The sequence below is a fragment of the Thamnophis sirtalis genome, unplaced genomic scaffold (assembly GCF_051295495.1).
Source record: "Thamnophis sirtalis isolate CommonGarterSnake01/CBP01778 unplaced genomic scaffold, rThaSir2_p1.2 scaffold_6, whole genome shotgun sequence".
NCBI lineage: Eukaryota > Metazoa > Chordata > Lepidosauria > Squamata > Natricidae > Thamnophis > Thamnophis sirtalis.
The window spans coordinates 115,457,306-115,712,267 of NW_028261386.1; the positions used below are offsets into that span (position 1 = coordinate 115,457,306).

At 39.9% G+C, this 254,962-nt stretch overlaps 4 protein-coding genes across 13 annotated transcripts; 3 read left to right on the forward strand and 1 right to left on the reverse strand.

Annotated features, from left to right (window-relative positions):
- The first annotated feature begins 4,493 nt into the window (after nt 1-4,493).
- MDN1 (midasin AAA ATPase 1) lies at nt 4,494-121,491 on the forward strand. The gene is made up of 102 exons (XM_087718747.1): nt 4,494-4,734; nt 8,812-9,038; nt 9,767-9,991; nt 11,215-11,322; nt 11,437-11,629; nt 12,258-12,473; nt 13,034-13,165; nt 14,316-14,419; nt 15,234-15,348; nt 15,546-15,733; nt 16,550-16,631; nt 17,016-17,111; nt 17,776-17,888; nt 18,701-18,849; nt 18,941-19,001; nt 19,916-20,127; nt 20,992-21,095; nt 21,757-21,901; nt 23,197-23,293; nt 25,307-25,420; nt 25,702-25,849; nt 26,000-26,107; nt 26,903-27,054; nt 27,335-27,513; nt 29,640-29,848; nt 31,736-31,882; nt 32,751-32,892; nt 33,302-33,436; nt 33,776-33,905; nt 34,324-34,462; nt 34,694-34,824; nt 35,133-35,268; nt 35,962-36,091; nt 36,350-36,583; nt 37,716-37,913; nt 39,063-39,271; nt 40,798-40,920; nt 41,761-41,958; nt 42,195-42,302; nt 42,703-42,891; nt 44,179-44,268; nt 44,373-44,633; nt 46,381-46,648; nt 47,023-47,182; nt 47,799-47,915; nt 48,444-48,652; nt 49,607-49,752; nt 51,189-51,391; nt 53,980-54,200; nt 54,457-54,570; nt 54,955-55,081; nt 55,807-55,916; nt 57,539-57,672; nt 59,647-59,807; nt 60,620-60,740; nt 61,840-62,050; nt 62,450-62,672; nt 65,052-65,178; nt 66,548-66,715; nt 68,540-68,754; nt 69,436-69,823; nt 70,434-70,543; nt 71,183-71,873; nt 72,574-72,735; nt 72,938-73,211; nt 76,092-76,327; nt 77,695-77,790; nt 79,511-79,605; nt 81,278-81,402; nt 81,915-82,052; nt 83,604-83,713; nt 84,085-84,158; nt 84,696-84,891; nt 86,289-86,445; nt 88,506-88,652; nt 90,184-90,310; nt 91,692-91,797; nt 92,913-93,028; nt 94,576-95,037; nt 95,430-95,659; nt 97,736-97,873; nt 98,051-98,223; nt 98,441-98,602; nt 98,985-99,119; nt 100,197-100,338; nt 101,331-101,512; nt 102,746-102,886; nt 104,441-104,576; nt 105,685-105,974; nt 106,260-106,424; nt 107,350-107,451; nt 108,432-108,633; nt 109,782-109,955; nt 110,171-110,325; nt 112,303-112,383; nt 112,915-113,033; nt 114,536-114,710; nt 115,395-115,468; nt 115,571-115,685; nt 117,316-117,379; nt 117,986-118,128; nt 119,441-121,491. Exons 1-102 carry the CDS (start codon nt 4,636-4,638, stop codon nt 119,627-119,629), a joined length of 16,608 nt encoding a protein of 5,535 aa, XP_087574873.1. The 5' UTR covers nt 4,494-4,635; the 3' UTR covers nt 119,630-121,491.
- Nucleotides 121,492-126,665: 5,174 nt separating this feature from the next.
- LYRM2 (LYR motif containing 2) lies at nt 126,666-131,432 on the forward strand. Its single transcript, XM_014057002.2, has 3 exons — nt 126,666-127,235; nt 129,858-129,998; nt 130,605-131,432. Exons 1-3 carry the CDS (start codon nt 127,191-127,193, stop codon nt 130,683-130,685), a joined length of 267 nt encoding a protein of 88 aa, XP_013912477.1. The 5' UTR covers nt 126,666-127,190; the 3' UTR covers nt 130,686-131,432.
- Nucleotides 131,433-132,836: 1,404 nt separating this feature from the next.
- ANKRD6 (ankyrin repeat domain 6) lies at nt 132,837-227,331 on the reverse strand. Of its 9 annotated transcripts, none has more exons than XM_087718756.1 (17): nt 227,092-227,331; nt 180,658-180,930; nt 165,590-165,688; nt 163,491-163,742; nt 155,483-155,581; nt 153,690-153,788; nt 151,983-152,081; nt 150,594-150,692; nt 147,750-147,848; nt 146,445-146,522; nt 145,060-145,164; nt 144,082-144,216; nt 142,355-142,531; nt 139,485-139,637; nt 137,346-137,456; nt 134,784-135,102; nt 132,837-133,636 (listed from the first exon to the last, which is right to left on the reverse strand). In XM_087718756.1, the coding sequence occupies exons 2-17, from the start codon at nt 180,775-180,777 to the stop codon at nt 133,077-133,079; spliced, it is 2,604 nt and encodes an 867-aa protein (XP_087574882.1). In that variant the 5' UTR covers nt 180,778-180,930; nt 227,092-227,331; the 3' UTR covers nt 132,837-133,076. The 9 variants fall into 9 exon arrangements, with proteins under 9 accessions (XP_087574882.1, XP_087574875.1, XP_087574876.1 ...); XM_087718749.1 differs by having other exon boundaries at nt 163,491-163,668; nt 227,092-227,330; XM_087718750.1 differs by having other exon boundaries at nt 163,491-163,668; nt 227,032-227,330.
- Nucleotides 227,332-232,246: 4,915 nt separating this feature from the next.
- Nucleotides 232,247-250,354, forward strand: RRAGD (Ras related GTP binding D). 2 transcript variants are annotated; one of them, XM_087718758.1, is made up of 7 exons: nt 232,247-232,584; nt 236,498-236,787; nt 238,508-238,707; nt 241,495-241,609; nt 243,702-243,844; nt 247,238-247,386; nt 249,582-250,354. In XM_087718758.1, the coding sequence occupies exons 1-7, from the start codon at nt 232,428-232,430 to the stop codon at nt 249,731-249,733; spliced, it is 1,206 nt and encodes a 401-aa protein (XP_087574884.1). In that variant the 5' UTR covers nt 232,247-232,427; the 3' UTR covers nt 249,734-250,354. The 2 variants fall into 2 exon arrangements, with proteins under 2 accessions (XP_087574884.1, XP_087574883.1); XM_087718757.1 differs by having other exon boundaries at nt 232,248-232,632.
- Nucleotides 250,355-254,962: the final 4,608 nt, after the last annotated feature.

Below are 254,962 nucleotides of genomic sequence, written 5' to 3' on the forward strand. Positions count from 1 at the left end.
TTCTTTTAAATTCTGCAAACATCGGTTAGACTAAAAAATGAAGGGGGGAAAAAATCCCAGATGAAGACAAGAATCACATATATGTGACCACCAAACCCACTGAATCATAACAAAATTTCAAAAGCACCAGTTACTAATATATATAATTGTAGGAAGGAAACGCCATCTGGTTCAGTTCCAAACTGGGAGAAAAATTCTGCAAATAACATGGAGGCCAATTGAAAAGAAAGATTGTTTATTGGTTAACAGAACACACACACACAGACACACACACACACACAACAGAGAGACAGTGCAGTTCTGGAACAGCTGACAAAATGGAGTTAAGAGTAGAGTGGGTTTTTATAACTTTTTTCTTTCTATGGGGTCACAGCTGGCTCTTTAGGTAAAAGGGAAAATACAAATACTAGGTGTTTGAGTTAATCTTGTCTTGCCTAATAGTTTATCTGGAATTTCTGTCTGACCCAGTCTTTCTGAATGAATTACCAAATTGCATTTCTAAAAGCTGGTCTCAGTTTCTGCTTGGGGCAGGCAGACTGGTCTGGTTTCTGCCTCCCTTAAGATTCCCCCCCCCATTTCTCCTTTAGGGGAAATATTCTATCCTGCCTTTTTAATATTCCCCAAAATATTTTATTCTCTAGGAGGATGGGTGCTGACTTTCTACATATTGTTGCTGCTGAGTATTGCTTGTATTGTATAGAATAATATAACTAATTCGGGAATCAATCCATTGTATACTCTGGACTGTTATAACAGAATAATAGTTGGAAGGGCCTTGGAGGTCTTCGTGTCCAACCTACTGCTCAAGCAGGAAACTCAATACCATTTCAAACAAATGGTTATAGTAGATTGTTTATTTGTAGGGTGCCAATATAATATTAGATGTAATAATAATTTTGTATAAATTATAACCAGTATTTAGTTACCTGACATCCTGAGGTTTTTTTACTTTTCCAATCAAAAATAAAATAGAATCTTCTCCATTGCAGTCAGGGAATATGTTTTGTGTGATTTTTAGAAATGAAGCTAATAATAATAATAATAATAACAACAACAACAACAACAGATAGCAGAGTCGCTGAGAAGAAACATGAAAAAATTGCAAAATACCAGGACTTAAAAATTGAAATTCAACGACTATGGCACAAACCAGCAATGGTAATTCCAGTGGTAATTGGCACACTGGGTGCTATTCCAAAAGCACTGGAATTACATTTAAAAATTGACAAAATAACCATCAGTCAAATGCAAAAAGCCGCACTGCTTGGATCTGCGTGCATATTACGAAAATACGTTACAACGTCCTAGGCCCCTAGGTGGGGCCCGACTAGTAACCAATGCCAAATCCGGCGAAACAACTGGCCGCTGTGATACAATTGTATAATAATAATAATAATAAATCAGCAATTTCGATCAGACCAACGGCGTTTTTATCAAAGTCTTAATGTGAATGGTGACACCAAAAGTGAAAAACCAGAAAAGCAGGCCACAGTTGAATTCTGGAAAGAATTGTGGGAAAATGCAAAGGACTACAATAAGGAAGCAAAGTAGATACATGACTTTGAGAAAAGCATTGGCAACAAACAAATGCAAGTATTAGAAATAACAACTGAGATGGTCAAAAATCGAGTAAAAAAGGTAAAGAATTGGACATCACCTGGAAAGGACCAATTACATGGTTTCTGGCTCAAATATCTGACCAGTTTACATGCAATATTGGCCAGGCAACTGAATGAAATTTTACAAAAGGGCCAAATTGATGAATGGTTGACAACTGTAAAAACATACTTGATTCAGAAAGATGCAATTAAAGGAACAACACCTGAAAACTACAGACCAATAAAATGCTTGCCAACAACCTTCAAATTACTCACAGGCATTATTGCAGATAACATGATGGATTATTTGGAAACAAACAACATCTTGCCAGTAGAGCAAAAAGGCAACAAAAGAAGGAGCAGGGGCACAAAAGATCAGCTCCTAATTGATAAAATGATATTAGAAAATTGTAAGACAAACTTGAATATGGTCTGGATTGATTACAAAAAGGCATTTGACTCACTGCCACATAGTTGGATCATAAAATACTTAGAAACAACTGGCATTAGCAAAAATATTACATCCTTTACTGAAAAGGCGATGAAACAATGGAGAACTGAGTTGGCAGTAGGGAATGAGATCTAGGGAATGGTTAATATCAAGCGAGGAATTTTCCAGGGTGATTCACTTTCACCTCTTCTCTTCATCATCGCAATGATCCCACTATCAGTAATCTTAAAAAAAAAATGAAATTAGGCTACCAAACAGCCAAAGAAGCTGAAAAAATTTCATATTTACTATATATGGATGATTTGAAACTCTATGGAAAGTCAGAAATAGAAATCCAATCATTGACAAATACAGTCCGAGTATTCAGTACCGATATTTCAATGCAGTTTGGCATGGAAAAATGTGCCACTGTATCCATAAAAAGAGACAAAATCACTGCATGTGAGGGAATTGAAATGCCCAATGGCCAACTAATTAAATGCAAAGAAAATGAAGCCTACAAATACTTAGGCATTCTGCAGTTGGATAACATCAAGCATGGAGAAGTAAAAACTATTGTCAGGCGAGAGTACACCAACAGAGTTAGGAAAATTTTGAAATCTAAATTGAATGGTGGAAATACAATCAAAGCCATAAATACCTGGGCAATACCAGTTATAAGATACACAGCTGGTATAGTTAACTGGACACAAGCTGATTTGGACATTTTGGACCGAAAAACCAGGAAACTAATGACAATGCACTACAGTTTACATCCACGTGGTGATACTGATAGACTATATCTGCCCCGAAAATCAGGTGGCAGAGGATTATTACAAGTGAAGCAAACAGTTGAAGAAGAAAAACATGCACTGGCTCATTTAAAAGAAAGTCAAGAACATCTATTAATCGAAGTAAAGAACAAAAATCTACTGAAGGCCCAACAGACGAAAAAAGAATACAGAAAAGATGTGATAAAATCAAGAATGGAGAGTTGGCAGAACAAGACATTGCATGGCCAATTTCTGGAAAAAATAAAAGATAAAGTGGACAGTGAAAAAACTTGGTTATGGTTAACAGCAAGTACATTAAAGAAAGAAACAGAGTCACTAATCCTGGCTGCGCAAGAACAAGCTATCTGCACAAATGCCATTAAGGCCAAAATCGAAAAATCCTCTGATGATGCCAAATGCAGACTTTGCAAAGAAGCTGATGAAACTGTTGATCACATACTCAGCTGCTGTAAAAAAATCACGCAGACCGATTATAAATTGTTGTTCAAGTTCATGTACTGTTATAACTGTTATTTGTATTACTGGATGCTAATTTTCAGAGTAAGTTTATTCAGAAGCTTTTACAAGTATTAGTGAATAAGATCTAAAGTGTATCAAGAGTACAGTTGAACAGAACTATACAGAACTATTTTAATAATGTTCTTAAAGATTACCATATCTTTATTTGGTATTTATTAAATTTACATGACTGCCCAACTCACTACTAGGTGACTAGTAGTGCAGTCCAAGGGATGCAAGTGCTTGTTGAGAGAGGAAGCTAGAATAGTAAATAGTAAAGTAACAGGCAAATAAAATGTAGTACATTCATATACAATAATGGGCATTCAAAAGCTGCTGGATGTGTCTATATCATGTTCATTGTGAGTTCAACTTATGCCACATTGAAACGCCAAATTGCAATAGCTATTTTATGGATCATTGTGCTCTGGCAGTATAAAAAACTGCTTAATCTCTGTGAAATCTTAAGCCTTTATCTAAAATTATTAGTATAGGCAACTTTCTGGCAACCTTTCAACTCCTCTAAGTAAGAAAATGCTGACAGAAAACCAAGTTTCCTATTTGTAGAAGGCAAATGTATCAAAGTGCAGTTCTAGAAATCTTCAGTTAATTAAATGACAGTTGTTCCTAAATAAAAGATTATAGCATTTAAAAATCTGTTGGAATTCTGTGCAGGTGAATTCGAAAGCATTCATTTGAATTGTTCAGAGAAAATATTGTAGATCTGAAGTGAAAACAGGAGCATTCTTACTGAACATCGTAATTTAATATTTCCTCAGAATTTCCCATTGATTTCAACGGAATTACTTTCATATGACACTTTCATGTTCCTTTGGAAAACCTATCAAGGTCAATTTTTGAGAAATAGTTATGAAGAAGCAATAACGAAAATGCATCTTCCAGTGCATTCGGGGTGCAGAACTCAGGGTGGAAAACAAACCCCAACAACCCAAGTACCCAGATATGATCGTTGTACCGTCAGAATACTAATTTAACTTTTTGCGTTTGTACAAAGAGGTCGCAAAGCATAACCGGACCGCGCAAGAATGGGTTTTTGTTTTGGAGTTGGCCAAGGGGAGGAGCGGCCAGAAGGGACCATTGAGAAAGCTTTCAGTGGGGGCTTGTGTCGCTGGAAGATGACGTAGAATTCCGGGGGAAAACGAAACTCACTCTCTTCCCACGTGTCGCGCTTTTAACAGCGGGCGGAGAGAGCGGGTGGCTGGCCAGGTTGGCGTGCAACACCCTCCCCCCCTCTCCCTTCCCCGGGAAAAGGAGCCCTCCAGGCGAAGGGATTTCTTCCCGCGGGTGCCTAAAGATGGAGCATCTGCAGTTCAGTCTAGCGGGCCCGTTGCAACTAATAGCGCAAAGGAACGAGAGGAGCAGCGGCGAGCTCAGCCGGTTCCTCGCCAAACAGGTGGGAGAGAGCCACAATGGCAGCGGCGCCCTCTCCGTCCTCGCCACTGGGTGGGCGGCGGGTGGGGAAAGAAGGGTGGACCTGAACATAGCGCGGAAGTCTTGATCGTCCGTCTTCTCCGCAAAAGATCGGCCTGGCTTGGAAGCTAAGGAGGAGGAGAGGGCGAGCTGGGGGTCTCTCACCTTCTTTGTCTGAAAAGGAAGGAGGTCGGGGAGGGAGAAGCGAGGGTGCAGGAGAATCCCTTTCCACTAGTCTCGCAACGGCCACACACAAACATTGGCCAGCCTCCTCCGTTTGCCCCCTTGATCGCCTTCCAAGAGAAATGCGGTGCAAGTGGAAACTTTCTCACCTCCGGCAATAGATTAATAGATGGTGTTTTGGTGGTCAAAAGCGAAACGCCATACATTTCGATGGTGTTACCTGGTCTGGTAAACGAAACGTTCTTAGATTGAAGATTAAATTGAAACAAGTCAGGGCCAAAATCTAAAACCCGAGCTTACATGTATTTTCTATTATTATTTCCTATACACTTTCACCCGCTTTCCCTTTCAGAAAGTTTTCTCATCTACTGGGTCAGACAGAACTAGGCTGGTATTCTTCTCGTTGTCCATAAGTCACACATGGTTTCTACTACCATTGATTTAAGACAAGAGAAGAATGGGAAATTTTCCTGTGTGAATTTTGAGCAAGTCTTGAAAATAACTTTTCCTTATCAGGGTAGGAGAGCATCTTCCAAAATACTGCTCTTTTGTTACATGCCTTTCATTTTCAATGTAGTTTCCAGGAGAGATTAGGCTCACTAGCATGGCTATTGTAGTACATCTAAAATGAGGGCATTACATTCTATAGTCTAAGGCAGGGGTGGGCAACTATGGCCCCTTTATGACCTGTGGATCTCAACTCCCAGAATTTCTGGGCCATTGTGCTTGGCTTAGGAATTCTGGAAGTTGGATTGCACAGGTTATGAAGGGGCCATAATTGCCCTACTCCTAAACTATAGTGTGCTAGCTCTACAGTATGTATTCAGCAGTAGAGTTTAATACAAATCAGTGTGAAGAATAATGGATTAAATTAACATCAATAATAACCCTAGGCTATGTGTCTCTCCCTTAAACTTGCTGATATTCTGAGAACTTACAGGACACCAATTTACATCTCTGGTATCTTTGAGACTTGGGTGTGGGGGATGGGAGAAGGCATTTACATGCAAGGATGGATTTCCCTCCCTCTCCACATTCCTCAGAAGGAAAGAACTAACATTTTCTATAAACTGTAAGACATGGGTGTCAAACGTCATGTGACATTTTTGGCCTTTCTGGAGCCAGGGTGGGTGTGGCCGTGGCCTGCGGGCCGCCAGTTTGACAGCAATAGCAATAGCAGTTAGACTTATATACCGCTACATAGGGCTTTCAGCCCTCTCTAAGCGGTTTACAGAGTCAGCATATCGCCCCCACAGTCTGGGTCCTCATTTCACCCACCTCGGAAGGATGGAAGGCTGAGTCAACCTTGAGCCGGTGAGGTTAGAACCGCTGAACTGCAGATAACAGTCAGCTGAAGTGGCCTGCAGTACTGCACCCTAACCACTGCGCCACCTCGGCTCTAGGGGATTCTCTCAGGCCTGCTCTAGGGGATTCTCTCAGAAACTGCAAGATTATTTATGAGGGATTTAAGGAAAAATATTCAGTTCTTTGGCATCAGCCATGGTACATTTTTGAACAGCAGTGATATTCTGTTATTGCTAAAAAAAACAACCTCCAATGTTGTGGATTTGATTTTGCTTATCCTCATTCACATCTTGTTCTGATCCATAGTTTTGCTACATAAATCATGATTAATATTATACTTCATATCTTGTTCGTTTGGTTTTGAGTTAGTTTTAGTAAAAACATGGGATGGAAGACAGTTAATGATTAAAGTAATACATAAATTCAGGCAATAATAATTTTATTTCCTAATCAAATCAAATACTAACTATAGTCTTTTACCAACTTGGGATATGAACCGAGAAATTAAAAACAGTATTTTTTTCCAGTGCTCACTTGTGTAAAGATTTTCAGAGATTGCCTAAACCCTACAGTTTCTGGGGCAAGGTTTTTCAGAAATGGTTTGCCATTCTTTATTCCTAGGGATGAGAAAAAAAAATCACAGTTTTGGCCCTAGACTAGAACTAATGGTATCATAGTTTCTAGCCTGATTCCTTAACTACTACACTTCTGTCTCAAGAACACTCTCAAGAAACAATAATGCTAAAATCTAAATTAAGAGCTATGACTAAAATTAAGTATTAAGATCATACACAGGATAATGTATTAATCTACTTCTAAAATAAATTTCAGATTAGCTTTTAGATTGCCTTGGGTGAAAATCCCAAATACTGGAGTACAACAACTGTTCAAAAAAGAGATAGAAATCTGGCTCTTTGCCAAGTTGTTTGGTAAGTTAGAGTAAGACCCTTCTCTTCATTCCATCTAGACAGCTGTGTTTGTCAACTTCTATTGTTTTATTGTTTCCCAACATGGCTTGGGACCAGGTTATCTGAGGGACTATCTCTTGCCCGTCACATCTACCCGACACATCAGAGTGGGGGGAATGTTGCAAGTCCATCCCCAAAGGAGATAACCTGGTGAGACCCAGAAAAAGGGCCTTCTCCGTGGTCACTCCCTCTCTCTGGAACATCATTCCCCCAGGGATTAGTATGGTCCCCACTCTAATACTCTTCCCGAAGGTGCTGAAGACCTGGTTCTGCCAGCGGGTCTGGATAACCCAGAACGGGATTAGCCCATTAAGTGGCTCGTGTTATCTGTTGCGGGGGTGGGGGTGATTTTGTTATACTACACTATATTAATTTATTTAATTCTTTTTGTTAGTGTTTATTGTTTTAAATGTGATTTTATATTCTGAGTTGCCATGGGCGAATAGGCAACAACATAAATTCAATAAACAAACTTGAACTGGCATTGACAACATCACCATCAGTCAATTGCAAAAGACAGTTTTACTTGGAACAGCTTACATTCTGTGATGATATCTTCAAACAGCATCTGCCTATCCCAGGTCAGGGTAGACTTGATAGGTGGATAAAAATACCAAATCTAGTCTAAACATCTGATTGACATTTGTATGTTGCTGAGTCCCAGTGATTCTGGATGGTTCATAACAATCAAACAAATTATAATAAAACAATAGAAGTTGGCAAACATAACCATCCAGATGGAATGAAGAGAAGGGTCTTACTCTCCCTTACCAAACACCTGGGCAAGAGCCAGATTTCTACCTCTTTTCTGAACAGCAATAGAGAGAGCCTTCTGGAGCTCATTGGGAATCTTCTTTGAGAAGACAGGTGCTGCTACAGGGAAAATATGCTTCCAGTATCCCAACATATGACATGTAATTGAGGAACTTGAAGAGTGTCAACTGAATGGAGAACTGTGGGAGACAGGCAGTTCCTCAATTAATCAGGCCATATGATGCCTAGGGCTTTATAAGTAACAACCACTTTAATTTGCACCTGATAACAAAGATCTCAGAAACAATGTATGGAATGAATGAATGAATAAATAAATGTGTGTGTCTGTGTGTAAGTTGATTGTAGAACTAACATCGGCTATTAATTTTATAGTCTTTTCCTTGATTTGCCTGATCCTTTCTTTGAAATCATCCTTATTGGTAACCATTACTACAGTAAAATGTATGATAGGAATAGTGAATTTGAAATATACTTAACTTAGAAATGTCAGTTCTAAGGTAACACTTTATATGAGCTGTCCATGTACAATATTTATCTTCTATATTTACTTTAACCAATTATTAATCTGTGGGAAGAATACTTGTTAACTGCTAATTTTGCTCAGTTGTTTTTGATAAAGGACTCTTTCAAAAATCTTGGCAGATAGAAATGCAATATCTCTGTAAGGGTCTCTGTATTTTTTTGACAGTTTTTTGTCTTAGTTTATATATTTATGTTTGTAGCTCGTTTAGGCAACTGGCACTGTATTTGTCCTCTCTAGTGATGATGATTCAACGTAATTAGGGATAGGTGGGAATCCTGGTTTTAATTTGACATTTCTTCCTTTTCAGATTTGGAGTCATCAGGACCGTCAGTCCATTCTCACTGCCCTATCACAGTTATTACTAGATAAAGAATGCACACTTCTGATTGGCCGGCAGCTTCGTCCAATCTTATTGGATTTATTGGAGAGAAATGCAGAAACAATTAAATCTTGTGGCCAGATCAACCATGATCTTCATGAGAGACTCTGTGTTGCAATGAGCAAACTTATTGGTGATCATCCAGATGTGATGCCGTAAGTGATGATATAAGTCTACATGTCTTTTAATAGCAGATAGTTGGATGGAGACTAACAATGGGTTCACATGATTATCCAGGTTAAAAATTGTATGTGTGTGTTGGATTCTGATTTGGCTTAGGAATTGTCGTAATGAGTAATTAGATTCCCTTGAACTTGTTTGAGTATCTGCTTAGCATTGTACATTTTTTTCAGTTTTATCAAGCACATATGGATTGTTATTATATTACGTTAAAAACCAAGATGCTTTTTAAGGTTCCATTTTTTATTTTTATTTGAACATATTTATATACTGCTCCAGTCTTAACAGTCTCAGGACAACAAACTCAAGATAATAGAAAGAAAAAATAAATAATAAATTGCCACAGTCAAGCATCTAGAACATGGGTGTCAAACTCGCTGCTTCATGTTGCCGTCATGTGATATACTGTGATTTTCTTCCCTTCACGGAGCTGGGGTGGGCATGGTTTTTCTTCTAGGATATGTAAGTTGACTTTAATTTCTGAACAAGCAAGATTTTGGCAATTAATGGTGCTTGTTTCTTCTGTTTAAGATAAAGTCTGCTGAAATGGCCATTATGAATGTTTACTTAAAATTATTTTCCAAATTCATCAAATATTAGAATGTTATATGTGTTCTAGCAAAAGCTTTAGTGAGTACTGAATGAGTTGATCTTTGTGCACTGTTTTTGCTGTGGCTGTATATTATTCTATTGTTTTGTGCAGATTTGCTTTGAAATACTTTAAGGACACTTCACCTGTGTTTCACCGACTTTTCCTGGAAAGTTTGGATACAAATGTGGTTCGATATGGACGGCGCAGAATGAAGTTGAGGGATCTCATGGAGGCAGCCTACAAATTTCTCCAAAAAGATCAGTCTGTATTCAGAGAATTATGGGATTGGAGTGTTTGTTTCCCTTTACTAAGGAGCCATGATACTTTGGTTCGATGGTAACTTTCATTTTCTTACATTTATATGGTTCATTTAATGAATTGGGAAGGCCTTACGGGCATTTTTACCTTTATTACATAATTCATAAGTTAGATTATTAAGCAGACAAGATTCCCTGAGCATATAAGAACTTCTAAATTGGCAGGTAAAGGAACATTCAGTAAAACTATTCAATTTTATGTAGCCTAAATGTAAGCAAAATGGACTGTCAGACAATGTTTTTGTTAGACTCCCAAAAATGAGAATTACTCATGAAATATATAAATTAGTTCTTGCATTTCTCATTTAGAATACTATGTGTGATAACTTGATTACCATGTGTTCATGGACAAGTTTGTTTTATGGAAATTTCTCCTATATGCATTTTGTGCTTATTGACACATGAAAGTGCTCTGATAGAAATCTTTTCAGACTTATAAAATCTCCAAGGTAGAGTTTTTGCTTAAAAGAATTTTAGTAGTGGGTGATGTTTTCCATTTACTTCTATTAGAAAGTGGATTTAACATTTATCTTTTGATTACCTTGACTTTAATCTTTCTAGAAAATCTGATCAATGTCAAGGTAATTATGAAAAGTGGCCAGGCAAACTAATTTGATGTTTTTATAGCATTTCTTCCCCCCCCCTGTATAGTTCATCCTTCCTTAGGCTATTGAGTTTAAAACTGATGAAGCAATCGGGTTTGTTAGAAATCTCATTAGGATAATATTGTAGATTTCCACAGCTAAACTCCAGACTCCTTCATTAGTCTCACTCTAAAATATGAAGCTTGCTTCCTTGGTTTGTTCTTCTCGTTACATTAATTTTATGTCATCAGAATTTATTCTCTCTTTTTTCTCTTCTGATAAATGTCATTTAAATGTCATTACCATCATTTAAAAATGATGGTAATAAAACTGATATGGCCCATTTTTATGGGCAACTTGTAACTAATTTCATGAAACTAGTGATATACTGTATATTAGAGAAACTATTAAACTAAATGATTGTATGGAGTGGGACAGAAGTGTCAAACTCACGTCATCACAACATCATCACGTGATGTATCGCGACTTCACCCCCCTTTGTTAAAAGGTGTGGGCGTGGCCAGCATGTGACACATGTGGCCCGCGGGCCAGGAGTTTGACAGCCCTGGAGTAGGATAACCATTTTTCATCTCTCTCTAAAATAAAATAAGTTTAGAATTCACATTATAATGTTACCTGAACAATTGTTCCTACATAGGTATACTGCCAGCTGTCTTGCTTTGGTTACATGCATGAATGATGAGCACCGATTATCTTTCCTGAAGAAAACTTTTAATCCAGAAGAGTTAATACATTTTAGACTTAAGTAAGTTTTCACCCTTCTCTTCTATTTGCTCCCTTTTGATGAGCAAAAATATTTTCTAAAATATCCGTTTAGTAGATCAGTCTGCTGTATTAACCATAATTTCAATTTTGATAGGCTTGTGGAAGAGTCTCGGGTGCAGAACATTGAACAGGCCTTAGTTCTGGCCAATGCAGACCAAAACTTCTGGAACAAAGGGGAGAAGCTACGGTACACTCAGGGAGAGCTGGTTGCTGCTGACCTTTGTGCAAAGGTGGTAGCAGTGTGTGGCATTGTCTTACCTAGACAACAGTCGGAGCCTAGAGAAAATGTAAGTAAAACTGATACGTATTATGACTTGCATGAGAGTATTTAAAGACTTGTGTTTTTTCAGTTATTTACAATCTACAGGTTATTGTCCATACAGGACCACAATTGGGTTCTGGCATCTCGGTCATTGTGCAAAGTCGTCATTAAGCAAGCTGCCAAATGGCCACTTTGCTCAATGACCATAATCCCAGCTCTTCCAATTGAAATTATTATGTGGACTGCCAGGGAGAGGGCCTGGGCAGGGAGAAGGTTAGCATTCTGAGATAGCGTTTTCCCCTCCCAGAGACTTTCTGAGCCTTCCAGAAGGCAGTGGAAAACATTAGGGAGGGGAAATATGGCTACTCTTTCTCCTGTAGGTTTCTTTATAGAGAATGATATTTGAGAAAGGCAAATAGCAGATTCAGGAGAAGCTTCATATGACAAAACAGAAGTGTTCTTTTCCATATACAGGCAGCTTGATTTGGAATTCTCTGAATCAACAGGTTCCAGTTTTATGTTCCGCTCAGTTCATCCCTAAGATACTTAAGAAATTATTACTAATTTCTTAGTTATTACAAGTTCTGTGTTATTTTATGTTTTGTTCCTCTTAAATCTAATATTAGCTGAAAACATTGTCTTCTCTATTACAGCAGGAAAACACCTTGAACCATTTTGTGTTGGTGGATTCTGTCTGTGCGCATCTCCAGAATCTGGCCATGGCTGTGTCTTCACAAAAGGCAGTGCTCCTCGAAGGGCCAGTAGGATGTGGCAAAACATCCCTGGTAGAGTTCTTGGCAGCACTTACAGGAAGAACAAAGCCGCCTCATATTCTGAAAGTCCAGCTAGGAGATCAAACAGATAGTAAGGTAAACTGAAACCTGTTTTAGGAAAGTATCACCTTAATATTTAGATGTTTAAAAAGAGTTAAAAAGCCAATTGGATCATACGCTTTCTTGGCGGATTTTTTTTGTTGTAGAAACCATATTGATCTGTAATGAGTAAATGTACTGCTGAACTTCTGGATTTGTTTGAGAGAAATGAAGCATCAAAATATAAATACATTTCACATCTTGGAAAGCATGGTCATCCTGGAGAACAAGAGAGGACAAACGACATGTTTCTGATGACATCATCATGCATATGCATTTTGGATACTTATGTCAGGAACTGGCACAATCCATAATAGGGCTTTTAATTATTGAAATCATTCAGTGCATTTTATTTTAGTGATCCTTTGGTTTGTTGTGATTGCTGCTGTTAGGAAGCTTAAAAAAACTTTTTATCTAATTGTTTGCAAGTGATACCTTTACTATCTTCGTAAGAAAAAAGACCAGAAATTTGTTGTCATTCAGAAGCTCTCACCATTTGAAAAGAAAGCGAATGATGCAAACATTTTGTTTCTGTTTTTATTTTTATTTTTATATAGACTTTGCTGGGCATGTATCGTTGCACAGATATACCAGGACAGTTTGTGTGGCAACCAGGGACCTTGACTCAAGCAGTTCGCAGAGGGCACTGGATACTTTTAGAAGATATTGATTATGCTGCCCTTGATGTGGTATGTTTTTGTACTTTATAGAAGCGCTTTGTGAATGCTTGGAATGAGAATCATGCTTACTTTCTCTTAAGGTTTTATTTCGTGGAAACTAGTGATTCATTTCTCCAGACAACTACTCTAGATTATTTCTTTTTAATTACCGGTAACTCTTTCAGACAGAAGGCCCCCTGTACTTTTTACTTTGGATTGGATTGGATTTATTACATTTATATGCCGCCCTTTTCCCTGAAGGGGACTCAGGGCAGCTCACAATTCAGTCAGGGAAGGGGGTACAGACAGGGGATAAAAGGACGAACATAACAATACACAATTTAAAAACACACAACAACCATACCATTCGAGGAGGGGGGCAAAAGCTTTTTAGCCCCAGGCCTGTCAGAACAGCCAGGTTTTAAGGGCTTTGCGGAAGGCCTGGAGGGTGGTGAGGGTTCGAATCCCCACGGGGAGCTCGTTCCAGAGGGTCGGAGCAGCCACAGAGAAGGCTCTCCTCCGGGTAGTCGCCAGTCGACATTGGCCGGCGGATGGAATTCGGAGGAGGCCTAATCTGTGAGATCTGATCGGTCTATTGGAGGTAATTGGCAGATGAGTTGTAGATCTTGATTACAACTGAGTGCTGAATGTGCCACAGAACTATGGTGGTCAAACTAGAATGGAATATCTTCCCCTTCATCCCCATTCCCCACTACTCCTAAGTATGTAAATAGAATGTCTCACCTGTGCTCTTTTATACAGGGCCATGGAAGTTGTTATATCTACAATAAGTTAAAGCATTTGTTACTGCCTATCTGAGAAGCGTCTGTCTAAAAAATGTAACTTAGAGAATTAGTTGCATATGTTTCAAGATGGGAAAGCATGGAGACCACATGCTGTTACTATCCCAACTCTTGACTCACGTAGCACATCAGACAATCCACTGTGTTTGCAGCAAAATAGGATCAATGTAGCTGCTTGAACTAGTGAACAGATGGGTGGAATCGGGCTTTCTCAATGGCTGGGATGTACTGAGGTTGGATTCTGGAGGATCTGATTTTTTAAGAAACTTCTTTGGGAAAAGAGAAGAAAACCCTGTAACATGAATAAACCTTGTCATTTAGGTATTGCCCAGTGCAATTTTGTTCTATTTTTAGTTTTTTTCTCTTCTCTTCCTTAGATCTCTGTATTGATTCCTCTTCTGGAAAATGGAGAGTTATTGATTCCTGGACGTAATGACTGCATAAAAGTAGCCCCTGGTTTCCATCTTTTTGCTACCAGAAGGTAGAATGTGTAGCCTGCTAGGAAGGGTTTGATAATGACTTTAAAATAGTTTATAGATCAGTGGGAGGCATTCTTATAATTCTGTGTATACCTAAAAACATAATCCTTGAATCTAAGATGCTGTTTAGAAAAATATTATAAAATTATATACAAAAATTCAGGAGGAGTCGCTGAATTGATACAGTAGTGGTCTGTAGTGTTGTAGCAATCCAACCAGATTCTTACCAGATCATCATATCCTTTTATTAATATCTGATTAATATTAATCTCATTTGCCATTATTTAGAGAATCAATATAATGAGCAAATTCATACCTAGAAATTTGTAATGGGGCATTTTTGACATTTTGTCGTTATCATTTGAGATTTTAATTCCTTTAGTTTTGGTGTTGCAGTTAAGGAATATTATTATTAAATTTATTATTAAATTTATTTGTTGCCCATCTTGTAATTTGAGATGACTGAGCAGAAAGACTTTTGGAAGTTTTAAGGCGAATAGATTGCATCCAAGAGAACACATTTATATTATACAATTATACTTGGACAAATAAGAGTTACCTTCCCCTTGTCTGTTCAACTAAAGGTACGAATATAGTACTAATGACAGGTGGTTACAACACCGTGTAATATTTTTGGCAGCGATGCCTTTGCCGCTTCAGATGTTGCTAAATTACAACTCCCAGCAGCCTGTTGAACATGACCAATGGAAAAGTAGTTCATGACATATTTAAGTAACGTCAGGCTGCCAGTTCTCCACATCTGGAATGGAATGCTCTAAAGAATCTAAAAACTAATTTGTGGTTTCATTAATGTAGAGTCTTCAGTTATGGCGGTGGTTGGTATAGGCAGCAGAACAGCCATGCTGCTCTTTTGGACAAGTACTGGACAAAAATTATGCTTAACAACTTGCCTAAGGCTGAACTCAAAGAGGTAAGTGAGGAGAGGGAATAAGCCCCATGAACTGACAGAAAAATTGTTTCAGGATTTCATTTCAAATTTGCTGTTTAATTTCAGGAAAAAAAGTATTCCATTATGTTAATTCCTACTAAAACGTGTAGAATAGAATTATAACTTTATCCGATGTTCAGGATGAAACCATAATATATCAGCTTTTATTCTTCCTTCAGATTCTTCAGAGACGTTATCCTAAACTTGCCACTGTAACAGATTGTCTGCTGGATATCTACATTGAGCTTACTGGTGATAAACATTTATCTGAAAACCAAATTGTGGGCAATGAGAATACAATGGATGATGCATCAGGCTTGACTACAAATAAAAAGCCATGTTTGGAGGGCAGAGAGTTATCTCTAAGGTATTTAAATGTGCAGTTAAGCTATGAATATTTAGTTTGGAGGAGGCAAATTATCCTTAGACAATAGTGTTTTTCAACCTTGGGACCTTTACTTCAACTCCCAGAATTCCCCAGCCAGTATGGCTAGTTGGGTAATTCTGAGAGTTGAAGTCCACATGTCTTAAAAGTTCCCAAGGTTGAGAAACACTGATCTAGAGTTTTAAAGATCATCTGCGTGCATGTTTTAATTGAAGTTCCCACTGAGAAGGCATTAATTGAATGAAAATGTGACTAGTGGGTGTTTTTCGAAAACCAGCACCAAGTACCATATTTTTCAGAGTATAAGATTCACCTTTCCCCCTCCAAAAGAGAGAGAAAATATGGGTGCGTCTTATACACTGAATATAGCATTTTTTTGCCTACTGAAGTCCCACCCCCCTTATAAAAATGGACGTGCAGAGGGTTTGGGAGGCTTGCAAAATGTTCATGGGGGTTGGGGAGGGCAAAAACAAGCCAAAAATGGGCCGTTTTTGCCCCCGCCCCCAGGAGCACTCTCCAAGCCTCCAAAGCTCTGCATAGCCTTTTTTTTTCTTTTTCTTTTTTGCAAAAAATGAGGCGTGCAAGGGGTTTGGGAGGCCTGCAGAATGCAAAAACTTTTTTAAAAATTACCTCTTCAAAATCATGGTGCATCTTATACTCTGGTGTGTCTTATAGTCCGAAAAATACGGTATGTACCTAGTGAAGCGAGAAAGAAGCTATAGAAAGAAGCTATAGTTGTCGGAAGATAAGGAGAGCATTACTCTGAAACTACATTCACATCATCTTTTCTTTTTTCAGGGACTTACTCAATTGGTGCAACAGAATCGTGTTCAACTTTAACAGTTCTACTTCATCTACTGCACTGAACATATTTCGTGAGGTCTGAAATAAACGGTTCTTGTTTTAGGATGGGGGTATTTTTTTTAAAAAAAACTTACTTTCTATAACATAAATTCAAGTTGTTTTTTAGATAATGGATGGAGTATTAAGATAATTTTAGATAATGGCTGGAGCATGTAGTTTATACCGTACAGTATAGTACAGATTGGATGTTGGGTTTAAATGGCCTCTTTCAATAGTATGACTCTGAGATATTCCAGTTTTTAAAAAAGAAGAATGAAAATAAATGAATAAGACATTTCTTTCCATCACAAGAGTATACGAGTTATTCATTGCTAGAAAGTTAACTACTCTTTGACTACAGTTGGTTTATTTGGAGACAATAGTTTCTTAACTATTAACTCGTAACTTTTTCTGTTGATAGGCATTAGACTGTTTCACAGCTATGCTGTCAAAACAATCCAATCGACTAAAAATGGCTACAATCATTGGAAGCAAATTGAACATTTCCAAGCATAAGGTACATTTACAAATTGCCTATTTCTGTATAAGTGCTTCTCTCAATGGGAAATGACTCAAAATTGGCTGCAGCTAGTTGTGAACTTTGAAGGAAGTTTCTTCCATTGGGCTTCCAAGAGCCAAGGTGGCGCAGTGGTTAAATGCAGCACTGCAGGCTACTGCTAGATCAGCAGGTCAGCGGTTCAAATCTCACCGGCTCAGGGTTGACTCAGCCTTCCATCCTTCCGAGGTGGGTAAAATGAGGACCCAGATTGTTGGGGGCAATATGCTGACTCTCTGTAAACCGCTTAGAGAGGCCTGAAAGGCCTATGAAGCGGTATATAAGTCTACTGCTATTGCTATTGCTATTTTCCATGCTAAATCATAATATATACAATTGTTCCAAGTAACTCCCCAACAGTGACAACTCGATTCATACATCACTTTTAAGCTCAAATCAAATGAACTCAGGATGGCTCAGTCCACTAAGTGAATCCACCTTGCAATTAATTGGAAAAGCGGTTGATAATCTGAAGCTTTGGGGAAATTGAAAAATGCATTCGTTAGATGCTTCCCGAGCAGCAAAGTCACTTCGGTGGGCTGAAACAGCTCACTACTCACGAAAGTACTATATATGAATTGGTGTGCAATAAATAAAGGTAGATCTGAATGTTCCTTTTCCATAGGTGGAATACTACTGTCAACTTCATAAACCAGAAATTGTAATAGGAGAACAAGAAGTCTCTGTGGGAAGAACTCAGCTCATTAAGAAGCAGTCACACACACTACTTACGCAACGGTATTGATTGTTTTGGAGAGGTTCCTCTAAAAACTCTTGTCGGATTGCATGTTACATTAATTGTGTAGCCTATAGCTTCCCTTCTTAAAAAACTCCTGTGTGGGTCTGAAGTCAAGCTTGACTCCCAGCGATGTGACTCATCCGTGTTGCTTTCTTGGCAGCCATAACAAAGTGACTTGCTGTTATATTTTCTGGGATTTTTCTTTGTAACTTTCCAATTTAGCTTAAGTGAGAGGATCTCATCCAGGTACTACCCATGGCAGCTTTTTCATATCTTCTGAACCCAGATAAGGAGAGCCATATGCTTGCATTGCAGAACTTTTTGATCTTTTCCATTAGAGCTACTTTCCTCTTGAATACCTTCCTCATAGGCAAGAATAGGGTTTTCTCTTTATTCAATTTCTCTTGAAGTTTCCAGGGAAGAGTTCAAAAGAAGCCAATAAACCCTCAGGCATAATTCTATCCCTCTTGCATTACATCACAAGGAGCCAAATGAAATTTTAAAAAGCATCGCTCTGGACCCTGTCCCAGAAATTACTCATCCTTCCTTTCTAATAAAGAAATACAAAAAAGAGAAATTAGTGATAAATTTATAACATAGCAATGCATACACATAGCGATCCTCTTTTTTTTCCTCCTGTGTATTTGTAGTGTAAGGCAGAGTGCTTAATTGCAAAATCCATGGCAGCATTTGTGGTTTTTATTATTGTGTGGTTGCTTCTGTGATGTGAGAGAGAAGTATGTTTAGGGACTTGATGAATAGAAGACTTGGTGGTGCAAAGATGTAATATTCTGCCTTTTCATCTCGGCAGGAAAAAGCAAAGCTTTGCACCCACACGCCCATCTTCAGTGTTGATTGAGCAGCTTGCAGTATGTGTGGACAAAGGAGAGCCTCTATTACTTGTGGGTGAAACGGGAACAGGAAAAACTTCTGCTGTTCAGTACTTGGCCCAAATTACAGGTAAAGTACAGTACTGAGACCGTAGCCAAGATACTATAGAAGTGTTTACTCAGGAACCAATTCATCATTTTCTGTACCTTTTTGTTCTAAGGGCACCGTTTGAAAGTTATCAACATGAACCAGCAGAGTGATACTGCAGATCTTTTAGGAGGGTGAGTGTATAAGTCAATTTAAAAAAATACCCTCTACAATCTCCTTCCTAGACAAACAGTATTGGCAATATAGAAATATGCATTTTATTCCTTGGAATACAATATATTTTGAAAGGTCCAAATCAATAGGGAATTAGGCCTTCCCAACAAGAGTTGGAAGAAAGAAAACATATTTGGTTGGGTGTCAGCGTTCCAAGTATCATGTAGAATTAAATCAGAGTCCAAGGCAAAATGATCCTTAAAGTTCCAATTTAATAAATCAGACATCTTAGCACATCTGTGTAATCCCAATTCTAAAGAGCTTCCTGGGATTCCACCCATTTAAAAGTTCATGATCTTGTCCCCATACCCACAAATCCATCACACGGTCCAATCTTCTTCTTCCACGCTGTCATCTCCACCCAGCTGCTTCCGGTCAGCTGTAAAAGTGTGGAGACAAAAGATGACTTTGGTCTTCTAGAAAAGAATGACAACAACACATTCCACAATCCTACTCCTTTCTATTCCCCCCTCCCATCAACTATACTAATGAAACAGCATAATGAAATAAGAGAAAGTGGCAGGCCAAAATTCTAAAAGGAATATAATTGCAGGCCTGACATTGGGTAAGTGTAGCTCATAAGCACTTAAAACTTTTAGCATAATATGGTTTCCTGTTCAATTGTCAGATTAGAAAAGATATTACAAAAGAGAAGGAAAGGGATGTTCCACCCAAAGGGCTGATGGGAGAGGGAGGCGAGGCAAAAGTACAGGAAAAATGTGAGAAGGTTTCTTATAGAAGGAAAACTTTGACAGAAACATACCTTGTTCTATGTTGTAGCTCACTTTTGCTTATCCTTGACTGATCAAATTTAGGCACTACCGCTCTAATGCCATCAGTTTCATGTGGCTGTTTTGTTTTAAATTCTTTACAGATACAAGCCAGTGGATAACAAGCTGATATGGCTACCCTTGAGAGAGTCTTTTGAGGAACTTTTTGCACAGACATTTTCAAGAAAACAAAACCAGACCTTTTTAGGACATATCCAAACATGTTACCGCCAGAAGCATTGGCATAACCTTCTCAAACTGATGCAGCATGTTTACAAATCTGCTATTAATAAGGAGGCAAAAGAAAACGCATCTGGTAAGACATCTGTGAGTTACGGGGTATTCCAGACATGCCTTTCAACATATTTCCTTTTTAGACTGAGTGGGGAAAAATTAGCCCTTCATATATTTCTGGAACAATTTGACAAACTTTTTCCTTTTTTTTAATCTTGGTGCGAAAAAAGTTTTAAAAGATGGAAGGCACAACAGAGAGAAGGAATGAAGCAAGGGGTCTCTTTCTCTCTCCTTCATCGAAATCCTAGGTGAAAAGTCAGATCTTCACAAATTCAGATATGTCATGAACTATACTGAATTATAGTGATGGTTTATAAGTATTTGTATTATACTCTTGGTTTCAAACAAACATCAGAGGATGTTGCTGGATATTGGGTTGCGGATTGTGGGGACCTCTTTCAAGAAGGTGTGTGCTGTTACAGAGAAAGATCCTGAAGTGTGCTAACCCTCAGAATCAAATCAACTGGGTGGATACAAAGCAATATATTATGGCCATACTTTTTTTTTCCTTATTAAAGGAAGATCAGAAAAGTTGGAAAGATATACAAATTATTGCAGGATTTTGCTTTTTTTACCAGTGTCTTAAGTAAGTGCTGCAATAAAATAATGCAACAAGGCTCACATCTTATTAACATATTCAATGCAGTTATCTAATATCCTGCCAGTGGATTTTACAATATAAGATATATTGATAAATAGCTTCATGGCCAATAAAATGTTTTAACTCTTGTTTGATGCGTTCCATATTTCCATTCAGTGCCTTATTTGTAAAACTTCCTTCTATAAGGTTAAATTCAGATATGTCTTGAACTATACTAATTATAGTGATGGTTTATAAGTATTTGTATTATACTCCTGGTTTTAACGAAGAAATCTGTCATTGTAGGTTTGCCCCTGAAGGAAAAATGGGAAGAATTTGGTATCCGATTGGATCATGCTCAGCAGCAGATGAAGATGACAGAAAATGCACTGGTTTTTGCATTTGTAGAGGTAATATTTTTATTACTGTTACCATGTTTTGAAAAACAAGGGCTGCAGGATATTTTATTCTGGATATTGATGCATCTTCTGAAATTTTATTCACATGGAGAGAAGGGGTGGGAGAGAGACATAGAGAGATACAGAGAGGGAGAAAGAGGGAAGGAGATAGAGACAGAGATACAGAGTGGGGGAGAGAGACAGTTACAGAGAAGGGGGAGAGAGACAGATAGAGAGGGGAGAGAGACATAGAGAGATACAGAGAGAGGGAGAAAGAGGGAAGGAGATAGAGACAGAGATACAGAGTGGGGGAGAGAGACAGAGTTACAGAGAGTGGGGAGAGAGACAGATAGAGAGGGGAGAGAGACATAGAGAGATAAAGAGGGAGAAAAAGAGAGGCAGATAGAGAGAGCGGGGGAGAGAGACAGAAAGAAAGAGAGAGACAGAGGAAGAGATAGAGAGGGAGATGCATACAGAGATACGGAGAGATACAGAGAGGGAGAGAGAGACAGTGATACGGAGAGAGGGGGGAGAGATACAGAGGGAGAAAAAGGGGGAGACAGAGAGACATAGAGAGATACAAGAAAGAGAGAGAGATTTCTCTTTGCTTTCCTTCCTTCATTTTGTCTGCTTAAGTGAGCTATGGTAACTTTTTTCTCTGTTTTGTTTTCAGGGCACCCTAGCACAGGCAGTGAAGAAAGGAGAATGGATTCTACTGGATGAGATTAATTTAGCTACAGCGGAGACATTAGAATGTTTAAGTGGCTTACTTGAAGGGTTGTCTGGTTCATTAGTTTTACTAGACAGAGGAGACACAGGTATTTTTTTATAGCATTACATTGTTTACAATGGTTTTTAAGGGTCTGGGGTTATAGTAATATTTTAACCTCTAATGTGGGTGAGATTGTGTTGGAATCTTTGTGTTGCAGTTCACAATTTGAGATACCAGGTCTGTAGGTTTGGATAAAATTTTTGTGAAGAAACCCACTTGTGGTGATGAGTAACTCTAAAGGGGAAGAAAACTACCTGTAGTTAATATGACAACCTTACATTGTTCCATCCAGTACAGAAGTCAATATTTTAATGCTGGTAGGGATAAGGACAACAAGTTGTATTATTTAGTCCTTGTTTATGTACTTCCTTTTCATAACTACTTGGCTGCTGTGGCTTGAGAATGCTGGACTATCTATCTACCCATTTCCCCGTGATTTATCCAAATAAACTCTGTAGTGTTCTCATTCTCAAAATATTGCTTTGAGGTCTCAAAGCAAAATTTTTATAACCGACCAAAAAGTGGCAGCAGATTGATTGGGCAAGCAGGACTGAGATACATGGATAACTCTGTTTGCAGTAGCTGGAGAGAATAAACCTTTTCTTCAGCTAAACTATTTTTATCTTGATTGCTGTAAAGGTCTGGCAAGTTTTTGGATCATCAGATGTTAATGTTTGTATATAAGTGGATGTGTTCATGTGAAGTATTTTCAGCAGAAGGTTGAAGGAAGGCATTAAAATGTAATGCCATCGACCTGCCAATAATTGTCCTAGGAGAGATGTTTTAATTTTTTCAGACAGGTTTATAGAAAGCTTAACTGGAAGAATGATTCATTTTTTTCTCCCATAATTATAGTTTGAATCGATACTGAATTATGAATTTTAGGATAAATTCATTTTTCTCTCAGAAGTTGTCTTAAGAGAATTTAACTTGGCTCCAATCCTCACTTGTGGAAACTTGTTTCTTGGAAAATTATATTTTTCTGTATGTTTCAGATTCAGCTTAGAGTTGCCATCACTATTTTTTCATTTATAAATTGGAAATGAAACTGACTAAATAGTTAGAGACTTGAAATGTGAATGTTTGGCCGCAGTTCTTCGGAAAAATAGTTCATGAGATCAGGAGGCTGGTGTTGTTTTATAGAACGTTGATAGATATTACAGAAACATAAACTTGGGTTATGCAGAATATGAGTAATATGAGGGATGAAGCAACAAAACCAACTATTACCAACTTTTAAGTATACAACACCTGCCCAAGGCTTGCTTGTTAATATGTTTTTCTTTGTTTTCCTGAGGAAAACTGGAATTGAAATTGGATATCTCTGCTTTTTCTTTTTAGAGCCATTGGTACGTGATCCCAATTTTCATTTATTTGCCTGTATGAATCCAGCTACAGATGTTGGAAAAAGAAATCTACCTCCAGGAATACGAAACAGGTAAAAACAGAATAACCAGTTGTACAAAATTAAGTAATTATTCTGAAGCTGATGGTAGTAGAAACTACTATTATTTTCTCTTTATACAGTGTTCTGAAATCCACCTTTGTTCATGAAGCAAAATACAAATATTTTTGAATATCTGAAATATATATTGCATCATACTATAACTGGACCATACTGTTAGCTAATGCACAGGCAAAAAGCGTAACCAGTGTGTGTCTGAAATGCGTAGATGATGCTATTGTACAAACTTTGGGAACTGTAGTTCGGTTTGTTTTGAGTCATCACATTCAGAGCAAGGCTAGAATTGTATAGCGATCCCTTGGGAAATATAAAGGAAAAAACCACTGTTGGGTATCTTCTGATACGTCAGCATTACTAGTAAGCTGCATAGCAGATGGGTGGCTATATATGAGTGAATTTTATGCTTATTTGATCTATCGTAGGCCATATTTTCTGATTTAGCATGGCAAGTAGGAGAACTCTGAGAATTATGTCATTAATGGTGGCTTGCCAAGTGCTTGTTAAGCATTATATTCTATACTTACACTTTGATTTCCCGACTGAGTACTTAGCAGGCTGCACTTGACAGTAGAATTAAATTTAAGCTTATGGAACTGTCTCTGCAGAATTAAAAATTATTTAGCAGCAAAAGACCTGCAAGTTGCTTAGCGAGCTTCACTAATGAAATTCCAGTGCATTATGTTCTATATGTAACCCCACTTGGACTGAATTGCTTGTGGGGCTCAGTGGGTCCTCAGCTTTTTTTCTGTGCCCCCCCAAAAGTACAACACCCATATTCAGCAGCAAAAAAATGTGCGATTTCCTGTCTTTGTTCAATGAAAAATAAATATTTTAAAGCCTTGTAAGCTCAACATAAATCTTTCAGTAAAAATTTTCAATCAACATTTCTGCCAAAATTGAAAGAAAAAAAATCCAAATGATTCCCTCCCAAATGATACCGTTCCACTTCTGTATTTTAAAATGGCTTTTAGCTGTAAGAACATTAAATTTAAATTTTGTTGAGGCAGAAAGTCAAACGCTTTGACTTTTTGCAGCCCATACGACTTCCTGAACAATATAATTGAGGTGAATTGTTTTTATCCAACTTTTGACATTTGATTGAAGTTAGTTTGGGATCTTTTTCTCCACAAAAACAGATACACATATAAGTGAATGCTGTCATTTTATAAAAGCATATTGTGGTATTCAGGGCTTCTCAAATGTTGGCTTGACTTCCTAGATAGCTGTAATCTGGGAACACCAATGATTCTTCCTCTCTTGCCAATCTTCACACCCTATGGTGTACCCTCCCCAGTCTTCATTGCGCCACCGTTGCATGCTCTCTTTGACCCTAGCCATGCCTGCCTCAAACCTACACTCACCCTCTCCAAATCCTTGTCACGTCTCTCTTGCACCATTGGAATCTCAATTGCCATTGTAATTTAAATACTATTTGTATATATGGAGTCGTGTAACGGAGGTTTTGGTTATTTCTCTGTTTTGCAAAGGATTATTTCTGAATGAAAGTCATGTTATACAGTGTCAGGCATTTTAAACTGCCATTGAATTTGAGGTATATACAAGCAAATTATGCAATCCAGGAATGGGCCCTACCTGAGTGCTCATGCTGTGTTTAGGAGCCCTGGTGGCTCAGTGGTTAGAATGCAGTATTGCAAACTAACTCTGCCCATAGTCTGGAGTTCGATCCTGATGGGTTTAAGTTGACTCAGCCTTTCATCCTTTTGAGGTTGGTAAAATGAGGATCTAGATTGTTGGGGGCAATATCCTGACATTTGAAAACCACTTAGAGAGTGCTGTAAAGCAGTATGGAGCAGTATAAAAGTCTTAAGTGCTATTGCTATGTTCCTCTGTGACATGTTAGATCTTGTATTACCATGTAACACTTTTATATTGTGAATGGCAGATTGGTGTTTAGTCTTTAGTTTTAGATTAGTATGACTTGGCATGATGGTACCTTGAACTTTCAAATGTATTGTCACCTTACAGATTTACTGAAATCTACATAGAAGAATTACAGAATGAAGATGATTTATATATTCTTATAATGGATTATCTGAAAGGGCTAAATGTGAGCAAAACCATAGTTCATGGGATCATCAAGTAAGTCAAATGCTGTATATTGGTTTACTCTTTGTACCTATTTCAACAATTATAACAATTCAGAAACCTTGTATTGTAATTTTTGGATCTGTTTTTATTTAGGACTGTTGTGTTAAGGTTTTGTTGGGTGGCTAAGGGTTATGTTACTTTATCCTGGATGCTTTTTGGTGTTCTATGTTGTTTCTGTGAGTCTGAAACATTTGGCAACTTCAAATTTCATGAGGATGTTGATGTCAAGGCCAGAGAAACCAAGTTATTTATCCTTTTCTTTTCATTTGTAGCTTCTATCTGACAGTGAGAAAAGAGTGTGAATCAAAACTGGTGGATGGGACAGGCCGTAAGCCTCATTATAGCCTTCGCACCTTGTGCAGAGCTTTAAAGTTTGCATCATCCAATCCGTGCATCAATATCCAGCGCTCGCTTTATGAGGTGATTATTCTTGTTTTCTTTGGTCCTGAACATTGAGAACTGTAATCGGAAAGCATTCAATATTTTTTCACCTTAACACTTAAAATTATATGAGCATCCCCCTCTCACACCTAACAATAATGCATTTCAATTTTTTGCTTCTTCTTATAGGGCTTTTGCTTGGGTTTTCTTACTCAGCTTGATAGAAACTCTTACCCAGTTGTTCAGCATTTCATATGTCATCATATTTTGTTTGGAAACACAAAATGTCTAAAGCAGGCAAGTATTCCTCGACTAATTGGAATTAATATTTTGCTGTTGTAATGAAGAATATCCTCTCATAGTAAATGCACTGAGCTCTGAAAGCCCGTTTTGAGAATAAAGCACCATTGTTTCAGTGTTTTATCGCAGCTCAAGATAAATGGAGGCATTTTGTTTATATTGTTTCCAAGTGTTCTATTACAGAAAGTGAAAGAAGCTCATTATACTCTTACTTTTCAACCTTCAACCACAAATGTAGGCAAGATTCAATCCATACTGGGTGTTGTGCTCCATCCAAACTATGGAAAAAATGTCCAAAGAGATTATTTTTAAATGTATGTATTGATAGCAAACAAAAATTAGGATGTGGATAACATTTGCTGCTATAGCTAGAGTGTAGATAGCATTCATAAGAGACTACTACCCCAAAAACGTTTATACTGCTAGGATGAACCATTATGCTGAAAGAGTTTTTGAATATCTCTTTTAATTCCAAAGGGAGCCATTTTGTTCTGAGATAAGAATGCAGTGGGTTTTATGCTTTGTTCATAGCCTTACAGTGGAGCTTTAATCTTGTAATTATACTGATTACATCTTGCTTTATTCTATTTACTTGGATTTTCTTGCAATATTTCCTTCCTGTTACATAGGCTCATGAAGAATAGATGTGATTTGAGATTATTATTCATATTATATCTAGGTGGCTAGAATAAAAGTTACGTAGTTCTCATAAGGGGGAAATGCAACACTATGATGTTTTAAGAAGGTCTGTCGATAGCTTAAATTAGTTATATTTTTATGGCCCCATTTTAGTCTTTACCAGAGCCTAAAGGAGGCAAAATGATAAAAGTAGAAGGATACTGGATTTCAGCTGGCGATAACGAACCTACTATTGATGAGACTTATATTCTCACACCTTCAGTCAAACTTAACCTCAAAGATATTGTCCGAGTTGTATCAGCTGGGTACGTTGGATTTAATTCTTCCCTTTTCTGTTCTGTGAAAATAGCTTTCATTTAATTTGACACCTAAAAGTAGCACTGACTTTGTTTAATGCAACATGTTTCTCGATATCAACTTTAGATCTTGTTGGTAGCAATAATATGAAATCATTGTTTGAAAGCTATTTTAAGCAACATATGTAGTAAGACTGTGAAAACAATTAAACATAGAGGAATTTTTCTATAAAGTTCTTGGCGACTGTAAAATCTTATCTCTAACTTTATGATCTGCTAATTCTTCAAGGACATACCCTGTTCTGATTCAGGGAGATACTTCCGTTGGTAAAACCAGCTTAATCAGATGGTTGGCTGCTGCAAGTGGAAATCACTGTGTTCGGATTAATAACCATGAGCATACTGACATTCAGGAGTATATAGGCTGTTACACATCAGATATATCTGGAAAGCTGATATTTAAGGAAGGTAGGACTTTGGCTGCTCTGCAAATTTCTTAGCCATTCTTTTTTTTTTCCAGCAAGGGTTATATTGAATGTTATCTCAAAGATTGCAAAACTCTTATTATTTGTACTATTATTATTTATACCCCTGTTGTACTCCGTGGCACGACAAAACCGCGCTTGTCAAAATAGCGGTGATAAAACTGCGTCACTAAAGCCACGACGTCATCACCGCGCGACAACAGTGCGGTGACAACAGCGCGGCGACTGAAGGGCGCTTTAAAACAGCGCGGCGGCAGAAAGCCGATTTAAATTAAGGTAAGGGTTAGGATTAGGTTTAGGGGTTTGCTTTAGGGTTAGGTTTAGGGTTAGGTTTAGGGTGCTGAGTGCTTCGGAAGGCGCGGATTTGCCCTCCGCGGTTATGTCATCGCGGTAGGGTCGCGTTTTTCCTTAGCACTTCGGATGGCGCGGATTTGCCCTCCACACTTATGTCGGCGCGGATAAGGGCTTCGCGGTTTTGTGGTGGAACCGTTGTACTCTACAGGATTAATGAAGTTGTTTTTGCTTTACCATTACTTTTAGAGCATGGATGCTAGCTCATGCTTAGTGAAAACTGTTCTGTTCTATGAAAAGTGATCTGTTCCTGAAAATAAATGCATTCTGCTGGCAGATAGGCTTGCAAATTGGCTGTTAGACTGGAAAGAAAAAATGGGAACAGGAAGGATTTTGCAGATACGCATTTCAAATATTCAGTTCAAAAGTGATTCAGTAAAATTATCCCTTTGAAATGAATCTTCAAGTGCGTGGTCAATATATCAGACTGGGTGCTTACAAATTGGCATGCACAACTATTTCTTTCAAATTAAACTTGACACATCAATCTAGTTTAGTAATTCAGATAACCTTTGTATATAGTTGTTAATTCATTAAATCAAATCGGTGATTTATACTGATTATTTGGGTGTTGCACAACCAACTAATAGTAAGTTGCTTCCAGTGAGCTTCTGCAGATCTGAGCTGTGTTACTGCAACAGCTTTTTGCTCATTTCTCCTTGTTTGTACTCTTGCAACGATTAAGGTAGCCAGTAATAGTGTGATACTTTTCAGCAGGCAGCAGATGTTAGAATCCAGAGAATGGCAATAATATGATAGGTGAGTTCGAAAGGGTATAAAGTGCATTTCTACTTAAAAATAAGCCACTACAGATTCATGGGATGCTACTTTTAGGTTGCAATTTCTGGGGTTACAGTTTTTTTCTTTCTTTCTTTCTTGACATTATTAGAAAATCAATTGAGTTCCATTAAAATTACTCTCATGAGGCTGTGGAGTGGTTTAGTTGGTACTAATAAATTGTTGAAGTGGATTGTTCTATTTTTACAGAGTAACTGATATTTGGATTTGTATGCAAAGTAACTGCAAGAGGAAATGAACTTACTCTCTGTGATCTTAGAAGGCAGGGCCAGAATCAGGAGATTAAAATTTATAAGGAAATAGTTTTAGACTATACATCAGGAAGAATTTCTTAATTACAAGCTGTCCCCATTAGAGCAAACTCTACACAAAGTGATGAATTCTCTTGTATTGGAGAGCTTGAAACGGGTGAATAGTCAATCTGTCATAGGATTGATGGACTGATTAATATCAGGTTTATATGCTACTCTAGGCATGTCTGACTCTGAGTGTATAACAGGTCTGCATTAGTGATAAGATAAAAACAACAACCAAGGACAAAAAGGTACAGTAGTAATTATTCAATCCACCTTAACACTTATACCTATTCACTCTTCAGAAAAACAACCTTCAAACTCTAAAGGCTACTGAAAGAACCATCATGTATTATGGAGGCAAAGTGTTCCAGTGGATACTCCATCTAAGCAACTTTTAAGATGGATGGACTTCAAATTCCAGAATTTTCCAGCCAGCATGAATGGGGAATTCTGGGAGTTCAAGTTCACCTATCATAAAGTTGTTGAGGTTAAGAAACACTGCTCTAGTGAATACTGCACTGGATAGGGTGTTGAACTTGATGTCTTCTAAAGTCCCTTCCCACTCTGATTCTTTGATTCCCCCCCAAAAAAGATTTTTTCACTGCTTCTCATTGCAGAGTGTAAATAAAATACACACACATACTGTTTGGTAATTGCTTTAAAGGTGTCCTCATTGATGCCATGCGAAAGGGATACTGGGTTATCTTAGATGAACTGAACTTGGCACCTACCGACGTTTTAGAGGCACTGAACAGATTGTTAGATGACAACAGAGAGCTGTTCATTACGGAGACTCAAGAAACCATCAAAGCTCATCCACGATTCATGCTGTTTGCAACCCAGAATCCTCCAGGCCTCTATGGAGGCAGGAAGGTTTGTTGACTGTCCTGAGATCATTAATTCTTCATGTTTCTGTACTTACTATGATATATAGCATATAAATACCAAGCATGTGACAATAGCTGTCCCCTTTTTGTGACCAAATTAGCATTTTATACCCTGAAAATTTATATGTGTATACACATACACACACACTTACATATATGTATATATGCATGCATGTAATATATACATATTAAAATACCTTCCAAGTGAGGTCTGGGTATTTTTGTGACCACAGGTTGCTGAGGAATGAGAGTGATAAGACAGTATATTGAAATATGTTAACAAAGGGAACAGACCATATAAAAAGCACTGCTGCCAATCCTGTTTCTATTTTACTGCTTGTAAATCTTTAATAAGACCAGACTTGATGTTGAGAATAGCTGGAAAGTATCTGAGAAAAGATTTTTTTACTGGTATTTGTGTAACCATTTTAACACGTACTGACCAATGAGAGTTATTCCAATAGCTAGTTGAAGAATGCCAATGTAAAAGTCCCATGAATTGAGTTGCTTATCATGACACATTTTCATGTGGAAGCTACTGTGAAGTTAGAACACATGGCTGAGATTTCTTAAGGTGCAAGATTCTAACAAATACAGTATTTCTTTTGTTTTTTAATCTGATGCATGTGGTTTTCATTCCAATTATATATTGGGGTATTCCATGATTGCTTAGAGAAGCCTGTAATCATTAATAACTTTGCAAATACACTTCTCTAATTAAACACTGAAATCACTACCAGTATGATAAAGACAATACAGACAGAAAACCTTAAATTGATTTTCTAAATTAAGCGTGACAAGAGCATGTTCCTGATCTGAGAGAACTGCCCGATCTATAAGTATTTGTTTGTTTGTTTTATTGGTCTTGTTTCAAAGGTTCAAAGGTTTCAAAGGTTTATTTCACTTGTATGCTGCCCTATTCCCGAAGGGACTCAGGGCGGCTAACAAACCGGGGGGGGGGGGGGGGATAGTACAAAACAAAAAAACAGAGGACAAGCAACAAAATACAAAAAACAATTTAAAAACAATCAACAGCCACACAATTCGAGCGGGGATGGGAACTCATCAGCCCCAGGCCTGCCGGAACAGCCAGGTTTTAACGGCTTTGCGGAAAGCCTGAAGGGTGGTGAGGGTCCAGATCTCCACGGGGAGCTCGTTCCAGAGGGCCGGAGCAGCCACAGAGAAGGCCCTCCTCCAAGTGGTTGCCAATCGACATTGGCCGGCGGATGGAATTAGGAGGAGGCCTAGTCTGTGGGATCTAATAGGTCTTTGGGAGGTAATTGGCAGCAGGTGGTCTCTCAAGTACCCAGGTCCAATACCATGAAGGGCTTTATAAGTTGCGACTAGCACCTTGAAGCGTATCCGGAGGCCGATAGGTAGCCAGTGCAGCTCGCGGAGGATAGGTGTAACGTGGGTGTACCGGGGCGCACCCACGATCGCTCGCGCGGCTGCATTCTGGACAAGCTGAAGCCTCCGAATGCTCTTCAGGGGCTGCCCCATGTAGAGCGAGGTCTTGTATGCCGCCCACTCCCGAAGGACTCCGGGCAACATTTGTAACATAGGTTTATATTTCTGGACAGCTCCTTTCCATGTTTATTAACAGTTTGCTGAATACATTCATATGCTTTAATCTCAGTATATTTATTGCACTTTTGCTATAACATAAAAGAAGCACATATATAAGGTATGCATTGTCTTAACTTCCATAGAATGGATATTTCACCATGAATTCGAAATCTTTCATAGACAAAAAAATAACTGCTGATCTTCTTTGAACGATTGTTGATAGACATAAAGAACAAACGCTTTATTTTATTTTTTACTGATAGGAGTTCCAGGGGCACTGTTTCAATTAAAATCTTTTTTTTTATAGATTTTATCTAGAGCCTTCAGAAATAGATTTGTGGAGCTGCATTTTGATGAGTTACCCAGTACAGAATTGGAAAACATTTTGCACAAAAGATGCCAGCTTCCACCTTCTTACTGTAGCAAACTGATCAAAGTCATGCTGGAACTACAGGTATTGCTAATTATTATTATTGCTAATTACTGTTCTGTCTTCTTAAGCTAACAGAGTAGGCTGAATTGAATTTCAAGTACATCTTTTCCAAGGAGGAAAACTGTCTGATGGACAGTTATATAAATGTGAGAAATAAATTTGGTTAGACAGGGAAGAGAAGAGAATGCACTCTTCTCCCCTCTCATCCATTTCACATTTGTTTGGTATGCTTCAGCTTGTGGTAGGCCCAGTTTGTGGGGGATTTATTTTCTTGTCATTTTCCCTGTTCAATGACACCCTTAAACTATATTAGATTTTTGGGCTCAGCCACTAAATGAAACCAAAGGAAACAACTGCTTGTGCTACTATCTAGATCACATGATCTCTGCCTTTCCTGAGTAGTAGGAGATAAAGTAACACTCTCTTGTAAGCTTCTAGGACAACATTTTTGGGCACCAGGGCCAGTTCCATAGAGATATTTTTCCCGTGGACTGGAGGGGTTGTGGTTTTGCTTGTTGCCTGCATCCCTCAGATGGGGCTTTGCTTGTTTGCGCGGCCCAGTTTCTGACATTCCCCAGACCCTTGCTCTTGGATATCTATTAAAAAGAACCTTTAGCAGATGGTCCAAAATCCCATTTGAGCAGCTGTTTCTCACAGATCTCATACAGGGTATCTGCATCTTACTTAGGAGTTCCTCGTTGCCCATAATGAGAATTCCAGTGAATAGCTGCTAAGACACACTGGGCAAAAGAGGCCTTTAAATTGAGCCAATAGGCCAATCTGGGGAATGTGGCGGGAAGGATAAGGTACTCCAAGGCATCTGAAGAAATGATTGTGGGCACATAATACAATATTGGATAGAGAGCTCTTGCTTTGTTGGTTTCTTTAGTCTTATCGCAGAGGTTCGTCAGTGTTTGCAGGCAAGCATGGCTTCATTACTCTCCGTGACCTGTTTCGCTGGGCAGAAAGGTACCGATTAGCAGAACAGACAGTGAAAGACTATGACTGGCTTCAACATTTAGCTAATGATGGTGAGACTTCCCTCCTCTTTACAGTTCTCTGTCTGTCTGTCTCTCTCTCTCTCACTCACTCCCTCTCTCTCCCTCTCTCTCTTATTTGGTAAACAAAATATCAAAAGCCACTATGTATTTATTTATTACATTTTTCTCCCACCTTTCTTATTTTATAAAAACTTCAGGCAGCAAACGTACATAATTCTCTTTCCTTCCAATTTTCCCCACAGTAACAACTCTTGCGAGATGGGTTGGGTTTGAAAAAAAGTGGCTGGCCCAAAGTCACCCAACTGATTTTCATGGCCAAGGCAGGACTAGAACTCAGCCTTCCGATTTCTGGGCCAGCACCTTAACCACTACTCCAAACAGCCTGTCTCTCTCTCTTTTTTAAAAAAAGTAATCATTATCCTTATGTCTTTATTCTTAGGATTTATGCTTTTGGCAGGAAGAGTCAGAAAGCAAGAAGAAGTGGACATTATTCAAACTGTCATTGAAAAATATTTTAAAAGAAAATTGGATCCCCAGTATCTCTTCTCAGAAGAAAGTGTGAAAAAACAGCTAGGTCAGCTTGCAGAATTGATTCTTGGTTATTCAATAATTTACATACTGAAATATATAGGCTAATGTTGCAGATAGCAATTTTGCCCTTCCTTTGATGCAATTAATAATCGGTCACAAAGAAATGCAGTGATCTTGTCACAAGGGAAATTCAAGTTTGTAATAATGGATTTTAATTACCATTGTGATTACAGTGGACATTTTAATATAAATTTCCTAAATGGGAATTAGTATTTTATTTTCAGACTCAGGATTTATTAGAATAATTTAATGCTTGGTTGGTGTTCCTTCATTTCTAGTTTCTTGCTCTGTTTATTTCTATTTAAAATCTCCTTTGCATCAGCTGCTGGGCTACCTAGAATGGATGAGGAATTCAATCACATTGTATGGACTCAAGGAATGAGGAGACTTGCAGTCTTGGCAGGCCGAGCTTTGGAGTTTGGCGAACCCGTACTATTGGTTGGAGATACAGGGTAAATTATTCTCTTTGCTAATCTCAGTTTTGAACTGAGCCACAGAGCATAAGACCGCATGTGGGAAACAGAAGGCTACCTAGTTGTCGGTGGCTCTTGATTTATTTTATTTCTATTTTTATTGGCTTTTAAATGTTAAAAAAATGGCAGCATGGCTTTGTGCTTTGAAGGTGGAAGAACATGAAATAGCTTGTAAAATAAGATTTAAGATAGGAGTAAAAAAAAAAAATCTTTGAAGAACCTGCAACTCAAAACCTGATGTGCCTTCTCCCATTGCATTCTTGCCCTGTTCTTCCCTGTGAAGTGGCGCTATTCACTTTGACGTTCAGTCTCCACCCTAATGGCCACTAGCCATCATATCAACCACTAAGATGACAAGAAGCCTAATGAAATTGTCTTTACCAACTTTCCTATGCAGGTGTGGCAAAACAACTATTTGTCAGATCTTTGCAGCTGTAGCAAATCAGAAGTTGTATTCTGTGAACTGCCATTTGCACATGGAGACATCAGACTTCCTGGGAGGACTACGGCCAGTTAGACAGCATTCAAAGGATAAGGTCAGTTGGTTACAACAGGGGTCTCCGTCCTTGACAATTTTAAGACTTGTGGACTTCAACTCCCAGAGTTCCTCAGCTAGATTTGCTGGCTGAGGAATTCTGGGAATTGAAGTGCACAAGTCTTAAACTTGCCAAGGTTGGAGACTGCTGGGCTATAAGACGCTGAGTACAACTAAGAACTTAACTCCAATGTTTGTGTTAAATCTCCTTTCTCCTTTTTTTTCCTAATAGGATGAAGTTGACAGTTCTAGGCTCTTCGAATGGCATGATGGAGCTCTTGTTCTAGCAATGAGAGAGGACGGCTTTTTTCTCATGGATGAGATTTCATTAGCAGACGATTCTGTGCTAGAAAGACTTAATAGGTACGTGCCTGAAAACGGGACATTTCAATCTTGCTTTTCTTGATATGTTCATCACTAATGCAGATTTAATACTGCAATGTCGTATTCCAGCTTCTTCTGATTGATAAGATTATCAAATCTTGCTTATTTATTAGGCTTGTGCTTCTGTTTTGTTCTGTTTTGCTTTATTGGCAAGGGGCTAGGATTTATAGTTTCTTGGAAAAATATTGAATGTATACCATAATTAGCTGGTTAACTTTAAGGTGCCACAAATTTCCCCACTGTGTCTAGTGCAGTACAGTAATTCAGCCATCCTTCTTTTCTTCTAGCGTCCTGGAAACTGAAAAAACACTGGTGATCGCAGAGAAGGCTAGCGAGGACAGCGAAATTGAGCTGCTGACCGCTGGAAAGAAATTTCGTATTTTAGCTACAATGAATCCTGGGGGCGACTTTGGGAAGAAAGAGGTAATGAGGGCTAGTTTAGCTCTGTGTTACGATTGCCATCATGCCAATTGCATGTTGTGATGTTACAATTTAAAGAATTGCTTATGCTTTATTGCATGTGTGATATCGACATGGTTGTCAGAACCAACAAAGTATGGGTTCCACCACAAATCCGTGAAGCCCTTATCCGCGGAGACATAAGCGTGAAGACTAATTCGCGCCGTTCTAAGCGCTAAGGAAAAACGCGACCCTACCGCAATGACATAATCGCGGAGGGCAAATCCGCGCATTCCCAAGCACTCAGTACCCTAAACCTAACCCTAAACCTAACCCTAAACCTAACCGTAACCCTCAACCTAACCCTAAAACAAACCCTAAAACAAACCCCTAAACCTAATCCTAACTTTTACCTTAATTGAAATCGGCTTTCTGCCACGGCGCCGTTTTAAAGCGCCCTTCTGTTGCCGCGCTGTTGTCGCGGCAGTGATGATGTGCGGTGATGACGTCGCGGCTTTAGCGACGCGCTTATGTCTCCGCGGATAAGGGCTTCGCAGTTTTGTCGTGCCACGCAAAGTATGTTGATCCCTTCTCTCTCTCTCTCTGTCTTTTTTTTTTAAAAAAAAATCAGTCATTTCTTTTAAGAGTCTTTCTGACAATAAGCTAATGAACTATAGCTGTAATATGCTAACTTCAGCTACATTTTCTTGCCTACAGCTATCGCCTGCCCTGCGTAATCGGTTTACTGAAATATGGTGTCCGCAAAGTAATAGCCGTGAGGATTTAATGCAAATCGTTAAGCACAATCTTTATCCAGGCCTCTGCCTATCCACAAAAAATGAAGAAGGTAAATCTCACCAAAAAAATGCTTAATCCCCAATCTTAAGGGAGCTAGTTTTCAACAAACGACTAGACCCTTGCGTTTTTGCTAAGAAATGTTTTGACTGTATTTTATAGGCATTTAAACTTTTCAGCCCTTTATCTTTGTCTTTCCATATTAGTTTTCTGGTTATTGGCTTGTGTTTTTTTTAAGTACCCTTTTTCCTGTATGTATTTACGGTATATCATTCTTGTATTTTCATCTTTCCCTTCCTGGTTGTCATAGGAATGGATATAGCGAAACTCATGATGGATTTCATAGATTGGCTGAGTAATCAAGAGTTTGGGCATAATTGTATTCTCAGCATCCGGAATATTTTGTCCTGGGTCAATTTCATGAATGTTATGGCACAAGACAGACTGCTTGGTGGTCCAGAGGAACACCAGTTCTTCTGCGTTTCTCCAGTGCTGACCTTCGTCCATGCTGCATGTCTCGTATATATTGATGGTATTGGCTCAGGTAAACCTCCTGGCTTTTCCTTCATGGCATAATGGAGTGGAGACAGCTTGCCTTAGTTGAACACTTTCTTGACTTGAAACTAGTAAATTGGGACAACTGTACAGGTAGTCCTTGACTTACAATAGTTTAGTGACCAAAGTTACACTGGCACTGACGTTATCCACACTTAGACTGTTGCAACAACCCCATGGTCATGCGATTTACATTTGAATGCTTGACAACTGACTCAGATTTATGACGGTTGCAGTGTCCCCCCGAGTCATGTGATTCTCTTTTGTGACCACCTGACAAGCAAAGTCAACGGGGAAGCCAGATTTACCTAACAACCGTGTTACTAATTTAAAAACTGCAGCGACTCACTTAACAAATGTGCCAAAAATTGTAAAAATGGGATAAAACTCACTTAACAAAGTTCTCACTTAGCAACATAAATTCTGGGCTCAGTTGTGGTCATAAGTCGAGGACTACCTGTATATGTACTAATAGGGCTGACACGTCTAAACAAATTATTATGCATGGGATATGTTTGTGGAAGTGTGAATACTGCATAGAGTCAGAATCATTGTATGTGTCTAGGTGCACAAATTATTATGCATGGGATATGTTTGTGGAAGTGTGAATACTGCATAGAGTCAGAATCATTGTATGTGTCTAGGTGCAGAATACAAAGGAAGGAGTTGGGTGGCTCTGTAACATGCAGTCATAAGTAGATCAGTGAGGTGGTTGGAAGGTCGGGTGCTGGGGAAGAATCCTTTGCAGTAGACATTATCTGGATGATCTAAACTGAAATACCATAACTTATTAGTAGAGTAGAGGTGGGCGTCATTAGTATTGCCTGCCCACTTTATGGAACAAACTTCCATTGGAGCTTAGGTGAGTTTCTATATTGAAATGCTTTTGCCTGACCGAGGACATATTTGTCCACATGTTTCCTTGTCCTTAAGATTCTATGAATGATACATCATTATAATTTTAAATTGCTGAGTGTTTTGGTTTTTACAAGTTTACTATGAATCTATTTTAGTTGTAGGCATAGGACTGGTTTTAAAAAGCATTCATATTTTTCAGTAACGCTCAGTTTAAAATGTTGTATAAACTCTCTCTCACTGATTCCATTTTTTTTAAAATGTAGGCACAATGTCCTGTTCTTCTGGTTCGACCGCTCTGGCTCGTGAAAAATGTCTGAATTATTTACGTAGAAAAATTTCTCAAATTGTGCGACTCAGCGATGATCAGAGGATTGAACTGAGAATGTACGATCTGGAAAGAGAAAGGGAAATGGCTTGGATGGAGAGTTATGTTGGGATCCATCCATTTTATATACCAAGAGGCAAGAATCTGTTTTTACAAATTTACTGACTTGACAGCGGACTGTATGAAATGACAAGCTCTTGTTTAGACATAGAGAAAAAATGTTGTGGAAAGGTCCTCTCAGTTGTCTAGGTTGTTGTTGTGGGAAAAATAGGGGGAAGAAGGAATATAATGTACATTCACCATCCTGAATTACCTATAAAGTAATGAAGACAAGATGAAGGAAGGAAGGAAGGAAGGAAGGAAGGAAGGAAGGAAGGAAGGAAGGAAGGAAGGAAGGAAGGAACATTTGCACGATTCTCTATGTAAAAATATACCTCCTCTGCAAATTAGAAGATAAAATGTCAAGAAGAATGCTTTTAGCTTTCTCTTTGGGGTGCTGGTTTTCAATATGCATGGCATTATGGGTGAATTAATGAGAGAATGTTCAAACATTTGATTCTCCTATCTGTAATAATAAATGTTCTTTGATTTTCAGGAATTTCATTGTTGCTTTATGTAGTTAATGACTACTAGTTTAGTTTAGTTTAGTTTTATTGATTTTGTATGCCGCCCACTCCCGAAGGACTCCGGGCGGCTTACAATAAAACAAGGGAGGGGGATGATACACAAAACAACATATTAAAATATACAACAGTCACAATTTCCGAGGGACTGGATATTTCGAGAGCCCCTCGGCCTGCTGGAGCAGCCAGGACTTAACAGCTTTGCGGAAGGCCAGGAGGCTAGTAAGGGTCCGGATCTCTACGGGGAGATCGTTCCAGAGGGCTGGAGCTGCGACAGAGAAGGCTCTCCCCCGGGGAGTCGCCAGCCGACATTGGCTGGCAGATGGGATCCGGAGGAGACCTAACCTGTGTGATCTAATCGGTCTATGGGAGGTGATCAGCAGGAGGCAGTCGATATATACTAGTCACATATAAGGTGAGGGAATCTTAAGTAGAGGAAATAGATCTTGAAGTCTCAGGAAACTCCAAAATTCCCCCCCTGAGAACGGAGCTTTCTCAATGGATACAGCTAAAAGGTCAAATGGAATAAAAATCAGGGATGGTGGGAAATAGAACAGAATATCCTAGAGAAGGGCATGATTGATTATTTGAAATGTTGAACAGGAGTTTTCCATCTGTCGCTTTGTCATTATTTTGGTCTGTCATCTTTGTTTTTACCGCAGGCCCACTTTACCAGAAGAACAATCTGGAGGACTATGCTCTAAACGCAGGGACCACTTCAATGAACGCCCAGCGGTTGTTGCGAGCCTTGCAGCTAAGCAAACCTGTTCTCTTGGAAGGCTCTCCAGGGGTTGGGAAGACGAGCTTAGTGGCTGCCCTGGCCAAGGCTTCAGGAAATTGCCTCAGTCGGATCAATCTCTCTGAACAAACAGTAGGTAGACAGCTGTGGTGTAGCTTGGCATTTCTGACCATGAAAAAAAAAACCTTTTACTAATGTCAAGAGTTCTCTTAAGACTTGAAATGCTGCTCACTGAAGAAGGAAACTTAGAAACATGTTAAGTAAATGAATGATATTCCTGCTTTAGAGCAATAGCAATAGCAGTTAGACTTATATACCGCTTCATAGGGCTTTCAGCCCTCTCTAAGCGGTTTACAGAGCCAGCATATTGCTCCCAACAACAATCCGGGTCCTCATTTTACCCACCTCAGAAGGATGGAAGGATGAGTCAACCTTGAGCCGGTGAGATTTGAACAGCCGAACTGCAGAACTGCAGTCAGCTGAAGTAGCCTGCAGTGCTGCATTTAACCACTGCGCCACCTCGGCTTTTATCTAGCATTTTGGATCTTTTGGCTCCTGGGGAAAAATAATCTCATCTTCACAATTTCCCCAGAGTTTTCTGTTTTCTTTTCACATGCACAATAGACTCTGCTCTGCTCTGCTCAGCTTTTCGGAAACAATTATTTGAAATATTCTATATTATAATGATACAATTATTAATCTCACTGAGGCCAGGGTGCTTTTTTTCATATCTTAGCCTAAATATCCTGCTATGCCATAACAATAACAACAAAAATAGACTTACAATAAAGAGTGAGACAGGAGCTTTGAATGGAAAGCCAGATATATCAAGTATTGTAAGCTGCAGATATCCTTACTTACCATTATGGCTATTTATCAGTGCTTCTTATATTCTTTACCAGAAGTTGTAGGAACTGTGGATGTTCAGCAAAGTTGTCCAACTTTTTTTTTCCATCTCAAAACTGTTCCTAGCATTTGAGTGGCATGCTAAGGATCACATTCCCAAAGTAGAGGATTAAATCAGGACATAATTTAAATTTTTTTATTTGATCTAGTGTCTTAAGGTGCTGGCCTAGAAACCAGAAGACTGGATTTCTAATCCTGCTTTAAGCATGAAAGCCAGCTGTGTGACTTAGGGCCAATTACTGTCTCTCTTAGCCTAAGCTATCTCACATTGTTCTGAAGAAAATAAGAGGAAGGAGTATTAAATAGTAGAGTAGAGTTACTTAAAATGTAACAAAGGGATAAAAATCAAATCATTGAGTTTTTAAAAAAATAATTGGACTTGGCACAATTTCTCTCCAATGTTTAATTATCACAGTCTTAAAAATTACAAGTGGGTAACAACATTTTGAAGTTTCTGGACATTGCAGCCAAGGTACATGGAGTCTCCCAAAGTGTTAGTTGCAATGTCCAGAAACTTTAAAATGTTGTGAAAACATATGCAAAGTCAGCTAGACTGGAATACTGGTGCGTTTATGTGTGCATGGTATTCACCGATTGAAAAAAATCCCTAGATTAATTTTTTTTTTGCTCCAATACAGAATTACTGATTACTTTTTGTTTGTCTCAAAATGTTGCATGCCTGGATGGATTTTTAAAAAAATTGCCACCATTTCATATTTGTAAAGCTTGCCATCTCTCTTCTTGTTAATCAGGATATAACAGATTTGTTTGGCACAGACCTGCCTGTTGAAGGAGGCAAAGGTGGGGAATTTGCCTGGCGTGATGGACCATTGCTTGCAGCACTGAAAGCAGGACACTGGATTGTATTAGATGAAGTGAGTACAGCTTCCGTTTATATAGAGAGTGTAGAGTGATGGTCTTTCCCCATATATTGTTAAGGCTCTCTAATGGAGAGTGGGAGATCGTCCTATCACGTGACACTGCTACATGGAAGGAACTTGGAGTATTAGCAATAGCAATAGCAGACTTATATACCGCTTCATAGGGCTTTCAGCCCTCTCTAAGCGGTTTACAGAGTCAGCATATCGCCCCCACAGTCTGGGTCCTCATTTCACCCACCTCGGAAGGATGGAAGGCTGAGTCAACCTTGAGCAGGTGAGATTAGAACCGCTGAACTGCAGATAACAGTCAGCTGAAGTGGCCTGCAGTACTGCACCCTAACCACTGCGCCACCTCGGCTCTTATTACATGCACACCCACACCCCAGATGTAATAGGACATACAGAAACCATTGGAAATGAATGTCCTGCAAATTACCGCATTCCATGCCATGTATGGCTTTAAAAGTGATAACCAGCATTTTTCATTGCACCTGGAAATCTACAGGGAGCCAGTTAGCTATGCAGTGGTGGTGTTCCTGCTGCATCCAGGGGCATCCACATCACATCATTGTCAGTGAATTGGACAGATCCAAGCGAAAGTTTTGGATGAAGTCAAAATGTTGGAAGATTTTATTTGTCTTTATTTTAAGCCCACGTTTATTACCGTATAAGTAACTCAAGGTGGTAAACATACTCCTTCCTCTTTCTGTTTTCCCCCCAACAACAACCCTGTAAGGTGGGTTGCGCTGGTCCAAAGTAAATTCATATTGTATGATTTTTTTAAAAAAAAAAGAAGGCAAATGTAACCTTTTTATGTTGATATGTCTTAAATAGCTGAACTTGGCTTCTCAGTCAGTGTTAGAAGGCCTGAATGCCTGTTTTGACCACCGGGCGGAGATTTATGTACCTGAATTGGGGATGACTTTTCATGTTCAACACAAGATGACAAAGATCTTCGGATGCCAGAATCCCTACAAGCAAGGAGGTGGCAGAAAAGGATTACCTAAGTCATTTTTGAACAGATTCACACAGGCAAGTTCGTAATTTCTTCCACCGTCCCTTTTGTTTTAACATTTCTTTTAAAACGAATACACCATCTAGATAAACTTGAATGCTAAATTTTTGCTGTCTTTGTGGTAAGGTGTTTTTATTTAAATATATTGACGGAAGTCTTTGTTAAATTCAGCATTGCCAAAGCAATTATATCTTTAGAATACATGTGTCTTCTGTATATAATAATACTTCCCCCCCCCTTAAAAATGGCACAGGTTTATATAGACCCACTTTCTGCATCAGATATGGAATACATCGGGAATACTCTTTTTCCAGCCATTGACAACGAAATAATTGAGAAGATGGTTGAATTCAACAACAAGGTAAATATAATGCCTCCAACTGTGATAAGATAAATAGCAATAGCACATAGACTTATATACTGCTTTGTAGTGCTTTAGAGCCCTCCCTAAGCGAATTACAGAATCTGCATATGGCCCCCAACAATTTGGATCTTCATTTTACTGATCTCAGAGGGATGGAAATCTGAGTCAACTTTAAGCTGGACAGGATTGAACTCCTGAGTATGGGCAGAGTTAGCCGGCAATACTGCATTCTAATCACTGCACCCGCATGGCTCCTTGATTGAGGGATAAATAACAAGATTTTAAATTGAGATTCTTTATGTGTTAAGTGTAATGCTGGGGTATGGCTTTCTAATATAGTTTGAAGTACTAAATCATATTGGTATTCATAATCTTTTGCATTGGTACTTTTATTTAGATTGATCAAGAAATTACAATCGAGAAGAAATGGGGACATAAAGGTGCACCTTGGGAATTTAACTTGCGTGATCTTTTCCGATGGTGTCAGCTAATGCTTAAAGACCAGTCACCTGAGACTTATGACCCTGGCAAACACATGTTTTTGATCTACGGAGAAAGAATGAGAACAAAAACAGACAGAGAAAGGGTAAAGAGCAGAGAGAGTTTATTTGCTTACTTTAGGATTTTGCTTTAATGTCTTGTATATCTGAATTTGCCGTACTGTGTTCAATTGTAGAATTTAAAATGATTTTTGTTTAGACATCCTTTTTTTTCTCCCAAGCATGAATTTAATTATATGTATTGGTGCATTGGGTACACCATAGAAAGAACGTACAGCATCTATTTCTCAAGCTGGTGCTATTGGAGCAATTCCAGGATTCCTAGGTAGAATGGCTAATACTGACTTGAAACTGAGATCTGAATCTTCCTAAGAAATCTATGGCTGTTTGGTGGTTTTTATGGTTCTGTCTTATGAGAAATGCTGTTCAATACCTATATGAAATCTGTTGGGGAAAGTCATCTAGAGCTTTAGAACTAGATGCCATCAATACATTGGTGATAATTAATTTTAGCGCCCCTTTGCCATTCAAGTCCACAGAAATGGATAATCGTTAGCCTTCTGTCATCATTGCCTAAATTTAATCTGGGGAGAATGAGTTGAAATTAAATCTAGGTAAGATAGAAATAGTATTGGTAAAAAGGAAACTGGACTTGGAGACTGAGGTTCAGCCTCTTGCAGTTTATACCAAAAGTTTCTGTAATGAGTATATAATATGGCCTTGAAGAACAGGGAAGATCTTTATATTCCAGCTTTGCTTTTGTTTTTTCAAATAATTACTTTAACAAATTGGTGGGATATAACATCAATAAAGAAGTAAAACATTTGGAGGGCTCCAAGCTGCCTACTCCTAGTGAAAAGAAAAATTGCATATGTACTCAGATGTGTTTCTTTGTATATGTTCACTTGGATCGTGGAATTTCCAAAACTTCATCTGATGATAGCGTGATTGAGGTCTGTCTTCTTCCCAAGCACTGGCAATTTATCTGAGTTATGACTTGAAGGAATAATTTACAGATTATTCAACTCCTTAGATCCTTAAAAACCAGCCTTTAAAATTATTCACAATTCTGTGCCAGTTACACTTCATACACTAATCTCAGATGAGCATAGTCAAATTTTACTCTCTGAGTTGTAGAATTTCTGCCAATAAACAACTTCAAGTATTAAAAATGAGACAGATTACCTTGAATCAGGTGATTTTAAATGTCTGCAACAGGATTACATGTCCTTTTGGGAAAGAAAAGTTTTGGATAAAGACATTCTGTAATAGTTCATAGGAAGATTGCAAGGGGGGGCGGGAGAATGAACATTATTCATTAATGCATTATTCAATATGAATGTTATTTGGTTGTTTCTTTTTTATCTATTTAGGTAGTGTCTCTCTTCAAGGACATTTTTGGGGAGAATTATAACCCCTATACAGGAAGTAGGCAATTTTACATCACACCTTATGACATTCAGGTAAAAGGAAGTAAAAACTATTACTATTGTATTATTACTTTGTTGACCTTTCTGTTTCTCCCTATTTACATATGAAAGTAATGCTGTAATTATTTTCCCCAAAGGTTGGCTACTCAATCCTCTCTCGCGCCAATTATGTCCCGCCTCCAGGCAGAAATCTGTCACTTCTCCACCATTCACTACAGCCCCTGGAAGCCATCATGAAATGTGTACATATGAGCTGGATGGTAATCTTGGTGGGCCCAGCTGCTGCTGGCAAGACCAGCCTGCTTCAGTTACTGGCATATCTAACAGGCCATGAGTTAAAAATTATGCCAATGAACAGTTCTATGGATACTACAGAGCTATTAGGTGGATTTGAGCAAGTAAGTGTTTACTCTATATTTTTTGCAGTTCTTATACATTTTTAAATAAAATAGGATTAATACAACTAGAGGTTCCATAATATGTGAATAGAGAAGGAACAGGTAATTTTTTAAAAATTGTGGGCTGTAGACATCCTGCTAGATGATGCTGGGCCTTGGCTAGTATGCACTGTGCCAAAAATTGGGGGAGGGAGCAGAGAATAGTAATAGACTTATATACCACTTCACAGTGTTTTTCAGCCCTCTCTAAGCAGTTTACAGAGTCAGCATACAGCCCCCAAAAATCTGGGTCTTCATTTTACCGAACTCAGAAGGATGGAAGGCTGAGCCTGGTGAGACTCAAATTGGCAAATTGCTGGCAGCCAGCAGAATTAGCCTGCAGTTCTGCATTCTAACCACTGTGCCACCACGGCTCAATAGTCTTCTGCAAGTTTTAAAAGCTTCCATGGCGCCAAAAACTTACTTTTGCAGTAGGAGGGTAGAACTGTCATCTTTATGCTGACTCTGCCTGAAGGATTGGGTGACTTAAATCAAATCAAATTTCCTTCTTTCTTTATTGGCTGGGACCATGATAATGGGGAGCAATTCTTGAAATTATTTTTCTCGATCAATAGCAGTTTCCTAATGGCAAAAAACATTTGTTGAAGTTTCATGTTACCACCCAAGGGAATCTTATATTCATTTCCCAAGTCTCTTTTTTCACAAAGAAATCTGGATTCATGTCTTTGGTAGCTTGGGTGGTTGCGTAACAAAAATGAATAGCCTCCCACATTCTAATAATCGGGTTACAATAAACAAGAATACCGTTGAATGGTGGAGTCCTTGGTGCTCCCTGAATTTGGTTGTTTTCTTGCAAAGTTTCATTATCCAACTAAGTAGCATTATCAGGGCTAAACATCAGCCCACTGGTGATATTACCTAGTTGGATAATGAAACATCTGTAAGGAAACAACCAAAGCTGAAAGAGCTCCAAGGATCCCACAAGCATTTTACATTAGTCTGTAAGGAAGATGGGAAAGTTGGCTACAAGAGAAACACTGATCAGAAGCTGTTCTACCTTTTTCTTTAACCTTGTCCATGCTAACAAGGCTAACTACTTCCTTAACTATCGTATTTTTCGGAGTATAAAACGCACCTTTTCCCTCAAAAAAGAGGCTGAAAATCTGGGTGCATCTTATACACTGAATACAGTATTTTTTGCCTCCCGAAACCAAGCCCCTTCACCAAAATGGCAGTGCAGAGCCTGTAGAAGGCTTTCAGAGAGCTCCTGAGGGCTAGGGAAGGCAGAAATGAATGAAAGACGGGCCGTTTTTTGCTCAATTTTTTTGTGGGGGAGCCCCCAGGAGTACTCTATAAGCCTCCTAAAGGCTATGCATGCAATTTTTGTGACAAAAAATGGGCCAATTTTTGCTTGTTTTGGGAAACCATACCCCCCCAGGAGCACTCTGCAAGCCCCCTAAAGGCTATTCATGCCTTTTTGTGGGGGGGAGAACGGGCCTGTTTTCACGAATAACAGGGCAGTTTCGGAAGGTTTGCAGAGTGCAAAACCTTTTTTAAAAAATTTGCCTCTTCAAAACCTTGGTGTGTCTTATACTCTGGTGCGTCTTATACTCCAAAAAAATACGGTACATATTGTCAGGTTAGTTCTGTTTGAAGACAGAGCGTTCATTCAGAATAAGTAGTTGAACTCCAGTTGTAATATGGCAGTCAGATGCAATTGTGACTGATGTGTTAATATCTTCTGTAGGTTGACATCATTCGGCCGTGGAAATTCTTACTGGAAAAGGTAGAGAATGTGGTCAGCACCCTTCTAAGAGATAGTCTCCTCCATACCATGTGCCAGGAGGATGCTGAAGGTCTCTTGCGCTCCTGGAGTAATTTCATTCTTAATTTCAAACCCAAATCTCTTGGGGAAGGGAATCAAAATATAACCATTGAATTGGTGAATAAATTGGAAGGGGTGCTTGTGCTAGTCCAGAAACTCATTACCAAGATCAACTCATTTTCAAAGTCAGGTATGCAGGAAAGGCAAAGCCTTTTTTAATATTATAATATTAATATATAATTTATAATTGTGTGCGTGCGCATGTGTTAGCATTTTGTTTCCTTGTTTTGAGCATTTATTCATTTGAGGAGCCAAATTTGCTGCTTTATTGCAACTATTGCTCTTTTAAAGGACAATATATATTCCTGAAGTCATTACTCTTATGTTTTCAATTTGGCTTCATAGCAATTACAAATTCTAATGAAAATAAGGATGGTTAACCAAAATGCATATATTGTTTTTTCTGTGATCAACAGTTTTTAGGGCTAATGTTTGAAAACGTTGAAGGCCAGCTTCTTGATGCACAGAAATATTGAAACCTTTTTTTGGCTACTCTCATTCTAGAATTTTCAACACTTGTGGAAGAGTTTCGTCACTTCAAGTTGCAAGTAGTTCAATTTATGAATAGCCACAACCATGGGACTTTTGAATGGGTTGATGGGATGTTAGTTCAGGCTTTAGAGGCTGGAGACTGGCTTTTAATGGACAATGTAAACTTCTGCAGGTAAAATTACTATAGGAATTAGAATTTTGTTTTTACCTACTATCGTTAAAAAAAAAAGCAGAAAATGGTTCTACTAAACATCTGGAGTATCATAAAGACTTTCCTAATATTATTGTATAACATTCAGTTCTTAACAAGATTTTCTCTCCATTTCTACTGCAGCTTAGATAATGATTCATATGGGTTTAATCTGTTTTGCCTCAAAAAAGATCCTTGAGGATACCAAATTATTCAGCACATTTGATCTCACACCTGTCTTGCATTTTATAGGAAAAAAAACCTGAAACTATATTTTGTATTTTCTCACATCCCTATTATTCTTGTATAATGCAAGCTGGCACATATGTACAAATTGTTGAAGTAAGATGGTCATTCCCAGCATCCCAGATGTCTTGTTGATAGATGGGATCTTATTCTTCCAAGGCACATGTCATTATTTTATATATGCATATAGAGTAATAAAATTCACCAGTGAATAAGCTGATAAATGATTAAAAAATACGATTGATTTCTGTTTCTTAAAAATGAAATATCTGTATTGTTTCCCCCTGAATTTCTTTTGAATTCATTTCATAACTTAACTGAGGTTGCTGTGGTTTCCCTTTTTAACTTGCAGCCCTTCTGTGTTAGACCGCTTGAATGCTCTGCTTGAACCCGAAGGAGTCCTGACCTTGAGTGAAAGAGGAGTGACAGATGGAGTAACTCCCAGTGTTGTTCCTCACCCGAATTTCAGGTACTGTTCCTAAGCAGGTACTGAGCGTTTGTAGAAATGTCTTTTGAATTAATAATTCCCATCTTTTATAAATATCCCTTTGAAATTAGATATAGAGTTGGGTTTCATTCATCTTGGAAGTGCACAGACGTTCATTTTCATTAAAGATCGTTTACCATACCAAGCACAGAAACAGAACAGAAAGGTCAATTTGGTCTATTAGTTAAGGCACTAGAAGAAGGAAGCTATTAAAATTGGAGCAGAAAACAGCTGTCAAATCATAAAATCTTAAATAATGACCCAAATGGGGGGAAAAATTGCCTGTTTTACATTAAGCAACGATGGGAGTATAGTCTAACCTATAGTATCAAATTCATCATATGTACAAGCATTTTATATTAGGTGGGTGGAGCGATTTAGGAAACTACTTAGTAAAGGCTTCATGGGCACGTGTCTTACAAAGTCCTTGAGTTGTCTCTTTTTCTACTGCGTCTCCCACTCTATTTTAGCAGCAAAATAAGATGCTGGATGTTCTGCTCTTGTTAATAGACTTTTTCTTTCGATGGATCCCTCACACGGGGAAATATCGCGAGCCATGCGGAATCGTGGCGTTGAAGTCTATATTCCAGGGGATACTCATGAAAATCCATTGGATCCTCATGATGTGAAGCTGCTGTTGCATGGCCTGGGGCTGTTGGGAAATGGTATATGTGAAACGCTCATAGCTGTGCACACAGAAGCCAAGGAAACTCTAGCAGGTGAGATGCGCATATCGTAACTTGACTGACGATGGATAAATTTCTTAGCTTTAGATATACTAGAGCACGGATGTCAAACTTGTGGCATATCGTTGCTGTCACGTGATGTTTCACGTAATTTTTCCTATTTGCATAGCTGGGTGGGCGTGTCCTGTGCATGATGCATCTGGGCTGCCAGTTTGACACCCCTGTGTTTGAGGGTTCTTTAAAAAGACCAGCTATGTGAAGCACATTTTATAAGTTATTAATCAACACAGAGTTCTCACTTTAGTGTAAATAACCAGGCTCAAAGTTTTGTTTATAATGCTGGAAAAGATGGAAGGAAAGAGAAGAAAAGGACAACCGGCAGAGGCAATGGGTACAACATTGGAAGAATCACCCTGTTTCCCTGAAAATAAGACCTCCCCGGATAATAAGACCTCCCCAAAAATATTGCAACACAACAGCAGCCATGAGGTGACCATGCTCGCTGCCTCTGCACCTCCAAAATAATAAGACCTCTCTGAAAATAAGGCCAAGTGCTTATTTCGGGGGGGCAAAAGAAAATAAGAGCCTGTCTTATTTTTGGGGAAACACGGTAACCAGTTTGGAGGACCGATACTTCTGGAAAAAATCTAGCTATGTGGTGGTTGTTGAAGGAATCGAAACCAACTTTATAGCACACAATTAAGTTACTTATTTTGCTGTTCAGAAATAAAACACCAATTTGTTTATGTTGCTTTTAAAACAGTAACAAAAAAAAGACAACAAAACACAATAATTATGACAGAAATACATCCACATGAAAAGTGCATTAAGAGAAAAGGTTTTTAAAAATTATAACAAAGACAAAGGGGAAAACCATGTAATTTACCATTTCAATAGTAAATAGTTACCATTCTCTATTATTCAATGCAAATATTCCTCAAATGCATAGTGAACAGGCTCACCGGATGGTGACATTTTGCATTTTAGGTTCCACATATACTCTTTCAACTCTGATCCACGCTGCCACACTGATTGTGCAGCGGTTGCACCGAGGACTTGGCCTAGCAAAGAGTTTCTATAACGCATGTTGGGAGGTTTATGCATCTGCACAGCAGTCCCCAAAGGACAAAAAGGTAATCTGCTTTCAGATATAATCTGGTTTGTAGAAGAAAAACAAAGAATTTGCTTGTTTACAAATGTATCCCCATGTTTTCACAAACATTAATTCTCATACACCTGACAAAAATGGATCCAATAACAAAGCGAATACATTAGCCAAGGAAGTAGAATGTGTTTTTTATTCAAGATTAATCCCAAAGTTTCTTAAAATAACTTGAATCTATCTTAAAATGTATTAGACTTTTAAGACTGGGGCAGTTAGAATTGGGTCAGCTGCGTATTTTAAAATGCATGTCATGAATTTATCCCTATTTCTTCTTAGAATCTAAGAAATTGACCTACTCTGTCTAGCTCTTCTAAAATATTAAATTATAATGCATTATTGGGATCTCAAACTGAATAATAATAGGAGTAATTCTTGAGTTACAACCACTATTGAGGCTGGGATCTCAATAGTTGAAGTGAAGCAGAGGTCACATGACTGGTTTACTCAACTACTGCAATCTCAGCACTTCTGGTTGTAGTTGTTAAGTGATCTTAAGATTGTTAAGTGGACAAAGTCCTAGGTAATGAGTGTGGGCAGCTTTAGGGGAGGTAGAGGTGACCCAGGGGGATCTAATGCAGGCTGTGTTTCTCCACTCAGGAGCTGTAAATCCTCCCTGCCAAAATCTAAGCAGGATTTCCAGCCGAGTGGAGAAACACTCTTATGTGGCCTACATCTTCCCCATGCCATCCTCCCACCAAGCACCTGCCCTTCTTATCTTACTGTGGTCTCTTTGCTCAAAAGCTGAAATCCTGCTTGGATTTCAGTTCTTCATCTCTTGGTGGTGGCTGAAAGAGTTCCCAGCGAAGGGATTTTAGCTTCATGCAAGCAGACATGAAGGATTTGAGCTCCATGCCTGCTTTTATGGAGCCGAAAATCTTTGACATGGAATTCTTTCATTTAACACCCCCTCCCACTTCACCCCACCCCAAAATGAATGTTTTTGGCAGCAGGTTGTAACCTTCCCCGTTAGCTTACCCATCGACTTTCTGGGGAATCCAGCAGAGAACAAATAGTAAGATTGAAAATACTGATCATATATTTTCAACCAGTAATAAGTGTGACCAGATTGCCAAGCGCTCAGAATGGGATAACATGACTTGAAAGGGGAGGTGGGGAGAGATTTTGCAAGTTTGATTGTCTTCTTGCAGATGTTTCATTACCAAGCCAGGTAACATCATCAGTGATAGTAGGGAGTGAGGTTTGCTAGAGCATCTGCAAGAAACAACCAAGCTTAGAGAGCACCAGGGACTCTGCAGAGGAATTGTGTGTTTGTTGAAGTAATGTTATCTAACTCTTGATTTTCACACCATTCAATAAAAGCACTTTCATTTTGCATACTTTACAATAGCGGAAGTCTGGTATAACCTCCTCTTTTGCAATCTTTTGTATGTCCTTATATGTTAGCTTGTGCTTGATTTGATAATGAAGCATGTTTCCACATTGGAGTCAGATGAAACAAAGGACACTTCTCTCCTTGCCTTGGGATTATGGCCAGATTCTGCCTGCAGTGCTGTGTTTGCAGCTGAAGATTCTCTGCTGTCTACAGTTCATAGTGATGTGCAAGTCCTAGCCTATTGCCTGAACAGACTGAATCTAAAAAGCAACAGGTGGGCAAGAAATGTTTCATTTGGCAATTGTTGGGTTAACATTCCTAGGTGAATTATCATATTTTTCGGAGTATAAGATGCACCTTCCCCCCCCAAAAAGAGGGCAAAAATTTGGGTGCATCTTATACACTGAGGCTTATAGCCCCACCCAACCCCACCAGAGGCCAAAAATGTGAGGCATGGAGGCAGCGATGGTCTGTGGCAATTCCTGCAGTCTGGAACAGCTGGTTAAGGGTACTCCTGCAGTCTGATTCAGCCGCCAATCAGCAGTGCTGAATCAGGCTGCAATAAGTGCTGAAGTGTTTGCAGCAGCAATCGCATTCAGAAAGCACAGTAATTGATTCAGCAGAATTCAAAATAATAATAATATACAATACATTACCAAAAGCAGGTTTTCCAAGGTAGCAGTAAATACAAGCAAAACACAAGCGGTTTCACTTTCAGTTCTCAACTAAGCCAGACTCCTTCCTGTCTCCTTGTTGCTCACACAGCAAATTTCAGAGTCCAAATAGCCCTCACTGGCGGACTTAGTTGCTGTGTCTGTTCATTAGCTGATTTTGTTACCATGTGTCAGCTGAATACCAGCTGGTGGGCAGAGGCAGAATTTTTTTTATTCTTATTTTCCTACCCAAACACTAAGGTGTGTCTTATACTCCAGAGCATCTTATACTCTGAAAAATACGGTAATTCTGGCTGATGATCATTTTCTGGCTCCGGAGAAAGAACCCATCCCTAATAACTCTACAGCAGGGGTGTCCAACTTTGCCAACTTTAAGATTTGAGGACTTCAACACCCAGAATTCCAAACCAACTAAGTTGCTAAAGTTTGGACGCTCCTGCTCTACAGAAACCAGCTGGAATTTTCCTCAAAAAGAAGTTCACCAGAACTTCTAAGTCCTGTACATAATTCAACCAAAACGATATATTTAAAAATCCTAAAAATACCACTGAACAAGTAGCAAATAGAAAGAAAAGAAAAGTGGAAAGAAAAGCAAGCTGAAACAAAGATAAGAAATAGCACAAAGATGAGGGTTTTTTTTATCATAGGGAATTACGAGTTACATCTTAATGGAAAATACCACAGCTCAGTTTTTAAAACAACATTAAATTTGTACCAAGTGGAATCATATAGTTTTATTTTCCTCTCTGTCGAAATAAAGCCAAAGGCTGAGGGTTAATAATTTACCTGTTCCCCTGAAAATAAGACCTCCCCGGACAATAAGCTCAAATCGGCCTTTTGAGCACATGTGCTAAAATAAGCCCTCCCCTGAAAATAAGCCCTCCCTGAAAATATTGCAACACATCAGCAGCCATGAGGTGACCATGCTCGCTGTCTCCTGCACCTCAAAAATAATAAGGCCTTCCCGAAAATGAGGCCAAGCGCTTATTTCAGGGGTCAAAAGAAAATGAGATCCTTTCTTATTTTTGAGGAAACATGGTAGTACACAGGCATCTTGCAAGTAATCACATAATTAAACGTTTATTCAAGGCTTCTCATTTGGGAGATATATTTCAACAAAGCTGTCAACAACTAAACTTAAGGCTGTCAGGGCTGCATTGTCTCTAGCATTTGTAGATTTCCCTGACATTGTATGCCATACATTAAATAAGTAAGTATGTAAGTGACTATAGCATTTGAAACATAGGCTAATTGGTTCTCCAAAAAAGTGTGTGGTAAGATACAGGGAAGGCTGATATCATTGGTCCTCTTCTGCCTGAAATGATAGCCTTCCTTTGTACCAGCCGTGGAGTATATTTAAATGGCATTTTAATTCTGTTAAATGTATATGTGACAATGAAATACATGTTTCAGGCCCTGCTTTGGGGGAATCACCATATAATTATGGAGGTATGAATTGGAATGGGGGGTGGTGTGTCTGTGTGAATGTCCTGAAAAGAGGGGAGGGGCGACTTTTATATGTTCAGTTTCAACTGCAGAGTCTTCTTCAACTAATTTAGCTCAGTTGAAAGCCTCTGTATGGTTAACTATAGGCATGACAGAGCCTTCTCCCTGGATAGTTGCATGTAGAGATGCTATCAAGGGAAAGGGGAAATTGGCATCGTTCAGGCTCTCCCCACATATCATGGTTGTCATCTATAAGGTGTGAAGGTGTGCTTTCAAAGCAAAATCATAACAAAATACAGATAATATTAAGATTTGTGGCTACTTTTAGCCCTGTGTACACATTATTTCTCATTAGGGTTTCTCTTTCTTAATTGTAACTAAGAATGCAAAATATAGTTAAGGATTAGGTCTCAAATCTTGATGTAGTGGGGTTGAAAGCCCTATTTGCATCTAAGCATTTAATATCAAGTAATACCTAATTTGGCTATATGCAGTAATTCCTGCCCATTGGACATTATTCCTTCATTACTGACTAAAAATGATTTCTCCTCCTGGGGATTCTCCCAATTGGTTCTGAAGGTTTGGGTAGCATCTTCTCCATCAAATTGGGAGAAATTGCAATAGGAAAGTGTGCCATTGGAGGAACTTACTCTTAAGGAGATCTTTGGCATTTATATAGAGATGGTAATGTGTCCTTTCTATTGCATTGTTTTTTAAAAAATAAATAAAACTTCTGTTTCAGGAAATTTCCTCTAAATATACGTGACTTTGAGAAAATTCTGTGGTCTGCCAATTCAGATTGTCTCAAATTTGCTGCAGTAGAGATGAATGAGTCGTGGGCGGATGACTTAGAAGTTCTTTCTGCAGCTGTTAAGTTATTCATAGAGAAAGCCACCAATCAGGACTGGACACTGAGAGTTGGATGGCTTAATCAGATAAAAACGAATTTAGCCGAAGTACCTGGTAAGTATCAGCTCTTACCTTCTAGTGATTGTAATGTTTGTAATGCTGAAAGGCAACCTGGATGGATGGATGCATGGAAGGGTGGATGCATGGATGGATATTATCCTAGTTTGTTGCCTAGAACAAAAAGGTAAAATAGTTATCTAATGGAATAAATTGGTATATTCTGGCAAACACAGTCAGGTATATTGGCTAAAAGTTTGTGGACTTGATCTCAGCCTAAGCTTTCAATTCTATTACTACTACTACTCTGCAGATTCTGTGTACACTCAGCTGGAAGCAGGTGCTGCCTCTCTGAATAACTTCTACTTCAGCCCCCTCTCAAGTGGAATTGGCAATGTAATAAAGATGCTGCAGCCAAAAATGACCGGTAAGACTATTTCTTTTCCCCTGCGCATATTTTGTGTGTTCTCCTCTTGAAGCTTTCAGATGATGAACACTAAGAAACAGGAATGCGATTTTTAAAGCTTTTATAATCACTTTCTGAATATTCTGGTTAAAAAGGAGGTGAAGAATAAATTGAGCTAAATAAACAAGAATATTTTTGGAAAACCCTTTTTCTTTTGACACTAGGCATAGGAAGTAATTGAATGTCGGGTAAAATACATTTGTTTTCTGATTTGTTTTTTTTAAATTTTTAACCTCTATATAATTGCAGGCATATATCACATTCAATAGAGTGTGTCTACCTCATGGTATCAGAGAGATCATAAAATAGCATACCAGTCTTCTCATTGGCCATTTATCTTTTTAGATGAGCATGTGATTCCTATGGATCCAAGATGGAACATGCAGTGCTTGGATACGATTAGCAAGTCCGGCGGTTGTGATACAGAACACTCAAACCAGCTGCTTATCCTTCTAAACTCACTTTCAAATCGGTGAGTTTAATTATGAGTAACTTTTTTTTAATTAGAAGAGTTAAAAGCTTGCCATTACCAGGCATGTATATGAGAGAAAGAAACATGTCCAAAAAAACCCCCTATAATCAATTTTCCATATTCTCATCAGTGGTGGGATTCAAAAATTTTACTACCGGTTCTGTGGGCATGGCTTGGTTGGCGTGACTTGGTGGGTGAGGCAGGGGAAGGATACTGCAAAATCCCCATTTCCTCCCAATAAGCTGGGACTCAGGAGGCAGAGAATAGATGGGGGTGGGGTTAGTAAGAGGTGGTATTTGCTGGTTCGCCAAACTACTCAAAATTTCCGCTACTGATTTTCCAGAACTGGTCAGAACCTGCTGAATACCACCTCTGATTCTCATACTTTTAATAAAACAGGGTTCTATTGCTTTTTTCTGAACCCCTCACATGATTTATGAGTGAATGCATGTTCCTGTTCTAAAATAAATCCTCCAAAATACATAAATTGCTTTTCATTATTGTTGATTATCACATAAAGAATAATATACTCCCATTTCTACTCTCCTGTTGCCTTATAAAAATTATAAATTGGTTGGCATGGTCTATTTTATTGTAGTGATATCCTAGAACATTTGGCATTATATTAGTGCAACATTGATATAATGAAATTTATTTTGTGAGTTGTGTGTTTCCTACTCCAAGAATTTCAGTGACATTTGTTGTGTATTGTGTTGTAATTACAGGGCAATCCTGTTTCTGAACCGGGAGAGAAAGAGTTATGTTGAAAGAAGTTTGATTAATATCAAAAAAACCAGAACTAGCGCTTTGAGGATATCTGTAGAGTTGTATAAAGGTATGTGTTATGCTTCTGCTTTTAATACGTGAAAATTCAGCAACCTAATATGTCTTCTAATCATAATGGCTGAAATGAATAAAGAAGCTATAGTTGAAAGTAGATTTAACTTTATAAAATTCCATATCTAAGGAGGTGTTTTTTTTTTGAATGAACATTTGATAGAATGTGGCATAGTTCTTGATCCTGTCAAGGAAAAAAAACATGCAGGTTGCTACTTTTCAGATGTTTGAAGCACAATTTTCTTAATACCTAATCTTGGCAGAGACTTGTATGTGTTGTCCAAAATTTACAAAGCATCAAGTTGGCATATTCTCATTTTAGTCCATTGGGAATTCAGGAGTTCATGATTTTTTTTTAAATAGAAAAACTTTTATTGTTAAAAGAAAAAAAAAAACTTTGGACATGGTGAAATCATCTTGGTGATCTCTCTGCCATTCAGAGTACAACACACATCTCTTGTGTATTCAATACCCGCTACTACTTACTAATTATATAACCTCTTCTACATGATTACGCTTAAAATTACAATTACATAATATATTACCTATATTGCCTCTTATTTCAATCTATGCATTCTTGTGCTTATTTGTTCCGGCTTCCCTTCCTTAAATCCAACCACTGATAAAATCTATCCCAAATCTCATAGTACTCTGTCTCTCCTGTATTCTTCAGTTCTAGTGTCAATCTATCATAATACTTGCACAATCAAGTATTTTCTTTGTTATTTCACTTTTTTAAGGTATGTTTCCACTCATCCATTGCTGAGTATAAACTATTCTTGCAACTGTTAAAATATGTAGCGTTAAATATGTTAACCCTTTGCTTAAATCCTCTTTGATAATTCCTAATAGGAAAATTTCTGGTTTGAGTTCCAATCTCTGTCTAGTCATTTCTTCCATCCACCTTCGAATCCTTTGCCAATATCCTTCTGCTTTGCTAAAGGATGTAGTAGGTGCCTGGAGTTTTATCACATTTCCAGCATTTAGGTGATAATTTTTAATATATTTTGGCTAGTCTGGCTGGAGGTCGGTGCCACCTATAGAACATTTTATATAGGTTCTCTTTGTACGATGTGGCCAAAGTTAGTTTCCTGTCCTTATCCCACAATTTTTCCCATTTTTCTAATTTGATATTGTACCCAAAGTTCTTACCCTACCCCTACCACCACACGGAGGACTGGTGGGCTTAATAGATAGGTCCAGAAAAAAAAATTGGCGTAATTTAAACTGAAATAATTAAATGCAGTTAATAAGATTTCTCTTTGTCTATCCATTAATTTTCCTCTCTTACCAGATTTGAAATTATAGTTTGGTGGTAACTTTTAAAGATCTCTGGGGAATGCACCCAAGCTGTGGTGGGGAGGAGTGGATGGTTGCATTTGCTGCCTCTGATTGTACAATTCAAGCTTTGTGCGCCTTACATTTAGTAATTTTCTGAGAAAAAGAATAGCACATTTATAAACCATGTTAACTTTCCACAAATCAGAAGAACAGATTGCAGACACCTTCTGTGTTTCGTTAACGACTACTCATGGATTGAATAATGTACTGTTAATGCAACCTGCACTAGATATCGGTACATATTTTCTTTGGTTTAATTTTATCTTTTGAACTTAAAAGATCCTGGCAACCACAACTCACTTCCACATGCTATTGTGGCCCACCTTGCTGCCTTTTTTGAACTTTGGGATGTTTTCGTCCTGCACTGGGTGAAATCTACACATGTTGCTGTGTCTGATGAGAAATTATATGAAGTAAGTAGGCAATATAGATATTTTTAACCCATGAGCTATAAGTACTATTTTGGTTTTCATTCTGGTCCCCATATTCCCCACTTCAGTTGAATTACCCATAGTATTTTTTTAGATACCGTATTTTTCGGAGTATAAGACTCCGAAGTTTTACTCTAAAAAAGAGAGTGAAAATCTGGGTGCGTCTTATACTCTTAATGTAGCCACTTGGGTCATCTGAAAAAGGGGCAGGCGAAGCGGACGCTACAGAGATCGTGATGGCTGGAAAGGAGAGAGGTTTGGCTTTCAGGGGTCCCACTTGGCTGGGCTCCCGGGAGGGCTTAGGCGGCGGTGGCGGTGGCAGGGGCTCCTCACATTGCTGGGGAGTGAAGTCATTGTGGCCATTGTCTCCCCTGAGCTGCCCGACGAATCTCTGAGGCACCTTTCGCTTGCAGGAGGAGGAGGAGGACGAGGGGGGAGTATACCAAAGCCTCTGAGTAACTGGGAAAGAAAGCCGCGCTTGGAACCTACTGTTCCCCAGGAGTTGGACTTTTTGCAGGATAGGCTGGACCAGAGTCTGGCACCTAACACCCTAAGGCGACAGGTGGCTGCCTTGTCCACGATTCTTGCTCTGGACAGTGTCTTGTCCCTTGGCCATCACCCCACCATCTGCAGCTTCCTGCGGGGTACCATCAACCTGAGCCCTCCAGTCATTCATCAATTCCCATCATGGGAGCTCGACGTTGTGTTACAGGCTCTGATAGGCACGCCATTTGAGCCAATACAGTCCGCCAGTCTGAAACATCTAAAATTTAAGACCGTCTTCCTGATTGCCATCACATCGGTGCGACATATCTCAGAGTAGGCAGCCCTGTTGGTGCGGGAGGACTTGTGTCTGATACATCCTGACAGGGTAGTCCTCCGGCTGGACCCAGCTTTTATTCCCAAAATCAACTTATGGTTTCACTGGGCCCAGGAGGTTATCCTCCCGGATTTTTGTCCGCATCCCAGGCATCCGAGGGAGAGAAGATGGCACATGCTCGATGTTCGTCAATCCCTGCATAGGTACTTCAAGCGCACGGCGGCTTTCAGGCGTTCTGAGTCACTCTTTGTGTCCTTTCAGCCTGCATCCCAAGGTTGCAAAGTTTCCTCCTCTACCATTGGACGTTGGCCGCGTGCCTGCATTGCCTTCACTTACGTACTGCAATCCAGACCGGTACCTCAACAGATTACCGCACATTTTACCAGGAGCGCTGCCACCACCGCGGCTTGGGTGCCCCAGGCTCCGATAGAGGAGATTTGCAGAGTGGCCACTTGGACTTCCTTATCTCCCTTTGTCAGAAACTATAAACTGGTTATGTTTGCCTCTGAGGAGGGAGCATTTGGGAGGCGAGTCCTACAGGGCATTCATAGCAGCGGAGAGACCCTGGACTCCTCAGCTTCCTGCCCTAGTGACATTTAGCTTGGGTATATCCCATTCTTGGACTCTCCAAGCAGTGTACAGGAAAATGACCATTGGCTTACCTGAAGGATCGTTTTCTGTATGCTGCGAGGAGAGTCCAACCCCGTCCTGGGGTCTTTCTCTGCTGTCAAGGCATACTCTTGGACAGTTTCACCAATTTATTTGGACAACCTTTCAACGCGTACAGTTCCACGCCTTCATTGAAAAAAACTGGCAGTCAAAGCAACCAAGAGGTGTGGCTAAAGTTTCAATTCAGTCCTGAGCAGATTGGCTGAGTTTAACCCATTCTTGGACTCTCCTCGCAGCATACAGAAAACGACCCTTCAGATAAGCCAATGGTCATTCTCTCTCCTTCATAACTGGAAATGTTCTTCCTGAGCGTAGCATAGAATGCGAGGGGAGCAGATATGAAAGGCTGCTTTCTCCTCTTGTCATCCTCAAAACAAGATATTGATATTTCCTAATATGAAAATGGTAATTCTTCATCTGAGCCCCTACTATGTTTAAAGAACATAATCTCCCTGGCTTGCTTCTAGATTCTACATAGCTTATTGTGGCGTGACAGGTTTTGGGCAACATCTGAAACGGTGGCTTTGGATTCTCCTGGCTTGATGCTCTTGTCTCTCCACTGGCACTGGGTTGTGAAACATTTAATCAGCAGAATACCTCAGCTTCTGAGTGGATATGAACAGCAAAAGTACGTCTCCTTTGTAATTTTCCACAGTACTATTTAGCTTTTTCAAGAATCTTCCTTTCCACTAGGCCAGTGTTTCTCAACCCTGGCAATTGAAGTCCAGACATCTTCAAGTTGCCAAGGTTGAGAAACACTGCACTAGACTGTGTTCCAGTGGTGGGATTCAATTTTTTTTACTACCAGTTCTGTGAGGGTGGCTTGGTGGGGGTGGCAGGGGAAGGATACTGTAAAGTCTCCATTCCCTCCCCACTCCAGGGCAAAGTTACTGCAAAATCCCCATTCCCTACCGATCAGCTGGGGCTTGGGAGGCAAAGAATAGATGGGGGTGGGGCCAGTCAGAGGTGGTATTTACTGGTTCTCTGAACTACTCAAAATTTCCGCTACCGGTTCTCCAGAACCGGTCAGAACCTCTGCTGTGTTCAGATGAAGCCTTATACCCTTGGTTAATGTGGGTTTATGTAATTATCCATTTGTTGGAGTCCATTTGGTGGATTCACATAACAAATTAAGACATAAAGTAACTGAATGAATTGGATTTGCACAACATGCTAGGCAAAAGTATGGCTGTCTAGTTTGTGGCTTAGGTGCTTTTAAATGTAAATTTGCCTGTCCATGTGCTTTCTTCCAGTGTCCTATTCATAAACTCATTATAGGCCATTGCATAAATATATTAGCCTTTCCCAACTTGTTAGACATGCATTTTTATGATTCTCAACCAAGTTGGTGAAGGTTGGCACAGAACAGCCATGGGTGATTTAACGATCAGTCTTCCCCTCTGAAATGTTTATATAAATATTTATTTGTTCCATTTTAAGGTTGTCCAAGGAAATTCAGTCTGTATCACAGCAAATGCAGACTTCTCTTGCTAATCCAGAGGGTATTTCTACCAGCATTAAAAAGTTACAGAAGGCTTTGGGAAAACCTCTTCCCTTCAAGGTATGTATTTGTACGTATTTTCAACTAACCATAGATATTTTTAAAAGCAACTTTTAAAATCTATGTTACGTTGCTATAGAAACATAAATAAAATTTTCCAGCCCATATTGCAGGCATTTCATTACTCAATTATCTAGGATTAGAACTTGATAATATTACCTAGTTTGAGTAATGAAATGTCTGCAAGAAAATAACCAAGCTCAGACAGCACCAAGGACCCTCAATTAAATCAAGCGGAGCTGAAAGATTTGAGGAGGCACCAGACAGGAAAATGCCAGGGCTCAGATGTCTGGGATTGGAAGAACGACATCTCCTTTGGCTTGCTGCGCATGCACGCACACACACAAACACACCATTCCCAGCTTGGAGACTTATCCACATCTGAACTGGCAAGCTGCCAATCATATCTGGGCTTAGGAAGGAGGCCCTCTCCTTCCTCTGTGGATAAAAATCCCCAAACATGGAATGCAGGGGTGGTGGTGCATGCGCACACACACTGCTTGGCTGCCAGCAATTTGGGGAGGCGAGGCACTTATGGGGCACTGAGTTTTCTCACCTCGAGTTAGCTACTGAGAGTTGCTTTGTGTCGACCCGGCCATGCCCTCCCGGTTGTACCGAGTCAGCCGTGCCAAGTGAGTAGTGTCGAGTCAGCCTTGCCCACCCAGTTGTGGCAAGCCAGCTGCAACCAGATAGCTACGCCTACCCAGCCACACCCACCTGGCTACTGTGAGTTGTCATGGACCCACAAGTTGGTGGCAGTTAAGTATACCTTCTAGAAGATCATGGATTCCCCATCCCTAGCGCAGACCTTGTTTTCTTCTGCAGTTCCAGTGACACCAGCAGAAACTTCCCTGTATACTTTGTTAAAATCGTTTAAATACAGCAATTTTTTATTATGGGGTGTTGACTGGTGGGAGCTTCCATCATTTATAATCCATGTGTACAGAATCCCTCTCTTTTCTTCGCTATTAATGCACAAATACAGCCTAAATAACATAGGATATTTTTTTAAATTGAAAAATGGGTGGGGGGATTCTAATTGTTGGGCTAGAGTTGCCACTCTTTTACATTATTTTTAATTATCGCTCAACTTGTTCAGGAAAAAGGAATCTTGGAAACTGCTGTCCAGCTCAGGAGGCTCTCCAAAGCCCTTCATGTTCCAGGGCTGAAGCCTCCCTTTGGAGACGATCAGTGGCAGAAAGAGATCTGTATATTGAGAACAGTCACTACAGAATGGAAGATAAAAGCAGAGTTACTTCAAGCTCAAGGCCTAGTCTTCCGCGCCAGTTATTTGAAAGAGTTTTGTTCAGGTAAATTAGTCCTGAAATCTATATCTCTTGCAAGAAAAGTGTCGTAATAATGTAACTACTGTGTTTTCCCGAAATTAAGACAAGGTCTTATTTTCTTTTGACCCCCCCCCCAAAAAAAAGTAAGTGCTTGGCCTTATTTTCCGGGAGGAGGTACAGGAGGCAGCGGTCACCTCATGGCTGCTGCTGTGTTGCAATATTTTCAGAGAAGGCTTATTTTGGGGGGAGGGCTTATTTTAGCGCATGCGCTGAAAAGTCCGATTGGGCTTATTATCCAGGAAGGTCTTATTTTCGGGGAAACAGTATTTTTATACAAAATAATTCCTTTCTGTTTAGGTTTTTTTTTAAAGAAAAAGTCTTGGTTGCACCATTTTTAATTATTCTTTTCTTCTTTCCTTACAGATGAATTTCAGACATTGGTGAATCTCCAGCAGTCAAAGCTAAAAGAAGGAGGAGTTTTCATTAGCCTACATGAAAAGAAGCCTGCTGAAAGCCAGCAACTGAACCCTGCTTTGTTAACTCAGCTGTGTAACAAGGTACAATTGTGGCCTGCAATGGAGTACCTGGCTGTGTTGTGGCAGTACAAGCTGATCTGTGATTGCATTGCTGAGGTTTATTTTAAAAGGTGAGGGTCAGTTTTATTATCTGGAATGTAAATGTTTACCACTTCTGGGGTACTGTGAGAATAGGCAGGGATTGGTTTTGCTGTTTCCATTTTTTTTAAAAATGATTGCAAAACTTTTATGATACAATGGAAGGGAAAGCACTTCTGCCTGAATTTGCTCTCAGCATTTTATCTCATGTGTTCACAGCTTATCTCTACCCAAATTACATAGGTGTCATAGAAAGCCGTGACAAGTAAGTAGCAGAAAATCTCACAGGCATTCTGTTCTTTCTCTAATTCAGAGACCAACTACTGTATTTTTCAGAGTATAAGATGCACCAAGGTTTTGAAAAGGCTTTAAAAAAAAAAAGTAGGTTGGTAGATAGAGAGGGAGAGAAAGAGAGAGAAATATAGTAGGTAGGTAGGTAGGGAGAGAGAGTGTGTGTAGGGAGGGAGGATGGGAGGCAGAGGGATATATATAGAGAGAAATAGAAAGAGAGAGAGAGAGAGAAATACAGTAGATAGGGAGAGAGAAAGAGTAGGTAGGTTGGGAGAGAGAGAGAGAGAGAGAGAAAGAGAGAAATCAGTAGGTAGGGAGGGAGAGAGAGAGTAGGTAGGTAGGTAGATGTTTCCAGGTGTATCCATGTGCTGGAGAAGGAAATCGCTGACAATCTGCAGCACCTAAGACTTTGTTTCTGCTGTCACAGAACTTCATCAATGTAATTCTCATCAATCAGTTAAAGAGCTTTCCAAAAGGGAAAAAAAAAGTTTTTGCACTTTACAAACCTCCCAAAAACGGGCCTGTTTTTCCTCCCAAAAAAGGCATGAATAGACATGGGGGGGGGGCTTGCAGAGTGCTCCGGGGAGGCCAAAAACGAGCAAAAAGTGGCCCGTTTTTCGTGAAAACAGGCCCGGATTTTGTCAAAAAAAATGCATGCATAGCCTTATGGAGGCTTATAGAGTGCTGCTGGGGGCATGGGGGGGAGCAAAAAACGGGCTGTTTTTTGCTCATTTCTGTTCTCTCCCTCTCCCTTCCCCTCTGAAAGCCTCCATAAGGGTATGCACGGCCATTTTGGTGAAGGGGCAGGGCTTCGGGGGCAAAAAATGCTGTATTCGATGTATAAGACGCACTCAGATTTTCAGTCTCTTTTGAGGGGAAAAGGTGCATCTTATACTCTGAAAAATACAGTAGTTAAGGAAGTAGCTAGCCTTGTTAGCATGGAGTCAATGGGGGATCCAGCAGGATGTTGCTAGTCCCAGTCACAACATGCCTTTCTTAGGCAGCTCACAAGTATGGTGGCAGGTGAGTGAGTGTTACAGAGTGCAGGTGTGTGTGCTACAGCTAAGTTTGAGAATGGCTGCATGATGGGACTATGCTACATGGTGACACCATTTGTATAGTAGTGTGCTATGGGGTGGCACAAGGACAGGCAGGATAGATGAGTGTGTGTTGTGATGCAAGGGTTGGCAGATGTGGAGATGGGCGCTGCAGAGCAAATGTGGGCAGGTGTGTGGATGGGTACTGCAGTGCACAATGTGCATAGGCATGTGGGTGGGTACTATGGTGTGAGGTGTTGTTGTTGTTGTACAAATGCCAGTGAATGTTGCAACGTGGTGGTCAGACCCACCTGGCCATACCTAATCTGACCTAGGCTCCCTGATACAGTAAAAAGCAATAAAAAACCAATACTGAGGGGCGCAGGGAGGCAAAGGTATGGCCTGTCAGAGTGACCAGCAGGCAATCCCCTACCTGCCCAGAGCCTAAACTCGCCCTGCCACCTGGGGCCTCTTTTTTTGGGGGGGGGGGAGCAGCAGGGAGACTTACCATTGCAATTTGCAATCTCCCACTGGTTTCTCCATTGACTTTGCTTGTGGGAAGCTGGCAAGGAATATTAGAAATGGCAATCACATAACCAGGAGATATTTCATAAGTGTTGGCTCCAAATAACAAAATTGTGATCATATGATTCTAGGGACAGCCACAACTTGGAAGACCGGTTGTAAACTCCCCTCGTGCAGCCCCATTGTTGCTTAATGGGTGGTTGCAACCCAAGGGGTTGCAAAATAATATAACCAATACTTACAAGCTTTTATAGGCCACTGTTGTTAGAAAAAAGTTTGGTTTATAAATAGAAAAAGAGGGGTTTTTTAAAGCTTAAATTCTGTTATCTGAAATGTAAGGAACTGTATGGTATAGAATTGATTTCATGGCCAAATTTCCTGAAATTTATTCAGTTTGAACTACTTTGAACGTACAGATTGCCTTGGATATATACTTATATCCTGTATTATGGTAATTTTTATCTTGGCTTTTAGCTTTTTCATTATTGCTGTATTTTAGTATGAGTGTGTTCAAACAAACAGCTAAGATTCAGTAGCTGCTTTTCTCGTTATTTTCAGGAATAACAACAGTGATCAGTTAAGCACCTTTTCAGAAATAAGGCCCTTTATTGCTTTTTGCCTTAAGTTGACACCAGCTACCTCTCAACAACTTCAAGGACTTTATTACCTACTAGACTGTTATAAGGTAAAATAATAATAATAACACTTTAAAGCTGAATAAATTCTTCCCTCCTTTTTAATGATTGATTGCATGATATTCAAACACAAAACTAATTTATTTCATCTTCTTTAACTGTGTAGAAAAATTGCTTTTCTTTTATAGGAGCTAAAGGGAAACTTGAAATATGTAAATCAGACTCATGGTAGAGTTAAAAAAAAAAAAGCAAACTGAATATTCACCACATTTTGGGCAACCACTTCACATTTATGGCCATCTGCTTACTGCAATGTACGATGTTTTTACTAGAAACCATCATTTACTTCTGGTTTCCAGCACAAAATGCCCTATAACAAATAATGGGATTGCTTAATGACTATGATGTTTGTTTAACAATTACCATGTTCGCTAAAAAGATTGTAAAATCAGGCATGGCCATAGGCCAATTTGACAAAACGTTTTGGCACTGAGTGCTAAAATGGGAACATGCATGCATGCACGAACACCAACTGGCCAGTGCTCATGCGTGTGCCCGAAACTGGAAGAGCAGCCACCCAGTGCACATGTGAGCGCAAGGAAAATGATCTCCCGGTTTCCAGCTCGCGCATGCGCACGGGCCAGCTGGTCTTTGCATGCACATGCATTCTTCCATTTTGGTACTTGGTGATCCCGTTTCAGTTTCCGGCGCTCCTGCGTATGTAACGGTGCACCGGAATCGGGAAGAGCAATGGGAGATGGCTTGCGTGCCCGGAGAGATGGCTCTGTGTGCCACTTCTGACACATGTGCCATAGGTTTGCCATCACCATAAGCCATGGTTTATTCCTATCCTAATTTATGACTGAAATTGTGGTCACAGGTAGCCCCCACTTGCTCCAAAAAATAACATTTTCAAACACTTTCCACCATTGATTGGAATATTAATTTTTAAAACTCCCATCAGATTTGAGAAGTCTTTAATAGGTCGAGGACTACTTGTACATAAACAGCCCATCTGATTATTTTTCCCTGTCTGTATTTGTTCTTTAAGTGAGATAGATTTATTTTCCTAGTTGTAAAGGACCATAGTTTCAAACCTTAAGTTGAATCGTTGTGCGCAACAATTGCCTTAAATGTCACCACCACCAGACTAGATTCTGTTTAGGCCTGAGATGGAGGCAACAAATCACTTTCCGGATGTTTGTGAAATTCTACGCTATTAGATCTGCCTAATACAGCCAGTGTTGAAAGATGATGAAATATAAGAAGATATACATGGTGGTCCACAGGTAGCCCCCACTTGCTCCAAAAAATAACATTTTCAAACACTTTCCACCATTGATTGGAATATTAATTTTTAAAACTCCCATCGGATTTGAGAAGTCTTTAATACCTTTGCCTTTTTATCTTTCATTTTAGGTCTCTGCTGATGAAATTTCACTTCTGTGGTCAGAACTTGCTGTTGCTGCTTTTCAGGCTTTCTGGAGTAGCACAGTAACTACAAGTCCTGAGCGTTGGCTATCCTGGCAGCCATTCTCTATGGAAGAGAAGATGGTATCCAGCTCATTCATGAATTCTTCTATCCAGGTTTGTGTGGGAAACTATAACGTTCTCAAAAAGGGTGGTTAAATCACAGCAGTTTATTCTTTCAAAAGGATACGTGCAATAATTTGCTAATCTTAATAGTAGCTTAGACAACCTTTGTTATCATAACAAGAGTTTAGTTAAAGAATTGTTTAGTTTGCTTAGTCTCTTTTTAACATTTGCAGAATATTGTACGTATTTTTTACTGTCACTGCCCCTTCATTTAATAACCAAGAAAGAAACCACTCAACTCCATGTTCCAGAATTAAGTGTACTTTTACTGGTTATAAACGATGAGAAGCAAAGCAAAGCTGAATCTGAGTAAAAGGCGCGAAAGCAATAGATATCAATACATGATTCATTCCCCTTCCCTTGGTACCCCAATCCATAGTCCAATCATAATTCACCAACTGTCAGGTGGGAGACATCTTCATAATCATCATCAGGTTGGAATGCTGGACAGTTGGCCTCGGCAGGAAACTCCCCTCCTTCCACATGCGCAAAGAGATAGTGAGAACAACCCCCAATAAGCAGTCCTCCAGTACAGAATGATTCCCTCCCCAAATACCATGCCCTCCCTTCCCATTTCAATGGCAGCTGAAAAGCAGCAGCAAAGCAGAGGCTGACATTTACCTTGGGTTACCCATGCCTTTTTTGGTAGATGACTCCATCTTCCCTCCCATTCCACCCAATATTCTATTTCACAATTTTCCTTGTATGTCATTCTATCCCGAGATGCAATGGCTCAGCAGTTAGAGACACTGAGTTTGTCAGCTGGAGAGCTGACAGCCGGGGTTCCAGACTCGAGCTCCATGCAAAGGATGAGCTCCCGTTCCCTGCCCCAGCTCCTGCCCACCTAGCAGTTCGAAAGCATGCAAATGCAAGTACATAAATAGGTAGCACAGCAGTGGGAGGGTAACAGCATTCATTCCATGCACCTTTGCATATAGTCATGCTGGCCACCTGGCCACGGAAATTGTCTTTGGAGAAACCTGGCTCCCTCAGCCAAGAAACGGAGATGAGCATCACCCCCTAGAGGCAGATATGGCTGACAGAGAAGGCTTTACCTTTTTTCATTCTGTCCCTATTGAGCATGCTCCCTGGACTGATTTTTGTGGTTCCTTTACTTTAATTAGTTTTCTACAGATAGACATTTTACTAAAATTTTATTGTGTATAATTGCTACTTTAATGCTGGAAGATTCAAATTAGAAATGTGCTTACTAGTAGTTCACAGGAATTAAAAGAGTTCTCATTTTCTTGCATTAGATGCTGCAGTATTTGTTAGACTTCAATCACTTAATTTTTTTTAAAAAAAATATTTGCAGCTGGGTCATTTTTAAAACCTGTTATGCCCAGGACTCTTATTTTTCTATTTTGTGCTCCTAATTAATTAATGCACCATTTATCACTTAATCATCGAGTGCAAAAGTCATTTCTAACAATAATCTTTACTACAATTTGCTGTTCCTTTTTCTTATATCCAGTGATTTTTTCAGTGTAGTTGGACCGTGAAAACCACTGATGGGTGAAATTGGGGAAGCAGTGAACTAACTCTCTCTCCTCTTTCCAATTTATATACAGTATTGAAGATCAGGATATCGGGAAGAGCCTCCCTCCCTCCATTGTAACAGTTTCCTTGACCACAGTTTTATTACTTCCATAGGAAATAATTATTGTATGAGACAAAGAATTTGGAATTTGGAATATTGGCCATACATGTTAGCTCTCCTTGATTACAATTAGTTTAAAGGTTGTGGGCTTAACCTCTTAATTTTATATGATTATCAGTGTTTTAAATGTGCATTTTGATTTGTATTAATTTTAGGGTGTGGGTATTTTGAATCGAGCAGTTTTCTCCAAGTGCCTCTCTGAAATTCTAACTAGCAGCAACAAGTGGAGCCAATGGGATACAACAGGTCTTCCTATTCTGTCAGCCTCCAGGGTGACCTTGGGAGAGTGTCTAGAAAAAGCAGAGCAGCTTCAGGAGATCAGTAAAGTTTTGTGGACCAATGCAGCTTTTTCTTCGGTGGCTGAATTTAGGTATTTAAAAAGACTTCCTTAATTTTGTTCCTTAAATCCTTCATCCCTTAGAGCAGGGGTGTCGAGCTGGATTTCTTTGAGGGCCAAATCCGCATTGTAGTTCTCTGTATGTGGGGGAGACAGAACGGGCACCTCCTGCATTACCCTGCTGGGCCGTGGGGGGCCTCACATGGCCAGTGTTCAGCCTCTACAGCCTCCTGCATTACCCTGCCTGCCAAAACTTTTTGAAGCCCCCCCCCCCCCCCGCCCACCTGGCCCGCATCCCGTTTTAGCCTGGATGGCCTCTGCTGGCCAAAAGCCTTTAGCCTGCAGCACTCTGCCAGCCAAAAACGGGGCGGGCGGGGGGGGCCTTCAAAAAGTTTTGGCGGGCAGGGTAATGCAGGAGGCCGTAGAGGCTCAACACTGGGCATGTGAGGCCCCCCACGGCCCATTTTGGCTGGCAGAGGCACTGCCTTTGATATTTCCAGGCCGGCTCCGCGGGCCAGATCTAAGCACCCCTGCCTTAGAGCAATCATTAATCTTAAAAATGAAGCTTCTCTAGATATGTCTTAGGGGATTAACATTTTGATGGTGCCCATTGCCTCTGTTGTTAGCAGGAGATAAGTTGATTCTTCTCTTGGATTTATCTCTTGGATCTCTCCTGTTGTTCACTGTTTCATAACTCTGTCTTCCTTATCTCAGGCATACAGATTCAAGGTTTCAGTATGTAATGTTACACAAGCAACTCCTGGCCCTTCAAAATTTGATTCCAGTAGAGATGCAAGAGGAATACCTCAGAAACTGTAATAAGGTGTTCTCAAAGGATTTGGTGGCCCTTCAGTATATTTGCAAAGTACTCAGGGATGTTGGTGCTCAGGAGATGATGCCCGAACAGATCCTTTGTCTGTGGCTGACTTGTGTTCAGCAGTTCTGTGGACAGGACATAGGGCTCCATAACTTGCCTGAAACAGTTCAACGAGGCAGCCTCTGGGTAAATTTAGGTCTTCTGCAAATCTACCTTTGGCTTCCACAGACGATCTTTGATCCTGCGGTGAAAAGAAAATATAAACTCAAATATGCAGTAGAAGAGGTGAGTCCTTGGAGCTGATGCACATTTTCTTGCCTTGAGCGAGTGTGGATGTATTAAATGACAGCGATATTTCAAAATTTTAAGAGGCTAATCTAGCAATAGATAACATAAATAAATGGATTTTAAGGCAAGAGGAGGAATTTGCTATCATAAGAAGAAAAAAGCAGCATAGCATATAATATGCAAAGTACATTAATCTTATCAGAAATAAGGATAACGAACATGCTAATTAAAAAAAATACTTGAATAATTTACAAGTGCAGAATTATCCATATAGGATGAATAAAATTGTGCATAAATATGCAAAACTTGAAATATTGCCCTCACTCATAAAATGTGGGAATAGATGTACAATTTGATGCAAACTAGCAGGATTTGAAGCCAGTAGCTCCTCTTCTTCTTCATCATCATCATCAGATACTATATTTAGAAGCATAATGTTTTCAGATACAATTTTAATTATCTGGTGTGTCTTAAAGTCTTGTTAAATTGACTTGCAAATGTCTATCTCACCTGTACAGTCTTGATGCATTGTAATGGTTTTTGTTTCAATTAAAGCAACAGTAAAGTAGTATTTGAATCAAGTCAGGTTTTTCTCTACTGCTTTCAGCTGCATCATCTGGAATGTGAAAGGAAAACTCACAGACTGTCCACTCAGTTACATACAGGGAAAGATCTTGAAGACGAGCCCATCAACAGTCATGACCATCCTCATATTAGGTACAGTTGAGATTCAGTACGACTGATGCAACTCTGAAACATTGTGGGTTCACCTTATTTCTAGCTTCAAAAGAATTATTGTAAATGGCTGAAGTAGTCCGTTTGGCCTTTGGTTTTTATATTGCTGGGATTTTTAAGTTGTCATTTGGCTGGTGAATAAAAGAGAAGAATATTTTTGTGAGAAAAAGCCACTTAGTATGATTATCTTCTATCTGATGTATTGGTTTTTTTAAAACATTTTTTTTAAATTAGAACAATTGTAGAAATTGCCTGTGTTCTTCATATTTAAAAAAGAACAGTCAATATTACCATGTTTCCCTGAAAATAAGACAGGGTCTTATTTTCTTTTGACCCCCTAACTCTTTGGCCTTATTTTTCAGGGAGGTCTTACTATTGTTGAGGTGCAGGAGATGGCAAGTGTGGTCACCTCATGGCTGCTGCTGTGTTGCAATATTTTCGGGGAGGGCTTATTTTAGCGCATGCGCTGAAAAGCCAGATTGGTCTTATTATCTGGGGAGGTCTTATTTTTGGGAAAACAGGGTAGAAATCAGAGATTAAGCACTTAATTTTATCCAAGTAGCTTGAATAGTATTATTTGGAAATAGGGTTTAAATCTTTATGCATCTCCTCCTTCCACAGGTTGTTACGCCAAAGAATCCAAAAGCTGAAGGATCAGATTGCCAGACTTGACCAGAAGCAAGCCTTTCGACCCCAGACTCCTTTGTTTGAGTCCTTATATCAAGAAGTCCATCAATACGTTGGCAGCATCGCCCAGGTTTCAAAAGTCCAGGACCTCCTGACTCGCCTTCTGAAGCTTCTCCGGGCAGACAAGTCTCAGGCGGTGCAGAACGTGCTAAATGAAGAGGCAGCCTGGCAGCAGTCACACCATCAGTTCAGGAGACATTTGGCAGAGAACTATGCTGCCTTCCCCGATGTGGTTGTTCCCCTGCAAGCTGCCATTTTGCAGATGCAGCATGGCTTGAGGCTGGTAGCTTCTGAAGTCCATAAGGCCACCTTTGACAGTTTCGTCAGTCCAGCCAAACTGGGAAGCCTTGTTGCCTCTCTGCTTTCATTCCCTTCCATTGGTAGTACTTTCCCCACATACCTTTCCCATGCAGATACACTCTGTTCTGTGAGTTCTCTGGAAGTCCTTCATGGCTTGAAGAGGTTATCTCTCAAATACATTGCCGAAGAGTCTGAGAAAGCACAAAAAATGTGCCTTACCCAGGAGCAGCTGTTGGTGAATGCTTTATTATATCTCCAGTGCCATGCATTGTCCAAGGGAGGAGTGGACCATAAGTCTCTGCTATTATTCAGGCATTTGTTTCAGGTATAATGTCTGTCTGTCTGTACAGTCTGTCTATGTATCCATTCATCCATCTAAACAATTTATATGGCCAGCTATCTCAAAGAAATGACTTGGCAGCACAGCACATATTAAATATTATTTGGTTTTAGAACCCTAGGAGGGAAATAATCTTAATTTTAGGGATTTATTCCAAGTTATAGTGGAGATTGAGGGCATTTGGTAAACAAAAGACAACAAGTTTAAGCTGATTTTTTTTAAAGTACATTAAAATGTATTTTACAAATTAGGGGGGGTTAAAATTTAAAAGATTTAAAAATTGGAATGAAGGTTTGCATGCATTCTCTCTGTCTGTCTGTCTGTGTCTGTATCTCTCTCTCTCTCTCTCTCTCTCACACACACACACACACACACACCACCACCACCACCACCACCACCACCACCACACCACATAGAGAAACATTATTTGAAAAGGCAGTATCTATGCAGAGAAAGAGCAGTACACACATGGGCAATTGCTGGCCTTTAGAGGCATATATTGCTAGTCCTTCCCTTTTTTACCATTCCATCTATGCAGGAAGGGAATACCCATAAAAATAGGGAGGTGGGGTGTTCTTGTTTTCTTGCAATGTATTTGTCCCACACTGCTGTATGAAAAGGTCTTGTACAACCATGTGCTGACACGTGTATACTTTGTATTTATTTGTTTGTTCTTCCATCATAGGTAATTATAAATGAATGGGATGAGCAAGAGCGCCAGGCCCAAGAGGAAGAGGAACAAAAGAACAGTCTTTATCGCTATAAGACCAAGAGCCACGGGAGTGGCCTGAGTGAGGAGGAGGAAGAAGAGAGAGAATTCAGGAGGAAATTCCCCCTTCATGAAAAGGTAGGCAGGCAGCTAATGAAAAGTCTGTCTGAGAGTTATTCCATTGTGGTGCTTCTGTTTTGCATGGGAAATAAAACAATGTCCCATTTTGTATCTCTACCTAATTGTATAGACGTATGCAGTATGCACGGTGAATTTCTGATCTTAAGGCATGACGTGATAAATTTGCATTCAATATATGTTTTAATAAAACTCTTAACAGGACTTTGAAGATATTACAGCTCAGGAAACTCTTGAGGGGAAAATGGAAACAGAAGTTGTTTTGGAAGAAGCAGCTCCCCCTGAAAAAACTCTTCTTTCTCATCACTCAATGAAAACAGTAATGAGAGTTCATCAGCAACTTTGTCTTTCCTTTGCCCAAACTTTGTGGTATCAACAAAACATACCACCCAATCAAAGCAAACTCCAATTGAGCCTGTTCCTTTCCTGCTACCAGACTGGTGCTTCCCTGATCGCCCACTTTTATCCCTTGATTGGTAAGGCTTCTCTGATTTTTTTTTCCAGGTACAAGATTCCAATAGGTTTTCTTTTCAGATGGCACTTTGGTTTGTCCATTATTTAAGAATCCCAATTTGCATATTTGAGGGAGGGGGAGGGGGGAGAAAGAATAATAGAAGATTCTAGGACATGAACTATTTGTATACAGCATGCTGGTCACGAATACAAACTGAGTGTCATGTGAACTGCTGGCCAGGAATTGGAACTTTCAGATTTAAGCACCAACCTGGTCTTAGAATACACTGAGTGGCATTGGGGAGCCATTATCACAATTTTTTTCCCCAGGATTATTGTTGGGATAAAATGAGAAGAAACTTACTATGTAAGTTGTTCTGACCCCCACCTTGTTCGTTCAGAAACGACAGCCACACACAGCTTGCAAAGGAATGTTTTTATCAGTCCCGGCTCGGGCTGGCTGCGAGCCCAAAATAAACACAGATAAAAGGCTCTGGCAAAAGTAAACTACTGCAAAACAAGATTATATAAATCAAATCACTTATCCAAGTACTTCTTCTCGATGATTGCAAACAAACAGAGACTTGACTAGGACAGGAACGGAACGGAATGGAACGAACGAACGTTGACTTCTGCCACTAGGGCGTGGCACCATCAGTCTTTTATCCACAGGAGGAGAGATCCTAACGAGCCACAGCTGCTCGTTAACACCTCCTGTGAGCATCCCGAAACAACTTACAGGAGGTTTCTGCTGAGTCACAACAGTAAGTTATGTGGTGCTCTCAGAGAAATGGAGGAGTGCTACATGCGACAAACAAACAGTACATTAAACCAGTGGTCCCCAACCTTTTTATCGCCGCGGACCAGTCAGCCTTTGATAATTTTACCGTGGCCCGCTGAGCGCGCGCAGGGGTGGGGGGGCATCTCTTCCCTGGAGCCTTTGCGCACGGCCCAGGAGCTACCATTATAATTTTCAGGCAGGCCTTCCATAAAAATAACATAGAGGTTAGTCTTTCTTCATCTTTTTTATGTCTATTAAATTTTAATAATTAAAACACTATCAGGATCTAAAGCAGGGGTGTCAAACTCGATATCATTGAGGACCATATCAGGATTGTTTGACCCTGTGGGGCTGGGTTGGGCGTGGTCAATTTGACATCACTCGTGTTGTGGCCCGAGTGCTCTGGTTCTCCAGGAAGAGGACGGACACCCCGAACGCCATCACCGCCAAGAGCTGCAATTTAGGCGGCAACATAATCCGGAGCAGCCCCATCGGCGGCTGCAGCAGCAGCAGCAGCAGCAGCAGCAGCCGCCGTCACCACCACCTCCCTGGTCTCACACGTCCGCCTGGAGATCACGACATGACGCGGGGCGCTGACAGGGGAGGCCGGGTTGGTGGTGGTGGTGATGGTTCGGGGAACAGCCTCTGCGGGAGACAAAAACGGCGGCCGCAGATGAGCGAGGGGAAAGCCCTGCGCCGGCGAGAGCTCGCGGGGAAGAGTGGGGGAGGAAACAACCACCTGGGCTTCTCACATTCCTCGCGGCGAAACCTCGCGACGGCACACACCCACCAACCGCCTCTGAGAGAGGCTCAGTCCGGTGGCCCTGCTCCGCACACCGTCCCAGGCACGCGCCCGGCCACCCCAGCCACCAATTTGCGTGCGCTGCTCAGCAACTGAACGCCCGGCCTTAATTCACGCCCCTTTAGCTTACCTCCCCTACCTCGCCGACCAGCCAGAATACTGATTGGACGACGTTGTCCCGTAGGCCTAGCGACTTTCCCTTAGGCCCCCGGCCGCTGCGCGGCCCGGTGCCAGGTACTCCACGGCCCGGCACCGGTCCGCGGACCGGGGGTTGGGGACCACTGCATTAAACAATAACTTGTGAGGGACGCAGTGGCTAAGACGCTGAGCTTGTCAATCAAAAGGTTGGCAGTTTGGCAGTTCGAATTGCTAGCGCCACGTAACAGAGTGAGCTCCCGTTATTTGTCCCAGCTTTTGCCAACCTAGCTGTTCGAAAGCATGTAAAAATGCAAATAGAAAAAATAGGAACCATCTTTAATGAGAAGGTAACTGCGTTCCATGCACCTTCAGCGTTTGGTCATGCCTGCCACATGACCCCAGAGACGTCTTCGGACAGCGCTGGCTCTTTGGCTTTGAAACAGAGATGAGTTGGGAACGACTAGCACATATGTGCGAGGGGAACCTTTACCTTTTTAAACAATAACTTGTTTCTATTGTATACAATAATTGGTGCTGCATTATTTTTAACCATATTTTAGCAAAGCTATTCTGCCAATGTAGTGATGGCAAAAAAAAATAGAAATAGTCCTTACAACTATTTATTTAGTGAACATTTGAGGTCATGATGAAGAAACTTAAGCGCTATTACTGAGGTTACAGCTGTTGCAGTGCTGCCACAATCATGTGATTGTCATCTGGGTGCTTGGCAGCCTGTTCACACTTACAAACAGTTGTCAAGTCCCTGCAATCAGTGATCATTTGTAATCTTCCCTGCTGACTTCCCCAGGAAATCAAGGGAGAAGCTGATAAAAAGGTTCCATGCTAAAATCCAAGCAGGATTTTTGACTCCAGAATGGAATGGATTTTGAAGTTTCTCTGTTCTGGGGCTAAAACCCCTGCTTGGATTTTGGCACAGACCTTTTTAAGTCCACTTCATTCAGTGACCAAGATTCCCATTCCAATTGTTGTCATAAGCTGAGGAGTACCTGTAATTTTGTTTTCCACCTAATATGGAAAAAAAAGTTGCATCTTCTTAAAGTGTGCATGCTCTGGTAGTGCAGATCCCCATCCGGCACTCTTGTATTATCTCCCTCATTGCTCATTACTGGAAATTTTCTTTCATTCCGCCCCCCCCCCTCCCCCCGGTCTCTGCAACCTTAGGTTCAGAAATAAATGACAATCTTCATGGCAGCCAACTTCTAGCCAGCACAATATTGCAGAATACGCTTTTTGAAAAAGGAACTTCAGAGCTTGCCTTGAAAAGCGAAGGGGCCTATGACTTTTATCACCATCCTAATATTCAGCAAGTGCAACAGTGCCAAGTTCTGCTCAAAAACTTTCATAAAGAAGTGAAGGCACTATTGCAAGCTTGGCCAGAACATCCTGCACTTGTCCAGGTAAGCACATTTAGAATTTTTTTTTCTTTAAAAAAAACTAGGAATTATGCAATCATTAATACTTACTGAATGCTGACAGTGCATTTACATTTTCCTTTGATGTATCCTATATTAAAAAGTATGGGTAACAAAACGGAAAGGCTAAATTAAACATGGTGTCCAGCCATACATGGTAGTTGCAAAATAGTTTTATGTTTCTATGAAATCACTTACAAATGTTTTATCATTTCTAGAGATATAAGTACCATATTTTTTGGAATATAAGACACTCCAAAGTATAAGACACACCTAGCTTTTTGGGAGGAAAACAAGGGGGAAAAAATCTACTTCTGCTTCCCAGCAATTTGCCTTGTGGAGCAAACAGCAAGTTTCACTTTCAATTTAAGCAGATCATCAGCTGTTTCAGGCGGCAGGATTTCTATAGGCCAGCGATGGCGAACCTTTTTTGGCTCGCGTGCCAAAAGTGTGGTGAATGCAGGGGGGTCGTGCATTGCATTATGGGTGCAGCACGACCCCCACCGTGCATGCGCGCATGACAGGTGCAACCCCCCCATTTTTTGCATGCTTTTTTTACCCTCTCCAGGCTCCAGAGGCTTTATAGGAGCCTGGGAAGGACGAAAACAGCCTCTCCCCCACACCCGGAGGCTTCAGGAGCTTCCCTGAAGCCTCCGGAGCACAAAAAAAAGGCCCTATGGCAAATCGGAAATTCGGGAAAGGACTTCCGGTTTGCTCTTCGGGCCAGTTTAAGCCCTCAGGGGCCTTCTGGAGGCTTCCCTGAAGACTCCGGAGGATGAAAAATGACCCTAAGAGCAAACCGGAAGATCAGAAGTCCAGTTTGTCCGTTGGGCCGTTTTTAGTCCTCCGGAGGCTTCAGGGAAGCTCCTGAAGCCTCTGTCAGAGCGGGGGAGGCTGTTTTCGCCTTCCCCAGGCTCCTATAAAGCCTCTGGAGCTTAGGGAGGGCGAAAAATGGCCTCAAGAAAAGGCTAAAGTCAGCTGGCCAGCGCACGCATGCACGCTGGCCAGCTGACGGGGCAACGCCTTGCATGCCCTGACAAATGGCTCCGCAATCCACCTGTGGCACGCGTGTCATTGGTTCGCCATCCTGGCTATAGGCTATTGCAGCCTCCACAAGCCCCATGTTCCCTGTTTGCTGCAAGGAGGTAAGTTGCTGAGAGGCAGAAGCCAAAGGGTGGGAGACGGTGGGTGGGGCTACATTCAGTGTATAAGACGCACCCAAATTTTCACCCTCTTTTAGGGGAGAAAAAGGTGCATCTTATATTCCAAAAAATATGGTAAGTTATTTTATAATATTATTTTCAAACTTCGGAAAGACTGAGCCAGAAACATCTTTATTTTTCAATTTGCAGCTCTTGGTGGTGATGGACAGAATTTGTAGATTTCCGCTCTCCAGCCCTCTTTCAAAGATTCTAAACGGCTTGGAAATTCTGCTAGCCAAGTCTCAGGTCAGATCTTCTATGTATAAGTGAATATGTAACAAAACTAGCAAGAAGTAAGAAGCTGTTCTAATAGTATAGGTAGCCTTTGCTTAACAACTGCCAAAGTTATTGACTGTTTACAAATACAACAGTAATAAAACAAAAGCCTTCATCATGAAACTAATTAAGGTCTTGTAAAAGCCTTCATCTTGAGACTGATTAAGGTCTTGTCAGTTTCAGGCAGGAAAAGTAATGTCCCTGCCCTACAAGGGGGGAAGAATGGGAGGGGGTGGGGGGAAACAGGTCAGGCACAGGTCACTGTTTGAGAAAACTTTACTGAAATCAGTGATCTTCATGCTTGCATTCTCTCTCGTTTACTTAGTAAACATTTTGCCGTCACTAATGAAGGACTATCTTTAGTAGAATTTCTAACAAAGTGAATGATAGTAACATTGAAAAGGAGCTCTGTGCCACATTATGAAATAGACCCGCAGGCTCAGAATTAAGTATTAGGGTAGAGTTGTCTCTTCTATTACCTTAGCACAAAGAGTTGCTGAAATAATTCCACTCACTTTGCCTTTGACAGAGCTAACTGAATAACAACCCAAAAAGAGCAGACTCCTGGGAGGAGGAGTTCTAAAAAATGTAAAGAAGCCCGTCCTTATCCCTCACCTTGAAATTCATGAGTAAAGTTTGACAGGATTGCAAGGGTGTGCGTAAACCAGTCCTGTCAAACTGGCGGCCCGCGGGCTGGATGCGTCAAAGGCAGGCCATGCCTACCCCCAGCTCTGCAAAGGCAAAAAAACGCCATGATACGTCACGTGACGTGATCGAGTTTGACATCCATGGTGTAGGCTGTGCCTTGAAGGCAGACAGCCAAACAACTCTATCACCTCTAATTCAAATAGCATTTTATTAACAAGGTACACTAGTTAAAGCTCACGGGGTCACACTGCTTATAAAAAGGATGGATCAAACAAATGTGATTGTATTTAAATAAGGTAAACTTCATTTAGCAACTACAGTTGATACTGGCAACTTAGTCATTGAGCAAAATAATTGTTAAGCAAAACAACAACTGTATTTACAATATTATTTCAGTTTTCTTTGCTCCTGCCATTCACCTCCCAACGACCAATAATATCACACAGGTTGGGCCGTCGACCGGTCAATGCCAGCTGGCAGCCCCCCAAGGGAGGGCCTTCTCTGTAGCTGCACCGGCCCTGTGGAACGATCTACCCGTTGAGATCCGGACCCTTACCACTCTCCCGGCCTTCTGTAAAGTGACCAAGACCTGGCTGTTCCGGCAGGCCTGGGGCTGTTGATTAATATCCAGCCCCACTTAGACTGAATGGGTGGTGTATCAATTTTAATAATTGTATCTTTTCTTAACTTTTTAAAATGCTTTTATCTTGCTTGTGAGCCACCCAGAATCCCAATGGGAGTGGGCGGCATACAAATTTTATTAAACTAAACTAAACTACAGACCTGGGAAGGTCAGAAGTGCAGGCATTGATCACAAAGTTATCGTTTTCAGCACTTAGTGAACAGTCACTAAATGAAAGCAAAGTGCTAAACGAGGACCTCCTGTATAAAGTGTTCCCCTCTCTCATGCATTTCTGACACTGTTAGAATCCCAAACAACTGGGAAGCAACTGATCGAGAAAGGCTAGTACAGATAGCGTGCAAAGAATGGTTTTTTATCGTCTTCCGAAATTTAGTTGAAAGGTATCCCTTTGTTTTGTAGGATTGGGAAGAAAATGCTAGCCGGGCTGTGTCTCTGAGGAAACATCTTGATCTCATCACTCAGATGATCATTCAGTGGCGAAAGCTAGAATTGAAGTACGTACCATTAATTTCCTTTTTAATATCTTTATTTAAATAGGAATAGTTGACCCCCATCTTATAAAGATCCTAGGACGAGTTACAGGAAAAAAACAGGTAGTCCTGGGTGAACCATAGTAATTATAGTATATAACTATAGTAATTGGGAACATAATTTCTGTTAGTAAGCAGTGCATTCACAAATGAACAATCAGACGTAATGTGGCTACATCGCTTAGCGACAGTGATCTTGGCAGCCTTCGTTGTTGTCATTAAGTGAGATTTATGGGTTGTTAAGCCTGGCTGTGAATTCAGCCAGACCAAGAGTGGCTGCCAACAGCCAAGTAGCCACTACTTGAGGCACCCTATGCTCTGCTACTCCTGCTGCTTCTCACTTACCATTGCCATCTTATGCCTCTCGCTGCTTGACAAGGCATGCCGAACCTCTCCCTGCCCCAGCCGAGCATCATGGTGAAAAGCTGCAACTGTCCTAGCCCAACATCAAGACACAGAACCGCAGCTGCCTCAGCCTGTCCACAACCTAGAGAAGAAGAAGGCCTTGGCGTAGCCAACAGTTGCCTCGTGAAGGCCAGACTGGTTACACCTTATTGGCAGTTGGAGCAAGAAGAGGGCGAAGTTCATCAGGGTAGTGGACAATAAAGTGTTCTGGGCAGCTGCAGATGGAGCAGCAGGCTCTTTGCCGCATGAAGTGGGGCAGGGCGGGGCTGAAACAATTGGTGCTTTCAGTGCAGAGGCTGGAGTGAGTTGGGATGGCAGTGGCTTCATATCTTGTTGCTAAGGACTGTGGAGCTCAGGGCCTGCGTAGCGTGTGCATAGTACAATATGTGCACATCCTGAAGTCATAAAAGATCATGTGACTGCAGGGGCACATCAGTAGCCATAACTTCAAGAGCTGAGTGTAAATACTATTTGTTTAGTGCTATCATAATTTTGAACAGTTTCTAAATGAATGATTAAGTAAGGCCTACCATAAAGCAAATTAAGCAATATAGTAAAAGAACAATAACCATAGTGAAGTAATGTAGAGGCCTAGATTTGTTTAACAGACAATAGAGCTCTGCCAAATTGTGATTAACCTGAAGGCTGGATTTTTTTTTAAAAAAAAAAGATCTTCATTTAGTGTTGGATAAACAAATGACTGTTATTGAGGATAAACTGAGGAGAAGGCATGGCAGAACCTGGAAGCAGAGTGAAAACAAGGATTTGCTTAGAATACCGATAAGGCCACAAGAGAATAGCAATAGCAGTAGCAATAGCAGTTAGACTTATATACCGCTTCATAGGGCTTTCAGCCCTCTCTAAGCGGTTTACAGAGTCAGCCTATTGCCCCCAACAACAATCCGGGTCCTCATTTTACCCACCTCGGAAGGATGGAAGGCTGAGTCAACCCTGAGCCGGTGAGATTTGAACAGCCGAACTGCAGAACTGCAGTCAGCTGAAGTAGCCTGCAGTGCTGCATTTAACCACTGCGCCACCTCGGCTCTAAGAACTAAGTCCAACCCCCCTCCCCTCCCCTTAAATCCCTTTGACCCTTCAATTAAGCATTGTTGAAAAGTTTCCTGTGCATAGTCTTTTGGCATAAATACATGTGTTTGAACTTTCATGTGTGGACCTGGTCTTTCATATAAAGCATTAAACTTTCCTTTTTTTTCTCCTCTCATGTTTTCAGTGGCTGGTCTGCGAGTTTGGACAATGTAATGAAACAGTACACAGAAAAATCAATGAAGCACTGGTTTTCGCTCTATCAAATGGTTGAAAAATACCAACAAGAACAATCAGAGAAGAAAATTGAAGGTAACAAAATATTCATGTAGTGAAATGAGCTGCTAATCGAAGGCTTTCCTGTAGAGTTAACTTTACCCAGTGAAGAAGATGCATCTCGATGAATGAGATAAATTAATATAACACAAGAATTCCATAGTTTGTGTTTGTATATTTATAACTACAACGGTAGACGGAATATAACTCATTCAAATCATGTCGAAGTGAATAATGTGATTTAATTGTATCGTTGTTCCTCCCCCCCCCCCCAATCCATCCAAGCCTCTTTTGAATTGAATAAGAATTTGTATTCTCTTACCCACTCTTGACATTACAGGGAGAGGGGTTGTAGGGGAAACAATCATAGTTTTGAAGTTGAATATAAATATAAGTTATATTTGCACTCAAAAAATATAGGAGGCAGTAGTGTTTGTTGGTATGTCTTTATTGGAAATTATAGACATTAAACAGCTTCCATAATTTGTTTTTCTTATTTTTCCGCTGCTCATTTATCTCTCACAATTCCAACTTCTTGAAACTGATAGAAGTTAATATAGCATCTGTGGTCGATACACTGAAACGTTTCATAGAAGGATCCACATTGGGGGAATTTCATACAAGACTTCAAATGCTCTTAGAATTCCACTGCCATGTCTTGTTGATGACACAAAAGGAAGAAAATAGTAAGTATTGTTTTTTGTTTCCTGGATCAGGATTATTTGTTTGTTCACAAATTGACAACTATTAGTGGCAGTATTACTTGAAGAATATAATAAAATTATTCATTGCATTTCTTTTCTCTTAGCTTATCCTACCCTTTATTCAATGCTGCTAATATTTTATATGCCTAGACCTGTGATGGCTAACCTTTTTGGTGCTGAGTGCCCAAAGCACGCACACGAAACCCCAAAATGCATTGCGAGCGCCCCGCGCGCATGCGCCCCATTCTCACCTATTTTTGGCTTCCAGGTTGGTGCAGGCGGCTTTCCAGGCCCAAAACCGGGTGCGGGGGGGGGCACAAAATGCAATGCAAGTGCTCCCTGCACATGCGCCCTCCCACATGCACAGCAGAGAACCAAATAACAGTTGACTGGCGGGAGGCACACACGTGTGTGGTGTAGCTGGGCTGGGGCGACAGTGTGGCATAGGTTTGCCATTATGGGCCTAGGGTAAACATAATTTACATAATTTGACCACCACCTGACGGCTGTGACCAGGGGGGCATTTGCCCAGGTTCGCCTGGTGCGCCAGTTGCGACCCTACCTGAATCGGGAGGCTCTCACAACAGTCACTCGGGCCCTTGTGACCTCTAGGCTGGAATACTGCAATGTGCTCTACATGGGGCTGCCCTTGAAGAGCATCTGGCGACTTCAGCTAGTACAGAACGCGGCCGCGCGAGCGATTGTGGGTGCACCTCGGTTCACCCACATAACACCTATCCTCCGCAAGCTGTGCTGGCTACCTGTCGATCTCCGGATGCGCTTCAAGGTGCTATTAGTCACCCATAAAGCCCTGCATGGTAGTGGATCTGGGTACTTGAGAGACCGCCTTCTGCCAATTACCTCCCTGCGACCAATTCGATCTCATAGATTGGGCCTCCTCCGTATTCCATCGGCCAGCCAGTGCCGGCTGGCAACTACAAGGAGGAGGGCCTTCTCAGTAGTAGCCCCGACCCTTTGGAACGAGCTCCCCGTGGAGATTCGTACCCTCTCCACCGTCCAGGCCTTCCGCACAGCCCTTAAGAACTGGCTAGCCCATCAGGCCTGGGGATAAGGATAGCCGCCCCTCCCGAATGATGAATGTATGTTGCTTATTACTTTTATTATATGTGTCTATGTCATTGTTTGTGTTCCCCCTCCCTGATTTTATGTGAGCCGCCCTGAGTCCCCTCAGGGAAAAGGGCGGCCTACAAATGTTAATAAAATCAAAATCAAAATCAAATCAAATAATTAAAAGTAATTGCTGCAGTGCAAGATGACTTTTTATAGACAACTTTTAAAATCGTTCCATGGTAGTCCTTCAGAGTAAGATTATTTTCACCCATTGAGCACTATCTTTTTAAAAGCTTGTTATGTAAATGAGATCCCCCCCGCAACTTTTTGGTAATTGGATGCCAAACTGATTTGTGAAAGCGGGGTTCTTTCTAGTTTGGGACTAAATCTAAATAATGCTGTGGTATTCTTATGCCTTTATTATAGAAGCAGGAAACTAAATGATATTTTTTCTCTTTTTAGATATGCTGGGCAATGTATTATGGAATCTATATAATTATTATAAGCAATTTTCAGAATCTGTCCATGCCAAGCTGATTGAACAGCGACATCCCATAGAAAAAGAACTGAAGGTGAGGATGAGATACTTAAGTATGATGACAGTTGTCTAATTCCTGAATATCAGATATCAATAAAAGGATCATATTTTTCTTTGAAATGAAAACATGAAATCAACATTACAGATAGTTTTCACATAGTGAACTTCCATGATGAAAAAGCAACTTTGTGACCAATCCTCACATTTATGACTTTTGGAGTTCTGTGAGGCAAAGGATAACTGAAGTATGATAATCAACACAGTTGTGGTTTCACTTAGTGACTGCTATGCTTAATGATTGAGCTGCTGGGCCAAATTTTGGTTGCTAAGTGAGGATTACTTGCAGTACTTTGCAGTGCGTATATTAAGACATAATAATAAATGAAGCTTTGTTTTCCACTGTAGGAGTTTGTGAAAATCTCAAGATGGAATGATGTCAGTTTTTGGGCTGTAAAACAATCTGTAGAAAAAACACACAGGTAAATGAAATTCTGGTAAAAGGTCCATTTTGGACATTCATTTGAGATCTCCTTTTTTTTCCCCAACCTATTTCTTTGTTCTTTAAAACCAACTCCGCAAAGTATTAAGAAAAGACAGACAGACAAATTCAGCAATTGCCTCATAGACCATTGTGCCCAATGTTACAATGCATAACAAATCATCAAAATTACAGTAGGATAAAATCAGTCTGCCTGTCTCATTGTTGCAGGCCAATAATAGAAACTTCCATTTCAAGTTGAATTATATTGGATTCTTTAATGTGTGCAATATTGGCTGCATTCACACAATTCTGTCAGAATCTTTATTTTTTTGTTCAAAAAGCCATTCATAACAGTAAGCCATGTTTAGTTGGGTTCATATATTGTGCTAAGCTGAGAATAAACAAACCATGTTCTTGCTTAGTGTTCTGGGCAAACATTACATACCAATTTCAAACAATGCCTTTCACTTTGAAAGATACTGAAAAGATAAGTGCTCTTCTCCTAGTTCTCAACTTTGGTTTTCATGGGCTCTAGGACGCTGTTTAAATTTATGAAGAAATTTGAAGCTGCTCTTGGTGAACCTTGTCAATCAGCCTTGGTGGAACTGCCTAAAGAAGAACAACTCATTTCCCTGCAGGATCAAAAAACACCAGAGAATGTTGAAACTAATATTCAGAACCTAAACAATATATTGAGGAAACGCCTAACTGTAAAATTAGATGCTACTCAGGTACCTGAATCTATATATTATAGAGTATTAAACATTTTATATAGTGCATTGGATTCTTTTCAGAACGTACTATTTCCAGTTAATTATTTATGTGGCAGGTATAAGATGAGATTTTCCTAGAGCATTTATAGCACATACCGTATTTTCACGACCATAAGGCGCACTGAAAATCCTAAAATTTGATCAAAAACCGGCAGTGCGGCTTATAACCCGGTGCGCTTTATATATGGAACAGTTTCCCTCCCCAGCGCCCAGGCTTTTTCCTCCGTTCCTGCCTCCCGTCCCTTCCACCATCTGAGCAGTTTCCCTCCCCAGCGCCCAGGCTTTCTCCTCCGTTCCTGCCTCCCGTCCCTTCCACCATCTGAGCAGTTTCCCTCCCCAGCGCCCAGGCTTTCTCCTCCGTTCCTGCCTCCCGTCCCTTCCACCATCTGAGCAGTTTCCCTCCCCAGCGCCCAGGCTTTCTCCTCCGTTCCTGCCTCCTGTCCCTTCCACCATCTGAGCAGTTTCCCTCCCCAGCTCGCCCAGGCTTTCTCCTCCGATTGGTTTTAATGGGGAGGTCCGATGGAATAGCGCTTAATGGGAGAAGGATTAATAGTTTCTCAGGTTCAAGCTGCGGATTCTAACTTTCACAAAGGGAACTAAAGCTGAGCAGGTAATTGCTTTATTAAAGCCGATTCAGTTCGCGGGAGATATTTGGTGCGCTTCTTTGAAAATCTCCCTCCCAATTCTGCCCAACGCCTCCCCGACCTTACTGGACGAACGGTGCGGGGGGGGTGTATCATGTAGTGCGGAGTCCGAGGAGTGGCAGATGTTGCGATTTCGTTAGTAATTTGTTTGTTTGCGAAAGTTGCGCGCGGATGAATGTTGCAAAAAAAACGTGCGGCTTATAACCTGGTGCGCTTTATATATGAAAAAAGTTTGAAAAATTAACGTTAACTGATACTGCGGCTTATAATCCGGTGCGCCTTATGGTCATGAAAATACGGTAATTATGTTGACCTTCCCATGTTCAAAACAAGTTAAAACTGTTACAGGGAAATCTCCTTTTTTGATTACTTGAGATGGTGGAGATCTCTTTGGAAAAGGTTTGTTTCATTAGTAAGCAATCAAACTGTTCAGGGTATTGCCCCAGTCCTTTATAAAGGAGTAGATTCCAGGAACCGACAGCTGGCAGTTTGGAGTAGATGTCTCATTTTACCCAGTAATATCTTTTGTTTTTTTATATAAGTATAAATGAATCCATTGGCTTTCTAATCAGGATAGATATCTTAGTGTAATGTTTTGATCTTGGTAAACACCTTTCATCTTGAAGCTAGTAACTGTTGAAAGGCCCATATATGTGCTAGTACCACAAAAGTTTCAATTGTGCTGACTTTCCTACTGTGAACATTTCCCAGGGTCTTCATTTAGAAGACTTCCAGGGGTGGCCATTTCATCCAGAATCACTTCAGGGACGCTTACCTAAACTCACCAAACGAATGAAGAAAATATGTGCAACTCTAGTGAAGCATAATTCTATCTTGGACTTGGTGGAGAATCTTGACAATTTCACTGGTAAGCATTCCAAATGTTGTCTGTATTATGATTTGTTTTGGAAAATTATTTTTGCATTGTTGACTGTGGTTCTAGCTTTTACAGTAAATTTGCTATAACTTATTAACTATTTAAAAATATATTTTAGATATATATTTAGTAGGCACAAAATGTAACCCTTAATTGTTTATCTGATGTCAAGGGACCACTCAATCTAATTACAGGTTGTCCTGGAGTTATAAGAAATTAGTGTGTGAATTTGCAAAATAAACTTCAGCCCTTAAAAAATGAGTCAGAAATAGTTTTTGAAATGGATTGAATGTTGGATTTAAACTATTGTAAAAGAAAGTATGTAGTGTCTCAGTGGCTAAGACGCTGAGCTTGTCAATCAGAAAGCTCAGCGGTTTGAATCCCTAGCGCCACGTAATAAAGCTCCTGTCACTTGTCCCAGCTTCTGCCAAACTAGCAGTTCGAAAGCATGTAAAAATGCAAGTAGAAAAATAGGAACCACCTTTGGTTGGAAGGTAACAGTGTTCCATGCACCTTCAGCATTTAGTCATGCCGGCCACATGACCACAGAGACATCTTCAAACAGCGCTGGCTCTTCGGCTTTGAAACGGCGATGAGTACCGGCCCCTAGAGTCGGGAACGACTAGCACATATGTACAAGGGAAACCTTTACCTTTAAAAGAAAGTATGTAATTGATTGGACAAAACAGTAGTACTTCATAGGAAAACAGTGTTTGAATCAAGGTATCTCAAATTGTCTAGTTACAGAATGCATCCAAAAACTGGAACCCATGACTCCAGTTGGCTGGAACTAGGGCAAATTTATGATTGCTTTAGTGTTGCCGTGCTAGCATACTGCTGTCTGGAGGTTCAGGAAAATGGTTTCACCCTAGCCTTGTGGAGGCCAGGTGGACTGGTCCCAGCATTGGCTGCTGAAAGTTAGTTAGCTACAGTCAAGCTGTCATGAAGGTGGAAATCACTCCTATTCCTCTTGCGTGTTTGTCTTTGGTTATGTTTCTTTCTTTAGGTAAGGAAATACCTCTAAAACAATGACCCCACAGGTCACAAGTAGTGTGGTTTTAATATCAGTCCATATTAAAATAAAATATTTGTATACTGCTTTTTCTCCTAAAGAAAACCTGTCTAGCATACAAGAAAAAAAGAAAAAATATATACCGTATTTTTCGGAGTATAAGATGCACCTTAGTTTTGGGGAGGAAAATAGGAAAAAAAATCTGCCTACCTGGTATTCATTTTTATTCCCATAGCACCAGAAAAGCAAGCAAACACAATAGTATAATAAAATGACACTTTTTTTCTTTCCCCAGGCAGGGGGGGGATGGGGAAGCCTAATAAGCTTAATTAGCTGTCTGGGCATTCAGCCAAAAGCAATTCACATCCCTTAAAATGTAACAAAGCTGAATCAACAAACCAGCCCAGAGCTTGCCTGAAGGAAACCATTGAGAAAACCCAGCCAATAGGAACGATTCCTGCCTTGCCCTTAAAGGGATTATCCCCAAAATAATAGAAACTGGACAAAAGAAGTACCTCTTAAGGCAGTTTTCAAATTTTTCCTCCTTGGCTTCTCCCAGCTGGAAGTAATCAGGAAAGTTTTCCAACAGTATTCTGCTATAAAAATATTCCAATGTAGTTGAAATTTTTCCAACGTAGTTACAGGAACTCTCTGCCTTGTCCTTGAGACGATTATCTCTCCAAAATAGAAACTGGACAAAAGAAGTACCTCTTAAGGCAGTTTTCAAATCATTCCTCTTTGGCTTCTCCCAGCTGGAACTAACCAGGAAATTTTTCCAACAGTATGCTGTAGTAAAAATATTCGAAGCTTTTTTTCAGCCCTAATGAGGTGCTAAGAGTGAAGCCATGGTGCTTCACTCCTCAGCCCTCGTTAGCACTTCATTAGGGCTGAAAAAAAGCTTCCAAAAAAGCTACATTCTGAATATAAGATGCACCCAAATTTCTACCCTCTTTTGCGAGGGAGTTGCGTCTTATACTCTGAAAAATATGGTAATTTGAGAGATTGCTGCTGCTATTGATTCTTCTCCTCCTCCTTGCAGGTGATGTAATTTCTTCTGCCCACAAATTGCAGAACATGTCTGTGAATTTGACTTCAGAAAAGGAAAAACAGAAATCCGAAGCGAAACATTTACTTCTGCAAAAACAAAGGGCTCTAGCAGGGCTCTTTAAACACCTTGCAAATACAGGTCAGTTAAACGAAAGTTCTTCCAAAGTATTATGTAAATCAAAATATGCCTTTGTTTTTTAGGGCTCAGTCACAGAATGAATTTCATGCATTGGCAAGCAGTTAGTTTTGCTTCACAGAAACAACAGTATAAGTAACATAGGAAAAGAATTGATATGAAACAGTTGCATGTGGATACAAATAGTATTGATTATGGTTTATGCAAGTCCTACAGTTCTACGGAACTCCTCTGAATATATCTTGGTACTTCATATTGATTGTTTTGCATCAGTCATGAAGCCTGCGTATAATGAGGAATTACCTTAATTTTCATTAAAAAAGAAAAAATCAGGGACAATACAAAACCATTTAATCTGTCTCTAGCTAAGTTTGCTCAAGTAGAGAAACTCCAGCACTTATCTTTCTAGACTTTCAGTCCAACATTGCTCTCAAAAGAAATCCATCACCTGCAATCTCATTCTCTTAATCAGATATGCTAGTGATTGTGCCTGTGTCTCGTGACCCGACAAATGCGCGCCCGACAAATGTGCGCCGACAAAACCGCCATGACAAAACGGCCATGTTGAAAGCATGCCCACTAAAACGCGCCGACAAAACCGCAACCACAAAAGCGCTATTAGGGTTTTTAGGGTTAGGGTTGTTAACGTTGTTACTGTTGTTTTCACGTTGTTTTCGATGGCGCGCTTTTGTCAGCACACATTTGTCAGCGCGCTTTCAACCGCCGTTTTGTCGGGCGCGCATTTGTCGGTGAACCCCTGTGTCTTCTCAATGATAAAAGCATGTTCTAAATTCCTTGTTTCAGAGAATTTGGATCGTCTTCACGTAGTTCTCCTTATTGGAATATAGCTATTTTTAGGCAATAGTGTAGTTTAAATCAGATCTAAGTGAATTGAAATGAGAAGAAATAATGGAGAGGGAAGGCATATGAGCCTATATTTTAATATCCAATCATAATTTGGCCCATACATAAACTGTGAGAACGCATTCATAAATCATGCCAGATCAATATTTTAGTTTACAATTGGTTGAACAAGCCATACTATTACAGCTTAGCAATGCTAAACCATAGTTGATGTTTTGTGTCACATTAATTTACAAATAAAAAAATTCAGTGAATTGAAGGAAAATCTATCCAGTATATATGTCCAACGACGATCGTTCCTATTATTTGATTGGAATTCTGATTCCAAACAAGCACTAGATTTGGATTCTTAAGCTGCATGAGTAGATTTGCAAAAATATTTAATATTACAGATCTGAGAAAGATAAAAGTATTAGTGTGATGTAGTGATTATGAGGCTAACCTAGAAATCAAGAGACTGTGAGTTCTAGTCATGCCTTAGACACGAAAACCAAAGGCATGACTACGGTGATTTTGGACCATTCGTTCTCCCTTAGACCAATCCATCTCACAGGGTTGTTGTTGTGGGGAAAATAGGAAGAGGAAGGAGTACTGGTGTATTCACAGCTTTAAGTTATTTATAAAAATAATAAAGGTGGAATAAAAACCTAATAAATAAATATCTTTCTAGGATTATCCTATCGCAAAGGCCTCACTTGGACTCGTTCCCAAAGTTCGCAAAATATGCTCTTCCTTCATCCATTGGATTTAAACAGAGCATTGGCTTCAGTGACCTGCATGCATAAATTGGATGCAACGTATGTGTTACTTCAGTTCTGTACTATAATAGAATTTTGATGTCAGAGAGGGTGGCAAAAATGTTTTCTTGGATTTTTGAAACCTAATCTGTGGAGATAATCGATTCGGTTATTTTAAAATCAGATTAAGCCTGATGAATATCCCATTGTTTTCTCCTTATGGGATTCTTTTTACTTTAGTCAACAACAATTTGAAAAGATCTTTGGCCTTTGTTTCTACTTCTGATCAGATATCTTCTCCATGCTATTTGCAGTGGAAACAAACACTTTGTGGAAACTAATAAGATTTACTGGATGTAATACCTAGTTGGGAAAGCCAATAAAGATCAGTTATCCAATTTAAATATACAATCGAATGCTGATCAAGAATTTGCAAGCTGTAATTTTTTTGTTATTGTAATGTATGCTATCATATGAAGACTTCAAAGTGTTCTGCCTTTTTCTGTTAGGACAGGGATTTGTTATAATCTCGCAGACTGCTCAGAAGATAAATGAGCTTGTGTGGCTCCTTTTATGAATAAATATTTCTATGATTGGAAGATGATTTTGGCAGCAGACTAGGCCCATAGATCTGTTCTTCGATTAAAACTCACTGGGTTTGCTTATTAGTTTGCCTTCTCAAGCCTCTAGGCTTAAAAAAGGGTTCCACCACAAAACCGCGGTAGACAAAAGCGCGCTCGACGAAAGCGCGTACGTGACGTCATCACAGCATGACGAAAATATCGCACTGTGATCGATAAATGTAAAACTAAAGCGAAAACCTTACCCTAACCCCCCCAAACCTAACCCTAAACCTAACCCTTAACCTAAGCCTAAATCTAACCCTAAACCTAACCCTTAACCTAACGCTAAACCTAACGCTAACCTTTAACCCAGTGTTTTTCAACCTTTTTTGTGCAAAGGCACACTTTTTTCATGAAAAAAAATCACGAGGCACACCACCATTAGAAAATGTTTTAAAAAATTAACTCTGTGCCTATATTGACTATATATAAAGTGTTTTTCCCACGGCACACCTTACACTATGTCACGGCACACTAGTGTGCTGCGGCACAGTGGTTGAAAAACACTGCTTTAACCTAACGCTAAACGTAACCCTAACGCTCTAAACCTAACCCTAACCCTTAACCTAACCCTAACCCTTACCTTTATGTGAATCGGCTTGCTTTAATTTTATTTTTATTTGAATTTTTAATTTTTTTCGTCGTGCTGTGATGACGTCAAATGTGCGCTTTCGTCGAGCGCGCTTTTGTGGACCGCGGTTTTGACGGGTCACTTAAAAAAGTTGTGACTCTACGTAAGTTTTCTACAACCCCATGTGGGCTTCAACTAAACTTTGGATACCTCTGTCTTAAGGGATTCAAACTGTTTTGCTTTTCAGGTTACTCTCTCAAATCTCTTTGTCCTGGGATGGATGCCAGAAGTACTTCTATCGGTCTCTTGCACATCACTGTAGGCTTCAGACAGCATTATTAACACCTTCAAAGGTAAATCTCCAGAACCAATGTAATATACTTGTTTTGGTGTTAGGCTTGGGCCATGGAGATAGGAGGTTTCTTTGTTGAAACCTATCTTATCCATAAAGTGGATAAGGGGCAGTCACTTTCCTGTCAGTGCAACCTACCTTACAGACTAATTGCTTTGGATAAAATGAGAGATATTTCCCATGTGCCTTGAACCAGGGGTGAAATCCAACAGGTTCTGACAGGTTCTGGAGAACCGCTAGTGGAAATTTTGTGTAGTTCGGAGAACCTGCAAATGCCATCTCGGGAAGGGAGATTTTGCAATGTCCTTCTCCCAGGAGTGGGGAGGGAATGGAGATTTTGCAATGTCCTTTCCCCCAGGAGTGGGGAGGGAATGAAGATTTTGCAGTATCCTTCCCCTGCCATGCCACCAAACCACACCATACTCACGAAGCCACACCCACAGAACCGATAGTAAAAAAAAATTGAATTTCACCACTGCCTTGAACTCAGCAAGGAAAACGGAGAGGTAAAAAGTAATAAATAAAGCAAGCAAAACCAGAAGTTTTACTTCTTTTTAATTCTTCAATAGGTGAGATAGCACCACTCATTCTAAGACTTGATGTTCCCTTATACAGATGGACACTTTTTTAGAGTGTGTCCTTTAGTTGTAGACTATTCTTCCCCTATATGGCAAAATCTTGGTGGTTTGGCTATGACTGCCATCATCCCCAGCCTTTGACTGCTATTGATTGAGGACATTGAATGTTACAATTTAACATACTGGGCTGCACCATAGAGACAAAACTATTGTGAAATTATGTGGCAATTAAGTGAAGAAATGAAAGTTGGATAACTATATACCATTTCATTACTTATCTTTAGCGCTTGGCTGCCTTTAATAATACATCCTATGTATTCAGAATGATTAATTAGTCACTCTAATTTAGGTATGGAATAAATTTGCAGTGTAATTTTATGCATATCTCAAAAGTACCTGAAGGGAAATTAAAAACAATGTGCAAAATCTTATCTAAATAATTGACTGTGTAGCCTATAACTCCAAGCATCTTACAGCTATCATTAGAGGAGTCTGTTTTGATACACAGAAGGATGAGAGTTGCTCTCTTTTTCTATAGGAGATTGGAGTAAGTACGGTTGAGCGATGTAAAGGATTCACTGCACACCTCATGAAGATGCTTGTCAAGCAGAGGAAGTCTCTCACTGCTTTAACAGAACAGTGGGTTTTCCTGAGGTATTGTATTTCCTCTCTCTATATCTATCTATCTATCTATCTATCTATCTATCTATCTATCTATCTATCTATCTATCTATCTATCTATGTTCCAAATTTATTCATTCAAACTAAGAAGATCCTTTTGTAGAATTGTATACAGGTAATCTTCACTTAGCAACTGCGGTTGAGACCAAAACTATCGCTAAGTTACATGGCCATAAAATGCAACATCACTTGATCGTGTCAACTTACAGTGTCAGAAGCTGGCTGTCGAGGTTACAAATGTTAAATCATGTGACATGGGTGGGGGTTGTAACTATTACAAATGGTATTGGTTGCCAAGAGCCTGAATGATCCGCGTGATTTTTTAAAAAAAAATCAGGTTTGCTGAGGTCATTGGGGAAGTTGTTTAAAACTCATCCTGGGCTTTGCTTGCCATTTTGCCCATGCTGTAGCTCGGCCCAGACAAAGTGGGAACAACATTTGACAGTATTTTCACTCTACCTGAGGAAACCTCACTGGGTGATGGAAGTCTTGAGAGACCACCTGCTGCCAATTACCTCCCACAGACCCATTAGATCTCACAGGGTTGGCCTCCTCCGGGTGCCATCTACCAGCCAATGCCACCTGGCTATTACCCGGGGGAGGGCCTTCTCTGTGGCAGCTCCGGCCCTTTGGAATGAACTCCCCACAGGGATTCGGCCCCTCACCTCTCTCCAGGCCTTCCAAAAAGCCGTCAAAACCTGGCTCTGCCGGCAGGCCTGGGGGTGATGAGTTCCCTCCCCTCTCAACATGTATGGTTGTGCGACTGTTGTTTACTTTTATTATTTGTATTTTGTTTTTTATGTTCCCCTTTTTCCCCCTTGAATTGTTCGCCGCCCTGAGTCCTCCCGGAGAAGGGCAGCATACAAATAATACAATACAATACAATACAATATAATACATACAATACAATACAGTACAGTACAATACCACAGAGTTTGAGAGCCCTGTGATACAAAAAATAAAATGTAATTGCTTAATTGGTAAATCATATAGTTATGCATGCCCCATCTCTAAGCCCAATTAAATCATTAATTTTATGGAGCTTTTGCATGGGGCACACAAATACTTCTTTCAGTTTTTGAAAGATTTGATTTTCTCATACTTTGGAGTTACTTAAAATAATTGCTGAATTGGTCTAATTTCAGGTAATTTTTTTTCATAGCAGGATTTTCTTTTTCCCACTGTAAGCCTGTCTAAAGAAAATTGAACAGAAATGAGGTTGTCATTCTTTGGGGACAGTATTGCTCACCCGAGGTTGCCATTATTATCCCTCTCATTAATCAGGCCTTCCTCAGTCTATAATGAGGAAGAATATGACAATTCCCTGCTCTCTCTGGTTGAAGGTACCAGTTGAGGAAAGCTTGAATTCACAAATCCGCAGGCTTCCTGGGTGTGTTGGAAAACAAATTCAGAAGAAAAATAGCTCTGTTACAGGATGGTGAAATATCAAGTAGAATTGTAATAATTGCATTTTAATTACCAATAAATCTGTTTATTACTTATGTGAATCTTTTGAACAGGAATCAGCTAAGCTGTATACAAGAGATTGATGCCAGGCTGTCTCCTGGAAATGAATACGAAGTGGTTTTCCCTCCCCAAGAAGGTGTTCAGCAGTGGATTGACAGATTGCAGTATCTTTCCATGCAGTGTGTAGTGCTTCTAGAACAGCTGTCTTGGTTTATAGAATGCTGTCCAGAAGACCAGACTTTGAATACCCCTAGGACAGAAATAAAATCTGAAGGGGTAGAATTGAATTCTTCCACTATTCTAAAGTCACTTCCAGAACTGGATCCGTCAGAGCTACAGTATCTCACTCCAGTGAGTCCAGAACAGCTGCCTGCCGCATGCAGGATGCGAAAACAGGATACGATATATCAGCAGCTGGCTTCCAAGGTGAAAGAGATGCTAGTAGAGGTGAAGGCAGTAAAATCAGACGTGGACAGAATAAAACAGGTGTCTTCTGAGACTCTTTTCCATTCTTGGTAAGTGAGATGCATCCTATCAAACTGGGACAAAAAAGGAGGGTTGCATTTGTTTGCAAGCTGCATGTAATTGCCTCAGTAGGATTATACCTTTTCTAGAGGTTGTGCCTACAGGAAAGCTAACTTACTCCTACATTCAGAGTCCATCATATTTCAAAGAAGTATTCAGTGCTAGGCTGGTAGCCTAGCTCAGGGGTGTGGAACTCAAGGCCCACGGGCCAGATCTGACCCGCGAGGTACTTAAATCTGGCCTGTTTTGCTACTGTAAATGTGTATATGTGTATTGTATTTCTAATGTCAAGTCACTCATAAGTGCAACAGGAACCACTCCATGTTTATTCATGTAGTTTTTATTTAGTTTCAAATGTCCCTTTCAATGTTTTTTTTCTCAGGAAAAGCTTTGAAGTGTGCTCTTCAGGAGTAGATTATTTGCTGAAGGTTTCAACCCAACTGCAAGATATTGAGCTATTGTTTACACCACCCGAGTCTCAGGTCAATCAAATTGGATCACAGATGGCATTAATCAGAAGTCTCATATATATCCAAGGAGAAATTAATAGCAGTGTGGATGATTTTGCTATCTGGAAGACACAGCTCTTCAGTTCAATTTCACACTGTGAAGGTAAACATGATTCTCTTTCCTTCTTCTGTTCAATAATGCAGGGGCTTTATTGATTTAATATCGTTCTCTGTTTGCCTGTAGGATTAACTACATCATTACTTTTTATGTTCCTAAGCGTTGCTTTATGCTTGATATCCAGTGGTCACAATGTTAAACTGTTCTTCTTTCTAGAAATGGGCTTTTTGTATGTGAAAATATAAAGGACTGGAATCTAGGACATTTACTGTTCCCTTAAGCCAGTGGTTCCCAAACTTGGCAACTTTAAGCCAGCTGGAGAATTCTGGGAGTTGAAGTCCACAAGTCTTAAAGTTGCCAAGTTTGGGAACCACTGGCTTAAGCCATTGTTGTACTTCAGCAGTACTGGTAGTCCTCCACTTACAACAGTTCATTTAGTGACTCTTCAAAGTTACAGCGGCACGGAACAAGTGACTTATGACCGTTTTTCACAGTTATGACTTTCACAACATCCCCGTTATCATGTGATCAAAATTCAGACTATTGGCAACCGGTTGATAATTTATGACCTTTGCAGTGTCCTGAGATCATGTGATCCCCTTTTGCGACCTTCTGACAAGCAAAATCAATAGGGAAGCCAGATTCCCTTAACAACCGAGTTCCTAACTGCAGTGATTCACTTAGCAAATGTGACAAGAAAGGTCATAAAAAGGGGCAAAACTCACTTAACAATTGGGCTCAATTGTGGTCATAAGTCAAGGACTACCTCTATTTGGAAGCAGATTGTCTGAGTAGTGGACCTTCTGGAAAGCAAAAATAAAGAAGGAATCAACCTAAAAAGCAAAGACAAGCTTACTTGAGTTACTGCTGTATTGATTATCTCTTGGCTCTTCTAGACTTAACCTTTGAGGTCACAAATGTATCACTGGGGCAGGGGTGGGTTTCAACCGGTTTGCGGCGGTCCCTGTGAACCGGTTGGTCGGCGAACCCGGAAGTAAGTAACTTCCGGGAACGGCGAATGGCCCACCCGCGCTCCTTACCCGGTTTTGACAAGTTCTGCGCTTCCACGCATGCGCAGGACACATACAGCACCTGCGCGATCCTCCAGGAGCAGCTGGAGCATCGCACAGACGCTAGTACGCATGCGTGCGCCGCGCGCATGCACGAGGACGTCGCCGGCCCTGTTCCAACCGAACTGGTTGGAACGGGGCAAGAAACCCACCCCTGCACTGGGGCTAAATGGATTTTACCATCCTGGGAGAGGTTATACTAGAATTGTTTGAATAAGATTTAGGGCTTATGGAAAGTGCCTCACTGTTTGCCCCCCTCTGGCTACTTTTAACTTACTGTGAGACTGAAGAGAAGGCTATGTAGTTTGTAAGTGATTAAACTTTCAACTACAGGTGATCCCCAACTTACAACAGTTCATTTAGTGACTGTTTAAAGTTACAACAGCACTGGGGGGGGGAGGGACTTATGACAGTTATTTACTGTTGTGACCTTTGCCACATTCCCATGATCATGTGAGATGCTTGGCAACTGGTTCATATTTATGACGCTGCTGCTGTGTCCCAAGGCCATGTGATCTCCTTTTGCGACCTTCCAACAAACCAAGTCAATGGGGAAGCCAGATTCACTTAGGACCTAAGTTACTAACTTATCAACTACAATGATTCCCTTAACAACTGAGGCAGAAAAGGTCGTAAAATGGGGCAAAGCTCACTTAACAAATGTCTCGCGTAACAGTAGAAATTTTGGGCTGAAGTAAGTTGAGGATTACCTGTATGTGCAGAAATTTTATTTGAAATAATGAAATTGTTGACTTTGCTACCAGTCATTCCTGTATTACATCCCTGAAAGGGAATCTCTGATTTAATTCTGAAGAACGAACAACAACTTTCTCTATAATGTACAATAGTATCGATCCCAATTTTAATGGAGGGGGAATTTTGATACTTCAGATCCTCAAATAAGGAGAAAATTAGGGCAGTAGCATTTATTTAAGTAAGTAGATAGCTAGACACTATGGAATCAAGCATCGTGCACACATTTATCCATCCATCTCTTCGTTGTAAAACTAAAAAATCTTCCCCATTTAATTTTTCAATGACATTTCTATAGACGACGAAACATCCAATGATGGATTTGTAGAACACTTCTCGGAAGAGATAGAACTTGCAATCCACGTTGTCTTGAGTTCTGTCCAGTGTTTGGTTGAAAGAAGAAAAGACAACGAGGAGATATTCCCAAAGGAAGATGGTAAGACTGAACATTCTTTCACTTGTTTTGTTTTGAAAGCAACTGTTATGTCAAATGCATTTTTCTTGCTGTATACACAATAATTTTAAAAAATGAGAACCGACAATATATAGGACATATTCATGAGCTCAGTTGGAATGCGTTTTTGATAATTGCTTTTTATATTTGTTATTCCAGGGGAAGAATCTTCAGTTGATGGACTACAGACAGGGCATTTAACTAAACTCTTAGATGAAGAAATTTGTTCCGATGTGAATTCTCTGCATATACAAAAAATAATTTCAGTCATTTCTGAACTCTTGGTGGAATTGAAAACTTATGGCGAGGATTACACTGCATACAAATGCAAGGTGATATTTTTCGGCTGAAATATATCTTGTGGGAAAGATGTTAAACATAATGTTAAACTAGTTTCTTCATCTTGCCTCAAATAGTAGCATGTAAGAATAAAAAATATTTTTCTGAAATTGCTAAAAAATATTACAGACAGTGAAACTAACTAATATGTAAATGCTTAATATAATTATTCCATAATTAATTGACATTATTTTTCTTTTATTTCTTCAGCTTTTTAATCAGGCCTGCCATTTGCTGGTACGGCTAATGCCAATTCTTTGCAAATATTCGAATATTGTCCTTTTCTATCTCACGGTTTCCTTGGCCACACATAGGAGCACTGCAAAATTGCTTTTTGTCTTGACAAACATATTTACGGAAATTGCACAGAAGGTAAGAAGTAGAAAGTAAATGTCATTGTGAGAACTTGCCTGTATTACTTGCCTTTTATTCCCCACCACCCAAAAAAAGATTTTTACTTTGTAATATTTTTTTTCTGGAATATTAAGTCAACTGCCTACTTTTGGGGGAAAAAATGATATCATTTTGGCTTTCTTTTGGCAATCTGATTCTGATATGAATAAAAAAGACTATTTACATGTTAATAAGTAACTGACCCTTAGTGGATTTTTGCTGAAGTAGATTTCCCTGTCCTTGGGAGAAAGCTTACAAAAACTTTGCCCCCAAACAAAAGAAAACTTAAAATGGTGGGACTCGGTGTTCATTTTAATGACTGCTATCCTTGGTTCAGCTGAGTGTTTTTTTTTATTATTAGGGTTTCTGTTTACCAAAAGAAATCATTGAGGATGGGGGACAAGGAGGAACAGAATTCCATGATTATGAAGATGGGGGCATTGGAGAAGGGGAAGGCAAAAAAGATGTTAGTGACAAGATTGAAAATGAAGACCAGGTAAGGTTTGATGTGTCTGTTTATAATCTAGACAAAGCAAATGAATGCTAGGGTTTTAGTATTTATGGGAAAGATGAAAAAGTGCTTATACTTTTTGATGGTGAACAAACAGCATTGCATAAGGATGTCCACAAAATGGAAAACATGTCAAAAGTTCAGCAGAAACACAATTTGGAAGCTCTGAGTTGGTCCCAAATTTTTGGTATTACAACATCCAAAACAACAACAGAGCAATTTTCTGAGGTAATTAAGGCAAGGCCACTAACTTCAGAGGTATCCCAGCATACCATATCTCAAATAGCACACACTTCCCCAATCCTCCAAGCACTTCCCTCAGCCCTTCCTTTTCCTCAATCACTTCTGCAATTGCTGCCCCAGCCTGGCATCTCATACAGCTTACTGCCCCCTTAATCTTCCCAGTGCCATCCCTTTCCTCAGCCCCTGCTACTACCGATATCCTGGCCTAGGCATTTATTCTTTATGATAATGGCCTTGGCAGGACCAGTCTTCCAGTATGGTATACGCCAACATCTGACCTGCTTCTCCTTAGTCACTGCAATTGACCTCCTTGGCTTTTTGCCATACCAACCACCATCAAACCGCTTCTGCCAGGAATGATTGGTCTAGTTTGGAATAAATCAACAAATGTGTATAGCCACAAAGGCCATACCCAAGGTCGTGTTGTATTTGTAAAGCAGTGGTTCCCAAACTTGGCAACTTTAAGACTTGTGGACTTCAACTCCCAGAATTCTCCAGTCCACAAGTCTTAAAGTTGCCAAGTTTGGGAACCACTGTTGTAAAGGAAAGGTTAATGCATGGAATGTTAAGGAACAGTTAATGCATGGAATAATGCAGGAATCCCTGCATTATTTTTGTACATGTATGGGTTTCAAAGTTACTTCATTCCCTTTAATACTCTACTTCAGTTTTTAAGGAAATTTACCATAAAAATAAATTAGGCATTCTTGAGGGGAGAGGGAGTGCTAAAATTATCTTGCTGAAAGTTGAGGAAGGAGCAAGAGGAATTCATGCTACTTCAAAGAGGACACCCTGTTAAAGCTTGATTAAATATTCCAGGTGGAAGATACTTACCAAAAAGGTCAGGAAAAGGAAAAGGAAGATCCAGATTCGAAACCGGATATTGAAGGAGAGGATAATGCAATTGAAATGTCTGAAGATTTTGAAGGGAAAACATATGATGGGGATCAAGAAAAAGAAGGTATGTGTTCTGCACTATATTTTTCATCTTTCTGACCTGATATAAAGTAACTCTGGAATTTAGCGCACAACTGGGAAGTGATACTAAAGTTTAATAACTTTTTCTTTGAATTTAATAGAACATGCTGATGGCAGGCTTCCCATTCCTGTGTAATATTATTAGGAAAATCTTTTGGTAACACTGAAACACTTTTGAGATTTTTTTTGTTACTGAAGTTGGAATTTGATAGAACTAAATGTACCAATACGGAATTAACTTAAATTTGACCCTCAGTAGTTTCCTGTGACAAAATTAAGCAAATCCAAGCTCTAAACAAAACCTTCCTTCCCTTCTTGTTGATCTCTTTGTATACTTGGAATAAAGATTTTCAGACCAAGAGGACCAGGAATACAACAGGATTTTGAAGTCCACAGATTGTGGTTTTTACACAACAGTGGCAATTTTGTTGGTCTTTTCCAAGTATTTAAGAAAGAAAATATGGTGTATTTAGTAGCTGTTCTAATTAAAAAGCAAAAGTTTTCATTGGAAGATCAAATTAAGTGCAGTGTTTATCATTCCTACTCAGCAATATATTACAATAATGAATGAGTGAACTTTAGCACACTTAGGTAGCATGACAAAGCCACAAATTAAAAAAAATAAGGTTTTTAATATTCTGTCAATACTTTAAAGGACTATACATTTAAGATTTTTTAAAATCTTAAATCTCATTCACGTAGACTAACTAAAAAGCGTAAATATTCCCATTGCTGTAGAAATTAATTTTGCCCATGGGATGAGAACTTTCATATATCCCAGTGTAAGTGTACTTTATATACAAGAAATTGCCTATACATCAAGTTAAACCATTAGTCCATTTATTCAGTTGAAAACTATATGATCTCCTATTGAACTTCAGTCTGTCTCCAGACCCATAATGCTTCATCTTTATAATTATGGTAGTTCCTTCTTTGAAGGTTAACATTGAGCTTTATTTATGTTACCTTGTATAGAAGAGGATGACAAGTCTGATGAAGATGAAGACTTGGATAAGCAGATGGGAAATCTTGGAGATGGAGATGCTGACAAATTGGACGAGAGGCTTTGGGGAGATGATGATGAGGAAGAAGAAGAAGAGGAGGAGGAGGAGGAAGAAGAAGATGGGAAAACAGAAACTGGACCAGGGATGGATGAGGTAAAATTTTAAATGAACATAATGTTTGAAGGAGTTAAGAGTTGCACCATTGATTAATTATATAAAATGCATGATAGTACATAGAAAAGGGGGTGTGATGAATCAGCAGTTAAAGATGCTAAACTTCTTAGCTGGAGAGCTGACAGCCCAGTTTCGAGACCAAACAGGGTGAGCTACGCAACAGGGTGAGCTCTCATTATTTGACCCATATCCTGCACATCTAGCAGTTCAAAAGCATGCAAATGCAAGGAGATAAATAGGTACCACTTCCAACGGGAAGGTAACAGTCTTTCAGGTGCCTCAGCGTATAGTCATGCTGGTCACATGAACACAGAAATATCTTCAGACAACGCTGGCTTCCTTGACTAAGAAACGGAAGTGAGTAATGCCCCCTAGAGTCAGACATGACTAAACGGAGGAAACCTTTAACTCTACATAGAATTCAATTCCTTTCAAACTATTTTTTTAAATTCAGGCCACATAAAAGGAAGTGCTTTTTCATACAGTGAATTAAACTTTGCAAAATAATAGCAATGGATGCCAAAACTTCATTTCAAATGGAGATTAGACAATGAAAGGAATGGCAGCTTTCATTATCAGAATATTTGATGTTAATACCTGATCATTCCCAAGAACGTCTGCTAGAAGAAGCTGTTCCATTTACCCTAATGGTGAATGTCTTCAGCACATGATTGACTTCTCTCAGTATGTGGGATTTATCCAAAGAGCTATTCTTCACTGTAATTACTTTGCACAGAATGTAATACACTAAGCAAAGTAAACTCCAATTAGTCTATTTCTTATATTGGAACTTTTGAAGGGCTTTTTATTTCCTCAGAAAAGATTTTGAGGCTTTTTCAATTTGGATTTTTTTTTAAAAAAAAATCTTACTCGGTTTATTATATAGCTTTTACCTTATTTTGTAATGGAGTATGCATTAATATTTTAAGAAATTATTTTGAGCTTTCTTTTTAAAACGGCCTGAGTGTGATGTAATAAATCTACTTTTATTTAGCTCAAAAGTTCAGATGGTTCTATGATAGCATATTTTATTAGTTTAGCTCTGTTTGCTGTTGAGAAAGCAGAACAAATGCATTCTGTTAAAATAGGGAATTGTTTTTAATTAAATAGCCATATTCATAAAAGAGGTAACCATGTTTCTCAAAACAAGTTAAATAATGAGAATTATGTGTAAATTGGTGGTAACATGGATATTTTTCTTGAATTATTTAGGGAGATTCCGAATTAGTGGCAAAAGATGACAATATAGGAGTTGACAATCAAAAGGAGAAGAAATCACCCAATGATGAAGAAAAAGAGAAGCAAGCAGATGATAGCGAAACCAAAGAGAAAATCCATGAACAAATAGATGAGGTAATAGAGATGCATAGTAGCCTCTTGTTTCTTCACTAAAGAAGGAATAAGAGGCTACTATAAATTAATGGTAAATTAATTTGTCTCCAAAACATGCAATGCATGTCCAGAATTCCTAGAAGATGAGTTTTAACAACCAGTGCTTAGCCAGTAAATATCTTCTCTTTTGCATGATTATTTACTTATTTTGTGCATTGGGTGGGAAATTAAAAGAGGAAATGTAGAGAATAGTAGTTAAGAAGCTGAATGTTTATGCACTCATATGTGAGAGATTCAATAAAATACTGGGAGTTTGCATTGCTAATTTAATAGTGCTTTGGACCTTTTGTGCATCAGTTCTCTTGTTAAAGCAGCCATCTTTTTTTCAGGTTTCTGCAAAGAATGTGAATACTTTATTGAACTGATTCATTTCTAAATCTCTAAATGTACTCTTTTCCGGCTTTCTATTTCTCTCCCCCCTGCTTTTCTTTGCTTTCATTTTTAACTATCTGTGCAAACTCAGTTTTTGCAAATAATTCTTAAAGTTATTGCACATTTCAACCTGGCACAAAAATCTGGAAAAAAAGACACTGCTGCTTTAATTAGAAGCAGAGTAGGGCTGTTCTCATCAGTGGTGAGATTCAAATTTTTTTACTACCTGTTCTGTGGGCGTTTCTTGGTGGGCGTGGCGTGGCTTGGTGGGCGTGGCAGGGGAAGGATACAGTAAAATCTCCATTCCCTCCTCACTCCTGGGGAAGTTGCTACAAAATCCCCATTTCCTTCCGATCGGGGAGGCAGATAATAGATGGGGGCAGGGCCAGTCAGAGGTGGTATTTACCAGTTCTTCAAACTACTCAAAATTTCTGTTACCGTTTCTCCAGAACTGGTTAGAACCTGCTGAATACCACCTCTGATGCTCATACAACATCCAGAAAATGTTTTCAAATCATTTTCAAACCATGTGTCTTGATATGTATTTAGAGGATTCTCATCTTTCTTGTTTTTAATTGTAAATATTTGAAGTGTGTCACTTGATGAAAGGACTGGTGTCCATTTTAGAATTTTCCCTCCACTATTAATGTTTGTATAATATTCTTAAATATTATATTCTTAAATATTCTTAAACTTCTTAGTTAAAAATATATAGTAAAAATCAATATTCCTAACTAAGTGGGGAAAGCAGCTCAGGCAAGATATCTCGCTGATGACTAGACAGTGTTTATTATTACCATTATTGTTATTCTTTTTTACCAAAATATATTACAAATATAGTAATCATAAAGGATTAAATATAGTGATCATAAAGTTCCATCCAATAACAAGGATTCATTCACAGTTCACAATCAAACCAACTAGCAGATATTGATAAGGCAACATCAATATGTATTTAGAATTGTACCCTGTGATATGAAAGGATATATTTTACAATGGGTGATACACTTCCTTAAAGCATTCAGATATTTTTCTGCTTGAGCAGGTTAAATAGAATTTCAAGCCTCAGAAATTTTGCCTCCCTAAAGAATGACATCTCTGCTTTCCACCTTCGTTCTTCTTATAGTGTCTTCTGCTTCACAGGGTGAATATGATGAAAATGAAGTAGATCCTTATCATGGAAGGCAAGAAACACAACCTGAACCTGAAGCCCTGGAACTTGATCATGAGCTGAACCTAGGAAATGAAGATATGGATGAGGAAGACAAAGAAGAAGAAGGTAGAAGTGAACATGGCTAAATGATGCTTAGGATCAGAAAGATTGTTATCTCCAGGGGGGTGAAGGAGGAGCACTTGACAAAACTTGTGTCCTGGTACAAAAGCTGCAACTTACAAACTTGGCATCAGAGTTTAAAGTCTGGCTTTCTTGCCAAATTATTGAAAATTAGGATTTTGTTGCTATCAGCAAGTATGTTTGCATCTACAACAATTTTCATCAGCTTGATGAAGTAAAAAATAAGTAATGTTAGTAATTTGAAGAGTTGATTCAAAAGATGCTATTTATAGTTTAAAGTAGATAGAACAAAGAACATTTGGGGAATTAGGTAAGCTAAGAATGTGCTCTTTTTCAAATTTGAAGCCGAAAAGGTGCTTCATATTTGAGCTACGGTGGCACAGTGGTTAGAGTGCAGTACTGCAGGCTACTTCTGCTGACTGGAATTTGGCAGTTCAAAGCTCACCAGGATCAAGGTTGACTCAGCTTTCCATCCTTCCGAGGTGGGTAAAATGAGGACCCAAACCGTTGGGGGAAATATACTGACTCTGTAAACCGCTAAGAGGGCTGTAAAGCACTATGAAGTGGTATGTAAGTCTAAGTGCTATTGCTATTCAGTGGGCTTATAGGCATTCATGCTATATCTGCCAATGGCTCCTTGAAGAAACTGTGTTTTTCCCCCAGCTCCATGTGGTAACTGTGTGATCTCAGGAAAAATATGTGTTTGGGTTAAAGAAGTGTCCACATTGTGTCTAATTTTTGGCCCAATTGATGCTCCCTGAACACATGGGAGGTATCCATTCAATACCCACTGTGCAGTTATTATGCGATTCAAGAAAAAGAAATAACTTATTTATGGAAGAAATTGAGAGGAGAAATTGATGGTTTCATGGATACGCCCAATCCCAGTCCAGAGTTTTGTATCCAAAGCACATCCTTGGTTTGCACTTTTTTCAGTTCCCTGGGCCTTGATCACTTATGTCTGGTGTCCTTTGTCCTTTCAGGTATTCAGTTCCAGAAATAATAGTGCATGTATGGAATTTAGCAGGCTTGGGGCATTCTATCCAGTTGTATGTGTGTGGGTTTTTAAAAACTATATCTCTTTTTCTATCAGGAGAAAATCCTTTTGAGATTGAAGAGAAGGCGATAGATGTAGATGAAAAGGAAGCAGAAGATAAGAATACTGGAGATATGGATGAAGATGGACAGGATTCTGAGCAAGTCGAAAAAGATCCTTCTGAAGATAAAATTGAACAAGATAAAAATGAAGAAGATAAAAATGAAGAAGGAACAGAGAATTCTGATGCAAATACAGGCGAAGAGGAGGACTCTACTGTAGAAGAGCAAAAAGCTGAAGAGAAAGAACAGAACGTTTCCACTGCTGATCAAGGCCTTTGTCCTCAGGTTTCACAAATTGTTATTAATAGAAGTTTGTGTGTGTGTGTGTGTGTGTGTGTGTGTGTGTGTGAGAGAGAGAGAGAGAGAGAGAGAGAGAGAGAGAGAGAGAGAGAGAGAGAGAGAGAGAGAGAGAGAGGAGTGAATTTCAATAAATACATTTTCTCTTAATTTGTCATGAAAGAAACTAAGCTTGTTTATAGTCTAAAATGTATTTTGTTATGTATGGTATGTCAGCTACTAATATTTTGCCAAACTAATGCTAATACTGACTCATTTTTTTAATTGCTTCAGAAAATTGATGAAGCTGGTAATGATACCGAAAACGAAGAACAGTTACCTGAAGCTTTGGAAAGAATGGAACATGAGGCATATGGAGAGGCAGGAGAAGAGAACCTGCAGAGCGATACAGCTGTTGAGATGGTTGGAACTGCATCTGAGAAGGATCAGGCAAAAGAGGTGGAATTGAATAACCTTATAAGTATTTGTACTGGTACTGGAGGAGTTGCAGCTTCAAACGTATCTCAGCCATGGGAGCTCACTGGTGCCTTTAGATCACCATCTCTCACCTCAGCACATCTCATCATAACCTTAACCCTAATTGCAGTAGAGGGAGAATTTTGTAACTTCTGTAGCAGCTACTTCATGTCTCTCATATATTTCTATCCTATCAACTTATTGAGTAATTGCTTTAAAAACTAGTGTCTGGCTCATATCCAGAATATTTTTTTTTGTTCACTTTGACTTAAGAGTTTGGTAGATCTATAGAACGCAAAATAACAGAGTTAGAGAGGATCTTAGAGGTCTTCTAGTCCAACCCTCCGCTCAAGCAGGAAATCCGTTGCAATTTCAGATAAATGGCTGTCCAATCTCTTCTTTTAAAAACTTTTAAAAGCTACAACTTCTGGAGGCAAGTTGTATCACTGATTAATTGTTCTCACTATCAGGAAATTTCTCCTTAAGTTTTAGACTGAATGTCTCTTGTTAAGCTTCCATCCATTACTTCTTGTATTGCCCTCAAGTATTTTGGAGAATATTGGATCTGTTCATATTCTTCAGTAGGTCTCAAAACACTGAAAATAAGGTAGATGATAATACCAGCATCCATTTTCCAGTAAAGAGGAAAGCATATTTCCATTTTTAAGGGGAAAAAACATTTATAAAAGGGACAATGTATTACAGGTGTTCTTTGTATATATAGTGCTTTTTAAACTTTATTGACTATTCCCTTCGGTTACATCCTCAAATTGCTAAATTAATCTATTTCTCCAGTAAGACTAACAGATTTCTCTATTCCAAAGATGATGTAGTTGTCGGCTTTAAGCTTAATATGCCTGTGATGTGTTTTTGCAAACAAGATCTTACTTTGCATGTCTTATTTCAGGAACACGGGAGTGGAACTTCGGATGCCAATCAGCCAGAAGGACATGAATCTGAATTAATGGCACATCTGGCTTCACAGAAACAAAGCAGAAAAAATACCCAGGTGTCTTATTCTTTTAAAAATGTGTAAATTACTCTTTTGCAAATTGGAGGCTCCTATACTAATGATCTTTGAAGACTGTTTAATGGAAAGCCAAGGAAAAACTAAGCATATGGGACCGCTAATTATTCCTTGGCTCTCGTGCTGCTTGGATGTTTTAAGATAGTTTTGAGCTGAAAAAAAATCAGAATCTGTTGATATGTATTCGAAGAGAAACTGCATCTAGAAGTAATACAGAATCAAACACAAACTTTGTACAGTTTTTATTAGGAAAAGAAGCAAAAGCAAAGCAGAATTGAATAGCAATAGCAGTTAGACTTATATACCGCTTCATAGGGCTTTCAGCCCTCTCTAAGTAGTTTACAGAGTCAGCATAATGTGTGAAAATGATATAGGCCGGCAGACCTCCCAGATCACTCTCTTACTGGCTTCATTGTGGCTCCAACTTTTCCTCTTATAGCCATTTAGAATTAGAATTCTAAATGGCATTTGGTTTTGGATCATAAATAAAATTTTGATTTGAATTCTATGTTGTATGAGCCTTCATATACAGAAAGCTCTCAGCCTAAAAATACTTTGGGCAAGGGGAAAAGAGAAGCTTCTACTTGAACTTGAGAGCCAGTAATAGAGTAAACCAGAATTTCTGGGGCACCTGACTTTGGTCTAGTTGCCCATTTGCAGAGAATTGCAGGTATCCCAGTTGGAGCCTGGAAGACAAGATTAAGCTGCAAGACAGATTTTCCTACTGTGCAAATAAATAAATAATCAAATAGAATTAATATTTTAAGGCAGGAGTGGATAACGTGAAGCTGCAGAGGCAGGACAACCAGCCTATCTTTTCAAGCAGTTCCCAAAGTCAATTTCATGCACCTCTAGAATCCTTTTCTCTTTTTTTAAAGGAACAGGACCTTTTTTATTCTCTTTTCCTGAATAGAATTTGGATTTGCTTCATCCCCTTGGAAATGTGCTTTCCTGTGTTTCAGAGTTATAAAAGAAAGCCAGGACAAGCTGACAACGAACGCGCACCAGGAGATCAGAGCCAACCTGTTCACAAGCGACTGAGAACTATTGAGTCTAGCCAGGAAGCAGACGAAAGACCAGTTCAGCCAGGACAACGTCAGGTGGAGGCTGACACCTTTGAGCATATTAAACAAGGCAGTGAATCCTATGATGCTCAGACCTATGGTATGGCAGCATTCACAAGACACCTCAGGGAATAATAATGATAATCTCTTTATGGCATCATAGTTTAAAAAACATATATATTTCTTCATGAACAGATACCCTGTTTCCCTGAAAATAAGACCTCCACGGTTAATAAGCCCAATCAGGCTTTTCAGCGCATGCACTAAAATAAGCCCCCCCCCCAAATAAGCCCTCCCCCCAAAAAATATTGCAACACAGCAGCAGCCATGAGGTGACCATGCTTGCTATCTCCTATACCTCAAAAATAATAAAACCTCCCCAAAAATAAGGCCAATCGCTTATTTCAGGGGTCAAAAGAAAATAGGACCATGTCTTATTTCCGGGGAAAGACGGTATGTGATGACTGGGTGTTGTATTCCTTTTACATTCATTTACACTTTAGGTTCATTTTGAGAAATATATTTTTCATTCTGTCTTAGCTAATGCTCTACAGTTTAGTCTACAATGCTCTATATCCTAAGACTGTGGGGTTGCACGAAACCTTCCTAAGCCTTGAGTGTGACCCCCCAAATCCTCAAGTATTGTTATCAAATGGTAATTGCTAATGTAGCCAGAATGGGAAAAGCATTAAATTTGTTACTAGAGAAAATTTTTTAATTCTAGTTTTAGATAAATAAACCATTTTAGAGAATGATATACTTTTTTGTAAATAAAACCGCAATGATAACTAAGTTAATCTTTTGTTTAGCTTGAAATGTAAATTAAATGAAAACCTTTGGGGGGGGGGTGGACAATGTCTTCTCCTCCACAACCTTTTCAAATATATTCCCTCCTGTTGCCTCCTACAAGTCAAGTGCAGTCCTCAGCCTAGAAAAAGTTTGCATCCAAGTATCACATCTGTGCAAATTTAAATCTTACTGAGTTTAAGAAACTTAATATTGATTTAACAAATGTATAGAGCTGTGTTGTGTTTCATGCTCAACTGCTAACCATATTTTATTTTTGCTACATTGGGCTGGTTCAAGGAGAAAAGTCAATTTGCTTGACAAATGCCATGCTTGTTTCTAGACTGTTAATAGATCAACTCCGAATTTTATGATGGCTCATATGCTGATGCTGGAGAACCTCTTGTGATTTTTTTAAATATGATCTGAAAACAGTATTTTACTGGTTTATGTTCCCACCAGATGTAGCAAGTGAAGAACAACAAAAACCAATTTTGCCTGTTAATGAAGACAATGAAGAAACAATTTCTGACGATCTGGCTATGGAAACAGAAGATCACGCTGCTGAGGAACTCAAAACCTCAGAGGTAGAAAAATTGAATCCAGAAGCAAAAATGTCTGGGACTTCCAAATCTGGTAAGTCGTCAACTTCTTGCCTTGAGAATTCATTTTTTAAGAAATAGCTTCCTACATGTTTGTGGAAATAGCACAATAATACTGCTAATGAAATAAGTTAATACTAGTGAATAATAATTTGTTGATTTTATCTAAGACATTGCTACGTATTGAGCCAAAGTAGGGTACCAGAACGGATATGCAGTAATTAGCGAGTATGTATAATTCAATCCTAGGACCTGAGCAGATAGAGGCAGACAGCCAAGTTCCTAATTCTGAAGATGCTGAAGAAAGGGAATCAAACTCTTTACTGCCAGAAGTAAAGCAGGACCGAAACAAGCACTCGACTATTCATACCGCTCATCAGTTTTTGAAGGATCCCAATGCACAGGTAGAAGACAGCTCACATTTTTAAAACAAAACGATGGGCTAACTGGTTTAAGCAGATATATTTTAATGTGATCATAATGTTGCAGTAGTTGCAGGCTGTTGCAGATTACAATCTCAGGTGATGTAGAACATAGGTTCCCAACCAGTGCACGGCCGGTATTGGTCCGCATCCTGTTGGGAGCCAGACTGCACAAGCGGCAGGCAAACACACTAAGCTCCATTTACACAAGCGGCGGGCAGCATGCAAACCCCTCCCCCTCCACCACTCCCCGGCTGTGGCTGCTGCTGATCCACAGAGCTAGAAGGGTTGGGGACCACTGATGTAGAATCAATAGATAGGTTTCAAATTTGGGGAGGACTTTCAACTGCTGATGATAGCAATAGCAGTTAGACTTATATACCGCTTCATAGGGCTTTCAGCCCTCTCTAAGCGGTTTAGAGAGTCAGCATATCGCCCCCACAATCTGGATCCTCATTTCACCCACCTCGGAAGGATGGAAGGCTGAGTCAACCTTGAGCCGGTGAGATTTGAACCGCTGAACTGCAGATAACAGTCAGCTGAAGTGGCCTGCAGTACTGCACCCTAACCACTGCACCATCTCGGCTCTTGGATGGGGAGATAAAATTATGACAATAGGTAAAGACATTAATGCTACCACTTTACCTTGTAGACTCAGTATATAAGGAGAGTCAGATATCTACATTAAAATAGCATGAAGTTGCTTTGCTTTCATTGCAATTACACCCCTGTAAAAATTATAATTACAAATTGGCTCCTTGGAAGTTTACAAATACAGTTAAAGTTAACAATGCCTGAAAATAAGGAATATGGAAATAGAGATATATAGAGCTGCAAAATTTCAGCATTCTGATCAATACTCATTTTCACTTTCATCAGATTCATCCAGCCTGTAGCTCAGGGATGTCAAACTCATGGCATCACATTGTTGTCATGACTTTTTTCCTCTTCGCTAAACCAGGAGTGGGCGTGGCCAGCGCATGACTCATCTGGCCTGTGGGCTGCGAGTTTGAAGGCTTCTGGAACTGCCTTAAATACTGGTGCAGTCCTCTGAATTATATCACCAGATTCAAATGGATACTAGGGAGAGAAAGCTAAATATAATCAGTGGTGACAGTACTTTTTCCAAATCTGTAAATGATTTTCTCAATTGACTTCTTGTACGTGTTAAAAAGCATGGGGACCTGTTAGAGGTTTAAGCCATTTTTCTGCAGAAGGGAACTGAACTGGCAGATCACTGTGAAATGTATTTATTCTACTGTGCTTCTATTTATTCTAGAAGGATAGATGGTAACAAAAAAAATCAGAGCAAGTCAGTAAAACAGGGTGGCAGACTTGCTGAAATGTTTCCTACAAGTGTAGATGTGATAAAGGACAATAGATAATCTGGGGGGAAATCCATGTAATTCTGGAATGTTGTATTACTAGGGATGATCTAGCACTTTTCCAGAAGATAAACTAGCTGTTCTAGCTTGGACTACTGGTTTCCAAGGGAACCTGTTTTCCAGTTCAGAAGATTAATTTTCAGAATACTACTGGAGTATCTTCATAATTGGGCAAATGGCATAGTCTGGAGAAGAATCACATTCTGTATTTCTCTAGAGCAGTGGTTCCCTACCTTTTTTTGGCCATGCCCCACCTAAGCATCTCTAAAACCCCGATGCTCCCCGGTGACATATAATTCTTACTCTACTTAAAAAGTGAACTCTACTCACGGGGAGGAAGCTTAAAAGGCTTAACTTTGTTTAAACAAAGTTCAAATTGCCCCCATTAAAAATCAAATTGCCCTCCTGGTGGGAACCATTGCTCTAGTCCAGAGCATCCCATTCTAAAGGTTTTGCCCAACCTCTATAGACTAAGATAAAATGTAGGTTACTCTTTGAAGGAGTATTTTTACCTCACACTAAAACTAATATGTTCATATTACTGGATTCTTATTCCAATTTGTTATATTTTAAGCACATTTTTAAAAACCCTGAAGAACTAAGGCAAGAACTAGAGAAGCAGCTTGAAGCCTGGAAGATTAGAAATCCTTTAGAGGTTAGTAACATATTTAAGTAAGGATATCATTTTGTATTATTTTTTATGAGAAAGGTAATTAAATCTTGTTTTGAAGTCATGTTAAATACTACTCCTTAATCGTTTCAAATTTGTGTCCTGATAATGTTCTGCAGTATCTAACTAGTGTTTTTATAATCATAAAATTGTACAACAAATTATTTACTTTATATTAAATAAGTATAAAATATTACCTTTGAAAGCCTGTGGGAGAATTAATTGACCTCAAGGTATTAAGAAATGATGTACTCTTAACTTTGTGTTTTATTAAAGATATTTCTGGATTTTTTAAAAATAAATATTGGAAGCCTGAAGTCCATCTAGTATTTCTAGTACATCAACACTGGGAACACATACGAATTTTCATAGACACCCTGGATGTGTATTCTGCATTACTGCTAACACACTGCACAGACAACAAAAACAGTTATTTTCTAAACAAACTGGATCCGATCACCACTTGTTAACTAATGGATTTTATGTGGGTTTTATTTTGTACCTTGAATGCTGTAGGGGGATGTAGTAGCCGAAGAGATGTGGCAGAGATACCTTTTGCTCACTGAACCTCTTTCGCAGCAGCTCTGTGAGCAGCTCCGACTCCTCCTGGAGCCAACTCAGGCAGCCAAGTTGAAGTAAGTAGAGCAAAAAGCAGGAACCAGCTAAACAGTTTGATTAGCAGAACAGAGTTTCATAGTAGAATGCATAGCGCAATGAAATCAATGGCATTTAATGCTTGTTTAATCTCTGTTTAGCAACTGCCTAAGCTATTCACATACATATGAGCAAGCAAATAGGTCAAAAAACATAAATAATTTTAAAAAGATCATTTTTCAACAAATGTGGACATTTATGACAATAAAGGTCATTGTGAAAATGATTTAGGCCTAGTCAATTTCAACCAGCAGTGCTCTGCAGTGGGAGAGTTCTAATTTAAATCTTAATTAGTTAGATCCCAGAGGTGAGCTTGAGGATAACCCTTTTTAAGGAAGAACTTCACTGCAGAGAAAAGCATCTCAGAAAAATGGTTTAAGCAATCTCTTCATCCTGCAGGAAGAGAAAAAAGAGGGAGGAACAGTCGGGCACATGACACTCCACTAGAGAACTTTATCTGAATGAGATGGCAGCAATTAATGATCTTTGCAGCATCTCTCTTACATAGTTCATTTAGCGACCATTTCTCCAGAACCAGTTGTAATCGCTAAACAAGGACAACCAGTATTCATTAAATGGGTGCATTAAAATGTTAATTGAATTAACATTCTGAGTTCAACAGCCATATATCTTGATTAAATGCTATCACTTTTCCAAGTGTATTAATTATTTATTGCATTTATGTATTGTCATGTTCCATATTTTAGGATGATACAAGAGTCTTTGATTCCTTCAAAAGGTTAACTATTGTAGTATAAGCATTTGCAGACTGAAGTCTATGTGGGCTTGGAGTTTGTGCACATGCAACAAGACTGTACAGTTTGACAGCATAATCTGCATATTCCTAAATCATATTTTATTTTGATAGATAAAGTTTTAACTCTTATGTCAATAAAGATACATTTTCAAGTCTGAATTGTGCTTCAGAGAGATGACTGATTATATACTTTTGGAGCATAAGAGCAGAGAGGCAATATCTTTCACACATTCTATAATAATAAAACCAGAATTACGTATGCATAACAAACATTGTCCTGTTGGCACAGCTGGCAAATTTTATTCAGATCGCAGAATTCATTGAGATTGCCAGAAATAAAATTCTGTTTATTTGGAAAGGAACAATAACAGCTTTTGCAATTTCTATCTAATATTTTGGATTTTCCTTCTAGGTTTTTATTTTTAGAAAAGCTGTGAAAAATATTTAAAATTATTTCCAACCCTTTGTCTCAGCCAACATCATCTTTTCCAATTGTCAGACTATATATGCAATAATTTCTACATTTGTAGAAATCTAGCAATTTCTTCTAGCAATCTTAAACTAATATTTCTGATAATTAAATCTCTGGTGAGTTGTGCAAAACTCATATTCTGCTTAATTATTTTTATAAATCTCATGTTTACAATAAATGTTATATGTCATATTGTTATGATATTTATAACCCTGTGTTATAGTGTTCATGTTTTGAATGTTCCCAATTACCAGAGGTGATTATAGAACAGGAAAAAGGTTGAACATGCGCAAAGTAATTCCATACATTGCAAGCCAGTTCAGAAAAGATAAAATATGGTTACGACGGACCAAACCCAGCAAGCGGCAATACCAGATTTGTTTGGCTCTTGATGACTCTGCCAGCATGGTAGACAATCACTCTAAACAGGTAAAAGAAATTACAAATATTACATCACATTCTGATCTTACAGGTTTGCATTTATTCATATTTCTTCTGTGTTTCATATTTCTTCTGTGTTTCAGTGATGGCGAGCCTTTTTATTACGGCGTGCCAAAATTGTACATATGCCCTTGTCCACACCAATTCAATCCTTCCCACCCATCTGTGCATGCACGCGTAACCCCTTCACAGGCTCCGGAGGCTTTCCTGAGGCCTGGGGAGGGTTGGAAACGCTCCCTGGACGCTCTCCAGAAACGGATCATTTCCAAACTTTCGGTTGGCCCATTGGGGCTGTTTATCGTCCTTCCCAGGCTTCAGGAAAGCCTCCAGAGGTTGGGGAGGATGAAAAACGCCCCCAACTGGCCAACCAGAAGTTCATTCCCACTCTCACTGCACTTCAATGGATGTACAGGCAGGACGTTTAGTACTTGAGATACTTGATGTAGTTAAAGAAAAGTGTCATCGCTGCAATTTTCTAATTTCTTGCAGAGTTTGTATGAAAGTATGTGGCATCACAAGCTTTAAGAAAAGGTTTTATCGATGGCAAACATTTTTAGAATTTTGCAGTTTAAATGTTAATTATGTGCCAAATTGTTCATATTAAAATCTACTGATAATACTTTTAACCTTACTTATCAATGAACTCCAACTACGTCAACTTGTTTTTTGTAGCTCGCATATGAATCCTTAGCAGTGATTGGGAATGCTTTAACACTTTTAGAAGTGGGACAAATTGCAGTATGTAGGTAAGAACACCTTAAACCTTTATTGATTTTCAGTAGTGAAAATTAATCTAATTCTTGCAGGGGGACACATTTTTAAAAAAAATATGTTTCACTTTATTTTAGTTTTGGAGAGACAGTTCAGCTGCTACATCCATTCCATGAACAATTCAGTGACCGATCAGGAGCAAGACTACTACAGCTCTGCAAATTTGAACAAAAGAAGACTAAGATAGCTCAGGTAACGCCATTTCTTAAGGTCATGTTGTCCATTGCCTTACATCTGACTGCATTGTAGAGACAAATCTGCTTGTACAAGCTTCAAGCTGTATGGCTGGATCCTTCCCCAAGTTTTAGAATTGCCTTTCAGTTGGTGGTGGAAGTAACCTTTAGATGAGATGAGAAGCACATAAATCAAATGAAATAAATATTCCCTCACTGTTGGTGCCTCGGGATTTCACTCTACCTGTTTAGATGCTGGTTGTGATAAAGCTCAAAAGTTCATGTCTCCCATGACAACCATAGACTTGTTTAAAATACTGGGCCCAAACCATAATGGTGGCAACGCCTTGGATCTTGTCATTTTCTCTTGGCAACTACCATATTTTGTAGGGTATAAGACGTACCAAGGTTTTGAAGAGGCAAATTCTTTTTTTAAAAAGTTTTGCACTCTGCAAACCTCCCCAAAACAGGCCCTTGTCCGTGAAAAGGATCCTGTTTTTTTTCTTCAAAGAAAGCATGAATAGCCTTTAGGGGGCTTGCAGAGTGCTCCTGGAAGGTGCCCCCCCCCCAAAAAAAACAAGCAAAAAACAGCCCGTTTTTTGTCAAATAAAATGTATGCATAGCCTTATGTAGGCTTATAGAATGCTGCGGGGGGGGGGGGCAAATTGAGCAAAAAACAGCCGGTTTTTCACTCGTTTCTGCCCTCCCCAGGCTCTACAGGCTCTCCACAGCCATTTTGGTGAAGGGGGTGGAGTTTCAGGTGGCAAAAAATTCTGTATAAGACGCACCCAGATTTTCAGCCTCTTGTGGGAAAAAGGTGCATCTTATACTCCAAAAAATACGGTAGTTGATAATTCTGAAGAGAGAGAAGGGATTTCCATCATCATGGTCAGATCACCCTGATCTGGTTATGATTAAGAGCAATCTGTGAGCTCTGTAGGATTGGGGGGGCGGGGGGGGCTCATTGTTCTGCCCCAGTTGATTTCCAGTGGGAGCATGGGGAGTTTTCCAGCTCTCTAGCAGGCAGTTTTGCCCTGATTGGTTAAGTACTTGGCATTAGATAGTGTGCTGGGTGCTGAATAGCATTGCCTCTGAGTAGAGTCTTCTTGCTGGTGGCTGATCCCATTTGGTGCCTTGCTTTTCCATGACCCTCTCTAATAGTGAAGCACCAAAAACAGTGTCTGGAGCATAAATTGTAGCAAGGCAAGAAGTCAATATACTACCAAGGACAGATACATGCTTATGTTCCGGCTTCATTATGGCAATAAAGGAGGCTGTGTTTACTTATTGGGACTCTTATCCAGTGGCCTTAATTTGGATTGGACAGGGAGAAGGTGACAGGAATTCTCGGCAATGAAATGGTTCCTTTGCCATTTTATTGTAGTGACTGCTGTAACTCTCAACAAAATGGAACCCAGGGTTTTGCCTAATTTCTGCTGGGGGAAAGAATGGTTTACTTTGTTCTATCAGAAAACCATCTCAAAATGAAACAATGCTTACTGCTATGCTTCAAATAGAATTTGGAAAAGTAGTGTCTTAAAAGTGTATAATTCAAATTGGGCGTTCCTATTCCTTGTCACAGAATTAGAATGACAGTTTTAGGGTGGAGGCTGTTTTTCACAATATTTGTTTCTCATGTTCTTCTACAGTTTTTAGAATCATCAATAAATATGTTTGCTGTAGCACAGCACTTGTCTTCGAACATCAATCCAGGTATGTCTCTGATTCCTTTTTTATAATCATTAAAAATTACCCTAAGTGAAAGCTGTCCGAGTTGTTCTGGAATCAGGCAACTTCTAAACTGAATAAATAAATAACATCAGCACTGATTATAAGAAGTTGTAGTCTGTAGTTGTTGATTGGTTGATAAAGGTGTGCCTACTTTTAAGGTCACAACATGTCAGAGCAGGATGGTCCTTGTTGCACTTTACACAGGAACAATGTTGAAATGGGCAACTCAATTGTTTGAATGTTTGAACTTTAAAACTTAAAAATATTGTGTTGAATAGCACTTCTTAATAAATATTCTAAACAAGAAATATTTGAATTCTTAGTTGCACAATTCATTACTACTAGACAGTTTGGATTCATATTCAGTTATGTACAGAATATTCAGCAATATTAGGTTTTAATTAATGTAAGAAATTAATACTTAGATTCCATTTAACTTATCCTATGTAGGCAATACATTTTTGGAACGTTTTCATTTTTTAAAATACTAAGCAGTACAGAGCTTTCAGAAACTCTTGCAATATTTCTTGTTTTCTGTATACTTGATCCAGGATTTTATTAACAACTGAAATACATGTCTTTTACTAGAAACTGCTCAGTTACTCCTAATAGTATCAGATGGAAGAGGTCTATTCCTTGAGGGCAAAGAACGTGTCAAAGCAGCTGTTCAGTCTGTACAGAATGCAAATATCTTTGTTATTTTTGTAATATTGGACAACCCTAATTCACGGGTAAGTTATCAATGTATCTGTGCAGCTTTTTTAACTGAAAAAAAGCATATTATACATAATTATAAATTTATAATATTGGCTATTCCCTTAGTTCCCCTTCAAATGGTAGTAAAAAGTATTTTTTCTGCTTTTATTATTACTATTATTTTATATTATTAAAAGTAACAATAAGTCTATTTGACTTTTTCAAATGTTTAAATTTTCTCAATCACATAAACATAGATTGCCTTTCCTACAAAACAGTTGCTTATAACCATGCCTAATTTCTCATTTGCTGCAGATATATGAATTATTCATACATCTGAATTGATAAATTAATATATGAATTAATTGATAGTTCTGATTGATTGATTGATTAATTGAGTTCTGGAATCTGCAAAGGTCCATGACCAATTTGTATCTTGGTCCTGCTTATTCCTATCTAATACAAAAACTTAAAAGACAAATTTAATGCAGTGTCTTATAAAGATACACGAGAACCTTTAGGAAAGATTTTTTTTTTAAATGTAACCAAAAGGAACCAAATCATTTATTCATTTATTTAACTTGTTACGAATATCTACTATTTGTTATATTGTCATATAATTCTTTATTTAGAATCTTCTCATTTATAAACCAAAACATTTGGCTTTGGGTGTTAGTAAACTAAATGTTTACTAATTCATTTAGTAACCATGTTTGTTCCAACTACTTGATCATTAAGCAAAATGGTCACTAAGGGTACATGGGTCTGAGAGAGAGGGAGATACTGCAAAGATCATTGTTTGCTGTTGTCTCATTCAGACAAATTTCTATTGTTTTTTTCCCCTTTTTTGACCCCTTGTAGTGCAGAGAGATTGCTTACACAAACTATCTTCCTGAGCTGCTTTTTCCTAGTGTAGCGCTTTCCTAAAAATGCTAAACACAAGTTAACCTCTGTGTCCTTAATTAATTGATTAGAGCCCTACTACCAGTTACCCTGTTGCCTAAAACTGATTAGACCTTATTTAGTTTCACACCGAAGGCTTTTGTTGTCAGGTACATGAAATCTGGTTGTAAATGTATGCATTAGTGGGAAAATAAAAAATTACTGTACTTGCAAATGATTGCTAACTGAGGTTGTTGTTGATCAAGGAGTGGCTGTAAGTTAAAAGGGGTGGGACATACTTATCAGGAAGAGAAAAATCTCGTTTTTTTCTGCTGTCCTCACCATTTTCAATTGATTTAACACAAGCATATGTATACGGAAATGAGTATTACTTGATTATAAGAAAAGTCTAAATCTGTAATTCAGTATTTACTTCTGTTAATTTGCTGCTGTTTTCATTCACAGGATTCAGTCTTGGATATTAAAGTACCTGTATTCACACGGCCTGGAGAATTGCCAGAAATAAGGTCATACATGGAAGAATTCCCCTTTCCTTTCTACATAATTCTCAGAGATGTGAATGCCCTGCCAGAGACTCTCAGTGACGCCCTTAGGCAGTGGTTTGAACTGGTGACTGCTTCAGACAGTTTGTAGAGTGCGTCAAGCCTTCATCGAAGCATATAAGCTGATGTTCAAGGGAGCCAGAAATCTTAAGACCTCAAACTTGCATTTTCCCTTCTCAGTGCAGGAAACTATACAATCCATGATGAACTTAGACATCGTCCCTAGTTTCCTTGCCAGTATTGGGAAACAGTGAAAAACCATTTTTTTTCCTTTTATTGTTGTTGTTTTACTTTGAGTATCGGTAACTTATTCTAGATTTTATTTGATATTCTCATCATTAGGAATTAGGCAGACTTGTTGAGTAGTAAGAAGCAAGCTTTGCCTCCAAAAGAGGAAGTTGAACTCGAACTGTTGAACTATAATAAAAAATAGTTTGCTTTTAAGTCACCTGCATGAGTGGACCCTGTGTTGAGGAGTTGGGGGAGATTAAATTTTACACAGCCAAAAATAATAATAATCTCCTTGAATACTTGAAATTATTCAATATTGCTGAACGGTTGCTGCAAATATTTTGCTGCAAGGATATTTTTGTTACACTAAAGACTGAATTATCATTTTACACTGTGACTTTTGCCTTCTTTCCAAGGCAATTACTAGGACACACTTGCAAGGGACTTTTTCTCCTCAACCCTTTTTCATTGCAAAAACTATGCATTTTTTGTGATTATTAATAAAGCCATCCTTTTGTTTGTAATTATGGTGTCCATTGTTTGAAAGAGTTAATCAGGCCTGAAATAATCTAAATAAGGATTATTCAAACTTGAGAACTAAAGTAAATTCTGACACTTTCTTGAACTTGTCCATTCTTGTATGTAAACCAAACATCAATGTAATGATTATACTGCACTATTTCATGGGGTCCAGATGTGACTGGTACTACTTGATGCAGGGAAAGTTAGCAATTAAACAGGAAGCAATTGTAAATGGAAGTTGGAGGAAATATATCTTGTACAGATACAATAATCATAAATTACAAAGGGGATATATACTTTATATATATATCAGTACTTGGAAAGCAGCCTCTGTCTGGTATCTATGAACATATATCTCCCCAGGCCAATATTGAACTGAAAGCCATGTGACACAGCATGCATTAGAACTTAACATTGCAAAGTATTTACAGTGCAGAATTTAAAGTATTTTGTGAGAGTCAGTTTGGTATAGTGGTTAAGACATCAGGTTAGAAATTGGGAAATCATGAGTAATAGTCCTGCCTTGGACACAAAGCCAACTGAATAACTTTGGGCTAGTCAGTTTCTCTCAACCCTAGAAAGGAGGCAATGGCTAACCACTTCGGAAAAACTTTGCCAAGAAAACTGCAGGGATTTGTCAAGGTAGTCTCTAAAAATCAGACCCAGTTGAACAGAAGGAAGAGAAATCCTTTATAATATCGTGAAACTGCAGGCTTTTAAAATTCCTAAACCAACCCTTTCTTACAATTACTTAATATGAAGTTACTTAAAACAACTTTGCTATAAATAGCCTTATGTAAGGTTAGACATGTTGATAATTGGGATATATAATTAATCAAATCACGAAGATTGGAGTTGATGTTTAACATCGTAACTCTTCTCCATTTTCAAAACTCACAAAGATGTTCTGTTGGGTAAAAGAACTGCATTGTTCTACTGGTTAAATTCCTCTTCATATTTTTCTGCTAAAAATTATATTCTGTAAACCTTGGAAATTTCTTGCTATGGGTGACTCTATTTTGGATCCAAATTTGGAGAATATACAGGATGTGATTTATGTCAGGGTATTGTGATCTTTACCAACAGCGTAAAATGGCTGTCCAAAATAAAGCAGAACTACCTCAAAAGCTTCAGGCATAAAAAGGAAGAATACTGTAGTTTGCTGTAATTTGATAAAATAAAACCTGACAGCTCAAGATAGTTTCTTGTACTGTTTATTTCCTGGTCTCTCAAGTATTCAAATAGAACAAAGGAAAGTAATACTGATGATTTGTAGGCTTTTGTGATAGTGGTGAATGAGGGAAGCCTTTATTTTCTCATGTGGTAAAGCTGCGCATTCGTAGCAAAAAGCCTCCAGATCGGGTATAGTCTTTCATTGTCCAGCATGAACTGCATGATTTACATCTTTCTGAAGCACCTTAGTAATGTTGAGGTCAGGAGACTGAGAACCCCTCTAGAATCATTTTGTTCTGCTGCGGGCACCGAAGGATCAACTTGGTCTTATTTTCAGATGATTGCCATGTTGGTAATGTCAGGTGCATCTTCGTTTAATAATTAAGAAAGAAACCACTCAACTCCATGTTTCAGAATTAAGTGTAATTACAAACGATGAGAAGCAAAGCAAAGCTGAGTCTGAGTAAAAAGGCACGAAAGCAATAGATGGCATGTATGATTCAATCCCCTCCCCTTGCCACCCCAGTTGATAGTCCAATAATAATTCACCCAACCGTCAGGTGGGAGATGTCTTCAAAAATCATCATCAGGTTGGAATGCTGGACAGTTAGCCTTGGCAGGAAACTCCCTTCTTCCACATGCACAGAGAGATGGTCAGAATAACTCCTAATAACAATCCTCCAGTACATAATGATTCCCCTCCCAAATACCATGGCCTCCCTCCCCGTTTCAATGGCAGCCGAAAAGTAGCAGCGAAGCAGAGGCTGACAGGTAAGTAAGCCCTTTGTGCAGCTTCTAGAGCTGTATATAATTTTTTAAAAAGCAAAAGCTACACTAAGTTCAGAAAGGAGCCCTGGTGTGATTAGAATGCAGTATTGCAAGCTAACTCTGCCTACAGCCTGGAGTTTGATCCTGACCGGCTCAAGATTGACTCAGCCTTCCATCCTTCTGAGGTTGGTAAAATGAGGACCCAGATTGTTGGCAGCAATGTGTTGATATTCGTAAACTGCCCACAGAGTGCTGTAAAGCACTGGAGCGATATATAAGTTTTAGTGCTATTGCCATTCAGACTATGAATGCAATTTTTTCCCAACATTTTGTAGCGTTTGGGGGAGAAGCAAATCTACTATGCAGTTTTGTTAGCAAGTACTATATCTTGTTGTATATACTGAAACAGCCACTCCACTTGATTTTAGAAAAGTGTGTGTTTCCTTGTAAATTGTTTGCGGTTTTTTTGTCCCTACAAATTTCCCCAGCAGTTGTATATGCCATTCTTCTTGACTATGACTTGGTATTAATAGAACCCCAAATTTTCCACTTTTTGATCAGAGTTTGAACAGTGTACTTTACTTACAAAATGCTCCACTTCTTACAAATTCCGCAAGGAATATTTTCCACTTTTTGATCAGAGTTTGAACAGTATTGATAAGCATTTTCAAATCTTTGAGCATCTTTTTATAACCTTTACTGGTTTTATAAAATTGAACTACAGTATTTTTTGCTTGCAGATCCTTTGTAAATTCTTTTGCTTTCCCCCTACTTCAGTAACCAGCAAAGCCAATGTATCATTTCTCAAGAGCTAATAAACGCACTATTTATACACAGACATAAATACAACCGAAGAAGACACAGGTGTTTTTAGCTTCATTGCCATCTCAACAAGTATATGATAAATTTCGACTATATTATAAGCCCAAATATGGGGTATTGAAACTTTTGAACCAAATCATTTTATTTATTTTATTGGGTTTACTGAATGATTGTCTTATTCTGCAATACCTAGAAGTTTAATTTGAATCACATAAATTTAAAGTCTTTTGTATGATCACTTGTGTACTTTACTTACAAAATGCTCCACTTCTTACAAATTCTGCAAGGAATATGTAAACTTACGAGCAGAACCATATATGGTTGTGATAAATATTTTTTTAATTAAATATAAAATTATATTTTAATGAAATCAGTCAGGTATAATCTATATATAACTCATAAATGTCAAGTAATATCAGGTCTTCAGTTTATCTCTTCAGCATTAAAGCCCCTAGACTTAGCAATACGAAAAGCCCATGGAATCCATTTCCTTATACAAAATCAAATCGATAAACTTGTATAATGTGCCAACTCTTGGATCTCAGCCACAAGGCAATTGCAGCCAACCCTCCACAAACATTCTCTGTTGTCTAATATATACACAACACATTTTATTTATTATAATAAAAGGTAAAGGTTTCCTTCGCACATATGTGCTAGTCGTTCCTGACTCTAGGGGGCGGTGCTCATCTCCGTTTCAAAGCCGAAGAGCCAGCGCTGTCTGAAGATATCTCCGTAGCTATGTGGCTGGCGGGACTAAATGCTGAAGGCGCACAGAACACTGTTACCTTCCCACCAAAGGTGGTCCCTATTTTTCTACTTGCATTTTTAAATGCTTTCAAACTGCTAGGTTGGCAGAAGCTGGGACAAGTAATGGGAGCTCACTCTGTTATGCAGCGCTAGGGATTTGAACCGCCAAACTGCCGATCTTTCTGATCGACCACCTTAGTGTCTTAGCCACTGAGCCACCGCATCCCTATTTATTATAATAGATTACCTTAAAGTTAAACTAATTAAAGCATACAAACTTGATTAGAGGACCGAAGGCAGAACAGTTGCAGGAATTGGGTATGTCTAGTTTAATGAAAAGAAGGCTCATGGGGTGACGTGATAGCAATATCGCCACAAACGAGGGTGGGGAGTTGAGCCTATTATCCAAAGCACCTGAAGGCAGGACAAAAAACAATGGATGGAAACTAATCAAGGAGAGAAGCAACCTAGAACTAAGAAATTTCCTGACAGAACAATCAGTTGCCTATAGAAGTTTACATGGTCCAACACTGGAGGCTTTTAAGAAGAGATTGGACAACCAAACTCTTTTTGTCAATAATAATAGTTTATCAATGCCTGGAATGCACTACCTGACACTGGTTTTTTCCCCCCAAACCCCCAAAACTTTAACCTTAGAGGGTCAACTTTAACCTTAGAGGGTTCGCAACTTGGGAGTCCTCCTGGATCCACAGCTGTCATTTGACCACCACTTAACGGCTGTGACCAGGGGGGCATTCGCCCAGGTTCGCCTGGTGCGCCAGTTGCGACCCTACCTGAATCGGGAGGCTCTCACAACAGTCACTCGGGCCCTTGTGACCTCTAGGCTGGAATACTGCAATGTGCTCTACATGGGGCTGCCCTTGAGGAGCATCCGGCGACTTCAGCTAGTGCAGAATGCAGCCGCGCGAGTGATTGCGGGTGCACCCCGATTCACCCGCATAACACCTATCCTCCGCGAGCTGCGCTGGCTACCTGTTGATCTCCGGATGCGCTTCAAGGTGCTATTAATCACCCATAAAGCCCTACATGGCAGTGGATCTGGATACTTGAGAGACCGCCTTCTGCCAATTACATCCCTACGACCGATAAGATCTCATAGATTAGGCCTCCTCCGTATTCCATCGGCCAGCCAGTGTCGGCTGGCAACTACAAGGAGGAGGGCCTTCTCAGCAGTAGCCCCGACCCTTTGGAACGAGCTCCCCGTGGAGATTCGTACCCTCTCCACCGTCCAGGCCTTCCGCATAGCCTTGAAGAACTGGCTCGCCCGTCAGGCCTGGGGATAGGATAGTTACCCGCCCGAATGATGAGTGTTTGTTGTTTGCTATTTTATTACATGTTTTGTCCTACTGTCTGTATTCCCCTTTCCCAGTTTTTGTGTGAGCCGCCCTGAGTCCCCTCAGGGAAAAGGGCGGCCTACAAATTCTAATAAAATTCTAAATTCTAAAAAATTCTAAAAAAAATTCTACTGTCGAGCCCACCCCATTCCTGAGGTCTTTAAGGGACATACATAAGCGCACCAGCGTGCCTAACATCCCTATCCTAATATTCCCTTCTATTTATGTTCATTTCTTGTATTCATAATCATGTTCATACTTATATCTGTTATCTAATTCATGCTTGATGAAATAAATAAATAAATAAAAACATTTGTCTGAAATGGGTATTAGATTTTCTGCTTGAGCAGAGGCTTGGACTCTTAAGACCTCCAAAATTCCTCCTGCTATTAAAAGCAACTTTTCCTGGATTAAGAGAACGTTCAGGTTAATTATTCAAAAGATTACATAGCAAATACTATCATTTTTAACAACTTTTTTTAACACATCAAATTTTTATTTTAAACACATCAACAAAAACAAACACAAGTCAAAACAACATAGGAACAAGAAGTTCCATCATATATCATACAGCAGTTCCATATCGGTTTCTTTACAGTTAGTGTTTTCCCTTCTATACATTTCTATTTTGCACCCGTGGTCTCCTTATTCGTTATCCATTTTTATGTAGAGTTCTATATTTATTTATACCTAGCTATTTATAACAAAATATTGTTTTACCTACATTGTGTTTTATATTCTTACTGGTATATAGAGTGTAGAACGAAAGAGAAAAAAGGAAATGATACAAAACCTACATTGTGGGAGCAGGTTTGGGAAGCAACGGACAACCTTAGGCATTTTATATATATTTTACATACATGTGTGTTTGTTTCTGTGTGTGTACGCAAACATAGAAACATAGGTTTGTGGAAATACCATCCCCAAGAAAACATAAACTGAGATTTGAAAGAGACTCCTATAACAATAGAAAAAGAAAGGGAGGGAAGAAGGAAGGAGAGGAGAGGAGGAAGGAAGGAGAGAAGGGAGGGAAGAAGGAAGGAAAAGGAGAAGAGGGAGAGAAAGAGAGATAGTAGGAAAGGAAGAGGAAGAGTACAGGAGAGGTAAGGGAAGAAGAAAGAGGTAAGGAGAGGAGGGTGGAAGGGAGAGAAAGAGAAGGAGAGAGGGCAGGAAGAGGAAGAGAGAGGGTAGGAGTAGGGGAGAGGTAAAGGAAGAAAGAAGGGGAAGGAGAGGAGGAAGGAAGGAAGTAGAGAAGGAAGGGAGGGAGAAAAGAAAGAAAATAAGGTGGTGCTACAACAGGCACTAGGGATGGTAAACAAAACAACTCAAACTGTATATTATAACCTTTTAAATGGAATAACAAAAGTATAAGAATGGCAAAGAAAAAGAATAACTATGTGACATTTTCAACAACTTTTCATAAAAGGATTCTTGGTTTGAAAAAAAACAAAACACCTTTGCGGCTTAGGTTTGTTGAACATTTTTCGTGTAGGAGATTATTAAAAGAACGACCACACCGCTCTGAAAGAAGAATCGGCTCTGCAGCTCTCGATTGCCAATCGGCTGATTCTAACCACAAAATCTAATTGGAATATTGATAAAGACTTGAGTAATATCACCAAACTGCACTTCTGGTTATATTCTTATTTATATTCTTCTTTTTTTAGTTCTGTTTGTCAATTGCTCTTCTATAAATATTGAGTGGGAGTCTTTACACTTCCCTTTGGTTCCTAACTGAAGCGCTCAACCTACTTGAGGAAGAAAGCGCGGCACGCAGCTCCCGACGTGCTCGGATGACACGTTTCCTTAAACACGTGTTTTTCTTTTCACCTTCCACCTGGGAAGCCGCTACTCACGCTTGCTAAAGGAGGAGTTACTCCGAAGTTTCCCCGTCTGCTGCCTCCCTCTTTCTTCCCGCCCGTAGAGCGGCTGCCGGGGCCGAGCGGGAACGGTTCGTCCTCCGCCTCTGGCGCTCAAGAGTCCCCGCCCCAGACCATAAAAGGGGCCGAAGGGAGCGAGCGAGCGTGAGCCATGGCGGCCACCCGGCTACCCCCGACGGCCTTAAGCCTCAAGCAGGTAGGGAAGAGACCGCAGCCTGGGGAGGAAGCAGCTCGGCCTCCTCTCAGTGTTTGCGGCCGCCTCGCTCCCGAAGCGGCAGCTGTGTTTGGGCGCCTCGTAGACGGCGCCGGCAGGAGGCCGGGCGAGCCTGTCCGTACAAAGAGCTCCGCTGCAATGGGAGAGTCTTTGAGAAAGAGACTCCGGGCCTGGAAGCCGCCAGTCGGAAGGAAGCCTAGCAGCGCTGCGGAAGCCTCCTGGCAAGAGCCCTAGTTCCGCCCGGAGACTTCATTCGGGCCAATAGAAATAGAAATAGAATTAATGGAATTATTGGAATAATTTATTGGCCAAGTGTGATTGGACGCACAAAGAATTTGTCTTTGGTGCAGATGCTTTCAGGGTACATAGAAAGACAAGATACATTCCTCAAGAATCATAAGGTGCAACACTTAATGATAGTCATAGGGTACAACTAGCAATCAAACCATCCTAGGAAACAATTCAATATAAATTGTAAGGATACAAGCAGCAAAGTTACAGTCCTGCAGTCATAAGTGGGAGAACATGGGTGATAGGAATTATTACGCACCCCTGAAATTGCAGGCAAGTCATCTGCTGACTCCCCCAATCATGTTTAGTCCCGGTTCTTCTTCGTCTTCGGCGTCTTCCTTTTTGAAAATTCTTTCTTCTATTTACAGAATGGGGGGGGGGACTGCTTCAGTTGGAATGTACGTACAGGCAGTCCTCTGCTTACGACCCCCAATGAGTCCAGAATTTATGATGCTAAGGAAGAAATTTGTTACATGGGTTTTGTCCCATTTTACAACCTTTTCTTGCCACATTTGTTAAGTGGATCACTGCAGTTGTGAAGTTAGTAACGGGGTTGTTAAGCAAATCGGGCTTCCCCATTGACTTTGCTTGTCAGAAGGGAGATTGCGTGACCCCGGGACATTTGCAACCGTCATAAATAGGAACCAGTTGTCAAGGATCCGAATGTAAATCATGTGACAGTGGGGATGATGCAACGGTTGTAAATGTGAAAAGTGGTGGTCAGTTCTTTTTTCAGCACTGTTGTAACTTTGAACGGTCACTAACTGAACTGTTGTAAATTGAGGATTATGTGTATGTTGTAACCTAGGGTTTGCTTTTTTCCTAACAAAAGAGCCTATTGCTGCTTCAGTAACTGGATTCCTGGGGCGCATCTGCATACTGCATGTAGAGAAAGCTTCCAAGGAGAATTTTTGAAAGAATTCTGCAAAAACCAAGATTAAAACATATTTTTGGAAGACAAAATCTGGTCGGGTATGTTTAGCCACATGAGGATAACTTACATACGTCAAGAGTATGTACACGAACACACAAGCGCACCCAGCCCTAGGACTAAGTTATAGCAATATAATAATATATATTATGTATCTTGTTAGTGTTTCATATTTCTGTAGGATTTATATGAACCCAAATTTGGGACGTCTGTGGTCTTTTAGGAACAGTTGCAATTTTGGATGCAACAATTGGCAATTAATGGATATCTCAAAAATTTTCTCTATGATTTAGGGGAGAACCATACAGAAGTTGATGAAGATCATGTTCTTTCATTTTGAGAGGTTGTGAAGTTTTTGAGAGGGTTGGGGACAAAGGGCTTTATTTTCATGACTACATGGTGGAGACAGATCACATTGACATAATGATGTGTCGCTGTGGGTCTTCTCAGCTCCTATTGGGCACTTTAGGCTGGTACAAGCATGCACCTTATTTATTTATTTATTTATTTATTTATTTATTTATTTAGTATATTTATATGCCGCCCAATCCCGAAGGTCTCCGGGTGGCTTACAAAAAATATAAGAAAAAAAAACACATAACGGCATTCTGAACTAACTGGTCTCCGAACGCTTTTCAAGGGTAGCCCCATGTAGCGCGCGTTGCAATAATCCAGCCTTGAGGTGACAAGGGCGTGAGTGACCGTTAAAAGTGCCTCCCGGTCCGAATAGGGCTGCAATTGGTGCACCAGACGAACTTGGGCAAAGCCCCCCCCTGGTCACAGCCGACAGATGGTGTTCCAGTTTCAGCTTCCTTTGTGACCACTGGGCATTACTCTCTATGGTTATTTTGGCTTGGACTGAATTGAGCCTGCACACTGGACCCACAGAATACAGTCAAAAATGTAAAAAATGGTAGTAATTTGTATGCTCAAAGTTCCCTCTAATTAAACTTGTGAAGATTGACAGCTCTGAGTTAAATAAATATTCCATGAAGTGCCTCTCCTGTGGATCTCCAGACAACCTTGACCCATTCATTCAGAGGCACAGAACTTACAAATAAATTGAGATAACATTAAGATAGGAGATAAGATAAAAGTAAAATATGTGGAGTATTCAAGTTTAACTTAATAAATTTAAATTTAAAGAGGGAAGGTAGTTATATGTAAATTCAATAATTGAAAAAAGCAGGCAGGTTCATGATAATAATATCCTTTCAAATCCATGATCCTCAAGGCCACTTTTATGCTGCATCTGAATTTGTACATCTTATTGTAAGTGAATTGTTGGGTTCCAGGTTTTTTTGCCGAAAGCAAATGGCAAAACCTTTGACTTATGACAAAACGTGAGAGGTCCATTCTTTGTTTCCTTTGATGTTCTGCAGTTCCTGAGGAGACAGCAAGTTCTTCAGTTATACAGAAAAATCCTCAAGACCATTCGTCAGATCCCCAATGAAGCAGATCGTTGCTACATGAGAGACTGGGCGAGGGAAGATTTCAAAAGGAATAAAGAGGCTACAGATGAGGCAAGAGAATTCTCAAAATCTCCCAAAATGGACTTGAAGATTACAGCTGGGCCTGAACCTCTGCCTGCTGCCTTCTGAGAGGCTCCCATACAGCTTTGCTTAGAGCATTAGACGGGGATTGGAAAATTCATTATGGGTGCTATGCAATTGCTTGCCTGTCAGTCAAACGTGTATTGGAATATCAATTCCCCTTTAAAAAATAACTTCCAAAGTAGTTATGGTAAAGAAAAAGTGATTTCATATTTACATTCTTTTTCTGGGTTTCCAAGAGCCAGTAACTGGAGCCTGATGAAATGGCATATATTTTGAATTTAAGAATTCTGAGTCCGGGAATTAATTTCAAGTTAGAGAAGTGAACAAAGTAAATTCTGTTTAGGATTCTGTCTATGGATACAGAAAGGAGAATAATTTAAAACCAATTGCCTTGCCGAATACTGCTTCCTAATTTGAGTAGTTGTGCAGATGAAGAAGAAAAACCATATTTTCATGATAGTTTTTATACTTTTTTATGCTGTCACTTCTTGTGAGATGGCTGCTCATATAAATTTGACAAATATACTTTTTAAAATTACTTTGCCTACCAAATATAACACTTTTGTTTTATAGGAGACAATTAAGATGATGATCACTCACGGCAACCTACAGCTTCAGGAGCTTGAGAGAACATTAAAATTGGCAAAATCCTAGACTTAATTCTGCTTACAAGTCAAAGAAATTTTTTCTTGCAACTAACTGCAAAGACATTAAGTGGGAGGAGCCCTGCTGATAATCCGAAGATGCCCTGTGTAAACTTCTCAAAAGTTTAATGGAAGACCTGTTGAATATTCTGTCATGGTATAAATGCCATAATGCCTGAAGGTGCAATGAATAAAAAGACAAGCAATAACAGCAACATCTGGACAATTCATGTGAAAAGTGCAGAAGTAGAGAAAGCGAATTTGATATCTTAGATTTATGAATTACACTTGTAAATACAAGAATACCATCACTCATTGGAACTATTTATCTTTACATGTATTATGTTTACCTAGAGAGTTCCACAAAGTAAAGAACTGAATGTTTAGCAGTACTGCACAAAGCTTTGAAGAGATGATTTAATGAAATAGAAATATGCCTTTGAACTGAATCATTGAATTTAACCTCCAAGGTAATAAAGGTACTCAGAGTGGCTTCAGTTCAGATTTGAAGGGTGTTCTATGGACTTCTGGTACTTTCTGGCTTCGGTGTATTTTTCTTCTTAGAAACCATAGGTTTTAGCAAAATAGTTAGCCAGTCAATTTTATCTCTTTAGAAATATGCCTATAGTTCATGTACTTGGGTGAACAAGTACGGAGTGGATCCAATGTTGTTGTTATATATCTCTGGCTCTTCTGTTAGAATTTGTTTAGGCAAGTTTATTTGTAAAGAGAAAAATAAAGAGATTCAGTTTTGTTATTCTTTTTTTAAATCTTACTCTATTCTCCAAATCCTTAATAATACCTCTAGTGTACTGTCTAGCTGCAGATGTTTAGTCTGAACCAGTATGCTTGCTATTGAGCAGTATGTATGATATTTTTTTTACAGTATGGCAAGATTCTTTTACCTTCCCATCAAAGGTGGTTCCTATTTTTCTACTTGCATTTTTACATGCTTTCGAACTGCTAGGTTGGCAGAAGCTGGGACAAGTAATGGGAGCTCACTCCGTTATGCGGTGCTAGAGTTTCGAACCGCCGACCTGATCGACAATCTCAGCATCTTAGCCACTAAGCCACCACGTCCCTCACAGCATGAGAAGAGTGCAAAGCCTATTTTCATTCCCTTGCTCCACCTTCCAGGTGGTTTCAGCAAGTCTCCCTAGTCAACGCTGCAACTGAACAGTCTGGTCATCATGATCCCCTCCAGAAACTAGCAAATTCCCACACATAAAGTTGTTAGGGCTGAGAGTACTTGCTATTCACAAAGTCCTGTACAATATAGAAGAAAATAGTAGTCTTTCTGATGTTGGCCACTGTTTGCAGTTTTCAAAAATTCAACTGAAATTATGGTTAAGATATTGGGTAAGAAGTGAGGAGACCTAGGTTCTAGTCCACCATCAGCCATGGAAGCTCAGTGAATGGTTTTAAACCAATTGCTCTCAATCCAATCTTCTTTACAGGGTTATGTCTTGTACTACTCTTGTACTGTTTCCATTGAACACATGCCCAGTGTTCAGATAAGCAGTGCCCCCCCCCCCAGTGTTTAGATCAGTGGTAGTCAACCTGGTCCCTACCGCCCACTAGTGGGCATTCTAGCTTTCATGGTGGGCGGTAGGGGTTTGCTGTAACTCTGCTTTATAAATTTTATAAAGTAAAATTACTTCCCTACTTTATAAAATTTATAAAGTAAAATTACTTCCTCCATTACTGTGGAACCGGTGGGCGGTTAGAAAATTTTACTACTAACAGAGATACAAAAGTGGGCGGTAGATATAAAAAGGTTGACTACCCTTGGTTTAGATATTAATTCACACTAAATACAAATAACATAATACTATAAAATGCTCGAACTTAAAAAAAATGTTTAATATGTAATAAAACAGTTTATTATAAAATAATAAAACTTTAAAGAATTCACAAATGGCAAAGGGACTGAAAAACAAGAATAGACATTCAATCACTCCTTCCCAGCAGTGCATCTGAGGGGCACTGGTAGCAGGGATGGGTTTCTCGCCCCATTCCAACCGGCGGCGTCCTCGTGCACACGCGCGGCGCACGCATGCGTACTAGCGTCTGTGCGATGCTCCAGCTGCTCCTTCGGGTTCGCTGACCAACCGGTTTGCAGGGACCGCCGCGAACTGGTTGAAACCCACCCCTGACTGGTAGGTAACAAACACATTCTACCCAGAATTAGTATCACAACTAGCACTATTTAGAGCTAAAACAACATTTTGTCCCTCAACAAAGTGTTGGCTTAGGAAAACTGGTTTCCTCGAATAATTTCATGGATACTTCCTCATCTTTAAAGGCATAAGTTCAATATGAGTGAAATAGTTCTTAAGTGTCCCCTGCCCTAATTTTTTTTTCAGTTGAGTTTGCGTCCTTTTTTTGAGCTATGCAAGGGCTAGTTTTCCTTCTGCGCTTTAGTCCTTAGCTTCTGCAGTTCCTCTTCTAAACTTTTAATGTGTTCTTTAAGGGCCGTTTTATCTTCCTGAGCTTTCTGGTCAGCTTGGCATCGAGCTTCTTCTATCTTTCTCTCGTACCACTTCTCCATCTGACTTGACACAGCCTCAAAGAAGTACTGGGTAATTTCCAAAGCTTGAGATGTGCCCGCCAGCGGAGGACTGCCCTCTTTTCCTTCAGAGGCAGAAGGTGGGGGCTGCCCAGATGGAGCTTCCCCGGGTTGGTGGGTCCTGTGCTTCGGCTGACCGCTTTTACTTGGTTTCTTGGTTTGAGTCCCTTTGTCGATCAAGCAGCCGCTCTGTGATTCTGCCTTGGTACATTCAGGGGAGGCCTGCAAAACAGTTTGTACTTTCGCATGCCTCAGTCTGGAAACTGAGTGCTCCACAGCTGGCAGTTCTTGCTGCAATCTGTTGAAACTTGCTTTATCCTTTGGCCTAACCACTTGGGGAGATGCTGCAGAAGGAGGAAGGACAGCGCCACCCACTAACTGTTGCTCTGTTCCTGTAAATGGAAAGATAACAAATAATTACAAGGGCTTGGTGTTGAGGAAGCTTCAGAAAAGTCCAGGCCAAGCAGGAGAATGGGAATCATAGCCCCAATGTAGGATGGCAATGGATAAGATGGAACTTCCTTAACACAGTTTTGGCCCAAGGTTATTCTAAGTCCCTATGTCTTATTAAAGGTAATTGGAATAATGTTTGAAATCTCTTCCTAGAAGAATGAAGTATTTTGAGAAATATTAAAAAGGCAGAAAATTATATTTCCCTAAAGGAGAAACATGCTCTCGGAAAGCAGCTCCCACCTTTCTTAATAGCCCCAAAAGGACTGGACCAGCCTATCTACAAGACAAAATAACTTCATTTCCAGGGTGATGGGATTAAGATATGGCCCTTCAGGATATAATAGGACCATTTAGCAGAAGACACAGATCTCACTGCATTGCACAATCTCCTAAGGGACATTGCATCACTCAGCAAAACTTCAACCAAACCTGGGAGCTCAGACAAACATGACCCCATAGGAATCTGACAACAGCCAATAGAATACACAGGAACAGGAAGTTCGAGTTCAAAGCCCAAGAAAAGGTATAACTCCCCCCCCCCCAAAAAAAACCTCAACTCCATGTGTTCAGCTGCGCCAGAGAACAATGTGCTTGGTGGTTCTGCTTCATCATTAAACCATCTTTCTAATCAGCCCCCATGTTTCCAGTGTCTGCCTCCCAGCTTGGAACTGAACCAAATGGTTATTTCTTCCAACATGACAAATGAGATCTTAGGAGACTGGTGACATGTTTAATTGCTTGCTTGCTTGAATATTTATGCATGCAATTTATAGCCTGCTTGACACCCAATGACATTGAGCAGCTTATAATTTTTTAAAGAAATTAACACCTGCAGCATTAGAATTGCAGAATAATGGCCAAGGCATGAAATTATTGTGAACTCCTGCTCTTAACAGTAGCACAGTTTGTCTTTTATGGTGGTGAAGAAGGCTTTAATCATACAGGGTGAAAAGAAGCAAGCTGCCTAGTATCAAAAAAAATAAAAATAAATAGAGACTGAAATTTAGATTGACACCACAGATTTCAGTGCAGCAGCTTAGCATAGATATCCAACTGAACATTGCTGAAATAGGAAAACAAAAATACCTGATGTGCTGTCTTGCTGAATCACAAAATACTGTTTTCCAAAGCTCTGCTCTGTGACTGGCATTCTACTCCGTTCTGTTCCTTCTGAGATGCTCACAATGCCAGAATGATGTTGGGACCCATTTGATTGTGGTGGCGATTGGCTGGTTTTACACTCATTTGTAGTGTGAAGGTTTTCTGTATCCAAAGTCTCAGAGAGAGACACAGATGTGGACAGAGTGGATTTTGGCCTCGAAGATCGAGAATCTCCAGAGAGCTTCATTTCTAGATTCTGAATTTTTAGCAGGCACCAAGCTTTCAATTCACCCACCAGAGAAAGCTGTAAAAAGAATCCACACATCTTATCAGGGTGCATCAAATGATACCTCTCAATTCTCAGGCACCCTTATGTTTGTGTACTAATGTATACAATTTTGAATCAAAAATATTTGCTGAAATATTCAACAAAATCAACCATTTCAACCTATAACAATTTAGTTACATCGACTACAAAAGAGTCCACAGAATTCTGCAATCAGTTATGTGGTAAGGAGAAGTCCTCAAAATTCTGGGTTGGGGAAGGAGAGCAGACCCCTCAACCTGCTGCCAAAATGGTGTCTGCTCCCAGGAAGGAGGCATGTAGCCTTTAGGGAGGTAAAGGGGCATATAAGTTTGCTGTCCTTTCCCAGGGGCTCTCCAGAGCTTTCAGGAGAGTTACAGAAGATGAGGGAATGGGACAAGTTGCCACAGCCAACTCACAACACAACCAACTCACGATGGGCAACTTGGCACAGGACAACTTGCTATGGCCAACTCACTGCGAGACAACTCATAACAATTATATTTAATTATTTAAAATAAAACTTATTTTAATTTTTGCCATTCACATTTCATTCTGTCCCTCCTTTTGCATCCTTTCTTTAATAATTCTATTCCATCATTTCTTTGATATTAGTGCAGTGTTTCTCAACCTTGACGACTTTAAGTCCTATGGACTTCAACTCTCAGAATCCCCCAGCCAGCACAGCTGGCTGGGGAATTCTGGGAGTTGAAGTCCATAGGACTTAAAGTCACCAAGGTTGAGAAACACTGTATTAGTGTAACTCTTGTGCTGCAGTGAGTTGGCCATGGCAAGCTGGCCATGTTGAGTTGGCCGTGGTGAATTGTCATAGGGAGGAAGATGGGGGACCTTTTGGGTGGAAAAGCAGGCCAAAGACTTGCAGGGGTCCTAAGAGGCAAGAAGCAGAGCATAGGATGGCTTGGGGTGGGGGACTTTTGAGAGGCCTGAGATCCTCCACTAAGCCTCCTAGGACTTCTCCCATCCCAAAGCATTCCATGCTCTGCTTACAACGGCATTGGGAAGAGCAGGGCTAGGGTCATTAAGCAAGGTGATCTTGTGGGAAACTCGCTTAATGACTATGACGACTTGTGATCATAATAGGCAGGTTTCATTACTTTTTTTAAGTCAAGGACTACCTTTAGAAGACAAGTGTACTCCATCCCTAAGAATCAAGAAGATAATGCATTTTAATAAAATGCCTGATGATAACTATAAATTTTCAACAGCAAGGAGGCAAGACATACTGACAAAAATTATCAAAAATTATGTTGCAATACGTTGATATCAGCAATCTAATTTAACTCTGAATACTTGGAATAAAAACTTTTCCTTTTAAAAATTTGGAATTCCTTTCATTATTTCACATAGGCACTATTAATAAATCACTCGTCATTTCACGTAATTGATGTCACAAATAATTTGCAAAATGGACCCTGCTTCTGGAGCACAAATCTATTGCTGCTACTTGGAGGCTCACAAAATTGTTTCGAAACCCTTGAACGTTTTCCCAGGAAATAATCTTCCGTGTATTACATACCGTATTTTTCGGTGTATAAGATGCACCATGATTTTGAAGAGGTAAGTAAGAAAAGAAAGTTTTTGTCCTCCTCGGCCCCCAGGAGCACTCTGCAGGCTGGGCTGGAGAAAGGCAAAAAACGCCCCCGTTTTTGCAAAAAAACGGGCCATTTTTTGCAAAAACGTTTTTGGGGGCTGGGGGAAGCGGTTTTGGCTTCCCCCAGGCCTACTGAAGCCTGCAAAGTGCTGCTGGGGGCTGGGGGAAAGGCAAAAATGCCTCTGTTTTTGTGAAAAATCACCCATTTTTTGCCCATTTTTTGCAGAAACGCAGGCATTTTTGCCTTCCCCTAGCCCTGCTGAAGCCTGCAGAGTGCTTCTGGTGGAAGGCAAAAAAACCTCAATTTTTGCGAAAAATGGCCTGTTTTTCGCAAAAATGGGATGCGGGGCGGGGCTTCAGGAGGCCAAAAATGGCTGTATTCAGTGTATAAGACACACCAACATTTCCATGCTCTTTGGGGGGGGGGGGTGAAAGGTGCATCATACTCCGAAAAATATGGTATGTTGATACCTAGAAGATTTCTAAGCAGCCATATCAAGCCTCTCAGTGGCTGTACCTAAGTGTGCTTCCTATCACAAAAGGCAGCTTCTATCATTATTTTTGAAGTTCCTTATCCCTAAAGCTGCACAACCTTACTGTGTGTTCATTTCAACAAATGCAAGTAACCTACCTGGCGTTTCTCCCCTTCATTTCTTTCCAACTCTGTGTGCTGAAGACGCTGAAGACACTCCACCCTTTCTGCTGACAGTCTCTCTGCCATTAATTTGTCTAAAACACGGAGCTGGGATGGGACCAAAAGGTTCATTCAGAAATGGTATCACTGCAATCATGTACTACCGCTTATACGTCAAGCAATTAGATCAATAAATCTGAAAAGGGCACTTTCAATAAAGTGATGTGAGTAAAAGGAGTTATTTCAGTAAGAAAATATTTCCAATTTATTTTAGCTACCGATGTGCCGACAATGTTAATAAAAAGAAGAATGCATTTGTTTTCTTTCAATAATTTCAATTCAATAATTGAGGATATCTATTATCTGTCTACTACAGATAGTATGCCTTACATAGGGACATGCATTCTTATATATATCTAGGTTTACACATCATGCTAAGCCAGAATATAATTTCTTTTTTAGCCCATATGTGTGAATCCAGCTAGCTTGGTTTATTCAATAAACTTTGTTTAAAACGTAGCTTATCATAGGTATGAACTGGACCGCTTTACAAGTCTTATACTGGTAGTCTTCATTTAACAACGACAATTGGGATTGACAACTCGGTCACTAAGATTTCTCGCTAAGTGAAGCACTCACTAAGGGAAAAAATGTGATCATAACTATGTTTTCCTTTCTTCGTCCCTCCCTTATCCAGTCTTTGGAATGTTCACCTGGGCACCAGCTCAAAACTGATAAGACAATCTGACCAATTTCACACCTTCGCTTTTGCCTGGCCCTTTGGATTGCAGTGGCCTTCCAGAACTAGAAAAATTTGGTTTCTTCAGAAGGACTTTGGGAGCATAATGTATGTGTACTTGTGTACTTACATGCATTATAAAGGAAGGGATTTCAAGAGAACGAGCCAACACACAATGGAGAATATATATTGAAAGTGATGCACTGGGGTGGCAGCTGCGAGTGCACTTTACAAAGAGCCTGATGCATTCCTCATTGAGTGCCTGCTTATTCCAGAGGTCTTTAAACTTGGCAACTTTAAGACCTGTGGACTTCAACTCCCAGAATGGCTGGCTGGAGAATTCTGGGAATTGAAGTCCAGAAGTCTTAAAGTTCCAGGTTTGGGGACCTCTGGCTTAATCTCTTGCAATCTCCTCCTCTACAATCTCTCCACTCTAAAAGGGAAAGGGGGGAAACCCCCAACAGATCAGCATAACACCGATTATGTGATCAAGGGATACTGCAAAGGATACAAGGGTGGGTATTGGTTTCTGAAGCTCTGTACTGTTGTAACTTCCAATGGTTGTTATATGATGCACTTGGTAAGCAATGGCTACCTGTATTGGTTTGGCTTTCATGTCCAATATCAGTTGGGTAGTATTGGGCTTCAGGGTTTGGTGGCTATGGCTTTAACATCAGGAAATCGGTTGCCTAGACTAGGATCAGCAACCTCTGAAGCCCGTGCTGTGTAATAATGACAGCTTTAAGACAGGGATGTCAAACTGGTGGCCCAGCGGCCGGCTGCGTCATGCGCAGGCCCCACCCACCCCAAGTTCGTAAAGGGGAAAACATCGTGAAATATCACATGACGGCAACGTAACACAGCACATTTGACACCTGTGCTTTAAGATGTAAGATAGGAAGATAAAACATTGGCTGGTCTACAGCTCGTGCTTCCTAAGCGAAGACAGCAGAAAATAATGTCCACATTGTACCTAAAACAGCTTTGCTATCATATCATATAATGTGTTTCACACGGTGATAATAGGCAATCAACCAGTGAATTCTGCTGCATCTATTTTCCTCATAAACCACACTTTTTGAGACACATTGCATCCAAAGGTGATATTCAGCAGGTTCTGACAGTTCTGGAGAACCGGTAGCGGAAATTAGTTCGGAGAACCAGTAAATACCACCTCTGACTGGCCCCATCCCTATCTATTCTCTGCCTCCCGAGTCTCAGCTGATTGGGGGAAAATGGGGATTTTGCCGTATCCTTCTCCTCGAGTAGGTGGGAATGGAGATTTTACATTATCCTTCCCCTGCCACACCCACCAAGCTATACCCCACCCACCAAGCCACGCCCACAGAACCGGTATTGAATCCCACCACTGATTGCATCCCTTAATTCTTCCTTACCTGATGTTGTGTTTTATTTTCCATCTGTCCTAATTTGCTGTTCATCTTATCTTGCACTGCTACTAACTCAGCTTTTATTTCTTCCATAGCAGCTACCAGCTGGTTCTCTACTTTATGTATTAGTGGCTCACAACGACATCCATTTATAGGTGCCTACCGGAAATGACCACATACACATGTATATAAGCATCTTTCCCTGAACAAACATACTTTGCTAATATAGCAAAAACAACCATAGGATTGTCCGGATAGCACCGGATTAGAGCCTCCTGGAAGCCAATTAATGGGAAAAAGGAAACATACCTAATAGGTTTAAAAATAAATTTGCCCTATAATTCCCAGCCAACATGATTTCTAAATTTATATTTTACATTTATGGCATTAATAACACAAGAAATAAAAAAACAACATGGAACAGTGGTACGATTAAGTTTGTGAACCCTTTGGAACTGAGCCATTTCTTCATGTTTCTTCTGTTTTGGATGCTTCTTAGGATAATTTTTTGTTGGATAACCACTCCTAGAAGAAATTACATTTGTTTTGCATGTTCCTCATTTGTACGTTGTCTGCAATGGTTTTGTGTCTTTGTGAATATTGACAGCCCTTTTTGTGAGGTCCGTGACATGAGATGCAGAATCAATTACTGTATTTATTTATTTTTAATATAAAACGCTCCAAAGTATAAAACATACCTAGCTTTTGGGGAGGAAAACGAAGGGGGGAAAATCTGCCTCTGTCTCCCAGCAATTTTCCTCCTTGCAGCAAACAGCAAAGAAGATATACACTGTATGTGGTATTACATCTCAGAGTATATTTGTACAGATGCTGTTAAAATTGATATGGCTTTCTGAAAATATACATCATTCCCTGCTATTTAAAATAAGAGACAATAGCACTGGGCCTCTTCAGATCAAGCATTTATTTTAAAAAGCTTCTTTATTTTGTTAAGTTGTCTAAAACAATAATAAAGCAGTCTTTAAAAACTAAGTCTAATAATTTGAACGTTCTATAGGCATTTATAGTTATTGACTTACTTCCTTGCACCAAACAGCAAAGAGCCTGTTTCAATTTAGCCTGATTAGAAGACGAAAAAATCTGCCTCTGCCTCCCAGCAATTTTCCTCCTTGCAGCAAATATAAACTTTCACTTTCAATTTCAGTTTCAGCACCGGCCTCCCGATGATCAGCTGTTTCAAGCTGCAGGGATTGCCATATAGCCTATTGCCGCCTCCGCATTTTCTCCGGTTCAAGGAGGTAAATTGCTCAGAGACAGAGACCAAAAGTGGGGGCCAGTGGGTGGGTGGGGCTTATACACATTCAGTGTATAAGACGCACCCAAATTTACACCCTTTTTAAGGGGGGGAAGGGTGCATCTTATACTTCGAAAAATACCGTAATCAGTGGAAACAACTTTCCTCCAGAAGTTGTAAATGCTCCAACACTGCAAATTTTTAGGAGGAGATTGGACAACCATTTGTCTGAAATGGTGTAGGGTTTCATGCCTGAGCAGGGGGTTGGACTAGAAGACCTCCAAGATCCCTTCCAACTCTGTTATTCTGTAGTCAACATGCATTAGTTTTTGTAGGGGAAGAACCCTCAGACTCATATTTGATGGTCAGCTCATTGATTGGAACACCTGACTGAATTATTCCCTTAAGTATATGTGTTATTGTGGGGGGATTCATATAACTATTTATAGCAAAGCTACTGAAACATGACACTGAAATACTTTTATGGCATCATCTTTATGAATCTATTTATTTATTAAAAGGACTCAGGTGAACATCAGATGACATCGTAGGCCACAGTTCTGCAAGATTATGAATAGTTCTACAGAGTTCACATCTTTCTCTCACCTCTGGTATTGTTTTGAAGATGCAAAAGGACAGCTAACCATTTAAATAATTCCTTTGATATAAAAGTGTAAAAATGAATTCGTTTTAGAAATACATGATATATATGACACAATATCTATGTACTTCATTGTGATCTATCCCTGATGTTGCTCAACGCTGGCATCTTCTAGACCTAGGAGGTGAAATCCATGCATTTGTAAGTACTGGCCTATGCCGAGGTGGCGCAGTGGGTAGAGTGCAGTACTGCAGGCTACTTCAGCTGACTGCAGTTCTGCAGTTCGGCGGTTCAAATCTCACCGGCTCAAGGTTGACTCAGCCTTCCATCCTTCCAAGGTGGGTAAAATGAGGACCCAGACTGTGGGGGCAATATGCTGACTCTGTAAACCGCTTAGAGAGGGCTGAAAGCCCTATGAAGCGGTATGTAAGTCTAACTACTATTGCTATTGCCTTATTTATAGGGGGCCAACAAAACTGTTCTTTTACCTTCAAAAAACAAGAATCTTAAAAAAAAAGACCTAGAACCAAAAAGTATTAAAGGAATTCTTACTGGGATTACACAGACCTACGTATGTTGCTTACTTACTTAATCATTCAAAAGTTCTGCCTCCAATCAAAATTAAAAAGTAGATTCCAAAATAAGTATCCTCAGTTTCTAATTCTTACGGAAGCATTGTGGGGCTTCAAGGTTGACTCAGCCTTCCATCCTTCTGATGTCATAAAATGAGGACCCAGATTGTTGGAGGCAATATGCTGACTCTGTAAACCGCTTAGAGAGGGCTGTAAAGCCCTGTGAAGCAGTATATAAGTCTAAGTGCTATTGCTATTGTGCTTGCACAATAATTCTGAAATAATTCAGAAAGCTAAATAATTCAATCATGAAGGCACATTCATATTCCCCTGATCAAGCCATCTTCTTAAAGCACAAATTTAATGACTCCTATGAGTTAGAGAACTTCCTTGAAAATCTCGTACTCCTTCACTATCCCAAAGCAATACTCTGCTTCTAGATTTATACCTGCATGATTTTTCCATTCTTTCCACGGTACAGAGTATATAATTGATAAGCCCTGAATTCATGGGGTGGTGGTGGAGATGAACAGCGATGCTTGCTTCTGCGTTTTGTCGGGTTTGGCTGTGGACCAGGAGGTATCTGCTGATCCACTGGGGGCAAAGGATCAGAAAGTGCCAATACCTAATTTTTAAGGAAAGGAAGAAACAGCATTTTTATCAGAAAACAAAGAATTGGTCTCTTTAAAAAAAAAACTTTTTACTTTGTTAGCTAAATTTTGAGACATTCCTTGCTCATCATGATCTCAGTTAGACTCCCAGAAGGAGTCTAACAAAACAGAAAATATATATTTGGTCTGAATCTGGAATTCAGCAGAAACTAAACCCAGAATGTTTTGGTGATCCTGGATTCCAGATGAAGTTATTTTTAAGACAATATATCCTACCACCATCTGATTCCTGAGTTTCTTATGGTTCCTTTCCTTCAATTTCCATTACCAATGTTTCAGCGTGAAATCTCCCATCAACCCACCTGATCCCTTCATCTTCACCAGTATCTTCCCTTCCTTCTTCCTCTCCAGCTTCTCTGTCACTATCACTAATGTTCTTGGCTTTTTCCCATTCCTGCTGTCACAAACACACCTGCCAAGCTATTTCTGCCTAGAATAACCATATTTCATTTTCAGCATGAAACAAAACAGCTCTGCTTTGTTCTTTGAATGGAACAAAATTTCCAAATTATATGTGACTTAATTTGGAGCTGGATCACCTCAAATACCAACTATATTTGCACAACCCTAATTAACAGCCTGCATCCAAATTTATGTATCCTGTGTTTCCAATGAAGCTAAAAGTAACACATAGAATATTATTTATTATTCTTCCTAATATTGTCCATAATAGGTGCAATATTTCCATGATATTGATTTATCGTAATGAAGAGGCAAGGCTGATGTATATCAAGTTCTCCTTCCTTCCTTCCTTCCTTCCTTCCTTCCTTCCTTCCTTCCTTCCTTCCTTCCTTCCCTCCCTCAGCTGCTGAAAAGGTCTCCATTACATTGAGCTATTTTAATTAAATTAATGTATTAAATTTGAACTAAGAACAAAAGCTTTATTTCTATTTGCAATATATTTTCATTGATTGGAAAAATTGGCTTGAAATAATTGTTAGCTGACAAACGTGTGCCAATGCAGCCTACTAAATACTCTTCACATCTTATAGATCTTTTTACATTGATTTGGACTATTATGTATCTTTTTTTAGAAATATAAAACTATGGCTGAATATAGTAGGATTGGATGCTTTTGGCAAAGACTAACAAAAGCATAGGAAAGACGCATACTGTTGATAGAAGGCGAAAAACACACTGCCTACACAGAGGTGGGTTCTGGATCCTGGTGCAAACGGTATGGTGCAACGGGGCCCAGCGTCCACCACATGAATGCACGCAGAGCCTGCATGTGTACTTACCGCCTGCGATGCTCCGTGATACTCCAGCTGCTTGGCAGAGCATCACGCAGGCGCCGTATGCTCCTTGCACATGCGCGGAAGCCCCGAAGAGCTCAAATACCGGTAAGAAGCGCGGGCGGGCCCTCTAGTGCACCATACCGGAACGGTACCCGGTGCTCCCGGCAGGCACCGTTATGCCCCTACCGGGGCGTACCGGTTGTAACCCACCACTGTGCCTACATCAAAGAACCACTGTCTCTCTGTTGCAGTCCATTCCCCAATACCTTTTCTCCTGGTTTCTTCTTTTTACTCTTCTTCTCTCTTTGATCTGACAAAGGCAATTGGCTTTCATTTTTCAAGTCACCTCTTCCTTGAGCAGGATCACTGCTGTGGGTGTCTTCAGCAGCAGAAGCACTATCCTGTTCCAAATATAAGCACATCTGGGCATGAAAAAAATGGATTTCCATCTTTCCTTTCAAATTTTATGGCCTGATACTGGTATTGCACAAATTCCAAGCAGAGGGCCAGCAATGAAAAGCAGCACTCAAGCTTATAATCCTAAGTACTAGTGCCAGTGCAGCTCCTCCGCGAGCTGCACTGGCTACCTATTAGTCTCCGAATCCGCTTCAAGGTGCTGGTCGCTACCTATAAAGCCCTATATGGCATCGGACCTGGGTACCTGAGAGACCGCCTCCTGCCGATTACCTCTCTCAGACCAATTAGATCGCACAGGTTAGGTCTCCTCCGGATTCCATCTGCCAGCCAATGTCGGCTGGCGACTCCCCGGGGGAGAGCCTTCTCTGTTGCAGCTCCGGCCCTCTGGAACGAGCTCCCTGTTGAGATCCGGACCCTTACTACCCTCCCGGCCTTCTGCAAAGCCACCAAGTCCTGGCTGTTCCAGCAGGCTCGGGGGGGGGGAGGGGGCTGAGAAGCATTTATCTCCACGGAAATTGTGAATGTTGGTTTTGTTTTTAATATGTTCTCTTAGTCTCGTTTTCCCCCTTTCCCTTGTCTTTTGTGAGCCGCCCGGAGTCCTCTGGGAGTGGGCAGCATACAATCAATCAATCAATCAATCAATCAATAAATAAATAAATAAATAAATAAATAAATAAATAAATAAATAAATAAATACTAATAGTTGGGTCCAGGTTCTTGTGACACAACAGGCATGCCCATGGCAAATTCATATAGTTTCAACAAATGGAGTCTTTCGGTTCTCGTACTGCTTTCTTTCCCTCCTAAATACACAGAAATGTCTATACCTTGCTTTGCACCACTTCGTCGCGTGGCACAGACTGAGCTCGTCTTTCCTCTTTAAGTCTCTCCCTTTTCTTCCTCAGGCTCCTTCCACGATTAAAGCGTGAGATCTAGATTCAGCAAAGTTTTCATGAATGACAGAACTAGATCCAAAGTTAGTTAAACTTTAAAAAGGCTCACTAAACCTAAACTGACTTAATATGGTTGCAGCCAAGTTAGATCCTACTGAATTTTAATACTTCACCTAATCAATTAAACATCTATCAAGTTTGAATCCAACCCATTATTGCTTAATTACAGGCAGTCCTCAAGACTTTCCATCATGGCTGTAACTCATGACAGTTGTAGATGAGGTCACTCACATAATTGACCCGATTTTACTACCTTTTTTCTTTTGCACTGGTCGTTAAGTTAATTGCCACAGTCATTAAAGCAAATGCAGTGATTGTTAAGCGAACCAATTACCGTATTTTCACGCATATATCCCGCCCACGCAAATAACCCGCCCACGCAAATAACCTGCAGGTTTGCAAGATTTATGTAAAAAAGTTTTTATACACCCCGCCTTCTTATATAACCCGCAGCGGCGGTCTGGCCAGCTAGTGAGGAACGACGACCATCTGCTGGAGGTGAAGCGAAGGGAGCCCGCTCTGACCCGAGCTGCGTCCCTCCCCCTCCTCTAGCTCTGCCATTGCTGCAAACTGCACAGCGGCCCCCGTTTTCTCGCCGCTCCCGCCCGCCCCAGGAAAAGGAGGAGGAGGAGAAGCGGCGCGAAGGGAGCGTTGCTTCGAGATGATCTCAAGTGGAACTCGAGGCGCGCCGGCCGTGCGCAGCCCTTTTACACGGCCGGTGCAGTTCCAGGAAAAACAACACTGCACCGTGGAGAAGAAACCATTTTGCGCCCCCCCCCCACCGATGAGAAAAAGGACCCTGGTGATGAGCGGAATGAGCTCGCCCACACAAGGGAGGAGGAGGGGAAGTTCCATTCATGAAGACGGGTTTCTAAGCGCGCACAACAGTTGGACAACGTTTTATATTGATGTGAAAATATTCGTGTAAAATATTTTCCGTATACCCCGCCCACTTTTGTACCCCGCGGGGGGCATGCGGGGTAGGTAAAAACGCACATTGCCCGCGGGTTATATGAGTGAAAATACGGTAACTTACCATGGGCGCAGTTTTGTTGAAAATCAGAAGTCAATACTGAAATATATCTGAATACTTCTGAAAGTCAGAAGTAAATACTGGGTTTCGGCATTTTAAAACAGGGTCAGGTGACAGTGGGACCCTGCAAACAGCTGTAACCGCAGCTCAGCTGCCAAGTGCTACCATGTGAGTACTCCCGTTAACTTAAATTAAGTTTCCAATTCAGCTATGGTGCATGATGTACCTGAGGAGCTTTAGTAAGTAGAAGAGCAGCTTCAGGATTGTTGTGTTCCTGTGCAACTTCTAGTGGGGTCTGGCCAGCCTGTAATAGAAGAAATTGGTTTATGCTCCTCCAAAACCATTAAGCAATTCAAAAGACTGGACATTTTTAAACAAGTGAAAGTAAGCAGTGTTTTTGATCTGAGCTTCTTAAAGTTAAAGTGGTAGATTGACACCAGTTTTTTAAAAATTCTCAAGTTAGTCTAGTCTTGGGAAAGGCTGGGGATTTTCCATTACCCTCTTCTGACTCTGCTTAGCTTATCAAGATTAGCCAAAGTCAACCAGGAGCTGCCAGCTATGATGATTATATTTATAACACTTCTCCTGTCAGCCTCTGCTTCGCTGCTGCTTTTCGGCTGCCATTGATATGGGGAGGGGGGGCATGGTATTTGGGAGGGGAATCATTATGTACTGGAGGATTGTTATTAGGAGCTGTCCTGACGATCTATCTGGGCATTTGGAAGAAGGTAGTTTCCCGCCAAGGCCAACTGTCCAGCATTCCACCCTGATGATGCTTTTTGAAGTCATCTCCCACCTGACGGTTGGGTGAATGATTATTGGACTATGAAATGGGGTGCCAAAGGGGGGGGGGGATTGAATTATACATGATATCTATTTCTTTCACGCCAATTTACTCAGACTCAGCTTTGCTTTGCTACTCATCATTTGTAATTAGTAAAAGTACACTTAATTCTAAGAATGGAGTTGAGTGGTTTCTTTCTTGATTATTAAACGAAGGAGCACCTGACATCTCCTAATTTATGAGCCTGCAGTACAGGTAGTCCTCCACTTAAAACAACAATTGAGCCCAAAATTTCTGTTGCTAGGCGAGACATTTGTTAAATGAGTTTTGCCCCATTTTACAACTTTTCTTGCCACAGTTGTTAAGTGAATCACTGCAGTTGTTAAGTGAATCTGGCTTCCCTATTGACTTTGCTTGTCAGAAGGTTGCAAAAGATGATAACATGACCACTGGACACTGCATCTGTCATAAGTATGAGTCAGTTCCCAAGCATCCAAATTTTGATCACATGACCATGGGGATGCTGTAATGGTTGTAAGTGTGAAAACCAGTCACAAGTCACTTTTTCCCCCAGTGATGTTGTAACTTCAAACGGTCATTAAAGTCAATGTTTTAAGTCAAGGACTACCTGTACACCCATATGACCTTATTATTAGGTGCCCATGACCTTCCTGTTGCCCATAGCAACATTTTAATTGGTATTTAACATAAAATAGAGCAGTAACACAAAAATACTTCCGCACTTACATTGTTAACTACTGTCCCATCAGCTCCAGCTTCCAAAAGCAATTTTGCCACTTTCTTATGATTCAATGCAGCAGCGACATGAAGTGCGGTATCTCCAACCTAAAAGTTACAAAATCAGAACGTCCTGTTCAGCATGACCTTGATTTTCACATTCAGCCCTGGACAACCCTGTCTGTCTGTCTGTCTGTCTGTCTGTCTGTCTGTCTGTCTGTCCATCTGTCCGTCTGTCCCTCCCTCCCTAATCCCCCTCTCTTTCATCCATCCATCCATCTATCATCATCTATCTATATACTTATATTATCTATCATGTCCGTCCGTCTGTCCATCCATCCATCTACGAGGTATAACAGCAGATTCTTCTCTATGCAAGCTTTTAGGCCAAACACATTTTAACAACCAGTAGTTGACTTCAAAAAGTGGACACTGCACTCAAAACCTATTGGAAAACCTTTCAAACATTGGGTTTGCTCAATATCACCTTGGACTCCAGTCAGGGTTTTTGCTACGTTCGCCAAACAGTTGCCACAGCCATTCAGGTTGATTTCAAAAAATGTATTGCTTGGCAATATCACATGAGCATTCATAAGAGCTGGATAAAGATTTGTTGCTTTCTTTCTCTGCTCATTCATTGCACCTGACAATGTTCCACCAGGGCATTTTTCATAGGAGCAGAAGGGAATGGAATGCACCGTGCAGTGCCCAATGACACAGATATCATCTGTTACAATAATCCTAAAGCCCCAGTGCAACCCTGTAATATACGAGAATATCAAGCCAATGGGATCTCACAGTCAGTGAAATTTTTTACATCCTGGCAGAGCTATTATTTTCATGCCTCAGCTTTTGATTTTATAACATTCTTACAAAAGAAAATATTGTGGCAAGAATGGTACATAACAGCCAGAATTGTACCAAATTACTTGGTACTTTGTAAGCAAAACTGCATGACTGGAAATAATCCAAATTATGGAGTTATTTTCTAATTATTTGAAATCCCTATAGTAAAATTCTGATAGAAACAGATCAGTGGGGAAGAAGGAGTACCTGTTATTACATTCAAATTTATGTAAGTGGTGGATAATATTCATAAACTATACCGCAGCTTATGTAAAACAAATTAAGGTTAGTATGCTTTAAGTAAATTTTCATACATTTATATTATGTAAATTGGGGGAATCTACCAAACCATAGACCTTCCTACATATTATTTGGATATGAGATATGAAATCTAAGTCAGATTTTTTTTCTACTGCAAAGTCTGCAGAACGATAATCCATAGAATTATTACTGTGTTTCCCCGAAAATACGACCTGTCCTGAAACTAAAGCCTTGCCACATTTTTTGCATGGGCAAAAATATAAGCCCACCCCTGAAAATAAACCCCCTGGACAGCACCCCCCTCCAGCCAGGCAGAGCACCACTTACCGACATAGCGTTATCCTGAAGGCGCCAAGCCACAGGAGCCGGGGGGAGAAAGGCGCTAGGTTGGGGAGTGGCGTTCTGCCTGGCTGGAGGGGGGAGTTGCCAGGCGGCTGCTCCCTTGCGAACTGGCTCCCTAAGAGCCAGGCACACCCTCAGGGGCAAAGCAGCCATGAGGTGACCACGCTCATGAGCAACCGCCTGGCAAATCTCTTCTCCAGCCGGGCAGAGGACCATTCACTGACCTAGGGGGTATATCCCTAAGGCACCAAGCCACATGGCGCTCTGCCCTCTCCCCAGCTCCCGCAGCTTGGCGTATTAGGGATACCCCCTAGGTCAGTGCATGGAGCTCTGCCCGGCTGAAGAAGGTGGTTGCACGAGCATCTGTTTGGCCCCAGGCATGCCACCTAGCCTCAACATGTCCAGGCCCAGCTCTCCCTGCAGCAGCAGCAGCAGCCAAGCTCCGAGCATAACGTCTTCTCCGGTTCCAAACTCCAAAACTCGTCTGCCGAGTCTTCCAGCAGCGGCCGCTCTAGGAGTGCTCTCTATGGTTGTGGGCTGGCTGACTCGGCAGCCGAGTTTTGAAGTTTGGAACCAGAGAAGGCATTATGCTTGGAGCATGGCAGCAGCGACTGCAGGGCGAGCTGGGCCTGGACATGTTGAGGCTAGGAGGCATGCCTGCTGGGGACGGAACAGGCGCTCGCGCAACCCCCTTCTCCAGCCGGGCAGAGCTCCATGCACTGACCTAGGGGGTATCCCTAATGTGCCAAGCCGCGAGAGCTGGGGAGCGGGCAGAGCACCACATGGCTTGGCGCCTTAGGGATACCCCCTAGGTCAGTGAATGGTGCTCTGCCCGGCTGGAAAGGGGGTTTGCCGGGCAGTTGCTCATGAGCTTGGTCACCTCATGGCTGCTTCTTCCCTGAGGCTGTGCCCGGCTCTTCGGGAGCCAGTTTGCAAGAGAGCAGCTGCCTGGCAACCCCAAAACAATAAGCCCTCCCCTATAATAAGCCCAAGGCCATATTTTGCAAGTAAAAAGAAAATAAGACCCTGTTGTATTTTCGGGAAAATATGGTACTACACCGTAGTTTGTTTATTTTGTTTTACATGACCAAAAAGTTCATTTTAAAGTATATGTGCCATGACAAACATCCAACCGAGGCCAACAGAAGATGCCCAATTTCTTCAAGGCAATTTTCTTTTCTTTTCTATTCTATTCTACTCCTAATTCTAATTCTATTCATCAAGGCCATTCTGAACACCAAAAGAATACCTTGGACGTAACAATACGTTCCTAATAAATACTTACTTCAACTGCTTTCCATGAGATCCAGATTACTACAACTCTAATCACAGCCCTGAGTAACAAGAATACAGGTGAAAAGCTGACAGCAAATGAAATATGGACATTAAAGTGCATGCACTGACCTGATTCTTTTCATGGACGGAACAGAAAGCAGTGAGGAGCAACCTAATGATGGGTAAGTGATTGTAACGAGCTGCAACATGCAGACAGGTGTCTCCTGCCTAAAAATAAAGGGGAGGAGCTAAGCAAATCCAGTTTAAAAAAAAGAGCTTCAGCTAATGAGATGTCCCATCGTAAAGCAATGTACACATTCCCTAGGAGGCTGTAAACCAACATGCAGGGCCGGATTTTCCTATAAGCTAACTAGGCTTCAGCCTAGGGCCTCAAGATCAAGAGGGGCCTACATTCAAATTGTTAGCAAAATTAAAATTACACTATTCTAAAAACAGTGAACACTAAAACACTGAACCGAAAATAAGGCGAAATTCTACGCATATGACTAATAAACAAACATAAAAATGTATTGATTAAGATCGTTCCAGCGCCGCGGCAGTTGGGGAGCCCGCCCACGTTCCCGGCACCGGCGGTTGGGCGAGAGGTGCGGCCGCTCCCAGTAGCCGCCCCATCGACATGGAGCCCACCAGCAGCCAGGCAGGTGAGGGCGAGGGGGCCGAGCCAGGCAGCTGAGTGCAGCAGGGGAGGCGGCTGGCCTCGCTGCTTTTGCCACAGAGCAGAGTCGCCCTCCGTCGGGAGGCCAGCTATATATATTGATATATATTGATATATATCGCAGTAATGATGTATTTTATTGTCTCTCATGTAATTTACAAACTTAAAAATGGGAGGTGAAAGGGCCTCATAAGTGGAATAGCCTAGGGCCTCTTTTCATCTAAATCCGGCCCTGCCAACATGCACAAAATATTGACCACTACATTATTCAGCTAATGACAATTGAGAGTTCTTATCCTCAGATGTTAATAGCCCATTTACTTGGTAGCTGCACTGTTATGATAGCATACTTTGCTTATATTTTACTAATCACAAACTAGCCACCTGACACCTTTAGTTGCAAGTGCTCCTTTTATAAGGGGTCCCAGGTGTTCTCTGAGCTTGGTTGTTTTCTTATAAATATTTTCCTTTATTGCTGCTTTTATGCTCAGTGTACCGAGCAGGACTTTAAATCTCCACCAAATCCATAATTGAAGAAATATATGTTATTTGTCTCCATTCAATTGATGATTCATTTCTGATGCTCATTCCAAGAGAATAAGCTTATAATTGGTATGTGTTCTTTTGGCATGGATCCACTAAAATCTCAAATGCCTATTTAAATGACTCATGTCTAATACCAACATACTTGCAGCTATACAGATAATGAAACAATGAACGGATCACAACACAGATACTCAATGCGGATTCTGAAACATCTGTATCTGAACATTCAAAGCAGTCGATACATTTGATTTAATAATACTTTTTTTAAATACCACAGAACATTTGGTAATACTCACATTGTTTTTGCTATCAGTCCGAGAGCCTCCAAGCAATAGAACACGGACACTTTCAGAATGATTGTTTTGGCAGGCCAAATGCAGTGGAGTGTTACCTGCCTTAAGAAAGGAAGAGGGGAACACACTAATCATCATTAGAAAAACAAGTATGGATTTTTTAAAGCGGTATTTCTATTGGGGAGGGGGGAAATAATGAATACCAATGCTATTTAATTAGAATTTGCTTTAGGGCAAAAATATGTTTTCCTGGTAAATGTTTCAACAATGACTGAAAGATAAGGTAAGAATGTGATTGTTATTTAATGTATAACTACATACATGTGTATTTGTGTCTTGTGTATGGGTAGCAGTGGTGAGTTCCTACCAGTTCGGCCTTGTTCGGCCAAACCGATAGTGGTTTGGCGGCCTGGGTCGCTGGAACCAGCAGCGACCCAGGCCTGCCACGCCCCCAAACCGGTTCTCCGGGTGACGTCATAGGCACCACCACCTTGTTTTTTCCTTCTGTGCACGTGCAGAACAATGTTTATTGCACTGTGCATGTGTGCGCACAGCGTGCCCATGAGTGAACCAGCAGCAGTGACTGCCAGAACCGATCCCTAATGGGTAGATATGTAGTTTCTTCTGAAAGCAGGCAACAGAATTTCATTTTTAATGTGGGCCAGTGTGCTCACAGTAAAAAATGACAATAAAGTTTTATCTCTTTCTCTTTCTTATAAATAAAGATTACTTGGAATATTAATGACTGTTGAACACATGAATGTGAACATGTGTATATGCAAACAACACTGTGCTGTTGCTATGAAGATTAGATAAATTCTATGATGCAAGGAATCATGATAAAATTGTGATCTTCATTCACCTTATTAGGATCAAATTTGATAAATTAAAAATAATGGAATGTGAATACTTAAATTTCATACTACATAGTATCACTATCTACTAGCAGGTATACATAGATGATTTTCTCTCTCTTTATGACATATGAACATTTTCAAAATTTTATCAACAAAAGCCAATTTCTAATTATATTAATAATAAGATGAGGCATCAATGTACTATAAGACTAACAATAACTCTCTATTTTCCTGAGCTCCAAAAAACACTTGCTTCAAAGGGAGAATAGTTGTGTACTAACTGTAAAGGTTGAGGAAAGGTGAAAGAATAACATTGACAGAGCTGTTGAATTATATACAACTGAGCAAGATGAATATAATCAAAGCTATGGGATTCCTCAAGTAACCACAATCAATGGAACTTCTGCTTTTAATTAAACAACAGGAACACATTCACAAACAGGGATAAGAATGCTCCATCAAGAAGTAAATTATTCAAGTCAATTTTCTTTTGCTTTTCTACTTTTGTGCTTAAATCTCCCAGCTGATAAATTTATTTCTGTTTCTTCACTATTTCCTTGTTACCCCAATTCACATTCCTATTATAATGGATTTTTTTCTGCCTTGAGTGCAACACTGTCTTTTCAGCCAAAATGAAATGTAACTGTGTCAGTGGTCAAGATAATCCCCTTCTAAAAATGTGTTAGTGAGGAACAACTGAGGCACAGCCAATTAAAGCAAAAGAAATGTACTGCCACCACTCAGGAAACGTCATTGCCAAAAGCAACCAATAAGGAAAAATTGATATCTTATTTATTGTGTGTCTTTTCTCAAAGTACAAGAATTGAAAAGCTCCTTTTGGTGTGTAGCTCACCTTGTTCCTGGCAAGGACATTAGCTCCTGCTTTGACAAGCAGCTTAGCTGATTGGCTGAATCCATGCCAAGAAGCTTCATGAAGAGCTGTGTTCCCATCCTGGGGAGCAAAACAGAAAAAGTTATTTTATAGAAAGAATTAAGATTATTTACTTTACATGCATTGGGCATCACTGCCAAAGAAATGCCTCTTGTCAAACCTCGTTATAATGAAGGGAACATTCTAAGCACTCCACCTTGGCACTGGGCAATTGAACCACATTATTCCCTATTTTTATTATTATTATCTGTTCCCAAAAATATGAAATCACAGCTGCCAGTTCTTTTGTTGGTGTTGGCCTCCATGCATATTGAGTTCTTCCCAATAACCTAGGATGTCATAATGTATCAGCGTGGTGTATGTGTGGATCCAAGCAGTGTGGCCTTTTGCAACTGACAGATGGAAATGCTGTCAATGCATTTTCTAAGTGCCATCCAAGATTTTTGGATATGGCACTCAGTATGCCAATAACCATGAGATCACTATGGCAGATTTATGCTATAATCTTTCAAATTCGATTTTAGGTTCTTCATCATCATCGTTATTATTATTTCTTTTATTCATTAAACATAAAACTCAGTCAACTGAACATTTAAAGATGTTACCATTGACTAGTGCTAATGGTTGATACGGTTTGCTGCCAGCATCCTAGGTATCAACCAAGTACCTTCTTAAAATATACGATGTTCCTAGTAGCACAGTTTTTTTGCAGTTCTGCTGGTGTTATTGCAGGAAGCTGCAATTTGTTGATGTATCTTATAAAATTCTTGGACATGGTACCAAGTGCCCCGATGACAATGCGTATCACAGTTACATGTTTCATCCATAATCGGGTAGTTTCAATGGCCAGGTCGCAGTATTTCCTGATTTTTTTCAGTTTTTTTCTTCGATTCTAGCATCTCCTGGTACCGCGATGTCAATAAATTGTATGTTTCAGCCCTCTACAACCGTGATATCTGGCATGTTGTGTTCCAAATGACGATCCATCTGTATTCAAAAGTCCCACAAGATCTTCACCTTCTCATTTTTAGTAACTTTTTCTACTTGTGCTCCCATGACTTTTTGGATACAGGTTGTTGTTGTTATTATTAATCGTACAGTCAGCCAATTGTTCAGACTGTGTTTGGAATTTTTGTCTACCAACTGAGTCCTTACCAAGGACCTGGAATAGGCAAATCTGGATGTTTGATTGTGTTAGATATATCATCGCAGGATGGAAGCAGTTCGAAGTAGATGATGATGATGATGATGATGATGATGATGATGATGATGATGATGATGATGATGAAGAAGAAGAAGAAGAAGAAGAAGAAGAAGAAGGTGGAGGTGGTGATGATGATGATGATGATTATTATTTCTTCTTTTTCTTCTTCTACTACTACTACTATTACTACTACTACTACTACTACTACTACTACTACTACTACTATTTCTCCTCTTAGTAGAAGCTTAGCACATCTATTTTGCTTGTTGCTTGCTTGATATCTATGGTAATTCTCAATCATCCACGTTATGGTTGTCCCAAAGGTGCATTTTTCTTTTTTTCAAGAGGCAACTGGACTTTCTGGTTTTTCTTTGAAGACATTTCACTTCTCATCCCAAAAGCTTCTTCAGCTCTGACTGGATGGTGGGGAATTGTTGCTTGCTTTTTAAAGAAAGCTATACAATTCGATAACCAAATTTGGCAATACGCTACTAACATTCGATGGAACACCAAAAAAATACAAACAGAGGACCTTGGCCGAAATTGTTACCTTATCTTGCCTGTCCAGTGCACATCCTTCATGGATAAGAACTGAGATAACATCTGTGTTCCCTACAACAGTCGCCCGATGCAAAGCTGTTTGATCACTCTGCAAAAAGAAGCAGTGATGTTTCTATTTAATTAAGCTATGTTACACACAGTGATATAGAACTTTTCATGGGGAGAACATACTAAGGGACTGGAAAAGACATTCAGCCCACAGATAGGTAACAAAGATATACTCTAGCTGTAACAGTCACAGGCTTGATTCACACATTCCACTAAGTTATAATGTGATTTAGTTGTTTTTAGTCACAGCAGGTGGCAGCACATGATCAAATTTGGTTGATGGAGAGACTTTTAGGATGAGAAGCTTTCAGAAAATTTTAGAGCAGTACGTGAGAATGGGAAGTGGGAAGTTCTTTAAAAAAAATTAAAGAAAAACAACAAACACGGAGCTAGTTTGGTTTAACGGTTAAGCATAGAAACCAGGAGATGGTGAGTTCTAGTCCCACCTGAGGCATGAAAGTCAGCTGGTGGAGTTGGGCCAGTCACACTCTCTCAGCCTGACCACCTCATCACAGGTGGAGAAAATAGGAGAAAGGGGGTATTAAGTACCTATGTTCACCGCCTTGAGTTATTTATAGAAATAAAAAAAGGGAAGAGAAAAACCACTTCCACGCCTTTTAAAACTAAAATATATGAACAGCTCATTAAGGTCACCAGGAAAGGACTCAACTCAAGGATCTCTTTACTTTAGTGTAAAAACTGAATTCAAAACATTATAGTTTATAGATCATAGTGCAGCAGTCCTCAACCATAGAAGATGGTGACAGAGTGACGGCTCTTTAATAGCACCTGATTTTCCATTCCTTTTAGTTCTTTTTTTACTTTTAATCTAATAATTTGTATTTTTTTTCTTAGTTTTATGCCATTTCTCACCTTCCTTTTATTTTTATTTATTTTTTAGCAAGTAGAATTAATATTTAAATTATTATTATTATTTTAGTAATTAGAAATAAGATGCTTTCTTATCCCGGACTATTGGCATGCTAACTAAGGGTACAAAATTATAAAGCAGGAACAAAAGAAGAAGCTGGAAAAAAATGAAAGGGAAATGCAAGCCAGAGATTCAGATTCAGGAAAGACAAAATCCCAAACAATATAAGACTGAGATGGCCTCTGGGCAACCAAAGATAAAAAGACTTAATCCATCTTAAATGCATTGTATTTAAGTCTCCTCTTCTTCTTTCTCTGTTCTTTCAACTTTTAATTCTTATTCCTCATTAGACTGGGAAGTGAATGACCGCCCTTCCTCTGAAGTTTCAATTTCAATTTCAATTTATTGACATTTGTATGCCGCCCACTCCCTTGGGACTCTGGGCGGCTTACAGGCGAGACAAAAAACATATATATATATATAAATTTCGCACCATGCATACTGTTAGAATGGGGCTGGATACTAATCAACAGCCCCAGGCCTGCCGGAACAGCCAGGTCTTAGCAGCTTTACGGAAGGCTGGAAGAGTAGTAAGGGTCCGGATCTCAACGGGGAGATCGTTCCATAGGGCCGGAGCAGCTACAGAGAAGGCCCTCCCCCGGGGAGTCGCCAACTAACATTGACTGGCCGATGGCACCCGGAGGAGGCCCAATCTGTGTGATCTTATTGGTCGTTGGGAGGTAAATGGCAGGAGTTGAAAATCTAATAAGTTTTATTTTTTTTATTTATCTATCAAATTTTTAAGACCTGTCTACTTCATAGGCATCGGACAGAAGGGAGGTTGTGCTTTATACCGAGAGTAATTTACATGGAGGCCTGGATTTGGTTGCTAAGAATTGCCCTTTAGCAGCACAAACAGACATTGCTACACATAATCAGCCAGTAAAAAAATATATGAAATCAGCCAGTGGAAATATGGGGTGCGGGGGATGACTTTAATGGAAAACTATATTTCCAAGCCAGCTATGAAATTAACTAGCAGCTCATAAATTTCAAAACTTACCTCTAACCCAGGGATCTCAAACTCAAGAGTGTTTAGATCTGGCCTGTGGGGCCACCTTGGGAAAAGTGCTGCTGCCAGCAAAAATGGTGCTTGGGAGGGCCACGCGCTGCCCTCCTGAGCTCCATTTTTGGCTGTGATGGCCTCCAATAACCCTTTGCACATGGCCCTCCCAAGCTCCATTTTTGCTGGCAGAGTGTGCGGGCCACTGTGGGTGGCCCCGACATGAGTGACATTGAGCTGGCCATGCCCCCCCCCTGGCCATGTCCCCCATCCTGAGGTCAAACAAAAGCCTGATGTGGCCCTCTCCCTTGGTTGAGTTGTGAGCCGCCCTGAGTCCCCTTCGGGGGAAAAGGGCAGCATATAAATAAAATAAACATTCAACATTCAACATTCAATGAAATCGAGTTTGACACTCCTGCTCTAACCCATGGACTATAGAGATTTCTTTCCAGTTAAAGAAGCCACTGAGAGAAAATTAATTTTGCAGAGACACGGGATCTTGCTTCAAGCTGCCGAAACTCCTTTGAAGGAGAGCAGGTGGCACAACAGACAAGCAATATTACTTCTCTTTGTTGTAAAGTGTGCTCCAATGCGCTTATAGAAATCTCCTGCCTTCCTGGCAGACACGGCTCTAAAAGGATAATGCTAACTTTTAGGCAGTTTATTTTCTGCTTTTCAAACTTAAAAACTTTTTAAGCAGGTTTTATATTCTGCCAATACTTTCTTTATAACAGTTGTATCCAGCCCTTGCTAAATTCTGGGAGTAGAGCCAAGCCAGTGAGGGAGGATGGCAGAAGACTATAGAGCTCCTAATCACAACCATCCACTATGTGTAGAACAGAAGAGTCCTTTAACGTCAAGTCAGAACAGGACAAATCCAAGGAAAGAAATACCCTGGATTTAATTAAAGGAAAGATACAGGCTTCAAGTGACTTTTTTTGAAATGGGAAAGTCTTAGCTCAGCTATTTGCCACTGTCTCTCCAAAGAAAACACAACTGATCTTAAGCAACCTTCAAATAGTTAAATTTATGGTTCAGTCAGCCACCATTGAAACTGGGTCTCCTAACCCAAGGGTTATCAACCTTTCGCACCTCAGGGATCACTAAATTCATAATTTTAAATCCTGTGGGCCACTAATGTGAATTAGTGACAGGATGGGGTTCTTCAGGCACTTAGCTTGTTAGCGGAGAGAAGCGCCTGTGGTCAACCCCAATTTTGCTGTCCACTGCACCTAGGAATCTCAAATAGGGCCAAGAATGAATGTTTGTGTTGTAACCAGCCCAGGTGCTAGATTGGCCCCCTGCAAACTCTGTCTTTTGAGGAGTCTGGCCGAAGTTTCATGCACCGCTCACTGAAGCGCCTGGATTCCCAGGGAGGGAGGGAGGGAAGGGGTGGAGCTACTAAATAGGCAGCTAAACTATGTGCCTGAAGGACCCCATCCCATCAGCAGGTGGGAATAATTGCTTCGGTGAATGAAATCCAGCCCAGGGTCCTTAGTATGAGGATCCCCGATTTAGCGCAATATAAAAAAATGCAAAGATTTTTCTGTGACCACCAAAATTTTCTCACGGACCACCAGTTGGTGACCACTGTCCTAACAGCTTATTTCCTTCTAGTTGCTCCTCTGAAATGCTGCTAAGCCCAGCCTCTGAGAATACAAAATCCCCAATAAATAAAAAAGGTGTTCCAATCCAAAGCAAAACTATACAAAAGGAAAAAAAAAAACAACCAGCGGTTAATATAGCATAATCTTCATATAACCGTTTGCAAATAAGTCTGTAGTTGATGATCTATTACGAGTGGGCCCTGAGACTCAGTCTGAATAATTTACCGAAATGTTTCTATCAGCTGTCCAGCATGGCGATCCCATTCCCCAAAGGTGTGCTACATCTATACCTTGCCATTCATCACTGAAAAGAAAATTTATCTACAAGAGGTATGAATTGGAATGATTTTCTGTTATGTGCCTTCAACTGGATCTAATTTTGCCCTGAGTTTAATGATGCCAGCAGTAGGTGCTGGGCCCACAGGCCCAGAGCTTTGAGTAGCAGATTGGAGTTTGGTGAACACTCACTTCTATGAGAAAGAACAGGGACAATCACAATTAAGAAAGAGAAAAGCTGGAGTTTATAATAACTGTGCCTATATGGGAATTATTGACAATATTGCTCCAGCCTCAGAAACAAACTGTCTACCTGAATCTTCATCTTCTATGAAACCATCCCATTCAAAATGCTTTGTCTCAAAGAGATCTATACGAATTGTAACCTCAGGTGTAGCTACTTGGAAAAAATCTATTGATGGTGCTTTGATGAAATCATGTCTGAATTTAAGATACAAGCAGTCTTTGGCTTATGACCATTTGTTCAGCAACCACTAAAAGTTAAAACGACATTAAACAAATGGTCATAAGTGCAGGGCTATTTGTATCTCACTCCTATGTGGTCCTGTGATCAGGATCTGGCCACTTGGCAACTGGCTCACACAAATGATTGGTTGCAATCCCCTGTGATAACCTGATCACCATTTGTGACATTCCTTGCTGGCTTCCCCAGAGAATCAATGGAGAAACTGGCAGGGAAGGTCACAAGTAGTAGTGAAACTCATCAGTTCCTACTAATATACATGGGGATAAAATTACACACATATTCTTGTATGATTTTGACACAAACACTCTTAAGGAAACCATATTCCATTTTTTAAAAAAAATGATAGATAACCTCAGAGAAGTTCAATTATTTTTATTACTGGGCCTTGTATAACTCCTTACTATAAAATAGCTTAGCCTGATTACTAATTCATAACAGAAGCTGACTCGCTCACTCACCCAATAGATTTTTGTGGTAACAGTAACTTTAATCAGATCAGCACATGAACAAAAAACCAGCATTATGCTGACATTAGAGAAAGACAATGTCTGCTCTGGAAAAATTTCTCTCCAATTAAAACGAATCTCAAGTCACACAGCAGGAAGTTGCTTCAACACTGATAGTTTCTGCCCACATCAAAGCAGAAAAGCCTACAAAATAGTTAGTCAGCCCAGCTTTCTGTGGCAATGATGCCTTCACACATGGGAGATGACCTGGTGACTGCAATACAAATTATCTAGCACAGGTGAATGCAAAGAATAGGATATAAAGAAGTATAATACATTTTTTTTAAAAATTATGAAAAAAAGAGTAATACAGGTGGTTCTTGCTTAATGACTATTCAAAATGGCAATGGTGATGAATGAGTGGCATTTATGACTGGTCCTTGTACTTATGGTGGCCGCATTCTGTGGTCACGTGATCATTATTTGCGACCTTCTTTGCCCGCTTCGTACAAGTCACATCACTTGGAAAGCTGGCAGGTCACAAATGGTGACTTCGTGCCATTGCACTTAATAATAGCAATAGCAATAGCAGTTAGACTTATATACCGCTTTATAGGGCTTTCAGCCCTCTCTAAGCGGTTTACAGAGTCAGCATATCGCCCTCACAGTCTGGGTCCTCATTTCACCCACCTTGGAAGGATGGAAGGCTGAGTCAACCTTGAGCCGGTGAGATTACAACCGTTGAACTGCAGATAACAGTCAGCTGAAATGGCCTGCAGTACTGCACCCTAACCACTGCGCCACCTCGGCTCTCAAATAACAGTGCAGGATTCACTTAGCAACAGGAACCGGAAGTGCTGGAACATCTGTCAGTAAGTGACATGGTCACATGACAACTCTGGGTCAAAAGACGACTCTTCTCTGGCAATTCAGAATGAACCAAACCCCATTGAGTGCAATAGCAATTGGAAGCTAGATGTTGCGCTTAATATGTAAATTCTACTGTAAATCTGTGTTAAAGTAGAAATAATGATATAAAGATATATAATCCAGCTATCAGAATAAGAGAATAGTCCCCTCTATTCAAGGTAACGCTTATTTGGTGCCTGAAATTAATACTCTCATATTTATAAGAAAGGGAAATAGCAACCCAGGTTTGGTTTGGTTTTTTTAGTGCATGGCAGAGATAGCCAAGGAAATCTACAATGCCTTTTAACCACAGAACAGTTCAGTCTTCACTCACTGGAGAAGAGCCTAATGCTGGGGAAGAGTGAGGGGAAAAGAAGAAGGGGACGACAGAGAATGAGGTAGCTGGATGGAGTCACTGAAGCAGTCAGCATGAGATTAAATGGACTCCAGAGGATGGTAGAGGACAGGAAGGCCTGGAGGAACATTGTCCATGGGATCACAATGGGTCGGACATCACTTCGCAACTAACAACAGTTCAGTCTAAAATTTCCAGTTCATTTTGTTCACACATGCACGCTATTCATAGTGCATCACAGGGGGCAAACTAGCTTTACCCCAGGTGGCTAGCAGCTCATCCAGGCTTTCTTTCACTGACCTCGCCTCGCACTGGGGCAGGTCAGGCACTGGCTTCCACTTCCACCTGGAATATTACTAGCTTTTCCCACCGGAGTGGTACTTATTTATCTATTTGCATTTTTTATATGCTTTCGAACTGCTAGGTGGGCAAGAGCTAGAGGCAAATGACGGGAGTTCATTCCGTCATGCAATGCCAAGGGCTTGAACTGTGGGAGTACTGGCCATCTCTAGTTGACAAATCCAGTGTCTTTAAGCCACTGTCCACTGTGTTCCCTATAGTAATCCAGTTAATAAGAATACATACTTGAATTATCTTAACCGTCCTTTTTTAATTTATTCGATGATCACCAAAAATAAGGAAAATAAAAGAACACAAAACCAATTAATAAATGAGAATGCAAAAAGCCCGTTGCCAAAACCTTCCTGCATAGTTTGGAAAGTCGGTAAATGCATGCACAATTCAAACATTTTAAACATTCATAGCCAATAGTCCTAACCAAGCTATCTTCCAATACCTCAACCATTTCACAAAATGAGCAACTCCTCATAGATAATATGTATTCTTCAACCATTCCAGATACTGATCCTGAGATCATATTCGTCCAAGGAGACAGAAGCAGTGAAATCTGTATTTTGATGACTCCATCTTATGTACATGTTTATATATACCATATTTTTGGAGTATAAGACCCACCTTTTTCCTACAAAAAAGTGGGTGAAATCTGGGTGCATCTTATACACTGAATACAGCATTTTTGGCCTCCCGAAACTCCACCCTGTGCATCCTGTTTTTCGCAAAAATGAACATGCAGAGGGTTTGGGAGGCCTGCAAAGTGCTCATGGGGACTGGGGAGGGCAAAAATAAGTGAAAATGGCCCAGTTTTTCACAAAAATGGGGGTGCTTTGCCCTCCCAAGCCCCCAGAAGCACTCTGCAGGCCTCTGGTGCATCTTTGCAAAAAATAGGCTTGTTTTTGTGAAAAACAGGCTGTTTTTGCTCGTTTTTGCCCTCCCCAGCCCCCAGGAGCACTTTGCAGGCCTCTCAAACTCTCTGCACACCCAGTTTTTCACACAAAAAATGGACATGCAGAGGGTTTGGAAGGCCTACAGAGTGTTCCTGGGGGCCGGGAAGGAAGAAACATTTTTTTAAAATTTACCTCTTCAAAATTTTGGTGCGTCTTATATTCCGGTGCATCTTATAGTCCAAAAATATGGTATTTGTGTGCAACACTGTGACATAAAAATAAAAGGCCAGAGTTTATTTGTGTAAGTCCTCATTTGGGCATCATCATGGTTCAAAATAATGCCTGAGATGACAGTCCTTAAAGCCACTACAACCTGATTTATTAAAGCAAGAATTAAAAATGCTCCCAGAACTCACGGTTGCCTGTGAATGACTTATGTACATGACACTCAGATTCCTTGTTTAGGGATGAGTCCATATAAATGGAAGCAATATCCTTTGGCATTTGGGATACACTTCATTCCCTTAGATAGGGACCCCTAGAACACACAGCGGGACTCTACACAAAAGGTAAATTACTTTGTGGAGAAGCGTCTAAGTAAATGAGACATGCAACCATGCATTTTTGAAGTAGATCCGACATGCCAGATGGCCAATCCGAATGCTACATGCAAGCTGAAAAGAGTTCTAACCTCTTTCTCTCTTTGCAATCTTCTAGGATCTTTTCTAGCCTTTTTCCTCTGTTTTTTCTTATTTTTTTCTTCCTCGACTTCTGTGACCAGGACCACAGCTCCCTTGACTATTTCTGGGGCGTGTGCTGTATGAACACTCATTGACCAATCAGAGATGGCATCTGGATTCCAATAGGGGCTTGCGGGATTAGCAGGGAGAAGGAAAAAATTACTTCGTGGGGTTTCATAGTCTAGAGAACTGGCTTCCACAGGCTGAAATTCATAATAATCCCATTCAAGGTCACTGGAGGTCATTCTTCAATTAATGATTAGGTCTTTAACAATATGTTAACGATCAACATCTGTAGAACATGAAGTCAGCATTTAAAATATTCTACCACATTTAACAAGTTTCTTTACATCATCTGGCAGAGGACTCTGTAATTATGAGAATACTGGTCACGATGATTTGTTACTTGTTGAGATCAGTAGCTTGAGATAGGTATATATATCAGATAATAAATACATGATTTATAGTTGGATATCTACAAATAATTACTTCTAAGACTTAGTGTAGGGGTGTCAAACTCGCGGCCCACAAGCCAGATGCGTCACGCACTGGCCACGCCCTCCCCTGGTTTAGCGAAGGGGGGAAAAGTTATGATACGTAAAGTTACGACAATGTGATAGCGCGAGTTTGACACCCGTGGCTTAGTGGGGTGGGGGAAATCAAAATAAAAGACAGCCTCTTGAAAGTTGATAGTGTTAGTTATCTTGGTTGCTGCAAGACATCATTATTAGCCATACTTATGGGCAAATGTGGGAGTAGCATTGCTGAGCCATGACAGTCCTCACTCAACTTGTATGTCTCTGGCACAATAAGTGCCACTCACTTTGACTATCCTACAGGATTGCTCTAAGGATACATTTGAGGGAGGAAAAACATGTACATGAGCATAAGCTCTCTGAAGAAATTGTTGAGTAGAAAATACAATTAATGAAAGAGAGTCCAAATATGTATAACTAATCCACTAATGTCTGGATCTAAAAGAACATAGATATTTGTGCAACACTATACTTTATCAAAAGCAGCAAAGTACTGGGATGCTACAGAAAAAAGAGAATGTCATTATTTAACCAAATAAATAGTAATCATTTTCAAGTTAAGATCACTTGAGTATCTTCATCGATTAATTAACTTTTGATCTAAGCTCAACAACATGGCTGGAAGAAATGCTACCCAGATTTAATAATAATAATAATAATCAAGATTCTGTAACTACTATGGACAGTAACAAAACCGCCATTTTTGTATCTATGCATTCATTATTTTTGTAAAGTTGAAAATGGCCAAGCTTAATCGACAAAGGGTGTAACTAATCAATCATGAACCCTCTCTTGCCAAAGTTTCTTAGTTCCATGCAGTAATGATATGCACTAATGCATTGCTATAAATACAAACCTCCTTGGACTATGTTTCACCCTTTTAATGCAACTGCCAGGGGTGTAGACATTGACCCCTCGAACACAGCCAAACAGAACTTGCAGTGAAAACATTAATTGACATTTTGGCCTCTTCAAAGTAGAAACTCCTCCCAAATGCTTCTCGGGGAAAAATAAATCAGCCCCATCCAATGTCCTTAATGGAAGGGCAAATGCATTTTTTTAAAAAAATGTCTAACATGCTTCCAACAGATTATAACTAGTCCTTAATCTACCTATACTCATTTCTTCCTGCAACTACTTAAAAAAAAATATCTAGGAAACATTCATTTTTAGGCTTTTGAAAAGAACGCCTAAAGTAACTGATCTGCATTGTCATCATACTTGCTAATGCAGGGTGTCAAACTGGCGGCCCGCGGGCCAGATGTATCACACGTAGGTCATGCCCACCCCAACTCTGCAAAGGGGAAAAACGTCACGTGAGGGCAACGTGACGCCGCAAGTTTGACACCCATGCGCTAATTCCTCTTGAAGGTTCACCCACAGAAGCTTGGAACCAATTTTTAAAAAAAATGTATTTTCCAGGCAAACATAGTTTCCACAGTGAGCCACACATAGCTGATTCTTAAGATTACAAATATGAAATGCTCCTTGCCAGAATGGTTGTGACTACTCACATCATCCTGAAGATCCACGTCACAGCTTGCTTTGAGCAGAATCTGGACCACATGGAGATGACCTTTGTAAGCTGCAAGATGGAGAGGTGTCCGCCCATGCTGGAAAGAAGAAAATACCAACTGCTGAACAAGTTTTAACACCAAAGGTTGGCACACATCACTGTAAAAGCTATAGTGTACAACGTAATTAATTGAAAGGAAATAAAGGAAATGATATTATATTTCCAAGCCCACTGAAACAGCTTGAATCTGTATTTCAGTATTTTAACCACAAAGATGTAATTTAAGTCACTTTACACTTGGCACTTAATAGTCCTCTTTAGGAGCCTCTCAGAATAAAACTATACATATCATTTGAGAATAAGCATTGCTATAGTGTAGTTTTTAAAAAGATAAATTTAATGCAAGGTGCAAACATTCATATATGCACAATGTGATTGGATCTGACTATGTTTTTAAAAGAAAACAGGAAGAGAAAGATTTTGCGTAAAACAGTGTTCAGACCCCAAGATATGGTGGGAGCAGGAAAATCCACCTTACCCTGATCTCCAAAGGGAACTCAAATTTAGAAACTTGCTTTTATTTATTTTAAAATACTCAAAAGAATTCCAATTCTTTTTTGGGTGCCTTATTTGTTTTTGTGTGTCTTTGGTGCATGAGTATGGATGTGTATGTGCATGTGTGTGTGCATACATGCATAGGCTTCTAGTCAGTTTTAACCACATGGACAACTCCATGCTGTTTACTTGGCAACATTTTAGAAGTACTTTGACATTACTTTCCTCCTAGAGGTGAGACAGATTGATTGGTCCAAAGTCACCAGCTGGCTTCAATCCTAGGACAGAACTAGAACTTCAGTTTTCTCTCTCCTAATCCAGCACCTGAATATTGAACATTGTTGACTCTTCACCCTTACCCTCACAAACAGACTTACTTTCTGCAGACCATTGGTGGTCCATTGAGGTGATCCACCACAGCCTCCTCATATTTATCAACTATCAGCTGACCAAAGCCTAATTCATGAAAATAGACCATTTAATAGAAGAATGCAAGCATTAATATCAATAGTGCCGTTAATATTCAATGTGAGAAAACTGACAATGTCTGAACTGATTTTGAGCGCAGTTATCAATGGTGAGTCAGCCACTCACACACACCAACCTCAAGTAGTGCTTGAGAGCAATCTTGCTCACGTTCCAGTTCTGATTCTTCAGCAAATGCCTGACATAATTGCAAGTCCAAGTGGTAGGGAAATCTCCAAGTGCTTGCTAGAATCCATTTGGATTCATAAGCACCTAATTGGACCATCCTGATTAATCCTCCCACTCTGAGGAGGACCGGGGTGACAACACATTTCATCTGGACCAGGAAGTGATCTGACTATGGCAAAGAGCTCAAAGCAAAGTCCCTAATTTTCAGTCTACACAAGTAAAAATGAGTTTTTACATATGTCCACTTATGTGATCAGGCAAACCTGGTGGCAAACCCATGGTTACCATGAAGACCATGAACTCCTAAGTCTTTCCCACCACTGACCTGAGGGCATAGAGGCTAAAATCTCCAAAAATAACTGGGGAACTCCAAACAACCCAGTCATAAGGTCCAGAAGGCCAGGAAGGAGTCTACCAGGCAGCATGACATATGGTCCATATGTCCCAAATATCTTCCTACAGTTTAACTTTGTACTTCAGAAGGTCATATCATAGTTCCAGAATATTGGCACAACCATCATTTCTTTTCTTGGGGTCATGACAAAACCAAGGAATGCAAATATCTGAAATGGCTACAATCACCACTTTTAACTAACAAAATCCATGATCTACCCATTCATACCTTCAAACCCTTATATGGCAGCATCTTCATTTTTAGGGGTATCATTACTTAATTTACCTGCAGGGTTAACTCTGTCCCAGAGGTGGGTTCCTACCAGTTCGCACCTATTCGGTAGAACTGGTTCGTTAAATCTACCGAACCGGTTAGAAGAGGTTCCACGAGTGGACCCGGAAAGCAGGCCACACTTACAGAAGAGGTTCCAAAAAATTTTGAAACCCACCACTGCTCTGTCCCATGTAAAATGTAGCTATGACTCATCAAGATCAAAATGCAATTTTCCTACCAATGGTAGTTTTGATGATACATTAAATGCACTACTACTTCCCTTGATTCAATCATGCTTTTCCAATAACTGTCATTAAAGCAACAGGTGGGCCAAATATAAGCCATACATTTCTCTCCTGGATGACCAAGACTTCACATGAGTTGTTGTTAATCAAGAGGGAGGACAATTTAGATGGTTCCCAATGTACAGTAACCTAATAATATCACCTCATGCTGAAGTAAAACTAGATGAGGCTTTCGCATAATGTCCGTGATAAAATTGCTAAAAAGGTTATTTATGCCTGCATTTCCCTCTCCACCAAGATTTATAGGAAGGTGAGTTCAGTTACAAAATAATTTATAATTTGCTGACTGGATCAAGGACATCGGCAAAGAAGCATTTTGCTTGACTGGATAAAATAACAGTCCATTTCCCAAGCCTTCAATTACCTTTCTTTATCCTTTCAATTATCTTCCAAAGAAAGAAGGAAAGGGCCTTGCCTAAAAATACCTAAACAGAAGGCCCAGATGGTGATCTCTTTCTTACTATATGTTTTGAGTCCCAAATATGTACTGACATATAAGATCTTATTCAAGACAGCAGTATTGTAAGTAACTAGTTTAGCCAGGCTGACAGCGTTGATTTTATTTAGAATAGTAGGTACGCAACTGTTGCCTTTCTTTGGTTTTTCTGTGTTTCCCCTTTTTCCAATGATATCTAAAATATTATTCCAAATATCTAAAGATTTCTCTGCACCAATCTGAAAAGGATAATTCTTATTAAAATCTTCCTTGTGGGTAGAGATGCATTATATATTGTTACAGAGCTGTCTCTGTAGTTCAGGATTGGCAGAAGGTCTACTATTTGGTTCTATATTTGAATGATAAAATCTGAAGCACCTTCTGCTCTCTTTTCCTATTTCTGGGATGAACGGAGAAGTCCTTGAAGAGATAATACAGTAAGTCCCCAATTAGATCGTATACTCTAAACTAAGCCAAGGGACTGCTCTACCATTTCTCATCTTGGGAAGACAGATTTTGCCAGTAAGGCTCTACATCGCCTCCTCTCCCAACTTGTTATAATGTCTTATTCCTGCTTATTTAGACATGATCTCTCACTGAAGGTGAACATAATATCTACAGTACTCTGCTGTAGATATACTAGACAGTGGATAATTCTGCCTCGATGTTTACCTCTGTCATTTCACTGCAATCCATCATACCACCTCCCCTTCTGTAAGCAGCATCGCTCAAAAAGCCATTTGGACAGGGATGGGCTTCAAAAATTGAAGCAACAGGTTCGCTGCCCCGTTGCTAAGTGGGCGTGGCCATAGTGGACAGGGATGGGCTTCAAAAATTGAAGCAACAGGTTCGCTGCCCCGTTGCTAAGTGGGCGTGGCCATAGTGGACATGGCCTAGTCAGCCTCCTGCACAACGGTGGGGGAGGGACGTTTTTCAGCCTCCCCAGGCTCCGGAGGCTTTCCTTGAGCCTCTGGGAGGGCGAAAACTGCTTCCCCCCAGGCTCCAGAGGTCCTCCAGAGGCCAGAAACAGGCCTATTTCTGGACTTCGAGAACTTCTGGTAGGCCCGTTTTTTGGCTTTCCCAGCCTCCGGAGGCTTTTTTTGAGCCTCCAGGAGGGCGAAAATTGCTTCCCCCAGGCTCTGGAGACCCAAAATAAGCTTGTTTCCGGACTTTCGGAACCTCCAGTAGACTGTTTTCCCCCTTCCCTGAGCCTCTGCACGGGCCCTGCATGATGAACGGGCCACATGGAGGCTCCTGGGAGGGGAGGAAAGGGGAGGGGTGGGCGGGGTGGGCATGGCCAGCCAGGGTTGGAATTTGGGGGTTCGCCGAACTGGGCAGAATTCTAGCTAAAGGATGACCCGAACCCATGCAACCTCCCAGCAGCCCACCCCTGCATTTGGAGATTGTGCAACCTACACTTTGGAGCCAGGTGACATTGGAGATCTTGAAGTAAATTCTAAATCTTAAATTACAGATATTTAAATAATTGGAATGGAATAAAAAATGAAAGGAAGTTCTTAACCTACTTCAACAGCTACCTATGTAGATATTTAGTATGCAGATTAATATGATTATGTATATTTAATACAGGTAATCCTCAACTTGCAACAGTCCATTTACTGACCATTCAAAGTTACAACGCCACTGAAAAAAGTGACTCATGACTGTTTTTCACACTTATGACCACTACACCATCCCTATGGTCACATGATCAAAATTCAGACCCTTGGCAACTGGTTCATATTTATGACGGTCACAGTGTGGGATGATGTAATCATCCTACACTGGGATGATGTAATCACCTTTTGTGACCTTCTGACAAGCAAAGTCAAGGAGGAAGCCAGACTTAACAACAACGGTGTCACTAACTGAACAACTGAAGCCATTCACTTAACAAATGTGGCAATCGTACAATGGGGCAAAACTCACTTAACAAATGTCTCACTTAGCAACAGAAATTTTGGACTCAATTGTGGTCGTAAATCAAGGACCACCTGTACACAATTGATCTCTGGACTTTATTTTCATAATTTGTTTAGCTGTTTTTCTTTTCGGTAATTATTTGTTTATTTATTTAGTGTATATCCCGCCTTTATTACTATTATAAATACCTCTCGGCGGTGAACATATCTAAACTCCTTCCTCCTCCTATTTTCCCCACAACATCAATCATGTGAGGGGGGTTGGGATGAAAAAAAGAGACTGGCCCAAATTCATTCAGCCAATTTTCATGCCTAAGGTGGGACTAGAACTCGCGGTCTTCTGATTAATTTGGTCTAGTGCCTTAACCACTAGACCAAATTGGCTCTCTCATTATTCCCAAATAGTAGCCTCTGGTTAGGTTGTACAAAATGTATGTCATCAAAAGTAACAACCTTTGCTTTTTTGGAACATACCATAGCATATTAGCTTGGTTAGTTAACAAGGTTTTACTTCCAACTCATGGCTTACAGTCAAAGAAATCCAAACCACAAAATTCCATTTTAATGAAACCTAAATGCATAATGAGCATGGAATTTCAACTGACAATTGTGCAATACTATTTTACCTGAGAGGGAGAACTTTCTGGCATGTTCTGACTACTGAAAAATGTTAGTACTTATAAACAAATACTATGTATAATTAAAAAGCAAACATTAATACACAAATGAAGTGTCAGAAAATTTGTGTCTTGAATTTCATATCAAGCTATGGGGTGAAATAAAACAATAGAATCTTCTATTGTTTCAGCATTTTGCTTTTAAGCATACATAAACATTATCCTTTCATTGCAGACAGAAGCTGTGGCTGAAACCTAAAAACTTTCCTAAGGATAGATAATCAGATGATTTGAAGAGCCATTTTTGAGAGCTGCTCAAAACAACCCCCACAAACACAGCGACAATTCCCCCCCCTCTGCCTCCTTGTGTTAACAGGAAAGAGTAATTATGGTTACAACCCAGTATAGGTAGTCCTCCATTTATGACCACAATTGAGCCCAAAATTTATGTTGTTAAGTAAGACATTTGTTAAGAGAGTTTTGCCCTGTTTTACGACCTTTCTTGCCATGATTGTTAAGTGAATCGCTGCAATTGTTCAGTTAGTAACACAGTTGTTAAGTCTAGCTTCCTCACAGTTAAGTGAATCTGGTTTCCCAGTTGTCTTTGATTGTCAGAAAATTAAAAAAGTTGATCACATAACTCTGGGACACTTCAACCATCTTCTCTATATATAAAAATGGCTGTGTGTATATATGTGTGTGTGTGTGTGTTCCAGAATAACCCTGGAATGCCTCAAGCAATTTCAGCCAAGTTTGGTACAAAGATGATTTACTATCTGTGGGGGTAAGACACCCCTTACATCCCTCGGGGTGTATGTTCTGTTAAGATACAACCTGTTGTGCCTTAAAATGGCTTCTACGGTACTGCTGTAAAATGGATTCTATTGCTATTGTACAGTGCAGTGGAGTTGCCATGGTAACAGCTTCACGGTACTCCACAAGGGGCCTCCCTCTGGTAAGGGAGAAATTCAATATTAGAAATTATATTTGGTCCGGACATTTCCTCCCTATAAATAAATACCGGGGCAACATCGGGTTATTAACTAGTCATAAATATGAGCCAGTTGCTAAGCATCTGAATTTTGATCACATTTTTTTTTCATTTTTTTCATTGATCATGTGACCATGGGGATGCTCTAATGGTCATAAATGTGAAAACAGTCATAAGTAATTTTTTCGGTGCCATTGTAACATCACTAAATAAACTGTTGTGAGTTGAGGACAACCTGTATTTCCATATATATGTTCCCACTGTGTTCCCCTCAAACACATTTAAACTTTCAGAGAAGCACTTGAGGGCATCTAGAGCAGAGGTGGACAACTTCTGTTTTTCCATGTTTAGTCCAGCTCCAATTCCCAACATCAGTTTTATTTATACTCGTTCAATTTATGTGCTCCATTTTTTTTCCAGAAGCTCAGAATAGTATATATAGCTCCATTTTTGCTCCATTTTTCCATTTTCATAATCCTGTGAAATAGGTTGGGCTGATAGTAATGATCTGAAGGTGAATTTGAACATCTGAAGTGTTTTAGTCCTCAAGGCTACGACTGACAGCCAGCAACAGCCAGGCCGCGCCTGATTGGCTAAGGCGCGGCATGACTGAGTATGGGCTGTCAGATGCGCACCTATTGGCCTCCCTGCTTGACAGCTCTGTATAAATAGCTGTCAAGCAGGGAGGGGGTCCCTGTCTACCACTAGCCTGTCTACTGTTCAGTTTGTTATAATAAAGCACTGTTAATTTACCTCAGGAGACTCCTGCCTCGTTTCTCCTCGGTTCTACTTCACTGGCAACGAGGGTGGAATCCACAGGCCCTGAGTAACAGCCTAAGATGAAGCAGAGGTATCAAACTCATGACCTGCAGGCCAGATGCATCACATGCTGGCCACGCCCACCCCTGATTTAGCAAAGGGGGGGAAAGTCCCGATACATTATGTGATGACGACGTGAATTTGACATCCCTGATCTGAAGTCTCCTAAACTTTCCTTGGGAACCTCAAGCTGTTGATTTTCCTCTTGAAGTCACTTGCCTTTTTGACACCTTACCCTAACAACAAGCTACAAAGTCTTATAGAAATAGGCTATGGAAGTTCTCAGTCATCCAGGTCATAGTTGTCCCACAGATAATTTCTGAAGAACTGAAGAAGCTTCTTGGATGAGAAGCGAAATGTCTTCAAGGAAAAACAAAGAAAGTCCAGTTATCTTTTGAAAAAGCACCTCTGGGATTTATAGGCATAGCTCTCTGCTAGAAATTATTCTTTCTGTTCTAGCCACTGCACACAAGAAATGAGCATATTTTTTCTGCTATTGGAAACTTTAGTTATCTGGAAAGGAAGTCAAATCTGGGAGAAGTAATTGAGATGGCCTAAAGCAGGGGGGCAGGTTGCAGGAGGCCATCACAGCTGAAAATGGAGCTAGTGAGCCCATTTTTACTAGCAGAGAACTCGGGCCATGACAGCCCCCCCCCAATATGAGTGACATCGAGCTGGCCATGCCCACCCCCAACCCAGAATTGTGGCCCTCAATAAAATCAAGCTTGACGCCCCTGGCTTAGAGTCACCTATTTCAAATCAAGGAGATGAAGCCACCAAGAAAGAGCAATAAACTCTTGACAGGGTTTAGGAAAAGAGCAATATGTTCCCCATTTTGCTCAAAGACGATTGAATATCAGTTGCCCAAACTTTCAAAAGTGCAACCTATAACCATGGCAGAATTAAAATAGGTAAAAGGGAAATGGGAAGAAAATTAGCTGCTGGAACATTAGATGCTATGGAAGCTCTGTAAGTAGGAAAGGGGGGAAATGATTCACTGAAGCCAGAGGCTAGTCAAAAATAGTTGGAGTAAAGCAAGAATTACTTGCAATGGAAAAAGGAACTGCCTCATAAGGTAATTCTTATTTAGGGACCACAATTGGGATTAGCAACTCTGTCATTAAGCAAAGCAATCGCTAAGTGAAACCATGTCTGAGCTTAACATCTTCAATTTTCTTTTGCCTTACAAGCCTGGGAAGATTGTAAATGTGAGGTTTGATCGTAAACTTACTTTTTCATCAGTGTTGTAACTGAGCACAGTCGCCATACAAGGCAGTCGCTAAATGAGAACTACCAATTGTTTGCAAAATCATAGCTGTTTCGGCTGCTGGTACTGAAAACCCAGATATGTCTTTAAAATTTGTTTTAGATAGAAGATATTGTTTCTGGATCATGATCTCAATGAGGAAACCAACTTTTTGTCCCAATGCAAGAATCTACATTAATGACAATCAACTAATACAGTTGAATTACCAGACATAATTTCAAACCTTCCAGAAAACTGGATGAACTGAAAAGGAAGCTATTTAAGTTGGCAAACTGCAATACATATTACTACAAACTGATAAAATGCCAATGTTGCATGACCTATTCAAAATGTTTAGTTAACAATGGCATTTGTAAATATCCACAATTTTCTTGGGACTCTTAAGCATCTTCATACCATCAATAGTTTCTCAGCACTAACATGAAAATGAGCTCTGTAATACTGATACTTGGCATGTTTTTCAGAACTATATGACACACATACCACCAGAGAGTAACTGAAAGAGACTCTTGTCAATAGAAATGTTTAGGCTAGCCCTACTTCTAACAACTATAGGGTTCAGAACAAACTTAAGTATATGTCTGAACCTGCACAACACTTATTATGAAGTGTTTACCAGATTATGCATACTGGAATTATCATTGAATCTAAACGTTCACCCTAGATTTCTTCAACTGGGCTTGATTTAATGACCTCCAGTCAAGAAAAGAGAAGGCAGAAATCTTTTTTCAATGCTGGTAAGCTGAGACTATGATGTTATTAATGTCCAAAAGTCGACATGGTTAGTAGTTGCTTCACCAAATAAGAATTCCCAAATGTTATAATGTTAAGAACATATAACTCAGTTAAAAAAAGAAGATTAGAAGAAGCAGACAATGTCATTTTTATTAATTTCTTCCTCTTTACAATTTTTTCTGTCCTTTTGAAAATCTGCTTCAGAAGCTTGGGGAATTTCCAGAGTGGTGTTGGAGATGGTGCCAGGGTGCTCCGGGGAAGATAAAGCTGGCATCTCCATCACCATGGGACTTCCGGGAAGAAATTGTGAAAACTCTGAAAAGGAGAGCTGACAACTGTGGCAGAATGAAGAGATGGAGAGTCATTCCTCTCCATATAAGAAGAATGAGATCCCCCACAAGTGCTCCAGACAACTGTTCTTCATGAGGAGACTGCGAGATTTATCACACACAAGGCTAATGCAAAGGTTGCAATAGTGGCAATTGCCAGGCCTCTACTTCAGGCCCAGCCTCGGCACTGCTACAGAGTGTTGCTGTGTGGGGTGGCCTACATCAGGGGGAAGATAGGTGGCATTTCTCAATGGCAGAAGAAGCACTAGCGCTAAAGTCAAGGCCTAAGGTGGTGGCAACTGATTGAGACTGCTGAAGGACCCAGGCCTCTACTTCAGACCCACAACACTGTGGCCAAGTGCCACTGTGCAGGGCAGCCTAGAGAGAGGTAGAGATAGATGGGGAGGCTGGGGAGAATTGCAGCACTCCCACAGTAATAAGAGTGGACACACTACCAAGCCTCCTAACTTTTAACACGACGACAGGGCACTGCAACAACCATAATTTTGGGTACGGGCTGTAATTCCCTTTGTTCAGCACTGTCCTAATTTTGAAGTCAGTGAATGAATGGTCATAAGTCGAGGACTACCTGTATCTGTTCAGAATGTGCACTAAGTGTTTTTGGACTTCTATAAAAGTGTGCTATAGGATGGCAATTTGTATGTATCACCTGCTCCAAAGGCAATAAAGTTTGGAAGATATTCTAGTGTGTCAAAAGGAAATCTTGTAAGCAATAATCAGGTAGATTCATAGATTAACCTGTCTGGTCATAACGCTACACTAGCTTTCTCCAACTTTGGTACAATTCTGCTGCATGACTTCAATTTTGGAAAGTCTGAGAATCTCAGACTACTAATATGTAGGACTTTGAGGTGAAAATATGTGATACCATTACATGGGGGAAGCCTTATTGTTCTTAGTTGCGAAGTCGTGTCCGGCCCATCGTGATCCAATGGACAATGTTCCTCCAAGCCTTCTTGTCCTCTACCATCCTCTGGAGTCCATTTAAGCTCACGTCTACTGCTTCGGTGACTCCATCCAGCTCTCTCTTTCTCTGTCATTCTCTTCTTCTTTTGCCCTCAATCTTTCCCAGCATTAGGTCCTTCTCCAGTGAGTCCTTATGCCCTTCCAAATTCTCCTTAAGGATCAGCTTTCAATTGTTTTAAACTCTTGGTTATGGTTAGTCTTTCCCACAGTTTGGGAAAACAAGCTATTAAGTTTATGCAAAGTTTTGACATTATGATCAACTGAAATTGATCAAATTCTGAAGAGATGTAAACATTTCCAATTGCTCCTTGAATACAAACTTTGGAGGGGTGGGGTCCAAGACTTGGTTCGCATAATACAAAATTCTAGTGCTGTGTACAAAAGTGTGGCATTACAACCAAATGAAGCTGTCAGGTGTGAGGAGGCGATCTCAGGCAGCTGATGCCGATAGCAGTGGTTTTCCAGCAATTCCCAAAACTCCTCAGGCATTTCACACTAACAGAATGTAACATGACCTTTCTTAGTTTTCTTCTTGCCTCAGTTGTGGCAAAAGATACCATTCTGTCACCAGCGCTGACAGATTTCTTCCAGCAGAGGTCGGAGGTTATAAAGTCTTTTTGTTTTCTTTTCTTTTCCTACCAGCTTGGCATTGCGCCCCTCTTCTACAGACACATATTATAAATTCACTTCCCAGACTCTTCTGTTTAAAGTCAGTGTCTTACAAAGATGATTTAATCTTTGGGGGTAGGGAGGGTGAGGTTGGTTTAGCCATCTGCACCGATGGACAAAGACTTAGCAATAGCAATAGCAGTTAGACTTATATACCGCTTCATAGGGCTTTCAGCCCTCTCTAAGCGGTTTACAGAGTCAGCATATCACCCCCACAGTCTGGGTCCTCATTTTACCCACCTCGGAAGGATGGAAGGCTGAGTCAACCCTGAGCCGGTGAGATTTGAACAGCCGAACTGCAGAACTGCAATCAGCTGAAGTAGCCTGCATGGTAGGGCAGAACTATGTGTACTTTTGAGGGCAGGGGGCTCAAACACTTTCCTTAGAAGAAAGCTTAGATTAAGTGGGACCCTTAGGTCATGAAAAAAGTAGATAATAAAAGGAAAATAATTGAATTATATAAAGTCATGCATAGCATGGAGACTGCAGATAGGAAATTTTTCTCCCTCTCGAAACATCATTAGGTCATTCAGTGAAGCTGATTTGAACAGACCAAAAGGAATTACAGGCAATCCTCAATTGAAAGCCAGAATTTCTGCTACTAAGCAAGAAGGTTGTTGGGTGAGACACATTCCGATTTTGTAACCTTTTTTTGCCATGGTTGTTAAGCAAATGTTGCTGTTAAGTGAATCACATGGTTTTTAAGCAAATCCGGCTTCCTCCATTGACTTTGATTGTTGGAAGTCAGCCAGGAAGATTGTAACTAATGATCACATGACCCCAGGATACTGCAACCACCATAGATACCATATATGCCTGTTGTCAAGCATCTGAATTTTGATTACATGACTGTAGGGATGCTATAACAGTTGTAAATGTGAGGACCAGTTGTAAGTCACTTTTTTTAGTGCCTTTTTAACTCTAAAGGAATGGCTTAAAGGTAAGTCAAGGATTACTGTACTTCTTCACCCAGCATATAATCAACTTGGGGAATTCTTTACTGCAAAGATATGGGGATGGCCAAAGACTTGTTGATGTTGTGATAGTTATGGTGTTAGGACTGGGGAGATCCAAGTTCAAGACTGCTCTCAGCCATGGAAATTCATTGAACAATTTGGGGTCAGAATTGCAAGAGAATATCAGGCAGCAAAAGATGTCTCCCTCTCCTGCTCAGGAGCACTCTAGAAGGAACTGATTTGACCCCTGTAAGAATAAAAATGCTGGATTAAAATGGACCTTGACCTGATACAGCAGGCAAATTCTTATGTTCTTTTCTAGGCCAGTTTTAAAAGGAACTGGTTAGAAGAGCAGGAGTTTGCCATTTAAAGAATGAAAAAGTCTAATGATATTCTATTAGAAATGTATCTAATATATCTTGGGTTAAAACACTTTATTCCAATACTTAATAAAAAGTACCAAGTAAAATGTAATGTTGTTTTTATTTATATTAATCGCATGGAAAATCTCCCTTGTTTCTGGAATCGTCCTATTTATAAAAGGCCCTTTGGCTGCTTTCATGGAAAGTAAACAAAGAACTCCATGCAAATTGAATTCACTCCCACAGAAACAAAATGTTTTCAGATTCAGCAAAAAAAATAAAATACGGTAGCTTGTTACAAAACAACTGCCATTCAGATCACCAACAAAATAAAATAAAATTATTTCCCAGTGTCCTTTTTATAAAGTATTTCAGTAGGGAAGATTTTCAGCTCCTGAGCATAGACAATGTGGTAAGGAAATGGGGCATGGAGTACCTTTGGGCAGTGGCTCCCAATCTTTTGGGCACCGGGGACCGGTTCGGGGAGAGAGGTTTTTTCCACAGACTGGAAGGGGTGTTCTGTCTGCAGCCCATGGATGGGGGCTTCGCTTGTTTGCGCAGCCCAGTTTGTAGCATGCCGCAGTCTAGTGCCAATCCACAGACCGGAGGTTGGGGATCCCTGCTTTAGGGGGGTGGCACAGGCGACAGACAAGTGTCTCTCAATTCAAGGTCTGAAAAGCATGGAGGATTTTCAGCTGCTGATCGGAGCCTCCTAGGGTCTCCCCCACTCCCCTGACACACCTTGCACTCCTTACTTGGGACTCCATCTTTTTAGAAACCCAGACAATCACTAAACAACACAATCAGGTGCGCTGGAAATTGCAGTCATTGAGCAAAGCAGTTGTTAAGTGACATCTCACTTAACAACTGCTTTGCTCAACAACTGAGGTTCCAGTCCAATTGTGGTTTAGAAGCAGAACTTCTAAAAGATTATCCTGTTTTAAAACAGGAGTGCAACAATTTTTCACCATACATGGCATCCCCTGCCAAATATTGATGGAATCAACTGTTCTGCCCTTTGTTTTCCAGCTTTGCAACTAGGGTGATTGTGCAAGTTGGTACCTTGACTCTTGTAATGGGCATAAATTATGCACTGAACATCTTAAAATTACCGTAACTGGTTGTTATTGAAATATAACGCTAACTGCAGCGAAACCAACAAATGCAAAGGTGTCTGTGCCAGCCTCCAGCCATTATTCCAAACAATTCCAGGAAACTGAAGGTTTCAAAAGTTAATTTTAAAATTTCAACCGAACCAAATACAAAAAAAAAGGTCTAGTGAGTTATTTCAAAGGTCTCTGATACATTATGTCTGAAAACAGATTCTTGATCCACCATACAGTTCATTTTCCTAAAGTGAGACAGGCTCCCCCCAACTTTCATTTACAATGTCATTTCAATACGGTACTTTACTCCAAGGTAAATATAGACATACGGCTACACATGTTCACTTAACAATGAGTTGCAGTCAATCATAGCTTACTGGTAAGGCTATTTATTTAATACTGAGGCATACAAACACATTTTTGTTTGTTTTGCCTTGTGGCTTTTCTTTTTCAGATATACCCCTTTAATGTCTAGAAATCTGAGCTGTGATGCACCAGCTCCAAGAAATTATCAAAAGAAGCAGAATATACATACATAAAGGAAGGAAGGGAGGGAGGAAGGGAGGAAGGGAGGGAGGGAGGGAGGGAGGGAGGGAGGGAGGAAGGAAGGAAGGAAGGAAGGAAGGAAGGAAGGAAGGAAGGAAGGAAGGAAAAGAAACACAAGAAAGGAGAGAAGAAAATAATTTGTTGTCTTTTTATGGGAGCTGCACTAGCAGATAGTGGAAGCCATTTATTTTTAAATTTATAGATAAGTGAGTCATTCTGAAAGTACCATCAGTTCTTCTCTGACTTTTTTTAGGGCATTAAGACCGCCAACATTGTCAGAATGTGGTTCCCAGATTTAAATAACTCCGTATTGTTTTGCCCAGAGGAAGAAATTAATGTGCAACTCTGCATTCCTCTTCTATCTTTCCCTGATCATTGTGGTACCTGGAGTGGAAGCACAGAAACCCGGCAATTAAGTCAGATCACAGCTACTTGTCCCAGGTTACAGATGAGATCCTGGCAGAACAGAGTCAGTGAGGAATTGCTCCTAAGTTCTGTCTCTTTGAACAATCTCAGAGGAATAAATCTTTCTCCCTGGGAAGGGGATCACTCAATGGATTACTTCAAGGTTTTGTAAGTCTAATTCGCTGCTTTAAAATCTTCACTTGGAGAAATTAGTCGAATGGGCACAACGTACAATGCACTAGAAGCACTCAAGATGTTCTCAGCCATTTGAAAATACGGAATACATGACGTAGCACTTGCTTGTTCCCCCCAAAATGCTTTCCTCCTTCTAAAGTGTATTTATCTCCATTTACCCCGTCTCAGGAAGCCCAAAGGTCTGTGGTTCAATTTTCCCCCCACCCCTCCACTTCACAGCAATTCATCTTGCCAACACAAATGCAAAACCCGCTTTGAAAACTCTGCACATTATTAGCCGAAGCTTTTTGCTTCTTCCCCTTTCAGAGGGGGGGGAAAAAACAGCAGAAGAGAAGGAAAATTATTTGACACCTAAATGCAACTGCAGAATGAAAAGGAAAAAGAAAAAAAAACCACACACACATTCATCCATACCGGTCTCTGGAACAGTTACACTTTCAAAAGCCAGAAGACATTTATCACAGAGGGGGAAAAAATACTTTAGGAGTGAGGTTAGCTCTCAGTGAATTTGTAAGGAGTTTTTTCTTCCCTCTCTCTTGTTACCTTGGTAACAGCTACCTTGGCACCCTTGTTGATAAGCTGCACCACATTATCCACTTGCCCTTTGTACGCAGCTATGAGAAGGCGTTCTGAAAGGACGGCGACCACATCCTGCTGGCTCATGAATTAGGGAAGACTGGCTTTGGGAACAAGCTTCTCCGATCCCCAAAAAACAAAAGATTCACATCAGTCCAACTGCCGGGCACAGAGGGACCCCAGCATGGGAGAAGATTGGTCTGTTGCTAAGCCATCTTCTGCATCTGTGGATTGGAGCAGCTGGAAAGGAGAAACAAAATACACAGTCAGGCACATCTTGTAAACAAAAGAGAGCAGTAGCAATTCCTTCCCCACCCCCACCCCCCAAAAAAATTCTGAAAAGGAGTGGGAAAGAAACTTGCGAAGATTACGAAGCTAGAACCAAAAACAGCCAAATCTATGGGGAGGAGAGATATTTTTGATCCACCCATCAGCAAGTCACACATTTAGTAAGAATGACAGTCACTGGAGAACACCAGAGTACTACATTCTAATCCCTGGGTGCATATAGAGCACAGAACCGGCATTTTTTGGTAACCAACCTGTATTTTATAGACCTTTCAGGATGTCCATTTGCAAGCCTGAACACCTCTTCACAGCCTTTCTGTTACAAGAGAGCAGCGCTGAATCTCCTTCTCTTACTGAGATGCTCACTTTCGCAAAGTACACCCTCCAGTGTGGGTGCGTATCCACCAGTCACCCATGTCCAAATTTCCTCCGGCTACAATTTTGTGAGTTTTGAGCATATCATAAATCCAACGCAGACTGCGCTCTTGAACAACTCAGCCCACTGTGTGTCTCCTAACTGTCAGACTTCAAGGAACAGAGCTTTAAAGAGCAACAAAAACCATTGGAAGATGCTTCACACAAGAACCAGTGGTGGGATTCAGCCGGTTTGCACCTATTCGGGAGAACCGGTTGTTAACTTTCTAAGCAGTTCGGAGAACTGGTTGTTGGAAGAAATTTCCCTTTGTTTTTTTCCACTTTACAGGGCTAATCCTATAAGGCGGGAAGGAAACATTCTGGTATTGTTTCTAGCCTAATCTTTATTGCCCTTCTTATAGAAACTGCCTCTTCGGTTAACCCTTATTACATTGTAACAGCTAAGGCGAAGAGCCCATTGACGTGAGTGAGAGACATTGAGTTGGCCACGCCCACCGAATCACATGACCACCGAGCCCCACCTACCCAGCCGATCATTAGGGCAGAGAACTGGTTGTTAAATTATTTGAATCCAACCACTGAAGAAAACTAAACTATGAGGGGTCCTTGGTGTTCTCTGGGCTTGCTTGTTTTCTTGCAGACATTTCAATACCTAACCCTAACTAGGTAACAACATCAATACTGGTCCTGATGATGTTACCTAGTTTGGGTAATGAAACGTCTGTAAGAAAACAAGCCAAGCTCAGAGAAAACCAAGAACCCCTCATTTCAACCCTGAGCTACAAATATTCTCCTTTATTGATGTTCTAAACTACTTCTCCACCTATTTGTGCATGTGAAAAGCACATTCTTAACTCTGATCAAAAGTTGTCCTTTCCAATTAACAAAAATGCCAGCTTCTTTGGGGGAACATTTCATGTCCAGATTGCTCATGCACCAAATTAAAATGAGAGAACAATCTGTACCATTTCAGAGTAAATAGATCACATTTTTATATCCCTCTTCTTAAACCAAAAGGGGGAGGAAAGTGCATTTTGCTATCAAAAACTAACCAAAAAAATAAAATAAAAGGTAAGAGAGAACATTTTCCCCTGATATTACACAGCTCTTAAAATTTTCTGGGATTACTTTTCTTTCTAGTGGGAATATTAAAATAATAGTCACAAAATAGGCTTTGTCACAGGTGAATAAGTTTCTTACAAGCTTGCCATATTGTGCGTGTTTGCCACCTTGAATCATTTACAAAAATAATAAAGGCAGAATATAAGTAAAATAAATACATAAAAATAAGTGAAGTCCATAATCTTGACACAAATCAGGCATTCTTCCAGGAAATCCATCAAGAAATAAAGAGAAAATTTAAATTTGTCCATCCAGCAAAATAGTAAAACTGTCTGACTTTGCCTCTCTTAAGCTGACTAGTTTTCTTGAAGTAAAAATGCTGGGGGATTTTCATTTTACTGTTGGAAGCTTATGTCTGTTTGTGTCTGCAAATTTTCTGCAAGTGATATTTGGCGATTTGAACTAGGAAAAGTCCCAAACTATTTATTAACACATTCAAAAACTATATCCACACATCTAGAAGCCAGCCTCGCCACTTTAAATCTTGCTGTTACCAAAGTGTGTCTTTAACAGACATACAGAACAGCTTCTTGTTGCATTGTTGCTTACACAACCTGCAAGATATCAAGGGTCGTGATTGGTAACTTTCTCAAATGAATTTCCTGTCCTGATCAACTTCATCCAGTACATCAAAACCTCTCCTTTCTATTTCCCATCATATCTTTAACTGGCAAACTTAATACAAAAACAAAAACTTTGTAATTATTGGTCAACGAAAGGGCAGCAATGAAAGGAATTATTTTTTTTTAATCTCTTGGCTGCCATCTACTTGTCTGAAACTGTGTGCCAAGAAAAACCAAAATGCAGCCAGCAGATAAATTTACAGGAGTTGGCAAAAAGGGACTGGTATGAGAGCCGTATCCTACCAATATTACATGAAAAAGAAAAAAGAAATGAGGTCTTAAGCAGTGGTGGGTCCCTACCGGTTCAGATCAGTTCGGCCGAACCGGTAGTGGTTTGGCGGCCTGGGTTGCTGGAACCAGCAGCGACCCAGTCCTGCTATGCCCCCAAACCGGTTCTCCACGCAGCACCATAAGCGTGGCCATCTTGTTTTTGAGTTCTGCGCATGTGCAGAACAATTTTAATTGTACTGTGCATGCGGCACGCGCAGCGCACACACTGGTAGTAATGCTTGACGGAACCCGCCCCGGTCTTAAGGCTTTCAAAGCACAGAGACACACCCCCCCCTGCAGCATATGCACAAGGTCAAGCCTTTTCAATTATATACTATATGCCAGAAATGGAATAATTAATTTCAGGGCTTCACAATCATTTTCAAAAGGGAAACAAAATGAAAAAGTGGCTGCAAAAGTGAGGATTCAAAATGCCTTTACATACCTTTATTTCTCTTTGCCTGTTTACTGAATCTATTACAAATTTACACATACTTACTTATTCATGTTCTCGTTTAAAAGACTCACTATATGTAACCTAACTCCGGGCAGCTTTTATGATTGAAACATAAAAGGAATAATAAAAACCAGCATCCCAAAAACCCAACACCAAAAGGCACACCCCAATAAGTAAACTTCACAATCCCTGGGTTCTGTTGCATCTTGAGGACACGCTGCTGTTAGGCATGCACGCGAAAACCTCTCCCATTGGCTGAGCCATGACAGTTCAGACGGCGGGAAGAATAAACCCGCACCATTGGCTAAGTCGTTGACAGCTGCTATATATAAATAGCAGCCTGACAGAAGGTTGTTGTTGTTGCCCAGTTCCACAGTTGTTTGCTGCCTGTTAGTTGCTGCACTATTAAATAGAGTTAATGTACCTCTGCCTCACCCAGGGTGGGTTACTGCCGGCATTACTGCCGCTTTGGTGTGCAAAAAATTCTGCGCATGCGCAGAACCAAAAATCAAGATAGCACTGCTGCCGATAGAACTACTTCGGGGGCGTGGCAGGATGAGTCACTACCTACTCAGCCGAACCGGGCTGAACCGATAAGAACCCACCTCTGGCCTCACCTCTGTTCTTATCCACCCTGGTTCTACCGAATAGAACAGGTTCCATCTCACCCTGGGGGAAAACCAGCTTTTGAACCCCTTCTAGGAGAGAAGAGTGGGGGCCTGCCAGATCTCAGGAGAGGAGGATATTCCACAAGGCAGGGCCCGCCCCTGAGAAGACGTGCTCTTAGGTACTCCTAGTTGATATTTAGGAGAAGGGACCTGGAGTGTGTCCACCCTATCCAACCAAATGGAGTGAACTGGTACCCTGTGGAAGAGATAGTCCCACAAAGAAGCTGGTTCCATCTCATACAGGACGTTAAAGGTGATAACCTGCACCTTGAATTGCCCCTGGAAAAGAGCTGGAAACCAGCAGAGCTCATGCAGCAATACATATATGTTGAGGGCAAAAGAAGAAGGGGATGACAAAGAATGAAGTGGCTGGATGGAGTCACTGAAGCACTAGGCGTGAGCTTAAATGGACTCCAGAGGATGGTAGAGGACAGGAAGGCCTGGAGGAATGTTGTCCATGGGGTCACAATGGGTCGGACACGACTTCTCACCTAACAACAAACAGGAAACCATGGGGTGCCAAAACTTGCTTCATCTCCCTGACTCTCTGCACCTAAAGGACCTCCAGGTGTTTTATCTCACACAAATTACCCCACTATTAGCAATAGCAGTTAGACTTATATACCGCTTCATAGGGCTTTCAGCCCTCTCTAAGCGGTTTACAGAGTCAGCATCTCGCCCCCACAATCTGGGTCCTCATTTCACCCACCTCGGAAGGATGGAAGGCTGAGTCAACCTTGAGCCGGTGAGATTAGAACCGCTGAACTGCAGATAACAGTCAGCTGAAGTGGCCTGCAGTACTGCACCCTAACTGGGGGTGGGAGGCACTGTTCTACGGTGGTTCTCCTCTTACCTCTCGGACAGGTCGCAGTCGGTGTTGGTCGGAGGGCAGAGATCGACCCCTAGGCCCCTGACGTATGGGGTACCGCAGGGTTCGGTCCTGTCCCCCCTCCTGTTTAATATCTACATGAAACCGCTGGGTGAGATCATTCGACGGCACGGGATAAAATACCACCAGTATGCGGACGATACGCAGCTGTATCTGTCCGCCCCGTGCCAACTCAATGAAGCGGTTGACGTGATGTGCCAGGGCCTCGAGGCTGTTAGGGACTGGATGGGGGGTAACAAGCTTGTACTCAATCCAGATAAGACCGAGTGGCTGCTGTGTTTCCCTCCTACTAATTGGCCAAGTGTTCCATCTCTCAGGCTGGGGGGTCAAACAGTATGCCCCTCAGACAGGGTCCGCAATTTGGGAGTCCTCCTGGACCCACAGCTGACTTTTGAACACCACTTGTCAGCTGTGACCAGGGGGGCATTTGCCCAGGTTTGCCTGGTGCACCAGTTGCGTCCCTACCTGAACCGGGAGGCCCTCACAACAGTCACTCGCGCCCGTGTGACCTCTAGACTGGACTACTGCAACGTGCTCTACATGGGGCAGCCCTTGAAGAGCATTCGGCGACTTCAGCTTGTCCAGAATGCAGCCGCGCGAGCGATCGTGGGTGCACCTCGGTTCACCCACGTAACACCTATCCTCCGCGAGCTGCACTGGCTGCCTATTGGTCTCCGGATACGCTTCAAGGCGCTAGTCGTCACTTATAAAGCCCTTCATGGTATTGGACCTGGGTACTTGAGAGACCGCCTGCTGCCAATTACCTCCACCAGACCGATTAGATCCCACAGACTAGGCCTCCTCCGAATTCCATCCGCCGGCCAGTGTCGACTGGCGACTACCCGGAGGAGAGCCTTCTCTGTGGCTGCTCCGACCCTCTGGAATGAACTCCCCGTGGAGATTCGCACCCTCACCACCCTCCAGGCCTTCCGCAAAGCCCTTAAAATCAGGCCTGGGGCTAAAGAACCGTTGCCCCTATCTCGAATGGTATGATTGTTGCGCTTTTTAAATTATGTATTGTTTTGTGTTGTTGTCAAATTGTCTGTATCCCCCTTCCCTTGTTTGAGTTGTGAGCCGCCCTGAGTCCCCCTTCGGGGGGAAAGGGCGGCATACAAATGAAATAAACATTCAAACATTCAACATTCATACATACTGTGCCACCTTGGCTCTTATCTATTCTTATCTAAACTATTCCAGTTTAAAGGAAAGGAAGGAAATTTTTTTTGACCCAGCTGTCCCCTAGCAAGCTTAGCAGAGAAGACAACATTTTAAGACAACAATCACCCTTCCTTCCAAAGAGTTGCTTAGGGGAACACTATTGTAGCATTTAGCCAACTTTGCCTGATCTCAAAATAGCATGCAAGGTTGGATCTGATAAATACTTGAATGAGATTCACCTGTCAATCCCAAGATTGTGGGCTAGATGGGGAAGCTGGCAAACTATCTCAGAAAACTATCGGGTCCTCGGTGCTTTCTGAGCTTTGTTGTCTTCTATCAGCATCTCAGAAAAAGCCAGTGATAAACCACTCTCACACTGTTGCCAAGGGAACTATGCAGATGTGTCCATCAACCACAAAGGAGTATATATTCCATTCCAAAGAGGTTTTATCTGTAGCTGACAAAACTGATGAGAATTTCAGACTCCTAGCAATGAGGCAAAGCTGAAATCCACTTCTAAATAATGAATTCCAAGAACGGTCCTGGATGAGTCCTGGATGACTCATTCGCTGATGCTCACAGCTGAATAGTAACCCTTCCCCAAAAAGACATCTCAAAACAAACATTGTTAGCCTGCTTCAGAGATAAATCAGCAACTGGCAGTTTTTGGTACGTTTGAATAATGATTGTATACCATGGATCCACATTTTATGTAACTGGATACTTTGGGCTTTTGGGCAGAAAAGCTTTTTAACTTCTCCTGTTTCCTGTGCATAAACCAGCTGGAAATGGAATAAGGGAATGTTTGGATTTCAACTCCTTTTACAGTTAAATCAGGGGAACCCCAACCCCCAGTCTGTGGACAAGACCCGGGGCACAGCATGCCAGAAACCAGGCTGCGCAAACAAGAAAAACCCCACCAACCAACTTGATCAGAATGATCTGTGAGAACAGACTAAAGGGCAGAAAGCAAACTAGATTGCCTTGCTTGGGCCAGCATAGGGAGAAAAAAAATACTATGTTTGCTGCAGAGCGAGAAAGCTCAGGTGGAGGCTGCCTTCCCATAGGATAAAGATGAGTTGAGGGCACCACCATCATCTGTTCTTGCCCTTCCAAAACAGATGCTGGCCTATTCACTCACATTGTGGAAAGCAGGAAGTATACAATCAGTCTTTTCTGTACTCATTAGGCTACAACCACTCAGACGATCCTAAAAGCTGGCAAATGTTTAGATAGCTCTTATTTAGCTCCCTCACCTGGGACCAGCAATCATTAAGCAAAGCAGTCACTAAGGGAGACCGTGAGTGTGCTTAGGATCTTATTACAGTTTTCCTTTGCTTTTCGGACCTGTGAAGTTCATAAATGTGATGATTAGTCACAAAGTTATTTTTTCATCACCACCATAACTGCAGATGGTCACTGTAAAAGACAGTCACTAAACAAGGACTGCCTGAAATGAAATACAACCTCTATGATGATCAACGGAGTTAAATGAGCTACAGCTATATGAATGAATGAATGAAACATTTTCCCCAAAGGTCTGCGATAGCATTTCCCAATAAAAGCATATTCACACATAAACCTAAGATACAATGCACCTAACCATGATTTAGTGACTAAGCCTCAGCTGCCTGACTTTACACAACATACACTAAGTTTGCAAATATAAGCTAAGTTTTGCAAACCACAATGGTTGGGCACATACCACATACTGTGCCACAATTCTCAAGCATCCTCATTTAGCTGGTTCAACCTGGCTGAAGTTTTCCAGTCATTCAATGCTGGTTAAGAATAATTACAACATGCTAGACCAACAATGCACTATAGACAGCAACTTGCCCTCTAACAATAATAAATCTTCAAGAATATGATCTTAACTTATCTGCTTTTATCATATGCTAGCATCAATCTTTCTGGAATAAAATGACCAGTGCTGCCAAGAAAATTAATATATTTTAGAACTATTTGATGTTTAATTTTTCAATGTCAAGGATTTTATTTTATTTTTTACAAAAGAACATTATGTTTCTCCAGTTAGATGAAGCTATACAGCTTCATCTAGCCAATGTAGTAATTAAATGGTGTACCTTTGAAAGCAGATACACTGGTGTGCCCAAATTATTTACTTCATCTCCAAAACAGATTTTAAATTAACCAATTCATGAAATGTTTCTGGAAAAAAAAGGCTTGTTATTATAAACAAAAGGAAAATGACATTTACAACTAAGCCAGGTGTGTCCAACGGGCTCCATTGCGGCTCTGGACAGCTAGCAATGCTGCCCCGTAAGATCCTAAACTTTTAACATTATGGGATTTTTAGCAATAGCTAAAACTATTCATATATTTTACATGCAGCCCAAATTTTTCATGAGAAGCAACACTGATTATTCCCTCGACAGTGACAAGACTCAGATGTGTTTGTAAAACTTTGTGTAAAGTTAATAAAGAAGATGGCATTTGCAGAGGGGCCCTGGGGGAAATGAGTTATCTGGATTCTTTCCACTCAGGTTTCAGACTGTGATATAGTACAGAGGTGGCATTGATTGCATTTGTAGATAAGCTTTAGTGGGACTAGAGTGGGACGATGCATCCATCCTGCCTTCCTTGATCTTTCCGTAGGTTTCAATGCGATCAATCACGGTGTCCTTCTGAACCAGCTCTCAAGGTTAATACTGTTTGTCAAATGTTTAAAAAAGCGACTGTGCTGTGATGTCCCATTTCTGCACAATTAAACTAGACTTGGCAGTGGGAAAAGCATTCCAGCAGAAGGCGATGGCAATCCACTTCCATACAGTTGCCAAGGTATTTGTAGGGATGTGTTCATGAACTCACCAAGCTAAATACAAAGAATTTTATTTTAATAAAGACTTCTTGACTGCCTACATTTTGGGTGAGCTTCCACACATTTCTCAAAACACGCTGCTGTTCCATTTTGGAAATGTGAGATGGAGACTACTTCTTTTGCTAAACAGATCTGGTCAGGGGTGGGCTTCAAAAATTTCAGCAGCGGGTTCTCTGCCTGATTGCTGGGTGGGCTTCGCCATGGTGGGCATGGCGAAGGGGTGGGGGCGTTTTCGCCTTCCCCAGGCTCCGGGGGCTTTCCTTGAGCCTCTGGGAGGGCAAAAATTGCATCCCCGAGGCTCTGGAGGCCAAAAACAGGCACATTTCTGGCCTTCTGGAACTTCCCATTTTTCCCCTTCCCCGAGCCTCCGCACAGGCCCTGCACATATCTCGTATCCAAAACGGGTTGCATAGAGACTCCTGGAAGGGTTGGAGGGCGAAGGGAGGGGAAGGGGCAGTCAGGGGTGGGATTTGGAGGTACCAGCTCTCCCCAAAGCTCTTTATATTTGGAAATATCTTTCCAGTTTTCTCTTTTCATAACATCTGTGCTTATTGGGGGGGGGACTTTTGTCTTAGACATGAGGAAAATAATGGAGCAAGTGAGGGTACCAGTCAGCCATTGCCCTTCGACTCCTGCCAATTTCTCCCCAGGCTGTTAGCATAAGAAAGAGAGAAACAAGGAAAAAAAAGATCAACACTTCAGAAAATCCTTATGTTTGTTAGCCCAGAAAGTTCACATTTCTGCCTTTACTACAGAGACCTGTAATTCCTGCTTTGACAGATAATAACATGCACCAGTAGATGACTACTAACCTTTCCAGAGCTGATATCCAATATAAAGCTGTCTTGGGTTCAACAAAAGGCTTGGGCATTTTGTTACATAATTTCCATTGCAAAGAAGTGGGATTAATATTAAATGTACATGTCTGCTTTAGCAACAGTTACGTAAGTGAAATTGACCAACAATTGTTGCAGAAAGTAAATACAGTAGGGATTTTTTTTTATTTTGGGTCTTCCTATGAAAGGGAGGGTACAAGATATTTTAACATGCAGAATATTAACATTAGACCCGTATCATGCTAGCATCAACGTAAGAAATAATATTTTTAACTGCAAGCCAACAAACTACAACTAATTGGAATTAATGTTGATTCAATCAATCAAATATCCAATTAAAATGGTTACTTCGCATCTAGAAGATAGAAGAAGTCAAGTAGTCTAGCCACATTCTTTCTGTCCTATAATGAAGATTACACACTTCAAAAATAAACATTCAATAAGCTAATTGCTATATATGTGAAATGGAAATATTCTCCACTGTATTTAGTTAAGCTTACTGTCAAGTAATTGTAGGAAAATTGCCAGCTAAAAGGATTATATAAATGATTTGATTCTTTTTGTTTTTTTAACACTCATATTACATAATCTATGAGTTGAATCCTTACGTTCTACACAAAAACTCATGTGGTCATTTTTTGCAATCTTCTGACAAGCAAAGTAAATGGGGAATCCAGATTCACTTAACAACAATTGACTAACTTAACAAATGCAATGATTCACTTCACTGCTTCTGACAAAAAAGTCGTAAAATGGGGGGAAACTCACAACAAATGTTGCATTAGCAACAGAAAATTTTTTGCTCAATTGTGGCCGTTACTCGTGCTCTACCTGTATTACATATGTAGATATACCTGTAATTACAAATTAGAATTACTTATGTTTATGATAAAGGAAGAAAAAGTGAAGTCAAAAGTTACTTTATTTTTTAAAAGGCATGTTAATAATCCATGACACCTGGCAAGAAGAACTTAATTATTTAATTATTTTTGAAAATTTTAAAGTGTGTCCAAGTAAGCTTTTTCCATCAAATCAAGACTGAGTAGTTCTTTAATCCTACTATCTGGTTTTCTTCTCACATGGACACTGAAGGTTCAAGTTCTTATTGGGTTACAGATTAGGTTAAAATAAGCATTTATTAGAAAGAAAAGTGGTTTAGAAAGAAAAGAACCAAAGTAGATAAGAAGTTAAGGTTTCAAGGACTGTCTGACATAAAAATAGATCACAGCACTGCAATAATCCACGGTCTGAAAAGCTGAGGTCTTTTTTAAATGGAAAGAAAATATATGGAGACTTGGGAGCAGCATTCTGTTTGACTATGATAATCCCTGAATGATTTAGGTTAATTCTCAGTCTAGCTTATTTTACAGAGTTGCTATTTTGGGGAGAATATTAAGGGGGGGGCTTTTGTGTATATAACATTGATCTCGTAGAGGGAAGTCAGAATATAAATTGAATGCATGCATATATTTCTTTTAATAGGGCTGCTAAGGCATGAAACCCAGCTACCATGAATAGTAATACACTGTATAAAATCTAACATAATTAAATACAAATAAACACAAGACATCCATTGTTTATCTTGTTTTCGAGATGCAGAAAAGGGAGGCAAAGAGAAATTCAAAGAAAACAGAGTAAATATTTGGAAAAAAAATATGTCAGGATGTCTCTAAGGTGCTTCAGAACTGAAGAAGCTTCTTGGATGAGAAGTGAAACGTTTTCAAAGAAAAACCAGAAAGTACAGTTGCCTCTTGAAAAAGCACCTTTAGGACAACCATGACCTGGATGACTGAGAATATCCATAGACATTTGTCTGGATATTGGATAAAATATTTTCATAGTGAAATGAGGCCTTGCCTCAAATGTATCTTCAGCTTTAAAGGTAGGCTGGAATGAACAAATTGATATACAGAGCTTATTATACATGTAAAGAAGCAGCCCTTGAGAATTCTAGAGCCTTAGCAAGATAATAAAATCATTGAGTCTTAGATTCTTGAAAAATCCTACATTTCTCGTCATTGCATTCTCCTTAGCCTATGGATTTTCAAGGCTCCTTAAGGGGCACTTTTTCCAAAGACTGAGCTCCAGCCTTCAGATAGTACATTGGTTGTAATGTGCCAAGAATCAATTGCCAGTCGTAATTTGATTTCAGTGGCATGAGTAACAATCCACCATGACATAATGATTTATTATATAAATGGATAAACATGAAAATGTATCATGACACTTGACACAAGCATTAATCCACATTGATTTCATAAGTTTGGTATCATCAGTTTTCTTTTGCCACACCCTAGACCCTATGTTGAGTTAGGCATTGCCTTTCACTGTCATCTTCCTCAATGCATTGACAAGATACGTCATTTGGAACACTGCAAAATTTAAATGGTGGCCTATTCATTTTTGTTCAATTGAAATGAATTTTCACAGGGTTTCACTCACAATCAACGATCAAGCTTGACCAAACTTCACAGATGTAACCTACTTTTTCAGGTCTTCTTAAAACTGGCATTTTAAGAATATGAATGACGATGGAAAATTGAGGATAATTTATTTAAAGAATGAACTTTTCTCTTATCACAACCTTTATCTACCCATTGATTTTATGAATCATCATCTTATTCTTTAATGTCAGGACATTTTGGGGTATATTATCCAAAGTACATTAAAAACAACCATAAAATCAGTATGTAAATCAATTATTACAAATAAAAGAAGTTCGTCTTGTACAGATAATTATGCAGATTTCATATTGAGGCTGGAATAATAGTTACCTAAGAGTAACCGTGGTTTAGAATTACAGGGTCTGGAACTTTCCAAAAAATTTCTTCTTCGTATCCACTATTAATTATGATCAAAAACAATATTTTGTCTATAAACCTTCTCTTCCCTTAAAGAGAGATCCATTTCATTCAGAACGATCATTGCTGCTAATTGTGTTCAACCTGTAAGACTTTTGCCATAATCAAACTGCAATTAAAATAACTTCTGGACTTATGAATACTCTGTTGTACTATTGTGCTGACCAGATGGACTGTATTACAGCTTTTAGATTCTTCATCCCAAACTTCAAGAGAACATCAAGGTGAGGAATTATGACATATATCCTCACTAAGTACTTAGTCTGTACAATCTAAATTGTACAATAAAACTCTTTCAAACTAGGGGTAGAAATCCAGAGAGGAAACCAAAAACCTATTGATAATAGAGTTATCCATGACAGTGCCAAATGTGGACACACATTTGCTCCCTTAACTTGTGTTTACGTCAGGGGTCGGCAACATTAACAAAGAGCCACAAAGGTCCTAACTGGAAGCCCCTCATTCAATTCTGGAGCTGACCAGAAGTCCGGTTCCCCACCATAGAGTCTCCTCCTAGTGCGGCGTCCTTTTTCCTCTACCTGGCCTAACTGAAAGCCCTACCAATTGTGGAGCCGACTGGCGACAGGGAGCCACAGCAGAGGGATAAAAGAGCCACATGCGGCTCCAGAGCCATGGGGTTGCTGACCCCTGGTCTAGGTTCTTCCTACAGCAGCATCTCCCACCTGCATCTGTACAGAACAAATAGTCACTGAGACATCACTTCTTTAACTCTGTCCTCTTATTGCCTTCCTGAGGAACCATCATGGGATTATAATATATTTTCAAGCTCACACGAGTGATACTTGCTCAATAGGGGATGTTATGCTTCACCCAAAACATATTTGCTTCTCAGGTTTACATAAGCAGCCACTGAAGTAGCTGTAAATACTAGATAAATGTGAAGTTCATGCTTCAGTGGATTTTTGAACTTTGTATCCAATAAGTATTTGGCAGGAATGTTTCTATCACATAAATAAAATGAAAGAAGAATTATACCAATGTCTGCAAGCAAACAGCCAAATCAGAGAGCACCAAGAACTCTACAACGCAACACTTAACTAGAGATCTTTCCTTTTATTGGTAAATCATAATAATTAGGAAAAAAAACTATATCCTGGTCCTATAACAGCAAGTAAATTAATATAGTTCTGCTATGTTACACTTTAATTACACTTTAGTTACAAGTAAAGTCAAAGTTCACAAGCATCTTATCAGTTATAGTCTGAAATAATTACTTTTCCTTCTGTCCTTTGAAAGGTCAAACATATTTTATGAAATAATATTTAGCATCTTAAACAGTTAGGAAGATGACAAACAGGAATTATTTCCAAAATCCAGATAGATACAAAACACATAGCGAAACATAATAATTTTACATTTGATCATTCTATAATTCTGCTCAGTCATTCACCTGAATGCATGACAAGATCAACATGGGGGAAAAAAAATAAAAATATGCTCTCACCTCTGCCCATCCACATGTTCAGGCAAGAAGCACGATAGGGAATTTACATTCACATTCACTTGAATAAAAGTATAGTTCTCAGTGTAATCTAGAATATGAACAACTTTAAAAATCAAAGGCTATCTAAATGAAGGTGATTCTGGAATGCTACTCTTGTATTGGGTTCAATATCCTAAGAATAAACTATGCAAGTACAGATTAGTTATGGCTACTGTATCTATAACACACACACCCCCAAAATGAAACCAGAATGAAAATCTCTTGGGGAAAAGCAGCACCATTGAAATTTTGTCTTAACATTTGCTTACTACTGTTAGCAATTTAAGGCATTTCTGTACAAGCAAGCAAAACAACTCATTAAATAAATAAATTAACTTAACATGCAGCTCAAATGGGAAAGACTTCTATCCAAAGCTTCCATTCCATTTATACAATTCTCTAATAGAAAGATCTACACCAAGCCACAACTTGCAGTATTTAATCTCCTGGTATTAGCACTGTCAATCAAATTCAAGAATCACTTCAAATTATGTTAAATGGAAAACCACAGGAGTGAATGAAAAAGGTTCATGTGTACACACATTATAGACCCATATATATACATACAATATATATATCTCAAACTAAAATCTAACAGTTTATAAAATTACCAAGAATCTTTATCTTACAGCTCCTGAAGCCTCAAAAGGGTGTTTTGCTTTGACAGATGCTTCCTGTAAAGATGCCTCTAAAAAGTGAAGCAGCACCTGATACCTTCTGGATATCTGGCAGGCTTTGCAGGAAAATATGCTTCCAGTTCTTATCACTGCAAAGCTACATTTGAAAGAATCTGCATATGATTATCACTAAATTAAAAAAAAATGCACATAATACCTCTAAGGAGAGTGGCAGAATATTAGTCAAGCAACAATCCTACCTAAAACATTCACAATCTCCTTTGAGTCAAGCATGAACTCAAATTCCTTTGGATTTGCATGGAGCATCTATATCACTTATTGGTAACAAGATTGAAATGGTTTTGCCAATAACTTTTTCCAGGATTGTTTTTTTTAAATTCTCAAAAGAGCCTACCTTCCTGGTGAGCTACTCTAGATCACCAGGAGTGTAGAATGCATAGATATAGAGATACACACACACACACACATACATATGGAGGGAGGGAGGGAAGGAATTTTGAAACTGCTTACTTCACAGAGCCATTCTGGGTGGCATACAACTCACTGCAAGTAAAAGTAAGAAACAAGTAAAAGTATTCCAACTCTGCTTAAGCAAATTCACTTTGTGCTGCTATGTTGTTGCCTAACTGGGTATTGATAGAGTAGACTTGAGGAAAGAGAGAGGAACATCATAAGCAAGCAAACCAGTTAACCAGCCCTAGAAAATGAATGCAGAAGTATAGTGCCCTAAACTGGTATCTAGCAGGGTAAAGATAAAGGTTCCCCTCACACATATGTGGCTCTAGAGGGCAGTGCTCATCTCCGTTTCAAAGCCGAAGAGCCAGCGCTGTCCGAAGACATCTCCGTGGTCATGTGGCCGGCATGACTAAACGCCGAAGGCAAACGGAACATTGTTACCTTCCCACCAGAGGTGGTCCCTATTTTTTCTACATGCATTTTTACATGCTTTTGAACTGCTAGGTTGGCAGAAGCTGGGACAAGTAATGGGAGCTCCCTCCGTTACGCGGCGCTAGGGATTCGAACCGCCGAACTGCCAATCTTTCTGATTGACGAGCTCAGCATCTTAGCCACTGAGCCCTATTTAGCAGGGTAGTGGCAAGAAAAGGTGAGAGTCGAGGAGTGAGCCAGGTAGATAGATGGAAGAGAAAGCACAGCGTGAAAATAAGTGGCCAGGAGAAAGGTGGAACGTGGCAGAAGGGAAATGATGAAGCAGTAGCCAGGAGATGGAAGCTCCAGTACTAGATTGGCTAGGCCAACAGAGGCCATTTCTGTCCACCTTATACGAACCCTTAGCAGCTGCTTCTTCTGCTAGTAATGCCAAAGACTAGAGTTTTCCAAACTATGTTCCATGGATCCCTAGGGGAAAAAGTATACTCCAACACACCCAGAGGCATCCAGAGTCATTTTCCGGCACAGTGGAAATAGTGGAGCTTGTCAATTGACCTTCAGAAGTCCTACTTTCATGGGGGAATTTGTATTCCTAGCAGCTCAACACTTTACTTCTTCCTCTGGGAAACTAACAGATTCACTTGCCCGAATAACTCTGAAATGTACTGGAATAGGACATACTGCCACAGCAAAACCTATGATACCCCACAAAAGGCTTTGGTGCCGCCTAAAACTTCCTGAAACCGAATTATACCATTTGAGCACCAAATAAGGAACCTCCACAATTTGGGAGCAATGACTGAGGAGACTCCAGGGACTTACTGGATACTTTGGTTAGAGCAAATTGCTTCTTTAATTTGATTTACATTGATTTACATTTATTCAAATTTTATTAGTGAAAATATCTTCTGGCTGGCAAAGCACCAACAACCACCTCACTTGTCCACAAATGTGCATATTTAAGAAAAACTCATGGTTTTGAATTTGGTCTGGATTTTATTTTTTTCACTTTAGAGGCACAACATTCTACTTGGAAAATCAGCTCTTCTCCTATTCTTCATGAGAACTAAAGAAAACACCTGCTAGTTTAAGGCCATATGTTATTTAAAAACTATAATTCTTCCACTATTCTAGAACAATTAATACAAACTGTATCAGTATTTTATATATGTAAAAGATATTTTAGTAGCATTTAATTACTTGTTCCCATACATCAGATGCATTATTTAACTATTTCTTAATATAGTTGAAAATAGTTAACTTCTATAATGACAGTTCTCAAGTTTTCTTTGTCAAGCCCCATTTCTGTTTAATCAGAATAGTATACCTGGTAAAAAATAAATAGTAGAAACAGTTATGTACCAGAGAAAGTGATGATAAATAAACAAAAAGAACAGATAAGCAGATCTTAAGAAATAAAATCTGCAGCCGTCTTAATTGCTAAATATGAAGGTTATTATTTTACAAAGCACAATAGAAAATATTTATTTACACTAAACTGCCAAAAAAGCAAGCTAGCTTATGACTGTTTGCCAATTACCACTCAAAGTTTCCTGCTCGTAAATAGTCTTTTATTTTAAGAGTGAAAAACCTTTAATTGCTATTTTAGGCAGTTAAGGGTTCTTTATGAGGCTTAAATGGTAACATATCCCACATATTTAAAATGCAAACATTATCCTTGTAGCTACTTCGGGCCAACACCAGAATCTACCGTATTACATACACAAAGTTACACAGGAAGCAAACATTTACAGCAGCTTACTCACATGTGTTTGCCTTGCTCTCAACAGAAGCAGATCTATGGGTCTGGCAGTGTTAGAAAGGAAGAAACAAAAGGCTGCACAGAAGAGGAGAGCTGAAATGAATAACACTGGGCCTTCCTGACATAACATGGTAAACCAATTTCCATGTCAATAGAGGAATCCCCTGGGCGTGTTAGAATCTAAGGCTGAAGGTCTAGAAGCAGAGTGCATACAAATACACACACATGGGGGGGGGTTAAGAGGGAGAGGGGGAGAGAGAAAGGGGGGGAGAGGCTTCCTTTTGTGAGGCTATTTGCATTTTTATATAATTTTTACTGAACATTTTAACAGCAATAAGAAATAATGCACAGTAAAATAAAACAGAAAAATGAAAAAAGACAGAAATAACATACAACAACTAAAGGTGCAAGAGGGGAAAATGGGTAGATGAAAGTAGGAAAAAAAGATGTAACGAAAAATAGAAATAAGTAACTTCCGATATTCTTCGCAACAGATATAAGTACAATTATATTTTAACCTCTCTCATTAAAGTTACATTAAAATACTCTTTCTATAATTTGTTCTGGCTAATCTTCATAACCATAAATCAGAAGTTCATTTTTTCTCATTTTTACTCCAAAACTCCATTGGGGGGGGGGGTTACTTGCAATTGATTTCTTGGGATTTACAAAGTTCTCAGATTATGAGAGTACAACACTTTTTAAAAATTGCCGCATTATAATCGTATACATTTTAATACATACTGAAGCACAGTTCCAATATTTTTTGTACATTGGAGAGCACATCCATAGCTTTCCTCTCTAAATAAGCACCACAGTTAACAGCTCTTGCAAAGAAACTTTCTGGTGACAGCCAAGTGATGAAAGAAATGTCCTTCCGGGTTCGGCTCCAAGTGGGGAAAAAGTCACTGGAGACATGGAGGCTGCTTGGAAAGATGGTTTATTGGTGGACAGGGCCACATGGCTTGAGCCCTGGACAGAAAAGGTGATCGCATGCTTCAATGTTGGTGGAGAAGAAGAGAGGGGCTGAGGGAGGGGCTTGCTAGGCTTTTTATAAACTGTTCAGTCCCACCTCTCTGTTTCCTGTTCCTGTGTAAGAAATGTATTCTGATTGGTTGTCAGACTCCCATGGGGCCATGCAGGGGCAACTCTCTAGGTTGTGTTTTGAATCCAGGTTTGGTTAGTTCTCAGATGCCATGTGGTCAATTGGGGCCAATATTATTATGCTTTAATCCCATCCCCCAGGAACTGAAGTGGATAAATCTTTATTATGTAAAGTGGACTAGCTTGGCCTTCTTAATGGCCCATTGACAAAGTGGGGATGGGCAGGAAGCTACAGGCAGCTTTCTGTCTTTTAAAACATGTTTCTTTCTTTTCACATTCAGAGAAATATTCTGCCTTTTCAATATTTCCTAGGATATTTCATTTTTCTGGGACAGGGCTGGGTGATAACTTCCTACACAAGGTATGGGAGGAGAGAAAATCAAGATCGAGTGAGGTACTAATACCACTCTATAAAGTCCTAGTAAGATCATACCAAGAGTACTGCATCCAGTTTTGCTCACCACACTATAAAAAAGATGTTGAGAACTCTAGAAAAAGTGCAGAGGAGAGCAACCAGGATGATTAGGGGACTGAAGACTAAAACACATGATGAACAGTTGCAGGAACTGGGCATGGCTGGTCTAGTGAAGAGAAGGACCAGGGGAGACATGATAGCAGTCTTCCAATATTTGAGGGGCTGCTATTTTCCAAAGCACCTGAAGGCCAGATAAGAAGTAATGAATGGATACTGACCAAAGAGAGATTCAATCTAGAAATAAGGAGGAACTTTCTGACAGTGAGAACAATCAACCAATGGAACAGTTTGCCTTCGGAAGTTGTGGGAGCTTCATCACTTGAGACTTTCAAGAAGAGATTGGACTGCCATTTGTCAGAGATGGTGTAGGGTATCTTGCTTGAGCTTGGATTGGACTAGATGACCTATAAAGTTCCATCCAACTCTGTTAATCTGTTTAAAACAATTATGGGCACAGAACCATGGTTTCAAGAAAATACAATGGAGGCCAGCAGATAGTATAAGCAAGCTATGGAATCCATCCGCTAAAAAAATAGCAGGATGATTACTGTATTTCCACAAGCTAAAAAAAGGATAAATTATGTCTGGTGTCTATAAAAAAAATATTTCTCCTTCTACTACCAGCTCCTCCTTCCCATCCTATTCTCTCCATGGAGAAGAAATCATACAGAAAACTGATTATTATCCTGCTGGTATCTGACAATAGAAGCTAACATTTTCATGAATTCAGAAGACAGAGTTACCCATGTATTTCCCATCCAGTATTCTTGTATGCAGGGAAATCAATTTAATATTCTGATCTTATTCTTGCACCTTCATTGTACTGCAAATTTAGTTTTCCTATTTAAGAATCTTCTGTAAACTGCCTAATAACAAAATGTTATTACGTAATTCATTATCTGTAAGTCATTTGATTATCCAACCTGTGACAAACTAAACTATAACCAATTGATGGACGGATTTAAATGGGCACTATTTGTCATTACTGAAATAACTGCTTTATTCTCAGAACATATGATTCATGAGCCAGCCACTCTTTTTTGTACAACTTCAATTTAAAAATGCATGTTTTCCTCCTGATTGCTTTTACAATGATTCTTTCACTGCTTCACTGCCAGGTATAATAAATTTCAAAAATGTAGTTCTATCAATAAGTGTGTATTACTCATATAAGAAGAGAAAACCAAGACGGAGATCAATATTGTAGGAAGGACTAAGGCGGCACTATAAAATTGATTAACTTGGAAAGCTGGTAAAATGAGGTTGGCTACGGACAAGCAAAATAAGGAAGCAATGGTAGGAATTCCCTCTCCCCAATCAATTCTTCCTCAAGAAATGAAGAGGCAGGAAAATAAGTTTATCATTAGAAACACTAAGTCAAACACTGTTGTGTCAACAAAAATGCATTACCTTTTTGCAACCTCCTATTTCTGCTGCTGTTGTAAGGTGCGTGACTAGTTCATAGACTGAAAGCACGGCAGTTTTGGGCGGTACCTGGAACAGTGGTGGGATTCAAATTTTTTTACTACCGGTTCTGTGGGTGTGACTTGATGGGCATGGTGTGGCTTGTGGGCGTGGCAGGGGAAGGATAATGTTAAATCTCCATTCACATCGCACTCCAGGGGAAGGTTACTGCAAAATCCCCATTCCCTCCCGATCAGCTGGGACTCAGGAGGCAGAGAATAGATGCGGGTGGGACCAGTCAGAGGTGGTATTTACTGGTTCTCTAAACTACTCAAAATTTCCACTACCGGGTCTCCAGAACTGGTCAGAACCTGCTGAATACCACCTCTGACTTGGAATGTTTGCACAAATCATTCCATCTATAGAAGGGCTATTTATATCTCTATGTAACAATAAAAACCTGTATAGATAACAGGCTTTAAAAATAACCTTGAGGAACAACAGGAAGAATTGCAACCAAGATGAAGATCAGACTAAAGAAATTTGAGATCTCAGACTTGACCCTCTCTAGTTCTCTTGAAGATGAAAGGAGGGAGGTGCGTTCAGACTTGCAATATTCTTTCAGCTTCAGGGGTGGGTTGCTGCTGGCGTTACTGTTGGTTCGGTGTGCTCTCCGCACGCGTGCACAGTTGCCTGTAAATAGGTCTGTGCAAGTGTAGTACATTAAAAATGCCCCAAAAACATGCAGCAGTGACCAGGGAACCAGTTCATGGGCGTGGCCAGCCTGCTGTCCCTACCGGTTCAGCAACTCAGTCACAATTTCCACTACCGGTTCACCCAAACTGGTGCGAACCGGTAGCAACCCACTTCTGTTCACCTTTTAATACAAGTAATAAATGTAATGTGGTGGCTCACGAGGTTAGAATGCTGGGCTGACAATCAGCACACTCGTGTTTGAGTCCCATTGCTGTCATGGGATTGGGTGAGCTCCCGTCACAGACCCAGCAATTTGAAAGTGGGTGACCACAAGTAGGTTAATGGGTACTCCAGTGGGCTACTTCACGAGGACACCAAAGAAGTCCCCAACTGGGTGTTCTCTGGGCAACAGTGACATCACTGGCAAATTTTTTCACCAAGGAAACACTTCAGGGGGAAAAAATAGAAGTAGTATTAGCATTCACAACATTGGTTTCCTAATTTGGTCCACTTTGATGGGCTAATATCATCATACAAAAAAGTCTTAGGGATTTCTTGGAATAGAGGCAATTCAGATGAGCTCTGGATACTTACTAGTCCTTAGCATCCCTAGCATAGCGCCTTCGATAGCATAGATCATTCATCGTTGTGGTGCGCCCTTAAAGCTGAATCAATCCCCTATACTACACTCAACGTGCTTAAAGCTTTTTACGAAGGTGGAATGAGCCGGACAAAATACCTGGGAAATGTGTCCCCACCATTCTCAATAACTACCGGCGTCAAACAAGGCTGTATTATTTCACCAATGCTCTTCAATATAACCATGGATTGGATCCTCAGACAAACTTTTAAAGACACACCAGGCGTTCAAATCGGGGCTCAGCTGTCTCTCACAGACTTGGTGTATGCTGATGACATCGTCTTCTTTGCTGAAACAGCCCAAACTGCCCAAAATACCCTGGATGCATTACAAGCAAATGCTAACAAGCTCGGCCTGGTGATAAATGGTGAAAAAACCAAATTCATTTTCACGGGCACTCAACCAGCTCAACTGCACCTCGAAGGCAACCCTATCAAAAGAGTAGACACGTTTAAATATTTGGGGTCGATCATCGACAGCCAACGTGTAGTGGCTACAAATGACATCAAAAGCCGCATTGGCAATGCTACAGCCGCATTCGCCTCTTTAAGGAAGTGCCTGTGGAGCCAAAATGACGTGACGATTGTGACTAAGATGAGGATATTTAATGCTTTCATCCGCACAATCTTACTGTACGGCTCGGAATCGTGGACTTTACTTAAAAGCGACCTGAACCTATTAGAGCGATTCCAGCTAAGATGCCTGCGCAACATTCTGCACATAACTCTACGGGACCGGTGGAAAAATGAAACGGTATTGCAGCTGTGTAAAAACCAAACTACAATCGAACTTTACCTAAGAAGACAACGACTTAGGTGGTTTGGACACGTTTGCCGTATGGACAATAGCCGATTACCTTACCGATCGATTAACTCGCTGCGACCGGATGGGTGGAAAATCGCACGAAATGCCCCAAAGAAAACGTGGATATCCCAAGTGGCTCACGATCTTCAACCACTCCATTTTTCAATAACCGATGCCCAACAAGCCACCCTAAATCGGAATCAATGGCGTGCTGTAATCCGTGACGTCCTGCCCCTGGCCTTCACAATGCAACGGTCACTGCCTTATGGACGTTGACATTTACGAAGATTAAGTCCAAGTAAGTCCAAGGATACTTACTGGTTCTGCTGGAGACTTATTCCGATCTGAATTTGGGGGAGTAAGATGTTAATTAGGATTAAATTTTGTGCAGGCTACAATACCGCAAAGCAACACCGCCCCTCCAATCCGATTGCCAACCATTGCAGTAGGGGAGCTTTGCAGAGAGGTATAGCAGTATGCCTGCAAAAACATAGATCAATACCTTGAAATGAATGAAGGCAAATATATGTGTCCCAGAATAATGATGCCGGATCCAATCTGGATCCGGTCACCAACCCAGACTGGATCCTGCAATACCTTGATAATGATCTTTCAAACTTTAGAGAACTCAACTACCAGGCAGGAACAGAAAAGTCTTTCCAGAAACAGGGCCAATTTCACATTGCTCAGATGTATTTATTTGGTAAAGCACATATCAAAATTGTATCACTAATAGAATTCCAAAACTATCTAGCTTTCTAATATTAATATTTATAGAGTAGGCTCCTTAAATATTATTTTAGAGGATAATGTTGAACATACCTATACAATAAAAATTAAAAATTTCTAAGAAAGAATGTCTCTCATCCATCTTCTACAAATATCAGTAAATAGTGGATATGAGAGTCAGCTTTGTACCTATAATCAATACGTGAATGCAAAACTATATATCTTTAAACACAATAGAAACACTTGTTATAAGAAAAAAAAATCATGGAATACTACATTAATATATTATTGTTAACAATAAAGGCATTTTAATTTGAAAGGGTTTACTGATGCAAGATAGTAAACGAAATATTTAAGGAGAAAAAAATTGTAACTTTCTTAGATCGAAGGGTCACACATAATAATTTAAAGCTGTTATGCTGTCTGACCAGTTAAACAAAGCATCTAACTACATTTTATTCTGTATGCAGTTGACCATATGGCTGTACCATTTGTCAAAAATAATCTGTAACTTCTTTTTTACACAGTAAAGATACTGAAGAAGAGAATATACTTGTTGTGCTACGGGTTTTTTTTCTTGTGCTTTTTATTTAACTACAGCCAGAGAGGAAGGATGCAGCTTCCAAATATTTAAATTAATTCACTAAATCAAAGGGCCACAAGGATGTATGTCATCTCACTACTCTTCATTTTCCTTTAATATAATATTTATGGGTAAATAAAAACTAAATTATAAAAGAACAGATGCTTATGGAATAAGGAATATTCTGCTTGTAGAATGAGTAGCCCCTTCTAGATATTTCGTTCTTCACATCCTACCATTCCTTGCCATTGAGTATAATACCAGGAGCTGAAATGCATGCAGAAGACATCACAGTCTACTGTATTTCTACGCATATCTAATAATTATGAGATTAATTCAGGTACACCTCGACTTACAATGGTTTGTTTAGTGACTGTTCAAAGTTACAATGGCTCTGAAAAAAATGAGTTATGATTGTTTTTCAGTTATGACCTTTGCAGCATTCCCACAATCATGTTATCAAAATTTAAATGCTTGGCAACTGATTCATATTTATGACTATTGCTGTGCCCCAAGATCATGTGATCATCTCTTGCGACCTCTGACCAGCAAAGTCAATGGGGAAACCAGATTCACTTAGCAACTGGGTTACTAATTTAACAACTGCAGTGATTCACTTAACAACTGAAGAAAGGTTGTACTCAATTAGCAAGTGTGTCACTTAACAACATATATTGTGGGCTCAATTGTGGTTGTAAGTTGAGGACTACTTGTTTATAGGTTTCCCTTATATACATTGCCCACTTATACCAGTTACTAATAGTTTTGAAGCTATTATAATTCAAATACTGAACGCTTAATTAGACTGTGCATTCTTCCAATCCAATGAATGATGTGCAACAGTTATCCTTAGCTTGCTGAACCCCATCACTTGAGACGATTTTGAGGTGAATAGGAATCCCTGTGTAGATCATCTCTTTATCATGGAACTACAAGTAGTACTCAACTTACGACAACTGAGCCCAAAATTTCTGTTGCTAAGCAAGACATTTGTTAAGTCAATTTTGAACCATTTTACAATGTCTCTTGCCACAGTTGGTGACAGTTCGTAAGTTGGTAATACAATTGTTAAAGTGAATCTGATTTCTCCATTGACATTGTCAGAAGTTGGCAAAGTGTGATCACATGATCCTGCGACACTGCAACGGTCACAAACAAATATGAGGCAATAGCAATAGCCGTTAGACTTATATACTGCTTCATAGGGCTTCCAGCCCTCTCTAAGCGGTTTACAGAGTCAGCACATTGCCCCCACAGTCTGGGTCCTCATTTCACCCACCTCGGAAGGATGGAAGGCTGAGTCAACCCTGAGCCGGTGAGATTTGAACAGCCGAACTGCAGAACTGCAGTCAGCTGAGTTTTGATCATGGAGATGTTGCAATGATCATAAGGGTGTGTTGTAACTTTGATCAGTCACTAAATGAACTGTTGTAAGTCAAGGACTACCTGTAGTGAACTTTTTCTCCCCCAATGACATGATGGTTCATGAGGACAAATAAAAGACAGGAGAGAGACAATATGAGAAGGCATAAATCATGGAATAAAAATAAAGGATCAGTGGATCTTGGACTGTGTATATATGCCTATATCTTACACAGATAACTGAATAGATAATTCTTAGAAAACTAGAAATGTGACTTAGAGAAAGAATTAAAGAAGAGCCTTCCTTTTGGCAAGCTCTTTCTTGGTTTTGGTTATGGTATTTTATTTTAACAACTTATAGAAACAGATGGCAAAAACTCTATATTGAAATATGCAAAAAAGGTGAGAACACAAGAGGTAGCGATATGAATAGCTTCACGCTTCCATTTTCTCATGAATAGCATTAGGAGAAATGTGAGACTGAGCACAGTGCTAGTTATTACAGAATTACAGAATTAACAAGACAATCCTCCATATGTCTCCAAATGAAATACATTTTATTTCATTCTGTAAAGCTTACTGTCTGGTAAATAAATGATGGTACGATTGCAGTCTGAATTATTTAAGAATTATGAAATTAGAGGTTTTGTGGAGGGGTGAAACCTCTGTTAAAAAGAAAGCATTGTTGCAATATTTTTGAATGATGTTATTTTTGTTCTCTCATTAAAATAGTTTCACAGGATAGATTTTAAAAAGAGCTGTACATGGAATATAATCTAATCATAGCAATAGTGACCCCAAAATATAGAGAAGGAACATAAAGTATAATGAACAATTGTCTTCGTTACTACATACCAATGTTTAAAGTCTACTTAAAATGTAAAGACCAAACCATGAACTATATCTCTATTAAGCCAATTGCAATTTAAATCCGGATCTAAAATAGGGTATTTTTCGGAATATAAGACACACCGGAGTATAAGACACACCTTAGTTTTGGGGGAGGAAAATTGGGGGGGGGGGGAATTCTGCCTACCAGGTATTCATCTGGCTAGTCCTTAGTCTGCTCAGCTGAAGCACATTAGTTCGCTTGCTGGTTTTGAGGTTGGGGGTGTTGTCAGAGGGAGCCGCAATTAGAAAAGCAGATAAAGCACAGAAGATCGATTTGCTTGTGTTTGGGCTGAAAAACAGCTTCAAAAGCACAGCTGATCCTCGGAGGGAGCTCCAGTAACTAAAGCAAGCAAAGCGGGTAAGAGAAGGCTATTCTGGGTAGCCATTTTGGGCACCGCGCGTCAAGCATTTGGAAGCTGAAAAGAGCCGAGGTGGCGCAGTGGTTAGGATGCAGTACTGCAGGCCACTTCAGCTGACTGTTATCTGCAGTTCAGCGGTTCAAATCTCACCGGCTCAAGGTTGACTCAGCCTTCCATCCTTCCGAGGTGAGTGAAATGAGGACCCAGACTGTGGGGGCAATTTGCTGACTCAATTTGCTAAAAATCTATAAACCGCTTAGAGAGGGCTGAAAGCCCTATGAAGCGGTATATAAGTGTAATAAATAAATAAATAAACAAACAAACAAATAAATAAATAAAACAAAACACATCTAGCCCAAAAATACAAGCCATTGTCAGTGGCAATCTCTGCAGCCAGGAAGAGGACACACGGAGGCCAAAGGATAGGGGCCAGCGGGTGGGTGGGGTTACATTCAGAGTATAAGACGCACCCATAATTTTCAGCCTCTTTTAGGAGGGAAAAAAAGCATCTTGTACGCCAAAAAATACAGTACATTATGAGATTTCTGTTATTGAATACTACGAAATGTTTGGCACATTTTAAATTTTATTTTGTGAAATGCTAACTTTAGTAAAAGATAAAGTGGGTAACTTGATGGATTTGGTAGACAAGGTTCTTATTGGTTGTGCTGAAAGGAAGCCTTTCAGGAAGATTGTGTACATGAGCTCCAAATATAATATGCAAATTATAAACGTACCTTGAGGGTTGAACTAGAAGACCTCCAAGGTCCCTTCCAGCTCTATTATTTTGCAATCTAAAGGCACACTCTTTCTCTAAACCTGTGCCTTTCATCTATGATGGATTATGACTCCCATCTAGCTAGGTATAACGGAAGTAACTATCCACTCCAGATGTTATTTTGGGATATATTGTTCAAGATTGAATTTGGATCAGTAATCTGGACAAGAGATTTACTCTTCCGAGTTTTTTTATTCATGCTGAAGATCATCTTCAAGGAACTTTTCTCTATTAGAATATGTTCTTTGGGCTATTCTGTGAATCGTATTTATATAATACCTTCCTGTTGGCTGACTGGTGTGTTGATGGATGGCAATTGGCTATTGCTTCCTTGTGCTGCCAAGCCTGCGGTGAGCTGCGGTGGGGCAGTGCTTAAAATACAGTAAGTACTGCAGGCTACTTCTGCTGACTGTCAGCTGCCTGCAATTTGGCAGTTTGAATCTCACCAGGCTCAAGGTCAGCTTTCCATCCTTCCGAGGTTGGTAAAATGAGGATCCAGATTGTTGGGGGCAATAGGCTAACTATGTAAACAGTTTAGAGATGGCGGTAAAGCACTGTGAAGTGATATATAAGTCCAAGTGCTGTTGCTATTGCTAAGTGTTTGATAAACTGGTGGTAAATCAGCACTCGTTCACTGACAAGGAGCCTGTTTCCTAGGCTTTAATCATCTCCCTGGCTATCTTTATATCTGCATGGCCAACAATCTTAGTTGCTGCATAATTAAATGTGTGTTCTTGTTCATTGCAACATAAGGCTAGCAATGAGTTGGGTCTCCTCATCTGACTGCTCACTTGTGTTCCTGCACCTTAGTGGTTAGCTTCCATTCCATTTGTACTACATAGTCACAGTGGCAATCCATGCAGGTGATCTGGTACATTACATTGGAAATATCTTTCCCACCTCCAAATGATCTTTACAACGCATAATTTCTCCTCGTATGGTAGCCTCTGGGCAGTGTGCGATGCCCACTTGCAGATCTCAGAAGCTGCGTTCTACTGCTTCCAAAATGTTTGTGATGTATGGCAAGGTGTGCCATAAAGTTGATCTTTTATCTTCTTTTTTCTTTATTCAGTATAGTCGCATGAAGTCTATTATTATCAAAAACAAGTGAGACTTGCCTTGTCAATGAATGGGAACATTCACTCATCATACCCCTTTCAAATTTTAATTAAAATTAAAAATTTAAGTCTTCTCCATCTTGACAAAATACTGGTGGGGTGGCAACCCAATTTTGTTGGTAGTTGGAACTTGTCTCTATAGAAGAGAGAAAGGTGAGGTAATTAGATCTAAGCAATACCCTGACATACTGTATGTATAATTGTCTAAGACTTCAAAGGAGATTTCCAGGGGGCAACTTCTCCTGAATCAAAAATCATGGCGGAGGTGTTCTATGTTTCTTTCTTAATTGCAGCACATAATGGAAAAGCTATAAATCAAAACCCTGAAATGACTGGATATTATTTCCTATGATGCCTCCTCTCCGTACGATGCCTCACCGTCCACACAACCAGCTACTTGCACAGAAATCAAATATTTCCATCCACCCATTTGTGATCATATTATAAAATTGATACAGTGTTGTTTGGACAAGACAATATTATAGTTAAAACAAAGAAAAACCCAACACTCCAAGAATGCAACATTAATCAAGGCACTTTAAGAATATACAGTCAACTCCCACCACCAGAAAATGAAAATGAACAAGTAAATTTTTTAAATAAACAAGTAAGCTATGTTAAATTTAAATTCTATGGATATTACCCAGTACTGAAAATCTTTTTTTTTTATTACCGGTTCTGTGGGTATGGCTTTGGTAGGCATGGCAGGAGAAGAATATTGCAAAATCTCCATTCCCACCCCACTCTGGGGCCAGCCAGAGGTGGTATTTGCCAATTCTTCAAGCTACTGAAAATTTCTGCTACCAGTTCTCCAGAACCTGTCAGAACCTGCTGAATTTCACTCCTGATATTATCAATATAGGCTTTCTCCCTCAATGCAAATTAAAAATTTAGCTATCTATACAATCAGTTAAGTAAACTACACACAGAAATACAAATATTGATATTGGCTGACTTTCAAGTATTAGAAAGTTTTCAAACCCATTAATTAAGAATGACTAAAAATGCATTAGATATCAATATTCCTTTCATGAGATTAAAAGAATAAAATAATTATAAATTAAAGCCAACCTCAGTATACGCTATGCTGAAGATAAACCGTTGGTATATAAAGACAGCAATGAAGAAATGGTTGAATTATGCCTGAATGCTGATTTTATTTTTAGATAAAGGTGGGCAGGGATGCCATGAAAATGTTTCAAGTTTCTCCAACTGAAATCAATGAACCTAAAAATATTCCGCTTTGGCTAAATAGTGCCTGATACATGTTATCTTATTACAATAGATGTATTTTTCAACTTATCTTAGGGAGAAGTGATAACTTAATTGGTTTGTTCAGCTTCAGACGCCACAAATTCCTTTAGAGCAAAGAATTTAGGTTTGCAAACTGCCTTAATTGACGCATTAAAGACTCCTTTCAACCCTCTTGCAGTCCAAAGACAAAATGATTTCAAAACCAAGAAATCATCATAAAAAAGGTTCAGTGATCGCTGACTCACTGAAATAAATTAAGTCAATATGGTTTAATTACTCCATCTCTTTCAGCTTATTTTCTACTTCAACCATTTGTTGCAGGCCGCAGTTTGTAAAAAACAAGTATGATTTCTATAAACACTTTTAAGAAACCAAAATCCTTCATATGTTTACCATTAGAATCTCAAGAATAATTTCCTATGACATAATTAATGATGAACCATAAAAATCCCCACTTTCGACCCCACTTGGTAAATGTATCCTAAACTTTTCTTTGTTCTTTTTCTTTGCTTGGATGCAGTAAGAATAACATCCTGAGGATGTGTTTTCAAGAGGAAACACAAGTCAAGTTTCATCTTCCATTTCCTGCAGTTACAATTTACCAGGATAATGTTTCTGGGCATCCAATTACCTCCAATAGACCGATTAGATCCCACAGATTAGGCCTCCTCCGAATTCCATCCGCCGGCCAATGCCGACTGGCGACTACCCGGAGGAGAGCCTTCTCTGTGGCTGCTCCGGTCCTCTGGAACGAGCTCCCCGTGGAGATTCGAACCCTTACCACCCTCCTGGCCTTCCGCAAAGCCCTTAAAACCTGGCTGTTCTGACAGGCCTGGGGCTAAAGAGTTTTTGCCCCCCTCCTCGAATTTGTATGATGGTTGTTGTGTGTTTTAATTGTGTATTGTTATGTTTCGTCTTTTTATCCCCTGTCTGTACCCCCTTCCCTGACTGAATTGTGAGCCGCCCTGAGTCCCCTTCGGGGAAAAGGGCAGCATATAAATGTAATAAATCCTAATCCTAATCCTTTGAAGATATTTTCCGCTCATTTTCCAAAGTACATTAAGTAATCTCTCCTTTCACTTTTCTTATAAACTGTTAAAATTGAAGAGGTTTTCATACCAATGCAAAAAGCTCCCCAGTCACATATAAAACCCTGCATCTGTTAAATGGCTTGGTGGTTACAACCTCATAAACAACCCTCACTAGTCAAACACCTAGGAGTACTCATCTCAAACGGTCTAAGGCCCAAACCTCACTGTAACAGCATTGCCATTAAGAGTTGTTAACCTAATTTTGCGAAACTTCTTCTCTGGTAACATTGTACTGCAAACTAGGGCCTACAAAACTTTTCCCAGACCAATTCTCGACTATAGCTCGTCTGCCTGGAATCCACACTGTATTTCGGACATTAATACAATCAAGCAAGTCCAGAGGTATTTCACGAGAAGAGTTCTCCACTCCTCTACTCACAATAGACTACCTCAGTGGTTCCCAAACTTGGCAACTTTAAGACTTGTGGACTTCAACTCCCAGAATTCTCCAGCCAGCAGGGCATGCAAAAGCAGAGCTGGCTGGAGAATTCTGGGAGTTGAAGTCCACAAGTCTTAAAGTTGCCAAGTTTGGGAACCACTGGACTACCTTATGCCACCAGGCTTGAAATTTTGGGGCTGGACAATCTAGAACTACGCCGACTAAGGTCTGACCTAAGCGTAAAATTGTCTGCTACAACATCCTGTCAATGACTACTTCAGCTTCATCAGCAATAATACACAGACAAACAATAGATACAAATTCAAGGTAAACCGCTCTAAACTCGATTGCAGAAAATACGACTTCAGCAACAGATGCCTGGAATGCCTTTAATCTTAAACTGTCTAGTGTGGACCTCACCCCTTTCCTAAGAGATCTGTAAGGGGGCGTGCAAAAGCGCATCAGTGTGCCTACCGTCCCTGTCCTATTGTCCCTATTTATTTGTACCAATTCCCTGTGTTCATGTCCACATTTATTCTTATACCTGTTATCTCGTACGTGTTTGACAAACTAAATAAATAAATACCAAACGTTCTAACCAATTAAAGGATTTGAAGAATTTTGCACAAACCCCCAACCCAGCTTAACCCAGTATAGTTTAGACTCCCCATACAAGCAATGCTCAAGTGAGAGGTCCTTGGTGCTCTCTGAGCTTGCAGACGTTTCATTATCCAAACTAGGTAACATCATCAGTCGTCAACTGCCTCACGTTTAGTGCTTCAAATATATTTTAGGGGCTTTTAAACTTACATTTTAAAAAAAATCAAAACTGCATGAGCGTTTATTTTTAAAGGATACTGCTTCAGTTAAAAAAGATAAAAATCAAATGCATATTTTAAATCCAAAGAAAATTAAAAGATCACATTCAATTACCACAACTGGAGCCAAAAACATCAGCACACAAGGAAATCTAGTAAAGAGCTAAAGAACCCTTCTGCAAGTAGACACCCAATAAAAACGGATATGCAACTCAATAAACGTTAAAATAAATAAAAACAGAATATATTGTGAGGTTCTTCTTTTGGGAGAGATTTGGACACAGCCAATTATACAGGCTGGGTTTATACAAAACAAAACAAAATGACTTATACACTTATGTATAATTTTAAGTGTAAAATTATCTTTGCCTTTCCTTCTTCCTCCTCCCAGGGTCATTAGAATCACAAGTTTTTTATGGCATAGATTTCCTGCCTTTCCTGCCTTTAATTTTCTTTTTAAAGGAATTTTTTATGGATAGCCTAATACCATGATGGTGAACCTGTGGCATGCAGAGCCCTCTCTGCTGGAGCGCGAGCTGTTGCCCTAGCTCAGTTCCGCCAGACATTTACATGTGCCGCCCGCTGGCCAGCTGATTTTCAAGTCCCTGCTGGGGGGGGATCGCGCTGAGGGGTAGCATGCACATGTGCGGGGGATAGGGTGCATACTGGGGATTGCACGCGCACATGCAGGGGGACACGTGCACACATTGCATTATGGGTGTGTGTCCACACTTTCAGCACTCAGCACCAAAAAGGTTAGCTATCACTGACCTAATGTAAATCTGAAGTCATTAAAAAAATCTGGATACTCAATGTTTCCCATCCAAGAAACTTCCAGTTTCCATTTCCTTGAAGCAACATGTTCCATGATCTTTTCAAGCAAATGAAGAGACAATTCTGATGCACTCATTTTCTTCTTAACCGTAGTGCATCAGGGTTACATTTGTAGACATCAACTGTGAACACCGAGTTTTTATTAATAAGGATTACCTTGTGGTGATCAAATCAACGTAAGTTAACTGTTCTGTCCCCCCTTCTCCGCTCATTAACAGACGACAGGCAGACAAACGTAAAAGGGAAGAACTTTATCAGTTCTCGGCTCAGACTGGCTGCGAGCCCAAAAATAAACATAAATCAAGTCTCTGACAAGAAGGTAACAGAATACAAAACAAAACTCTTACAAAACAATTCACTTCTCCAAGTGTCTCCTTGAATCAGGGTTACAGAAAGCAAATCACTTCTCTCACAAACAAACCACGACCGATGAATGATGAACGAATGAATAAACATTGACTCTTGTAACCAGGGCGTGGCACCATCCGTCTTTTTATCACCAGAAGACGCCACTAACAAGCCCCAGCTGCATTGTTAATCTTGCATCCCAAAAAGACTCAAAGGAGACTTCTGCTGAGTCACAACAGTTAACTATGTTTCTTTTCTTTTTGCATCTGCAGATAGCCCGTTAGCAGCCCTGTTTGTGATCTGGTCCCTCTTGAGGAGATAAAGCCAGAGAAACACCTGCAAGTCCATTGAGAGGAATATTCAGGAGAGGGATTCTACCTGTTAGGACAAGTTCAGGTGAACCGGTAGCTCCAACAATCAGCTGAGCCCACCCGCCTGCTTACACTATTTTTCCTACCTTTTATCTTCTCAGCTGATTTGCGCGGCAGAACAGATTGCCGCACGAATCAGCTGTGTTACTCCTCCGAAGAAACCCATAAATGACAATTTCTTCTAACTGCATGTGCGGGTGCAAATCGCGCGATCACCAAACTAGTTGTTAAATTGGGAGGATCCCTCCACTGGGAATATCTGATGCCTATATCACATAAAGTACAAGTTGGATTTCAGTTGTGGATTTGACAAAGATACAGTCTAGCTGTGATTAGGTCCAGGCATTGGTGACTTCATCCCTGAGGGAAGAGTTTAGTTCCATCTGCACTTAAAGAAGCAGATGTCTGCCCACTCCCTGAGAAGCCATTCCTGGCGGTATTGAGTAATGTTTGTCCTGTCTCCTGAAAGCTCTTAAAGTTTGCTTCCTTGAATGGCATCCAAGAAAATATAAAGCAAATTATAAAATGCTATTAAAATATAATGAAACACTCTAAAATTTTCATTTGGAATGCACTTATTTACCTACTTTAAAATATATCCACTCAACATAAGGCAGTCTTTGGCAGAAATATCAATATCCATCATTTAATTATAAATATACACCTCAAACCATAAGCCTAGCTTCGCATATTATCCTAAGGGAAAACTAAATAGACCATTGAATTCCAATAGCAATTGATATAAAAATCCATCCATTGTTTCTTAGAATAAAATAACAAAGTTGGAAGGAACCTTGGAGGTCTTCTAGTCCAACTTCCTGCTTAGGCAGAAAACCCTACACCATTTCAGACAAACAGTTATCCAATCTCAGTCCCTGAGATATTGGAACACTGCTACCATGTCTCCCCTAGTCCTTCTTTTCATTAAACTAGACGTACTCAGTTCCTGCAACCGTTTTTTATATTTTTTAGCCTCCAGTCCCCTAATCATCTTCTCTGCACTCTTTCTAGAGTCTCAATATCTTTTTTACATCATGGCGACCAAAACTGGATGCAGTATTCCAAATGTGGCCTTATCAAGGCATTATAAAGTGGTATTAACACTTCACGTGATCTTGATTCTATCCCTCTGTTTATGCAGCCTAGAACTGTGTTGGCTTTTATGGCAGCTGCTGCACACTGCTGGCTCATATTTAAATGGTTGTCCACTAGGACTCCAAGATCCCTCTCACAGTTACTACTATTGATCAACAACATATATTGTACCCGTAGCATTTCCTTTTTCTTGCCTAAATGTAGAACCTTACTTTTTTCACCATTGAATTTCATTTTGTTAGCTAGTGCCCAATGTTCAAGTCTGTCAAGATCTTAAGCTTATCTTCTGGAGTGTTGGCTATTCCTGTTAGCTTGGTGTCATTTTGAAATTTGATGAGTTCCCTGTCTGCTCATCCAAATCATCGATGAAGATATTGAAGAGTACTGGGCCTAAAACAGAGCCTTGGGGTACCTCACTGCATACTTCCCTCTATGTAGATGCAGTTCCATGAAGACTACATGTTGAGTGCAGTTGGTCAGCTAGTTACAAATCCATCTGGTGGTGATGCTGTCTAACCCACATTTTTCTATTTTATCAAGTAATAGGTTATGGTCTACATTATCAAATGCCTTACGGAAGTCCAAGTAAATTATAATGACAGCATTCCTCTGATCCACTAATTTTTAATAAAACCTAGTTTATGGTTTATAGTTGGTTTATTAAAAAAGAAAGAAAAGAAAATATCTGCCCTGTATTTTTTATAATACAGTATACTATTTCTCACTGGCTAAATCTTAACTTTTGTTTTGGATCCTAAAGCTGTATATAAAGCTTTATAATATACATATAAAGTTTCATCTTGCCTTTTGCTATAACATGGCCATCCTTTCCAGCACTACATTATGGTGGACCATAAATTAATATCTTGTTGGTCTTGGTCAGAATGATCTTTTTCCATCTTGAGGGAGAAAAACAACAACAATCAAGCAAGGTATCTTTTGAAAAATATGTATAGTGTTGCTTCATAAAATTGCTAATATATAAAATGTGTGAATAATGCTTAGGATACATTTTGAGGTCGCAAAATTCCAGTTCAACAAGTAAGAAATTATTAGGACACACAGTATAAAGGAAACAAAGTTCTTATTTTTTAGATAGTCTTCTAAAAAAAATGAAAAACAAGAGATGAATTATGAATTAAGCAAATATTTTATGAGGATTATTAATTCAAGACAAGTAAACATTTCAAATAATTAAAATGATAATTTAATGATAGCTATGAATACATTTTACAGCAAAAGGCACATAAATTATTTTAATCTAATAAAAGTTTCTGTCATTAAAAAAAAAAGACTTGGAATAATGGTTAGCTGCATATGGATGTATCATTATTTACTTTTATGTTTACTTTTATCTAAAACAACCAGAACATTTTGCTTTTTAAAACAGCAGGTAATCTTTTGTAAATAATTGCATGGTTTAATAACTACGCTAGTTTACACAAAGATTGCAAGTAAGTTTTGTACAAACATATGTATGATATGGAAGATGTAGGGTGTTTTTTTGTTATCTTTGATGTACTTTATGAAGCCAACAGTTCAAACATACTTCATGAAACAGAATCTCTGCTCACTTACTGCTATTTCTAAGAGTTCATCACATGAAGAATTCTGGCCTCCTACTCATGAAATGGACTCTGAACAAAACTGACTCCATTGACCTTACATCATGTTTAACATGTAATAGATCCAAATGTTATCTACTGACAATTGTATTAAGCTATTAGCAACAAACAGTGGAGAAAACCGCAGGAAACATTATTATCCACCTTGTAGCAAAGTAGATATTCAAAATACAAACAACACTGTAAGGAGCCAACTTGGAGCAGAGCATGCCAGTCATGTCAAAGTAAACACCACTGAAACATTCAGGAATTGCTGGGAGAATCAACATACAGAAGAATCATATTTCTAAGGTACCAAATGTCAGAAATGACAGAGGCATGAAATTTGCCTAAAAACAGAATGCCAGTTAAAAAAATAGTAAAAAAAAAGCTGATATTTATATAAATTATGTCACATGAAAAAATAAAAAGCCATGATGGGTATTGGCAATCCCAAGTTTTAATTACAAAACCCCCTAATTTTATATTTTAAAAAAGCGTAACCAGAAAAGATCAACACGGTATTGCAATGTTGTAACTATTACAAATGCATCCTAGTGAGTACAAAATCTGTAAATTGCACATAGAAAAATCTGATTTTCAGGATTCAGGTATGGAGAAAGCTATTCATAGGGATTGAGATGTAATTGATTTTCAGCCTCTTTTTTTATCAGCAGGTTGCTTTGATAAAAGTTTACTTGAAAGCAATAACGTTTTATTTACTCAGTTTTAGATTTATATCCTGCCTCCAAAATATCTTTGCCTTCAATTTTGTGTCACAATAATACCATGAGGTAGCTGGCCTGAAAAACAAGTGCCTTAAAACCATTCAGCAAGTTTTCATGTCCGAGTGTGGATTTGAACCTGGATCTCCTATCCCATTATGTCAACCATTGCAACTACTCCCCACTGTATGTCAGCTATTGGCTGATCAAAATCAACAGATGGTCCTCATTTCCTAACTCTTTGTTCAGCCACTGTTTGAAGCTATAATGGGGCAGAAAAAGGAGACTTACAATGACACAGTTGCAGCACCCTTGCAGTTATGTGATTGCAATGCAGGTGCTTGACAACCAGCATGCATTTACAAGTTGCAGTGACCTGCAATCACATCATGGCTAATTGCAACCTTCACAGGTGGCTTCTGGCAAGCAAAGTAAATGAGAAAGTCAGCAGGTGTAAGCAAAAGTGAAAAAAGAAGAAGAATTAATCCATTCAGTTTCAAAAAATAAGGAGCCCCTGCAAAAGTTCCATCCGTAAAAAAATAAATAAATTAGAAACAGGATAACACACTAAGTTCAATGCAGATCAATCTCGTCACCTAGACTTCTGTCTTCAATCTTAACTTAACTTAGATTTTTTTTCTTGGGTAGTCTCTTCCTCCAATAATAAAATTTCCTCACCAATTCGACATACTTTCTCTACCCGCTTTCTTCCTGTTCCGGAGCTGTTCCAACTTTACCAGCTTCATTAGCTGTGTTTCTGTTGCCGGAAAAAAAAAGGCTATTCCTGGATCTTTCAGGGACTTTGCGGTGTCTCTGAGATCAGCAGGAGGTGCCCTTCTCAATCACCATCTCTGCGAGACGGTTTAGGTCCAAATGGACGATCCAGCGGCAGAAATTCGACTGCGATTTCGCAGTACCAAGATCGCACGTTGTGCCATCCCGACGTCAGCTCTCTTCTCTCACTTATGGATTAAAATTCTCCTCTTTTTTATAATGCTTGATTGGATTGATTGGATTGTTTTTGATCTCCATTTAAGGGTTTTTTCCTTTCTTAAGCTTGGAATATAAAGAAGATAATAAGGATTATAAAGAGGGTTGTAACAACAGGAGGAAAAACAGTTACACTGCCACTTAGAGACTGGAGGCTGGATACATTGTTTTTCTTCTTTCTCTTTGATCACTTGAGATTCAAGGTTCTTTCAGTTTGTTTACTGACAGTGATAGTAGGAAGAGCACAAGTTGTTTATACAGGAGCCTTTTGGGAGTTCTATCACTAGCTACTGGAGGGAAGACAACATTTTGACTTGAAAGAAAATAAATGAACCTGTTTGAATTTTATTAAAATAGCCTTGAATCCTATAGTGGCAGTGTTTACAAAATTGAAAGAATGGCCCAGCAGGAAAAAGAAACTGTAAAATTGCAAATGATTATATTTGAAATTCAAAATCTATTAGTTGTGACAGAGAGAATTGAAAAGAGATGGAGAATATGGAATATAAAACAGAAAAATCTGATGGAGAAATTGAGGATGTTTACCAAATGAATAAAGTGGAGGACAGAGTTCAAAAGATGGAAGAAAAAATGAGCAAAGAGATAAGAAAACTGTGGAAGTGAGCGTGGTTGGTAATGGCAAGAGCGGAATATGGAAAGGGGAGATAGATGGATCGGAACTCTACCCCAGACTTCAAAGCACAGAAGAAGAAAAGAGAGAAAAATTGATGAAGATAAGGAGAGAAATCTTGACAGAAGCACTAGCGATAACCAAAGATAAGCTGATGGAAAGAACATATGTTGGGTTTCAAGCTTTTATGAGATACGAAAGGAACAACATGTTGCCAAGAGAAGTTTATACAAGATTTATTAAGAAAGTAACTAGAACATTAATGCTACAAATGGCAAGAGATATAAGACCATACTATTATTGGAAAGATATAGGTTGATGAAATGAAAATATATAATAAAAACTAAGCTAAATATAGTTTTCTAGTAGTATGTATAAAATGAAGTGACAATAGCTATAGTTAAATAATGATAACAATACATAAAGATATATTTGTTTGATAATATGAAATTTTATAAAAACAACACATGGAGATGATGAGAGGAGGTTTAGAAGCTTTATCTAGAATATGTTATAAAGATGTATTGTGATTGGATGATTTTAGGATGATTTAATAGAATGTTATCATATAATCCTATTCTAGATTTTGAATATTATATATAAAAGGATGTAAAAACAATTATAGTCAAATTAAGGTTGAGATATAATAATTGTGATATACATGAATATAGGTGAATTTAAAATATGTGATTTGATATGAAAAGCAGGTGATGACTATGGAAAAGATGCATGGAAATACTGTAACCAACTGACACACTTTCTACAATTTGCAATGGAAGATGGGTTTTTTTATTTTTATTTTTATGTTTGTTTGCCCTTGTCTAAAAACAAATAAAAGTTGTTTTTTAAAAAAAAAAAAAAAAAGAGAAAGCCTGCAGGAAGTCACAAGTCACAGTATGTTGTGCTTAACATCCACACGATTCGCTTAACAACTGCAGCCAGAACTGATGTCCTATAGTGATGCAATCATGTGATATTTCACTTACTGACTGCACTGCTTGGCAACGGAAGAGCCACTCAGAACTTTAGTCGGGACTCTGTATTAAAAATACAATCCTGATATAAAAACATACTTTTCTCCCATTTCTCAATAGAGTTCCTTATAAATATAAGTGTCTTTAACTGAGGTAGTTCAGGGATTAAATTAATTATTCTTTTACCGAGGACCTCCCTGCATAATTACAGTAGGTATAATTGTACTAATAATTTAATAACAATTAGCCATAATAATTGTCATAAGCTTTTCACTCCACCAAAACAATTCTTTCATATTTTTTTGAAGACAACAATTAGTGGTGTTTATCTGTCAAAACAAGGATTTCCACTCTCAGGAACTGAATTATATTATTATGGTTTGTTGCATAGTCAACCACATGTTTAGACTGGATTTGGCATTTTTATTCACCTATCAAGTTTTTCCAAAGAACTTGGCATAGAAAGATGTTGTTGTTTGATGGTGTTAAAAGTAACATTACAGCATGCAAGCTGTTCCAAGTGAAGTACCTTTTGCATCTGACTGATGATGGTGGCGTTCAAATGATGCTCCAGATGTTTTGGGATTGCACCCAAGGTGCCTATTATTATAGGTCTGCTATCTTTGCTTTAGGGATGCGGTGGCTCAGTGGCTAAGACACTGAGCTTCTCAATCAGAAAGTCGGCAGTTCAGCAGTTCGAATCCCGAGCGCTGCGTAATGGAGTGAGCTCCCGTTATTTGTCCCAGTTTCTGCCAACCTAGCAGTTCGAAAGCACGTAAAAATGCAAGTAGAAAAATAGGAACCGCTTGGCCTTATTTTGGGGGGATCTTATTATTTTTGAGGTGCAGTTGGCGGCAAGCGTGGTCACCTCATGGCTGCTGCTGTGTTGCAATATTTTCAGGGATGGCTTATTTTCAGGGTATGGCTTGTTTTAGCGCATGCACTCAAAAGTCCGATTGGGCTTATTATCCGGGAAGGTCTTATTTTTGGGGAAACAGGATGCATACGAACGATTCCAGGCTGATTTGCCTCTTAGCTCCTTGGGAAAGACCGCCTTCCTTCTGAGATTCTGCACCACATTCCACCACACGATTCGCTTTACAATCATCAAGATTTATAACCATAATTGCCAGGATCAATTATGGTTGTAAGTCAGGGATTACCTGTATTAAGCCACAAACTTTAATTTACAAATGGCACTTGCTAGATTCATATGATATGAAGCAGTGGTGAAATTCAAAAATTTTTAACTACCAGTTCTGTGGGTGAGGCTTGATGGGCATAGCAGGGGAAGGATACTGCAAAATCCCCATTCCCTCCAAATCAGCTGGGACTCAGGAGGCAGAGAATAGATGGGGGCAGGGCCAGCCAGAGGTGGCATTTGCTGGTTCTCCAAACTACTCAAAATTTCCGTTATCGGGTCTCCAAACTACTCAAAATTTCCGCTACCGGTTCTCTAGAACCTGTCAGAACCTGCTGGATTTCACCCCCAATATGAAGTCATTATTTTAGTAGCTTTACTAACCCTAACCGTATTGCTTGGCTCCTTCTAATACATTCCTTGGAACTACGCCTAAGTCATCTTCCTGAAACTACTGCCTCATGATATCTAAACTTATTGTACTGGGTAATACTTATCATTGATTAAGCACAACCTGTTGCTCAATTATCTTCTTGTATAAATTGTGATACGTGGAGATTCAGGAGAGTTAGTTCTTCCAAAATTTCAGTAAAATAAGCATGAGATTTGAGTAACCTTTATTGATCAACAGTAGAGACAGCATTCAAAATAATCACTCAAGATGTGAGAAGTTCCCTTTACATTTTTGAAAAGCCTGCATATTGATGTTATTAATCTATTAAAGGGGGCGAAACACCGATAAATGTGACAAAACTACTAGGCATTGTAATTCATTGCTTCCATAATTATAACGCTTCATGTTTGTAATACCTACATTGGAGTTACGTTCATTATAATAAATATTTATTCTGCACAGCTTTTCCAGTTTTGATAAGGCTTTTGTCAGATAATAGGAAAAAGGACAACAATGAGCCAACTGCAAACAAAATAATAACTATTATCTCACATGTTACCTCTGGCAGTGCTAACTGTTATGCTTTCTTATCATTTCCAATTTGAGAACTTTGCTGTTTACCCAGCTAAGAAAAAAATCAGTTTGGATTTTTAAAACATCTGGAATTCACAAGAGGTTACATTTTGCAACTGGAATAGTGAAATGCAGTCATCCATGCCAGCGTTAGCTACAAAAAAGATATTTTTCAGCTAAAACCCATTTAAAAACCTACAAAACCATTTTGCAGGTTATCCTTGTAATAAAAGTGATGCAGACCATTCTACCTTACAGGAATTCATCTGTTACAATACAGCACTTTATGTTCCCAAGCATCTTTCCTTACATTATTTCAGGAAATAAATGAGAAAGTAGAAAAGACAAGATAGGTGACACCATTTTATCTGACAACCTACTGCCATTTCAAAAAGTTTTATGTCATTTTCTTGCTTATAATAAATACACCGGGTGATTTACTGCCATATCATAAAAATACGCCAAAGTAATAAAAACAAGAAAAATAGTATACATAGATAGTCCTTGACTTACAACAGTTCATTTAGCGATGGTTCAAAGTTACAAAGGCACTGAAAGTGTATCAAAAATGTACATCAAGTATATCCAAAATCCTATGTACACACTGATTAATTTGTTATAGAATAAACACAGTCCATTGAGATACATTTGAGGAGAGTCGATCTGTGCAGTAATTAAGGCACCAGGCTAGAAAACAGGATACCATGAAGCCAGCTGGGTGATTTTGGGCCAGTCACTCTCTCTCAGCCCTAGAAAGGAGGCAATGGCAAGCCATTTCCAAAACCCTGCCAAGAAAATTGTTAAGGACTTGTTCAGGCTGCCACTAGGAGCCAACACTGATATGAAGGCACCAATATTATACAATATGCAAAGTAATGTTTTGATCAATGGGAAGGTAAAAGAATGCGGGGTGAGAGGGACAGGACTAAATACTGAGGTCAGAAATAAATGTCAGAAATAAAGATTCCCTCTCTGAACCCAAGATTGGATAAATAGTTAAAATAAGGAAACCTCTGCGGTAGCGGCGGTAGCGGCTGAAGTGGGGGGGTGGCGGCTTACCTTTCGCGAGGGAAGGCCTCCAGGCCTTCCCTTGCAAAAGCCGCGGGCTCGCGTGCACTACGCGGCCGAAGGCGGGTGGGGCGGCGGCGTTAGCGGCGGCATTAGCAAGCCACTCCCATCCGGTCACATGGGTGGCAAACCACACCCACAGAGCAATAGCAATAGCAATAGCAGTAGACTTATATACCGCTTCATAGGCCTTTCAGGCCTCTCTAAGCGGTTTACAGAGAGTCAGCATATTGCCCCCAACAATCTGGGTCCTCATTTTACCCACCTCGGAAGGATGGAAGGCTGAGTCAACCCTGAGCCGGTGAGATTTGAACCGCTGACCTGCTGATCTAGCAGTAGCCTGCAGTGCTGCTTTTTAACCACTGCGCCACCTTGGCTCTAAAGGAGGCCACGCCCACCGAGTAGGTTCTAACAAATTTTGAAACCCACCCCTGCTCTGCACATAATATAATTTTAACTCCTCTCCAAAACAATTACAGGGAGAGGGAAATGACATTAGGTTTGTAAAAATTGAAATCACATGTTTTATTGACTTGCATTAGATGTCATAATATCATGCAAATGACATACTTATGTAATGTCATTAGACACGCACTGTCACTCTGATATCTTTATAACTTGCTACAGATGCTTATGTCTGTAGGAGGGAAAAACCCTCTTCATTGTATATCAAAAATCAGAATGCCAAAACCAAATCCCAGAACAAAGGTATATTCTGAGTTTTGCCCCATTTTGCCATTGTTAAGTGAATGTGGCTTCCCCATGGACTGTTGTCCGAAGGTCGTAATAAGATAACATGACCCCAGAATATTGCAATTGTCATAAATATGAGTCAGTTGCCAAGCGTCTGAATTTTGACCATGGGGATGCTGCAATGGTTGTAAGGGTGAAAAATGGCCATAAGTCACTTTTTTCAGTGCTGTTATAACTTTGAACGGTCCCTAAACAGATTGTTGTCACTGAAGAACTACCTGTTTATATCCCTTATGTCTTTACTCCAAATTCTGATTCAGAGAAAATAATCATACCCATTTCTATACTTGGCTCTGGAAACACCTTCACATCAGATCCAATTCTTGGTCGAATTTATGTCAATATGTCAAGTACCAACAGCTTTACCAGGTCCAAAGTAGAGATTATTTCTCCTGACCTGATAAATTATCCTTTAAATTGGAAATGCAACAGACTCGGCCATCTGTCTTTTGGTATCCAGCCTTGCAAATACACAGCTAGTCCAAGAAAGAGACATAAAGCAGGAATCTGTGCTCCAGGCACATGGATTCTCTAATTCGTCTCTCTTACAAAAACTCTGTTTATAACAACAAGGTCTCATTGTGCTTAAAACATGCCCATGCCAACACACACATTAATACAATGGATCGGTACTAAAGAACTTGTAAAGAATAACGGTAAAGAAAGGTTCCCCTTGCACATATGAGCTAGTCGTTCCTGACTCTAGGGGGTGGTGCTCATCTCCATTTCAAAGCCAAGGAGCCAGCACTATCCAAAGAGCTAGTCATGTGGCCAGCATGACTAAACACCAAAAGCGCATGGAGCGTTGTTACCTTCCCACCAAAGGTGGTCCCTATTTTTCTACTTGCATTTTTATGTGGTTTCGAATTGCTAGGTTGGCAGAAACTGTGGCAAGTAATGGGAGCTAACTCAGTTACGCAGCGCTAAGGATTTGAACCGCTGAACTGCCAACCTTTCTGATCAACAAGCTCAGCGTCTTAGCCACTGAGCCACCCCATCCCTTCTTGTAAAGAATACAAACTTTCTAATTTCAAAAATCAACAAATGCACTGGATTTTTTCCCCCCTACACACATAAGTGTGTATACATTCCATTAGCAGCTTCACAGAAGATTTACACACAATGAAAAATCCATCTGTGGCTCAATCTCCTAAACTATGTACCCATAATACTTAATCTTCCATTAAAGTGTCTGCTCTTCAGGCAGCTTTCCCTGATCTCACTCTTCTGAGCTGCAACCTGAGGCAAAACCTGCATCTGTAACCCAACCCATGTGGATGACAGAGAATTGGGGAAGAACAGGCTTAGGAATGGTGTACCATGAGGTTCTGGCTGAGGCTTCCCAAGAGCATGAAACAAACTCCTTCTTCCAGCAAAAAAACGTTTTATTAAATTACAGTGAATTCTGCTCCTTCACAGCCAGCAAAGTCTTTCAAAGGAGGATTTACAGTCACAAACCTTATCTGGCTTGGAGAGCTGGCAGGCCGATATCTGCAGAACTTGACAAGGAGTCTCGGAGAGTCACTAACCAATTAGTGAACTAATTGTCTCCTGCAAACTCCACTCCCCTTTCGCTCCCCTTTTATTTCCTCTGGCAGGGGCCATTCATCATCTGGTCTTATTCCCAACTCTGCACATGCGCACACTGGGAACAGGCTCCAGCTTTACATCTTACTCCGAAGGCAGCAGCTGATAGCTGGCCTACGGCTCTGGCCTCCTCTCTGCCTCTGACACAGAGCCCGCATTAGAACCTTCCCCAGACTCCAGGACTGGCCCATGTTCTTCCCCAACCTCCTCACTGTCCGAATCTGCTGCCACAACACATGAGACTCCTGAATGGCAGATGACAGGAAGTGATCAAATTCTAAAAATTAATTTCCTAAATATCAAATGCTTTAGCAGCAGCCCTGCCTAACACAGATCAGATTGTTGGCAGAGGATGCTTATAATTAATGGAGACAGTGAACCAGCAGGGACTGGCTGGTTACTCAACATTTTCCCTTTCTTTTGCCCCAGTCAAATGGGTAGGAAGGACCCCCTATCATGATTTTGCAACAACTCACATTCTTCTAGGTAGCAAATTCATGGGATAGTGGGTGCTTCCTCATAAGCCTTACACTGTACAATCCGTCCCCTGCCATTTCATCTGGAGGCCCAGATACTGACCCTCGCACGGTGTGGTTTTTTTTTTCCCCTTTACTGTCAGTGATCCATCCAGAAGAAAGGGACGGGATGCTACACAATCAAAATAACCTGTAGATCAGCGAAAGGGGAGTGGAGTTTGCAGGAGACAATTAGTTCACTAATTGGTTAGTGACTCTCTGAGACTCCTTGTCAAGTTCTGCCTCCCATTTGGAAGCATCTTGTAGCCCAAATGAAGTGCTTCCGGGGGCGTGTAAGATGCAGACCACGCATACAGGTAGTCCTCAATTTACAACATTTCATTTAGTGACCGTTCAACGTTACAATGGCACTGAAAAGTGACTTATGACCGTTTTTCAGTTATCACCTTTCCAGCATCCCCATGATCATGTGATCAAAATCCAGATGCTTGGCATCTGGTTTACACGTTAACCGTTTCTGTGCCCCTGGTTCAGGCGATCCCCTTTTGCGACCTTCTGACAACCAAAGTCAATGGGGAAACCAGTTCCACTTAACAACTAGGTTACTAATTTATCAAGTGCAGTGATTCACTTAACCACGGAGGCAAGAGAGGTCGTGAAATGGGGCAAAAATTCACTTAGCAAATGTCTCACTTAACAACAGAAATTGGTCAATGGTGGTTATAAATTGAGGACTACCTGTACATGTCAAACGAGGGTCAGGTCATTCTTGTTTAGAAACCCCTTTCACTCACTCACTCATACACATAATTTACATTAAGCTCCTGTTGCAAGTTGCCCAACTCAACTGCAAAAAGCCCTCTGCTCATACTCAAGAATCTGGTTTGCTCTACCGCTTCCTGTTTAGAACATACTATGTATATGGATTTGCTTCTGGCGCAGATTAGGAAGATGGAAGATCCTGGGGTTAGAAGGAAGGGCAGGAGGAAAGGGACCCCGTCCAAAACAGTCTCACCACCACATCAACCCGGCCCGACAAGGGATTATTTCTATTCAGCAGCTGTTTTGTTTTCAAAGAGCCCCCCCCCTCCCCGCCCCACGCGCAACTCACGTTTCCGTAGATCCGCAAGAGGAGGCAGAGCCCCGCTTCTCAGTAAATAAAAACTCCCACCTTTTCATTTTCCGCCAGGAGAATCTGCTACGCATATCCCGCTTCGGCAGATCGCAAAAAAAAAATAGCTCTGCGGTGATCGGCTTGTGTAAAAAGGACAGCGGGGGAAGAAGAGGAGCTACGGTACTCCACTAGTCCCAGTGGAGCGCCCGCTTTGCTTTCCTTTTCGCTCCACCCCCGGAGAAGGATTTGTAAAGTTACTGCGAAATCTCGCTCCTATTCTCTTCCACAGGTAACTTGGCGTCCAAAGAACACGGGTGTGCTTCGTTCGAAAGCCGTTCCCGCAGTGCCATCTAGTGGCCGTGCGTGGAAAATACGACTCGGGAAACAATAAACAGACCCGTATTTGGAATGACGGGAGGAGGGAGAGAGGGAGAGAGAGATTTGGTAACGAAACTTGTTGAGCAACCTTACACTGCTTTTCTTGTGAAGGGATTGAGCTGCTCAAACACAAATGAAAAGCAATGATGGAATTGTTGGATGAAAAAAGCACCCAGCCCTGTCTTAATTGTGACTGTTGTGAATTTTAAAATTGTTTGTATTGTCTTATTTATTCCCTCCCGTTTATTGTGAGCTGCCCGGAGTCCTTCGGGAGTGGGCGGCATACAAAACCAATAAACCAAACTAAAAATACAATTTCATTCTGAGGACAAAAACTCAAGATATATATCTTGAACAGTTTGCTTTATTTGTATCCTTCCTTTATTATTTTTACAAATATTACCTTTCCCATTTGAATGTGTTTTATGTGTAATTTGTGGAGCTGCATGTGCTAAATCTAGTTGGTTTTTATTTATTTAATTCTATTGAATAACATATAAGGGGGCAGAGTTGATGCAGCAGAGATGAAGTGGAGGACTACAGAAAATACTCATTTTACAAAAAAAAAATCAAAATGTAAACATCCTTAAAAATCACTTTTTGAGCCCTTTTATAGTCTTATTTTCATGTTCTGCAATATAAAGCAGTAATATTCACAATGAGACTTTGAATAAGAGGATTCTTGACATCAACAAGATGTGCCACAAAAAGTGGATTTATTGAGCAATGGATCCGATAAAATATTTCCTGGAAGCCTAGCAACTTCTTTAAGCACCTCTTAGAGGTACTATTGTTCTGGCACACAGCAATGAACAAGTAAGTGAAAAGTTAAATGGAAATAAAGTGTGTAGTACTTCAAAAGGATTCCAAACCTCCCCCAAATAAAACAAAGACAGGTGTGGCAGTATCAAGGGTACTTTTTAAAGTAAATAGGGTTTTCTAGAAAATAACCAGGGAAGGGACAGAATAATGGAAAATAATGGATATTATTCTAGTCTGAAAGCCAGAGTTTCTCCACAAATAAGACTTCCCTGGATAATAAGCCCAATTGGGCTTTTGCACTAAAATAAGCCCTCCCCCCACAATAACACCTCCCCCAAAATATTGCAAAACAGCAGCAGCCATGAGGTGACCACAATCGTCCCCTCCTGCACCTCAAATTAGCAGTAGCAATAGCAGTTAGACTTATATACCGCTTCATAGGGCTTTCAGCCCTCTCTAAGCGGTTTACAGAGTCAGCATATTGCCCCCAACAACAATCCGGGTCCTCATTTTACCCACCTCGGAAGGATGGAAGGCTGAGTCAACCCTGAGCCGGTGAGATTTGAACAGCCGAACTGCAGAACTGCAGTCAGCTGAAGTAGCCCGCAGTGCTGCATTTAACCACTGCACTACCTTGGCTCAAAAATAATAAGACCTCCCAAAAATAAGGCCAAGTCCTTATTTTGGGGGTCAAAAGAAAATAAGACCCAGTCTTATTTTCGGGGAGACACGGTAGCTTAAAAATTAAAGGAGCAAATATCTATGGAACATCCATATTTTGAGAGTTCCATTTTGGTGTATTCGGCATTGCTTTTTTGTCAAGAGGAAAAACAAATGAGGGTGAAACAGAATGAAGAAGAAAATAATGTCCAAATTATACAATGAACACTGGATATTAAAATTTGTCTGAAAGCAATTTCACACAGGTTTACACACACACATGTATGTATGTATGTATGTATGTATGTATGTATGTATGTATGTATGTATTTAGTGTCACAACCACTGGTATGCCCAAATATGGGAGGAAGCCTACTGCTTCCTTTCTCTATCTATCGGCTCGTCACAAGAGACCATCCAGACAGAAACCCAATATTTTTACTGTTGCCTTTGTTACATTTGTGTTGTATTTGTGCTGATAAATAAATAAAGGGAGACTAGTATAGATCTATTTCAAGCTATTTAGCTCTCATCAGCTAGCCATACCCTTACTGGGATTCAAACCTGGGCTGTATTACATATTAGGCAGATGTGTTAACCACTAAGCCACAAGGTTCTCCTTTATCAGCTGAGCCAGGGAAATAGGTATTTAGTGTCAATAATAATATCTTTACATTGGTAAATATTCTGAGATACTGTATGTAGAATGGGTCTCCCACATTACCAACAGATGCCAGGAAGGGTGACAAGCTAAAGAAGGCTCTGTACCTGTGTTTCTATGAATCATAACTGTAACTCAGGGTGGAATTGTGGAGTCCTTTGGTGCTCTCTGGATTTGGTTGTTTGCTTGACAACATTTCAGCTAGGTAACATCAGTATGTATTAAAAATGAAATATCTATAAGCAAATAACCACGCTCCAGAGTGCTAAGCGCTCCACAGAAAGGAACAATTCATTTATCCACTTCACAGTATAGCAGATAAAACATTAATGAACCTGGAAATGAGATTACTGTAAGTTTCCATTTTTAATGAGGCAAATTCAGGACAATTGTCCAGTCAGTCACCAGATTAGTCAAAACAACAGAGCCAAAGAAATTTCATCATATTTAAGCAGTCTAAGCAAGCAGGATTGAAGTTGAAACCACCAAGGTCCTATTATTGCACAAATACAAATGGGAAGGGAGAGTTAATGCAGCCGAGAGATGAATCAGAGGACTTACAAACACTTCCTCCCACAGACAGGCTTTGGATTCAGTCCCATGACTGGAAGGAAGAGGAAAGAAGAGACAGCAAAATATTCCCTAGGCCAAATGTATCTGAAATTATCTAAGTCTATTGATTCAAGAAAAGTCCCCATTTTAATAAACCTTATGAATTACTATATCTGCATTTAGCTTTGCAGAACTTGGTTTATAATTGCCTGTTAAAATACAAGCAGTAAATTAAAATGATTAAATTGACATATTTAACAAGTCCAGGCAAAAAGAAAAACAGAAACCAAAACTAATCCTCATTTCTCCATGCATTTTATATATAGTTGTTTTTTTAAAAAAAAAAAAAAAACACCAGTAAAATCCAAACTAATATAAAGTGAAAAGTTGGAAGGTGATAAAAGGGAAAAAGTTTTAAGTAACAAAAAAAAATACATGGAACAAATATATACAAACAGTAACCTATAGCTGGTTTTTTTTATTTTTCCCTGTGGGGTACATCATACCACAAACCAAGTCAAAAGGGCAAGTGGCAATATTTTTCCTCATACTTACTGAATTTTTGATGCAAATTGCTTTATTAGTTATGTCATAAGTAAGCAGAATAGAAGAGAGTTTTTAAAGATCAAAGCATTCTCATGATGAAGTGTACCTCAAACCCTGTCACCTCCTTTTCTGTCCTCTATTTTGGTGTGAAAAGGATGAAAGTGAGTATACACGTAGGATTCAAGATAATTTTCATTTTCAATCCACCTTTGGCATACCTGCACTAATTCAATAATTGCAATAATTCTGTTTCTTTTTCACATACTTTTCTTAGACCTACCCAAGGACCTCAATTAGCAAGTGAAATGAATATCCACGCTTGCAGTATACAAGATTTTCTAATTTGTATATGACTCTCTACATTCCACACGAACAGTTTTAAAATATAGAACTAAAATGGCCAATGTAGTTCAGAAGACATAATAAGGCCATCATAGATCACAAGGAATGCCTTTCAGTTAGGTTTGAGCTCCGAGAATGGTTTCCTTACTCAGTCACATGCATGTTTATAGACAATATAATGTTGAGTTGGTGATTCTAGTTGGATATTTGTGTGTGTGTGTAAAATAAACATATAGTAAAACATGCTGAACCTCAAAATGATATTGCAAATATATTTTTTGGGAATGTAAAACAAGATTTCTAATTAACTTTGATCCTTTAATATTGGAAGAAACTGGGTAAATGAACTTGGAATTTGTCTTGTCTCCCAGTACCAGAAACACCCAAAATCTTAACAGAACAGGACCGCGTTTGGGACAGGGGGAGAAAAGGACAGAAAAGAAAGGCGGAACTAAAAAAAAAATGAGCCGGATCAGGCCGGAAAGTGTGGAGGAAAAACAAAAACTAACCGCATCCCTATGAGTGAAGCAGCTGGTCAGCTCCCTCTTCTATTGCTGTCATGTGATTCAGATCAGAATAGTACTACATAATAGCAGTTGGTCCGTGTTGCGCAGGGTACACAAACACAACGGGAGAGCATAAACGGAAGCAAATTCATAACCACCTCACCCCATGGGAAAATCGGCCTTTAAAAAACAGAACCCCGGATAATCTGATTGTATGTAACACTGGCATTTGTAGTATGACTACATGCTTACCCACTCACTAGTAAGTTTTACTATCAAGGCTTCACACGCACACACAGCATTGTGTATTGCAGATACTGGCTCTTCCCCTTCCTCTGGTCTCTTTGGAAGCCAATAAAATAAAGGGCACCCGCTGTAAATGCCCCATGCTTTGCCTTTTATTAAACTATGGGGCAACTTGCCCTTCCCTAGTGTCCCAGCTGTCGAGAACAGTCCTCCTGCAGCGAATCTTTTCACTTTCTGCTGCCTTTGAGCATAAGCAGAGTTTTTTTCCCCACCCTTCATCCACTGTTAACCGTTATAAAACTACTACATTCGTATACTCGAGGAAAGGTAGGAGAGGCAATTTCCAGGCGTTGTCGGCCCCGAGCAGCCTTTTATATTTACCTACCGATTTCCCCCAAGTGCCCGCTGCAATAAACAACAGCGCGCTCCTGGACAGCCACCCCCCTCCCAGTAGTTCTCACTTCTGTGCGCTATTATGTTACTCCATGAGCGAGTGTGTGTATATATGCGTGTGGCTGTCAGGTGACTTGGGTCACGCAGTTTTCTCTCCTCTGGGAGGGACTGCAGGGCCTCGGCTGACTTTCCTTTGACAACTGCGACGAGGAGGAAAAGCGGGGGGGAGGGAAGAAGGAAGGAAAAGCTTTAGGCTCGAATCCCCCCCCGAGACGAGAGGCAACCTGGAGGGGCGACGCGGCGGGGAAAGCGGTGCTTGGCGAGGACGAAGCCGGGGCGGGATCAGAATGAGCGAGGTGCCGGGGAAGTTGAAGGAGCAGCAGGAGAACGAAGGAGCGGAGGAAAAAGGCGAGGAGGAAAAAGACGAGGAAGAAGAGGAGGAGGAAGGAGAGGAGGAGGAAGAAGAGGACGAGATTGTCGGGCTAGCCGACTATGGGGATGAGAGTGAGTCTTTCTCGGATGGCGACCACGAGAAAAGCGGGGACGGGGCGTGTAAGTAGTTCCTGCGGTTGAAACCGAGGGAAGACGAAGGAAGAGCCAGCAAGCCTCTTCGAGCGACTTTGCTTGCCAGGCCTTTTGTTTAGGGAGGGGAGGGGAGAGGGGAGAAGCCCAGGCGGCGGCACCCGGGAGGTGCCCCCTTTGGAGAGCTCGCCCCGAGAGAGGGAGGATGGGGCATCGGGGATCGAGGAAGGATGGGGGCGGCTGGGAGTTAAACTCGGGCCCCTCCCAGCCTCGAAACGTTTGGTTCCGTAGTGATTGGGAACTGCACCCTTCCATTTACTCCCCCCCACTCTTTGGCACACGTTTACTCGTGGTTAAACCGAATCGTGGTTGGGTCAGTTTACCCAATGCTCCGCGTAACTCGCTACTCCTCTGCAGTTCAGTGTGCCGTGTGAACGCGTGGGAAAAGGGGGGGGGGCAGCAGCGGGGAATCAGCTGGCTTGAGGGGGGGAGAAAAGCAAAGATGGTTCCCTTCCATGATTCCAGTCTTCAAGAGTCAGTAAAGGCTAGTCCTTAAATCTTGTTTCACCACAGGCAGTGAGTGAGATAAATGCCTTAAAAATCGGAACTGACGAACGGCGAAAGGAGAAGTGTGCAAAATACTTGTTTTAAAAATTGAATTAAATTCACCTATCCATCAGGAACTTGCTCTGCCTAGTTTTCCCTGCCACAATCCTTTAAGCCTTAGTCTTAGATGCAGCCTGCCTTTCCTCTTACAGCAAGAATTGGGGGTGGGGAGGGGGGGAGCTACTACCTTTTTAGTACCAGAATGCATAAGTGCCTTTTTTTCTTTTTCTTTTTGCAAATTGGAAGTTGGTGTGGTTTTACAGGGGGGAAAATAGTGCCCTAATACTTAGGATAAGCCAGGATTCTTTTAAATTCCTGATCCTTTTGATCAAAATAGGTCCTGGTTTCACCCTCCTTTAAGAAAAAGTATGCACCTTTGATAGTATAGTAGAATCATTTCTTACATCAAACATATGAAGGGGGTCGGGTTACCTGTATTCTTGGACAAAGACAAGAAACTCAGTTTTTCCATCTCTGTTGCTTAGAAATATTTCCCACAATCCAAGCTGCTCCTTTTCTTTCCTGTTACTGCTATAGAGAAGACAAGGGATAGGAGATGCAGTAAAACACACAACTGTTCCTAGTTTGGGGTTTTAAGAAGAAATTGAAAAGGAAATTGCTTCCTGGCCATTCATTTTCTTGGTCCTCTTATCTTCAGCTTTTCTGGAGTATTGTTTTTGCCAGGGCTGCCAAATCTGGATTGCAGAAATCCAAAGATTTCCCCTTAGTAATTCTACTACTAAGTAGGAATCCTAATATTTTTCTCATGGCCATAAACTCTAGCAACACTGGTGGAGAAAGGGGAAGTTTTGGGGAGGAACTGAGGTTTGGGAGCAAGGAGACTGGATTTGGGGATAGAGAAGCAGTTGAACGAAGATGTTGTAAAGCGAAATTTAAATGTATGTATGAGCAAAAACAAAAATTTATACTAAGTGAGGGAAGAAAGTGAAAAACATGGAATAAATGAAATAGAGGTCATTTAGGAGCAGGTTGGTACAGGTTTTTGAGAATTGGTGGGGAATATAATAACTGAATAGAGTTTGACTTTGAGCTGAGATAGCTTATAGTTAGCCTTTAATATGATAATAGAATGATGCTAAGACAAAGATGGGTTGGACAGCAAACAAGGTTTGCCTAGTTACTAATATGTGAGTGTGCTAGATTAAAATATATGTTTGTGTCATGCCTTGTGATGATCTACAGAGAAATCTGACCTGACCTTTTAGGATGTGTTCTAAATTTTTAATAGATCCTGATATTGAGACTGGATTTTCTTTTAAAGCAAATGTGCTTTTATTCCTATTTCTTGCAGAACGTCAGAGCAGAAAACTTTGCAAACAATAGCAAGCTACATTTTACAAAAAACTTTAGAATTTTGGTTAATATAGTAGGTAGAATACTAAGCCTAGAGGCTGAGAATGTGTGAATTTGCCCTAATGAACTAGAATTTGGTAATTTTTCAAGTGCAACTCAAACTCTCTGATACAATTACTTCACCAGCTGTAAGAGTAGTTAATAGTGAGCCGTGTAAAGTAATAAAATATTTTAAAAGTAAGAACAAAAAGCACACAATTGCAGAGGACTTAAGTCTGAATAGACAGCTAACTATATTTTCATGTACAACACAAATATCCCAAATCATCAAAGTGATTTCCCAAGAAATGGCCTTTTACATTTCTACAAAGTATCTATATATTTGTTTACATATACATCTTACAGTTAACAAGGTGTATTTACACATGACCCCATTTTTCATTTAAAAAAGAAATTTAAAACACTCGTGCTCCCAAAATACATATAAAGATGAATACTATAGGCAGCTAATGCTCTGAAAGGCAAGATCTTTCAAAGATTACATGGCTAGGTTTTCTGTTTCCAATTACTTTGGGAGAGCATTGACTGAGAGTTTGAAGAGGGAACATATAGATCACAAGTATTGTCAGTTGTAGCTGTGTTTTGTGGGAAAGAACAGGAAGAGAAAGGGGGAGGGAAGAGGGAAAGAAATGTGCACCAATAATGAGAAGTCCTAGCACTAGTGTGGAAATTCATAGATTGGTGATCATTCAGTTTATATATTTATAAGTTTATATAGATATTTATAATATGGATCTTTTTTCTATGTGTCATATACAAAAAAAAACTTTGTTAAGGGATTGAGAGCTTAAGCACAACTTGGAGAAAAAAATATTTAAGCAAACTTTTAAAATTGTATAGTGGTGCAGGTATTCAATATGCAGACAGAGTCCATGTATCACAAAGACATAAAGGTTTTTTTTTAAGGAAGGCCCATTTCAAATCCATAAAAGGCAAGAGCCATAGAAGGGTTCAGAGTCCCTCTGCAGCTGTGAATGTCAGTCTCCATATTGCAGGCTGTGCTCCAGACAGTTGTTCCATTGGTTTTGCTTTCTTGTTTTAATAAAACCAGTGCATTGGAATAATGGCACTCAACACACAGTTATATAGGTACATTTACAGGAAAAAAAATTCAGTAAATGGATCGGCAGAGGTAAACCTTTAGGCTTAAACAGAAAATAGTTTTTACAACACTTTCAGGAACAAATGGAATATTTTCCTTTTAGACTATATTCTCTTTGCCTTTGCTGAGAATGGGTAGAATGTTAGGCTCCATGCAGTATAGGCCTAAATATTATGGTTTGTGTGTTCTCATATGAATGCATAGACTTTTTTTCTCTTTGTTTCAGAGAGGCTGTATTAAGTAACGTAGCTTACATGCAGTAGATACTCAAGCAGAAATTGTTTTTAATAATAGCGTTTTGAGAAGCACTTGAACATAAATATTTCAAGTATATATACAACAGAAATGGGTATACTTTTTCAGGTTCTTCATCAGATGTATTCTTGTGATTCAAGATTATCTAAAGTTTTTAAAGGGAGCATTGATAAGCTGGCTTTCCAAGAGTTGTACATAAAAAAAAAAGGTGGGACGTTTGTGTGTGTGTGTGTGTGTGTGTAAATCTTTCATCTCATTAAAGTTTGCATGACTATGAGATAGTAGCATGGTAAGGCATATGCAATATGGAGTTCTGATTGTAATCTGCATTTATTTCCACACTTTGGCTTATTTTGTGAGAGATGTAAGTTTTTTTCAAACTAGCAGGGAGAAATCATTTCAAATTAAGCTGCCCTTTCTGGCACCAGAAAAGAATCCTTAAATTGCAAAGAAGAGTTAAAATAATACATTTAAATTGCATTCAGGTTTGGATATAAAATACAGTTTTGTACATTAGGTACAGTATAAACTAAAAAAAATGTTTTTATTTGGTTCTAGATTTCAATGATCCTTTTAGTACTGAAGTTAAGCCAAGAATCCTGCTCATGGGACTGAGAAGAAGTGGAAAATCTTCCATTCAGAAAGTTGTTTTTCATAAAATGTCACCAAATGAAACTCTTTTCTTGGAGAGCACTAACAAGATCTGCCGAGAAGATGTTTCCAACAGCTCCTTTGTTAACTTTCAGATATGGGACTTTCCCGGCCAAATTGATTTTTTTGATCCTACTTTTGACTACGAAATGATTTTTCGTGGCACTGGAGCATTGATATTTGTGATTGATTCTCAGGTAAGAGGATGATGATGATGTTAGACCAATTTGACTTTTAAATCATTCTCAAACCTTGCACAAATGAACACCTGCTGACAGAGGAATAGAATAGATGATGGCAAGTTAAGTAGAATGTGACTGACTAGAGAACTGCAAGCAAACTTTCCTTTTACACCAGGACTCTTTTTCCATATCCTGGATTCTCACTGCAGCGCAGACCACCTTTTTAAACCTTTTTCCTAAATATTATCGGAACTGGAAAATGCAGAGTAAGATCTGCAATTGGTACAGTTGTATAGAAACCAGAATTCTCACCCTTGTGTGAGGGATAAGCCTTTTATCATAAAAGGGATGTTTGAATTTTGCTGTACATTCTGGTTTTTTTAGATACTACTGCACAAATACCTTTGATTGATTGCACTTCTGTTTCCATATATGCAATCCTTCAATTTTCTGCAGTTTCTAAAGTTACCTATAACTTTATAGGTAAAATAAACCTTAAGATGATTATAGCTAGCCTCGGCTTATAATCACAATTGGAGCAAAATTTCCACTGCTAAACAAGGCCACTGAAAAGATGTGTCTTATGACCAGTCTTCACATTGTTCGTCAAAGCATCAGCATGATATCATCAAAGTCAGGCACATGGCGATCAGCATGTATTTAAGATAGATGCAGTATCCCAAGATCATGTGATCACCATTTGCGATGTTCCTACTGGCTTCTGACAAAGTCAGTGGGGGAAGCTGGGTTCACTTAATAACCACACAACTCATTTAACAACTGCAGTGATTTACTTGACAAAAAGGTCATAAAATCGGGTGTGACTCACCTTGCTTAACAAGCAAAATTCTGGTCCCAAATGTGGCCATAAACTGAGGTTTACATATACATATAATCCATAATTATGGATTATGTTTGTGCTGGTGTGGTAAAGTGCCTAAGGTCACCCAAATTCAGATCCACTGTCCAGCTCCTCATCCACTGTCCCACTGTGCATCCGTATGCCCAAATTTACAGATCGTTTTTGTGGAGAAAAAACAGAGAAAGGAGTGCTAAGTATATCAGCTCAAGTATTTTGAGGAAAGATGTGATATACTGGTAAGTGTAATTAATATATACAGTATATAGTAAGAAATCAACACGTCAAGGAACTGCTGAAATGATGGAAATGAGGAAGGTTAAAGCTTTTGGTGATTATTAGTGATGATATCTATTATTATCCCCAATGTCAAATGTGGAGTATCTTAGCAACAGCTGCAAAAGAATAGCAGTGTGAATGTTGGCCACTGTGGGAATAGAATTCTGGATTAGGTACTCTAAAGGTGCTTGTAGTCTTTAAATAGAAGATTGAGAGTTAATGATTAATAACTAGTTGAAATATTCCATCTTCTAAATATCTATGGAGATTTTCAGTCATTCAGGTCATGGTTGTCCCAAAGGTGCTTTTTCAAGAGGCAACTGGACTTTCTGATTTTTCTTTGAAGATGTTTTGCTTCTCATCCAAGAAGCAGTTCTGCTCAGCTCTGAGCTGAGCAGAACTGCAGAAGCTTCAAAGAAAAACCAGAAAGTCCAGTTGCCTCTTGAAAAAGCATCTTTGGGATTCCATCTCCTACTTTATTAATGAAATACTATTTAAATCGAATGGGAGTTTCATATAATGCTTTTTGAGTGAAAAGAATTCAGGTTGACATTTTAAGTAATGTGTTTTATCCAATTCTTTTTCTTTTTTTTTTAGGATGACTATATGGAAGCATTAGCTAGATTGCACCTTACTGTCACACGAGCCTATAAAGTAAATCCAGATATAAACTTTGAAATATTTATTCACAAAGTAGATGGTTTGTCTGATGATCACAAGATTGAAACACAAAGAGACATTCATCAGCGGACTAATGATGACCTTGCAGATGCTGGACTAGAAAAAATCCACTTGAGGTGAGAAAAGCAGTGTAATGGCTGGAGTTTGCTGGGGAGAAAAAGGAAACTGCAAGTAATATTAAAAGAAGTGCCATAGTATAAAACTTGGGAAAAGTAAGCTTAGTTTTACAGTATATCATGATCAAATAGTCGTAACTTATAAAGCCCTTCATGGTATTGGACCTGGCTACTTGAGAGACTGCCTGCTGCCAATTACCTCCCATAGACCCGTTAGATCGCACAGGGTCGGCCTCCTCCGGGTTCCGTCCACCAGCCAATGCCATCGGCTACCACCCGGGGGAGGGCCTTCTCTGTAGCAGCTCCGGCCCTTTGGAATGAACTCCCCGCGGAGATTCGGACCCTCACCTCTCTCCAGGCCTTCCGGAAAGCTGTCAAAACCTGGCTGTGCCAGCAGGCCTGGGGTTGATGAGTTCCCCCCCCCCCTCTCGACTTGTATGGCTGTATGACTTTTGTGTATTTTAATTATGTGTATTGTGTCTGTGTCCCCTTTTTCCCTTCGGAGTTGTTCGCCGCCCTGAGTACCTCCCGGAGAAGGGCGGCATACAAATAAACTAAACCTGAAACCTGAAACCTGAAACTTGAAATAGAATAAATGTTTGCTGGTGTAGCCATGCTTAAAACCTTAAAATTATCTTTTTAAAATCACAGGTGTAAGTATTCCAGTCATTCTCGGTCAGTATAGTATTAATTTCCAGTTGCGCATTTCTAATGAGCACCATTTTAGGGAGGGCTGTGCTAGGATGATGCATTTTGCTAGCCTCAAAGTTGTTGATGTTCCTGACTTGGAGAAAACTATATTGAGAATGTATGTATGTAAAGGTAAAGGAATTCCTATGGATTTTATTGCACTAGTCGTTGCTGACTTTAGGGGGCAGTGCTCATATCTGTTTCAAGCACTGAGCCAGCGCTTTGCGAAGACATTTCCATGGTCATGTGGCTAGCATGGAGTTTTGTTACCTTCCCACTGAAGTGGTACCTATTTATCTACTTGCAGTTGCATGCTTTCAAACTGCTAGGTTAGCAGGAGCTGGGATGAGGATGGGAGCTCACCCCGCTGCATGGCGCTTCGACCCAGGCTACCGGTTTTTCACCAGACAAACCCAGCATCTTAATCCCTGAGCCACCACGCCGGAACATTTTAATTGACTTTGTGTGATAATGAACTTTATGCATTTATTCGGCAACCAATGTTATGACAGCACTGCATGAGGAAACTTAAGACCAGTCCTCAAAGGTTTCAAGTGTTGCAATGTTCCTCTAGTCATGTGATTGTAATTTGGGTGCTTGGCAATCAGCTTGTAGTTACAATGGTCGCAGTGTCCCTCAGTCACCTGATCGCCATTTGTGACCTTGACTGTCAGCTTCCAACAAGCGAAGTCAATGGGGAAGCCAGTAGGATGTTGCAAATGGCAATCCTGTAATATCCCACTTACCGATGTTCTGAACTGCTGTCATAAATCAGCAAGGTCATGTGACATTGCGCTTTACAACTGCATTGGTTAGTGAAAGAGTTACTGGTTGCTGTTAACAAAGGACTCCAGGTAGTCCTTGACATACAACTGTAATGGATCCTGCCCATTACAGTTATGTGTCATAATGGTTGATTTTTTTTGGTGGTGGTGGTGAAGTGAATGTGGTGACTGTAAGTGCAATTGCCATGATTGTTAAGCAAACCTATTGTTGGCTATGGTGTGGTTTGGCCCAAAACTGAAGGTAAATTCCAGTTTTGGGCAAAACCCTCATAAGACTGAGATCACATGACTACAGGATGTGGAAACGGCCATAAATTCAGCCATGTTGCCAAGTGCAGTTACGTGGTCAGAGGGAGGGCCCAACTCAGTGGTGGGTTTCAAAAATTGTTGGAACCTACTCTGTGGGTGTGGCCTCCTTTGTGGGAGTGGCTTGCCGCCCCATGTGACCGGATGGGAGTGGCTTGCCACCCATGTGACCGGATATGAAGATGCCGATGACACTTGTCAGAACCACCTTAAATTACCTCACACACAGCACTGGCATGCATAAGAATATGATGTAAACTTGTTTTTTAAAAGGCATCTTTGGTTTGCGTTAAAACAACTTCAACACGTGCAATGTTCTGATTGCACCACAAACGCAGTAGTCATCCTTACCTTTCACAGAGGCACTGAGTTTTATAAATATGAGCATGATAGTGTAGAATAATCATATCCAAGGACCAGTGGTGGGTTTCAAAAATTTTTGGAACCTCTTCTGTAGGTGTGGCCTGCTTTCCGGGTCCACTGGTGGAACCTCTTCTAACCGGTTCGGTAGATTTGACGAACCGGTTCTACTGAATAAGTGCGAACTGGTAGGAACCCACCTCTGGCCCAACTGTCAGAAATTTGAACCTGGGTCTTAAATCCCTTTTCAGGTAGGTTGTAACTCTGAAACAGTCATTAAAGGACTAGTCATAAGTCAAAGTCTACCTGTACCTGTATGACATTACAAACATCACTTCTATAAACCCAATTAGGCAGTACATCAACCATGTTACCATCAGTACACTATCCTGTGAAAATAAATTCCTTGAAAATTGTAAGATCAAGTCCCAATTTTGAGAGATATTTTTAATCCAATGCTCTGTTTTTTTGCCCTTCATTCAGTTATTACTTTGCTTTCCATCTGTATCCATATTCTGTATGGCTTATAAAACAAGCCATAAAATAGAATATTAAGTTATTTTTTTCAGCATCTTTTTGTATTTTTATTAAACTCTTTACAGGTGTTTATTTCAAATGAACATGTTGATTATTTTTCTTTTTGCAGCTTTTATTTGACAAGTATATACGACCATTCTATATTTGAAGCATTCAGCAAAGTGGTTCAGAAATTAATTCCACAGCTCCCAACTTTGGAAAATCTGCTTAACATTTTTGTCTCGGTAAATATGTTTGCATGTGCATGTATTTCCTATGTTTTTCATGTTTATTGCAAAAGGACATTTTATTTTTTTAATGTTTTGAAAAAATATTGCTATTATTCTCCAGTGCACTGCTCGGAGAGTCCAATGCTGGGTTAACACAGCCTATCTGCCCTTGGACTGAGTGATGTTTTTTAGTTGACCACGCCTCCCTTTGCCTCTATATGCTCAGTTTGAAAACTCAGTCCGCCCGTTGGGACTGTTTTGGGAGAGCTCCAGTCTAAGGTCAGATAGGCTGGAAAGTTTCCCACTTTGGACCACGTTTGGATTCTCAGACTAGAGGAATTTATATCTATTGCAAGAACTGTCAAATTTGCCTCCATTGAGGCTTCTGTCGCTTTAAGAGGGCTCCTGGGCTTTCTCTGCAGCTGCTGGTCGCAAGCGCTCCAGGGGATTGCGAAAGCTCGCCCAGCGGATGCTGGCGAGCAGCAGGAGTGGCTAGGGAGGTGTGCGATCTCCCCAGCCGGACAGGGACGTTCCAGGCGAAAAGAAGCCCCAACGAAGGCTCTGAAACCTGAAGGCCTTGTTGCTAGGGGTCCCTCAGCCGCTCCATTCTGCCCGGCAACAGCGGCGACGGTTGGAACCTTCGTGCGCTTTTCTGGGCTGTGAGGCTGGAAAGAGCGGGAAGCGGCTGCGTGTGCACCCGCCGCCATTTTGGATTTCTGTGAAGAGCTGGAAGAGCGCAGATCGTGTGGGGAGCGAAAATCCTTCCAAAAGCTGCTTGTGAAAAAGCAGGAGAAGCAGAGAGCCAGACAGCCCAAGCGGAGCCACAGCCAGCCCTCAGCGACCGCAGAACGCCGCAGGGAGCCTGGAGATTAGTCTGGGGAGCCATTATGAGATTCTATATGAAATACCAAAAATGCATGGAAAATCTTTAGGAATGGAAGGATTTCAAAACCCACTACTACTTAGTCTTGCCAGAGTTCAGCTGAAGCCTGTTCCTTACCTCATTCACACCCCACAGCTTCCAGATGTCAGAAAAGAATCTCGATTGCTACTCAGTTGACCTGGGGCAGAGAAGGTCAATTGAGCTATACAGGTCACAAGAGTTGTGCTGGCAGATAATCTCCCCAGCAGCTTCATATAGATTCAAAATAGAAGGGGTGACAGATTAAAGACCAGAGAAACCTGCAAAGCAGGGGCTCTAACACTAACTGGAGCCAGCCCTGGACAAAGAACCATCAGTGGTGGGATTCAAATATTTTTACTACTGGTTCTGTGGGCATGGTTTGGTGGTCATGGCAGGGGAAAGATACTGCAAAATCTCCATTCCCATCTCACTCCAGTGGAAGGATACTGCAAAATCCTCATTCCTTCACCACCCCACTAACCTGCTTTCCAGTTCCGTTCTCCTGTGCAGGGCAACAAAAGCAGCCCCAACTGATCAGATGAGACTCGGGAGGCAGTGAATAGATGGGGGCAGAGCAAGCCAGAGGTGGTATTTGCCGGTTCTCCGTACTACTCAAAATTTCCACTACTGGTTCACTAGAACTGGTCAGAACCGGATGAATATCATCTCTGAACACCATGCCGTGCACTCTCAGTCCCCTAATCCAGAAAGATACTATGATCAATGGTATCAAAGGTTACTAAGAGATCAAAGAACACCAGGATGGTGTACAACTCCCATTGTAATCCCACCAAAGGTCATCAAAAAGAGCTACTAGGGTTATCTCAGTCTTACAACTGAATATGAAGATTGATAGAAAACAGCCCAGATAATTCTAGAGTTCTAGGAAAGTTACTTCTGTTGTGCCGTGTATTATTTTATAATTATTCTTTAAATTTATTCTGACTCTCAGCATCTCTAGGCAGCTATACTATACGGTATTATGTAATGTAGAGAGAGTGAGTGTGGTAGAGAAGATGATTGATAAACATATGGATGGATGGATGGATGGATGGATGGATGGATGGATGGATGGAAGATAGGATGGATGGATGGATTGTTGTGTTTGTGTATATGATTGTGTGTGTATGTGCATTATGTACATTATAGTATGCATTGTATATATATTAGGTTCTTTGTAACAAAATCCATGTTCCCTTGTAGAATTCTGGAATTGAGAAAGCATTTCTCTTTGATGTAGTAAGTAAGATTTATATTGCTACTGATAGTACCCCCGTGGACATGCAAACCTATGAGCTCAGCTGTGATATGATAGATGTTGTCATTGACATCTCTTCCATCTATGGGTAAGTTGGAGTATTTTTGTTACCCTTTATACTTGTTTGCAGTTAATGTACTGTATAATAGTCAAATGGCAATGCATTTGTAATGAAAAGTCTAATATTTACATATACAATGATATGCAATTTGGTCTTTGTCAAAGTGGAAAAATAGTCCAAGTTATCTTGAAAATACCAATGAAAATCAAGCAGTTGTATTGTGTGCTTAAGTACATGTACTTATAGACCAGTGGTTGGTTTCAAAATTTTCTGGAACCTCTTCTGTAGGTGTGGCCTGCTTTGTGGGATTGGCTTGCCAGCCATATGACCAGGTGGGAGTGGCTTGGCAGTCATGTGACCGGGTGGGAGTGGCCAAGATAATGTCACTGAATTCTTTGCCCCAATGATCTACAAGAAAGATATAAAAAAAGAAATTTATTATTTTGTGTACTTACTACTTAAATAAGATTAAAATAAGTACACAAAACAATAAAAGAGCTACTTACAGAAGGAAGATGACTGTCCTTGCCAGTCTTCAATATCACTGACTCCAATGAATGGCCTGCACAAAGAAGAGAGACAGAAATGAACTCTTTTCATTGCATGCACTGCATTAGGATGAAACCAGCACACAAAATAATAGAAAAAGGAAGATTATTGTCCTTTTGTATGTTGAAGTCACCCATTGACCACCTTGCTCCAATGAATGGCCTGCACAAATAGATACAGAAAGGAAGACTTTAATTGCTTGCACTATTATATTAAGGATGAAACCAGCACACAAAGCAATAAAGCAGCTACTTACATAGGAAAGATGATTGTCCTAGCAGTCATACTCTGTTGCCTTTTCATCCTGTTAAATAATATGAACTGCAGAAGAAATAAAACAATATTGGACTCAATTGTGGTTGTAAGCTGAGGACTACACTACAGGTAACAGAAGGGACCTCTGTTTTCACCCAGCGATGTACAGTCTTTTCAGGAAGGATGTCCCCCAACAAAGAGGAAATATATAGTTTTTTATCTAAGAAGTTAGATCAAGAATGAATGTCATAGGTAGATTCACAGAGCAATACAGATTTTTTTCTGAAATTTATTCCTCAGTTCAAAAAACAGGAATATATGAATTAGGTTCAGTACTTAGGACAGACCAAGTAGCTATTCAAGAGTTAGTGGTGTCATGGTTAGAAGCAATGGTAAAGCAAGATATGGATTTCAAATCAGTAATATTTGGTTGGGCATTTCAAAGGGAATACAATACATATTTAATTTTACACATGTTAACAGCTGCTGGAATTGTGTTTTCATAACAGTGGAAAAACAAAGATATGAAAATGAATAAATATTAGAATGTGCAGCAATAAATAAATCGACAATTAAAATCAAGAAGGCTTCGAATACTTTTTCACATGAGATTTGTTTTATCAATTGCTAACTAACAGAAGCAGAAATTAGAAATCTAAAAGTATGAAAGAAAACACCCATTATGTAAGGAAAGGTCACTAAAATATATAAAGAAATATTACTAGTACTTGATCATTATTAATGTGTAGATAACTGCGGGACATTACACACACACACACACACACACACAAACACACACACACACAAACTATGACTGCGAGAAAAACATAAAAAACCAACAATTTCCCCCCCAAAAGACTGCAGGTGGGGGAGTGAGCAAGCTGCAATGGAACGGGCGGGGCGAGCGAGCGACAGGGCCCGGGCAGGTGTTCTGGAACTTCCAGGTCCACCGGTAGATTTGACAAACGTAACGAACCGGTTAGAACCGGCAGGAACCCACCTCTGATATAGACATACAAACACATATAAAGATCAGGGTGATCCTATGATGAATTTTGAAGTGCACTTCCTGGAGAAGAAAGAGTTGGGGTGATGTGGAGAAAAATTAATAAAGAAGAGGAGACGGGAATAAGGCTAGTTTATTTCCCAAAAGTTTATCCTTAAAATGGAAGAATAGTTTTAGATTTGATGAGAATCTAGTAATGAAGGGTGAGGGGATTGCTTAATTTATCCCCCCCCCCTTTTTTAAGGAAAGACTTTTTAAATTCAGGATTATTTTTGGGGGGGTGTAGATGTGAGACTTGGTTTTTTTAGATAGAGGTTATATAAGTATCATGCTTTATTTGGTTATACAAGAGAAATTGGGGAACAGCATTGTGGTAAGTCATATTTTCAGAAAACCTCTCTCTCTATAAGTTAATAGATTATTTGATGTTGAAACGGGATTTCTAAAAATATATAAATAAATAGTAGTTATCCATTGGTGGCAGAGAGAAGGTATTTCTGCTTTTTGTTATTACTTTGTTATTTCTCAGAACATTCCTGAAGTATAAGAAACTGATTTTTGAGTCTAAATAAATATATAGTTTGATGTTATTATCAAAATTCTCTTAGTCAGTGGATGCCCAAGTGTTTCTTATAGAGGATCTATAAGCAGATCTAAATCAGCTACTGTACTCCTGTTAACTTCACACTTATTTTGCAGTAGGGCATTCTGTTTGAGGCTTCCTTTACACATAGTTCAGCAGTTGTAATGGTGCTAACTGGTGCAATAAGAGTAGAACATCTAACAAAGCAATTTGATTGATTCTTAATTTGCCATTCAGCCAAATTTAGTATTTTTGTTTGGTTTTGTGAAATACAAAGTCTAAATGGTTTTTAATAAAGGAAGATCTTTTCTCTTTATACCACTATATATTTAGATGATTATTAAAATCATCCAAGAAAATCTCCATATGCAGATTGTGGTTTATTGAAGTAAGCTATTTCTGCAATAAAGTCTAAAAGGTTTGTTCCCTGTAGTATTTAAAGGTCCCACATTTAAAGCTTTCAGGCTGCTGTTGAACTTCCATCTCTTCATCCAACCCATTTCTGTTTGAATGTTTTTTTCTTTCCCCAACTTTTAAAATGTATTCATATGTTACGTTTTAATTATATTCAATCTATAAATAGATTAAATGAGAACTGTTCCCATTTTCTGTACTGTATATTTATTATTGTAGATTAATTCTAATGTTTTCTTATTTTGTATTCTGTATATTTTCATTTTGTATTTTGTATATTTTCATTTTGTATTCTGTATATTTATGATCTTAGTATTAATTTATTTTGGTAGATTTTTAAAAATTGACATTACAGCACTATGTTAGTAAAGCTTTTATATATCATATAGGTTTCATTGTTATATTTAATATGAATTCTTTTCATTTACTGTGGTTATCTTCACCAATACTATCACATCTGTTTTATAATTCTGTAGATTATATTTGGATATACTCTAAGCACATAATATGTAATTTATATTTAAATAATACTCTAAGAATACAGCCTCTAGACCATAACAAATTAATGCTGTATTTTCCCAACTCTCTTCTTTCACGATCTTTTGCTATTAAGGCTCAAAAAAGATGGTGCCGGAACACCTTATGATAAAGAATCAACAGCAATTATAAAATTGAATAACGCCACAGTCCTTTACCTAAAAGAAGTGACAAAGTTCCTTGCGCTAGTCTGCTTTGTCAGAGAAGAAAGCTTTGAGAGAAAAGGTATTAAACTTTTTTGCCTAAACCTATCTATAATCTTGTTTTCTCCCTAGCTAGCATGCTTCCAGCCAGCTTTATATCAAAATCAAAATACCAAAAATGTGTAATTATTTAGTAAATGTAATCATTGAAATACTTTTGGGAATGGGTTGAAGAATGGAATGAATTTCAGCATTCTATGTTAGAATGACTAGATTGTGGCAGTGTATTTTGCTATGTAGCTAAAAGCAGTGTTTTTCAACCTTTTTTGTGCAAAGGCACACTTTTTTCATGAAAAAAATCACGAGGCACACCACCATTAGAAAATGTTAAAAAATGTTAACTCTGTGCCTATATTGACTATATATAAGGTGTTTTTCCCACGGCACACCTTACACTATGTCACGGCACACTAGTGTGCCGCGGCACAGTGGTTGAAAAACACTGGCTAAAAGGATAAAAACGTAGCAAGCTTCTAATTATGTAGATTCGTAAACAGAGGTAAGGAAAATGATGTAAATTTAGTTTTAATGAACATTTGCTATAACACAATAATTTGTTAAATGTTTTACTAAATGTAGTCACTACAAAGCAGCTAAATTGTTAAAACTAAGTACATATTAAAGATTTCCAAATGAACACAAGAAATCAAAAATGTTCTAAATGAAATCAGGTGATATCCTTTCTTATATTTTCTTTTCCTTCTTTCTTTCTCTCCTCCACTGATGTGTTTTTTGTGTTAGCATAATAATTAATAAAGTGTGTCATTTACATTCTTCTTTGTAAAGCTGTTGGGTTGTATAAACTACCGTATTTTTCAGAGTATGAGACACACCAAGATTTTGAAGAGGTAAATAAAAAAAAGTTTTTGCACTCTGCAGACCTCCCAAAAATGACACGTTTTTCACGAAAATGGGCACGTTTTTTGTCAAAAAAAGGGCATGCATAGCCTTTAGGAGGCTTATAGAGTGGTACTGGGGGCAAAAATGAGGAAAAAATGGACCATTTTTTGCTCATTTTTGCCCTCCGCAGCCCCCAGGAGCTGTCTGGAAGCCTCCTAAAGGCTATGCACGGCCATTTTGTGAAGGGGGCGAGGTTTCGAGAGGCCAAAAATGCTGTATTCAATGTATAAGGCGCACCCAGATTTTTACCCTCGTTTTGGAGGGGAAAATGTGTGTCTTATATTCTGAAAAATATGGTAGTTAAGTGATCTTTGGAGAGAGTGGCAGTGTGGTTCAGTTTAAGGTGTTAGCTGGGATAGGGGAAAACCAGATTTAGTTCTACTCACAGTCATGGAAACTATTGGTGACTTGGGCCACTTATATTTCAGCCCAAAGTACTTACTGTTATGGGGAAAATTGGAAAAGAGAGCGCTACATTATTGCTTTGAGCTTGTGGAGAATTTGTGAGAAAATTTGTGATTAATAAATAAACAAACAGTTTGCTCCTTTATATTGACCAATGAACAGAAAATTACATTAATGCACATTTATTTTAGAATAGGGAACCATAATACAGGTTTCAGCAAACTCTTACATTTAGGAAGAAGTTTCAAAATTGCACAGGAGTCTGTTCTTTCGACGGAAAAATACCACTAGATATGCCTTTTAGGATCCTATCCAGAGGTTTTTTATTTATTGTTTCCTTCCCCCAAAGCTTCTGGAAATACTTTTTCAATTTTTTTAAAAAAATGAGGGGCTCAGGATATTTTTTTCTTTTGATAAATAAATAATGATAGTACTGTCTGGTGATTAAAACTAAGCTAATTTTAATAACACAAAATTAGATCTAGTGAGTAAATTTGTTGTGAACTTTCACATTTTAAGGGAATAAGAAAAAAAAGAGGGGGGAAATGGCAGTTGCACTATGGAAATTAATTTGTTTTTCATGTTTGACTTTGAAGAAATTTCAAATATTGTAAATAATAATGAGTTTGGGCAGGAGCTCAAAGTAGCAAAACAAAAGCAAACATAATAAACAAAAAAGATAAAAAGTACACCTGAACAAGACCATTTTCAGATCCTTAGGAAATGCAAGGAGGGAAAGAGCCAGACATATGTTTGTGACGAGAATATTCCAAAGTTTGAGGACTAGCATTGAAAAAGTTGCTTTGTGGCTCTACAACCCCTGAAACCTTGGAGGAGGTGAGACATTCAGCACGACTCCTCTTGGTTTTCAGACTGGACAAACAGATTCACATGTGTTTTCTTTTTCCTTAGGACTAATAGACTACAATTTCCACTGCTTCCGCAAGGCCATACATGAAGTGTTTGAAGTGAGAATGAAAGCAGTCAAAACTCAAAAGAATCAGAACCAAGTACAAAGGAATAAAAGGGCCACACATAATGGCACACCTAGGATGCCACTGTAATTGAACTCTTAATGCCCACGGGTAGCACGTAAGGCCTATTATTTGCTGTAATGGTATCAGATTTGAGAACCAGCAGACGAATGGGACTGGTGTACTCTTCAGTTGGAATTTTCCACACTAGCCACTCCTCAAAACACTGTAAATCATATTCTGTGTTCATGTTAAGAACAGACCTGTTTTGCACTTTCACCTGATTTCATGATGAAAATGGACTTTTGATAAACAAAATGTTACTTTTTATGTATAGTCTTGAGTAGAATATATATCATAGTATGCCTACATGCTGCACACAAATGAACAATCAAGAAAACATGGTAAGATGACTTTTTAACATCTGTTCATTGTTCACTCTGTAACAATGAATGAAGTCCAAAATGCAACCTCAGTTTGTCTTAAGATTATAAATAAAAGCTGAAAATTAAAAAAGTACAGTACAATAGCAATAAAAACATTTGTTAGGTGTCCTTACTGGTACACTAACATTTTTGTTTTTAAAAAAGTCTTTCAAATTGAGTATCTCCCCAATCATTCCATAAATTCTGAAAAAAAAAATCCTCTTTATTCTTTATATTGTCTCCACCTAAGAGTAACTTTCGATAAACAGACTTATTTTGAAATGGATGCATGTTGTGTCTGGTTTGTTCATTTTTACATTTGAGAATGACTGTGGAAAAAAGTACCCTGATTTAATAAAAATTGGGATTTTAATAATTTTGTGCAGAAAGGGTAAAGCACATATGTACATAATGATTTCAAAATAGAAATGTCCAGTCCCTTTTAAAAGTGAGATTGAATGACATTGTTTACTCCTGAGACTTACATTATATACTATAAAGTGTATACTAACAAGGCAGGAAATCTAGATTCTAGAGCAGGAATGTCAAACTCAAGGCCTGGGAGCTGGAGCTGGCCCGTGGGGTGCTTAGATCTGGCCCGCGGGGCCACCCTGGAAACAGCAAAGGACTGGCTCGCGGTTCCTGTGCCTAGTGAAAATGGAGCTCGGAAAAACTACAGGGGACCCTCCTGAGCTCCGTTTTCGCTTGCACAGTGTTTAAGGAGGCCGTCACAGCCCAAACCAGCTTGGGAGCCTGTTTTTGCTGGCAGAGCACTCACGCCACCACAGGCCCCTCCCCGACACAAGTGATGTTGAGCTAACCTCATCTACCCTGACCACACTCACCCTGCCCCCCCCAGGTCAAACACAACCCTGATGCGGCTCTCAACGACACCCCTGTTCCAGACAGATCCTGCCTTTAATTGCAAGATTGGTGTGCTAGAAAACTCCAGTAATTTAGTAGAAATATTAATTGGTAATAACCAGCACTGAAAGCTTGAAGACTTGACTTTTTCTTGGAACATTTCTGAGAATGCCAGAAGCTGTTTGCAGTATTCCAGAAAGGATATTTCATATGAAACATCTTGGCTGGAACACCTGAAACCATTTTCAGTTTGGATGATTTACTTCCGGAAACTACCTATTCATTTCTTCAATGGCATAGTTCAAAGAGACACTGAATATTTTGAACTGATTGATTTTGCATATGCTTGCTAGAATTCTGATAAACAGTAGCATATTATAACATAAGGATCTGAAGACATACTTGTTTTGAGTTAAAAAATAATAATGCCTAATCTCAGGATTCTTTTTAGTTTTGCTTATCTTTATAAATATATACAACATTTTGTCTGTTTGAAAGATATATCAATTTCTTCTGGTTTTGTTTACACCAGATACATGATTGGGCAATTGAGGATAGCTTGTTCTTTCCAGTTAATGAAGTTAAAAATGAAAAAGAAGCTTAAAAGGAAATCATCCTTCTGGAATCAAAGCAAGAGATTATTTAGCAATTATGCCACTTTCTCTCTTGCAATTGTAAAATTGTTTCCAGTTTTTCCAAAGAGTGGATTTAAAATGTTAGTATAGTTAGTATTTGAAATGCTCATGATTATGAATTGAGGTGTATGTGTAATATTCAACTTTACAATCTTTTTTTCATTATTGATATGGATTTGGATTTGGATTTTATTCAATTTGTAGGCCGCCCTATTCCCCGAAGGGACTCAGGGCAGCTGAACAAAGCCAAGAGAGGGGAAATTACAAAAAGTGAGACAAAGACAAACAAACAATACAAACAGTTTAAAAGCACAACAGACACAGTAAATTTGAGTAGCGGGGGGGGGGACTCAACCCCAGGCTTGCTGGGACAGCCAGGTCTTCACGGCCGTCCGGAAGGCCTGAAGGGTGGAGAGGGTCCGAATCTCCACAGGGAGCTCGTTCCAAAGGGCCGGAGCAGCCACAGAGAAGGCCCTTTGGAACGAGATATGTTGCAATCATTGAAAGTGACCCACTAGAGACTGCTAATATAGTAGTAAAAAAAAAAACCCTTAATAGTATAATTTCAGGGAAAGACACAAAGTTAGATAATTAGTTATTCAAATCTCACATTTTGTAATGATCCCCCACCCCCCATAGTCTGCTACTTTTAAAATTCTGATTTGAATTATTAACCCATTTGAATTATATAAAGGTATTTCTTTGGTAGTATGTGCACATGCATATGTACATATGTGCATTAGTATATAGACAAACTCATATAAAAAATTAGAGCTACAAATTGCCTAAGAATTATAACATTATCTGTGTTGAACAAAACAAGTATGTCCAGATCTGCTCATCTGAAATAAATCTTCTCAATTCAATGACAAGCCTAACTCATGGATATGTATCTGAGGGTCAGTACTACACAGGGTAGGCCTTTTGGAATGAGGAAGGCAGCAATCTATCTGCCATTCTGTAATTCAAATTCAGTTCAGCGAGGAAAAGAATACCGTACTCGAATGATATTTGGGGGTATTCGGGCAGCATTTTAGTGATCTAAACTCCAATGATGTGAGCAGAGAACTGCATAACCCAAAATGAATCTACTTAATTCATTAGAATACTGTAGTCCATAATTCAATAGTTACATTTCTAACATTGTCAGAGAGGAGAGCTGTTTCTCTACTTCTAGCAGTGCCTTGCTTCATTCAGTTTTGGAAGGGAATTTATACAAATGGGGTGGGGGTGGTCAACTGTTCTCCATGAGTCTGGATTTTTTTGTCAACTGTTCTCCATGAGTCTGGATTTATTTCTGTGGTTGAGGAGCTTTTATTCTACTTCAATCATAGGATTCCAAGTGGTGTATAGCTGTACCCTCAATGTCTGTAGTCTACAATATTACAGCAAATTTAAGAAATTCTAATCCATAATTGCATTTCATGCATTCATCTCTAGAGGTGGTATTCAGCAGGTTCTGACCAGTTCTGGAGAATCTATAGTGGAAATTTTGAGTAGTTGAGTAGTTCGGAGAACCGGTAAATACCACCTCTGACTGGACCCACCCCCATCTAATGATTGGGAGGAACCAGGGATTTTGCAGTAACCTTCCCCTGGAGTGGAGTGGAAATTGAGATCTTACAATATCCTTCCCCTGCCACACCCACCACGCCATGGCCACCAAGCCACGCCCACAGAACCAGTAGTAAAATAATTTGAATCCCACCATTGATTCAGGCTTATGGTGCTATTGCTTATTACAAATGCAACCTTCTCATCGCCAAAGTTCCAACAGCTTCTTAAATACTAGGGATATACCGGCCTTATATCTAGTGAATATTCCACAAATGGGGAGCTTCTAAAAAAATGGTCATATGTCTTCCTGTCACAGTTGAAAAAGATAGGGAGTCTCAGTAAACACTCTGTGACCATATCTTGAGCCTTCAGTTTCTGAGCCTTCAAAGTTTGCAACAGAGATAGCCAGGAGCAAATAGAATGTGTATTAGATAACTCCTGAAGCATTCATTAACCAAGAATTAGGAATAAGGATGGCTGGAAATCAAATTGTTAGTTCATTACTAAAATGTCTTTTAGATCATATTTTTTTATTATCCCCCGCTTGTCCCACCTCCTGCTTTAACAAAAATGTATAAAGCTTTCTTAATCTTTTGTCCTGGGTTCTTAGCATTTTGGGATCCCTTTTCTTAGAGCGCTCCAATAAAAAGGAAATGAAATCTTCACCTCATGGTCTGGTGTCCTTCATCGGCCTCGGCACCAGGCTCAGACCCAAATTGGGGACAACACTATGTTGGATTTTAAAGATGGTAACCAACCTGGAAACCAACTGGCAAGCAACATAGCTCTGGTCTTATTGATATTAATGGGACATCGGAAATTCTAAGTAAAAAAACTGGAGCAGACCACTGTGTGGCCTGCTACATGCAGTATGTCTAAAAAGACTTGTGTTTGGGTTCACACTTGACACTTAGTAATAAGTCATGGTTTGCAAACTGCAATTGTGGTACTTAACAAAAGCAAATACATTATGGTCGAGTACATACTATGCGTATGCACCTGTTTTGTAGAGATTCTCTGTCATCCAGGACATAGTTGTCCCAAAGGTGCTTTTTCAGGAGGCAACTGGACTTTGCTTTTTCTTTGAAGACGTTTCGCTTTTCATCCAAGAAGCTTCTTTAGCTCTGACAGGATAGTGGGGAATGGAAGGATTTATATTCATTGCAGACAGCTGGTCATTTGCCTCCTTTTAGAGGCTCCTTGAAGCACTTGAAAGTTTCTCTGTGTCCTCAGACTACAGGAACCAGGAGCACTATTCAGATGACCCTGAAGATACAGATAAACCTCCAAGTGCTTCAATGGCCCTCTAAAAGGATGCAGCTGGTCAAGCTGTCTGCAAGGAATATAAATCCTTCCATTCCCCACTATCCTGTCAGACCTGGAAAAGCTTATTGGATGAGAAGCAAATTGCCTTCAAAGAAAAAACAGGACAGTCAGTCAGAATAGGATAGGAATAGGATAGGATAAGAATAGAATAGAAATAGAATTAGAATAGAATAGAATTAGAATAGCATAGCATAGAATTAGAATACAACTAGAATAGGATAGGAATAGGATAGGATGGAATAAGAATAGAATAGAATTAGAATAGAATCAGAATAGCATAGCATAGAATTAGAATACAACTAGAATAGGATAGGAATAGGATAGGATAGAATAGAATAAGAATAGAATAAGAATAGAATTAGAATAGAATTAGAATAGCATAGCATAGAATTAGAATACAATTAGAATAGGATAGGATAGAATAAGAATAAATAGAATAGAATAGAATTAGAATACAATTAGAATAGGATAGGATAGAATAAGAATGAATAGAATAGAATTAGAATAGAATT

What these genes read in the sequence shown, in the direction of transcription:
- MDN1 (XM_087718747.1), top strand. Translation starts at nt 4,636, where the DNA reads ATGGAGCATCTGCAGTTCAGTCTAGCGGGCCCGTTGCAACTAATAGCG. An exon ending in ACTGCAGATCTTTTAGGAGG is followed by an intron (nt 19,002 to 19,915) that starts GTGAGTGTATAA and finishes AATTCTTTACAG; the next exon opens with ATACAAGCCAGTGGATAACA. An exon ending in TTACGGAAATTGCACAGAAG is followed by an intron (nt 98,603 to 98,984) that starts GTAAGAAGTAGA and finishes TTTTATTATTAG; the next exon opens with GGTTTCTGTTTACCAAAAGA.
- LYRM2 (XM_014057002.2), top strand. Translation starts at nt 127,191, where the DNA reads ATGGCGGCCACCCGGCTACCCCCGACGGCCTTAAGCCTCAAGCAG. An exon ending in CGGCCTTAAGCCTCAAGCAG is followed by an intron (nt 127,236 to 129,857) that starts GTAGGGAAGAGA and finishes GATGTTCTGCAG; the next exon opens with TTCCTGAGGAGACAGCAAGT. An exon ending in ATAAAGAGGCTACAGATGAG is followed by an intron (nt 129,999 to 130,604) that starts GCAAGAGAATTC and finishes TTTGTTTTATAG; the next exon opens with GAGACAATTAAGATGATGAT.
- ANKRD6 (XM_087718756.1), bottom strand. Translation starts at nt 180,777, where the DNA reads ATGAGCCAGCAGGATGTGGTCGCCGTCCTTTCAGAACGCCTTCTCATA. An exon ending in CACTGGACAGGCAAGATAAG is followed by an intron (nt 153,789 to 155,482) that starts GTAACAATTTCG and finishes TTTGCTCCCCAG; the next exon opens with GATGGGAACACAGCTCTTCA. An exon ending in TACTTACTAAAGCTCCTCAG is followed by an intron (nt 145,165 to 146,444) that starts GTACATCATGCA and finishes TGCTGAATCTAG; the next exon opens with ATCTCACGCTTTAATCGTGG.
- RRAGD (XM_087718757.1), top strand. Translation starts at nt 232,428, where the DNA reads ATGAGCGAGGTGCCGGGGAAGTTGAAGGAGCAGCAGGAGAACGAAGGA. An exon ending in TGCTTAACATTTTTGTCTCG is followed by an intron (nt 241,610 to 243,701) that starts GTAAATATGTTT and finishes GTTCCCTTGTAG; the next exon opens with AATTCTGGAATTGAGAAAGC. An exon ending in AGAAAGCTTTGAGAGAAAAG is followed by an intron (nt 247,387 to 249,581) that starts GTATTAAACTTT and finishes CTTTTTCCTTAG; the next exon opens with GACTAATAGACTACAATTTC.